Below are 288358 nucleotides of genomic sequence, written 5' to 3' on the forward strand. Positions count from 1 at the left end.
CTAGTGCGACTTGATAAAAAAGACCCTTAAAGAGGTCAACAATTTTAACATTTTGGCTCTATTAAATGGAAATATGCTGAATCTTATCTAGGGGGACCTTTTACAAAGTCACAGTAGCGTTTTTAGCTCGCAGTAAAAATCAGCTGGTGGTACACGCTGAGACGTCCAATTTGCATCTCAGCATTACCAGCAGCTGATTTTTATCACAAGCTAGAGTGATGTAGTAGCCATGTTACATCAAAACATTGCACTGACAGTATCAATGGCTGGCTGTAAGGTCTCAGACCCAAAATGGATGTGCAACAATTTTAATTTTGCCGCACGTCCATTTTCGGCAAAAATTTTAAAAAGGCATTTTTTGTAGGAGCGCTGAAAAATGGATCTGCCCGCGCCCAAAACCCATGCCTACACTACCACAGGCCATTTTTCAGCACACCTTGGTAAAAAGACCCCATAGACACATTGCCAATAAAACAGGACAAAGTAAATTATCTTTCAAATATAATACTGTCTAATGACCATATGCATCTATTTATGGAGTTGTATTGACCACCTTGATGAAAAGATTCACTCAAGGTAGTATACAGTAGGTACAGCTTGACATAAAAATTACAATTTTCTTAACAGCAATAACTATAACTATATATAACTATATATAACTATCCAGCTTATAATAGAAAGACAAAAATGCCTATATTGCGACCTAAATCGGGAGATAGGCGTTTATCTCCCAAAAACGAATAACACGGTATAATCGAAAGCCGAACTTGGACGTTTTCAACTGCACTCCATCGCGGAAGCGTACAAAGTTGATGGGGGCGTGTTGGAGGCGTGGTGAAGGCGGGACTGGGGCGTGGTTATCACCCGAACAGAGATGGGCGCCTTTCGCCGATAATGGAAAAAAAATATGCGTTTGTAGCTAGAATTTAGGGCACTTTTCCTGGACCCTGTTTTTTCACGAATAAGGCCCCAAAAAGTGCCCTAAATGACCAGATTACCACCAGAGGGAATCGGGGATGACCTCCCCTGACTCCCTCAGTGGTCACTAACCCCCTCCCACCACAAAAATGATGTTTCACAACTTTTTATTTTCACCCTCAAATGTCATACCCACCTCCCTGGCAGCAGTATGCAGGTCCCTGGAGCAGTTGTTAGGGGGTGCAGTGAACTTCAGGCAGGTGGACACAGGCTCACCCCCCCTACCTGTTACAATTGTGCTGCTTAATGCTTAGTCGTCCAACCCCCCCAAACCCACTGTACCCACATGTAGGTGCCCCCCTTCACCCCTTAGGGCTATAGTAATGGTGTAGACTTGTGGGCAGTGGGTTTTGAGGGGGATTTGGGGGGCTCAACACACAAGGGAAGGGTGCTATGCACCTGGGAGCTCTTTTATCTTTTTTTTGTTTTTGTAAAAGTGCCTCCTAGGGTGCCCGGTTGGCGTCCTGGCATGTGAGGGGGACCAGTGCACTACAAATCCTGGCCCCTCCCACAAACAAATGCCTTGGATTTATTCGTTTTTGAGCTGGGCGCTTTCATTTTCCATTATCACTGAAAAACAAAAACGCCCAGCTCACAAATTGTCGAATAAAACATAGACGTCTATTTTTTTCGAAAATACGGTTCGGTCCGCCCCTTCACGGACCCGTTCTCGGAGACAAACGCCCAAGGAGATAGACGTTTTCGTTCAATTATGCCCCTCCATAATTGTAGTAGTAGTAGTAGTTATATATATATATATATAACTATTACTACTACTACTTAACATTTCTAGAGCGCTACTATAACTATATATATAACTATATATATATAGTTATATATATATATATATATAGTTATATATATATACAGTGCAATCCGCTTAAATGCAAGGGTCTGGGACCAAAGAAATGCATGCAGTTAACCGGAGCATGCACTTAACCGTTGTGACCCAAAGAAGCTTGACATCTAATAAACATATGTACAGTATTGTTTATTATTATACATACAGTATACAGTCTCCGTTAACTGACGTTAGGCTTACTTGAAGTAATCAGTTATAGTCCTCTCTACACTATTGGGTCTGTGAGTTCCATAGACTATATCTGCCAGACGGTAAAAACTGTCATAGCACTGACATCTAGTGGCCTCCAGATAGGCCCACATGGTGTTGAGATTCTCCAGCGCTCTTGCAAAAGTGACAGGAGGAGGTTGTTGAATTTTGTCAGCATGTGCCTCACTGCTCATCATCTGTTTCATCAGCAGCCATTGTTGCCTGCGTGTAGGCCCATATCTCGACATCAGTGCTGTCGTCAGCTGTTTGTAGATCATAATCAACAGCTACGTAGCGATGAAACTCCTCTTCAGTAACACAGACTGGGATGTCAATAACCTCTTCATCTGACGTGTTTGCAACAGCTGCATCTCTTTTGTCCCTCTCCACATCCTTAACAAAGCTTGCCCACTTGTAGCAGTTCACAATGGTTGCCTGTGTAACACGATTCCAGGCTTCTTTCTGCATATGTAGGGAATCCAACAGTGATAGATTAAGAGCCAGTTCAATAGCACGTTTATCCTTGCCAGTCTGGTCATCCATAACGCTCATCAGACGACGTAGCACAAGAGCCCAATAATGTTGTTTGAAATAGGCTATTATGCCCTGATCCATAGGTTGGATCAGAGAGGTAGTGTTTGGTGGCAGAAAGACCACCTTGACTTTAGACAGCCTGACATCATCCCTGTGTGCAGCACAATTATCACAAAACAACAAAATCTGATGCTTTTGTGCCTGCATTCTAGTGTCTAACTTCTTTAGCCACTGCTTCCAAATTTCCCCAGTCATCCATGAATTTGCGTTAGCCTCGTATGACACAGGAAATCGCTTAACTTTCTTGAAGCAACGGGGCTGTTTGCTCTTTCCAATGACGAGGGGTTCCAACTTCTCACTCCCATCCATATTGCAGCAAAAGAGGATCGTCAGTCGGTCCTTCTACGTTTTACCTCCAGTAGTTTCGGCATGTTTGAATGCAAGTGTTCCATCAGGAATTGCTCGCCAGTAGAAACCATTTTCGTCAGCATTGAAAATGTCACGAGGTGCAAACTCGTTCAAGATGGTAGGAAGTACTGAAACAACCCAATTTTCAGCACCAAAGTCATCAGTGTCTTGTTTATCACCATGCTGTTTCTTGAATTTTATGTTGTTCCTCCCTTCCATCTTTCCAACCATCCAACAGTGGCTTTGAATTCAGTTAGTCCAAGACTTTCAGCTAGCTGGTTAGCTTTCTCCAAAAGCAGTGGACCACTGACAGGAAACTGTCTGCTCTTGACTTGAGAAAACCACTGAAGAAGAGCATCTTCTACCTCCTCAGCTCTTCCCACCCATTTTCGTTTCTGTTGTGGATTTCTATTGTTTTGCCAGTTTTCCAGAAGCTGGTCTTTCTGCTTCAAGACACATGAAATTTGACTCGGATTGACACCATATTCTTTAGCAATAGATGCTTGACTTTGTTTGTTTTCTAATTTTTTAAGAACTTCTATTTGTTCAGCCAGTGTTAAAGTCTTACAGTTGCGTGACGATAACGACCCCAGTGTACACTCTAACAACACTCTTTCGCTTATTCTGCCTGGCAGTTAAAGGGGCGGTAAATTTGAAATCTCGTTAGTTGTCATGTGCCAATCGGCTTCCATATTCCGTGTGCGCGCTTATGCGGAGTCTTTCCTGCAGAGGAGCGATCTTAAACCATGCATCCAAGCTAATCTTGCACTTATCAGTGGTGCGCTAAACCGAAGTTTGTCCCCATAGAAATTGATGGCGCCAAAAACGGGACCAAAGTACGGCATGCAGTTAAATGGAGTGCACTGTATATATACATATATATATATAAATATTATTTTTAAAACAAATATAAGCATAAATACAATTGGTAAGAGAAACTTGGAGACAGGCAAATTACATCCTAAGAATAGGTCTAACATTATATAGTATTAGAAATATAAATATTTAACAGCACTGTAAGACTGTCATTTAATAGAATATGAAAAATGTCAGCAGAATCTATGGATGATATATTACAATAGGCAGCGTGGAACTATATTCATATAACATAGGTAAGAAACTTACAATGTCAGCACAATACAATTGAAATCCCTAATAGGCATCGTATGAGAACGGATAGATATGATAAACACAATGACAGTACAATACCTACATACCTTAATAAGCATACCCTATGCTTGTTTCCACAGTGAGTCATTACCTATTGCTCCATGTTATATAACTGTAGAACACTCGTGCCAAATCAGTTTGAGTGAGATGAAAAAATGATGCAAATCATCACAATAATGACAAAACAAAAAGCACTAAATGCATACAGCAAGTAATTCAATTATGTCAGTGTGGTGTCTTTGAATCAATTCTCAGATTAATAGTGGATCTTCCCCCCCCCCCCATGAAATCTGCACTTGTCACATTAGGTTGCATCAATCATTCTTTGTTATATTTCACAACATAAACTGCAGATTCAGGGAAATACAAAGAAAACACATTTAGGCCTGTTTTAATGGACCCCTACAGCTTGACAGTTTTCATTACGCAGGCTATTTGACAAATAAAACAGGATATACAGTTTAAGGGACCGGATCAAGGACTGTGATACCCTGAGCCAGCTTTTGCTTTCACCGCCATCTTGGGGCCAGTCTTATGGGATGAACCACATAGATTACTACTACTACTACTACTATTTAGCATTTCTATAGTGCTACAAGGCGTACGCAGCGCTGCACAAACATAGAAGAAAGACAGCCCCTGCTCAAAGAGCTTACAATCTAATAGATATCAGGCTTTTTGCAATGAGAATAGCTCCACCCCAAAAGGAAGCTGGTGTAGATTAAATATAATTCCAGTTTTTGGGACTTAAATTGTCTTAGTTTCTGGTGATGCTGTTGTAAAGTTCTGCCTTCCTATCTATCTGTGCATGTGCAGATTCTGCACCCTACTCCCTCAAGCTCTTTTTGGCTTCCAAGGCAGCAAGCTACATTGTGTACCCAGGATGGCTACTGTAAGAGAAAGAATGCTGTGCTTGATGGATCTTGCTCTGACTTAGTATGTCTTATCTTAGGAGTCCTTTTAATTAAGGTGCGCTGAAAATGGCATTCAGTAGTGTAGGCACAGGTTTTGGCTACGCAGCATCATTTTTCAACACACCTGTAAAAAATGCCTTTTGGGGGGGGGGGGGGGGCTGAAAATCTGAAAATGGACACGCAGCAAAATGAAATTTGGTGCGTGTCCATTTTGGATCTGAGACCTTACCGCCAGCCATTGACTTAGTGGTAAATTCTCATACGTTAACTGGGTAGTAACGGTCAATGCGTGTCAAAATGCCAATTACCGCCATTGCACCAGAAAATAAAAATATTTTCTGATGCGCATATCGGACACGCATCAAAAATGAAGTTACCGCCTGGGCCACGCGGTACATAAGTACATGAATACTGCCATACTGGGATAGACCGAAGGTCCATCAGTAACTCAGAATTGACGCACATTGGGTGCGAGTAAGGGCTTATGTGGCTTAGTAAAAGGACCCCTTAGTTTTATGTTTTGATGTACATAGGGAAAAGAAGAAAACTGAAAGAAATCCCACCTTGAACGTAGCACAACGAACGGCAGTAGGAAAGTGGAGATGGCTTGAGGAAAACCAGGTACGCAGATTGATCATAAATCACTAAAACATTTTATTCGTGCAATAACATGCAACACCTGACACGGCACCATGATTCGGCACTGAGTGCCTGCCCCAGGGGTCAAGAGATGTTAATGCGTCCGAAACAGAGTTTGAAAATAACGATAGGAAATTGCTTCAATTAAGCTTAGTAACATAGAGGGGCATAATCGAAAGGGGCGCTCAAGTTTTCCTGCAGACGTCCTTGCAGGACATCCCTGCAAAGGGGCAGGGAAACCCATATTATCGAAACAAGATGGGCGTCCATTTTTCGCTTCGATAATACGGTCAGGGATGCCCAAATCTCAACATTTAGGTCGACCTTAGAGATGGCCGTCCCTGATTTTCGCGAGAATAGAAACCGAGGGTGCCCATCTCAGAAATGACCAAATCCAAGCCATTTGGTCATGGGAGGAGCCAGCATTTGTAGTGCACTGGTCCCCCTGACATGCTAGGACACCAACTGGGCACCCTAGGGGGCACTGCAGTGGACTTCAGAAAAAGATCCCAGGGGCATAGCTCCCTTACCTAGTATGCTGAGCCCCCCCCCCCCCCCCAAAGCCCTCCAAACCCCACTCCCTACAACTGTACACCACTACCATAGCCCTTAGGGATGAAGGGGGGCACCTAGATGTGGGTCCAATGGGTTTGTGGTGGGTTTTGGAGGGCTCACATTTACCACCACAAGTGTAACAGGTAGGTAGGGATGGGCCTGGGTCCGCCTGGCTGAAGTGTACTGCAGTACTCACTAAAACTGTTCCAGGGCCTGCATACTGCTGTCATGGAGCTGGGTATGATATTTGAGGCTGGCATAGAGGCTGGAAACAATATTAAAAAAAATGTTTAGGGTGGGAGGGGGTTAGTGACCACTGGGGGAGTAAGGGGAGGTCATCCCCGATTCCCTCCGGTGGTCATCTGGTCATTTAGGGCACATTTTTGTGGCTTGGTTGTAAAAAAAAAGGACCAAGTAAAGTCATCCAAGTGTTCGTCAGGGACGCACTTCTTTTTTCCATTATCGGCCGAGGACGCCCATGTGTTAAGCATGCCCCAGTCCCGCCTTCACTACACCTCCGACATGCCCCCATGAACTTTGGTCGTCCCTGTGACAGAAAGCAGTTGAGGACACCCAAAATTGGCTTTCAATTATGCTGATTTGGGCGACCCTGTGAGAAGGACGCCCATCTTCCGATTTGTGTCGAAAGATGGGCACCCTTCTCTTTCAAAAATAAGCCTGATAGTAACATGGTAGTTGATGGCACAAAAAGACCTGCACGGTTCATCCAGTCTGCCCAACAAGATAAACTACTTTTTGTGTATACCTTACCTTGATTTGTATGCGCCTGTGGCAAAACTTCAGTTTAGACACTATACTAACATCTCTTGACCCCCGAGGCAGGCACTTAGTGCCAAAAATGGTGCCATGTCGGGTGTTGCATGTTATTGCATGTTGATGTACATAGGGCAATAGTCAGACTCTAAAATGGAAATGCAAACCCAGATCTAATTGATTCATAGGATTATTTACGGTGAAGTTCCTGGATACATGTTAAATTTAATAGATCTACCATCCAGAAATAGTTCCAGTTCTTCTCGATCCTACTTAATCTTATATTACCCAGATTGTAATGGCCTCAAATACAAATCCACCTACGCGTCCAGTTTCTCCTTCTTGGGAACACAGCTATGGAATGCACTGCCTAAATCCTTAAGATCAACTCAGAATCATCTAGGCTTCAGGAAATTACTGAAGACCACCCTGTTCAAGAAGGCCTACCTTCCAGACATTACTTAATTTAGTTTGCTTAATATCTGTTACAGCAAATATATGGACCTTAATAATTTTCTTTTATATTTTATTATCTTGTTGTTTTAGACGATACGTTTACGATCTCAATTTTTACTACGGCATTGTTTATTGATATTGTAGCATATCCTTGTTATTGTGTAAGCCACATTGAGCCTGCAACTAGTGGGAAAATGTGGGATATAAATGTGTTAAATAAATAAATAAAATAATAAATAATTTGTGAGTGGTCACTATCAGTGATGAAAATGTGGCACGAATGCCCTCAGATTTCAATGGCATCAAAGTTTCAAATGAATGAGCCTTTTTGGCTATCATTTAAATGCCCAAACACACACATTCTCGAGTTGACCACTTTCTGCATATATAAAGTGATATACCTGAAGTATGAATACATCAAATGTTATTATCAATCCATCTTGAGAGTGCCAACACTGTTACACTTCTCTCTCTTTTAGGTCTCAGTGCATTTAAGGTTCCTGAAGAAGGATATTGCATCAAAACAAAGCTTTGTAGAGCCCAAATAGATCAAATATAAATAGCTGGATTGAAAATAACCATTGATTTATACATACTTTAGTTATATCATTTTATATATACACAAAGGGCCACATTATTAAATGGAGTCTAAAATACAGACACGTCCAAAAAAGTGCTTATTGCTATTCTGTAAACTACGCTGAAAGTGGCCCTTTGTCCAAGCTGTGGGAAAAGGGGGCCAGGGCTGGCGTCAGCACGTGTTTTACAAGTGCGCTGAGGCCCCCTTTTACTGCAGCTGATAAAAAGGAAGTCTTAACTTCCTGCAGGAAAGGGCCACGCAGCCCTTTCAGGGGGGGGGGGGGAGAGACCTTACCACCACCCATTGAGGTGGCGGTAAGGGTTCCCGCGTTAATATGGTGGTAACTGGGCAGTGTGTAGCACTGCCCGATTACTGCCGGGTACACTCAGGCGCTACAAAAATAGCCCGCATTGGGCTTACTGCTGCTTAGAAAAAGGAGCCCAAAGTTAGGCACAATTTGTAGAATAGTGTATAGGGCTCTGGACTGGGCATATATTTTGGTGCTGCCATTTACACTGCTGAAAACCTGGTGTAAATACCGGCATCTAAATGTAGGCACGTTCTCCCTATTTGAGGAATGCCCCTGACATTCCCACACTCCTCCCATGGCTGTGCCACCTGTTCAGCTACGCATGTTAGAATTTATGTGCGTCTCTTTTTTAGATTACACCTAAAAAGAAGCACACGTAAAGTCCAATTATTGCTAATTAGTGCTGATAATTGGTTGTTATTGACCAGTTATCATCCGTGATTGCATATTAGTCAATTAAGATGTATGCGTAAATTGGACACATGCCCAATTTAACGCACGCAATGCACTGTGCCTTATATAGAATCTGGGGAAAAGTGGGCAACTCGAAAATGTGTGTGTAGGCATTTAAATGGTAGCCGTTTGAAAAGATTCATTCATTTCAAACTTTGACACCATTGAATGCTGAGGCTATTTGTGCCATGGTATCATCACTGAGAGTAACCAGTCACAACAATTTATTTATTGTTTGCTTGTTCTCAGTTCTAGTATCTTTCTCCTCTGTGTACTAAGCTGCACTGGTGGCTGCCGTGTGCTAATGCCGACACAGCCCATTCACTATGAATGGGCTGTGTCGTTATTGCCGCACAGCTTAGTAAACAGGGAGGGAGGGGGGTTATGTTACCAGCGGTTTGACATGCAGCATGTACTAATTCAGGAGTGGAAGAGTAGCCCAATGGTTAGTGCAGTGAGCTGAGAACCTAGGGAACTGTTTTTCAGTTCCACCTGCAGCTCCTTGGGACCCTGAGCAAATCACTTAACTCTCCATTGCCTCGGGTACAATACTTAGATTGTGAGCCCACTAGGAATAGCAAAAGTACCTGCATATAAGAATACATGTAAACCACTTTGGTTGTACCCCTTACCCTAATGTGTAAAATGCCTCATGGTTAGAGGGAGCCAAGAGAACCTGGTATAAATCCCTTAGCAGAACTTTGTGATTTTTTTGAGCCCTCCAGGGGCAGAAAAATTACCTACTGGGCTTGAATGTACATGTCTCTAAAATAGTTATTTTTCTGTGGATAGATAGATAGATAGATAGATAGATAGATAGATAGATAGATAGATAGATAGATAGATAGATAGATAGATAGATAGATAGATAGATAGATATTTTTTTAAAACTTGAACCAGGCTGGAATTTTCCTGGTTCAATTTTGTTTTAAACTATTTCATACATCATTAATCAGAATTAGTCTTAATTGCTTTAACCTTATGCATACCATGTCAGATGCTGCCACAGTATTTTAATTACTGATTCACAAAATTAATCAACTTTGCAAACGTAAAACATCAATGGAAAATTAAGAGCCTCTGACTTTAAATCTTAAATGAATGTCTGCTTTTTTTTTTTTAATTACAGTTCCTAGAAATCAATTTACTAAAGGATAGTAATAGGTTTTGTGATGTGTTAGCCTAATAGATTATAGTAATATAAGGCTAGATTTACTAACATCTAATTCTGTGTTAGCATGTGCTAATGAAGTTAATGCCCAGTGTAAGAAAATAGATGTCATTGCATAAAATAGGACCTGTGGTAAAAAAAACCAAAAACTTTATGCCTTTGTTTGAAGAGGATAAAATCATTCACATTAGCCCTTTGATTCTTTATGGGGCTCTTTTACTAAGCCGTGTGAGCGTCTATGCGTGCCCAATGCAAGCCAAAATTGAGTTACTACCCGGCTACCAAGTGGCTCTTGTGGTTAATTCATTTTTGGACTGCGTCTGATACGTGCGTCTGAAAATATTTTGGGACACACATATCAGATGCGCACCAAGTGGCATTTGACACACAGGTCATTACTGCCCATTTACTGTGTAAGACTTTACTGCTAGGTCAATGGTTGATGGTAAGGTCTCAGACCCATGTGAGAAAATCCGCTGGCAAGCGGAGAACTCAAACGCCCCACGGTAAAGACAACAGAGAACAGAAAGTGGGAGAGCGACAAAGGATATCAGAAACTGGAGGATGTTCTTAAAATGAAAGTTTATTACGGGTTTCGAAGACTCAGACCCATCCATTTCCGCAAAAATTTTAAAAAGGCATTTTTTGCAGGTGCGCTGAAAAATGATTCTGTGCGCACCCAAAGCACACGCCTACGCTACCGAAGGCCATTTTTCAGCGCATCTTAGTAAAAATGACCCTTAAGCTTGCACGCACAGTTTGATGCATTAGTGTGCAAAATTGTGTGTTCACTTTTTGGAACAGACCCAGTTACGCTTCCCTAATTTTAGAATTTGTCTGATGTTTATTTTTGGCAAATTCTGATTATATATAGAAGTGGACAACAGGAGCACCATGGGTCCCTGAAGCAGAGTTCGAAACGGGGCGCTCCGTCGGACCGTGGCTATTTGTTCTACCTTGAGATAAGTGTGTGTTTTTTTTTAATATTTACACACTTTATGAAATGCTGGGCAATTTTTGGAATAAGAATATATATGAATTGTAAGGTCTTTTACATTTTGAATTTAATATTGATTTACTTACATGATTTTGGCACATTTTGCATTATTATTGAACACAATGTGGAAACTGTTTACATTTTATGGTGGGGAAGGCAAATGAGTTCGATTCCCGGCACAGGCAGCTCCTTGTGACTCTGGGCAAGTCACTTAACCCTCCATTGCCCCATGTAAGCCGCAATGAGCCTGCCATGAGTGGGAAAGCGCAGGGTACAAATGTAACAAAAATAAAAGATACTATTGGAGATTCTACATGGAATGTTGCTACTATTGGAGATTCTACATGGAATGTTGCTATTCCACTAGCAACATTCCATGTAGAAGCCTGCGCGGCCACATTGGTGATCTGCAAGGGCCGACTTCTACATGGAATGTTGCTAGTGGAATAGCAACATTCCATGTAGAATCTCAAATAGTAGCAACAGTGGAGGAGTGGCCTAGTGGTTAGGGTGGTGAACTTTGGTCCTGGGGAACTGAGGAACTGAGTTCGATTCCCACTTCAGGCACAGGCAGCTCCTTGTGACTCTGGGCAAGTCACTTAACCCTCCATTGCCCCATGTAAGCTGCATTGAGCCTTCCATGAGTGGGAAAGTGCGGGGTACAAATGTAACAAAAATAAAATAGATACTATTGGAGATTCTACATGGAATGCTTATATCCACTAGCAACATTCCATGTAGAAGGCTGCGCAGGCTTCTGTTTCTGTGAGTCTGATGTCCTGCACGTACGTGCAGGATGTGTGAGTCTGATGTCCTGTGCACGTACGTGCAGGACATCAGAGTCACAGAAGCGGAAGCCTGCGCGGCCACATTGGTGATCTGCAAGGGCCGACTTCTACATGGAATGTTGCTAGTGGGACCCTGGGCAAGTCACTTAACCCTCCATTGCCCCATGTAAGCTGCATTGAGCCTGCCATGAGTGGGAAAGCGCGGGGTACAAATGTAACAAAAATAAAAATAAAATAAATGTGCTCATTTTACCAGACAAGTTAGCCGGTTTTTCCAGCCATTGTAAATACTCGTGTGCTGTCAGTGGAGATTGCAAGAAAAATGAAGTGAGAGCTTGAAGCACTGAATCATCCCCATTATTAATCAATTTCTATATGTGTGAGTAATCAATTAATCAATTAAACAGAGTAATGTACAGTATCTGACACGGATGCCTTGGTGTTCGAGTGAATCACAATAGAGGGTTTTTTTTTTTTTAAGTTTTAGCAGTGAAGTGTAAGCATTTATACCAGCCATTGAGTTTCCATAACTGCTCGCACCTGAAGTTATGTGCATAACTGTGCGTTTACACTAGTATTCTATAAAGGTGATTGTGCACTTAATTACACTTACCCTTGGATTCTATATGTAATATCCCATGGAATGGGTATTACTAGAGTTACGTGGAGGGGCATTTTCGATATGACGTCTAAGTGCGACGGACATTTTGAACAAAACGTCCATAATCTGAATAGGAAAGGCTATTTTCAAAAAAGAAAAATGTCTCAGGGCCTCTTTTATCAAGCCACACAGCAGTGCCAATGGAGTCCATTCAAAGTGGATGGGCTTTGTTGGCATTGCCGCATCGGGAGCCGCTAGCATGGCTTGATAAAAGCCCTCAGTAACTAAAAATATACTGAATTGTGATAAGTGAGCTAAATGTATCTATTTGTAAGCAATAATAATAATAATTTCAGATGAGTATTGCAGGCTATTGTTCTTTTACATATTATAATTGGTTACATCCCGTTTTTTACAGAGCCGCACTAGCGGCTGATGTGCAGTAATGCCGACACAGCCCATTTAAAGTGAATGGGCTATGTCAGCATTATCGGGCAGATTTATAATAGAGAGGGGTTAGTGACATGTTCCCACAGTTATGTAACATAGGAAATAATAGTGAAAGGATCTACCATCTAAATCAACTATACAACCTTCCAGCACTGGCTAGGGTGCAGGTTGAAATGTTTTCCTCTTTTCAAATATATGGTATGGCTCTCATACATTTAAATGATCTAGCTGAGGTTTATTATCCCACCTGCAATCTGTACTGGTGGAGTGAAGGCAAATTTAAATTGATGTCATTGCCAGAATTATCGACTAGTTAGTACCAGAGAGAGGACTTTGAAGGGTCAAGCTCCATTAGGTACAAAGTTTATTAACCGACCTTCAATCTGCATTACTGGCCTGAAAGCAAATTTAAAAATTGATTCTTTGTGAGATTGTCAACTAGTTAGTACCAGAGAGAGGACGTTAAAGAGTCAAGCTCTATTAAGTAAGAAGAAATTGACAACATTTCTGCTGATGGAACAATGTTATTTATAATTTCATACAGTTTTAAACATGTCTCTTTGGAAGTAATCTTTCCTCCATTTGTTGCCCTTGAAGGGGTAATTCTATAAACCAGACACATTACAAAAGGGTATGGAGTCCCTATGAATCCTGGGAACCAGCATATTAGGGGACATGAGGGTTGATTTAATTACATGGGAGTGGAATAGGTGAATGGGCACTGAGCCAGAGTGATGGGGGGTAAGGGGCTGGTGGGAAGGGTAGGATGGGGTCTGTTAGGGACCCAGATAAAGGATGGGATGTTTCCTTTCTTATTTGGAGTTGTCTCCAGCTGGGGAAAATGGAAAAAAAAAAAACAACAACACTGCTCAATGGATAATTTGTAGCAGTGGGTCTGGATACGGGATGGTGGGAGGGGGCAAGGAGGCAGGAAGTTTGGAGATGAAGGGGGAGGGAGTTGTGAATGGTATTGGCTCCACTGTTTTTGGAATTCTTATGGTACTGTATTGCTGGGTTACAGTGAGTATATGGGTAGTGGGGAAGGTGATTATCTGACAATGGATTTGTTTTGATGCTCTGTGTCATATTTTTCTATAGTAAAGTTGAATAAAAATTTAAATTGCAAAAAGAGAGAGAGAAAGAGAGACTAATAGCATATGTGAGCATATGTACACACTTATGGCAATATGCCAACGTGATGAATAACCACTACCTGCTTAAATTACATAGCATGGAAATGCAAGGAGGTATACACAGGGAAGGAACATGAACTGGATATGGTGGTAGGGGTCCCACTTATACATATTGTGATATCCCCCTTCTCACTCAGGGTGACCTGGTTTCCACTCAGCACATTAAGCAGGTCTCACCAACTGCATATTTCTCAGGCAACTCTTTATTCCAGCCCCTGGGCACACTTCTTCTAGCTTAACACTTTATGCTTTCCTAGATCTTCACACTGAGCCTCCCCACACAGATACATGGGCTCAGTACTATAACAATACTTTGGGGACTCTCAACCCCAGGCTTTGCAGCCTGCTTCTCTCAGTACTTTAGACACACAGTCTCTCCTTTGAACACACAGTTCTAGACACACAGACTTTTCTTCTTCGGACACACAGTCCCTCCACGGAACACACAGTTCCTAAAAGTACTGAGGACACACAGTCAAACACTAATGCTTTAGGGACTTCTTACCCCAGGATTTTCAGCCTGCTGATCTCCGTTGGACACCCAGTCCCCCCCAAGTCCATAAGGTTAGCCAGTATCTTTCAGGGGCTCTCTCTTCTCCTGCTGCTAGCTCACTTCTCTTCACTTTCACAACTCAGGTGGGGTATAAAGTGGTTAATTAGCCACCCAGGACCCAGTCCATAATCTCCTACACCTGTGGACCTCCCAGGGCTCTCCCCGGTCCTAGTGGCCTACACCGTATAGTACACCCTCTTACTTATCACAATATAAAGGGTAAAGGGTCATGGATTTGATATACTACCTTCCTGTGGGTACAACCAAAGCAGTTTACATATACTATATTCATGTGACTTATAGAATACTTTAATTAAGGGGATTATTTATTTATTTATTGTTCATTTATATCCCACATTTTCCCACTTATGCACGCACAATGTGGCTTACAAAAATTAGGCAAATATACAACCAAGCAGAAATACAGTGCAGAGGAGACAGAGGATACACAGTTAGTTGCACTTACACATAGACATGTGAAATGCTGGCATAAGTGGTCTTGCCTAACATTTACACGAGTATATACCCACATGCCAGCATCCTCTAATGGAAACTAGATACCTACTTTTCCTTTATAGAAGGGGCTTCTTCCGTGTGCCCTCTGGATGCCTAATTCTAGGTGTCCTGTTATAAAATTGCTCCCTATATGTCTGATTTATTCGGTTTATAAATCATCACCTACATAAGAACATAAGAATAGCCATACTGGGTCAGACCAATGGTTCATCTAGTCCAGTATCCTCCTTCCAACAGTGGCCAATCCAGATCACAAGTACCTGACAGAAACCCAAAAAGCAGTAACATTCCCTGCTACCAACCCAGGGCAAACAGTGGCATCCTCCATGTCCATCTCAATAACAGACTATGGACTTTTCCTCCAGAAACTAGTCCAAACCATTTAAAAAACAAGACATGCTAAATGCTATTACCAAATCCTTCAGCAATGAGTTCCAGAGCTTAACTATTCATTGAGTAAACAAATATTTCCTCCTATGTGTTTTAAATATATTTCCATTTAATTTCATTGAGTGTCCCCTGGTCTTTGTACTTTTTCAAAGAGTCAAATATTGATTCACTTCTACCTTTCTACACCATCTGCCAGATTCTGTATATCGTGCCTAGAATTCCGTGCCAAAATCCAAGCGTATTCTATAACAATAAACATAACTTAATTGGCTTGACAAGCCAAGCACTTAACAAGCAATAATGAGCACTAATTGTCAATAATTCTGCAACACACAGCGCCTAAATTCTAATGTGTGGAGTCAAAAAGGGGAGTGGCTATGGACGCAGAAATGGGTGTTTCATGGGCTTTCCAAAATGTATGCACACTGTTATAGTATTATTATTAACATTTGTATAGCGCTACCAGATGCACACAGTGCTGAACACCTGACATAGAGAGACAGTCCCTGCTCAATAGAGCTTACAATCTAAAAATATAATACAGACAGACAAGACAAATTAAGGGCGAGGTAAGTACTGGGTGAGAAGGAACAAGGGGAGACAATTGAGTAGTGGCTAGAATGTCCCCCTCCGTGCCTAAATCTAAGCGCTAGTATTTACGCCACAATTCCCTTGGTTTAAAATGGATGCGTGTAGTTTTAAGTGCTGGGATATCAACTAAGGGTATTCTATATACCGTGCCTAAATCTAGGCACGGTTTATAGAATACGCTTAGACAGAAATTGATTCCATGCTGATTTTAAGGTGCCATATATTGAATTTATTTATTTATTTTTTTAATTAATACATTTATACCCCACATTTTCCCACCAGTTGCAGGCTCAATGTGGCTTACACAAAACCGCAGGGTAGGCTACGGTTCAGAAGGTATAATTAAACATTGTGGTAGTAGGTTATTAGCATATTGGTATCATTTAAAACAACAACTGGTAACAAAAGATAGTAAAAAAGTCCATGGATTACGCTGAAAAACAGGTGGAAGTACATTAGGTTGAGTCTGTAAGGTATGCCTTCTTGAACATGGTGGTCTTCAATAGTTTTCTGAAATTTAGATCTGGGTTGATTTTAGGGTTCTAGGTAGTGCATTCCACAGTTGTGTGCCTATGAAGGAGAAGTTGGATGCGTAGGTAGATTTACATAGTAACATAGTAGATGACGGCAGAAAAAGACCTGCACGGTACATCCAGTCTGCCCAACAAGATAAATTCATATGTGCTACTTTTTATTTGTACCTGTCCTCTTCAGGGCACAGACCGTATAAGTCTGGCCAGCACTATCCCCACCTCCCAACCACCAGCCCCGCCTCCCACCACCAGCTCTGGCACAGACCGTATAAGTCTGTCCAGCACTATCCCCACCTCCCAACTTCCAGTCCCGCCTCCCACCACCAACTGTGGCATATATGGGTAATGTGAGCTTTAATTGCCAACTTAAATGAAATGAAATTAGGCAATAATGAAAGCCAGGCCTCTTAGGTAGTATTTATTTCCTTATTGCTGCAAACTTATTGCTTAAATGTACCTATACGGTTTTGCATAATAGCTTACAGGCTATTTCCCCTGTATTTAGCTACATAACAACCCAATATTCAACCACAATTTAAAGATAATACCCTGTTCTTGACAACTCTATTTTACATTAATGGACTCAATATATCTAAGGGAAGAGATATCACTGGAATTCATTGACAGAATGCTAGAATAATGGTGCAATGATAAGTACCAAAATAGAAAACAGAGTAGTATATGCACAACAGACACACACATATTCATTGTGGATATCCTGAAAACCTGACTGGCAAGAGGGTACTCCAGGACTGACTTGGGAAACACTGTAATAGGGTACTTCCCTCTGGCACCTTTAAGTAGCATCTCAGTTAGCTCTTCCTTAAATCCTAAGCAGGTGCAGGTCTACATGTGGCAGTGCTGTAGCTGGATTGTACTAAGGATAGGGTGTCTAATCCTTCCAGCAATGTTAGTGTACCTGTGACCTCACCCTGGGCACGATACTTCACCCTACAATACCCTTAGAATACCTCAGGCAAAATATCGTGTATCGGACAGGGTTAAGATACAGACATTAACACTAGCCACGTCTCCCTGTTTCTAAAACGGGGAAAGGAATGAAACTAAATTGGGTATATATTTTAATGTAATAATTCAGGAACACAAAGAACATTCACCTTAATAATTCAAGAACTTATTATTTTTATTTATATTATGGATATGAGTAAAGTTCATACCCATTTAACAAATTCAATATTTTTTATTTAGTACATCAACAATCTGACAGACCCACTTCTCCTACGTCTTATCAGATAAGTATAAATTAAATCTTAGCAAAACTTATTAACTAAATATGTATTTCATCTCAAAATTTGACTAAACATTCCTTTTTTCTATAAGAATTGATTCTTTGTTATTATATTTTTTTTCCAGCTCTCTCATCCGCCAAGCAGGTAAGTATAGTTTGTGTTTTCTCTCTCTCTCTTCCTTTTGTTAGCCTTTTATAAATCAGTTTTTGTGCTGTTCTGTATGCTAACGTCAATGCACTTAGCTTTTGTTTTCCTGCTTTCTTGTATATCTTCTGCTCTTCTTCTTTCTTTAACGTTGGGTACCGTACTTTTACTGGAGACTGAAGCTGGAAGCTGGCGAAGGAATACCTACTACTCTAATCTTTACAAACTCAAAGGAAAAAAACCTATTCCCTATGCAAATGCTCCAATAGTTTAAAATTGTTATTATTTTTCTAGCTACCCAATTAAATAAAAATATAATCATGAATCCCTATACTAGATCCCACCCTCAATTAATTCTCCCAGAATAAATTATGGAAACCTCACAGTTGGTATTATAATAATTAAATATGTACCAGAAACCAACTCTTTAATCCAGTATTGGTTATCTTTATGTGTATATATATTTATTTTATGCCAGTACCAAACTTAAAAATAACCTGGCACTAAACATACACATTATCCATACATGCGCTGCATTGGAATTACTTTTAAATTAAGTAACCAGAGAGCAGTTCAGCAGACTGTCACGTTAATAAACAGGGCCAGCTGCCCATTCAGAACATCTCTGTACTCTAGTCATTCTCAGAATGGGTGCTATAACCTTTAAAGTCACACCAAATTTGAATAAATATTTTCCTTATTTGAGCTTCTCAATACTGTGTTTAATACTACAGGGTCAGCAGTTTACTCGAAGCTCAGACTTTCACTCACACATCTCAGAGCCAAACGACCGCGGGGCTCTTTTAAATTAACTAAACCAGTCTTTACACAAATGTATCAAGTCAATTCACTGTTTACAATCTTTTGTAACTTTTAAGTAAATTTTACACAGTTCTGGACGGACCCTCTCACACACATCCGTCCAGTCATCTAATACCCACCCAACTGACAACTGAAGGCAGTTTAGAACCCTTCTTACCTTCCCCACGGAGCTCGAGCTAGCCACGAGCTCCCACATTCCAAACTCCCCAGCATGCAAATACAAGTTTTTTTAATTAATTTTACCAACTCTACACATGTACCTATGAGTACTTTTACAAATAAATAAAAATATTGGTACCTGATTGTCCCTGAAAGCCCCAAATCTCCTTTTTCTCTTCTAGCACGAGCCTCCTTCCTCACTCCGTCGCGAGCCAGCATCGTCCGCGTGCCTCCCTCTGCACCCGACTCTTCTCCACCTCCTCCCAGTGCGCGCAGCCACCACGCGACCGGCCACTTCATTAAAATAGAAATAAATGCTGGGAGAGTGCACCGGAGCACTCCCTCACTCTTCCTCCGGTCCCACGCCGACCTTATCTTCTCTTCGGAACCGGCTCTGCACTTTTAAAAGAGCCGGTTCCCTTTAAGCTTAAAGAATCCCGGGCCCTGCGTCAAAACGTGCGTCTGACGTCATTACGTCGACGTCAGACGCCGACGCAGGGCCAATCAGAGCCCAGAACACTTCCCAAGCTTTCCCCGGGCTTCCCCTTCTTCGCCTTCGCTCCGCCCATCGCCGAACAGCTGACTCACGCTGCCGGAGCGCCTCACTCTCTCTCTGGCGCGACTTCGCCACAATTGTTATAGCGCCGACGCGCCAAAAAACAACCCGAGCTCCACAACCCTCCAACGCGATGGCGAACACCCTTGGAGAGCCTCAGGTACTAAAATAATTTAACCCCTCATGGGTTACATTCGTGCGGACCAAAAATAAAAATTGTTAACTATAACAAATTTTTTCTGTAAAATTTACTATTAAATTTTCCATTTACTATTTTAACATCACATCCTTCCCCCTTTTTTTTCCCACACGTTAACATTTCCCCTTTTTCCACACGTTAACATTTTACTTTCATCTGTACTGAAATCATGTCATTAAATACAGTAATGTTCCGTAAGGAACGGAGGTCTCTTTCCCTTAGTTACTCTAGTGGAAGTTCTGACTCCCTCTGAGCAACTAAGGGGAACAGTTACATCATCACCTGAATCATTTACCAAATCATTTAATAAATCAATATCTGATTGTACATTCGTAACAGTTTGGATAATGTACCACTCATTGTTTTTGACTGGTACATCATTTAGTGGACTTTCCAAATGATCATTTGTTTCCTGAATTATCTCCGGTTCTTGAAACTCATCAATATTTTTAACTTGCGACTCTGAAATTTTCCTAAGTTGATCTCTATGTAGGACTCTCTCGATACCCCCCCTATTTTGTATTTTATACACATTAGGCCCCAAGACAGTGACTACTTGAAATGGTGTGGAGTTCCAAATGTTCTCCAATTTATGCCTTCTTTGAATCCCTGATTTCTTACCACCACCCAGTCTCCTGTTTCCAGTGTTTCTCCTCTACATTTATGATCGTATTGTTCCTTATTTTTAAGGCCAGATTTCTCTGAGACAAAATTTGCTATTCTTCTAGCCTCTTCCAGTTTTTCTTGCCTTTCAAGGATCCATTCATCCACACTCAATTGGTTTCCTTCATTTACTTCTGTCGAAGAGCTATGTAAAGGCATTAAAGAATCTCTCCCTAAAAATAAATATGCTGGACTGTAGCCGGTAGAACTGTGTATTCTACTATTGTAGATTTGATTTACCTCACACAAATAATCAGACCAAGTCCTCCTCTTCTCTTCTGCCAAAGTTTTGATTAGATGACACAACGTCCTATTGAAACGTTCGCACCTAGCATTTCCTCTAGGGTGATACGGCGTAGTCCTAGATTTCTTTATGTTGTACCAGGAACAAAGTTCTTTTATGACCAATGCCTCGAAATTTCTTCCCTGGTCTGAATGAATTCGTTTGGGTATTCCGTAAACTGTGATCCAGTATTTGATCAGCATCTTCGCTGTGGTTTTAGCGGATTGATTCCTGGTTGGGACTGCTATAGTGAAACGTGAAAACATATCACACATAACCAGGACGTTTTCAAACCCTTTTGAATCACGATCTAGGAGAGTGTAATCCACAGCTACCACTTCCAAAGGTTGTGTGATGGTGAAACAAGTCATGGGCGCATTCTCTCTTGGACACACTTCTCTGGCAAGGATGCACTTGGTACAATTCTTGACCCAGTTTTCCACATCTGATGCCATTTTTACCCAAAAATACTTTTTCCTTAAAGCTCTCAGCATACTGTCCGTACTGAAATGTCCGGAGCGATCATGATGGAATTGCAATAATTCTTGTTGGTGTTCAACCGGGACCACTAATTGAAAAATCTGCTCCCTAGTCCTAGGGTCTTCTATCTGTCTATACAAAATTTTCTCTCTCAAAATTAAGCGTTTCCTTTGAGCCCACAACTTCTTAAACTCTGGCGATCTTTTAGACAAATTAGGTGTAGTTCTCTGTTCTAGAACATCAATTATATCTTTCAGGACTTTTTCTCTCCGTTGTGTTTCAATAATCTCCAATTCAGTGTACATAATGCGCACTGCTGCCGATTTCGTGACCCGTTTATTTTTTTGTTGTTTTGCTATAGTCAGCAAACTCTTTACTGGGAAAACCCAAAAATCCTTTCCATGGTCTTCTTCCAAATTTCCTTTTCCTCACCTTGAGGTAAGCGTGACAAGGCATCCACGTTTTGATTAATTTTACCCGGTTTATACTCCACCTCGAAATCTAGCTCGGCCAGTTGAGCTAGCCACCTTTGTTCCACTGCTTGCACTTTTGCTGTACTTAGGTATTTTAACGGGTTATGATCTGATCTGACAATGAACTTCTTATACAGCAGGTATTCCCTAAACTTATCTGTGGCAGCCCACTTCAATGCCAACAACTCAAGTTTGAAAGCGGAGTAGTTTTTGTCATTTCTCTCCGACTTTCTAAGTCCCCTACTGGCGTATGCGATTACTCTCTCCACTCCATTCTGTACTTGGCTCAGGACAGCGCCTAGTCCCTTAAAACTGGCATCGGTGGTCAATATAAAAGGAAGATCGAACACTGGGAATGTCAATATTGGAGCGGAGACAAGCTTCTCTTTCAGGTTTTCGAACGCTACCTGACACCCCTCATCCCAGACAAACGGTACTTCTTTCTGGTGTTTCTTTGTTTTTCCGTTAATCGATGTAATGGAGCCGCCACTTGTGCAAAATTCTCAACAAATCTTCTATAGAAGCTGGCGAACCCCAAGAAGCTTCTTAATTCGGTTTTAGTTCTTGGTGGAACCCAGTTCTTCAATGCACTGGTCTTCTCGGAGTCTGTAGCTACTCCTCTCTCTGAAACAATATATCCTAAGAACTTTACTTCACGGCACAATAGCTTGCATTTTGCTGGCTTTAGTTTTAGACCACATTGATGTAATCGGGTGAACACCAAATCTAGCCTTTGCAGGTGCTCCTGGAAACTGGATGCATACACCAGGATGTCATCCAAATACAGTAACAGTATCTGAAAAACATAATCTTGCAACACCAGCTCCATTAGTCGTTGAAAGCTCGCCGGAGCATTGCACAACCCAAAAGGCATTCTAGTCCATTCAAATAGACCAAATGGGGTAGTTACTGCTGTTTTCTGTATAGATTTAGGTTCCATTCCCATTTGAAAATACCCCGATGTAAGATCCAAGGACGAAAACCAAACCGCATTACCCAGTGCATCCAGTGACTCGTCTATTCTGGGTAATGGATACGCGTCCTTAATGGTCACTGTGTTTAATCTCCGGTAGTCGCAGCAAAATCTTAACGAGCCATCTTTTTTTCTGATAACTACGGCCGGAGATGACCAAGGGCTATTGCTCCTTTTCAAAATCCCTTGGTTGACAAGCTCGAACACATGCTGCTTGAAATCATTGTATAAGTGGGGGGACACTCGTCTATAAGGCTGCTTTATAGGACTTGTATCTCCGGTTTCCACTGCATGAGTTACCAGGGAAGTAAAACCGATATCCTGGTTATCCACTGAAAATACTTTCTTGTGTTTAAGCAGAAGCTGTTTCAATTTCAGGGCCTGCTCTTCCGTAAGTGATTCCCAATCAACTTTTATTTTCGGAATCTCCTCCATACTATTATCCAGATCTCCCTCAACAGTTTGATTAAAATTTGCAACCTCTTCCGGACACAAGATGGCATCTGGTTTCACCACTTCCGCAACTCGGGCTCTTGGAGGAATCATCAGTTCTTTATCGCCCACGTTCATAACCCTCACAAAAATATTACCTTGCTCAGGTGTTACTAAGGTATTTGCTACTAAAAGATTACCCGGAGAGTGTCCATTCTTGGTGGCAGTCACCATCATTGAACATGCCCTCATCCCTTGAACTTTTTGACACTTTCCCTGCAGAATCTTCTCCGATCTGGGTGGAATCACTAACGGTTCTCTCCCTACCGTTTTCACAAAACCCAGGTGTTCCACATTCGTCCTGTCAAACGTTTTCTTCCTTTCTATGGCTGCCGAAATCATTCTCAATTCTTTGTTATTCAGATCTTTAGTCAAAATAGTCAGATCCTTAAATAAGCCATCCAGGTATTTTAGGACGTTCATTCCCACTATGCCTGGAATTTTCTCTTCATCCTCTGACATCGCTTTGGTGTCCCGAACCACAAAAATGCACCGTTCTGGGATCTTTTGACCCAAGCATTGCACCTCCGCCGCAATACAGCCAATAACCGGGAGAGCCGTCCCATTAGCCACGGACACATTTATCCAGCTTGCATCCTGGAGATCCTCACAATGATTAAAATGTTTGTAAAAATAACTAGCGAGGATGGTGGATACATTGGATCCTGTGTCCACTGTGCACTTGGTCTCCACATCTCCAATCCGCAAAACAAGGACCGGGCTCGTTCCCATAGCCTTTCTTGAAGAACACCCCAATCTTGCTGAAGTATTTCAGACTCTAGACTTTGTAATTTTGCTCTGGGTACAGTAACATCACCTTGACCTTTTTCTGCTACTTTTCCTTGCATGCTAGTACTCGGTTGTTCTTCCTCACATCTCTGCGGTCTCTTGACTATTTTCTCACTGTGACAATACCTAGCCAGATGTCCTGGTTCTCCACAGTTGTAGCAAGTAATGTTGGAGAAATCTCTTGGGCGGGATGCCGACTCCCCTCGCGCGGCTAGAGATAATTCTTTCCTTCTTTGTTGGTACATGAACTCTTCTTGCCTCTTCTCCATTCTCTCAAGCCTCCTGATGACATCCGACATAGGATCCCTTTCCAGGCCAGACCCTAACACTGCTGCTCCTGATCCACCCCTAGGCAATTCCACTGGTTCTCGCTGCAGTATTTTAACCGGTATGTCAGGATACCGAATGGGTCTACGTTCTTCTTCTGCCCAATTTATGGCTGCCTGCATCAAATTCTCAAAAGTCAGCTCCGGATTCAATTCCAGTCTTCGGCTCATCTCTCTCCTGAGCACATCATCACGCAATCCCAGAATCAGCTGTTCCTTAAGGACGACTTCCGGGTTACCCACTCGATAGGCATCTCTTATTCGGATTGCCTCCAACTTCTCCTGCAGTTTATAAGAGAACTCCCTTATGGTCTCTCCCACCTTCTGTCTTTGGTCGTAGAATTCTTTTACACGGATACCTAATGGAACTTTATCTCCGTAGACATGCAGAAGTAGTTCAAAAATCATATCTACTGTGCAGTGTCTTCTTGGAGCGGAATATTTAACCGTCTCCCTTGCTTGACCCTTGATGTGATCCTTAATGGTCTCCAATTGATCCTCTGGAGGAATTCTCAAAATCTTCACCGCCGACTTAGTACTTTCTACCCATTCCTCCACAGACAGGTCCCCAGCATTCCTAGGAAATCCAAAAAAATCCGGGATCTCTTTGTCCTTTCTCAGAACAATGGTGTTCGTCACTACAGGCGCCTGGCGTGCATCTCTCAGAGCTTTTACCGTCTGTTTCAGTTCCTCCAACTCACTTCTCAAATCCTCCATATTCACCGGAGACTGGGTCGTGGCTAAAAAACAAGGCTTCAAATTTTTGCAAATAAAATTTCAAAACAGTAGTCACCTCAAAAATTGTATTCAAATTCTTATCCCTCACTTAAACAATTCTATTCCCCACAGCAAAGTTCTTTAATAAACAATAAATCCTGTCCGTGACGCCATAAATGTACCTGTGACCTCACCCTGGGCACGATACTTCACCCTACAATACCCTTAGAATACCTCAGGCAAAATATCGTGTATCGGACAGGGTTAAGATACAGACATTAACACTAGCCACGTCTCCCTGTTTCTAAAACGGGGAAAGGAATGAAACTAAATTGGGTATATATTTTAATGTAATAATTCAGGAACACAAAGAACATTCACCTTAATAATTCAAGAACTTATTATTTTTATTTATATTATGGATATGAGTAAAGTTCATACCCATTTAACAAATTCAATATTTTTTATTTAGTACATCAACAATCTGACAGACCCACTTCTCCTACGTCTTATCAGATAAGTATAAATTAAATCTTAGCAAAACTTATTAACTAAATATGTATTTCATCTCAAAATTTTGACTAAACATTCCTTTTTTCTATAAGAATTGATTCTTTGTTATTATATTTTTTTTCCAGCTCTCTCATCCGCCAAGCAGGTAAGTATAGTTTGTGTTTTCTCTCTCTCTCTTCCTTTTGTTAGCCTTTTATAAATCAGTTTTTGTGCTGTTCTGTATGCTAACGTCAATGCACTTAGCTTTTGTTTTCCTGCTTTCTTGTATATCTTCTGCTCTTCTTCTTTCTTTAACGTTGGGTACCGTACTTTTACTGGAGACTGAAGCTGGAAGCTGGCGAAGGAATACCTACTACTCTAATCTTTACAAACTCAAAGGAAAAAAACCTATTCCCTATGCAAATGCTCCAATAGTTTAAATTGTTATTATTTTTCTAGCTACCCAATTAAATAAAAATATAATCATGAATCCCTATACTAGATCCCACCCTCAATTAATTCTCCCAGAATAAATTATGGAAACCTCACAGTTGGTATTATAATAATTAAATATGTACCAGAAACCAACTCTTTAATCCAGTATGGTTATCTTTATGTGTATATATATTTATTTTATGCCAGTACCAAACTTAAAAATAACCTGGCACTAAACATACACATTATCCATACATGCGCTGCATTGGAATTACTTTTAAATTAAGTAACCAGAGAGCAGTTCAGCAGACTGTCACGTTAATAAACAGGGCCAGCTGCCCATTCAGAACATCTCTGTACTCTAGTCATTCTCAGAATGGGTGCTATAACCTTTAAAGTCACACCAAATTTGAATAAATATTTTCCTTATTTGAGCTTCTCAATACTGTGTTTAATACTACAGGGTCAGCAGTTTACTCGAAGCTCAGACTTTCACTCACACATCTCAGAGCCAAACGACCGCGGGGCTCTTTTAAATTAACTAAACCAGTCTTTACACAAATGTATCAAGTCAATTCACTGTTTACAATCTTTTGTAACTTTTAAGTAAATTTTACACAGTTCTGGACGGACCCTCTCACACACATCCGTCCAGTCATCTAATACCCACCCAACTGACAACTGAAGGCAGTTTAGAACCCTTCTTACCTTCCCCACGGAGCTCGAGCTAGCCACGAGCTCCCACATTCCAAACTCCCCAGCATGCAAATACAAGTTTTTTTTAATTAATTTTACCAACTCTACACATGTACCTATGAGTACTTTTACAAATAAATAAAAATATTGGTACCTGATTGTCCCTGAAAGCCCCAAATCTCCTTTTTCTCTTCTAGCACGAGCCTCCTTCCTCACTCCGTCGCGAGCCAGCATCGTCCGCGTGCCTCCCTCTGCACCCGACTCTTCTCCACCTCCTCCCAGTGCGCGCAGCCACCACGCGACCGGCCACTTCATTAAAATAGAAATAAATGCTGGGAGAGTGCACCGGAGCACTCCCTCACTCTTCCTCCGGTCCCACGCCGACCTTATCTTCTCTTCGGAACCGGCTCTGCACTTTTAAAAGAGCCGGTTCCCTTTAAGCTTAAAGAATCCCGGGCCCTGCGTCAAAAACGTGCGTCTGACGTCATTACGTCGACGTCAGACGCCGACGCAGGGCCAATCAGAGCCCAGAACACTTCCCAAGCTTTCCCCGGGCTTCCCCTTCTTCGCCTTCGCTCCGCCCATCGCCGAACAGCTGACTCACGCTGCCGGAGCGCCTCACTCTCTCTCTGGCGCGACTTCGCCACAATTGTTATAGCGCCGACGCGCCAAAAAACAACCCGAGCTCCACAACCCTCCAACGCGATGGCGAACACCCTTGGAGAGCCTCAGGTACTAAAATAATTTAACCCCTCATGGGTTACATTAGCAAGGCACAGTGGCGTAGCCAAGGGTGGGCCCGGGTGGGCCCAGGCCCATCCACTTTGGGTTCAGGCCCACCTAATAGCAGCACATCTCTAATGTGGCTGGCAGGGATTCCCAAGCCCCACCAGCCAAAAACTCCCAACTGTCCCTCCTGCATACCTTTTAAATGGCAGATCTTTGCATGCTACGAGCAGCTACTGCTACATACTGTTCGCACCGGCCCTGCAGCCTTCCCTCTGATGTATTCCTGCTTATGCAGAAACAGGAAGTTGCATCAGAGGGAAGGCTGTGGGGCCATCATGAGCACTATGTATTAGTTGCTGCTCGTTGCCAGTGAAAATATGCTATTTAAAAGGTATGTGGGGGGAGGGGGATGTTTGAGAGACCATATGGCATGCAGGCAAGAGAGAGAGAGAGACCAAATTACTTGTGGGACAAGGTGGATTTCTTCTGCCCACCCATCTTGGGCCCAGGCCCACCCAAAATTGGGTGTCTGGCTACGTCCCTGGCAAGGCATAAGTAAGTATGTTCTCAACAGTTATTTTATCCTGAAATTCTGCTGCAGCTCCATATCAGTAAGCACAATCTTATTCCTAATTCCGTCAGGCTTCAGCCTGACTTCCTGGCAGGCAAATGTAATTGAAATAGATATATTTGCTATCAGCAACAAAACATTAATACTTAAAAATAAGTTAGTGTTAAATTCCCTGGTTTACTTAAGGGTCTGTAGAACTTTTTTTGTCCCAGTCTTGAAGGCCCAGTGTTGCTTTTTTGTCTGTCTGCTGGTTTGCATAAGAACATAAGAATTGCCATACTGGGACACATCAAAGGTCCATTAAGCCCAGTATCCTGTTTCCAACGATGGCCAACCCATGTCACAAGTATCTTGCAAGATTCCAAAAGAGTAAAGCAGATTTTAAGGAACCCACTCAGTTTGAGTTGGGGAGAGGGGTGATTACATTGGCTGAGTCTGGCCCCTGTTAGAGTGAAGGATGGAAAGGGGCTAATTATAGAAGGAGGAAGGTGATGGTCAGTCTTGGGGAGAGGCGGGGGAAGGACAGGAGAGGGGAGCTATTAGGACAGGTAGGATGGTTTAGAGCATTAGTGGAAAAGTTTGTTAGTGCTTGCAAGGAAGATTAGGATTGGACAACCAAAAAGAAGGGGTGGAGTTGTAGGAAGGGAATGCTGTCTGGAGCTTTGGCAGAGTTTGTAGTATCTGGATTTTGTGAAGGAAACATAGAAACAGAGAAAAATGTAGGCAGATAAAAAAACATATGTCCTATCCAGTATGCACATCCATGCCATCTACTCTCTGTATCACTCCCGTGGAAGCATATTTTGAAAGCACTTAGACTTACAAAGTTCTATAGGTTATTATGGAACTTTGTAAGTCTAAGTGTTTTGAAAATGAGCCCCTTTAAATTAGTCATCCCATATAATTGTCCCAAGCTCTCTTGAATTCAGATATTGTTTTCATCTCTACTACTTCCATCAGGAGGTCATTCCATGAATTCACCACCCTTTCCCTAAAGCCCAGAATGTGTTAAAATCTGAATAGAATGTAATAAAAATAAATTAATAATAAAAATAAAAATAAATCCCATGCCCACACCTCCCTCACCTGTCACCATACAAAAAAAAACCTTTGAAAACCATGGATAGTTCTCATAAGCCAATGAAATAACCAAGCCTTTTTTTTTTTTAAATAAAAGAAAATACCCATGTAATGCAGCAGCAATTACCACATAAATCCTATATGACATTAAAGCTCATCATCTGAAACCTGAACTCTAAAGCTTTGCAATTAACCTTCCACCTTTTGTGTTCTTTTCTGCCCTCCCTTCCTATCTGTACTGCTATTCCAGCGTTCTTTCATTCTTTCCTGTGCATCCTTTCCTGCAGTCATAGTAGCAGAAAGTAGGTCAATATTCAGCTGGTAGCGGTTAGTGGAGATCTGCAGGCTGTTAGATCTGGATATTCAAGGCTGGACCATGTCTAAACACTGACATTGAATATCCAAGTCACTCACAATCCCAGTAAGCTATATGGGTATGGCCGATACTCACGATAGCTAACCTTGCAAAGTTAAGACTACTATTTTAGCAGTCCTAATTACCTGATTAGCTATGTGGCCATTACAGTCCTAATTTCCTGATTAGCTATGTGGCCACTGCTAGTGCCCACATAATTTCTGAGTCATCCCAGCTCTGCTTAATATCCCCTCCTGAGGCACTCAGCAGGATTTAACCATGCAGGATTCTCTCCTCATTTAAATCCTTTTCAGAATCGAGTCAATGGCTTGATTGTCACGCAGAAGGGAACCTATCAGCTATGGCCTTTCAAAACTGAAAGGAATCTACCATGTCCAGCTGCACCTAGCAGGGTTCTGTAGTACATAAGACCAGTGCGTTTTTTCTAGCAAAAAAGGTGCCGGTACTCAAATGCTAGGCCACCCTTCAGGAGTAGGGTGATCACTGAGGGACCTACCCCATAATAGCCAGGCCCCCTGCAACCAGTCACAGAATGTATGACAAGGCAGAATTGGTGTGTAGAGCCTGAGCTCTTTCATTAAAACTTGGGGTCTAAGGGTCAATTTTAGCAGACAATGGAAAAGGTGCCGGTACTCAGTACCCCCAAGTACCCTCTCAAAAAAAGCCCAGCAATAAGACCGATAATTACTTTAAGAGGTGCCTAGTGTATGAGGACAATTAGGCACCTACTTAGGCTTAGTGTAAGTGTCTGTTCCTGCAATGTAGGCAGTATTTCTGCTACTTAGGCTAGAATTTTATAGACATTTATGTACCAGTTTGTCTTTACTATAGCACACTGCTGGGTGCAGCTGGACATGGTAGATTCTCTTCAGTTATGGAAGGCCACAGCTGATAGGCTCCCTTCTGTGGGACAATCAAGCCAATGGCTCAATTCTGAAAAGGATGCCCATGCCTAGATTAATTACATACATTAAACAGCCTGTTTTATAATCTACGTGTGTACTTCCAAACTCCATCTGTGATCCACTCACACTCAGTTTCTCAGGGCTCCATTGATGGATATTGTGGCTCCTAAGCAGTAACAGTTACTGTAAGTAATAAATACATTTTAGGTTTAATAGGACAATAGTTGTCTATGCTAGTGAAGTGTGAGGCTCCTTTTAATGTGAGGCTTAAGCCGTAGCTTATCCAGCCTATACATAAATCTGGCCCTGCTGTAGGTTGAAACGAAGGTGCAAGGTATGCAAATTCATGTCAACCCATATACTTTTACACCATTGGAATTTTACAAGAGGTCATTATCCACGTGTGAGGTCACATAAGCATGAAAATTACTTTATAAAACTACTTTGAAGTGCCTTCATCATAGCACTATTAAGTACATCAACCCCCCTTTTTTTTTTTTTACAGCAAATACCTAACTTTAGCAGTCCAGGTGTTAAGTGAGCCCTCCCTTTGAATAAGGTTACATTTACCCTCTTTCTCCTAGATGTGCCAAAATATATTAGGAGCTTAATGGCGGTACACCCTTCATTGCCACTTAATATTTCGTAAATAGAGAATTCCAATTTCTTCCAGTTCTATCAGTTTGACACCATTACTGGCTCTAAATCTCTGGCAAGAAATTAAAACAAAAAACCCCATAAGTTTAAAAAAAGAGTGAAATACTCTGATAGAATTCAAGTAGATCATTAAAGGCCAATATCGCATACTGAGCAAAAGAGGTTGCACACTGTGCTTTGCATAGCATGAAGAGCAGAAATCGGGCTCTGACTGTTTCCAGACATTATGCATGCTATTGCACTGCCATAAACGTGGCAAATTACACATTAGGAGGATCTAAAAATGTCTTTAACGGGCTAGCCAAGTGAAAGAAAATTTGTATAAGAAAAACAGATCAATATCACAAATAAATAGCCCCAGTACTTCTTGGAATTCTGTTGGAATGAAACAATAAAGCCGAAAATGTACGTATGTATGTATGTATGATTCCCCTACTTCCATCAAATGCAGTTTGTGATGAGGGGAAAAAATAATTCGGTATCACATTATGCTGTAATCATAGCAGTCTTGTTTCTACCAGCAGGTTCTCACAGAAGAGGATTTGTATTCTTGGCAGGATTTCTTTTGATATACACAGCCAATTCTCTAAGCATTTCCTATGCAATTTTGCTAAATACCTCGTTCCTTCTCTATTGTCCTCTTTTCATTTTCTAAATATTTCTCTTTTTGTTGTTGTTGTTGTTGTTTAAGATTCCTTTAACAGCAAGCCCCTCTTCTTGTCCTTTTGTATGGTTCTTATACAAGTTAGCACATTCTGTAAAGGACAAGACCCACTGACCTGATCCTGTCTGCCTCTGCCAAGAATATTTTATTTTTCCAAATGATTGGCTGTCACGACTATCATGCTGTTAATGCCCTTTGTACTTCATGCTATAACCATACAATGCATCCTTATGCAATATATGGAGGGGTACAATCGAACGCGAACGCCTATCTCCATGGGCGTCTATGTCCGAAAACGAGCACGTGAAGAGGCGGGACAGACCGTATTATCGAAAAAAATGGACGTTTTTGAGCTGGGCATTTGTTCTTTTTAGCGACAATGGAAACTAAAAACGCCCAGCTCAAAAACGTCCTAATCCGAGCCATTTGGTCATGGGAGGGGCCAGGATTCGTAGTACACTGGCCCCCCCTGATATGCCAGGACACCAACTGGGCACCCTAGAGGTCAGTGCGGTGGACTTCAGAAAAAGTTCCCACATGCATAGCTCCCTTACCACGGGTGCTGAGCACCCAACCCCCCTCCCCCAAAACCCACTACCCACAAATGTACAACAATACCATAGCTCTTAGGGGTGAAGGGGGCACCTACATTTGGGTACAGTGGGTTTTGGAGGCCTCCCATTTACCAGCACAAGTGTTACAGATAGGGGGGATGGGCCTGGGTCCACCTGGCTGAAGTGCACTGCGGTACCTTCTAAAAGTGCTCCAGGGACCTGCATACACGCAGGCCTCTAGGACTTGTTGCTGCTATATAACATTGGCACACCAGTTGACACCTGAAGACTAATCTCTCTGAAAACGTCCTTTATTGGAATAAGCACGCTTACTCACAGTTAACTGCAGATCAGAGGTTGTGCCCCACTGGCAATGAGTCTCCCTGGTACTGAGATGAGCAGTAGGTCAGAGCTGGCAGAATGCTGTACAATGCCCTCTTTCAGCCACATTCAAGGTAAGAACTAAGTTCTGTAATGTGGCTAACACGTGAAAGGGATCTAAAACTGGCTTACAAAAATGGCCACTACCTCATGGACTACTGGAAACAAAACAGGGCACACTCTGACCCAGTAAGCAGAGGGAAAAGCACCATGGGAGTAGACCCTACCAACTACCAACATCGTGAGCATGTAACACAAGCTAGTGGAATCACGGAGCCCAATACCCTACACCCACCACAATGCATTGCTGATGTGACTCTGCAGTGCCCTTAACAGAAAAGGTGTCACACTCATCCGAGAGCCACATCAGAACTAGGGAAAGGCTGTCAGAGGATAGAACACATTCTGCTGTCATGGAGGTGGGTACAGCATTTGAGGCTGGCATAAAGGCTGGAAAAAAAGTTTTTAAAGTGGATTTTTTTGGGTGGGAGGGGGTTAGTGACCACTGGGGGAGTCCGAGGAGGTCATCCCCGATTCCCTCCAGTGGTCATCTGGGCAGTTGGGTCACTTTTTTGAGACTTGTTCATGAAAAAAAAGGGTCCAAAAAAAAAGTGACCCAAAATCGCGGTCAAAACGCCTTTTTTTTCGATTATCAGCTAAAGACGCCCATCTCTCCTTGGCCGATAACCACGCCCCAGTTCCGCCTTCACCACGCCTCCGACACGCCCCCATCAACTTTACCCGTTTCCGTGACAGATTGCAGTTGGAAACGCCCAAAATCGGCTTTCGAGTATACCAATTTGGGCGCCCATGGGAGAAAGACGCCCATCTCCCGATTTGGGTCGCAATATAGGCGTTTTTTTCTTTCGATTATAAGCAGGATAGACAGTCTCTTTAGAGAGAGAGAGAGAATTAATGTGACAGCCTACAGCACCTGATTGGACTGGACTTGGCACATCTGAATGTTTTCCCCTACCTTCATGTCTGTGGTTTGCTCATCTCTTGTTGCTACGTGTGTTCTTCTTTCCTGTTTGCTGATGTAATTCTGTTTCTGAGTTGTTGCTTTTAGTCTGTAAACCGCATTGTTTTATATGATCAGGTAAAGCGGTATAGTAAGTTACCAAAAAGTAAATATGATATTGCAAAGAGTTATCTAGTGGGGAGTCCTGGACAATGGATCAGGCAGAACTCCACAGTACCCATATTCAGATGGTTTCTGTTACTGAAGGTGATAAAAGTAGTATCTAGAGATGGGAGTAAATAGTGAGGTAATTAAATTTGCTGATGACACAACGTTATTCAAAGTTGTTAAATCACAGGAGGAATGTGAAAAATTGCAAGAGGACATTACGAGACTGGACATCTAAATAGCAGATGATGTTTAATGTGAGCAAGTGCAAAGCGATGCATGTGGGAATGAGGAACCCAAATTATAGGTAGGTGATGCAAGGTTCTACATTAGGAGTCACTGACCAGGAAAAGGACCTAGGTGTCATCATTGATGGTATGTTGAAACCCTCTGCTCAATGTGCAGAAGGAGCTAAAAAAGCAAATAGAAAGTTATGAATTATTAGGAAAGGAATGGAAAACAAACTTGAGAATGTTATAATGCCTTTTATCGTTCCATGGTGTGACCACACCTTGAATACTGTGCAATTCAAAAAAGATATAGAGGAATTTGAAAAGGTACAGAGAAGGCAATGAAAAAGATAATGGGGATGGGACAACTTCCATATGAGGAAAGGCTAAAGCGGCTACAGCTCTTCAGTTTGGAGAAGAGATGGCTGAGGGGAGCTAAGTTGCCATTATAATTTAAGAGTGGTAGAAGAATAAAGAAACAAAAGACTTTGAAAGTAATTTCACAGAAGTAGAGAAAAGGAGAAAGGGAGATAAATAAATAAAAAGTTCATATACTTACGTTTGCAGCTGAAGTGGCTGGAACTATTTATTTTAAAAAAAAAAAAATATATATATATATATACACACACACACACACACAAAGTATCATTCTTATGATCTAATTTTAATTCAAACAACATTAATTGAAAAGGTTTTATTTAGTACATTGCCATGCTTATCTGATAAAAGTTTCTTTGTGGAAAATTTCATAACTATCTTGTTTCACTGCAAATTGATATGTGTAAATAACAATAAATGTTAAATCTTATTGTTTAACTCATTTATATCTCTGAGTTTAAATTTTTTTAGAACATTTCCTACTCTATTTATGAGGAGTAGAGGTACGGGGTTAGTTTAATATTTGTGCATCTTATTTCTCGTTTTAGTTTAAACTCATCTGAGGTAATTCTATTGTGTACTGTAGGGTGAGTTTGAACTCATGAGAGTGAGGTCACAATAGCATAAGCCGTCACGTCACCTTCTATGTGTGAACTGCAACTGCTAACATATAAATATGGAAACACAGTCATAGGTAAGCATCAAAAGATTATTCTTAAAGGAGGAAAACGCCTCAAGAAGCACCTCTATCTTCTAACAACAAGCAGAGGGCTAGGGCTTCTTCATCATAGGCTAAAACCCTCCACTTCATTTCTCTTATCTTCTTAGCAAATAGAGAAGCATAACCTTAATGCACTAGAAAATTACTTAACTTAGGCAGGTAAGCTAGCCTTCTTCAGCTCAGACCGTGGTCAACAGGCCCCGTTTCGCTTCTGCTGCTTCAGAAGCGCAGGTCTTCAAAACTGTCACATAAAGAGAAATGGAATATTAAAACACTGTTCATATCAAACTTCGTTATGAGCAGAAAACTTTCTGCCGACGGTTGCATGAAGGCAGCGATATCTTCAACATGGCGGCCATACGTAGTACCCCTGACGTGCAACTGCTACAATCAGGAAGGCCAAGCTCCACTTGGAACCTTGCAGATTTTGTACTTTTGACCCTAGTAATTGCTAGAGACGACACTGGTGACTTTGAGGAAACAGGCCAGGGAAAATAAAAGTGTGCCACTGGGCTGCGAGGCATTAAGGTACACAGTAGCCCCGTATAAGCAGACCATAGGAGGACACTGGTAAATTTATGCACTAGCTATATGTTGCCTTTTTCTTCTATCTGTGAATGAAATAGGCCCCTTGACCTAACAGCATTAATACATGTTACTTTCTGATATCTGCAACTACTCTCTTACATGGGCTCCAGGCCTGTGCTTGATCACAGTACAACAGTCCCACTTCAGGCTGGTTGTCACTTTGAATATCTTGAATTTTGCTCATACCTTTTTAGAAGTAGCTCAAGGTGAGCTACACTCAAGTATACTTGCAAGCTTATTTTCGAAAGTGATCGCCGGCCATCTTCCGACATAAATCGGGAGATGGCCGACGATCTCTGAAAAGCGGCGAAATCAGTATAATCGAAAGGTGCTTTTTTGACACCTTCACCACTTTCCTGTCGCCGAGCCGGTGAAAGTTCAAGGGGGCATGTCGGCGGCATAGCAAAGGCGGGACATGGGCGGGCATGGGCGTGGCTACCAGATGGCCGGTTTTTGCGGATAATGGGAAAAAAAAGCAGCATTAATCAGTATTTCGCCGGGTTTACTTGGTCCTTTTATTTTCACGACCAAGCCTCAGAAAGGTGCTCCAACTCACCAGATGACCACTGGAGGGAATGGGAGATGACCTCCCCGTAGTCCTCCAGTGGTCACCACTATAAAAATAAAAACCTTTTTTGCCAGCCTGTATGCCAGCCTCAAATGTCATACCTAGCTCCCTGACAGCAGTATGCAAGTCCCTGAAGCAGTTTTTAATGGGTGCAGTGCACTTCAGGCAGGCAGACCCAGGTCCATCCCACCCCCTCCCTGTTACACTTGTGGTGCTAAGTGTTGAGCCCTCCAAACCCCCCCAAAACCCACTGTACCCACATGTAGGTGCCCCCCTTCACCCGTAAGGGCTATGGTAATGGTGTTGAGTTGTGGGGCGTGGTTTGGGGGGATTTGGGGGGTTTAGCACCCAAGGTAAGGGAGCTATGCACCTGGGAGCTATTTGTATATATTTTTTTTAATTTTTAGAAGTGCCGGCTAGGGTGCCCAGTTGGTGTCCTGGCATGTCAGGGGGATCAGTGCACTACAAATGCTGGCTCCTCCCATAACCAAATGCCTTGGATTTCACCGGGTTTGAGATCGCCGGCATTTTTTTCCATTATCGCTGAAAAACAAAACAGGCCATCTCAAACCCGGCGAACTCTGGCATTTGGCCGGGCTAAACCGTATTATCGAAAAAAAAGATGGCCGACCATCTTTTTCGATAATACGGTTCCGACCAGCTGTTGTGGCGCCGCAAAAATAGATCACCAGCAATCTATTTCACCGGTACCGTTTGATTATGCCCCTCTTGGTATTTCCCTGTCCCTGGAAGACTCACAATATAAGTTTGTATCTGAAGCAATAAGTGGCTTGCTCAAGATCACAAGGAGCAGCAGTGGGATTTGAATTGGCCACCTTTGGATGTCAAGACTGGTGCTTTAACCACTAGGCCACTTCTCCACTCATGTTGAGCTCAGTATGTTTTTATTAAAGCAACAGAGCTCAAACAAGGATCATCATGCCCATCATCCATACGTCACAATCAGTTAGGTTTTCAAAATTGATCAATTAAGTCTGCATGACTGATTAATTGATTGATTAGGATTTAGTTACCACCTTTTTGAAGAAATTCACTCAAGGCGCTGTACAGTAAAAGTAAACTGGACATATGTATTAGACAATCACAGGATTACATATACTGTATCAAATAACAGTATACATTACGGCATACTAAACTACTGAAAAAGTTTCCCGTATCATAAAACAAACCACATAGCATTACCAAAGGACAATTCATAAAAGACAAAGTATTGATTACTAAACAATTTAAATTCTCAAATGTCATTTATTTTTGTTACATTTGTACCCCATGCTTTCCCACTCATGGCAGGCTCAATGTGGCTTACATATTATAGACAGGTACTTATTTGTACCCGGCACAATGGAGAGTTAAGTGACTTGCCCAGAGTCACAAGGAGCTGCCTGTGCCTGAAGTGGGAATTGAACTCAGTTCCTCAGGACCAAAGTCCACCACCCTAACCACTAGGCCACTCCAACATATAACAACCTATAATTTTGGACACAATCATTAAGGGTTGGTATGACTTTGCGGTGTCTGCAGATTAGAATGTCTGAACATAAAGTCTATTCTGAAAAGAAAAATACTTCAGGGGCTTTTATTTTACACATTGTAGTCAATAGTCTCACAAAGTTTAGAAGTGTTTAGCAATTGTTACTGTGTCTGTTGACAAAAGAGGAGGTGATGAGATGAATTGCCTGCAATAGAGGGAAGCACATTGTATTTATAAATTAAATTTGTTTAGAACCTTATGGACTCAACAATTCAATTTAGTGGAATATTTTTAGTGATTTGCATGAAATTGTGATTTTTTTATGTTTCCAGCAGATGGCACTATGTTATACATTTTGAGCATTATGAACATCATTGCGCATGCGTTAGAACTTTCTTTAAATACAAGCACCATATTTGTTATTAGTGTGCTTGTGGTAAATGTGCCTCCGTGACTGATAAGTAAGTAAAATAACTTTTAGAGTGCATAATGTTTACAGTTGGGGAAACAAAGCTCTCACGTTGAGATTCTTTTTCCAGAATTTGGTCACTCTATAAGAAGCTGATAATTATGGCATGAAAAATCAAGAGGACTTTTTGTATTATGGTGTGAGGTACACTGAGCAGATTGAGTAGCGTTCATTTAAGTAGCACTGTAACCCCTGAGGAAGCACAATTGTTGGGTGAAATGGACCCCGTTGGGATTTTTGGCAAGATAAGTTCCTGAGACTTCTTATAAGATAAGTGCTTTTAAATTTTGTTTGGGTTTACCCTACTGATAAACTACACAATATGTTTACTTTTTTGTACACGTAGAAAAAAATACAGAGGTTTTTTTTTCAGATCGATGATAAGAAGTGGAAATATGATATAAGAAGACAGTATGTATTGTATCTGCAGGTTTGGTTGTTGAGATCTTTTTCCTCCATTTTTTAATGGGATGATCTTTGATTTCTCCATTATTAAGTAGATCTTGTGTTGTTTTAATTGAGCGCCAAGGAACACACTATTAATTTGGCAGAGTTCTGCTACTCAAAAGCCTGCCAAGAGAGCCATCCAATGTCCAACATGATGACCATCTCGGGCCCAGCACTAGCTATGGAGAACATAGGAGGTATAGACCAGACCACAGGCCTGATACAGCAGGGAATATCACTTGAGCCTTTTGTGGAATTCTGTGAATGGTTGCAAGAAATCAAAGCTGCCATCACGGCAGAATGTGTAGAGCTCACTTCTTTAGGAACTGACTTTTGGGATGAAATCAGTAAGTTGGGCTGCTGGGTAGAAGAGACAGAGAGACACGCCTTGAGCAGCATGATGATGTGCTAACAACGTTAGAGGGAGAGCTCTGGGAATCAAGACAGGCTATGACTCAAATGGCTGATAAATTGGAGGACTTAGATAATCGGAGTCTGCTGTGGAATCTGTGCATCCATGGTATACTGAAAAGCCTGGAATATAACAACTGCAAATCAGTAGTGCAAAGGATCATCAGCTCCATTCTTTCAGAGGGGGGAGACATCAATGGATGCTTAGGCTATTAAATTTGAAAGGACCCAACGTGTGCTGGGATAGCTGAGGTCAAACTTACCTATGGACATTGTGACATTCTTTTATGATTTCAAATGAAAGGAAAGTGTACTGTAAAAGACCACAGCTACCACAAAACTCACCTGAGACACCTATCAAATTGAAATCTATCAGGATATAGCCTCTGCCATGCTGAGAATGTGGAGTAAATTGATTTTCCTGACTGCTATTCTTCAAGAACAAGGAGTTCAATACAAGTGACAGAATCCTTTTGCCCTGGTGTTTTGCAAAAATGGGAAATTATTCCCAATCATAACAAGAGAGGAGACCCAAGAATTTTTGCTCATGCAAGAGCAACTTGATGAACAGCCACCTACTAAGAAGGTGGAACCTCTATGAAGAATGCATCTCAAGTGGCAATGCGACGCTAATGGGAAGGGGCACCTGAAGAGACAAATTTCTGACATGCGTCTCCCACATAAAGGGGCCACTTGAAGGAGAGTCATGATGCTATAGGCTTCCTATTACCTTCCAGTTCCCATGCTAGGGATGAAATCATCTATAGCAGATGTACTGATTGCCTAACTAAGTCATTCAACTGAATGTTGATGTTTGATAGTGTTATATAATAGTTCTGTCTGATAATCTGATCTGTTGATTGTCAAAATGTTATATAGTGTGGGGGTGGGGTGAGTTGAAGCTAAGAAATTATACCTGAGAAGAGTGGGGAGGGGACAAAGCATACTTTTCCTTTCTGCGAGGTACCAACAGAAGTTATGCTGTCATGGCATGATTTTAAGTGCGCAGGAGAGGGGAGAAAGGGAAGGGGATGAAGGGGGAAGGGGGAAGGGGGAAGAGGGAAGAGGAGGCATCAGGGGCTACTTATCAGTTAAGCACAATAAGGAATAACCCATGACTTTCAACTTATCTTAGTTTTGGTGTAAGGCTAAAACCTAGGTATTTAACTGATGGATGAAGTTGCTCTGGTAACTTTGAATGTACAAGGCCTTAACTCCCCAATGAAATGACAACTTTTGTTTAAAGAATTAATAAGATTAAAAACTTTGGTGGGATTTATACAAGAAACACACCTCCTGACTAGTCAGGAATCTTCATAGGCTACCAGAACAATACAGGGCTAAAATGTAAAACTCTATGTCTGATCTTCAAGGCCCTGAAAGGAAATGGTCCAGAGTATCTGAAGAGTAGGATGATCCTCCACACACCGCCAAGGACACTAAGGTCCTCCCAAGAACTTTCACTAACTACACCCTCTCCAAAAGACATTACACAATGTGATACCCGCAAGCAAGCCTTCTCCGGAGTAGCCCCCACACTCTGGAATGCATTGCCTGAAAGGCTCCGCTTAACACAAGACTACTCTACTTCAGGAAGCAGGTGAAAGCTTGGCTTTTCAACCAAGCCTTTAACGGAAGAAGTAACTAACTTGTTAGTCTCACTCACACACACAAGGATTGACTCGGGCTGCACATACTGCAGCGGGACATGTTTATCCACTCCTACCCAATATTTAACCATCTCTGAACTCACGTGCAACTTTCTTCAAATCAATCACCTTACTTTCTTATTCTTCTTACTTTCTTACTCATCTATTTTCCTACTTTTTTACTCATCTATATGCTACAACTTTGCTTTACCCTAACACTACCAATTATAATGTTCTAGTACATCACGTGTTGTCATTGCAAGTAGTATACCATGCCATACTTTGTATTGTTGTTCAAATATTTTTACTGCTCTAATTGCCTCCTGTTCATGTTTGATCTATTCTTACTGTACACCCCCTTGAGTGAATTCCTTCAAAAAGGTGGTAAATAAATCCTAATAAATAAATAATTGAACATTAAAAATTCCCTGTAGTCCTCTTATGAAGAACTAGACACCCTGCTCCTACAGCACGTTGAGGGTAGGCTTTTGGTGGGGAGAGACTTCAACCTGACACTTAATCCCCAGGATGACACAGATTTGATCTCCAAAACTGAACCCAATACTCCATGTAAGGCCTCACTAATGACTTGTAAAGGGGCATCAACAACTCCTTTCTTCTTCTGGTTATACCCCTCTTTATTCAGCCTAGTATTCTTCTGGCCATGTTCACTGCCTTGTTGCATTGTTTCATCACTTTGAGGTCCTCAGACACCATCACCCCAAGGTCTCCTGAGCCATGCTTATCAATCTCTCTCCTTCTATCTTGCACATCTCCTTTGGATTTATGCATTCCAAGTTCATCACTCTGTACTTTTTGGTATTAAATTTTAACTGCCAGACCTTTGACCATCCTTCCAATTTTTGGAGATCTCTTCTCATGGATTCTACTCCCTCTGTGGTATCCACTCTATTGGCTATCTTTGTGTCATCCACTAGAAGACAAACTTTTCCTTCTAACCCTTCAGCAATGTATCTCACAAATATATTAAATAGAATTGTCCCCACTACCAAAACCTAAGGTACCTCACTACTCACCTTCCTTTCCTCTGAGAGGATTCCATTTACCACCACCCTCTGTCACCTGTTGGTCAACCAGTTTCCAATTCATTTCACCACTTTGGGTCCTATGTTCAGCCCTCTCAGCCTATTCATGAGTCTTCTGTGAGGAATAATATCAAAGGTGTTGCTGAAATCCATGTAGATTATGTCTAGCATATGTCCTTTATCCAGTTCATGGGTGACCCAGTCAAAGAAATCAATCAGATTCATTTGGTATGATTTTCCTTTGGTAAAGCTATGTTGCCTCAGATCCTGCAACCTACTAGATTCAAGAAAGTTAACTATCTTTTCATTCAGCAGCTACTCTATTATTCTTCCTACCACTGATGTGAGGCTTAGCGGTGTGTAGTTTCCCACTTCTTCTGTCTCTGCTTTTGTGAAGAAGGACCACATATGCTCGCCTACAACCCCAAGCAACCTCTCCCATCTCTAAATATCTATTAAATAAATCCTTAAAAGGTCCCATCAGGATTTATGTGAGCTCCCTCAGTTTCCTGGGATGGATCCCATCTGGTGCCATTGATTTGGAATGCTCTACCCAGACCAATCCGATTAATAAACGACTTCTTGCCCTTTAGAAAAATGCTGAAAGCAAGCCTACCCTAATGCCCCAACCTAATCTCGCCAACCTCCACTCCCAATTCTGTTCTGACTTAAATACCAACCTCCCACCTTTCTCTTTCCATCTCTCCTTAATTTTATCCCTCCTTACCCCTTTTCTCCCAAATTGCACTATCCTATCCTATCTACCATCTTTTATCCTAGTCATATATTATCTAGTTCAACTTATCATACACTACTAAGCCCGACTTTACGTTGTTTTACTACTGTTTTATTGAAAATTCTATTCTTAACTTTGTATTTCAAATTACTATGTAAGCCGCATTGAGCCTGCATTGTGTGGGAAAGCGCGGGGTTCGATTGTAATAAATAAATAAAATAATTTGTCCACCTTCAGTTTTTCAAGTTGCTCATAAACACTCGATATCCACTTTGTTCTCATATGTAACTTTGTCATCCGATCATGGTCCTTCTTCAAGATTTTCTTCTCTGAACACAGAACAAAAATATTTGTTTACCACATTCGCTTTTGCCTCATCACTTTCCACATAGCGATTCACAGCATCTTTCAGTCTCACAATTCCACTTTTCACCATACTCCTTTCTCTAATATACCTGAAAAAAATGTTTGTCACCCCTACTTACATTTCTAGATATTTGTTTTTCTGCTTGTGCTTTTTTTTTTTTTTTTACCAGCAATTCCTTAGTTAATTATGAAACAACAACAAAAAAAGGAGTGTTTTATGGCCTGAATGAGACCTTTTTTTTCTTTTTCTTTTTTTTTTTAATAGGGCAGTTTCTTTTTCTTTCCCCCCCCTTTTCCTAAACACATTGATTGAATTTTTGAAAGATAAAATAAAAGTAAGAAAAGCTGTTTAAAACTGAAATGCCAGTAACCTCAAGGCATTTAAAATAAATAAATAAATAAATAAGCCTGAAAGAGAATTGTAGGCTGGAGTTAATGGAGCTGCTTTGATGACAGCCAGCATGGTTGTCAGTTTGGACTCCATACCGAGTAACAACAGGATCATTTAAAGTGACAGTAACCCCACCGATAACTTGATAACCCATGAGCTCGACTTGATATAATTATAATTAAAGATTTCTGCTGAGACGCTGGGATGTGCTGATCTATTATCAGAGGAGTGTAAGTCACTGCACCAGCATTTTAAACTTCCTGAACTAGGCCCAGCAGCTATCTGGGAGGACGCAATCACCATATTGCACAAAATAAGTTATCTAATGATTTGCAGTATATTAAATAAAGTTGACTCTTGAACCTTGATTGGAATTAATGGCACCCAGATAGCATAACAAGTTACTATACAGTATTAATTGCAACTCCACCCTATTTTATTTGCATCATTAAATAACCTAGGTGATGTAGTATGGTAATAACATTCTTCTAGGCAAGTGGATGTTATGCTCATGAAAGAACAAATCTATATAAATAATTCTCACCTCCAACGTTCTGAAGCTCACTCTGTGGCAGGGAAACACTGAAGCCCTGTACTGTTGGTAGGCTAGGATGTGAGCACCACTCACTCTCACTCATGGACCCACCCTCAGCCACGCCCCATCCAGACATAATTCACAACCACAATGTTCTAATGAAGCCTCAGAAATTTCCAACGTTCTAAAATTGTAGTTTTGTAGATCCCAGTTGGTCTGCCCCGCCCTCACGTCACAACGTGATGACGTCGAGGGCGGAACACTGACACTGAACGAATTGGATCGTCGTCAGAAGCATCGTGCAATGGAGCAATCACGAGCAACTGCATGGAAACAAGGGAGGAGACTCAGCAGTCAGCAGCACAATGAGTCATTTTCTGTGCAGCACAGAAACGAGGAACGTTACTGGAAGGAGAAAACTATTTTGATGCCCATGCTCCTGCTCCCGGTATGTGCAGCCACCCTAACAAACGACCACCCAGACAAAACTAACCACTGACTCCACATCTACACCCCCTCACCCCCCCCCCCCCCCCACCAACCCAAAATCTAAACGCAGACTTCCACACAAGCAGAAAACCACACAAATACAAATGGAGTTATAATTAGCAAACACAGCTCTCCCGAACAAAGAATATTAACGACTTCACAGGCAGGTACCCAAGTGCTTAAAGGACCTTCCCCCCCTCCCAAAAACAAAACGCAGCCTTCCACAGAAGCAGGAATCCTAACAAATACACATGGAGGTAAAATTAGCAAACACAGCTCTCCAAAACCCAACTGTCTAAAGGAGCTTCACCCCCCCCCCCCCCCACAAAAAAAACAAAACGCAGCCTTCCACACAAGCAGAAAACCAGACAAATACAAATGGAGTTAAAATTAACAAACACAGCTAAATATGTAAAAACAATACAGAAAATAATACAATTCAAAACATTAATGGCAGAAACTAATCACCTTGCTAGTGCCCGTTTCATTTGTTACAGAAACGGGCCTTTTTTTTACTAGTGTTCTATAAAAATATATGCAATGTTGATAACAATACGTGAAATCAAGAACAGAGAGTTGAGAGTGAGCCCGAAATAGTAGACTGAGATAAAAAGGGAGGGAAAAACAGATTTTTTTGCTAAATTCATATGATTCTTTTTTTTAAGAATTAAGGGGCCATGTTTACCAAGCATTGTTATCTTCCATCTCATCTTCCGCCAGGGTCGCTTTACTCATACTACCCCTCTCCTCAAGACCCTTCACTGGCTCCCTATCCGTTTTCGCATCCTGTTCAAACTTCTTCTACTAACCTATAAATGTATTCACTCTGCTGCTCCCCAGTATCTCTCCACACTCATCCTTCCCTACACCCCTTCCCGTGCACTCCGCTCCATGGATAAATCCTTCTTATCTGTTCCCTTCTCCACTACTGCCAACTCCAGACTTCGCGCCTTCTGTCTCGCTGCACCCTACGCCTGGAATAAACTTCCTGAGCCCCTACATCTTGCCCCATCCTTGGCCACCTTTAAATCTAGACTGAAAGCCCACCTCTTTAACATTGCTTTTGACTCGTAACCACTCGCCTCCACCTACCCTCCTCTCTTCCTTCCCGTTCACATTAATTGATTTGATTTGCTTACTTTATTTATTTTTTGTCTATTAGATTGTAAGCTCTTTGAGCAGGGACTGTCTTTTTTCTATGTTTGTGCAGCGCTGCGTATGCCTTGTAGCGCTATAGAAATGCTAAATAGTAGTAGTAGTAGTAGTAGGTGTGTTAACGCTTTCAACACACATTAACCATGTATGCGCATTAATCATGTACATGCCTATAATATCCCTATAGGCATGTACATGGTTAGCGCACGTGTTAAGAGTATGTGCGCTAAAAACACTAATACACCTTAGTAGACAGGGTCCAAAGTTCTTCAAGTCTCAGACTTTTATCTGTGGAGAAGCTACACAGAGCTATGTACACTGATTTTACTTTCTGGACAACAGACTACTAATGGAAATCTACAGCACTGCAACAAAAAGAGACAAAAGAAAAGCTTTCATAAAATAGCTGCTGAAGAAGTGGACGATACAAAATTCACCATGACTGGAAAGGAAAAGATAAAGAGGCACCGCAATAGATACCTTGCTCAGGCAAGAAAATTTCTCTCCAGTGACATTCCATCATGATTAATGTGCACACGCATGCTCTTTATGGAATAGATAATGAATTGATTGTGTTTCTAAATGATTCCATTTTAGACCTGTTTGGATTCCTCTCCTCCCCAGAGACCCGATGACCACACTCTGCTAGTTTAAACAAATGAACATTTAATGGCCGCTTTTATACCAGTCAAGTGGAAAAAGGGGAAACATTCATCAAAGGAAGGAAAACTGGTGCAGTAGCTGATTCTACGGGGATGGAAACGCAAAGCGGTAACAAATAAAGCAGTTGCAATAATGAACTCTTTTCCTGTGCTCATTAAAGGAAAGAGATGACAGAGCCGGTGAATAAAACATGTTGCTATCTTTTATGTATCTAATAATACTGTATGAGTGGGGGAAATGTGCTTTATAGTAATGCCATAGGTATCCTGTATGGATCCATGCATCTCCTCCTGTAAACCACATAGATCTATAAATTATTTGTGGTCGATCAAATAAATAAGCCATAAATCATGAACCACACTTCTTTATTTATTCACAGCATATCAAAAGGAACCTCGCTCTTGTGCTTTGGAGTTTATTTTTATAATAGAAGCACCAGATAATTAGAATTTTAAAGAAAAGCATGTACCACTTTGGTAATGCCGCTGAATAGTAGAGTATTACCATCTTATGTGTTGTCATGGTCTGTCCCGAAATAATGATGCAACAAACTTTTGATTAGCTTTAGTTCCTTCTGTGTTCATTAAAAGTTAAGTACTACAAGTAGCCATTTTGTGATATGATTTTATAAGAATATAAGTATTCACCATATTAGGACAGACCAACGATCCATCTAGTTTCCAACAGTGGCCAATACAGGCCACAAGTACCTGGCAAGAGTCCAAAAGAGTAAAATAAATTTTATGCTGCTTTTCCCAGAAATAAGCGGTGGATATTTCCAAGTTCATCTTAATAATTGATTTTTTTTTTTTTTTAGGAACTTAGTCAAACCTTTTTTTAAACCATGCTAAGCTAACTACTTTTACTACATTCTATGACAACAAATTCCAGAGTTTGCTTACATATTGAGTGAAGAAATGTTTTCTTCAATTTATTTTACATTACTACTTGGTAGCTTCATTGCACGCCCATTGGTCTTTGAATTTTTGAAAAGAGTAGACAAGTGATTCATGGCTACCTGTTCCACTCCACTCAGTATTTTATAGACATATCATATCTCCCCTCAGCCATCTCTTCTCCAAACTGAAGAGCATTAACCTCTTTAGCCTTTCCTCATAAGGAAGCCATCCCATTCCATTTATCATTTTGTCACCCTTCTCTGTACCTTGTCAAATTCTGTTATATTTTTTTACAGATGTGGTGACCAAAACTTCACACAATATTCAAGGTGTGGTTGCACCATGGAACAATACAAAGGCATTATAATGTTCTCAGTTTTGTTCTCCATTCCTTTCCTAATAATTCCTAACATCCTATTTGCTTTCATAGCACCTCCACTCAGTGCCTTGATACTTTTCCATATGCATGTCAAAAGACTATTCAAGTTTTTGTAAGCCGCATTGAGCCTGCCATGAGTGGGAAAGCGCGGGGTACAAATGTAACAAAAAAAAAAAAGATTTGATATATCGCCCACTTGACAATCTAGGAACCCTGTTTACTAAGCAGAGTTATAGGCTTGTTAACATTTTTAATGCACGTTAACCATGTACGCACGCTAACCATGATATCCCTATAGGCGCGCTAAAAACACTAACGCACTTTAGTAAACAGGGCCCTAGGTGATTTACAAAATTAAAATTAATATTCAGAAATGAAAAGAACACCTATCATAATGAGATAGGAAAGCAAGAGAGAGAGGGAAGAAAAGGGAGGGAAGCATCATAGCAATAGTGAGCAGTTATCTGTATAACGAAAACAAGAACAAAACAAACAAACACAAGATAAATAAAAAAAGATGTCAGCAGATGCAGAGAAGTGACATAAGTGCTCATCTGGGCTCAGCAGAATGAAGAATATGGAAAGAGAAAAAAGAATTAGGTGCCAAAGACAGCTGTGAAGAGAAATGTTTTCAATTGTTTCTTATAAAGTAGTAAAGATGTCTCTAGCCAAACAGTGAATGCAGTATATTCCAAAAAGAAGGACTAGAGAGAGTGAGCAATTTAGCTCTTAGTGAATTGGGAACTACCCAGGGCCGCCAAGAGACTGGGACGGGCCCGGGGCAAGGCCGCCACCCTCCCCCCCCCAGGCAGCCACCCCCTTAGGTCGTCACCGCCGCTGTTGCCCCCCCCCCCGAGACTGCTGCGCCAAGTCCCCAGTCTCCACCCGCCCACCCCTGTCAACAGCACACCTCTGTCCGCCACCAGGCCCCCTGCATTCAAATCACAACGCCTCACCTCCATGTGAAAGCGCAGTGGTAGATCGCCTCCGTTCGGGCCTTCTTCCCTCCCTGTGTCCCGCCCTTGTGCAAACAGGAAGTTACATCAGACAAAGGCGGGACACAGGGAGGAGAGGCCCAAAAGGAGGCGATCTGCCACTGTGCTTTTACATGGAGGTGAGGCGCTGTGATTTGAATGCAGGGGGCACGGTGGCAGACGGAGGGGGGGCTGTCGACGGAGCCGAGGGCGGGAGGGTGAGACTAGGGGCTGCGGCACCGGGCCCCACTTGGAGGCCCGGGCACGGGGAAGTTTGTCCCCCCTGCCCCCCTCTCAGCGGCCCTGTAACTACCAACTGATTCTGTGAGGATGTTCTTGTGTGGGAGGGGTATGGAACTAGGAGATTCAATAGATAACGAGGGGTACCTGAATTTAGAATGTTATAAACTAAATACAGAATCTTAACGGTTATCCTGTAGCTAACAGGAAGCCGATGTTCATCACATAGCCAATATTCATTACTGGTATGAAAAGGTTAAAGATGGTAGAGGAGAATCAATGCATTGATAGAAGAGAATTTAACTCAAGAGAGTTATCCTATATAAGTAATTATGGGAAATAGGCTTGATAGGAAGAAATTTGAACATAGAGATGTTACTTTGAGTCATGTTCAAATTGATAATGAAGCTGCTAGAGACAACGCAAAACCAGTTCCATGCTGTTACTTTAATACAAGATCTGTTAGGCGCAAAACAATCTAATTGAGAGAATTTATTGAAGAACTAGATGCAAGTTTAATTTTTATTTTTGAAACCTGGATTACAAATCAGAACAGCCCGGTTAGAAGCTTAGCTGAAATTGGGTGGCGGAGCAGGTGGGGAGAAGAGGGGTTTGTGGTTGGGAGGCTAGGATAGGGGAGGGCGGACTTGTGCGGTCTGTGCCGGAGCCGGTGGTGGGGGGGCGGGACTGGTGGTTGGGAGGCGGGAAATACTGCTGGGCAGACTTGTACGGTCTGTGCCCTGAGGGGGACAGGTACAAATTCAAGGTAAGGTATACACATATGAGTTTATCTTGTTGGGCAGACTGGATGGACCATGCAGGTCTTTTTCTGCTGTCATCTACTATATTACTATGTTATATGTTAGTTTATGTCCACCAGGTTATAAAAATGATACACTGTTCAAGGCCTAAGAAAATTGGTGGAGGACTTGGAATAATTTATACATCTTTTATGAAATTAAATTTAATAATGTCTTTTGCCACATCAGGGATGGAAGCTATGGTATGTCAGCTTAAGGATGAGTTGTTAGATGGATCGCTGTGGATTATTTGAATTTATAGAGTTTCTGGAAGTTGGCAAAGGGTTCATGATCAGATTATGGAATTGATAACTCATATTCAACTCAATTTTCTCAGGTATTATTGCTAGGAGACATAAATTTGCACCTAGAAGATAAAACAGATCTAAAAAAAAAATCTGCACTACCCAAGCTGCAAAGGACTCAAATACCAATCAATTTACGCGTCCAGTTTTTCCGACATAAGCACACAACTGTGGAACACATTACCAAAAGCCTTGAAAACTACGAACGATCACCTAAACTTCCGGAAAACACTAAAAACTAACCTGTTTAAAAAGGCATACCCTACCGATCTAACATAAATGCTTGATCTTTGCAACAAAACTAAAGAACGTAATGGACATAACACAACTCTTCCGTTGGACGATTCCCTAGTGTGGCTGTGCCACATGAACGTTATCTTACCACAACATCACTTTGTATTTGTTTACACTGGAGTCTGTAATGCCTCTCCGGTTCTGTGTATGCCACATTGAACCTATAAATAGGTGGGAAAATGTGGGATATAAATGTAACAAATAAATAATGATCACAAATTTTGAAAACTTTATAGAATCTATGCAGTATCACTTCAAGATTAAGTCCTACATATGAGAAAGGGTATACATTAGATTTAGTAACAACACTAACCCAGTGAGGGACGCATCAAATAATGTCAGAAGTGGATTAGTCATCTTTATTATGGTTGGATTATTTACTTTGTATTTTAGTAATTTAAAAAATGAATAGGCAGACATGTGAACATTTAGGTTATAGAAGAAAGAAAGAACCAGGTAAAGTTTGGTCATCTGTTAATAGCTTGGAAGAAGTCTCAAGATCCATTGAGTACTAGATCATGGTGAGTAATGATTAAAAATATCAAATCGAGACAACCAAAGCTAAAAAACAATATTATAGAACATTGATAGGTGAAGGTCCTCAGAATACAAAAATGCTTTTTAAAAATTTCAATAATGTGATTAGAATTTCATTAGTGACTGAAACTTCAGAAATACAACATCCTTCAGCAGATGCATTAGCTAGTTACTTTATTGATATGGTAGAGAAAATAAGATCGTATATTACTAGTGTACTTTGTGTATCTAAGAAAGTTATAGTAAATCAAAGTGATGATATACCAACAGATAGGATCTGGTCAGCTTTTCAAGTGATTCAAGAAACACAGATAGCAATTAAGTTGTAGGAATTTAAAAAATCATGTCTAACAGATTCATGTCCATCATTTTTATTGAATAGCATGCCAAAAGAGATAGTATCATGGATGACTAATTTTGCGAATAAACTGTTTAAGGAGGGAGTTTTTCCAGCTGACTTGGGTGAAATAACTTTGACATCTATTCTGAAGTCAGAGGAGGCTGATTTGACTCTGACTTCAAATTTTCATCCAGTGGCTAGTATACCCTGGATGGCAAAATTGATTGAATCTCTAGCAGCTTCTCAAACAATGGAGTTTTTAGACACTTTTAAAGGCTTGCATACATTTTATTTTATTTTTTGTTACATTTGTACCCCACACTTTTTCCCACTCATGGCAGGCTCAATGCAGCAGGCAATGGAGGGTTAAGTGACTTGTCCAGAGTCACAAGGAGCTGCCTGTGCTGGGAATCGAACTGAGTTCCTCAGTTCCCAAGGACCAAAGTCCACCACCCTAACCACTAGGCCACTCCATCACAGCATGGCTATAGACCTTTTAACAGTACAGAATCTTTGATACCAACTTTAGTATCTAATAAAAAAAAAACATGTTTAGGCCATCTGTCCAATTGCAGTTTGATGTTTCAAGAGCCTTTGATATGGTGGATCATGCTTTGTTGTTAGAACAATTGCGCGATATTGGTTTGGAAGGGGCGGCCTTGGACTGGTTTAGAGGTATTTTACAGAATAGGACATACATAGTAAAAAAAGATAGGCAACTTGTTGAAAAGTTGGTCTCCTGTTTGTTTAGTTCCTCAGGGGTTGCCTTTGTCTCCTATTTTGTTTAATGTTTTTATGAGTACTTTGCACCCAGCATTGGAATCCTTGGGGTTTTTCATCTCTTCTTACACTGATGATATTTTCATTCTAATCCCTTTGGACTCAGGCAATGAAGATAGCCAAAAATTAATAGTGAATTGTATTGGAAGGACCCATAGTTGGGCAACAGATGTCACGTCTGTGGTCGTGACCCCTCACAGCCTCTACCTGATTTCTGGGGGTCAGCTTCTGAGCTGGCTTCTGCCTATCCTTTCTGGAGTAGTTCTGTCTTTGGCAAGATCTGTTTCGGTTTCCTATCTCTGGCCGCCGTCATCTGGGTTGGATCAATGGCGGCAGCCATCTTGGATGGCTCAAGAGTCGTAGCCATCTTGGATAGCTCAAGGGGTACAGCCATCTTGGATAGATCATATCATAGGAAGCCATCTTGGAGTAATGAGGGCAGGAAGGAAGCCCTTATTTGGTCCTTAGAGATCTCCGGTGGGAACAGCCTCCATAGTTACTCAGAGTTGCTGCAGCTGCACCTCAGGTGTGGATGGCCTTTATTAATCACCTAGAGACTGCAGTCGGTTGCTTTTGCATTCCATCTTAGGCCCTGGTATGTGGGTGCTGGTGTACTTCTGCCTGAGAGACTTTGTCTGGACCTGATTCTGCTTTTGCTGGTTTCCTGCTTTGCTTGCCACCTGTCTTTTGAACCTTTGCCTGGACCTGGACTTTGCTTTGTTTGCCGCCTGCCTATTGAATCTTTGTCTGGACCTGGACTTTGCTTTGTTTGCCGCCTGCCTATTGAATCTTTGCCTGGACCTGGACTTTGCTTTGCTTGCCGCCTGCCTGTTGAACCGTTGCCTGGACCTGTCTTCTGCTTGCTGGCTGACTGCCTAGAGACCTTGCCTGGATTTGCCGGTACGTCTGTTCTGCCTTGCTTCTGGTGTGGGGTGGTTTTGCCTGCCACTGCTGCTCCTCGGCAGTGGTCCAAGGGCTCCCAACCCAGTTTCCAGCTTTGAGTATGTGACAACAGAGAACTTATTAAAACTAAACACTTCCAACACAAAATTATTATATTTTAGTCACACCTTATTCAACAATTAAATGTAACAACACATTGAAGAACACTGTGGATTAGTCAATATCAACAGTAGATCATCTGTATTTGCTAGAACTTTAACATGATGATCTTGTATCTGCACCCCTGAAACCTAAGCTCTCATCTTCAGGACACATAACAGGGGCTCTAGGGAGAGAATAAAATACTAACGGAGATAAAGGGCACCCCTGACATGTGCCCTGAAGAACCAGAAAAGTTGCAGCCTGTACTCCATTTACCAGAACAGCTGCTGTGGGGTGAGAATATAGGACATGAATTGTCTCATAAAACCAACCAGTAAAGCCCATGTGCCACAAAATCTGAAATAGATATTTCCACGCAAGCCAAACCACCACAAGGGTGGAGGTACACAAATTCCTACGAAAAGTAGAATCTGAGGAAAGGGGGAGTAGGAGGAGTAGGCTCTTGAGCAACACCAGTAGACGACGTAGATAGGAACAATCTCTTTATTTAAATATACACTCGACTCAACACAGCCGTGTTTCGGCGCTACAGACGCCTTCTTCAGGAGTACAATTGAATACGCTGAGCTTTTTTCCTGCATCGGCAGTGGATTACAATTGTAGCAGAAGCCTTGCTTTCATTCTCTTTGAGCTTAATATTCGTATATCTATATATCACAAGACTCCTGAAGAAGGCGTCTGTAGCGCCGAAACACGGCTGTGTTGAGTCGAGTGTATATTTAAATAAAGAGATTGTTCCTATCTACGTCGCCTACTGGTGTTGCTCAAGAGCCTACTCCTCCTACTCCCCCTTTCCTCATAGATATTTCCACCCCACCCAATCAAAAGCCTTCTTAGAATCTAAGCTGACCACCAAAGAAGACGTGTGGGTATTGTGACATTGTGCGAGGGCTAACAAAAGATGCCGCATATAACAGACTGACTGCCAGTGTCTCGCAAAACCCACCTGCTCAGTACAATTCAACTGGGGGAGAATTCCGGCAAGGAACTCTGACTTAATTTTTGACAGAATTTTTAAATCTACATTAAGTATGGAGATGGGGCGATATGAGTCTGCCAAATCTACTGGTTGTCCAAGCTTTGGAATCAAAGAAATCAACGCTGAGTTGGCATGTGATGGAAAAGTACCCTAGTCTATTACATCTTCATAGTATGCCAAGGGAGGCCCTAAGCCCTATGGGGGTAAGAGGTTGTAAAACTCCTGGAGAAGCCATCAGGTCCTGGGGTCAAATGCAGTTTTAAGGATTTAATAACCTCCTGTATCTCTTTGGCTAGAATAGGAGAAGCTGTACTTCTTGTGGAGTTAAACGCGATATCTCTGCTGCTTCTAAATACATAGTTAAAGTAGCCGAATCCGGGCAGCTGGCAGCCGAATAGAGTTGAAAGAAATATTGGGTCAATATTTGAGCAATATCTTCCACTTTTGTTACAAAATTTCCCCGCGGCAATCACCCTAAGCCTTCCCCAGGATTTCACAATTTGAGTAAGTGATCTTCCTGACCTGTTACCAAAACTGTGAAAGTGGAGTTTTCTAAATACCAGAAAGTGCGACGCTCGTTCATGTAAAAGGGAATTCAATGCTATTTGTGTTGTATGGAGTTGCTCTCTTGTAGCTCAACAGGGCCTATGTATGTAAGCCCTCCTGGCCTTTTTCAACTGAGATTCTAAATGAAGGACCTCAAAAGCCAGGCATTTATTTTGGGCATGGACTTATGAGATAATATCACCTCTAAGCACTGGCTTGGAAGCCAACCATAGAAGAGATGGTTGCTCTATATGGGCCTGGTTATAATGAAAATGTGTCCTATTTCTCCTGGCTATAGTTACGACAATGTGTATCCTGATATAGATACGAGGGAAAATATCACCCTGAAAAGGACCAATAGTATGCCAGGGCCTCTATATCAATCCAGACCATGGCATGGTCAGCGATCTCCTCCAGACCAATAGCCAGAGATAGTACTGAGGGAAAAATAGAACATTCAACCATGATGTAATCTAGACAGGAAAGCATTTTATGGGCCCACGAAAGATGAGTAAAGTCTCTTTCCCCCAGGTGGAGGGAACTCATTGCATCAACAAGGTTCAAGGCTCTCATAAAGGAAGGAAGAACCCATGCCCCCCCCCCCCCCATGATGAAATGACTGGGGAGAAGAACAATCAATATTGGGTTCAGATACTAAATTAAAATTTCCCATCTCCAGTACTTTGAGGGAATGATAAGGGAGGCAAAGTTATACCAGTGAATTAAAAAACTCTACACACTGAAGTCAGAGATGCAACAAGACATAGTTCTCCTCAGAGCCTCTAGATAGTAATTCCACGTTACAAGCTGGACCTTTCCTAATGAGAATTGCCCCCCCCCCCCCCGCTACCCCACCGAGGAAGCTGAATACACCTCGTCAACCCAAGGTCTTTGTAATTTCAAATGTTCGCTCTCTGAAAGATGTGTTTTCTGGAGACACGCGATATCTGCTTTATGACGTTTTAGGGCGGATAACATTTTCATACGTTTCACCAGAGACGTGATCCCCCCCCACATTCCAGATAACAAACTGAGTTGACATTAGATCACATCCCCAGCAAGAAAAACAAAATAGATATATTGAACCTTATACCACAACCCGAGAACCCAGCCTCGCCCAGGTCATCCCAGTCTACCCACATCTTCCCATTGTCCATGTGTGTGCAAAAGTCTCAGACGTGATCCCCCCACATTCCAGGTAACAAACTGAGTTGACATTTGATCACATCCCCAGCAAGAAAAACAAAATAGATATATTGAACCTTATACCACAACCCGAGAACCCAGCCTCGCCCAGGTCATCCCAGTCTACCCATTGTCCATGTGTGTGCAAAAGTCTCAGTCTGAATAACAAGAAAAAGATCAAAAGGAATCCCCCTCCTCCAAACATGTACAAAACATAGCATGAGAGAAATGAGTTTTGTTCCAGCAACAAAGTATGTAATAATGAACATGACACCATATTGCCTTAATTGTCCCATCTGACTATCCCACCCTTCCTTCTCCCCTCAAAAAAAAAAAAAATCATATAGGACTCTGCCCCAAGAAACCCACACATTCCCCAACTCTGCAATTAAGTAAGGGAAATTGGAATCACTATGGATGAAAAGGAAACCCACCCCAACCACAGGAACACTATTCCAAAAAGTGTAGCTCCATCAGAACATAACTCAACAATAGAATTCTCGATGAATAAACATGACATGGCATTTTAATACATATTACTTGTCATAACCTTTCACCATATTAGCCAAATAACATCCTACAATGCTCCCCCAATGATATATCCACACACACCAGTAAAAACACCTTGTTGGAGAAACATGTCTCCGCTAGAACAGAACTTAATAACAGAATTCTCAGTAGGTGAACTTAACATATTAGATTACTACTACTACTACTACTACTATTTAGCATTTCTATAGCGCTACAAGGGATCCGCAGCGCTGCACAAACATAGAAGAAAGACATGCTATAACTATACATTTAAGCACCAAAGAAACATCATGGAATACATTCCCAATGATATATTTCAAGGGTCTGAAGCATCTGATTTTTTTCAAAGTGTGTAAATAATCTTGTGCCCCTTGAGGGGAATCATATGTGCACCAGTGACCTAGATGAAATATTTTGAGCATGCAGGATAAACCAGCATAAAGCAAATTTGCGCTTCATGAAGTACTGTGCAGATAGGTTCAAAACGGTGCCGTCTTTCTTGCAGTACCACCGAGTAATTTTGAAAAATTTTAATTGAATCCCTTTCATATTTCAAGGTGACTCATTTCTGTCGAAAGCCTTGCAAAATTTCCATTTTGTAGATGCAGTTCTGAACTTTAACAACAATGATCCTGGGGTGATTTTATCATTCGCACCTGTGGGCCACCCTGTGAGCCCTTTCCAAACAAAGGGGCCTATACTGTCCATGAGTGCAAACTCAGCTTTTAACCAGCGTTCTAACAGAGTAGGCAACATACGATCTGGGACTCTCTCCGGTATACCCACAATACAGAGATTGTCTCTCTTAGACTGGTTTTCCAAATTTTCAACCTTTCCATTTGAGCTTGCACTAATTTCTTCTGAGCAGTCATTTCAGCAGCCACTCCAGACCCAGCATGCTCCACCACTGATACCCGCTGTTTCAGCTCTCCCATGTGGCAGGTCATGTCAGCCAAGAGCTCCTCTACATGTGACAATTGTGCTGAAAGCTGTTTAAGTTATGGTTCCATTGCTCGCTCAACGACTTCTCTTAGCTGCATTAATTGCCCAGAGGTAAATGACACTGGAGCAGCATGTGCCAGCGACGCCTTCTTCACTTCTCCACGTGTCTTGTCTGTTTCCTTTTTGGAGGATTTACCAGGCATGGCAGTGTCCAAACAGGTCACAAAGTAGCCCAAATACTGGTAAGGTGTAAAACTGGTGACTGTTGTATATATATGTGCTATTTCCCCCGTGGGAAGCTGTGGGCCAGGAACGGGCCCTCCCTAGAGGAACAGAAACATGTCCACTCTCCTCAGCTTATCGCGTGACTCCAGAAATGTTCTTTAAAAATGAGCCAGACCAGCTGCAAGGTGAGAGAGTCCTAAGTCTTGGACGAAGGTCACCAAATCAGAGGTGCAAAGTGCAAGAGGGTCATCCCAGTGAGTTTTAAAATCTACTAGGATCAGTGGAACTGGCACATAAGAACATGAGAACTAACTAAAGACTGTAGATTTTGGAAGGAAAGTGAGGAAATTGGAGGGACAGATACCAAAAACAAGACTATCGGTGGTTGAGAGTACATGGGTAGAGTGAGTGACTCTCAAGTACCAGTTTGAGCAGATGAAAGCAGGTTGACACTAAGCGTGGAGCAATATAGAACACCCAGACCTCCTCCTCTCCTATCCTGTCTGGAGCTATGCAGAAAAGTATACCCTGGAGTGGTCACTTGTGACATATATAGGCCTGCCCCAGTTCCTGTATCCAGATCTCAGTCAAACAGATATATCTAAGTTGCATTGCTCGATAAGGTCCCTGACCAAAAACTGCTGACGTTTAAGGAATCAAGCATTCAACAGGCCCAATTGAAGTGAGGTGTACAACATTGATGTGGTCACCAGATCCAAGTCCTGCCAAAGTAGAGAATAGAGATATATAGTCCAATTGGCGATAATTCAATTAAAGGAGAGGGGTCTAGAAGTCCAGTGAACTGGCTAGGATCAGGCGACCCTCAGGGAGAGGAATGCTGGCTTCGGCCTAACCCCTGGTAAGCCTTTCCTCAGCTGAGAGGTGCCCAGCTCTACCACCGGCTGCCTTTCAGGTGCTGTGGAGGACTTGCAGCTCATTTGCATATCCTTACAGCCTTCTCCGGGGTGACACCCAGGTCCACTCCGATCCACTCAGGGCCTTCGCTCTAGGTGCCGCGCGCCTAACGGCGCACGGGGCATTTTTCTCTTTACATCTAATCTTCTTCCCAGTTGCTAAAGTACCTCAGTCATTTATGGCCCCTATTCACATTCTCTTCATAGCCCTGTCCCTTCCTAATCTTTTCCCTCACCCCCTACCTCTCTAAGCTACAGGAACTCACTGCCCATCCATCGACTTCATCACCTCACTTTCTCTCCTACCCTCTTCCTCCCTCTTGGCTTTTAATCTCTGCCTCTTTCTTCCATCCATTTTGCCTTCCCCATTCCACCTAAATACCTCTCGCCTTCGACGCCTTCGTGGCCACACCTCTCCTACTCTCCTCCGCTCTCTTTTACTCCTTCTCTTACTCTCAGCCGGTGACATCAATCCCAATCCTGGCCCCCCTCACCAACTATTATCCCAACTCTACAGATCTCACCGCGACCTCTCTAACCTCATCTCTATTTCTCTACTCCCCTCCTCTTCTCTGCCCTTCTCTTGCGCCCTATGGAATACCCGCTCTATCTGTAACAAACTCGCCTATATCCAGGACCTCTTTATCTCACGTCATCTCCATCTGCTCGCCATAACAGAAACCTGGCTCTGCCCTGATGACTCTGCTTCAGTCGCAGCCCTGTGCCATGGCGGTTATTTATTTTCACATACTCCTCGCCCTGCTGGCCGTGGGGGCGGTGTTGGACTACTTCTCTCTACCTCCTCCAGATTTCAACCCTTTCTTCCACCTCAGTCTCACTGTTTTTCCTCCTTTGAAGTCCACTCTATCCGCCTTTTCTCTCCTCTGCCTCTTCGAATAGCGGTCATTTATCGTCCCCCGATAAGTCCCTCTCATCCTTGGTGACTTTAATATTCCTGCTAATGATCCTTCCAACTCTTATATTTCCAAGTTACTCACTTTAACGTCCTCCTTTAATCTCCAACTATGCTCCACCTCCCCCACTCATCAAAATGGTCACTGTCTTGATCTCATCTTCTCCTCCAACTGTTCACCCTCTAGTTTCCTTGCCTCTGATCTTCCCTCCTCTGATCACCATCTTATAACTTTCACACTTAAATCTCCTCCCTCCCAGTCCCGTCCTATCTTATCTAATTTATCTAGGAATCTTCACGATATTGACCTTTCATCTCTATCCTCCCATGTTTCAAACCTCCTCTCTACTGTGGCACCATCCACGTCTGTCAACGAGGCTGTTTCTTCTTACAACATTACTCTATCCTCTGCCTTAGACACTCTTGCACCTTTAATGACCTGCCCTGTAAGGCGTACAAAACCCCAACCTTGGCTGACTTCTAATATCCGCTACCTACGTTCCTGTACCCACTCCGCCGAACGCCTCTGGTGGAAATCTCGGGCCCTTGCTGATTTTTTACACTTTAAGTTCATGCTGACCTCCTTCCAATCTGCTCTTTTACGTGCCAAACAGGATTATTATATCCAACTGACCAACTCTCTTGGCTCTAATCCTCGACTTCTCTTCACCACATTGAACTCTCTCCTCAAGGTGCCCCCCTCCCCCAACTCCCCCTTCATTATCTCCTCAGACCCTTGCTGAATTCTTTCACAACAAGGTTCAAAAGATAAACCTTGCTTTCTCTACCTCACCACCTCTCCCTCCACTAGTCCATTCCCCTCTCTCCTTCCCCTCATTCCCTTTCCTCCTTTCCTGAAGTTACTATTGAGGAAACTACACTTCTCCTTTCTTCCTCAAAATGTACCACCTGTTCCTCTGATCCCATTCCCACTCACCTTCTTAATGCCATCTCTCCTGCTCTTATTCCTTTTATCTGTCACATTCTCAACCTCTCACTTTCCACACTGACTGTCCCTGCTGCCTTTAAACATGCTGTGGTCACACCTCTCCTTAAGAAGCCTTCACTCGACCCTAACTTGTCCCTGTAATTACCGACCCATCTCCCTCCTTCCTTTTCCCTCCAAATTACTTGAGTGTGCTGTTCACCGCCGCTGCCTTGATTTTCTCTCCTCACATGCTATTCTTGACCCACTACAATCTGGTTTTCGCCCTCTCCACTCAACCGAAACTGCGCTTACTAAAGTCTCCAATGACCTATTACTGGCTAAATCCAGAGGTCAATATTCCATCCTCATTCTTCTTGATCTTTCCGCTGCTTTTGACACTGTCGATCACAACATACTTCTCGATACCCTGTCCTCACTTGGATTCCAGGGCTCTGTCCTTTCCTGGTTCTCTTCCTACCTCTCCCTCCGCACCTTTAGTGTTCACTCTGGTGGATCCTCTTCTACTTCTATCCCTCTGCCTGTCGGCGTACCTCAGGGTTCTGTTCTTGGTCCCCTCCTCTTTTCTATCTACACTTCTTCCCTTGGTTCATTAATCTCATCCCATGGCTTTCCTACCATCTCTAGGCTGATGACTCCCAAATCTACCTTTCTACCCCTGATATCTCACCTTGCATCCAAACCAAAGTTTCAGCGTGCTTGTCTGACATTGCTGTCTGGATGTCTCAACGCCATCTGAAATTAAATATGTCCAAAACCGAGCTTCTCATTTTCCCCCCCAAACCCACCTCCCTGCTCCCCCCGTTTTCTATTTCTGTTGATGGCTCTCTCATTCTCCCTGTCTCCTCAGCTCGAAACCTTGGGGTCATCTTTGACTCTTCTCTCTCCTTCTCTGCTCATATCCAGCAAATTGCCAAGACCTGTTGTTTCTTTCTTTACAACATCTGTAAAATCCGCCCCTTTCTTTCCGAGCACTCTACCAAAACCCTCATCCACACCCTTGTCACCTCTCGTTTAGACTACTGCAATCTGCTTCTTGCTGGCCTCCCACTTAGTCACCTCTCCCCTCTCCAGTTGGTTCAAAACTCTGCTGCCCGTCTTGTCTTCCACCAGGGTCGCTTTACTCATACTACCCCTCTCCTCAAGACCCTTCACTGGCTCCCTATCCATTTTCGCATCCTGTTCAAACTTTTTCTACTAACCTATAAATGTACTCACTCTGCTGCTCCCCAGTATCTCTTCACACTCGTTCTTCCCTATACCCCTTCCCGTGCACTCCGCTCCATGGATAAATCCTTCTTATCTGTTCCCTTCTCCACTACGGCAGTAGAAAGAAAGAAAGACAGTCCCTGCTCAAAGAGCTTACAATATAATAGACAAAAAATAAATAAAGTAAGCAAATCAAATCTATTCATGTGAACGGGAAGAGAGGAGGGTAGGTGGAGGCGAGTGGTTACAAGTGGTTACGAGTCAAAAGCAATGTTAAAGAGGTGGGCTTTCAGTCTAGATTTAAAGGTGGCCAAGGATGGGGCAAGACGTAGGGGCTCAGGAAGTTTATTCCAGGCATAGGGTGCAGCGAGACAGAAGGCGCGAAGTCTGGAGTTGGCATTCGCGCCTTCTGTCTCGCTGCACCCTATGCCTGGAATAAACTTCCTGAGCCCCTACGTCTTGCCCCATCCTTGGCCACCTTTAAATCTAGACTGAAAGCCCACCTCTTTAACATTGCTTTTGACTCGTAACCACTTGTAACCACTCGCCTCCACCTACCCTCCTCTCTTCCCGTTCACATGAATAGATTTGATTTGCTTACTTTATTTATTTTTTGTCTATTATATTGTAAGCTCTTTGAGCAGGGACTGTCTTTCTTCTATGTTTGTGCAGCACTGCGTACGCCTTGTAGCGCTATAGAAATGCTAAATAGTAGTAGTAGTAGTAGTAACTGGGATGGGCAATCTGCCTGTCATGGCATATACCAAGGCGTCAAAGTCATGGGGAGTGTAGGCAGACTGCCACAGAAGAATAGGTAACAGTTTGAGTAGACTACCCAACAAACTATGACGTGCACAAATTTGCACATGAAGGAGCACATTAAGGAATATAATCTGCTCCTTATATGTTCACCATGTGGCATGCACCACAGGTGGCTTGTACTAAAATCTGGCAGCTATGCATAAATCAATTCTGAGAGGCTGGGCTTGTGATTCCATGTTCATGGGCCTTGGGTGCTGGGCAACTAGTGAGTGACCACAATCTGCAAGACAGCAACAAAACAAAGCTTAAAATAACATAAAAGTATTGAATTATACTCCTCTCCAAACAACTGTGAAGAGAGTCACCGATTTATCACCATACCGGCCCATCATTTCTGTTTGCTTCATTTACCATCCTTTTGCCTCTGTAAATCACAGGCATGCTAAGTATTTTCAAATAACTTATACAGCTGGCAAACCATGACGCTTGCTGGTTCATGAGATAGAAGAAAGCTGCATCAACTCATTCTCATTGTTTTTGCATTCATCTGTTTGATAGATTTTGATCTATTGTTCCACATATGGACAAATTATAGCTGTCCAGTCACATAAGGGATTCTGCTACAGCACTGCTATGATTCAATATTCTGTTGTATCAAGCAAGGAGGTTGAATGACATGACATACAGAAATTTTAAAAAATAATTGTGAATCCTCTAATTTTTATCTTCTTAGCTGTTTAAATAGATCATTTACCTCTGGAATCTATATATGGTGCCCAAAATTCTATATGCATATTTGGGAGCGTGCCTAATTTGTGTGCACAATTTAATGAGTAACAAGCTTATAACTATCAATAATTGCTAACAACCAATTATTGTAGTCAATTCACTCCAATTAGAATTTGTGTGTGCATCTTGCTAAGCGTTATTTAATAAATTTGTGATTGTAAATCTTTTAGCGTGTAGTGAAAAGAGAGCATTGCCATGGGGGGGGGGGGGGGGCATGGGTGGGTCAGGGACATTTACTAAAAATGCACACAGTAATATAGAACTCAGGAGATCTGAGCCTAACTTACATGCAAGGATTTGCCTCCAAGGTGGAAGAACAAAGGACACTACGACCTTAGCGAGAAAGGTCAAAGGAGTAGTGTGAAGAGATGACACTTCCAAAAAGAATGTGGGAGTCAAAGAAGTCATACACAGAATTTATTCCTAGAGAAGAGCCTGCGGACACAACATGGTGCCGTGTTTCGGCGCTAGCCACACCTGCCGCAGGAATCCAAAAGATATATACACATTATACAGGTGTTTGTATATATAGATACAAATCGATCAAATAAAAGAATATTAAGAAAATGCAAAGATCACAAAAATACATTATAAAAGTATAAAAAAAAACCATAGTGAAAGCTACACAGTTACATAACATAATATTTCTAAACTCTGCGAAGATATGTAAAAAGGTACAGAATAAAAAATGATCAGCAGAAATAAAAATACTGTGAAAAAAATATTATGGAATTAAAAAATGAATAATTAGATGTTAAATGATACATTACAGTTAAAAAAATGTGCTACAATAAAAGAAAACATATATTTAAAAACCAAAAACTCAAAGCTAAGAAAAATCAAAAGTGCTCATTTATAAAAATGATTCTTTGGTCTATTTAAAATGGTTTTCAATTTCAAAGGCCCAAAGAATCAAACTTCTTATATACAAAATTTTTATCTCTATATATAAACACTTGTATAAACATGCATATATCTTTTAGATTCCTGAGACAGGCACAGCGAAAACTGAATCACGGTGGTGTGTGAAGTCTACAGGCTGTTCTCCAGGAATACATTCTGTGTATGTCTTCTTTGACTCCCTCGTGCTTTTTGGAAGTCATCTCTTCACCGAACAAGGATTTACACCTGGTTTCAGTTGGTGTAAATCCTCACACCCAAAGTTGGGTGTGGATCTCAGTGCTACACATTGCTCTATAAATGAGGGGAGACATGATAGAGGTATATAAAATAATGAGTGGAGTGGAACAGGTGGATGTGAAGCGTCTGTTCACGCTTTCCAAAAATACTAGGACTAGGGGGCATGTGATGAAACTACAGTGTAGTAAATTTAAAACAAATCGGAGAAAATGTTTCTTCACCCAACGCATAATTAAACTCTGGATTTGTTGCCGGAGAACGTGGTGAAGGCGGTTAGCTTGGCAGAGTTTAAAAAGGGCTTGGACGGTTTCCTAAAGGATAAGTCCATAGACCGCTACTAAATGGACTTGGGAAAAATCCACAATTCCAGGAATAACATGTATAGAATGTTTGTACGTTTGGGAAGCTTGCCAGGTGCCCTTGGCCTGGATTGGCCGCTGTCGTGCACAGGATGCTGGGCTCGATGGACCCTTGGTCTTTTCCCAGTGTGGCATTACTTATGTACTAATGGTACCCAACGGCGCTAACATTTGGGCATCATTTACTGAATCTAGTCCTTACTGTGGGGCCCTTTTACTAAGCCACGAGGGGGCCTATGCATGCCCAATGCACGCTAATTTGGAACTACCGCTTGGCCACCGTGTGGCCCGGCTGGTAATTTAATTTCTTATGTGCGCCCACTACGCTCACCCATTAGCTGTATGTGTGTGTGTTGGGGGGGGGGGGGTGAGCACCATGGGGGGTTGTATGCAAGGGGGTGTTACAATAGGGGATGCAGCAGTGGTGTTAAGATGGGGGATGCCACAAGGGGCTTTAATAGGGGGAAGAGCTGGAATCAAGGAATATTGATCAGAGGCACAACCAATGTGGGGGGGGGGGGGGGGGGGCACTGATGCTGGTATTGAGGCCCTTTACAGAGAACATTGATTTTAAAAAGCTGCTCCCACATCTATGTATGTGTGGGGACAGGGCAGAATTGTACATTGGTTTTCCTACATACTATTTTCTAACATCTCCATGTCCTATATACAGGGAGGGACTTTTTTGTGAAATCCTGCATCTATTACAAGAAGCTCTACTGTGTGTTTGACAGAGCCTCTTGTACAATGTTGTGGACCTGTGAATTCTCTCCACCACATTCTGTATGTTTAACTCATTTTTATTAATGAAGAACAGAACAAATACCATACAAACAGCAGTTATACAACAGTTCCATCTGCATCTTATGCTTTACTATTAACCCCCCCCCCCCCCCCCCAGGATCCCCCCTCCCAACCCTTCTTCTAACAGTCTACTTCATCTGGAGTTATACAGGTTCATGTAAAATAAGTCTGACGTATGAAGTGTACTAATAATGAATGATGAAAAGCTGACATTGCAAAGTAGCATCTTCTCTCAATTGAAAACCTAGTAACACCAAAGTTCCCAGACAGCATTTAACTCCAAGTAAGCAGAACCCATATGAAGCAAAGTCATTGCCCCCCCCCCATTTCGCTCCCTAGAACCATCCCTTCCTCTACCCAGTCTAAAAGTTTAATATTCTGCTGCATGCCACCACCGTCAGGGAGTCCCAAAAGGGGGACCACATACGACAAAAGCCATCCCCTCTGCGTGAAGCTAGATCACCCACCTCTCTACGTTCCATTGAACAGAGGAAGATCATCCTAGATCGCCACATTCTGTATAAAATCTACTTCATACTGCCATCTACGTGCTAAGATTCCTTTATAACATTACCCCCAACTTTAAAAGAATTGAGAGGAATGCAGATCAAGAGCAACACTTTTTCTCCTTCCTTTTGCAGATTTTCAGTGCTGATAACATTTCTGAAACTGATCCCTTTCTTCTCTGTCCAGTCCTGTGCACTTCCTCATTATTAATAAAATGGCTCTCAGGCTTGTCCAACCCTCTCTTTTTTTTTAATGACCTTTAAAAGTCTTCCAACAAAGATTCCTCCTCCATCCCATCATAGTGGCCAAAAAGAATGGATCCTTCCTCCCTTCCTCCTGTATATAACAAGATGTAGCACACAAATGCACTGGAGCTTGCAATCCCAACCCCACTGTTTACTAAGCCGTGCTAGCGGCTGCTGTATGCTAATGCCGACACAGCCCATTTACTTTGAATGGGCTGTGTCGGCACTGTCGTGCAGCAGCTGCTAACAAGGCTTAGGAAACAGAGGGGCACATGTCAAGAATGCTCCCAAACACTAATATAGACATTTTACATTTTATTTATTTATTTATTTTATTGCATTTGTATCCCACATTTTCCCACCTATTTGTGGGCTCAGTGTGGCTTACAATACATTGTAAATAATGGAAATACAATTTGTTACAATCAGTTATGGATTACATTGTGAGAAGTTAAGTGTGACAAAGTCAAGGTATCGTTAGGGAATAGGACAAGAAAAAGAACAATGGAACAATGGAAAGAGACAACGGGAAATTGGTAGGGTGATAGAACCTTAGCAAAAGAACATTCGGTATAACATTTTCTGTGAGTGAAGGTTTAAGTGTGATGAGACATTTGACATATCTTAACTTTTACCATTAAGTTGTGCTAAATGTAAAACCTTAAAGTGGTTAGGAAATAAGCCATTTACTCAAATAATACAGGGGTCCTTAAGGTGCACCAAAAGGTGGCCTGTGCTGGTGTAGATGCATGTATTGGACGCACGCAGGTTCATTTTTCAGCGCACCTGCAAAAAAGGCCTCTTTTGTTTGACGAAAATGGACGTGCAGCAAAATGAAAATTGGTGCACGTTCATTTTGGGTCTGAGACCTTACTGCCACCCATTGACTTCATGGGTGTGGTATGGGCAGGTGATGGGCATTTCAAAAAACTATATGCACTATTAGTGTGCGCCCAACTTAGGCACAGGTATTTAGGCCTGGTTTTAGGTGGCCTAAATGGATGCATCTAAATTTTAGTCGCAAGAATGGCGTGTAAACATATTCTATAAACTATGTCTAACTACGTGTGGTTTTTCAGCGCCAATTTTTAAGGTGCCATTTATAGAATTTGGTCCTTTCTATGTTTGTCCCATACTTTTTTGAATTATGTTGCTGTTTTTGTCCCAACCATCTCCAAAGGGACGGCATTCAGGCATCCACCACCATTTTTCTGAAAAATATTTTCTGACGTTGCTTTTACGCTTCCTTTGTTTTTTTTTTAATTTGATTTATTAATATGATATTCCAATTATACCTTCAAACATCAAAACTAATTACAATATATACAACATATATATTTATCTGGGACAGATATATGGTGCCATGCCAAGATATGACAATATATCTCCACCATTACTCCATGCTATATTTCTTAGTCAACAGAAAAGAAAGAAGAAATATATGGCACAATATTAAATTGCTTAGGAAAATTTAATCATTGTAAGGAAGGCAGCAGAGGAAGGGGTCACTACCCCCTGGAAGTTAGTGTGCAATTAAGAGGGTAATTTTCTAAGCAACCCTATGTGTATAGAATAGCTTTTTATTATTATTATTTCAACACTTTTTTATTGACAAGTCAAAGTAAACATTTGCACAAAGATGAAAATTGTACAAAATAACATCTGTCCTCAAATGTTTAACCTTTTAACCCCCCCTTTTCCCCTCCCACCCCTTACTGTTTATGTTTCAACATTTTTTTATTAATGATCCACCAGAGTAAACATTCAACAAGTTCTATCTACATTCTATTATGACCAAACCATCTTAGTACAAATTGTCACCTCATAAAAATATCTAACATCTTCTCTCCCCCTTACACAACCCCGGCTCATACCCACCCTCCCTTCAGATTATTATTGTCTACATTTTGTTTATTTCCACACTTAACTCTCCCTCCCCTCTCTTCTTCCCTTCCTTCCCTCCTCCCATCCGCTTTATTGATGTCAAGACCGATCACATGCTCCAAACCTTACATTAACATCATATCCCGCCTCTACCTAGTAATAACTAGTACCAAGACTTCCTTAAGCCTTCCATTCATGATTTATTGATCTCTCCAATCTCCCTCCCCCCTCCTTCCCTGAGCTACCCCTCCCCCCGAATCCCAAGCTCCTACCCCAGTGTCCCTCTTGACCCCCCTTCCCCCATCTCCTATTCCCCCCCCCCCCATCATCTGAAAAATTTGCCCTGGCTAGCCCCAAAGGCCTCCAGGATAGACCCCTTTTTATGCTTCCTTTATAGCAGTTCTATTTTATGTCTTCTACTTTTATAGATGCCCCACCTTTTAAAAAGATTTGTTTACTCATTAATACCTGGAAGAAACCTCCATACATATATACCGACACCAGAAGAGAAGGTGGCCAAGAGGAATGGAGAACAACCAGGAGGTATCACCAAGATTATTGTGGAAATGACCCAACATGGCCAGGTCTTACCAACAATGCCTGCATCAGGGATCCCACAACTTTGAAAGGAATGGGTACAGCACAGCCTACGCAGCACTGTACCTGCTTTCAACTTCCAAAATAGTAACAAAAACTCCTTTAACTACTAGAGTCATAGTCAAAGTAAAATAATTCAAGATTTGCAAGCCCTGATGTTTGAGGCAGATTTGGATATCAAACATATAAACGGCGAGTGACCGTACTCACTTGCAAATGCGCAGTAGAGACTTCCCTGTCTGTCCCGCCCCCGCGTCAATACGTGATGATGGGGGGCGGGACAGAGAGGGAAACTGTGTGAAGGGGAGGTACTCCCCCCCCCCCCGGAGTCGCTGCTGCCGCCACCCCTCCACTCGGCCGTCTCTTCGCTATTCAACTTACATCTCCGCAGAAGGCAGAGATCAGCTGAGCTGCCGTTGGCCTTTCTTCCCTGCCTGTATCCCGCCCTCACTGATGTTATGTCACACGAGGGCGGGACACAGGCAGAGAAGGAAGGCTGACGGGAGCTCAGCTGATCTCTGCCTGCTGCGGAGATGTAAGTTGAATAGCGAAGAGACGGGCCAGGGGGAGGGGGGTGGCGACCCACCAGCCCATTTTAACGGACTCAACAGCTAGTTGTTTCTATAACAGAGACACGGTTCAATGATTCCCATGAATGGGACGCTACCATACTGGGCTATAATCTTTTTAGGAAGGATTGGGTGGGCCAAAGAGGTGGAGGAGTATCATTGTATGGGAAAAACAATATCATAGTAGCTGAAATGCAGGAAACCTAGGGAAAAGAAGAAGTATTATGGATTGTCACGGGAAGAAAAGATGGAACCTTACCATACAGTCGTTCTGCAATATCACTCTCAAACGTGTTAAAAATAATTGAACCAAGAATCAATCCTTGTGGTTCACCACTGCTAATGTCCGTTTCCTCAAAATGAATTCCATATACTGCTACCGTCTGTCACTTTCCGCTCAACCAGTTCCAAACCCAGTCGCATTGATTGTCAGTAGGTAAAGCAGCATTGGAATCCTTCTTTCCTTAATTCACCATCCAAAATTCTAACCACTAGACCACTCAGAAACTTCAAACATGGGGAAAAAAAACCCAGAAACAAAAATCTGTAAAACCTTATCTAACATGAAGGCTAACTGAACTTTGACCATGTACTTCCTTACTGAATAGTACCTCAGACTGAAAAAAATGTCATAAATCTCCTTCTATATCCAGCGATATTAGCGGCACCTTTATGGGAGCTATCATTTGTTTCAAATATCTTTTTTTTTTTTACCCAATATATCTTGAATACCCTCCTTTTCAGCTGTTGCTATATTTTACCCACCATTCGCACTGCATTACCAGAAAACTAATTTGAGTGAAGCAAGTCATTGTTTCAAACTCTGATGTTTCCTCCTCCTGAGACCAATGCACTAGAGGAAAAGTTTGATAAAGACGTTATAATGACATCTCCATTTGAAGGATATTAAGCAACACACATTTCGACTAGCAGGAAACCTTCCATTATCATGTCAGATGATTAATTATTTTCTAGTTTTCCCTTCCTTTATGCGATGTTAGTTTAAAACTTTGACCTTGCAGTAGAAGATAATAAGAAAACATATCAGCGGTATCCATGTGATTAATATTGCTACCTTGAAGCAGTGCAGAACCTGCTCAAATATAACTAAAAATGCATGAACATGCCAGCAAACCCTTTGCCTCACTCAACGTCATTCTGAGTAATTCATCAGTTTAATCATAATAATGTTCAAATATCATAATTGCATCTGCCTCATTTCAGAACCTCCATTAGAATGCTGAAAATTAAGGCACCCTTTTGTCTCTTTCCTGCTACCGAGTGTTAATGTCAGGAATTAATCTTTATTCATTCCTCTAACACGGTATAAAACTAATGCAGATTTCCCATAAAATGTTCCCTTCTCTCTATTAGCTTCACTGATAGTGGGCAGGGGAATATTTATTTTTATTACATTTGTACCCCACGCTTTCCCACTCATGGCAGGCTCAATGCAGCTTACATGGGGCAATGGAGGGTTAAGTGACTTGCCCAGAGTCACAAGGAGCTGCCTGTGCCTGAAGTTGGAATTGAACTCAGTTCCTCAGGACCAAAGTCCACCACCCTAACCACTAGGCCACTCCTCCACTGTTGCTACTATTTGAGATTCTACATGGAATGTTGCTATTCCACTAGCAACATTCCATGTAGACGTCGGCCCTTGCAGATCATCAATGTGGCCGCGCAGGCTTCTGCTTCTGTGAGTCTGACATCCTGCACGTACGTAGAAGTCTAGAAGTCGGCCCTTGCAGATCACTAATGTGGCCGTGCAGGCCGTGCAGGCCGTGCAGGACGTCAGACTCACAGAAACAGAAGCCTGCGCAGCCTTCTACATGGAATGTTGCTAGTGGAATAGCGACATTCCATGTAGAATCTCCAATAGTAGCAACAGAATCTCAATAGTAGCAACATTCCATGCAGAATCTCCAATAGTATCTATTTTATTTTTGTTACATTTGTACCCTGCGCTTTCCCACTCATGGCAGGCTCGATGCGGCTTACATGGGGCAATGGAGGGTTAAGTGACTTGCCCAGAGTCACAAGGAGCTGCCTGTGCCTGAAGTGGGAATCGAACTCAGTTCCCCAGGACCAAAGTCCACCACCCTAATGTAGATCCCCTATGGATGAGGTTCTAAAAATCGGATGGTGAAAGGATTCAATCACGGTGCAAGGTTCCTCGCTAAACAAACACTCACCACATAGGGAATTTCCAGGAAAATTGGGGAAATTCAATGCTGGATATGCTATATAGGGTGCAATTTAAGGTGTTAAATGAATTTCCCCTGACGATGGTTCTAGTGTTACCAAGTGATAACAATATTGCACACTACTGTTTAGATTATAATGATTTATTGCAAAAGATGTTTTTTATTCAATAAATACCAGCGATAAATAGATTAAAAAAAAACAGCTGTATTAAGATGTAGTTATTCTATTGAATTAAAATGCTAATTTTAAAGTGCAAATGTTTTTCTCACATTTCACGACAATGAAATTATATGCATGCATTCCTGATCTGAAACCATTTCCCTTTTTCCCCTTCAGAAAATAGGAACGCTAACAATCAATCAATACATTTTCATCTAACCAATATCCTTGACCAAACTAATCAGATAAGTATTACAGTTGCTTGTTTTCTCTATTGCTCAAAATTTACTATACTGTGAAATATCACTAAAGAAATTGATTCTTTGTGTGCAATCTTCTTTTAAAGGAGTCAAACTTTCCTAACTTGGATATGAACACACACCTCCACCTCAAGGTATGTATTTGTCTATGGATGTAGAGTCTCTGAATCGCTGAGGACAATGATGCTTGTACTTAGCTGAGCTTTTAGTTGACCTTTCTTGTATAGGAAGAATCTTTGGTCTTTCTTGAAATGTTGGTGCACGTGCTGCTTCGGCGTTGCTCCTTCTGCGTTGCTCAACAGCCCCGGTACCTGTACTTTAATTAACTGAGAGGATTTAAAACCCTATCTCCCTATTTGTTAGGAATTCTGTAGGGATTCTATTGTTTTTAAAACTGTGGCCCACTCATCTCATTCGAAATCAAAAGATAATTAACTTCCCTAAAATGACCTGTCTAATTATTTTTTTTCCTACCTAATGAGGAACACTTTGGGATTTAAGTTGGTCACACCATATCATCACACTTGCATTTCACATCCCCAAACAAGAACTGGAACACAGGTTATATAATGCCTGTCATCAAATTCACTCTATTCATTTCTCAGATCAATGCTCTCACAAGCACACGGTTCCACCTCAAAGTCAACAGTTTTGCTTTATTTTTTTAATCAGCGCTAATTCACACTGCGGACAGGTGCAAGGTGGTTGCACAACCCCGCTCAGTGGCAAGTCAGTGAGAACCCACCAAGTTTGCTGCACACCCTCTACCACTGGTCACATTCACTGGCTACCAGCAGCTATTATACAGTTTACAGCTTATTCCCAAACTCAGGCAAGCCTCAGTACCACCACTCAACAAATGAACGCATGCACATCCCTCAAAATGCCAATCAGGTGTTCTGTGATTATCAGCTTGCCTATTTTAATCAACTTCTCTCTCACTCAGGCTCTCTCCCGTAACCTCAATCTCACTCTCTTACACAAACAGGCAGAGCACTTTCCATGCAGGTCCTGTCTCTCCTGCGCCTTCAGTCCCTCTACCCCTGTCACCAGCACCGTTTCCCTAGCAACGGGACCGCGGCTTGGGCATCTGACCTGCCAGCACCAATCAAACACTAGCTCTCGGAATGTTAGCCAGCTTTTACAGTTTGGAATTTTATGTCAATCTCCATCTTAAAATCAATTTTTACCATTAAAGTATATGGAGAAAATGAATTTTTATACAAAATACAGAATAAATCACATTGCACTTCAATAAAAATTACACTACCTTCCAAGTCATATTTTCCTGACTCCAGTCCATGTTTTATATTTTTTTAAACCCATTAACAAGCACCAATTCTCACTATTTCCACCAAAATAACCCATAAAAAATTAATAGAATTTCACCAAAATTTCCACGTATGTGCGGCAACATGCACTCTCACAAATGCCGTTGACGGAATTTGAAAAAACGTAACCAGAGCAGCGCACGACGCTCTGCAACAAACAAACCTCTGAAATCCCTTTTAAAATTAACTTTAAAAATTTTAAAGTATTCAATCCATTTAAACAATTCCCCAAGACCCCCTGACCATAAAAATAATAATTTTAAAAAATTCAGGGAAGGTCCGACAAAGAACATTGGAAAAAATTCAAAAATTAAACTAATTTAAATTAAACCAAGGCCATAGGACCTCTTACCTGGCCTCCCTCACGTGCATCCTGGGGTTGTCCAACTTCCCGATGGTCCCGAATACCCTCCGATGCTCCTCTTCATCGCGGGCCCGAAAAATCCAAAAATCGAGGCCCAGGCTCCATTTTTCGGCCTACTGGCGTTTCAGGCGAATCGCGCATGCGCGCGCACCGGAGACAGCCGGCTTTTCTCTCTCCCCAGCTCTCCTCCGGCTCCGCGGCGGTGCGCCAATCGCACCTGCCAGGATTTCAGCTTCTCCTCCTCTCCCCTGCCCTAGGACTTGCTCCGGTCCCGAATCGGGACTCAGGAATGCCGGAGCAAGCCCTGGGAAGCCCGGAGAGTGCTGGCCAGCATCAAGGGAGCCTCTGAATGGGCCCAAAACCGGCCCAAAGACATCAGACCCACAGAGGGTCACAAAACTGAATGGGGCACACTCAAAACGGCCCCGAAGACCGTCAGACCCAGCGGAGGGTTTGAAAAATGAGGAGCACACTCAAACCAGCCCCTAAAGCACCCACCGGACCCCGGAGCACCCCAGGAGTCCCAAAAACCCCCGTGGACCATCCCAAGGCCCAGGTAAGCCCCTCTTAAAGGGGACACCGACCTTTTTTATTATTTTCTTTACCCCATCTACATATCACCCGGCCTTCTTTAAATGTCGTCCCGACATTTCACCTTAACATCATACCAATCACCACCCAACACCCATTCAAATAGCTATGTTGCCAAGTATTCAATACTGTATTACCGTAGTAGTACAGTTGTAAGCGCCACATTCCGAAAGCTAGTGCCTGTTCAAATTTTAATGATAACACTACACACTTCTTTTTCTCATATTCCCAAATGTTACTCTCATATTAACAACATATTGCAATATTCCTATCACTAAGTTATTAATCCTGATTCCTCCTTATGAGAAATTATTAACACATTTTCAACCTTTCTGACTTTCAGGACATTTTCCATTTAAGACAAATAGTAATTTTCTCTTAGGAATTTAGGAGGGATTCCTCTGTTTTCCCTGCTAGATTTTCGTGGGGCAAATAGAAAATGGTCATAGCTCAATCCATTGGCAGAAACCTCCTGGTCTTCTTCTTCTTCACTCCAATCCACAGTTAGATTTTCCAACTGTGTTACTGGTGGGCAAATTTCATCAGTTAATAAATACCAGGTTTCATCAAATGTCTCTGTACCACTTTCTTTTCCTTTGGATGCACATTCTTCCTCTAAATCCTGAAGTTCAGGATTTGTCAAAACCTTCAAATGATTCTTATGCACTACTTTACAATGTCCATCTTTTTCAGAACGAATTTTTATCACATTTCCCAAGGATTCAACTTTATCCACTATGTAGATCTGCCTTTCCCATTGATTCTCCATCTTGTGTCTATCTTTGAAGCTTTGTATTTTTAATAATACTCTGTCCCCTTCTTTCAATAGCAATTCCCGCACTTTCTTGTCATAGTATTTCTTCCTAATTAACCCCTGCTTGTCAGATATTTTTGAAGCTGTGTCTCTTGCCAACTCCAATCTATAATAGTGTTCCTTCACCCATTCCTTTAAAGTTGACGCAGAGGAAACATTTTCCGGAAAATATAGATCTGTAGGCAATCTACCATCTCTTCCATACATTAGATAAAACGGGGTATAACCTGTGGATTGATGTACACGATTATTAAATACCATGCACAGCTCTGATAAATGCTCTTCCCAATGTTTTTTCCCTGCTTGAGGCAAAGTGCGTAACATTTCATGTAAGGTCGGTTAAATCTCTCACATTGCCCGTTTCCTTCTGGATGATACGGGGTCGTTCTACTTTTTCTCATTCCATATACCATGCAAAGTTCTTTTATTAATTGAGATTCAAACACCCGACCTTGATCCGAATGGATTCTTTCAGGTGCTCCGTAATGAAATATCCAATGCTTCAATAGTGCTTTGACTGTAGTTAAAGCTGTTTGATCTCTGGTTGGTACAGCAATGGTGTATCGTGTAAACAAATCTGTCATTATTAACACATTCTCTTTGCCGCTAACACTTGGCTCTAATACAGTGTAATCCACCGCTAGGACTTCCAATGGGTAAGCAGCTTTAAAGTGACAAAGTGCAGATTTACTGTACGGAAAGACGTTTCTTGCTAATATACATTTTTTACAATTAGCTATCCAATTATGTATATCCTTACTCATTCCAATCCAGAAGTATTTCTTCCTTATTATCTTCAATGCGCCATCTTCCGCCACATGCCCTGAAAGTTCATGAGCCCCTTCCAGTATTTCAGTCCTCATGCTGTCAGGAACTACTAATTGAAGAACTAAAGTTCCATCTCTGGGACTTTCGATTCTTCTGAAGAGCATACCAAGCTTTATGCAAAGCCGAGATCTTTGTTTCCAGTAACTTTTCCTGATCTCCGTCCACAACGAAAAATCTGGTTTTCCATTTGTCAACAATGTCTCTATGATTGGTAGCAATATTGGATCTTGTCTTTGTAAATACTTTATATTTTTGCATGACATTCCAAACTGTTCTCGTATTTCTTTATTTCTATCAACTGTAATTAAACAAACGCCAGCATTACTCTTTCCAGACCCGAATCTCTCATGCATTTCTAAACTTTTAGTTGTTAGTGTAGTTGCTGTCTTGTCATTTTCTTCCGTGCTCTTGAGTTCTGGCATGCGTGATAGAATATCCGCATTTACATTGGCTCTTCCAGGCTTATAAATGACCTCAAAATCGAATTCCGCTAATTTCGCCAACCACCTCTGCACCACAGCTTCTACAGTGGCGGTATTTAAATATTTGAGCGGGTTGTGATCTGTTTTTACAATAAATTTCTTATATCTCAGGTACTCTGGAAACTTCTCAGTGATGGCCCATTTTAATGCTAATAACTCCAGTTTAAAAGGACTGTAATTCTTATCGTTTCTTTCTGTTCTCTTAAGTCCTCGGCTAGCAAAAGCAATTACCCGCTCATGGTCCCCTTGCTCCTGGCTCAGGATAGGTCCTAAACCCTCCTGGCTAGCATCGGTTGTCAAAATGAAAGGTAAGGAGAAGTCTGGATAAGCTAGAACCGGCAGACTAGTCAAACACTTTTTCAAGGTGTTGAATGCTTGTTGACATTCCAGATCCCAGTGGAAATGTTGAGTAGACTGTCATTTACTGGGTTTGCCCATAAGAAGATGTAAAGGCTTTGCGATTTTTGCAAATCCAGATATAAATCTTCTGTAGTAACTTGTGAACCCTATGAACTTTCGCACATCTTTTGGACATGTGGGCACTGGCCAAGTTGTAAGAACACTAGTTTTGTCTTCATCCACCGTGACACCTTGTTCTGACACTACGTGCCCTAAAAATTTTATTTTTTCCCGCATTAAGGTACATTTTGATGGCTTTAACTTCAGCCCAAATTCATGTAGCCGCACGAACACTTTCTCTAATCGCTCCAGATGTTGCTGAAATGTCGGGGCATAAATCAAAATGTCATCTAGGTAGATTAACAAAATATCAAATATATACTCATTCATGACAAATTCCATCAAGCGGGAGAAGGTAGCTGGCGCATTACTCAGACCAAATGGCATTCTATTCCACTCATATAGTCCGAATGGTGTAGTAACAGCTGTTTTCGCCCGGTCCTTTTCTGACATGGCCACCTGAAAATACCCTGATGTTAAATCCAACGTGGAAAAGTATCTAGCTTTCCCCAAAGCATCCAAAGATTCCTCAATCCTAGGAAGTGGAAATGCATCCTTTATCGTCACTTGATTTAATTTCCTATAGTCCACGCAAAATCTGATGCCTCCATCTTTTTTCCTCACAATCACAGCAGGAGAAGCCCAAGGACTATAACTTCTTCGGATAATTTTCTGATCCACCAGATCTTGAATATGTTTTTTAAATTCACTATAAATATGTGGGGAGACCCTACGAAATCTCTGCTTTATAGGAGCGACACTTCCAGTGTCAGTCTCATGTTGCAAAACTTCCGTATAACCAATATCTTGATCATGTTTGGAAAAAACCTTTTGGTACTTTAGCAGCAAAGTTTCCAACGCTTCCTTTTCCGCGGGAAGTAACTGCTCCCAATCCACATTGACTTTGGGTATCTCATTGACTTTCGTCTCCTTCTCACTCTCAGGGGCCACTATAACCCAACTAGAGCCCATTTCTTGAAATTGCAACCTTGTTTGATTTAAGCACTGCACCTGCTCAGGTCTGGAGACTTCCGCCACTCTTGCTCTGGGTCTTAACTTAAGAGTTCTTGAACTTGAGTTTAAAATTCTTACCGGCAGCGCTCCTTTCCTTGCCTTAGCAACTATTTTTGCCACCAACATGCCTTCGGGGACAGACATTTCTGAGGTTGATTCTATTAAAACCGGGCAGGACTCTATGTTTCTCAGCTTGTAACAAATTCCCGGCACCAGAGTTTCTGAGAATGGTGGAATTGATAGCCTTTTTGCCCCCAGTAATTTAACAAACCCCAATCGACCAGGTTGTTGGAGAACGTTGTGAAACTCCCGGATTTCTGCATGAATTCTTGACACAGCTTTTGAATTTGCCTTGGAACTGATCAAGACAAAATCTTTGAATAAACCTGGCAGTTCTTTCAATATATTAGTTCCAATCAACCCCGGTATCCCTTCTTCTCCTTCATGTCCAGTCCATACTTCATCCCTAACTACGAAGATGCATCTCCTTGGGATCTTTTGACCGGAAAACTCAATGTCTGCTTCTAAGCAACCTATCACAGGTATTTCCAGACCATTTGCTGCGGTCAATTTAATCCAGTTGGCATCTGTCAAGCGCCTACCCTCCGCCAGATTTTGGTAAAAGTATCTGGCCGAGATAGTGCTGACTTCTGACCCGGTATCTATTAGGCAACGAACTGGCACTCCACCTATCAGAATTCTGGAAACTGGTCTGGGTCCTATTGCATTTGATTTTTCAGCGTCAGTCTGACTTTGGCTGATTACTTTCACTGACCTAATTTCATTTCTGGATGTAGAAGGAGTTGCTGGATTTAGCGGTATATCCGTTTTACTTTTACATTTAGTAGGAGACTCGTCCTCCGAATTACTTTCCCTGTGTTCCTTCTTCCCTTTTGCACGTGTTTGTTCTTCGCTACCTCTGCCATTCCGATAACGTTCACTTTTGTCAAACTCTTCCGGAACCTTTTCACTTCTACAAAATTTACTAATATGCCCTGGTTCATTGCATCTGTAGCAAATGAGCAGACCACGTTCATTTCTTACTGGTGATCTTCTTCTGTCCATATTCCGTGATCTCTGTCCCGCATTATGTTGATATCTGCCAGATTCTTCCCAAAATCCTGGATTTTCAGTTCTGTGAGTCGTAAATGTTCGAGGAAACCTTTCTTCTTTTTGCCCTTGAATCACTTGAAATAATTCTTGTTGTCTTTGATCCATACCTATCCCAAGTTTCTCAACAGCCTGGGTTAGTTGTAGAATCACCTGCAGGGTAGTGTCACAGTCTCCTACTGTTGCTCTCACAATGCCTTCTGTCCCTCCTAGGAAGAACTCGTATTCCTTTTTCTCTTTCTCTATCATAAGTCACTTTTTCGTCTTCCTACTACTACTACTACTATTTAGCATTTCTATAGCACTACAAGGCATATGCAGCGCTGCACAAACATAGAAGAAAGACAGTCCCTGCTCAAAGAGCTTACAATCTAATAGTAAATGATGTCAGGTAAAGTCACCAACCATAATTAGAGACTGGATTGAAACCGAGTAATTAGGTATTCATAACAGAAATGTGGCTGCAAATGCTAGATGTCTCAGTACTGCTTGACTTGTGCCCACTGGGATATAAAATAACACACATCAATAGAACTAAAAAGAAATGAAGCAGGGTTACCTTAATATACAAATCCTTCTTTACAGTAGAAACCATAGCTGAACATATATCCCCTGCAATTGAAATCATGGCATGCAAAATCACAGACTCAACATTAACTAATCAATTATGTGGTATACTTTTCAACGACCACCTGGAAGATGGTTCAATGCCCAAGATGACTTCAAACATATGAGCAAACTTCTCAAATGTCCTTCTACTAGATGATATCAATCTACACCTAGACAAGCAACATGACACCAACACCAGGCTTCTAACAAACTTCCTGAACCAATGGAACTTTAAAACATCACTAGTCACCTCATCTCATGTAAAAGGTCTCATCTTCCGCCAGGGTCGCTTTACTCATACTACCCCTCTCCTTAAGACCCTTCACTGGCTCCCTATCCATTTTCGCATCCTGTTCAAACTTCTTCTACTAACCTATAAATGTACTCACTCTGCTGCTCCCCAGTATCTCTCCACACTCGTCCTTCCCTACACCCCTTCCCGTGCACTCCGCTCCATGGATAAATCCTTCTTATCTGTTCCCTTCTCCACTACTGCCAACTCCAGACTTCGCGCCTTCTGTCTCGTTGCACCCTACGCCTGGAATAAACTTCCTGAGCCCCTACGTCTTGCCCCATCCTTGGCCACCTTTAAATCTAGACTGAAAGCCCACCTCTTTAACATTGCATTTGACTCGTAACCACTTGTAACCACTCGCCTCCACCTACCCTCCTCTCTTCCTTCCCGTTCACATTAATTGATTTGATTTGCTTACTTTATTTATTTTTTGTCTATTAGATTGTAAGCTCTTTGAGCAGGGACTGTCTTTCTTCTATGTTTGTGCAGCGCTGCGTACGCCTTGTAGTGCTATAGAAATGCTAAATAGTAGTAGTAGTAGTAGACTAGCTTACAGACTCTTAGTCTAGAAAGAGAACAGCAAAAACAGAGAAACAAGGACACCACACACTGCCCAAACCAGTGGAAAAGTGGACAACCATAGCTTCCTGTCAGCAGTGATGAATGGCCAAACAAACACAATACCCACTAACATTCACTTGATGAGAAACTGGGACAAACTAAGTGGAAACACACTAAACAAAATAACACCACTCAAAAATGAAAACTAAGAGGAAATGACAACCTCACCCCTGGTTCAACAAGGAACTACTAGAGATGACAAAAACTGTGCAGGAAACTGGAAAGAAAATGGTTCAAAAACAAATCAGACATGAACAAAACCACATGGAGGAAAGCCCTAAGCAAGAACAAACACACCATAAAAAAGAACGAAAGCGGAATACTATCCTGCTTATAATCGAAATAGAAAAACGCCTATATTGTGACCCAAATCGGGAGATAGACGTTTATCTCACAAAAACGAATAAAGCGGTATAATCGAAAGCCAAATTTGGACATTTTCAACTGCACTCCGTCGCGGATGCGGACAAAGTTGATGGGGGCGTGTCGAAGGTGTGGTGAAGGCGGAACTGGGGCGTGGTTATCGGGCGATCAGAGATGGGCGCCTTTCGCCGATAATGGAAAAAAAATATGCGTTTTTAGCGAGAATTTAGGGCACTTTTCCTGGACCCTGTTTTTCCACGAATAGGGCCCCAAAAAGTGCCCTAAATGACCAGATGACCACTGGAGGGAATCGGGGATGACCTCCCCTGACTCCCCCAGTGGTCACAAACCCCCTCCCACCACAAAATATGCCGTTTCACAACTTTTTATTTTCACCCTCAAATGTCATACCCACCTCCCTGGCAGCAGTATGCAGGTCACTGGAGCAGTTATTATGGGGTGCAGTGGACTTCAGGCAGGTGGACCCAGGCCCATCCCCCCTCCCACCTGTTACACTTGTGCTGGTAAATGGGAGCCCTCCAAACCGCCCCCAAACCCACTGTACCCACATGTAGGTGCCCCCCTTCACCCCTTAGGGCTATAGTAATGGTGTAGACTTGTGGGCAGTGGGTTTTGAGGGTGATTTGGGGGGCTCAACACACAAGGGAAGGGTGCTATGCACCTGGGAGCTCTTTTACCTTTTTTTTTGTTTTTGTAAAAGTGCCCCCTAGGGTGCCCGGTTGGTGTCCTGGCATGTGGGGGGGACCAGTGCACTACGAATCCTGGCCCCTCCCACGAACAAATGCCTTGGATTTATTCGTTTTTGAGCCGGGTGCTTTCATTTTCCATTATCGCTGAAAAACAAAAATGCCCAGCTCACAAATTGTCGAATAAAACATGGATGTCTATTTTTTTTTTCAAAAATACGGTTCGGTCGGCCCCTTCACGGACCCGTTCTCGGAGATAAACGCCCATGGAGATAGACGTTTTCGTTCGATTATGCCCCTCTATAGCACATATGTACACCCAAAAGAGATAAACACAAAAAAATAATAGACGAACTAATGAAAAATGTACTGAACACACAAGCTCTGCTAATGTCAAATTAAAAACCACCAACAGCAGAGGAGCTTGCGCAATATTTTGAAGAAAAAATAATAAAAATAAGATCAAACCTAGCTGCAAAGCAAACAACACCCATAGATTTCCTACACCAATGTGAAATCAACGAGAACTACATCAAGGCAGACAGAATCTGGTCCTCCTTTAAAATATCAGCAACCAGCTCAGTTAAAGCACTACTGACAAAATATGCACACGTCAATTGCCTACTAGACAGCAGCCCAAACTACATGATGGAAAATTCACCAGATTGGTTCATCAAACTCTTAACTGAACACATAGAATGCATGTTCTTGAAAGGCCATTTCCCTTTTGACGAGGACATCATCATACTCACTCCAAGCCCAGTGAGCTCACTACTTACAGACTAGTGGCATTAATACCACTACTGACAAAAACAATGGAGGGACTAGTAGCACAACAATTAATTAAATACCTAAGACACTACTCAGTCTTTCACAGCTGTCAATTAGGCTTCAGACCATGCTATACCACTGACACAGTCATAACCACTCTGATCACAAAGTTCAGAAGAATAATAAGGCAAGGCCAGTCAATACTTCTACTACAATTCAATATGGCAAGCGCCTTCGACCTAGTAGATTACACAATACGAATCACCCTGCTCGACAACATAGGAGTAACTGGAGCAGTAGCAGCCCAGTTCAGTGGTTTTCTAAGAACTAGATCCTACCTTGTCAAGATGTCCAATGAATTATCAGCCTCCTGAATCCCTGAATGTGGGGTCCCTCAGGGTTCCCCGATATCACCAATATTATTCAATGTCCTGAAACTGGAAAAAAAAATGGGTTTAAACCCATTCATATACACAGACGATGTCACCATCTACATAGCTTTCAACAACAGAATCACAGAGATACTGGATAAGGTGAAAAAAGGACTAAACCTCATGGAAAATTGGGCCACAACTGTCAAACTTAAACTGAACTGAGATAAAACCAAACTCCTGGTTTTATCCAGCCAGCACAATCTCACTACTTACCAAAACCTCATAATATATCAACAATCTTACACAATCAAACACACAAAAAAAATACTAGGAATCATTCTTGACAAATATCTGACCCTTGAAGACCAAGTTGCTGCAATCACGTCAAAAAGCTTCAAAACACTATGGAAACTGAGAAGAATCAGAGACTATTTCCCCAGTCATTCCATCCTATAATACAGATGCTGATATTGTCCCAACTAGACTACAGTAATGTAGCATATGTAGGCTGCAAAGAAAACCTACTATGATCATTACAGACTGTCCAAAACACAGCAGCAAGATTGATATTCAAAAAGTCGAAATATGATAGAGCAACTCCACTACATTGGCTCCCAATGAAGGCCAGATTATTTTTCAAAACCAGCACAATCGTCTTCAAAATACTGTTTGGCATGTCACTAGACTACATGGTAGACATAATCAAACAATCAACATGAAATGCAAACCCAGGATCCAAGGTTACCTACTACTTCACCTGCTTGACTAAACATTCTAAACAAGTCCACCTACACTGGTCTAGGAACTGTTCTCTCTGTTGTGTCCTGTGTACGCAGACATAGGAAGTTGTGTCAGACAAGGCGGGACACAAAAAACGGAATGCTTCTGGGGCCGGTCAAAGCAGCTTGTTTTCCTTGCTGATGCTGCTGGCTGCCCACAGGAACACTGTCAGATGGCTGAAAGGCAGTGGTGTGCTGGAGCGGGCTCTCATGGGCTCGTGAGAGCCGTTTGTTAAGTTTTTAAGAATTTTGGGAGCCGGTTGTTAAAGTAGGCCTCCCATGGCTACTTTAACAACTGACTCCCAAAATGTGGGCTTGGGCCCCCTCCTGAATTCTCTTTTACTTTGCTGGCAGTGATGCTGGCCCCACCAGCCAAGTAAATAGACTGCTGCTGCTCCCTGCTCCTTGTTTCTGACTCTGAGCATCAGGCTGGGACTTTTCATGCAAGCACAAGAAGGTTCCATCATGCTGCTCAGAGCCAGAAACAAGCAGCAGAGAATGGTGGCAGTCCATTTATTGGCTGGTAGGGCTCGGCAAAGGTATGCCTAGCGTGCCTGCACAAGGGAGGGGAGAGAGAGGCATGTATCCCCCCCCCCCCCCAAATTTCAGGGCCGGCTATGCCCGGAGAGAGAGCCTGTTGTTAAATATTTACCAGCACACCCCTGCAAAGGTGTGTGTGTGTGGGGGGGGGGGGGGATACAGGGCAGGCAGGAGGAAAAGGGAGACATTCCAGACAGTGAGCATTGAAAATGGGGTGGCATAGGGGAGACATACCTCAGCTCAAAGCAAACAGCGGGACTCATTAATAAATATAGTTACAGCAGCAGGAGCAGGAGCGGAACAGGTAAAATACTCGGGGCAGAGCTCTTTTGTTGGGAGGCTTATTTGTCTGATTTTTTTTTGATCGGGGCTATTTTGTCAGGGCTATTTTGACCAGGCACCATGCAATATACCAAGCTGCAAATTGTGCCATCACATATGATAAGACCCCACAGTTACCACATGGGAAAAGCATTCAACATAAAAATATATGTTATTCAATACAGAAAATATGAAGGCAGCTGCTATGTTGGAAACACAGTCCAGATATTAAAGGCAAGAATAAATTCACACAGGCATAAGATCAGATACTACAAAGCAAACTAAGGTGGCGTGTATGTGGGAGAGCATTCTTCCAGACCAGAGAACTATATCAATAACTTTGTGATCAGAATGCTAAGTGGAAAGCTGAAAGCAATCCAGGAAAACAAGATATTTGAAGTTAACATGATAAGATACTGCGCAATTAATGAGAAAGAACTTGACAGATTTGTGTTTCCAATCACTTTATAAACCATAAAATTCTACTGCTTTGTAACCTTCTAATTACCCATCCTTAGGGCTTTTTTTGAGGGGGTACTGGGGGGGGGGGGGTACTGAGTACCGGCACCTTTTCCACTGTCTGCTAAACTTGACCCATGGTTCTCGTATTTTAATGAAAGAGCTCAGGTTCTACATACCAATTCTGCCTTGTCATAGATTCTGTGACTGGTTGCAGGGGTCCTGGCTATTGTGGGGTGAGTCCCTCAATGATCACTCCACCCCTGAGGGGTGGCCTGGCATTTGAGTACCGGCACCTTTTGTGCTAGACAAAATGCACTGCCCATCCATCTCTCTCTCTTTCTTCCTTCCCTCTTCCCACTCCTATCTTTCCTTAGGAGACTGTTATTAGTGTGACCCCACCTTCAAGAATGAAAAGTATATCCTACTATACTCAGATTAATACCTCAGATATACTTCGCCAAAACAGAGGTCAAGGCCCAAATATTGTCACTAACCTCGCCGTCCTATTTCAAAAATAGGAGGGGAAGAAATAGGCAGATGTTATACCTTTAAAGTAAAATAAATTGATTAAAATTGTTAATTTAACGTTAAATCTTTACTATACTTAACAATGTTTTTCTTGTTCTATAGATTATCATAACATTACTCTTCAAAATACCCACAGAAGATCCATCAGATTAGGGTTACCATATGGCTCCAGAAAAAGGAGGACACGTTGATCCAGTCCGGGTTTTGACTCCATTGAAAGAAACTTGGATGTTTTCTTTCGAAAATGCCCCTCCACGACACATTTCTATATGCAAATTAAGTAGAGGAGTGTGGTAGCCGTGTTAGTCCACTCTTAAGGATATCAATAGAAATCAAACAAAATAAAACATGGAAAAGAAAATAAGATGATACCTTTTTTATTGGACATAACTTAATACATTTCTTGATTAGCTTTCGAAGGTTGCCCTTCTTCGTCAGATCGGAAATAAGCAAATGTGCTAGCTGACAGTGTATATAAGTGAAAACATTCAAGCATTACTATAACAGTCTGACAGGGTGGGAGGATGGGGGTGGGTCGGAGGTATGCATAAGAACATCAAAGCATATCATTGATATTCTAACAGGATGGGTTTGGATAGGTGACACTGTACCAGTGACTTCACAGTGAGAATCCTGAAAGGTAACTTTAAACCCATACAAGAACGTAAGACCTTTGAAGCCAGAATGATTGAATATTTTAACACCCAACAGAAAGGACTTAACAAGGATCTGGGGTTCCTAGCCCATTATAAACCATAAAGCTGTATTTCTCTGTTGATCACCCCACCCCTCAATTATCCACACCCATCCTGTTAGAATATCAATGATATGCTTTGATGTCCCCATGCATACCTCCTACCCACCCCCATCCTCCTACCCTGTCAGACTGTCATAGTAATGCTTGAATGTTTTCACTTATATACACTGTCAGCTAGCACATTTGCTTATTTCCGATCTGACGAAGAAGGGCAACCTTCGAAAGCTAATCAAGAAATGTATTAAGTTATGTCCAATAAAAAAGGTATCATCTTATTTTCTTTTCCATGTTTTATTTTGTTTGATTTCTATTGATAGCTCTATGCAAATTAAAATCACATATCAATAAACATTTTTAAAGACAACGTAAACCCCTTAAATCAGTTCCAACAATTCAGGTAAAATTACATCATTTTCCTTCAGAATTCTATAAAGAATGCAATGTCCATTTTACACTATAAAGTTCCTGTACACCATATCTTTGGGGTCTGGAATATCACAGGTATCTTTTCTACAAGCTACATTACAACAAATCTGCCTCCCTTAGCTTTCAGATGGGGGGCAAGACAAAACAATATAACCAGGTGGACATAATTCATTTAAGGTAATTAAATCATTGGCATTTCACCAAGAATCTGTGATAACAAAGAGGAATCTTGTTGAACAATAAAATCTGTAATTAAAGCTGGTTCAAAGTGAACTGATCTTGCATTAATCAAATGAACATTCAAGCTTGTGGATGCAGATACATAATTAAAACCATTGTGTAAATGGATTGGAACCAGCATACATTTTTTTTTCTCTGGCTTTACTCTCTCTCTCTCTCTCCTATTGATATCTTGAGCACATCTGCCAATTCCTATTTAAAAGTATATAGTACAATACTTTAGGTGCTAAACACATTCTGCAATCAAACAGTTCAAAAAATATGTCAGATAAAAGTTTACTATTTCTAAGCAATCATACAGTGGCAAAGGAAATGAATAGAACGAACGCTAGACAGTCACATCCAAAAATATGAGTAGCATCTTAAAAGTTCATTGCCTTTATCAAGAAACAAACTAAGAGTAACCTGAGATTAACTAAGACAATGTCTGCCCCTGTCACGGTCCATGATGAGGCATGCAAAAGGTTTATTCCCTCTAGAGGTATACCTACTACTGCAAGTTGGTATTTCTTTTCAGCCATGTTAACCCGAAAGTGACATCAACCGTGAACAAACAGGAACCACAGACACACAGAACACAGGTTTCAAGCTCTGGCTCAAGTTGTGTCTTATTGCTGTAAACTAGTGCTTCATTTCAGTCACAATAACCTGGATGCAGCCTCAACAGCAGGTGACACTACAAAGACCTAGCTGAATGGATGTAGTAGGCAAACAGGAACTTCAGGCATACAGTACGCTGATCTGAGGCACAAGGGAGATACCGACCTCATTCTCAGTAGTGACAGCCAAACATTCCTACTTCAGCTCTTGGGATGCGTAATCTTAACATACATTGTTCTTATAGATTACTTAATGGACACTGAGGAGTTCTCTTGCTCTGATCTTTTTGAGGCCAATTCATAATTTTAAAGCTGTATGAGACCCTGTTAAACCCCTCTGAGATGGTGTGCCATCAATATTCAGGGGCACTTAACTGAGTACGGCCACTGAATATCGCCACAAACCAGTCACTCCCTAACTAACTAGGTTAGGGTCGGTCCGTAATGGAGTTTGAGAAAAACTACAACTTGGCTGGTTAGCGATGATATTCAGTCCACTAACCAGCTAAGTAGGGGGTCCTTTTACTAAGGTGTGGTAGGCCTAATGCGGGCCTACCATACAGTAAAAAGGCATTATTATGGGACATGCTGAGGCAGGGGCGGACTGACCATTAGGCCACCTGAGGTAGGGACCTCAGGTGGCACTCTTCAGGAGTAGCATCTTGGGGGGCAGCTTCACAGCGTTTTACCTCGTTACAGTGACGTGCCAGACCCATCGGTGGCAGCGATTCCCATACACTGCCCTTCCACTGCAAGCACCCGCCTCTTCTCCTTACTGCGGCCGCCTCTCTGAAGTAACTTCCTGTTTTGTCAGAGGCTCAGGCAGCCGCAGAAAATGGAAGAGGCGGGTGCCGGCGGCGACAGGACTGAGTATGGGAATTGCTGCCGCTGTCGGGTTTGGAACATCACCACAATGAGGTAAAACGTCCTGGGGTGGCATATTAGCTCCACCTCAGGTGGCATCTTTCCTCGGTCTGCCCATGCTCAGCAGGCTCTAATCTCGCACTTGAAAATATTTGTTAATATTCCAGCATTGGAGGCGTGCCCGTTAGCAGAGAGTAGACATACTTGCGCTATTCAGGTAGCACAGGCACATTACCGTGTGCTACCTAATTAGTACAGGAACCCTTACCACCTCCTAAATAGGTGATGGTAAGGGCTTCCATAGTAATGGGTCATATTCTAATGGGGAAATTAGCGCATGGCCATTATAAAAAAAATAAAGGTGTGGTCATTTTACTGTGTGCTAATGATGGCCACAGCATGTGGTAAATGTAGCATGGGTCACCTTTTAGCACACCTGAATAAAAGGACCCTTAATCTCCAGATTTTATATAGCCCAACTAAAATTATATGCACAAATCTGTTCATATTCTGGATTTGCATGTGCAATTTAATTACTTAACAAGTCAATCAGCGACGATACCTGCCACTTAACTAGCGTTAATTAGAATCTATACACACAACTTGCTAGGCGTATTCTGTAAAGTGGTGTGCATACATTCTAATGTGTACTGCCAAAAAGGGGGTACAGAATCTATGCACAGGGGTACAGAATACACCAGCTCCATACCTCACTTAGACGACGGTATTTACACGAAGCTTTACTTGCTATAAATGGACACTCCTGGAGTTAGACATAGGCATTGCTACTAGGTATATTCTATAAATCACACCTAAATCTAGGAACGGTTTACAGAATACGCCTAGGTGGAAATATTTTCAGTGCTGATTTTTCAGGTGCCATATTTATTTATTTTTGGTATATTTATACCCTACATCATCCCACAAGAGCGGGCTCAATGTGGCTTACAACACTACAAAAGGTTACAGTTCAGGGTGGATACAGCTTCAGGAAATCAAAGGGAGGGGTAAGAACAGGAGGATAAGACAAGGGTGCATGACTAGGTTGGTACTGGGTACACGACGAGGTTGGTGCAATAGGTGGGCAGGTGGGCAGGCGGGTTCAGTCAATAAGAGGAAGGTTAGGACTTAGTATTGGCAGTGGGGTAACCTTTCTGGAATAAAATGTATTTAAGTATTTCTTGAAGAGCGGGTGGTCATCAGTTTCTTTCAGCTCCCGTGGTAGAACATTCCAGGATTTCGAGCTGACGTAGGAGAAGGTTGATGCAAAGACCAATTTATATTTAACATCCTTGCAACATGGATAGTGTAAATTGAGGAAGGATCGAGCAGTCACTGAAGCATTTTGGGATGGTAGATGAATCAAATCTAGCATATATAGAATCTAGTCCTAAATGTATAAAGTTAGGACAGCAAAAGGGTTGTCCTAACTTTATGCTTCGAGTCTTAATATTGGCCAGTACGCGGTTACCTTCTGATCATAAAACATACCTAGAAATTCAGTGCAAGAAGGCATGCATGCCCCAGCATTTAATATCCACCATTAGTTCATCCTGCAGCTGCAAGCAAGTTACAAGCCACTTACCGCTATGGGCTGAATTTTACCCCCTTAAAGTTTTAGTTTAAGGTCTTCTAACCTCATATTTATTGCTTGTTGTACAATATTAGTTCCAGTTTTATTGAGTTTTGACAGCACACAAATCTCTACTCTGCATTAAGATAGAGCATATATGGGTGTTTTTTTGCCACATAGTTCTTTGGCTGTGACTCATGAGAACGTACTCTGTTGAAAAAATCCATTCAGGGTTTTTTTTTTTTTTTTTCTATTATTTGTTAAAGTAGGAACTTTGAGCTAAAAGTTTTTGAACCACATTTTACATGCACCTTTGAATTAACAATGTTAATTGATACATAAATTATGGCAGGATCAAGTTTTTAAATATGTTTTACTATAGCTTAATGCATTCCTGAGATTTATGGCAGCTTTAGACAAAGCTTAGTTCTTATTAGTATTAGTTTTATTTTGCTGTCTTGTGTATAGGTTATTTTCGAGAAGTACATTTGAGTTTCTGTATTTAGAGACACAGTCTGCCTCATATATTGTTGGAATAAGTAATGTTTTAGATAGCAAAGAAGCTAAGAAAATGAGCTTTCCACAAATAGAGCATATCTATATTCAGTGTAAGCTATCTTTTAAAAAATGTAGTTCTAAGCACAGTTTTATTTCTCTATCCATTGTATAAATAACTTTGGGGATCATATGGTATGGTTTTTATTAAAGAAGGTTATTGGATCTTTATGGATAATAGCATTTTAGTTATTTTTAGAAATATTAATAAGCTGTCTGTGATATATGCAATGCATTGTATAATGTCTCTTAGCACTGTCACCTTATGGGCTGACCATGTTGGTGATCCCCCATGTTCTGCCCCCATTGCATGGGAGCACATTGTGCTGTTTGTCTATAACAGATGACTTTGTCTACATGTATCAATAAGTATTAAACTATGTATAATGAACTACCTGGAGTTTGTAGTCCTTATATTATGGGCCCTCTCTGAGTACCTGTATTCTGTTTCTAGTGTCTTATGGCAGGGCCGCCGAGAGACTAGGCCGGGCCCAGGGCAAGGCCGCCCCGCCTCTGCCCCCCCCCCCCCGCCGCTGCCACCCCCTGTCGCTCCCCCTGCCGCCCTGTCGCTCCCCAGCCGCTGCAGTCCGCGGTCTCACCTGCCTGTCTCCACGGCTCCGGGCCCCCTGCATTCAAGGCGGCAGTCACAGATCGCCTCTCTTCTGGCCTTCCCTCCCTGTGTCCCGCCCTCGTCTGATGTAACTTCCGGTTTCCGTGAGGGCGGGACACAGGGAGGGAAGGCCTGAAGGGAGGCGATCTATGACTGCCACTTCGAATGCAGGGGGCCCGGAGCCGAGGAGGCAGGCAGGTGAGACCAGGAACTGCAGCGCCGGCGGCCTGACCCCGGCGCTGGGCCCCCCTTGGAGGTCCGGGGAATTTTGTCCCCCTGCCCCCCCACCCTCTCGGCGTCCCTGTCTTATGGAACCTTTCTGGTTTGCTTGGCTATCCTATGCATGCTGGGAGGAACAGATTTCCCCCCTTCCCCTATTGAATTCCTGTCTGTCTGGCTGGCTGTGTAGCTCTCATGAAGAGAAGGAAGGCAGCTGTTAGTGTGCTCTTATGTTGAGAGACCTGAACCTCTTCACGCTGAGGCAGTAATCCTACTGCTTGATTTCCAAAACCTTAGAAATTACTGGTGATTTTTTTAACATTTAAGTACTTATACTTTACCAGCAGTATGTAACTGTCCTCCATACAGCCCCATCCCTGTGTGGGTCAGAAGGGCTAGTATCTATCAGAAGGGCTGGTGGTACCGGAAGGGCTGCTTTTGACACTGTTGTTCACAGCCTGCTCCTTGATACACTGTCCTCACTTGGATTTCAGGGTTCTGTTCTTTCCTGGTTTTCTTCTTCTCTCTCCCAGCGCACCTTTAGTGTATACTCTAGTGGATCCTCCTCTACTTCTATCTCACTGTCAGTTGGTGTACCTCAGGAATCTGTCCTGGGACCTCTTCTTTTCTCCATCTATACTTCTTCCCTTCATCCTCTGATCTCATCCCATGGTTTTCAGTATCATCTTTACACTGATGACTCCCAGATCTACCTCTCCACACCAGAAATCTCAGGTGAAATCCAGGCCAAAGTATCAGCCTGCCTATCTGGATGTCTCAGCGCCATCTGAAACTAAACATGACCAAGACTGAGCTTCTTATCTTTCCCCCTAAACCATCCTCTCCTCCTCCCTAATTCTCTATTTCTATGGATAACACTTTCATCCTTCCTATCTCATCAGCTCGTAACCTTGGGGTCATCTTCGACTCCTCCCTCTCCTTCTCTGCACATATTCAGCAGACTGCTAAAACCTGTCATTTCTTTCTCTATAATGTCAGCAACATTTGCCCTTTCCTTTCTGAGCACACTACCAGAACCCTCATCCACACTCTTATCACCTCTCGCTTAGACTATTGCAACTTGCTTTTCATAGGTCTCCCACTAAGCCATCTCTCTCCTCTTCAATCTGTTCAAAATTCTGCTGCACAACTAATATTCCGCCAGGGTCGTTATGCTCATATTACCCTCTCCTCAAGTCACTTCACTGGCTTCCTATCCGTTTCCACATACAGTTCAAACTCCTCTTATTGACCTATAAGTGCATTCACTCTGCAGCTCCTCAGTACCTCTCCACTCTCATCTCTCCCTACATTGCTCCCCAGAAACTCCGTTCACTGGGTAAATCTCTGTTATCTGTACTCGTCTCCTCCACTGCTAACTCCAGACTCCATTCCTTTTATCTTGCTGCACCATATGCTTGGAATAAACTTCCTGAGCCGGTACGTCAAGCTCCATCTCAGGCCGTCTTCAAATCTAAGCTAAAAGCCCACCTTTTTGATGCTGCTTTTAACTCCTAACCCTTATTCACTTGTTCAGAACCCTTATTTTATCATCCTCACTTTAATATTCCCTTATCTCTTGTTTGTCCTGTTTGTCTGTCCTAATTAGATTGTAAGCTCTGTCGAGCAGGGACTGTCTCTTCATGTTCAAGTGTAAAGTGCTGCGTACATCTAGTAGCGCTTTAGAAATGATAAGTAGTAGTAGTAGTATGTAATGATAGAACTCTTATTCCAGGGAATCTGAATCTAAGTGTGTTTTCTTATTTTTGTGATCAACTGTATTAGAGAACAATTTGGATTACTAGTTGGGTCTTCTCTATGGTAATGAAATACTAGGTTTAAGCTGAATGAATACGTAGTGAAAGGAGGCTGACTATAAAGTTTATTACAGTAAAAAAAATACCATTCTCATTGGTGTGGCTTGAAAACGATTTACCTCAGAGGGCATTAGTTGAGAAAGATCAGTCTATTTTTTGAGGCAGTGAAGAGTGAGCACAGTGAAGGCTGATACCTGCTTGGAAAGCACTGCATTGCTTAATGGAACCCCTTATTCAGTGAAGTATTGTTCACAGTGAACTAGAGAGCTTGTGTCAAGACTGCCATACTTAAAACGTTTTCAGTATAAATTTAATCTGAAATACAACATTTGAGAAAGTGATCAGACACTGACAGAAAAGCCAGAAGCTGAACTGTGTTAACAGCCAAGTGTATATAAAGAATTCATTGAGCAGCCCCCCGTCATTGCCCTGGTAACAAACAAAGGGGTCCTTTTACTAACGTGCGGTAAAAAGTGGCTTGCGGTAGTGTAGGTTTTGGGTGCGTGCAGAAACATTTTTCAGCGCACGTAAAAAAATGCCTTTTAAAATTTTTAAACTATACTCCTGGTACTTGCTGTTATTATATAACATGTAAAGACCACCTAAGGCAAGTAAGACTCTGTACGTAATCCTAACTTAGGTATAGAGGAAAAGACTTCAGAGACTCGGTCACAGCTGATGTCTAGTTCATTAGAACAGCTGACCGGTTCACTCAGAGTGTGTTTAATCTTATTGCACACGCTGGTGAGTATCGTCATTAGTCTGAAAAACCTCTATTAACATTTTTTAATTACAGTTTTATTCTGGAATCGTACAATGCTAGTACTTAGCTGTGGTCTGTATTGAGACTATTGAGAACGCTCTTTCTGTATTAAACTTCTATCTCTGTCACCTCCACGAATTGACTGAGGGATGTGGTCAATAACCACACATTTGAAATCCTCAAATTTATGCGCATTTTCCAAACTGTGTTTCTACATGAGAATATTTGAGGTTGTGTTTATGATCACTGAGTCTGTTCTTGAGCAAGCGAGTAGTCTTACCTACATATAATTTCAAACAAGGACACACCATTATGTATACAACATGAGTGGATTCACAGTCAGTATCAAAATGTAATTTGTACTCTCGACCATCTGAGGGATTATTAAGGATACTTGTCTCCAACATCATTGGACAAAATATACAGCTCAGAATAGCATATGCTCATAGTCAGAACCTAAAAGAAATCTTACAGGATAGAATTGAAAAACCTCCAGCTAGAGCAATTTCGGTTCATCGACCTTGCACCAAATGTATATTTTGTCTACATTAAAGATTGTTTATCATACATCACAGCTTCCTGGAGTCATTGACCTTACCGCCAGCCATAGACCTAGTGGTAAGGAATCTGCGCAGTAACGATCTACACGTGTCAGATTCCACTTGGCACGCATCCACTATGCGCGTCCAAAAATTTAAAAAATATTTTACCGACGCATGTAGTGGACGCGCGCCAAAAATGAAATTACCGCAGAGGTACGCGGTAAGTTCATTTTGGCGCATGTTGGGTGTGTGTAGAGCCTTACACAGCTTAGTAAAAGGGGCCCAAAGTAACAATATCAGCACAGAGGATAAAAAAAGGGGGGGGGGGTGTATTCTGCCAGTGTAATTGTAGATGATGGCACAGCTCGGCTAAGAAAAGACAAGTGATCAGATTGACATCAGTGAACTGACTGATCAGCACATTCAGTTTGAGATAGATAATGCCTCAAATAAAGTAAAAGGTACCCCTGAGGCCAGACCTCAGACTCTGTATAGATTTACTGAAAAAACCTTGCAGAGGTATACTGCAGATAGACAGGAACATCTGTCTGACTTAAATAGAAAATGGCACAAAATTGAGCAAGTTATCTCACACAGACATCAGTTACCATATAGCACAGTTACAATCCAACTTTACAGATTATCAGCTAACAGCAGAAAGGTATCTTAATTTCTTAGTAAAGACCAATCCTAAGGACAGCCTGTTTGAGAACGGCCTTCAAGAGAGAAACATAGAAACATGACGGCAGCTAAAGGCCATATGGCCCATCCAGTCTGCTCATCCTCTGTAACCCCTAATTCTTCCTGTTCCTAAGTGATCCCACATGCTTATCATATGCCTTTTAAATTCTGGAACAGTCCTCGACTCCACCACCTCCACCGGGAGGCCATTCTGCGCCTCCACCACCCTTTCTGTGAAATAATACTTCCTTAGGTTACTCCTAAGCCTGTTCCCATTATGACATCACAATATGAGCTCTGGTTACCAGAGATTGAAACACACTAAGGGGGGAATAGCCAAGAATAGGACAATTGAGCCATTGTGACATCACTGATGAAGTTGGCTCTTAGGCATTGGTGGAATAGAAACATAGAAACATGACGGCAGATAAAGGCCATATGACCCATCCAGTCTGCCCATCCTCTGTAACCCCTAATTCTTCCTGTTCCTAAGCGATCCCACATGCTTATCCCACAGTCCTCGACTCCACCACCTCCACCGGGAGGCCATTCCACGCCTCCACCACCCTTTCTGTGAAATAATACTTCCTTAGGTTACTCCTAAACCTATTCCCATTATGACATCACAATATGAGCTCTGGTTACCAGAGACTGAAACTCTTCACACTAAGGGGGGAAAGTAAGCCAAGAATAGGACAATTGAGCCATTGTGACATCACTGATGAGGTTGGCTCTTAGGCATTGGTGGAATGAGGCATTATGACATCACAATCTCAGCTCTGGTTACCAGAGATTGAAACTCTTTGCACTAAGGGGGGAAAGTAAGCCAAGAATGGGACAACTGAGCCATTGTGACATCACTGATGAGGTTGGCTCTTAGGCATTGGTGGAATAGAAACATAGAAACATGACGGCAGATAAAGGCCATATGACCCATCCAGTCCGCCCATCCTCTGTAACCCCTAATTCTTCCTGTTCCTAAGCGATCCCACATGCTTATGCCTTTTTAAATTCTGGAACAGTCCTCGACTCCACCACCTCCACCGGGAGGCCATTCCACGCCTCCATCACCCTTTCTGTGAAATAATACTTAGGAGTAACCTAAGGAAGTATTATTTCACAGAAAGGGCGGTGGAGGCGTGGAATGGCCTCCCGGTGGAGGTGGTGGGGTCGAGGACTGTTCCAGAATTTAAAAAGACTTGCATCAGATGCATGAAAGAATGGTAACAGATGCAATTAAAAAGGCAGAATCAGATAGAGAGGTAGTCAAGGACGACACATCACAGCACTCTGGAACTTCAAGGCATACCTCCAGTTGCCAGGGCCAGTGCTAGTGTCTCTGGTGTCCCCCTGCAAACTATAAGTTGGCACCCCCCCCCTCGTCCAGCATCTCCTTTCTCTCTTCTCCCTCCCCCTTCTTCCACCCCGCCCCCTTTTTCAGCCCAGTGTCTCAAAAGGTGAAGGAAAAAAAGTTTTTTTTATTTTTTTACTCGACAGATTTTTAATTCACTTAAAAGCTTCCATTATGTAGATATAAATATCATGAAATAAAATTGAATATCACTAAAACTGCTTAAAATAGATAGATATTGAGGCCAAAGCTATAAGGTGGGATGGCGAGGAGAGCTAGCTTAGTCACATTACCTCCGAAGATGCTGCTCGGCAAACCAAAGCCTATGCCTCAGCTCGCAATAGTGCACAATCAGAAGCCAATTCAGAAGAGTCCTCACATTCTGAGGAAACATGTCCACTATTTTTCAGGAACTATCTTGCCTGAAAGAAGCAAGCCTAAGGTGCAACATGCCATGGAAGCTAACAGCCACCACTGTGATCTACATGCTCATATACATATGGTTGCACTACAACTGGCTAACAATACAGGTAAATGTACTAAAGAAGACTTAAAAACATAAGAATAATCATATTGGATCAGACCAATGGTCCATCTAGCCCAGTATCTAGTTTCTGCCAATCCAGGTCACAAGTACCTGGCAGAAACCCAAATAGTAGCAACATTACATGCTACCAATCCCAGTGCAAGCAGTGACTTCCCCAGGTCTATCTAAATAGCAGACTATGGACTTTTCCTCCAGGAACTTGTTCAAACCTTTTTTACCCAGATACGCTAACCACTGTTACCACATCCTCCAGCAATGAGTTGCAGAACTTAATTATTTGTTGAGTGAAAAAAAATATTTCTTCCTATTTGTTTTAAGTTTTTCCATGTAACTTCAATGAGTGGCTCCTAGTCTTTGTACTTTTTGAAAGAACAAAAAATTGATTCATTTTTACTCATTCTTAACCACTCAGGATTTTGTAGATCTATTCTATTCTATTAGGTTACTTATATTCTGCCTTTAACCAAAGATTCCAAAGTGGATTACAATAAAAAGAAATTTCCAAGCAGAAAGAATTTACAAAAATCTGACGGGGCTTCCCTAAACCAGGAAGGTGAGCCCTGACGCTTTGGACCGAAGTGGGGTACTCAGCGATCAAGGAGGGAGCCTACAGGAGAGAAGAACTGGAGCTGACAGCCAAAGAGCCTCGGAAGTATCATCAACTCATGCAGTTTTGTTCAACACTGTGAGTATTCTGGAGCAGGCTGTGGAAGCCCCTCAACCGGAGGTTTTGTTGGGAGAGATAGAAAAACCAGCCGTAGTGACTCTAGAGTCACTTTGGGACTTGACATTTAACACTCGAAATGCTTTACAAACTTTAATTTCTCAAAATACAGAGACAATTAAAGCACTATCTGAGACTGCATTGAACCAACTACAAATTAATGTTTCTCAAGCCTCTGAGGTCAAAAGATTGACTGAAAGAACTGAAAAATTGGAACTTTTTGAACAGGCTTCAGTTAAGGAGAGAAACTTAACTCTTAGACGTTTGGAATATCTGGAAAATCAATCTAAAAGATTGTCTCTTCGCTTTTTTAAATTTTCCTAGATCACCTTTGATTTCCCCAGTACAAATGCTTAAAAAATATTTAGGTGAGATACTAGGAATGCAGCAGATATCAATGCCCCCCCCCCCCCCCCCCATTACTAGAGCTTTTTACCTTCAATTAGATGTTAAATCATCTGAAAATGTACATTTACAGGGGGCAATGAATTTAACTGCATTCCTGGAAACATCTCTTGAAGTAATTACACAGAGAACTACTTTGCTTGCAACGTTTGCGTTAGAAATGGACAGAGATGCAGTACTCAAACTATCTCTAAGGCATTTAGATTCTGAGTTTTTGGGTTCAAAGATAAGAGTTTTTCCGGATCTTTCCAGGGAAGCGCACAGGAGACGTAAGAGGTTCCTACTGCTGCGGTCTAGAACAGTAGCAGTGGGGGCGGAATTTCTTCTGCGGTTTCCCTGTATTTGTAGAGTTAAATTTCAATCAAAACTATACCAATTCTTTGACCCAAAGCAGCTAGAAGAATTTCTAAGTAGCAAAGAAGAGGTTAGTGTACAAGTTTAATCCCATATGTACTACTATATAGCAGGCTAGAGTTAACCACTTGGGAAAGACGCTTCCTTAGTTATAGTTATATTGATTAATGACTGTTTAAAATAAGCAGAATTATTTTATTTTCCTTATCTTGGATCATTTACTTTGTGTAATATAGTGGACGATAGTAAAAGGGAACTTAGATATTAGTTGTTATTTTATGTGAAGAAAATTTTTCTTTTTGTGTATTAACACTCATAAAAATTTATTATGCTTGTTAAAAACTATAAATAAAGAATAAAAAAAAAAGAATTTACAAAAATCTGCCCTTCATAACAATAATAAACTATAAAAATATCTCAACACTATGAAAACAGATTTATTGACTTGAAAACAGATATGTCTTAAGCAGTGGCGTTCCTAGGGGGGCGGACACCCGGGGCGGCGCCCCGCCCCCCGGGTGCAGCACCGCCCCCCGATGCAGCACGGACCCCCCCCCAGCGAAAGACCCCCCCGGGTGCATGCCACTGGGGGGGTGCCGCAGCGCGCGCCTGCTGCGAGTTTACTAACTTTGCTCGTTCGCTGCAGCTCCCTCTGCCCCGGAACAGGAAGTAACCTGTTCCGGGGCAGAGGGAGCTGCAGCGAACGAGAGAAGTTAGCGAACTCTCGCAGCAGGAGCGTGTCGCGGCACCCCCCAGCGGCGTGCACCCGGGGCGGACCACCCCCACTGCCCCCCCCCCCTTGGTATGCCACTGGTCTTAAGCGACTTTCAAAAGAAAGGTAGAGTGTAATGATTTATATATCAGCTGGTATTTTATTCCAGATCCTAGCCCCTTGGAATCTGAAAGAATGTTCCCAATATACCTTAGATTTCATAGCCTTCACAGAGGGAAAATCCAGTTCACTCGCTAATTCTGAATTCAAACTATAAAAACTTTTGTATATTAAAGAAGCAATTTCAAAATGAATTCTAGATTCAGTTTTAAGCCAATGTAACTTATTTAAAAGATGAGTTGATTCATGAAATCTTCCTAAATTAAAAAGAAATCTGGCATATTTATTTAGTAATAGTTGGAGCCCATGTCTTAACTGTAAATTAATTAAAGTTAAAGTAATCCAAACTCAGTAATACGATTGCTTGAACAATTGTTCTAAAGCTTAAATCAGTATGGAACCAACTGTTCTTAATTGCACAAATTGAAAAGGAATTTCTTTACCAATTCATTTACTTGACTTTCAAATGTCCATCTTGAGTCGAAAATGATTCCTAGTACCTTTGATTAAGTTTTGAATTTCAAAGAAATTCCTGGTGCCAAATCTATGGTCTTTGCTGAAACCTTTTGTTGATCTCTGAACCAAGTTCTCTATCAAAAAAATGTTCTTTAGGAGGAGCAAACTGTGAGACAATTTGATACAACAATCAAATTCTGTTAGAATATAATTTTTCTCCTTTAAATCCAAATATTCCCAATAATAATTGTAGTTTCTTCAATGTGATCTCCACTTGCGAATTAAACCAGCTGTAAGCTTAAAGCTACTTTCCTACTTAGGACTGGCAATGGAAAATAAATCTTGCAGAGATTTAACCAAAGTTAGGAAACCTCAGCAAGAGTAAGCATTGTGAAAGACAAGAGGCAATTTGAAAAGCCTATCCTCTCCACTATCAGAGCTAGGCAGAAAGGGAGAGAAAACGTATTTTCTTTTTGTTGGGGGGGGGGGGGGAGTATCTAGGTTAGAAGATAGAACAGTACACCACAATATAGATACACAGTGAGCATAATTTAGATAAGCAATTAAAATGTACAGACCGATATGCTCATATCACCCTTCTCCTCAAGTCACTTCACTGGCTTCCGATCAGGTACCTCATACAGTTCAAGCTTCTCTTACTAACTTACAAATGCACTCAATCTGCAGCCCCTCATTACCTCTCTACCCTTATCTCCCCTTACGCTCCTACCCGAAACCTCCACTCACAGGACAAATCCCTCCTCTCTGCACCCTTCTCCACCACCTCCAATTCCAGACTCCGCCCTTTTCTGCCTCGCCTCTCCCTATGCTTGTAATAAACTTCCTGAGCCCATACGCCAAGCCCCCTCCCTGCCCATCTTCAAATCCTTGCTCAAAGCCCACCTCTTCAATGTCGCCTTCGGCACCTAACCATTATACCTCTATTCAGGAAATCTAGACTGCCCCAATTTGATTGACTGCACATTTTGTCCTTTAGATTGTAAGCTCCTTTGAGCAGGGACTGTCCTTCTTTGTTAAACGGTACAGCGCTGTGTAACCCTAGTAGTGCTTTAGAAGCGTTAAGTAGTAGTAGTAGTAGTAGATATCAGGCAGCTAAACCTACAGACAGTTGAGATATTAAGAATAAAAATCAGAAAGCACTTAGCGGTATTGTGGTTCAAGTTCTTGAAGGAGAGCATATAAGTGGCTTATCTTTACAATGATTGTTTTGTAACATCTGTTTGATAATTAAATATGTTTCTCTCCAAACATGTAGAAAGACACATCACTAAATAAGTTCAAGGAGGGCGAGAGATGGATTCTATAAATAAATTATTTAGTTCTGGATAAAGTGTGACTAGTGTAAGGCAGACTGCTTATAACTGGTTGAACGTTATTAGACATGTAATTTCCAAATGCACTATTACTGTAGTTTCCTTGTTTATCTTCTCTTAAATAGTCTTTTTAGACTGTAGATTCATGCAGAGAATACTTGATTGGAATATTCTGTAAGATCATTAGAAGCTTCTTTCTCTGCATGCAGCCACTGTTAACCTTAAAATATATTGCTAAACAGAGATATCTGAGCTCCTGCAAATTAGACCAGTTATGATTGGTTTTTATTATTTGCCTTAAAAAGTTTTCCCTATTTACAAGAAAACAGTGAAATAGAAAAATGATAGCAACAGAGTGTACGTAACTACAACTTGGAAACAGTGCTTGTGTTGATTTGGCTCTATAATGAAACTAGCAACGGTGTCACTTTTCTTTTAAACACCTATGTGCAGATTATCAGAAGCCCTGCACTGTTACATCTCTAAAATTAGCACCGGGACAGCATGGGGCATCAATGCCTGGGTAAATCTCTCTTATCTGCACCCTTCTCCTCCACCGCTAACTCCAGACTCCGTTCCTTTTATCTTGCTGCACCATATGCCTGGAATAGACTTCCTGAGCTGGTACGTCAAGCCTCATCTCTGGCCATCTTCAAATCTAAGCTAAAAACCCACTTTATTGATACTGCTTTTAACTCCTAACCCCCACTCACCCGTTCAGAACCCTCATCTTATCCTCACTTCAACTGTCTCTTATCCCTTATATGTTTTGTCTGTCCTCACCCTTATCCCTTACCTGTCCTGTCTGTCTGTCCTAATTAGATTGTAAGCTCTGTCGAACAGGGACTATATCTCTATGTTCAAGTGTAAAGCGCTGCATACGTCCAGTAGCGCTATAGAAATGATAAGTAGTAGTATGATCAGAGCTAATGCATGCAAATTTAGGCATGCTATTAGCTCTGATCATAGAGGTACTTCTGCAGCAGGATTGTGCCTGGGCATGCGCCCAAGGAACAATCTTCCTGTAGAAGTTATTTGACGGATCCGGGCTGTCAAAAAAAAGCTTGGACCTGTCAAACAGCAGAATAGGGTTGACAGTTTTGGGATTTTCTCCCAGACCTGTCAAATCTAAGCCCACGTCCCACAAACACTAAAAATACCCTGGTGGTCCAGTGGGACTGCTAGCCCTCCACACTCACTCCGGCACCTCCACCCACACCCCCATGGCCTATCTCAAAGTTGGAGGAGTGAGAGACTAGCATTCCCTCCTCCTCTGCAGGCGTTTCCTCAAAATGGGGGCACCCTGCCCTGCCAGGTGCATCCTGGGATGCACTGGGCAGGGCTTAATCCTTACATGGAAGATAAACTTCACCCAGCACATTCCAAGATGCACCAGGCAGTGCACCTCTATTTTGAGGAAGCACTTGCAGAGGAGAGAGGGAGTGCTAGTCCTTCCCTCCCTCCTCCAACTTCAAGGTAGGCTGTGGGGAGGGTTGTGGAGGCCTAGCAGTCCCACTGGACCACCAGGTTTTTTTTAGTGTTTGGGGTATGGGGGGGGGGGGGCAGGCTTAGGTTTAACAGGTCCATGATAAAATCCCAGATCTGTCAAACCTCCTCTGTTGGTCTACCCCATTCCTCCCTTGCTGCCAAACCCTAACGCCAGCTCCAAGCTGACATAAGGTTTACAGTGGAAGTAGCACCCTTGTTTGGTACGCTGCCCCCTGATCATAAGGGATGAATGTGGGAGACCCTTATTTGCATGCATTTGTATGCAATTAGCAGTCATAGCTGGTGAGCGCATTGTTTCACGTGCTCACTGGCTATGATCCTGGGGTGCAGAAAAAAGACGGGCATTAGTCCAGCGCTAATGGCCTCTAGTGCCCACATTTGCTTCTGATTATTGAGGCCCTATAGCCGCAATTCACCTACAGAGGCTTGGGTCTCCACTTGGTAAACAGTGATTGAATAGGCAGCAAAAAGCAGATATATAACAAAGAAAATGTTCCACTCAATGTGGAAACTCAAAAGAGTAAAACCTTTCTTCCCAAGAGAAATATTCCGCAGCCTGGCACAATCAATGGTACTAAGCTACCTAGATTACTGTAACGCCATCTATGCAGGATGTAAAGAGCAAATCATTAAGAAACTTCAGACTGCGCAAAACACAGCAGCCAGACTCATATTTGGAAAAACGAAATATGAAAGCGCCAAACCCCTAAGAGAAAAACTACACTGGAATCCCACTAAAAGAACGAATTGCATTCAAAATCTGTACCCTGGTCCATAAAATCATCCATGGAGAGGCCCCGACCTATATGTCGGACCTTATAGACTTACCAACCAGGAACACACAAAGGTCAGCTCGCACATTCTTGAATCTCCACTACCCCAGCTGCAAAGGTCTTAAATACAAATCAACGTATGCAGCTAGCTTCTCATACATAAGCACACAAACATGGAACGCACTACCAAATGTCATAAAAACAATGCACGACCTAACAATCTTCTGAAAACTACTGAAAACCAACTTGTTCAAAAAGGCATACCACAAAGACCCATCCTAAACACTTGGAAACGAAACTCTTCCAAAACTTGACAAAAACGAACTTTTATACACGTCACTGCTTCAACCACTCTATCACTAATGAAAGTTTACGAACTATCATGGTACTTCTCATGCTGAAATGAACTCTCTATATTTGATTGTTTAACTTACTCCATAAATTACTGTCTAACTTACTCTATACTTTACTCTATCATGTATGAACTTTGTATTTCTCATTCCGGAAATGGCGAGCGCCACTACGGCATAATGTAAGCCACATTGAGCCTGCAAATAGGTAGGAAAATGTGGGATACAAATGCAACAAATAAATAAATATATACTGCTTTTCCTGTAGCCAAGCAGGATTAAGAGGCCCTTTTACTTTAGCTCAGCATGCACTAAATGGACTTAGCATGTCCATTTAATACCTATGGGCTTCTTAGCATTTAGCACATGCTAATTCCATTAGTGCACACTAAGCTTTAGAAAAAATGCCCTTGAGTGAGGCAAACGCATGTGGATGACATCATCTGATGAAACCGAGACTTAACTGTTTTCTCCTCATCTCTTCAGATTTGTTTCTTCCACTCTTCCCAAAGATCTTGTGAAAAAGCTTTCCCAATGAATGAATTAATCTTACTAGTTTCATTTCTATCAAATACTGTTAAAGGTCTTTTAGCATTTCATCAATTGTTTTGATAGCCACAGCATTTTCTGAGGTGGTGGAGATGAAAATGGTTATGGCTTTGGTTAAGCTTTAGTTGATAAACCACCATTCATATTTTATAACACAGTGGTTTACGTTGAAGTCAAATTAAGGAAGCAGAAAAGAAATGCCAATAATCATTAGGGCAGGAGAGATCAGGAGAACAGTAGCAATCGTACATAGACTTAATAAATAAAAAGAGCACTATTAACCAATGGTTACAATAACGGAATTAAAAAATGTGTAGGATAAACACAAATCCTGTATAGAAGGCATGGAACCAGACAAACTTAATGGTGATTAGATGGATATGTTTGCATTACAGACTCACAGATGAACACAATTTCAAGCTACAGAACGTCAACGTCAGAAAGCTCCTTTTGAGAACACATTTCCATACTGACATTCTATTGTACATTTTTGGTTAAAAACAGTATATAAAAACCTTTGTTTTTGGATTTTAATTACATAGCACAGGTCAGAGCCATGCCCTAACATCTACTATAATAAAACTCACCCTCAACGTTCTGAGGATACTGACGTGAGTGAAGCCAAGCCCTGACTTCCTTCAAAAAGGTTCGAAGGTTCATGGTGGTGAAGCCACCAAAATCGCTCCGGGCCCCGCCCTCGAGGGCGGAGCAATGGCAGAACAACGAAGGGGTTGGCAGGGAGGGAGGCAGGGAGGCGGAGGTGGGAAATCGCTCCGGGCCCCGCCCTCGCGTCAAACGTCATGACGTTGGGGGCGGAGCAATGGCAGAACAACGAAGGGGTTGACTAGGGAGGGAGGGGGGGTGTTGGCGACGAAAACCTTGCTAGCGCCCGTTTCATTTGCTCAGAAACGGGCCTCTTTTACTAGTTTATTCTATAAAAAAAATTCCATTAAAATTGACCCCCCCCAAGCTTATACTGCAATAAAATTATGGTGGTTATTTAAAACCATTGCAAACCTATACTCAGAACAACCGGGGTGTGAATTAGATGTGATCTCGAAAATAAAAGAACTCAAGTCCTCAGAAAGTTAGGGAAAATGCCTAATCCTGATTAGAAAGGACTATGAATACCTAGATTTCAAGGTTTTGGATAGACATATTGAACACACATCATTCTGATAGGAACTGCACAGAGGGGCTTTTTTACTAAGCCGCACAGGCGCCTATGCGCACCCAACGTGCGCCAATTTGGAGTTACAGCCCAGCTACCGCATGGCCCTTGCGGTAATTTCATTTTTGACGCGTGTCTGCTGTGCATGCTGGAAAATAATTTTTATATTCTGGAGCATGGCAGAAACCAGGCAGTAATCGTCATTTTACGCACATAGATGATTACCGTATGGTTAACGCGTGAGACCTTACCGCTAGGTCAATGGCTGGCGGTAAGGTCTCAGATCCAAAATGGAAGTGCACCAATTTTTATTTTGCCTCACGTCCATTTTAGGCAAAAAAAACTTTAAAAGGCCTTGTAACAGACGTGCTGAAAAATGATTCTGCGCATGCCCAAAACACGCGCCTACACTAGCGCAGCCCATTTTTCGGCACACCTTAGTAAAAGACTTAATTCCTGGCTATTTATAAGTCTGAAGGCATCTCAAGATCACTGCAATCTGAAATATTCCAAAAAGCAGCTTGTCTTTTAACAGCAGTAAATACAATTTTGCAAAAGTAATGAGATGCAATTGCTCGTAAGTAAATGGCAGCTTAAACAGAGACAGTTGAGCAGTGTTTATTAGTTTGCCAGTTTATTAATGACACACTTTGTCATCTCTGTTGGAAGCTGAGCTCAGGAAACAGTTGTAGAAGAATTAAGCAAAATGCACCACTTTTAGTTATTCAGTTGACTGACCACTACAATGATTCAGTATAAGAATGTCAAGTGTTAGAAGCAGCGTTAGTCCACGTTGAGGCTGTTGCGAACAATTATATTTCAGATATTTAGCTGAAAATCAGATATTAAACAAATAACTTTTTAAAGCCGAGACTTGATAACAATCACAAAAAAAGAAAGAAATTAAAATCTAGATTGCTTAAAAATAGTGGACCTGTAGGGGATTATATATATGTTTTTGTAAGAGGCCAATTTCCTACCTATGTACTCGCTTATGTCTAGGGGGCGTGGCCTCTGCCCAACATTAGCTGCATGGAAAATAACGGACAGACCAATGGAATATATTAGTTTATTTATACAGCGTTATATACAAAAATATAGAAAACTCTTATCAGCTTATAGCATCAGCAATTCCTGATTGCATGCACAATGATACCAAAAATAGAGAATAACTATGATTATCCTATTGGCTAAATCTGTAATGACAGATAACACAATACCAAGATCCTAATGATTACCACACAAATCTTATACTAGGCTAACAGCAACTAGAGATCATAAATCCTGACGTCACACATCTGATGGGTCCGAGCCCAGACTAATTACCTAACCCAGCCTGAAGGAAGTAAACTATGATCTCACCGTCCCGGTTTCCAGATCAGATTCCTTCCAATGCCTCAGCCGAAGGTCTCAGCGAGGTCACACAAGCTCAGGTGATGCACTTGTCTTGATCAGCCACAGATGATACAGACGCAGTATAGATCCTTTAGACAGCTGTAACCTGGGGAAAAGCTTTGCCAGGTATTATCAGTAAGTCTCTTAGGAAAATCAGGTGCTTGCAGATATGCAAGTGTTCTCCTCTTCTGTTCTTCTTCTTAGTTCTTCTCTCTTCTCTCTCCTCTCTGGAACTAGTCCTTCTGTTCCCGCTTCTCAGATCAATCCCTTTTCTGGGAGCCAATCAGAAATAATTCCCCCATGTACTCCCAGCATCTGTATGAAGCTTCCTTTGTCCGTCTTATCTCGTAAGCTCTCTCCCTGGGACAGGCATTCTCCCCCGATGCAGAGTGACCTTGGAGGTGGTGCAGGCTTCAGTAAATCTCTTACAAGCTGAAATGCTGCCTTCTGCACAGTGGGTAGCCAGACATATAGGTGAAAGGTTGCAGCGTCCATTTTGTCTGTAAAGGTGCTCTCATATGCACACAGGGTGGGTGAGATCACAGCAAATACTCCTACAGATTCCCCCCCTTGGAGATGGAAATTACTACAAAGGAGTAAAGGCCTTCTCCAACCTAACTACAAAAATAAGCCAGACAGTTCAGTCAGGATTCAGGTACAAACTTCATGGTCAAAACTACAAAAGTTTCAAAGTAAATCTTAACTAATGCAAACTAACACTCTTCAAAACAGTTCAATTAAGCAAAATAATGTTCACAAGGAAATCACAAATGCTAATACAGCAAAATACTGAATAATAGAACCCGCATGTGCAGTTAGGCAAAAAGTCTTAACACATGAAATTAATCAAACAAATCATGAACCATAATCACATAGATCATGAAAATCACATCATGCAAAGCAAAGCATATTAGTACATAAAAGTGAAAACGGAATAAATTGTTGGCAAAACTCTGGTTAGAGGTAATTACATAAAGTCTTGCAATCTCATTGCCGTAGGTGACAAAGTGTTTACGCGATAGCGTAAATGACGAAGGTCTCTCCAAAACACTACAGCACACAGGAGCATGATGACCCACGAGATGGTCAAAAGTGGGATGACAACGTGAGTGGACATGTGGAACTGGATGACATCAGATGAACGACGTTTGTAATCTGCAACCTCGAGAGTCTCATGGTCAATAGATAATTCAACAGTGTGAGAGTCTTTGGACTGTAAAAATGGTATAAGGTCCATAGCAAAGTCAATAGGATGTCCACGAAATACATCAAGCACTTCCAATTCAGAAACAACCGGGTCTGTGTCAAGATAAAACAGGGAAACTCCTCCGACATGGGCAACAGCATACTTGGGTACAGCGATCACACACACATTGCAAGGAAGAGTGTAACGGTTGATTACATCATGCTTCTGAAAGGTGACAGTAAGTTCAGTACTAGGTGTGCTAACTAACCATACCGTATCCAGTACAGCTACAGTGGTATCAGAAAAATCGTCATATTTTGATACGGTAACCTTACACTTCTCTTGGACATTCTCTGTGGACAATCCACAAAGAGCTTCTGTTGTGTCTTTCAGGAAAGGTTTACCAGGGCATAGCCAATTAACATCTTTAGTTTTGTGGCAAAGGTCTAAGTTAGGGACCAAATAATGTTGCGGAGCATCCTGTTGGTAAGCAACATACTTAGGTGTATCAACATTAAGGTACAAATTCTCATGCCAGGTACCTACATTTACAACTTGTTTAAGCTGGTATACATTCTCAGGCATAATAAATGGCAAATTAAGGATGAAGGCAATTTCCATACGCTCCATATCCAAATAAAGGGGAAGGGCAGTACCTAAATGAAATGCAATTTGAATTTGAACCGGTTCAATAGACAAACGGGTAACTTTGGCAAAGGCATCTTTAACAACCTCAGATGGTATTAGGTACGTAGGTATCTGTCCCTGCATTAGCTTACTAACACTAGTATCTACTTCCCTAAATAAATCCTGAATAAGGTCCTTAACAGGTTGTATAAACACACGGTCTTCATTCATGGTACCTTTAATTGTCAACAAATCAGCTGTGTTAGCACTAATTTTATGTGTATGTAAATTCACAAGAGTGACCGTATCAGCAATAGTTTTACCCTGGGCAACAAGTTGGCTCTGTTGGACTACCAACTTGGTCTCAATGGCTTTCAAGTCTGCTTGGATGGCATGTATATTGGCCTGCAGCTTTTGGACAGAAACTACGTTGGCAACAGACATGGAAATACCAAAAAGTGAACCAATGGCAGAAAAAATCAAACCACCGGCCATACCAAGAAAACGCTTAGATCTGGACCTGGAATTATAAGGTTGCATAGGTTGTACCATGACTTTGTCCAGTTGATGCAAAATGTTCTTCACTTGTGCACGGGCATTTTGCATATAATTGTGAAACCAGGAAGAGGTAACGGCAGACAGAGATAAGTTACTCATATTGAAATGTTTCAGTAGTACATGCATTGGGTCAAGGGACACAACTACTTTCTGTGGAACAATCTGGGACTGGGTAATCAGGAAGCCAGGGGTATCTTGCAGAACAACTCCAGACATGGGACCAGGTTCGATCATCTTGGACCACGATCCCAGCAGCACGGAGATCAGGAACACGATCATCAGGGTTCTTTTCTGCATCTGCAAGGTACAAAGAAAACAGACTATGCTGTTGGGGTGTTAGTACAGTTCGTTTCATCAACACATACGTCTGGAACCAAATGACTTGGATGACGTGGTCTCAACTGATTGATGTGGACCCATTTAAGGGTGTCTTCACCCTTAGTATTTTTCTTGAGGCAAATTTGGTAAGCCACAGGTGAAGCTTTATCCACTATTGGGAATGGACCACGCCAACTAGGCAGAAACTTCCTTTCTTTAACCTTGTTTCTGGCAAAATTGAAGTAGAATACCTTGTCGCCAATTTGGTATTCTTTAGAGGTAGTCCCTTGATCATAATAGGCTTTTCTACCTCTAGCGCTACTTTCCAAGTTTTTCTGAGCAAAGGCAAAGGCACTTTGCAAATGATTACGCAAATGGGTGACATATTCATGAGTGGAGGTAGCACTGGACAAGTTCACATCATTAGTCCTGTACAACAAATGAATTGGTAATGTCATTTCCCTACCTGTCATCATCTCTGTGTGAGTAGTACAAGCATCAGCCTGTTCCACTTGCTCTTTCACCATAGCATCAAACTCGGAGAAAGGTTGGTTGGATGCAATTTCCACCTGTTCTTCAATGTCCTCCTGCAAGGTTGAGGTTTCCACAGAATTCACCCGTCGAGGCTTCTGAGGTACAGACATTTCCCTGGACAGAAACAAGAAGTCATCTTCCACCTGTACCTGAGCACACGTCGCATCATAGGGCCAAACAAACTCGAGAGATATGAGGCCCCTGGGAGAGGTAAACCAACTGTCAGTCGTCTCCCCCCCCTGGCAGGTGTCCCAAGAAGAAGGCAGCCTGCCAAGGATAGGCAAACTTACCTCGACATCATGGAAAGACTGGCCAACCAGAAAGCCAAAAGGATCTCCAGCAGATAGCTCAACTTCAGCAGACTGTGGATTGGTGACCAACAGGTATAAGGTGGTACCGGTGACCTCCAAACAGGGCAGAACTCCAATTGCCAATCCAAGGTCTCGAAAGTGGGCATGTGGGTTAAAGAACACTACATCATCCAGCAGACGTTGTCCTTGAGCGAGGCGAAGCTTGAGGGAAAAATCCCGTACTCTACCTGGAATGGTTACATCCTTGTCACAGACTACCTCACAGACCTGGGGAATGGTCTGTCCAGACTTCAAACAAACAGCCGTAGGTTCAAGTTCCACTGGGTTGTTCTGCATTCTACTCCACAGGACAAGATTCACCAGGTCCACATAAACTCCCAGTCGTGCAAGGCAATCTGACCCCAAACATAAGGGTTCTCTCAAGCCCCGGACAATAGAGAAGTGGTGAGTGAATGTCTTCTTTCCCACAGTCAAGGGAAGGCCACATATTCCGTCAAGCGGCTTGGAGCCTTGGCCCGGTACCTGTACCGAAGTAGAGGAACATCTGCTGAAGGGAAGTTGTACAGACTTACGAATTTGGTTGTACAAAGAGTCACTGATGTAGGAGAGATCACTAGTGAACAGTAAAGTAGCTTGAAGCAATTGGGTGTTAGCCACTTGAACTGGTATGGTGAATTCATCACCTTTCTGGGTGATGACAGTCACCTTGCAAGGATGAGCAAAATCAGGAGCAGAGATAGGAGATGAGATTTCAAGTGATACGGGAGACACAGTATCTGTTAAGTCATCCGTCTTGGCTGAGTCCTGTGAAACAATCTCTAGTTGGTCCGCTTGTTGCACCAGCTCTTCATGCTTCTGACCCCCTTTTGGTGCATCTGTCAAAGGAGGCTCCCGCATGGGCGGATCCGCGGAACACCGGAGATCAGTCCGCAGGGGAGTGTCCTGTAGCTCCACAGAGTTGGCATCACTGACTGTACGCCAGTATCTCCCTCGCACATATTTAAGGGGTCGAGTGACTTTAGACCAGATCGTTTCCTCGTCATAATCCAAAACAGGCCGAAATCTCTTCAAAAGGTCATTTCCAATCAGAAATTCTTCACCCTCACTGGTAGTGATGATGGCTGGGTGCCTGACGGTCATCTGTCCAAGCTGTAAAGATAGCCAAACCTGTCCCACAGTTCCAATACTTTGATTGCCATAGGCCACCAGTGACAAGTCGCACGGTGTGACATGCAGCACATCCTGACCCCCCCCTAGAGATGCCTCTAGTTTCTGAAACAGGCCCTGGGTGACCAAAGTCACCTCTGAGGCTGTATCCAGGAGACCTTCACAGGAAAGTACTTGTTGAATTAACAACTCCACGGTATATCTGTAACCTTTAGATATAAGCTTACCTAGAAAATACCTGACTTCCTGGGATGGGTCTTTTGAAAGAGGCCCTTCCGGGTTCGAGGGCTGAGACGCAGCATGGTTCACGGGGGACTCCTCACTGATGGGCGACAACGCATCCACGTGGACAGTGGGGACGCTTGCGGTAACAGGTTTGGTGGACACGTCTAGTCATGCTTGTTCTTCTTCCGAAGAGGATGGCTGTTCCACCTCAACAGATTTAACACTAAGCCCCGGAGGGGTCGGCGGTCTAGAAGACTGGTCCTTCTGCTTCTGGAATTTGACCTTCTTATGAGATGGAGGTGTCTTAGGTACATTGCTAGACTCCGCGATTGAACATCTTGCCATCAATTGGTCCAGCTGAGCTTGCATAGCGCGGATCTTCTCTGCATTCCACTTCTTTTGATTAAACCGCTTCTTTTTAGGGTGTTGCTGTCCCTCCTGTGCAATAGGGGGCGCTGCATCCCGCGGCAGGGCCTGAGAGCCCGGCGGCGTAGTTGGTCTCGGCGCTTTGTTTTCCAGAGAAAGCGTGGAAGTGACCGCACAAACAGCGGGTGGTATCACCCTGTTGCGACTCTTGGATGCCGGTTTAGGAGTCTCTGCGATTGGCTTGGCGCGGCAGATTTCAAAAATTCCTTCAGCCTGCTTTAGAAGGCTGGAATAGGGTTCTGCGTTTTTTCCTGCCAATGGAATCTTTATCGGATCAGGCAGACCCTGTATAAAAAGTTCCCTGAAATCACCAAATTCAAGATCTTTAGAGTCAGGCGGGACCCCCCCCTGATAATATGCATGCTTCAAGCGATGGGCCCACTCCCGCGGACTCTCCTCCGGCTTACAACTAATAGTATACGCTGCACGCTTAGCTTCCAGAGAGTTGGCAAAGAGACCGTAGCGCTTTGCTAAGGCTTGCTCCACTGACCGTAAATCAGGGTTATCAGACATGATCAAATCTAGAACTTCATGGCACTCGGTACTAAAGGTCCATTTGAGGAGGGCTCTGATATCATTCTCAGAAGAGACGTGCATGGTTTGCAGGAGTTCATGCACTGCCTTAAGATGGGTTTCTATGGATACCAAGGCAGACTCTTTAAAAGGCGCTATTACGGTGCGTAGCATCTTTATAACATATGCCTGCCTCTCCATAGACATTCCTTTCTGGGGTTCCGGCTTGACATGCCGCTGATCACTACCAGGTGTAGAGAACCTCGGGGCAGGTGCGTTGCTAAAACTGGGTGGATCTGCCGAAGGCTGAGGCCCTGAGCTAGGCACCTGTCCAAGTGAGCTGATGATTTCAGCCGGCAGTCCCTGGGCCCGTGCCCCCAATGGGTGTGGCACTGTCTCGGGTCTGCTGCTTCGTTCACCAGCCACTATGGGGCTGAATTGTACAGAGGGGCGGGAAAGAGCCGGAGCCATGCCCCCAGTGGGTGTGTTTAACTCGGGTCCCTCCCGGCTCACGTAACGGTTCATTTCGGGAGCTGGGCTTGGGTGACCCACAGCAAAACTGTCGGGGAACTCTAAGGTATACGGTACTTCTTCCTGAGCCATTTGCGTAAGCTCTTGCTGCATTGTGGAAATCTTAACAGTGCACTCCTCTAATGCTTTAGACAATGAATCTCTGTCCTTCACTGTACATTCTAATTGTAGTGAGACTGTCTCCTGCTTTTCTTTTAACACCGCCAACTCTAGCTTGGCTGCGTGCCAATTTTGAAACACAGACATAGATTGTTCTTGAGTGGCCACTAGCTCCCTGCGCAACTCACTCTGAACACCTTCTGAGACCTGTTTTAGCTCCCGATTTAATGTCCGCAACTTATCTGTTTCCCCAATCTGGTTGTGTAATGCACCCGTCACCCGAGAAAATTTCTCTTGCACCGCATCAAAAGACACGAGGTACTGGGCAATTTCCTGCTTTAATGTGTAATTAAGTGCTTCACAATCAGTTAGGTCACACTGCAAAGTTTTACACTTATCATACAGTGTCTGGCACTCCGTACAAATCTCTTCAGAGGAGTCAGGTGGGGCGGGGCTTACATTGGTCCCTGCTAAAGCAGATCTGGCAGTGTCTAAATCAACTCGTAATGCAGCTAACTCACTGTCTCGCTCCTGGACAGTTTCCCTAGTCTGGGACAAATCTAACTGCAACTCCGCTATGCGATCTGTTAGAGGTACAGATATCTGTCTTATCTCATTCATCAAAGAGTCCTTGACTGCCAAAAGAGACACGCCCAATTCACAAAGCATCCATTGTGACAAATGCTGTTTCTCTTTTATAATTGTATTTAAAACCGTAGCATATGCTTCTGAGCTATTCGGTGACCTGCTACCAAATAAAGCACGTACAGACTCTACAGTAGGAGGAGTTGGTTTAGACTTGCTCTGAGAGAGTGGCAGTAGTATTTTAAGCACGCCCCTCTCCTGTTCACTCAGAAGAATTTCAGGCAATGTGCCAACAGTGCCGGTCGCCATTTTAAAGACTAAACACACCCTGCTTTCCTTCCTTAGAGAGTTAGATAAACAGTTTTTCTTTCTTTGGAGCTCAGAGTAATAAATCTGTCAACCAATTGCAGCAATAAAACACAGCTGTATAAACAAAAGTCTGCCGTCAGCTAGAGTGGAACTGCAGTTCGTGCAGAGAGAAACAGAAAGTCAAACCAGCTTTCTGAAAACACTCAGAAAAAGTTTTAACTTCTGCTGTCTTCCTGCCCTAACCATCCCGGACGAGAGCCCCAATTTGTAGGGGATTATATATATGTTTTTGTAAGAGGCCAATTTCCTACCTATGTACTCGCTTATGTCTAGGGGGCGTGGCCTCTGCCCAACATTAGCTGCATGGAAAATAACGGACAGACCAATGGAATATATTAGTTTATTTATACAGCGTTATATACAAAAATATAGAAAACTCTTATCAGCTTATAGCATCAGCAATTCCTGATTGCATGCACAATGATACCAAAAATAGAGAATAACTATGATTATCCTATTGGCTAAATCTGTAATGACAGATAACACAATACCAAGATCCTAATGATTACCACACAAATCTTATACTAGGCTAACAGCAACTAGAGATCATAAATCCTGACGTCACACATCTGATGGGTCCGAGCCCAGACTAATTACCTAACCCAGCCTGAAGGAAGTAAACTATGATCTCACCGTCCCGGTTTCCAGATCAGATTCCTTCCAATGCCTCAGCCGAAGGTCTCAGCGAGGTCACACAAGCTCAGGTGATGCACTTGTCTTGATCAGCCACAGATGATACAGACGCAGTATAGATCCTTTAGACAGCTGTAACCTGGGGAAAAGCTTTGCCAGGTATTATCAGTAAGTCTCTTAGGAAAATCAGGTGCTTGCAGATATGCAAGTGTTCTCCTCTTCTGTTCTTCTTCTTAGTTCTTCTCTCTTCTCTCTCCTCTCTGGAACTAGTCCTTCTGTTCCCGCTTCTCAGATCAATCCCTTTTCTGGGAGCCAATCAGAAATAATTCCCCCATGTACTCCCAGCATCTGTATGAAGCTTCCTTTGTCCGTCTTATCTCGTAAGCTCTCTCCCTGGGACAGGCATTCTCCCCCGATGCAGAGTGACCTTGGAGGTGGTGCAGGCTTCAGTAAATCTCTTACAAGCTGAAATGCTGCCTTCTGCACAGTGGGTAGCCAGACATATAGGTGAAAGGTTGCAGCGTCCATTTTGTCTGTAAAGGTGCTCTCATATGCACACAGGGTGGGTGAGATCACAGCAAATACTCCTACAGACCTGATATTCAAAGAGAGACTTATAGATGTTAAGGACAAGCCTATTAGGGATGGGCAACCCAAATATTGTCATTTCATGTTTTCTGTATTTTTTTTTTAGCATTGTTCATTTTGTTTGGCTTTGGTTAGTCTGCCTTTTCATTTCTGGGGCAATGCCATTAAGAGAATGCACTTCTACAAACGAATGCACCCATTTTGCAAAGATTATTACTATTTGCAAAGAGTATACTCTCAGAGAGAATACACACTTTGCTGAATAGTTAAAACATGAATGATGGTGTACTCATGAATGGTAGTTTGTGCAGCAGCCATTTTGATGGGGGAGATGGAATGGCAGGAGCAACTGGAGATTGATCCTGCCCCAAGTAGGCTGCTATACCAACAGGATTTAAGATAGGCCTGGGATGGGGTGGCTCCTCCTGTTAGGAGGGGAGGGAGAAAGAAAGGGGCACAATGCTTCTCCTGTTTGGGGAGCGGGAGATAGAGGAGAAGGAAGGACAGGGACATAAAGCTCCTGTTTGAGAAGGAAGGAAGGGATACAGCCTAAAATTTTGGTTTCAGCCAAAACTGCAACAGAATTTTTGGCCAAAACTAAAATGAGGCTACAGATTTTGGGCACTTTGAGTGCTGAAACCAAAATTCAGTCATCCTCTATTTCATTTTAAATTAAATGATACATTCGAAATAAATAGGTCCGGATCTTCAAAATGGCACCTGCTATAGGTCAGAAAAGATGAAGAAAACCAAAATGAATCCCATGTAAAACATAGAAGAGTGAATGACAGTGGGAAGGTGGAGATGGCTTCAAAAGCACCAGGAACCCAAATTGTTCATAAAATGACAAAACACTTTATTCCTTGTAATGACATGTAATACTCAACACAACACCTTGTTTCAGCACTCAGTTCCTGCCTCAGGAGTCTGTTTAACATGAAATGTAAAATATAGATCAAATAATTAATAAAATAATTACAAAGTTTATAAACAAATATAAACACATATAAAAAATACAGCATAATGCAAAATAATAAAATATTGAATACACATGATCTATCAGAAATCTTCAACGATATCAAAAATGGATTGAACATCATGCACTCTTGGGCCAACTCATTTCAATTGAAGCTGAACACCCATAAAACGCATTGCCTTATCCTCTCATCCCAGTACAACAATTATAAACCCACAACCTTATTCACTCCAGAGCGTTCCCTTCCCATCTCTGATGGTCTCAAAATACTAGATGTCATTATTGATAGAAATCTTACACTTGAGTCACAAGTCAACTCCACCGTAAAGAAAATGTTTCATTCAATGTGGAAACTCAAGCGTTTAAAACCTTTCTTCCCAAGAGATGTTTTCCGCAATCTAATTCAATCAATGGTATTAAGCCACGTTGATTACTGTAATGGAATCTATGCAGGATGTAAGGAACAACTCACAAGGAAACTCCAAACGGCACAAAACACAGCAGCCAGATTGATTTTTGGTAAGACACGATTCCAAAGTGCCACACCACTCTGTGAACAATTGGCTTCCTATCAAAGAACACATCTCTTTCAAAATCTGCACCTTAGTCCATAAGATTATCTATGGAGTAGTCCCAGATTACATGATTGACCTAGTCAATCTCCCAATCAGAAATAGTACCAGTTCATCACGGTCTTACCTGAATCTCCATTACCCAAATTACAAAGGATTAAAATACAAGATATGCGTCCAATTTCTCTTACATAGGCGCACGCCTGTGGAACGCATTGCCACAAGTGGTGAAAACAATTTATGATTACCTAAAATTCAGAAAGTCCTTAAATTCACCTATTCGGAAGGGCATATCCGAATGACCCAACTTAAATGACTCAACCCTGCAACACCTCACTATTAAAGATCATATTGGACATTAATGAACTCTTTTACCTCAACCCATCTTGGTTGAATCTTATCTTACCTATCCCAATACAACATATCTTCCCTATCCCAATACAACATTTTGTACCTATCCCGTACCGTATTTGGCGAATGCTTTCACGGTATTATGTAAGCCACATTGAGCCTGCAAATATGTGGGAAAATGTGGGATACAAATGTAACAAATAATAATAATAATGTAAAAAGTGATGAATATTAAAATAACATCAATTGGTGACTGAAAAATGACTTTTCATTTGGTGTTACATTATTTTTCATATTTCTCAATATTTTTTTTCTAGTTTTGTGTTTGCCCATTTTATATTTTAAGTTATAAATTTAGGGGTATGTTTACTAAAGTGCGTTAGCGTTTTTAACGAGCCTTTAAAGTTAAGGCGCATTAAACGCTAACACACCTATACATTTCTATGGGTGCATTTTTACCAATTCTGCACCACTCAGGATTTTGTAGACCTCAATCATATCTCCCCTCAACCGTCTCTTTTCCAAGCTGAAGGGCCCTAACCTGTTTAGTCTTTCCTCATATTAGAGGAGTTCCATCCCCTTTATCATTTTGGTCGCTTTTCTTTTACCACTAACCTGTGCTATTTTAGCACAGGTGCCATTTTATGTAATGAGACTTAGTAGACATTCAGCTGGCAGTGGTCAGCATTTTGCTGACTGTCAACGGCTTTATGCCTGGATTTTCGATGCTAGGCCATGTGTAGGATCTGGCATTGAACATACGGGCGTACGCAGCAGGCTACAACTCAGCATTATGTAAGTGCAAAAAATTATTATTCTTCTCTATGGTTCTCGCTTATCTGACATTTGATGTCTGCAGATAATACAAAACACGACAGTTAAACTTATTGCCAACTCCCAGAAATAACATCATGTAACCCTGTTCTTACACCTGGAGCACTGGCTATCAGTTGCTCATCGGTCAACATACAAGATTCTAACCCTTACTCATAAGTAGAGGAGTGTGGTAGCCGTGTTAGTCCACTCTTAAGGTTATCAATAGAAATCAAACAAAATAAAACATGGAAAAGAAAATAAGATGATACCTTTTTTATTGGACATAACCTAATACATTTCTTGATTAGCTTTCGAAGGTCGCCCTTCTTCCTCAGATCGGAAATAAGTAAATGTGCTACCTGACAGTGTATATAAGTGAAAACATTCAAGCATTACTATGACAGTCTGACAGGGTGGGAGGGTGGGGGGTGGGTAGGAGGTATGCATGGGGACATCAAAGCATATCATTGATATTCTAACAGGATGGGTGTGGATAGGTGAGGGGTGGGATGATCAACAGAGACATACAGCTTTATGGTTTATAATGGGCTAGGAACCCCAGATCCTTGTTAAGTCCTTTCTGTTGGGTGTTAAAATATTCAATCATTCTGACTTCAAAGGTTTTACATTCTTGTATGGTTTTAAAGTTACCTTTCAGGATTCTCACTGTGAAGTCACTGGTACAGTGTCCCTTACTCATAAAATCCACTACTCTGAGCAGCCAATGTATCTTTCCCACCTTTTGGCTTGAACTCTCCAGTCATCATGGAAACATCATTTTGTGGTCCCTTCACTTAGGCTCATTAGACTGGATACTATTTAGGCCCAATTTTTAGTTTGATGGCCCCATACTCCAACTTTAAATCAGAATTTTAAGCATTCTTATTCTGAAAGACCTTTCCCCACAGATTAATTTGATTTCTTCAAAGTATCTCCTAGTTTTAGGTTCCCTGTTCTTGTCCTCTCTTACACACATACAGACAGAGCAGATCCACCTCTAACCTTCTCACCTGTCAATCTCCTATAACCAGCCCCTCACTGGTACCATAGCACTAAGCTTTCTGTTGCCACCACACACTGTTCCATATCTAATGTGGTCAAATTACAATTTTTGAAAGCTCTGTGGCCACCTTTAATAGTGTTCCTGCTTTTGAAGTGTCCAATTGCAGTTCCATGATTTTGCAGCATGATGTAACTGAAGGCTACAGACTGAAGGGGGGGGGGAGGGGGCATGTTATTTTACTATTAACCCCAGATATTAGTAACTAACTCTCATTGCATAAAATGGAACCTGTGCTAAAAATGCATGAGTTTGTTTACAAAAGAATACTTAACAGTAGCCCACGTTGATAATTATACTTCTGTCTCTGTTTGTGTGTCCTGTAGCCTAACTGCATTTTCATGCATGTTGTGATAAGGAGAACCTCTAGTTCAGATATCTGGGACAGAAATTAAACAATATATGCCTGTATTATGAATAAGCAGGACACTGTTGCATTATTTGCATGATGTATTTACATGTTTAAATTACAACATTTTCTCCACAGACTTCTTATCAATAATACCACAGTTAACGTACAGCCACTCATATACCCACCTGCACAACTTTATTCAATGTACATTCCTCAAACCAAAACATTTACTATATCACTTATGGCGCAAACTGTGGTCTCAAACAGCAAATTCTTACCTCTTGTGGCTTTAATTCATCAAACATATAGCTTGAGGCTCCAAATATCAAACTTAAAGCTTGTAGCTGTAAGTATCTCACTCCCAGTTAATTAACTGTTACCTGTTCTAAGTACATTTTTTTCCAGACATTTCCATTATAAGATTTGTTCTTTGGGCTTATCATGGCTTACATGCATTGTTACTTGCACAGCTCTAAGCCAATCTAGCTTAATGCAAAATGCATTCATAAGAATTAAACCTTTTTCTTCTTACAAAGTCCCAAACATTTTTTTTTAAATTGGGAGAGTATGTCACGTGGGACACCCTGGTCAGCAACACGCAGCCCTCTTTCAGCTCTCTGGAAATATTTTAAACCAGGATCCACGTAGAATATAATTCCAAATAGGCGCCATGAATGCACCTGTATGAAGCCTCTTCTATAAAGAAAAGTAGACACCAATCTCTATCTATCTATCTCTCTCTATCTATCTATCTCTCTCGATAGATCGATAGATAGAGATTGGTGTCTACTTTTCTTTATAGAAGAGGCTTCATACAGGTGCATTCATGGTGCCTATTTGGACTTATATTCTACGTGAATCCTGGTTTAAAATATTTCCAGAGAGCTGAAAGAGGGCTGAGTGTTGCTGACCAGGGAGGTCCGGTATCAGAGGATTCTCTTTTAAGAGAAAAGGGCACCCAGAAAGCTCTGAACTCTTTCAGAACGGGGAGAAGGGGCCCAGAAGGGGTATGGTGGACTAGTAGCAGCCCTATATAAAATAGTACCTCCTGAGAAACTGAAGGGAGGAGAGATGGGAACCTGGTGAGTCTGCTGGAGAAGAAGTACCTGGAAGAGGGAAGAGGGAGCGAGAAGCAGACCCTAAAAGTGAAGGTACTTACCAGGCCAGGTTTTTGATGGACTTGTGACTTATTGAAAATGAAGTAACAGCCGTGGGGTGAAGGATAGGACTGTAAGGTCAATGAGAGTGAAGAAAAAGTCCTATCCAGGGGTGGTGGCTGTTTTACACTGAGACCCCTGTCTCTCAAAGTAAAGGGGCTCAGGCAGTATATTTGCAAGTGAAGGATACTTGGAAAGAAGTTGTTCCCCACAAGACTGAATCCAAGGCCTAATACATTGAATTTGTATATGTTCACTGCCGAATTTGCATATTTGTGAAGTCTGGAGAATCTGTGTGAGAGTCCCAGGGAAAGTACCGTGGGTCACTGGCCGTGAACCAGAGGAGTGACTGAGGCACATGGGACATAATGGAGAGGGATTTCCAGCAGGTGGAAAGTACGGCAGAGCAGTCACCCTGAGCAAGGGAGGAGCCCAGGATATTGAGGTGGGTGCTTAGAAGCCTACGGCTAGTGAGGCTGGGTGGAGAGCTGGAAAGGTACGTGTCTTTATAAACTGTCCTGAAACCAAATGCTAGAGAGCTTTAAGAGGGCTTAGTGCAAGAATATTCTAAGAGAGGGTTATAAAGAAAACCACTTTGTTTTGACCTGTTTGCTTGTGTGCCCAAGGTCACAAGGAGCTGCAGTGGGAATTGAACCGGGTTCCTCAGTCCACTGCACTAACCATTAGGCTACTTCTCTGCTCCTATGTGTCCATATGCATGCTAATAACTAGAAACTGGTACTTGTACAACTAGATCTAGAAAGCTTTTTATAGAATTACCCCTTGCTCCTTTATTCTATAATGTGAATGCCTAAACGTAAGCACTATTTGCGCACACAGATTATAGAATATTAGCACTTGGGGGAAAATTCTATATATGGTGCCTGATTTTAGGAGCTTCTTCTGTGCCAAGTTTTCAGTGCAAAAATGCATTCTAATGGATGGACGGTGCCAAAACGGAAAAGAAATGGCAGATCCTCATGAAAACACCCACACTCCTTTATAGAATAGCATGTAGGTGTTTGTTTTGTGGATCTACAAAGGGGCGTGGCCATGAAAGAGGCATGTGTAGGCCGGGGAGTTCCCTTAAAATGCACGTAGTATTATAGAATTCAGGGGATCTGCACCCAACTAGGATAACTACCCGCTAAATTACTGCATACAGAAACAATGTGTTTACTTTGATGGAAAATAAATAATTAATAAAAACATTTCAGGAAAGAAGATAAAAATAAAGAGGATTTTTTTTTAGGACTAGTAAAGAAGCTTGCTCAGCGATTAGTTCAAATATACAAATGGGATATAATCTGAGCCTCTGAAGTCCTTTTGTCCCTCCTATGTAAGTCTCCTCTAGTTACCTTGTAAATTAGAACTTAGAAAATGATTACTTACACTATATGAGAAGTGATTACATCAGCACTGTAAGCAACCAGCCAAATTAGACAGTTGATTCATCAACCTTCAAAGCAATTTAAACAGGCAGCAGAGCCAAATTGTATAGATTTATTATTTAAATGCCTACTTTTTATTAGTGTAAAATAGTTGTCAGTTTTTATGTGAAGATTAATGTATTAGGTTTTCTTTATATGATTTATTCATTTGCTTTATTTTATTTGGTGATATATTAACAGTTTTACCACTGATCCAACCCTTTCGTAAGTAAAGCATGGCCATGTTGGGTTTCTATTTTTAATGTTTATGCTTTATAGAATAAAATCTTTTATTTGTTTGTACAGATGCATTGCCTGCTTTATCGGATTAACATTAAATATTTAGGTCTAATTTAGCCAGCAATGATCAGCGCTTAATAAACTCTGATAACTGCTGGCTGAATATGGATCAGATTGCTTATTGATCCCTACCCCAAAATCAAGAAATTCTGTATTCCTTTTCATCAGTGGCGTTCCTAGGGGGGCTGTCACCTGGGGTGGATCGCCGATGCGCCCCGCCCCCGGGTGCAGCGCCCCCCCCGGATGAAACGCGACCCCCCCGGGTGCACGCCGCTGGGGGGTGCGGCGCGCACCTGTCCTTCGTTCGTTCCATGCTGCCTCTGCCCCGGAACAGGAAGCATGGAACGAATGAAGGACAGGAGCGCACCGCACCCCCCCAGCGGCATGCACCCGGGGCGGACCGTAACCCCCCCCCCCCCCTAGGAACAGCACTGCTTTTCATAGCAAGAGCACTGTTCCTGGTTACCTGCACCAAACACTGGCAGTCTTATTTTTTTTTTTTTTTTAAACAGGGACTAAGAACATCATTTAAGTTCCTACCTCTGTAACAAGTGTTAACAGCTCAGCCTCATGCATTCCCAGCTAATGGTTTCTCTCCTAAAGCCATCCCTTTTGACTGGGCAGCTGGATGTCTTTCATCTGCTCCTCTCCTATTGACCATTTCCTTCCCTCCATCCCATGACTCTCTACATAGAGTATAGGGTTTTTTTTCTTTTTTTCCACAAACAGCCTAATTGGACCCAGTTGCTAAATTGCTTCTACCTATGCTCTGAGCTCCCTGCTGCTTTGCTACCACAGTTGCAAGACTGCTTCACTCTGAGTTTGCTCTTTTCCAGAGCTACTACTACTACTACTATTTAGCATTTCTATAGCGCTACAAGGCATACGCAGCGCTGCACAAACATAGAAGAAAGACAGTCCCTGCTCAAAGAGCTTACAATCTAATAGACAAAAAATAAATAAAGTAAGCAAATCAAATCAATTAATGTGAACGGGAAGGAAGAGAGGAGGGTAGGTGGAGGCGAGTGGTTACAAGTGGTTACGAGTCAAAAGCAATGTTAAAGAGGTGGGCTTTCAGTCTAGATTTAAAGGTGGCCAAGGATGGGGCAAGACGTAGGGGCTCAGGAAGTTTATTCCAGGCGTAGGGTGCAGCGAGACAGAAGGCGCGAAGTCTGGAGTTGGCAGTAGTGGAGAAGGGAACAGATAAGAAGGATTTATCCATGGAGCGGAGTGCACGGGAAGGGGTGTAGGGAAGGACGAGTGTGGAGAGATACTGGGGAGCAGCAGAGTGAATACATTTATAGGTTAGTAGAAGAAGTTTGAACAGGATGCGAAAACGGATAGGGAGCCAGTGAAGGGTCTTGAGGAGAGGGGTAGTATGAGTAAAGCGACCCTGGCGGAAGACAAGACGGGCAGCAGAGTTTTGAACCGACTGGAGAGGGGAGAGGTGACTAAGTGGGAGGCCAGCAAGAAGCAGATTGCAGTAGTCTAAACGAGAGGTGACAAGGGTGTGGATGAGGGTTTTGGTAGAGTGCTCGGAAAGAAAGGGGCGGATTTTACGGATGTTGTAAAGAAAGAAACGACAGGTCTTGGCGGTCTGCTGGATATGAGCAGAGAAGGAGAGAGAAGAGTCAAAGATGACCCCAAGGTTTCGAGCTGAGGAGACAGGGAGAATGAGAGAGCCATCAACAGAAATAGAAAACGGGGGGAGCGGGGAGGTGGGTTTGGGGGGGAAAATGAGAAGCTCAGTTTTGGTCATATTTAATTTCAGGTGGCGTTGAGACATCCAGACAGCAATGTCAGACAAGCACGCTGAAACTTTGGTTTGGATGCAAGGTGAGATATCAGGGGTAGAAAGGTAGATTTGGGAGTCGTCAGCATAGAGATGGTAGGAAAAGCCATGGGATGAGATTAATGAACCAAGGGAAAAAGTGTAGATAGAAAAGAGGAGGGGACCAAGAACAGAACCCTGAGGTACGCCGACAGGCAGAGGGATAGAAGTAGAAGATGATCCACCAGAGTGAACACTAAAGGTGCGGAGGGAGAGGTAGGAAGAGAACCAGGAAAGGACAGAGCCCTGGAATCCAAGTGAGGACAGGGTATCGAGAAGTATGCTGTGATCGACAGTGTCAAAAGCAGCGGAAAGATCAAGAAGAATGAGGATGGAATATTGACCTCTGGATTTAGCCAGTAATAGGTCATTGGAGACTTTAGTAAGCGCAGTTTAAGTGACCGACCTACAGCTCGGTGCATTGCAAAGTTCAAGGCATAAAAATATGGTTGTTATTATTATTAGGCACATGGTCAAGTCTGGCTTCCCCCCCCCCACCTCCACTCCCTCTGTTTTATTTTGTTCATGGTTTGCAGGGCTGGGTAGGAGGGGGTGGAAGCAGTGAGCAGTGCAGCAACAGACTGAGGAAATAGGGAGAGTTATCTAATTGGTGGCTCAATCAAGGGCAGCCAATTAGATTGAGAAAAGGGGGTCTCAGAGATAAAGCAGGAAACATGCTCACTGAATCTTGTGAGCAAGTGTGGGCTGTGAAACAACATAGCTGGCTTACTGAAGGTTTTTTTAATGGTGCTTTGCTTGTAGTTTTTTTTTTCTTTTCTTTTTTGTGGCTTCCTGCCTAGGCTTCAATTTGTTGCATTGGAAATACCCAGTGTACCTGAATGTAACTCACCTTGAGCTACTACTGAAAAGTTGTGAGCAAAATCCAAATAAATATTAATAATAATTGTGTGTGTTGTGTTGGGTGCTGGTGAGCTGCTCAGTGCTGCTTCAGTTTTCCCAGCAGCTGTGTCTGGGTACCTGTGGGCAGGCGGGTTAATTGAGCTTACAGCGGTCCTAGATCCTGTTGTTGTGTTGTTGTTTGTTTGTTTTTTTTGTTTGGGTTTGGAACAACATTTTTGGATGGGTCTGTTTATTCTTGGGTTTGGGTGTTCTAAAAAAAAAGGGGGGGGGAGGGGGTGTTCCTAGGTTTGTCAACTGTTATAAATAGCCCCCCAGATAACCTGAGAACCTATACAAAAATAGGACTCACAAAATCAGATTGATGAAACCAGGCTTAATTAAGTAATTTATTGTTCAAAAATCAAAACTCATCCTTGAAAGAATGGATGTGCATTCCTGCAGCTCTAAACTGCGAGCCACACACACCTTTCTATAAGATTCCACAGATTTTATAGTTACATTTAAGTGTCTGCCCCTAGAAGTTTTTCTCATTGGCCGATGGTCACCTGCCTGTCTGCTAGTGTTCTGCTTAACAGCAGCTGGGACTTCTCACTCTCTTCCCCCTCCCTTTTGCTGTCTTTGTTCATAGTTCCCTGCTATCTCACAGATGTCCATTTCCCGCCTTCTGGCCTTAGGCTCTCACAAGCCCCCCTCCTCCCCCTTCTCCTGTTCCTGCTTCTTACAAGTAATAATTCAAACAACTATAATGTACTTCTTTCTGTTACAAAAGAGCTAGTTAGAGCCTGAACTATACATTTACACCTATATTATATGGAAACACAATATATTTATTTCCAACTTCCCCCTTATTTTATTTTATCCTCTATTGTGTTTCCATCTATAATCTCCCACAAGTCTATATGTATGTATGTGTGTGTGTATATATATATATATATATAAATTATAATATATAATTTTATTTGTTGCATTTGTATCCCACATTTTCCCACCTATTTGCAGGCTCAATGTGGCTTACATAGTACCGTGATGGCAATCACCAATTCCGGTATGACAAATACAGAGTGATATTGTGGTAAAGTTCATGTGTGACAGGCAGATTAGGGAATCAAGGAGGAAGAGTTAAGACCTGTCGCTTCTTCCTCTACAACATTAGCAAAATTCGCCCTTTCCTCTCTGAGCACACCACCCGAACTCTCATCCACTCACTCATTATCTCTCGCCTTGACTACTGCAACCTACTTCTCACTGGCCTCCCACTTTGCCACCTATCCCCCCTTCAGCCCGTTCAGAATTCTGCTGCACATCTTATCTTCCGCCTGGACCGATATACTCACATCACCCCTCTCCTCAAATCACTTCACTGGCTTCCGATCAGGTACCGTATACAGTTCAAGCTTCTCTTACTAACCTACAAATGCACTCGATCTGCAGCCCTACTTACCTCTCTAGCCTCATCTCTCCTTACGTTCCTACCCGTAACCTCCGCTCTCGACAAATCCCTTTTTTTAGTACCCTTCTCCACCACTGACAACTCCTGGCTCCACCCTTTCTGCCTCGCCTCAACCCATGCTTGGAACAAACTCCCTGAGCCCATACGCCAGGCCCCCTCCCTGCCCATCTTCAAATCTTTGCTCAAAGCCCACCTCTTCAATGTCGCCTTTGGCACCTAACCACTCTACCTCTATTCAAGAAATCTAGACTGCACCAACTTGTCATTTCGTCCTTTAGATTGTAAGCTCCTTTGAGCAGGAACTGTCCTTTTTGTTAAACTGTACAGCTCTGCGTAACCCTAGTAGCGCTCTAGAAATGTCAAGTAGTGTCAAGTAGTAGTAGTCCAGTTCAAGTATTAGTTCTGTTGTGTTGCAAGGTTCAGGCGTTTACGTTGGATCACTTCTCTCATCACAAGAGGTACTTATGGTACTTCTTCCTAGTCTATTATGTAATGTGGGCCCTTTTTCAAATGCCAGGGTGAATGGTATAACCAATTATACCAAAGCACATGTGCCTTTCCAGTCTGCCAAGTAGGCCTGAGAATTCTTCCCCCACAATACCACCACACATCTGCTTTGGCTATTTTCAGGTTTGAATAGTTTCCACTAGCCTGCTTCCCAGTCACATTAACCACATGTGTGCATGTGCATAAGACTCCTACCTGCCTGGTTGCCCCTTCCCCCCCCCCCCCCCCCCCCCCCATCTTGAGAGACAGGCTAAATGGTTCCCATGGCCTGGTAAGAAGACTGGTGGTACGCGCACATCTTTAAGGCTTAGTGCCGGAAATAGCAGTGCTAGGGATTTACAGGAGTCATTTCCCCATGCTCTTTTCTCCTGAAACAGAGCCAACATACACTTCATAGTAACATAACATAGTAGATGACGGCAGAAAAAGACCTGCACGGTCCATCCAGTCTGCCCAAGATAAACTCATGTGTATACCTTACCTTGATTTGTACCTGTCTTTCTCAGGGCACAGACCGTATAAGTCTGCCCAGCAGTTTTTCCTGCCTCCCAACCACCTGTCCCGCCTTCCATCACCGGCTCTGGCACAGACCGTATAAAAGTCTGCCCTCCCCTATCCTCGCCTCCCAACCACCAACCCCTCTTCCCCCCACCTGCTCTGCCACCCAATTGTAGCTAAGCTTCTGAGGATCCATTCCTTCTGCACAGGATTCATGGTATTGGGATTTGAATTCCACCCCAAAGGAAAAGGGGTGATTCCAGCCATATGTCTGCCTGAGGCACATGCATAGCTATCACTTTTATTCAGACTGGCCACTGTAAATTTAACCCATTCAACCCAGGCATTTATTCCCTCTCTATACCCTATTTCTGTCTCAAATGTTTGTCCCAAATCCATTTACCCCTATTACTTGCACCACCTTGGGATCATTTAGAGGTTGGGCTGTATCATAGGCATATTTGTTGCAAGTGGGATATCTTGAACCTTCTTGTCCACAGCAATCTTTAAACAGCATGCTACTGGGTCTCTTTCTGATACATCTGTTCTTACCATTAACCTTTTCTATCCACTCTGTACCCATGATTGTCATAAAAACAGGATTACACTCCTTATCCTTACAGTCAAACTGCAAGGGTCCTTTAAGAATGCAGATTCTGGGCTTAGTTATTGTCACACTTAGCCCACTAGGCGTAGCAGTCCTCCCCTGTGTCTGTGTAGTCCACAATACATAATACCAAGTCCACAATACATAATACCAAGTCATACATGGTACATTCAGACACATATACTTGTCTTCCCTGCTATATTTTCTCTGTGCTTTTTAAATCCCCACAATTAACTAAGCTGCACACATCGAACCTCGCTATCTGGGGTTTAGTGGTTTCTGTTATCCTTATTGTGAGCTTCACAGCAGTGGCGTAGGAGGGGGGGTGCGGTGGGGCGGTCCGCCCCAGGTGCACACTGCTGGGGGGGGGGGGGGGGGTTGTCGGCTCCGCTGGTTCCCTGCTTTCTCTGCCCCGGAACAGGTTACTTCCTGTTCCGGGGCAGAGAGAGCAGGGAACCAGCGGAGCCGACGCAGCTCCCAGCGACGTGCATTCGGGGCGGAGCAGCCCTCCCACTCGTCCCCTTTCCTATGCCAGTGGTAAGAATGCGCTCCGGGGGGGGGGGGGGGGTGCGCCATGCTGCACCCGGAGGGGGGTGCGCAGTTGCAACCTGCCCCGGGTGTCAGCCGCCCTCGCTACGGCACTGCTTCACAGGCAGATTCTGAAAGGAATGAACTGACTTTGGAGAGTGTGATCCTGTAAGCGTTAACATGGCCCATTAATATCAGTATTAGGCTTACCCGTAAGGAAAAGCTGAGACCACTCATGTTGGACACATTTGACTTTGGACTGGTTAAAGATAACCACTTCCAAGTCATCTCCTTCATCCCCTTTAGGTCTCAAAATCTTTCCTTATGTAAGCAACAGAACAAAACTAGGCCTACAAGTTGCAACAATACTGTTACTTCTAGTTCTATCTTTTCTATCCGTCCCCTTCTCCTCTACTGCTAATCAGGGGCGTAGCCAGACAACAGATTTTGGGTGGGCCTAGGCAAGAAATGGGTGGGCCCCAAGTGTTCTTCCCAACCCCCACCAGAAAAAAATATCTGAGCTGGCAAGAAAACGCTTCTTTCCACCTTGGCAGTCTGCAGTAGGCATGCGCTGAAAACTGAGCATGCGCAGGTGCCAGTATCGTGGAGGGCAGCATTTTAATTACTATCAGGGGGATGTCTTCAGCTGGCGGAGCTTGGGATCCCCACCAGCTACCGCTAAATGTCTGCTACTGTTGGGTGGGCCTGAGCCCTAAGTGGGTGGGCCCTGGCCCACCCAGGTCCACCTGTGGCTACGCCACTGCTGCTAATTCCAGACTCCGTTCCTTTTATCTCGCTGCACCTCACGCCTGGAATAGACTACCCGAGCCTGTACGTCTAGCCCCGTCTTTGGCCGTTTTCAAGTCCAAATTTAAAGCCCACCTCTTTACCACTGCTTTTGACTCCTAACCACTACCCACTTGCCCTGTCCTTTTATCCTCACCTCTTTATTCCCTTACCCTTAATTGTTCTGTCTGTCTGCCTGTCTTATCTAGATTGTAAGCTCTTTGAGCAGGGACTGTCTTTTTTGTGTATGGTGTACAACGCTGCGTATGCCTTGTAGCGCTATAGAAGTGATAAGTAGTAGTAGTAATTTAGGAAAAGATATATGCACTTTATTCAAAGGAAAGAGGTGGTTATAAACCCTATGCTAAAGGGAGACAGTCTCCTAATCTTAACAAGCCTAAACAGGTATTCTCCTTTTTCTAATAAAGTACCACAGTTGCCAACCCCCTCCCACTATTTCATATGGATGAACAAAATGTTACCAGTTAATATGTTTCTTTGTTCAACCCTTACCTTAGCATACCCAAATAATATGTCCCCTTCCCTTTTAAAGAATGCCCCTGGCCCCACAGTCGTGGAGGGGCATAATCGAACGGCGCCGGCCAAATAGATGGCCGGCCATCGCTATGGCCGGCGCCGCGAACGGAGGAGCAAACCGTATTTTCGAAACGAGATGGCCGGCCATCTTTCGTTTCGATACTACGGCGGGACCCGGCCAAATCCGGGATGGCCAAAAGTATAGGAAAAAGGCTGGCCTCAGATATTCCATTATCGTACTTGAACACGGCTAAATCAAATGTGCCGAAAGTATAGGAAAAATATGGTACTTTATACTTCTCAATCTTCCTTATAGTTTCCTCCTACTTGGATGTCCACAAGTACATGCACTGTACTTGCGGAACATGCAGTTATGGGAAATATAACCAACATACTCATTTTATTGTGTATATATGATGTTCGCATACTTGCTAATGATCCATATAAGGAAAGCTCAGCACAGAGGCCCCACACGCATGATGGCCATGCGTCACAGCTGGCCATGTGTGGAGCCATTATACATGGCAAGACATGCACATACCTACCTTGCGTGAAGGGTGTGGAGCCCTTTATCATCCCCCTCAAGGGAAGGCATGTCTGCCCAAACCTTCTCCTGTACCTCCTCTTCTTCCACCTCTTCCTCCTGGTGCTGCTAGCACCCTATGTATGTAACAAGATTGTTTTTGAAATCAGCACATCCAACAAAGCTTACATAGTGTTGGAGCTGGCTGGCTTGAAGCATACCATCTCATTCATCTCACAGGAGGTTAGCTGGATGTTATAGCTATACCTCAGGCCTTGCTCTGGGACAGAAATGTTATACTTTCTAAACCCCCAAGGGTGATCATATGGACTAAGACCCTTTGGTGGCTCCTGTTCCAGCTCACATACTCTCTACTGAGTCTCCCTGGCTCTTGGCTTTACAGCAAAATGCTAACAAATCTTTTCTTAGCCACTTGCAAGCACCATCCTCAATAGCCTGGGCTCCTTTCTCACTCAGGGTGACTGCTTGGCCATGCCTTCCTCCTACTAGAAATCCTTTGCAGTTATGTCCACCGTGCCCTGTTCACTCCTCTGGTTCATGGACAGTGACCCACCGCATTTCCCCTGGGACTATCAGATTCTCCAGCCTTCACCAATATGCAAATAAGGCAGTCAACAAATGCAAATTCACTTTATAAGTGCTTGGCTTTAGTCTTGTGGGAACAACTTCTTTACAAGTATTACTCCTGTACAAGTCTCTTCTCTACTGAGCCCACTCCCTTGGGTAGACCTGGGTCTCAGTTTAAACAGCCTCCTTCCCTGGACAGGACTTTCTTCATTCACCACAACTTTACAGTCCTGTCTTCCACCCCACGGCTGTTAGTCCACTTCAAATAATTTATAAGTCCATCAATAACATAGCTTGGTAAATATCTTTACTTTTCCCTTGATGTCTTCAGACTTCAATCAGTCCAGGTCCCTTCAGCTCCTCCTCCAGGTCTTTTCAGCAGGCTTTCTGAGTTTTTTCGTCCTAGTTTTGGGTGCTTTTTTTCTCTTAAAGGAGAATCATCTGCTACAGATACTCTGTGCTCCCCATGTTCAGTCCTTGGTTGAAATTCTTTCTACTAGCCCCTTTAGGTCATTACTCTGATGTCCAATTGGAGCTCCCTCTAGGGACCATATCAGGGCATTTTCCCTGTTTGCAGGCAGAGAGCGCCCTCTGACAGCCTTCTCAGGGTAGGGCACTCACTGTGTTTATCAGAGACTTAACTAATTGCTTATTAGTCACATGGAAACTGATATTGTACAGGACATTTACATTATGTAATACATTTACAAATGAGTACAGGTGCCCTGTTTATAATTTTATCTTATTTTTATTTTAGTTACATTTGTGCCCCACGCTTTCCCACTCGTGGCAGGCTCATTGCGGCTTACATATTATATACAGGTACTTATTTGTACCTGGGGCAATGGAGGCTTAAGTGACTTGCCCAGAGTCACAAGGAGCTGCCTGTGCCTGCAGTGGGAATCGAACCCAGTTCCCCAGGACCAAAGTCCACCACTCTAACCACTAGGCCACTTCTCCACTAATACCTACGTCAGGGCCGGTCTTAAGGCGAGGCGGCCGCATAGGGCCCCGCGCTCAGAGGGGCCCCGCGTGGCCTCAGGTTGCCCCGCCGCCCGAGCTCCAGTCCGTCCTTCCGTCCTCCCTCCTCCCTCCCAACGAATCCAATGCACGACGGCGGCGTGGTGGAGGCGGTCCGGCCCCCCCCGATGTCAGCGGGTGGGGGGGTGCTCCGAGTCGCTGCTATCCTGTCTCCTGCCTTTAAAAATGCAATTTGGAAGCGCCGAAAGTGACAGGCAGCGCCTCGCGTCTGCCCGCCCTGCTACTAAAATCTCTTCGACGTCATTGGGCCTTCCCACATTGAGTCCCGCCCTCCTCTGAGGTAACTTCCAATTACCGCGAGGGCGGGCGGGACTCAATGTGGGGAAGGCCCGAACGACATCGAAGAGATTTTTAGTAGCAGGGCAGACGCGAGGCGCTGCCTGTCACTGTCTCTCCGACGCTTCCAAATTGTTTTTTTAAAGGCAGTGAGGGTGGTGGGCGGCAGAATGGAGCTCAGCTGGTAGGTGGGTCAGGGAGGGGGGAGGGACTCAGATGGGAGAAGGGTGGGGGTGGGGGTTCTCAGGTGGGGGAAGGGTAGGGTGGGGGTTCTCAAATGGGGAGGTGGAGAGGAGGTTCACGGATGGGAGAAGGGGTGGAGAGGGGGTTCTTGGATGGTTGAAGGGGACTGGGGTTGGGGAGGGGATTCTCGGATGGGAGAAGGGGACGGGTGGGGAGGGGACTGGGGTTCTTGAATGGGATAAGGGGACTGAGGTGGGAGGGGTATTCACGGATGGGAGAAGGGGTGGGGAGGGGTATGGTTGAAGGGGACTGGGGTTGGGGAGGGGATTCTCGAATGGGAGAAGAGGACAGGTGGGGAGGGGACTGGGGTTCTTGAATGGGATAAGGGGACTGAGGTGGGAGGGGTATTCACGGATGGGAGAAGGGGGTGGGGAGGGGGTTATTGGATGGTTGAAGGGGACTGGGGTTGGGGAGGGGATCACGGATGGGAGAAGGAAGCGGGAAGGGGGTTCTTGGATGGTTGAAGGGGACGGGTGGGGAGGGGACTGGGGTTCTTGGATGGGAGAAGGGGACTGTCACTGGGGTCTGAGAAGGGGCCATATGGGGCCTGGGGCTGGTGGGAAAATGGGGCATGCGTGGGTCAGGTGGGAGAATGGTTCTGAAAAGGGGGCCCTAATACAAGGCATGTGGATGAAGGGGGCTGGAACTGGGGGCTGAAAAGGAAGGTAGGTGGGATAAGGGGGCTAGTACTGGGACTGGAGGCTGAAACTGGGGACTGGGGGCTGAAAAGGGGACAGGGAGAAGTGGCTGGGGGGCTGAAGCTCGGGACTGGTGGGATAGTGGGGCTGGAACTAGGGGCTGAAAAAAAGGGGCAGAGAGAGGGGCAGATCCTGGATGGGGGAGCGAGAGGGAGGGCAAACCCTGGATGGATGACAGAGGGAGGGCAAATGGTGGATTGAAGGGGCAGAGAGAGAGAGGGCTGACAGTGGATGGAAGGGATAGAAAGGGCAGACAGTGAATGGATGGGGGGGGAGAGAGAGGGCAGACAGGGGCAGATGGTGGATGGATCATGGAAGGGGCAGAGATAGAGGGCAGATGTGGATGGAAGGAGAAGGGAGAGAGGGCAGACATTGGATGGAGGGTACAGCAGAGAGGGCAGACACTGGATGGCAGAGAGAGACCGAAGACAGATGCTGGATGGAAGGAAGACAGTGAAAAGAAGATGAGGAAAGAAGAAACCTGAGACAACAAACTGTAAATAAAATATATATTTTTATTTTTTTGCTTTAGGATAAAGTAGTATTGTAGATGTGTTAATAAATGTTTATAATATAGAACATGTAAACAAGGTAATCTTTTGATTGGACTAATTTTAATACATTTTTAATACATTTTGTCTAACTTTCGGAGAACAAAACCCCCTTCCTCAGGTCAGGATAGGATACTGTAACAGTACTATACTATATTGACCTATTGACCTGAGGAAGGATGTTTTGGGCTCTGAAAGCTAAATCTATTAGTCCAATAAAATGGTATTATTTTATTTTCTATATTTGTTTTATTTCTATTTGTTAATTTGAAAAAGTGGTGATTGGTATTTGTTAGGTTTTTTTTTTTCAAATTTACATCTGCTGTCTTTATATTTTGCACAGTACTAGGGGACATTTTCTGTTTCTGTGGTGTTGCATTGTATGCAGAGTCTGGCATCTTGGGGGTTCAGTTTAATTTTTGTCTAAATAGAAAGTTTTAATATTACTACTTATTATATAGTGGATTAGGGTGTATCTGTGTTTATGAAAAAGACATGGCTTTCACTTGGCATTGACTGTGCAGGATCGACGACGATCTGTACTATTCTGTCTGGTTTCATTTTACAATAGGTGAATTGATGCTCTAGTGCTCACTGTAGTGTTTTAAGATGTTTTCCTTTTCTTTGTGTGATTTAGTAGAAATGGCTGCTTATGGTATGGTAGAATTGCTCTGTAGGTCCTGAGTGTTTTGTATTCTCGGCATACCTAGTACTGGATTTTGGAGGGGGATGTTAAAAAATGACTGGGAGGGAGGGTGGGGGGAGGCCCTGGAGCTGGGGGCCTTAGAGCTCGGAGGGAGCGATCTGGGAGCTTGGAGGGAGGGGTGGCCGGCCCTGGAGCTAGGGTGGGGCCCCATCAAATTGGTCTGCATAGGGCCCCGCACTTGCTAAGACCGGCCCTGACCTACGTTGATCCCTGAGGCGCTGTCTCACTGCCCTGATCATGTGAGGGCTCTGTACACGGATGCGGCGGTACCTCCGCCGGAGGGACTCTAGGTCCCTCCTGATGCTAAATTTTCTGCAAGATATGTTTGTACACCAGGAGGCAGGGGATGGCCCTTCTTGCCTTCAGCACACAAATTCATTTGTAAATGAACTAGAAGAGATTCAGAACACTGATTGGGAGGGGGGGGGGGGGGGGCGTGAGGACAGAGAGAACCGTTTGTGTGCAGTATTGTAGGGATGTGGGAATGTTTTTCTTTTCTAGTACCTAGATTATATTAATGAATGTGCATGAACACATATCACTGATTACCCTTGAATGCAGACTCCAGTTTGTGCTTACACTGCTGAGGGATCTCTTATATGTATAGCTACAGGAGGGGGGGCCCTGATAGCCCGAGGGGGGGGGGTGAAACACTTACCTCTGTAACCTGTCCCTGATCTCACCACAGGTTCGGACGCAGCGAGTCCTGGGGGGGGCAGGTGGTGGTGGTAGGGGAACAGTCTACGCCTGTGCGTCAAGCGCAAGTGTATTAACAGCAGATTCTCTGCCACAGAGAAGTTGGGCTCCCTTCTCATAGACATGTTTCTAATTGAATAACAGAAAACGTGCCTCGCCTTATATGGCCAGCCATGCGTAATGGCTGCCCTTACATGCAAGGCTCCATTTATGGTTCACCATTCCATATATGGATAGGTAGGTATGTGCATGTCTTGCCATGTATAATGGCTCCACACATGGCCACAGCTCTACCCCCATGCCCTAGCACTGTTTCTCCTGCAGCAACTGGTTGAAGGGCAAAACCAGTTGCTGCAGAAGGTGTCAGCAATGAGGCAGGAGATGGGGGCAATGTGGCAGGCTAATGAGCAGCACCATAGGGCAGTGAGGCTGCTCCTGGTGCTGCTCATTAGCCTGCTGCACACGGCCATTACATAAGTACATAAGTAATGCCATACTGGGAAAAGACCAAGGGTCCATCGAGCCCAGCATCCTGTCCACGACAGCGGCCAATCCAGGCCAAGGGCACCTGGCAAGCTTCCCAAACGTACAAACATTCTATACATGTTATTCCTGGAATTTTGGATTTTTCCAAGTCCGTTTAGTAGCGGTTTATGGACTTGTCCTTTAGGAAACCGTCCAACCCCTTTTTAAACTCTGCTAAGCTAACCGCCTTCACCACTTTCTCCGGCAATGAATTCCAGAGTTTAATTACACGTTGGGTGAAGAAAAATTTTCTCCGATTTGTTTTAAATTTACTACACTGTAGTTTCATCGCATGCCCCCTAGTCCTAGTATTTTTGGAAAGCGTGAACAGACGCTTCACATCCACCTGTTCCACTCCACTCATTATTTTATATACCTCTATCATGTCTCCCCTCAGCCGTCTCTTCTCCAAGCTGTATAGCCCTAGCCTCCTTAGTCTTTCTTCATAGGGAAGTCGTCCCATCCCCGCTATCATTTTAGTCGCCCTTCGCTGCACCTTTTCCAATTCTACTATATCTTTCTTGAGATGCGGCGACCAGAATTGAACACAATACTCAAGGTGCGGTCGCACCATGGAGCGATACAATGGCATTATAACATCCTCACACATTCAGAAAGGACATGCCCATCATTGAGGGACATTTGGGGGGGGGGGGGGAATTGGACAATATAAAATGTTTTGTACATATTTGGGATCTTGCCAGGTATTGTGACCTGGATTGGCCACTGTTGGAAACAGGATGCTGGGCTCGATGGACCTTTGGTCTTTCCCAGTATGGCAATATTTATGTACTTCCGTTGTATTTTGTGAGTTCTGAAATAAGGTTAATATTTTTCATATAACAGCAATATGGATTGCACGACAGGTGAACTGTAACAGAGAAACTTTGGTACATAGGTGTGATGTATGGCCATACAGAAGGCCACCTGTTCCATCCAAACTGCATGGCTGTATGGCAAGGGGGGAGGCTGGGTGGGTGTTTCTGTTGAGGAATACAAATGCCCATCCAGGCTCTCCCCCCCCCCTTATCATACAGCCCCACAGCACAGAGTTGTGTAAATAATAGGTATGTTGTCTAGCACTAGTGAGCTGCCAAGTAGAAACTTGCAGATAATCGTCTGCAACCTCTGCTTTGTAAGACTGTACAAAGTGGTACTGCAGCCACCAAGTTGTAGCCACCTGCAGGTAATTTGGATTAGGAACTGTAACCAGAAACCCTCTCCCTCACCATGACTTAAGAGCTCAGTACCTGTGGCCACCTTGAAATAGTTTGCAGGCTAGAATTTAGAAATGTTGTTGTTCCATAACTATGGAGAATTGTAGGACTGTGTTGAATAATGTGGAAAACATAGTCAGTGCATATATGCTCCCCCTCCCCACCCCCAACAACCTTGAGAATGGGTGGGCACTTCATAAAAGGGGATTGGGGTTCACCACATAAAGAAGGATGGAACCTAGCGGAGAAACACATGAGGTAGAAAGCGGGAGAAAAACTATCTGCTGTGGATACCCATGAACCTGGTGAAAATAGAGGTAAGATTTGAATGCAAAGAACAGAGACAGAATGGGGAACCCTTGACCATAAGAGATGCACACACACACACAAGAGGGGCCTCTTCCCCTCCCGCACCCCACAGGCAGCCACAACTGAATGTGTCGAATAGAGAACAAGACATCTGTACCAGGGGCGTAGCCAGACAACAGATTTTGGGTGGGCCTAGGCAAGAATTGGGTGGGCACCAAGTGTTCTCCCCCCCACCACCACCAAAACAGCTGGCGGGAAAACGCTTCTTTCCACCTTGGCAGTCTGCAGCACGCATACGCTGAAAACTGAGCATGCACAGGTGCCAATACTGTGGACAGTAACGTTTTTGTTACCATCACGGGGAAGTCTTCAGCTGGCAGAGCTTGGGATCCTCACCAGCTACTGCTAAATGTCTGCTACTGTTGGGTGGGCCTGAGCCCTAAGTGGGTGGGCCCAGGCCCACTCAGGCCCACCTGTGGATACGCCACTGATCTGTACAATGAATTGGGTAGAACCAATCATGGCTCTCAGAGTCCAGTGTATTACAGTCCACTTCTGTCTCTTGCATTCCTCTTGACCAGCTGTCCTGCAAAATGCAAGAAGTGTTTGTTTAGCACCTACATAGCAGAAAGGGAAGAGGTGGGTGAGAGGTATGAACTTACCTTGAACTTGTGCTGCAAGAATCTGTTTGCTCCAAGGGACGAGAAGCTGCCTGCTTCAACAAAGGAGAAAGAGAATTGGGGGCAGTGAGGGAGCACATCACACACACAGCAATGAACCCCTGGAGGGTAGAGAATGGAGAGTTTATCGCATGTAGAACATGCAGAGTATATGCTAAGCTACCAGCTAACATCCAGTCTGAAACCAAACCCACACACCAGTTATCTTTCAAGAATTGGCAAAACAGTCCCCCCCCCTCCCAAAAAAAAAAACAAAAACAAAACAAAACCACAAACAAACAAGTGTACACAAGCATACAGTGGGAAAAACAAGGTTTACTATAACTGGAGCTCAAATGCTTTCAAATACCACCCCATAATGTAAAGAAATACTTCTGAAGTGCAACACAGAGTAAGCTGTTTTTAAGAGGTGCCAATAAAGCAAGTGCAAGCTTCCAAATGGGAACAGCAGCTGCGGACATTTATCATTATCACCCTTAATCGAAGTGAGGACACCCAAAACAGAGCAGCTAGGACCACCCATATTTCCTGATATCTCCGAGGAGGAAACCGCCCGCCTTCTTTCCTCCTCAAAATGCACCACTTGTTCCTCTGATCCCATCCCCACCAACTTACTTAACACCATCTCTCCTACTATCACCCCCTCCATCTGTCATATCCTCAACCTCTCTCTCTCCACTGCAACTGTCCCCGACACCTTCAAGCATGCTGTAGTCATGCCACTCCTCAAAAAACCATCACTAGACCCTACCTGTCCCTCCAACTACCGCCCCATCTCCCTCCTACCCTTCCTCTCCAAGACACTTGAGCACGCAGTCCACAGCCGCTGCCTTGATTTTCTCTCCTCTCATGCCATCCTTGATCCGCTTCAATCCGGTTTTCGCCCTCTTCACTCGACAGAAACAGCACTTTCTAAAGTCTGTAATGACCTGTTCCTTGCCAAATCCAGAGGCCACTACTCCATCCTCATCCTCCTGGATCTATCCGCCGCTTTTGACACTGTCAATCATGACTTACTTCTTGCCACACTGTCCTCATTTGGGTTCCAGGGCTCTGTCCTCTCCTGGTTCTCCTCCTATCTCTCCCACCGCACCTTCAAAGTTCACTCTCATGGATCTTCCTCCACCCCCATCCCCTTATCTGTTGGTGTTCCCCAGGGATCGGTCCTTGGACCCCTTCTCTTCTCAATCTACACCTCTTCCCTGGGCTCCCTGATCTCATCTCATGGTTTCCAGTATCATCTCTATGCTGATGACACCCAACTGTATCTCTCCACACCAGACATCACCGCGGAGACCCAGGCAAAAGTATCGGCCTGCTTGTCCGACATTGCTGCCTGGATGTCCAACCGCCACCTGAAGCTGAACATGTCCAAGACCGAGCTTATCGTCTTTCCACCAAAACCCACTTCTCCTCTTCCTCCACTTTCTATCTCAGTTGATAACACCCTCATCCTCCCCGTCTCATCTGCCCGCAGCCTCGGAGTCATCTTTGACTCCTCTCTCTCCTTCTCTGCGCATATCCAGCAGATAGCCAAGACCTGTCGCTTCTTCCTCTTTAACATCAGCAAAATTCGCCCTTTCCTCTCTGAACACACCACCCGAACTCTCGTCCACGCTCTCATTACCTCTCGCCTGGACTACTGCAACTTACTCCTCACCGGCCTCCCACTTAGCCATCTATCCCCCCTTCAGTCTGTTCAGAACTCTGCTGCACGTCTCATATTCCGCCAGAACCGATATACTCATATCACCCCTCTCCTCAGGTCACTTCACTGGCTTCCGATCAGATACCGCATTCAATTCAAGCTTCTCCTTCTTACCTACAAATGCACTCAGTCTGCTGCCCCTCACTACCTCTCTACCCTCATCTCCCCTTACGTTCCCGCCCGTAACCTCCGTTCACAGGATAAATCCCTCCTCTCAGTACCCTTCTCCACCACCGCCAACTCCAGGCTCCGCTCATTCTGCCTCGCCTCACCCTATGCTTGGAACAACCTTCCTGAACCCTTACGCCAAGCCCCCTCCCTGCCCGTCTTCAAGTCTTTGCTTAAAGCCCACCTCTTCAATGCTGCGTTCGGCACCTAACCCTTACCGTTCAGTGAATCCAGACTGCCCCAATTTGACTGCCCCTATCGGACCGACCGTTCACTTGTCTATTAGATTGTAAGCTCTTTGAGCAGGGACTGTCTCTCTTTGTTAAATTGTACAGCGCTGCGTAACCCTAGTAGCGCTCTAGAAATGTTAAGTAGTAGTAGTAGTAGTAGTATTTCCCAAACCTATAATCAAAATTAAGCCAGCCATCTTTGTTTCGATAATACAGTCAGGCTGGCCAAATCTCAGCATTTTGGCCGGTTTTAGATATGGCCGGCATTGTTTTCCGCCGATAATGGAAACTAATGCCGGCGCTCTCAAACCCGGCCAAATGCAAGGTATTTGGTCGTGGGAGGAGCCAGCATTTGTTGTGCACTCGTTCCCCTGACATGCCAGGACACCAACTGGGCACCCTAGGGGGCACTTCTAAAAAGTAAGAAAAAAATTACAATAGCTCCCAGGTGCATGGCTCCCTTCCCTTGGGTGCTGAGCCCCCAAATCCCCCCAAAACCCACTCCCCACAACTCTATACCATTACCATAGCCCTTATGGGTGAAGGGGGCACCTATATGTGGGTACAGTGGGTTTTTTTTTGGGGGGGAGGGGTTTGAAGGGCTCAACACTTAGCACCACATGTAACAGGTAGGGGGGGGGGGGGGGTGGACCTGGGTCTGCCTGCCTGAAGTGCACTGCACCCATACAAAACTGCTCCAGGGACTTGCATACTGCTGTCAGGGAGCTGGGTATGACATTTGAGGCTGGCAAAGTTTTTATTTTTATTTTTTTAGTGTGGGTTGGGGTTGGTGACCACTGGGGGAGTACGGGGAGCAGGGCCGGTCTTAGGCTGAGGCGACCGAGGCGGCCGCATAGGGCCCCGCGCTTAGGGGGGCCCCGCGCGGCGCGCCTCAGTCAGCCTTGACCTAGTTCCGGCCGGGGATCGCCGCCGCTCGTCCGAACTGCCCGCCCTCTTCTCTCCCCACGATTGATCACCGATCCCTTTCTTTTTTCGCTTTTAAATTTACCTCCAGTCCGGCAGCGTTAGTGAAAGCGCTCCCAGCCAGTAAAAGCGCTTCTCTTCGCTGTGTCCCGCCTTCTTCTGACATCATGACGTCAGAAGAAGGCGGGACACAGCGAAGAGAAGCGCTTTTACTGGCTGGGAGCGCTTTCACTGACGCTGCCGGACTGGAGGTAAATTTAAAAGCGAAAAAGGAAAGGGATCGATGATCGATCGTGCATCGTGGGGGAGAGAAGAGGGCGGGCAGGGGAAAGAGAGACATGGATGGGATGGCAGGGCTCAGAGAGAGAGGGGAATTTCTGGATACATGGGTGAATGGAGGGGGGCAGGGGAGAGAGGAACAGATGGGAGGGCAGGGCCCAGGGAGAGGAGAAATTGCTGGAAATGGAGGGGAAGGGAGAGGGGACAATTACTGGATGTGGATGGAGGAGGGAAGGGCAGAGAGGGCCAAGGATGGACTTGGATGGGATGGCAGGGCCCAGGGAGAGAGGGGAATTGCTGGATACATGGGTGAATGGAGGGGGGCAGGGGAGAGAGGAACAGATGGGAGGGCAGGGCCCAGGGAGAGGAGAAATTGCTGGAAATGGAGGGGAAGGGAGAGGGGACAATTACTGGATGTGGATGGAGGAAAGAAGGGCAGAGAGAGCCAAGGATGGACTTGGATGGGATGGCAGGGCCCAGAGAGAGGAGAAATTGCTGGAAATGGAGGGGAGGGGAGAGAGGAGAATTGCTGGATGTGGATGGAGGAGGGAAGGGTAGAGAAGGCCAAGGATGGACTTGGATGGGATGGCAGGGCCCAGGGAGAGGAGAAATTGCTGGAAATGGAGTGGAGGGGAGAGAGGAGAAATGCTGGATGTGTATGGAGGGCAAATTGTTGAATTTAAGGGCTGGATCAGAACACTTTGAAGGCAGATGCTGAAACTGGAGAAAGGATAGGGACAGGGGGCTACAGATGGTAGACAGAACACATAAGGACACAGGAGGATGGTGGACACGGTGAGAGAAAAAATATCAAACGGAAAGAAGACACTGCATAAAACAGAAGACACTGGGACCAAAGCGAATAGAAAAACTAAATGATCAGAAAACAAAGGTAGAAAAAATGTATTTTATTCAGAATTTATTAATTGGAATATGTCAGCTTTTAGAAATGTGCATCTGTGATATTTTGCATGTAAGTTTCAATTTTTCTAGTATTGCTGCATGCTGAGTCTGACTTCTTGAGGTAACTTTCCATTCAGTATTTTGCCTTCATATTTGTTGTCATGTGTTTTTCATGTGTGATCAAGGTACAGTATCCTGCTAGCGTGTAGTATTTGCAGCCCTTTTTTTTTCACAAGGTAGTGTATTGGTGTTATAGAGCCTGGTGTAATTACAGTTCTGCCTTTCCATGCATAAGGTTGTAGCTCGTCCTGTCCTTGGAATTAGTGCTGTTATGGTTTGGTAAGGTTCTGACTGTGTTTTTGCACAAGTTTGTGTATAGTGTTTTGCAGTGGAGAGATTGTGTGTCCGCACCTCTGACCCCCCGGGGTTATGAGAATTTGAACTACTAATTGTGGACTTGAATAATTTCTTGGGAGGGGGGGTTTCATGATAGCATTGTGCTTATTATTTCAATCAGTTTTTCTGTACAAGTTTAGCTTCATTTGTCTTTATTTGAAATTTCATAAATAAAAAAATTTTCTAAAAACTGAGTAATCTTATCAATGGGCGGGGGCGGGGCTAGGATGGGGCCCCACCAAATTGGTCTGCATAGGGTCCCACACTTGCTAAGACCGGCCCTGACGGGGAGGTCATCCACCATTCCCTACGGTGGTCATCTGGTCAATTGGGGCACCTTTTTGAGGCTTGGTCATGAAAATAAAAGGACCAAGTAAATCTGGCGAAATACTGATTAAGGCCGCTTTTTTTTTCCATTATCCGTGAAAGCCGGCCATCTGGTAGCCACGCCCATGTCCCGCCTTCACTACGCCACCAACACGCCCCCTTGAACTTTCACCGGTGAGGCGACGGGAAAGCGGTGATGCTGTCAAAAAAAGCCGCTTTCGATTATACCGATTTGGCCGCTTTTGCGAGATCGCCGGCCATTGCCCGGAAGATGGCCGGCGATCACTTTCGAAAATAAGCCTGCAAGTGTCTATTAGTGGTTCATACAGTCTACAAAATCTTGTCATAGGATCCCAGGCAGGATTATCATCAGGCCTGGATACCAGCTCAAAACATGTCTCTCATAGGAATTGTTCATGCAGCATTTTCAGTCTTTCTTTTAATCTTTATCTTGAAAGGATCCACCTGGAGGAATTTGCAGGTGCCTCCACTGGTCCCTTGATCCTAGTGTAGTGTGTCCAACACTTCTCTATGGTCCTGACTGCAGTTTCAGTGGTCAGCAAGGCTTGATAAGGACCTTCCCAGGAGGGCTGTAGCTTGGACTCTTTCCAGGACTTGAACAGTACCCACAGCTGGATCTTATGGACAACAAACTCGAGTGGTGGAGTCTGGACCAGTAACACTTTTCCTTAAATGAGATTCAATTTCAGCAGAAGACTGTGCCAGTAAACAATTCTTTAAATACAAATCTTTGGTTTCAAATGTTGGTAACCCCCCATATAAGGTATCCCAAACCAGGGCTGCCAAGAGATTGGGCCAGGCCCGGGACAAGGCCGCCCCCAGGCCCCCAGCCCCGCCCTCACTGCCTCCAGGGGGGACCAGCGCCGCAGTCCGACCCTCCTCCACCACTGGGCCCCTTCCACCCAAACCCCCGCCAGCAGAAGTGCTGTCTTCTGAGACTCCGGCGTGCGCGGCCCACACAGACACGCTCCTCTCAGCTGATCTTCGCTGTACTCTGCAGGACGTCGGTGTGTCTGACGTCCTGCACGTGCAGGACATCAAACGCACCAAAGCCCTGCAGAGTACAGCGGAGATCAGCTGAGAGGAGTGTATCTGCGTGGGCCGTGCACGCTGGAGTCTCAGAAGACAGCACTTCTGCTGGCGGGGGTTTGGGTGGAAGGGGCCCAGTGGTGGAGGAGGGTCGGACTGCGGCGCTGGTCCCCCCTGGAGGCAGTGAGGGCGGGGCTGGGGGCCTGGGGGCGGCCTTGTCCCGGGCCTGGCCCAATCTCTTGGCAGCCCTGGTTTGGGATACCTTATATGGGGGGTTACCAACATTTGAAACCAAAGATTTGTATTTAAAGAATTGTTTGCTGGCAGGGGGTCAGGTGGAAGGGGCCCGGTGGCGGGTGGGACTGCGGCGCTGCCCCCCCCCCCCTGGAGGCCCAGGCCACGGGAATTTTGCCCCCCCCCCCTCAGCGGCCCTGACCCAAACAACATTTCAGAGGGGGAAATTCCCAAGTCCCTTCGGGGTGCAGTCCTAATTCTTTAGGTAACAGAATTCAAACACGCGCGGGATAAACGTAAAGGAATCCTGTTCAGAAGGAATGGATCCTAAGGAGCTTAGCTGAGATTGGGTGGCGGAGCCGGAGGCGGGGATAGTGCTGGGCAGACTTACACGGTCTGTGCCCTGAAAAGGACAGGTACAAATCAAGGTAAGGTATACACAAAAAATTAGCACATATGTGTTTATCTTGTAGGGCAGACTGGATGGACCATGCAGATCTTTTTCTGCCGTCATTTACTATGTTACTATGTTTTAGTAGTGCAATTGATAAGTACGTATTTTGTCCAGGTCAATTTGGTTTCTAACATTATTTTGGAAATCTTGCTTTTTCAATGTTTGATTCATTCTTTCCACCTTCTCAGAAGAGGGTGGGTGCCACGGGGTGTGGAAGTGCCAGGTAATTCCCAGACCCTCCACCACTCCCTGCAAAACCTTGGAAGTAAAATGACCCCCTTGGTCTAACTCTATATTTTCCACCCACCCATATATAAGTATCTTGACACCCCTTGTGCAGTGGCTGAGGCCCTTGGAACTGCCTCTACCCAGCTTGTCAGATGATCCACAATTACCAGTAAATATTTTAATCTCTGCACCAGGGGCAGTTCTGTAAAATCCGCCTACATACTTTTGAAAAGGTCTAAGCCCTGGTTCCCTTCCCTCACTGATAGCTTTCCTGTGCACCTTTTATTTATTTTCTGACATATCACACATCTTTCACAAATTTGTTTCGCCACAGTAGATATCCCCCAAGCCTCCATATCTTCTTAGTAATGACTCCCATAATGCAAAATAGCCATAACCTCTCTTAATACAGCTTTGTTTCACATTTGCCTGCCCTCAGGCAAAAGCTATTTTCCTTCTCTGTCTGTACAGCCCCTAGCTGGATAAGCTTATCTTTCTCTTCCCTAGTGAGACAGGGTAACTATTCTGCTTCTGGGATCCTAGAGATCAAAACACATAGTTTTGTGACCTGTTCCTAGAAAGCAGCCTCCTTAGCCATTTCCTTGGCTAACCTGTTTCCCCTAGCTTCTGGGGTAGATATTTTCTGATGCCCCAGACATCAGAATGCAATTTCCTTTGGCAGCAGGTTATCAATAGAAATCAAACAAAATAAAACATGGAAAAGAAAATAAGATGATACCTTTTTTATTGGACATAACTTAATACATTTCTTGATTAGCTTTCGAAGGTTGCCCTTCTTCGTCAGATCGGAAATAAGCAAATGTGTTAGTTGATAGTATATATAAGTGAAGCTTCAAAGCATTTCAATGACAGTCTAACAAGGTGGGGTGGGTAGGAGGTATGCATGGGTACATCAAAGCATTTCATTTCATTGATAGTCTAACAGGATGGGTGTGGGTAGTTGAGAGGAGAGTGATAAACAGAGCAATACAACTTTATGGTTTATAATGGGCTAGAAAACCCAGATCCTTGTTAAGTCCTGTCTGTTGGGTGTCAAAATATTCAATCATTCTGAATTGGCATTAGCAAATTCTTTAACACCCATGTCACTAATTTCTCATGCACCAATTCTTTCCCTCTAATTGTGATTAATCCCCTGTCTTTCCATATTTTCCCAAAAGTATGTATCACCCCAAAGGCATATTGAGCTACTATCATAGGTCTCCAGGCTTACCTAATGACATCATCATATCCCAATGCACAAAGGTGTTGAAATAGAAATAAAACTTCCAGAATCCAGGCTCCATCATTAGACTTGGAGCAACATTCCTTTCAGTAGAAGAAATGGTTGAAAATCCCTTGGTACCGAAAGGGAAGGAAGAAACAGAATTTTCAAAGGAAGAGAAAAAAGCTCTTTAAGGTATTGGATCAGCAAGGGAGAAACAAGTGGCAAATGCAAAATACGGCCGGAAATACAAAATATTACTCCAGGAATCAATCGTGGATCAAAATATATAACGCAAAAAACGTCTCCTCCATAACCACACCATTCTGTTCTCTACCTGTCACACAAAACTTGAAAATTCTTGGAGTCACCATTGATCGAAACCTCACTCTTGATGCTCACGTGAAAAACACGACAAAAATATGTTCTACTCCATGTGGAAACTCAAAAGAGTAAAACCTTTCTTCCCGAGATACATCTTCCGTACCTTGGTACAGTCAATGGTAATAAGTCATCTGGACTACTGCAACGCACTGTACGCCGGCTGCAAAGAACAGACTATCAAAAAACTCCAGACTGCCCAGAATACGGCCGCCAGACTCATATTTGGAAAAACTAAATATGAAATTGCAAAACCCTTAAGAAAGAAACTGCACTGGCTCCCACTTAGGGAACGCATTGCATTCAAGATCTGCACAATCTGCACAAAATCATTCACGCAGACGCCCCAACCTACATGCTAAACCTTGTGGACCTACCTCCCAGAAATGCCAAAGATCATCTCGCAAATTTCTCAACCTGCACTTCCCCAGCTGTAAAGGACTAAAATACAGGCTGATGCACGCCACCACCTTCTCCTACATGAGCACGCAGATATGGAACGCACTGCCCAGAGACCTGAAAACAATCAACGAAACAAATATATTTTGCAAATCTCTGAAAGACTTATTTCTTCAACAAGGCCTACAATGAGAACCTACAACCCCACTAATCCACTTTACCAACCCATTCAGTTATGAAAGACCACCTCCTATAATTACCCTAATACTACTACTACTACTACTTAACATTTCTATAGCGCTGCTAGGGTTACGCAGCGCTGTACAATTTAACATAAAAGGACAGGCCCTGCTCAAAGAGCTTACAATCTAAAGGACAAGTGAGTAGACGATACGATGGGGGCAGTCAATTTGGGGCAGTCCAGATATCCTGAAGGTAAGAGTTAGGTGCCGAAGGCAGCATTGAAGAGGTGGGTTTTAAGCAGAGACTTGAAGATGGGCAGGGAGGGGGCTTGACGTAGGGGCTCAGGAAGGTTGTTCCAGGCATAGGGTGAGGCGAGGCAGAATGGGCGGAGCCTGGAGTTGGCAGTGGTGGAGAAGGGTACCGAGAGGAGGGATTTGTCCTGTGAACAGAGGTTTCGGGTGGGAACATAAGGGGAGATGAGGGTAGAGAGGTAGTGAGGGGCAGCAGATTGAGTACATTTGTAGGTAAGAAGGAGGAGCTTGAACTGAATGTGGTAATGGATTGGAAGCCAGTGAAGTGACCCTTCCTCCTCCTTTCTTCATTTAATTAATCTCTTCACAATACTAACTGTACCTGACATACTGGAATAACTATGTTAACAATACTATGTAAGCCACATTGAGCCTGCAAATAGGTGGGAAAATGTGGGATACAAATGCAATAAATAATAATAATAATAATAATAATAATAATAATAATAATAATAATAATAATAAATAATAAATAATAAAATCGGACACATGAATAGTTAAGGAGAGGTAAATTGAAACCTAATGATAAGCAATTGATAGTTGTAGCCCAAGACAGTGGATTACGTACAGGATGGCTTACAGCAAGCACAGAAAAAAAACTGGCACAACAGACAACTGTAGATTCTGGAAGAAAGAGCTAGAAACAGTTACTCATGTCTGGCTGCAAAGTGCTGATGGCAGAAATTGTTTATACAGAAAGGCATAACAAGGTGGTGCATCTCATTCACTGGAAACTTTGTAAGCGTTACAACATTTGTGAACCGGAAAAGGATTGGGATTATGACCCTAAGAGCATTGTGGAAAGTGAAGATGTTAAGATCACCTGGGACATCCCTATCCTGACTAATAAAAAGCTGGATGTCTGAAAACTATATATATTGGTAAAAGAGAAAAACCACTAGAACAGCATTGATTAAAGAGGTGTGGGTCCCAAATGATTACTCTGTGAGACACGTGGAGAAAGGGAAGATCCTCAAGTACCAAGAAATGAAGTCTGAGACCAAGAAAATGTGGCAGAAAGGTACAGAAACATTTCCCATCATTTTGGGTGCCACAGGCTTGATTTAAAAGAACTTTCAAGTGTACCTGGATAAGTTGCCTAAACATGTCACATCTTATGAACTCCAAAAAAGAAGGTCTCTTTAGCACAGTGCAAGTACCACGGTGAGTATTAGCAGTAAATCTGAGAGACTGCAATTTCCCCACCCCTAGCTGTCTGTTCGTCCGTCCAATTTAGATTGTAAGCTCTGTTGAGCAGGGACTGTCTTTTCATGTTAATTTGTACAGCGCTGTGTAAGTCTAGTTAGCGCTATAGAAATGTTTAATAGTAGTAGTAGTAGTAGTAGTAGTAGAGACTAAGATCATACTCTGCATAGCCTGGTTTAGGCATGAGGTTCATTCCTGTCATGATATGTGCAAAACTAAAACATGATATGTGGAGGAGTGGCCAGGTGGTTAGGGTGGTGGACTTTGGTTCTGGGGAACTGAGTTCAATTCTCACTTCAGGCACAGGCAGCTCTTTGTGACTCTGGACAAGTCACTTAACCCTCCATTGCCACATTGAGCCTGCCATGAGTGGGAAAGCACAGGGTACAAATGTAACAAAAAAAAAAACCCATTTGGAGAAACTGCCCAGACAAAAAGCATTTTTATTCATAGGGGAAAAACAAAAGAGTATCCCAACATCCAAGGACCAAAGAGAATAGATATTATCTTAAAGTGCCAGCAGGTCCATGAAATAACAAAAGTCTCCATCCTTCTGGCCTTTAAAAAAAAAATCATTACTAAAGTCTTACAAGCGTAGAAGGTACCCACCTTAAGATTGGGGGGGGGGGGGGGGGTAATCACTGCTGTATTTGTTTTCTGCCGGGCAATGTGCCTATGTGGGATTATGTAGCTTTCATACAAAAAAGGCCTAAAATCAGCTGTACCAGACTTTGTGCCTCTATGCAAAAGAAATTGAGAAGAACACTAGAAAGGATTTCTGATATAATGAGGCTCCAAATTCCATAAATCAAATCCAGATACAAAATGGAACCTTTGTTGGAGTAAAAATTGCACTAAGTGAATTTCTCTACAATAAGGATTTGCTTTAATGCTAAAGGCTTTACATTCTTTAGTAAATCATGCATTAATATGATAGCTAATGCATGTATTAAGATCAGATATTAATGCACCCCTAAGTTTATCATTGTTAAGATAGTGCATGTGGTCTCACACTCATTATGATGCAAAAATTCACTCCTTAGATGACCTTTATTACTTGAAAGGCTCTTATCAATTCATGTCCATATAATCCATTAAAGCTATTGTTTGCTGGAAAACATATTCTTTCACGCTTAAAGTTCCAGCCTCTGTTACTAATGCTTAGCCCACTAGGGGGTCATCTGATAAATAAAATGTAAAGGAGAAATGTGTGCTATGCATTCCAGCACTGAATACTAACATACAGGCCACCCATGTAGGTGGTAAGTCAGGCCTTTGATTGCTCTTGTAATTGGATATATAATGTTACAGAAACCTCAATAAAAGTGACGTCCATTCATGGCAGAGACAAGCTGCCACTGAGTACACATACTTGTTAATAATTTGTTATGTCAGAAAATTAAAAAAATCTCACCGGCAGTACCAAAGTGTGGACAGCACAGGACATTATGTGAAATTATAAATTTTACTCATTTCAAGTTTCCAGTTTGACTTATTTTGTAGAATTTTACAATCCACATAGAAATGTGGAATTTTTATATACTAAAATCATAGCAAAAAATTATCCTGTTACACTTTTTTTTTTTTTTTTTGCTCCTATAGTGGATGCTGACAAAATTGGTGGTGGTGGGGTGGAGCTTTTTAGGCGTACAGGCTAAGAATAATTTTTTTTCCAAGCAGAAATTAACTTTATTTAGTCATGATTTATCCCTCCCCCCCCCCAAAATAAAGGCACCAAGAGAGCAATTCTATAACTGAGTATTGATAAATAAGGGACCAGAGACTACATGAATGAATCTAGCACCTACCTTCCTTTATAGAATCCAAGTGTAACATTTAAATTACATATCTATAATTCATGCCACCATGGAGCAGGCATAAGTGTGTGCACCTAAGAGCCTGAAAAACACTCTTAACTTACAATTTTCTGTAAGTAATGAGGGAGATTCTATAAATGGCAGTCAAAATTTGGTACCAAAATAATCGGCACTGAATGATATTCTATAATGGACTTTTGGGATCAACATTTTTTATAGAATAGCATGTAGAGCTAGGATTCACACTCAACCTTTTTTATTGGACATAACTTAATACATTTCTTGATTAGCTTTCGAAGGTTGCCCTTCTTCGTCAGATCGGAAATAAGCAAATGTGGTAGCAGATAGTATATATAAGTGAAACATCCAAGCATTACTTTGACAGTCTGACAGGGTGGGAGGGTGGGGGTGGGTAGGAGGTATGCATGGGGACATCAAAGCATTTCATTGATATTCTAACAGGATGGGTGTGGGTAGGTAAGAGGAGAGTGATAAACAGAGAAATACAATTTTATGGTTTATAATGGGCTAGAAAACCCAGATCCTTGTTAAGTCCTGTCTGTTGGGTGTCAAAATATTCAATCATTCTGACTTCAAAGGTCTTACGTTCCTATATTGTTTTAAAGTTACCTTTCAGGATTCTAACTATGAAATTACTGGTGCAGTGTCCTGGTCTTGTAAAATGCTGACCCACCGGGGTGGGAACCTGACTGGCACCGGCTATCTTCATATGATGTCTGTGCAGATTGAATCTTGTCTTAAGCATCTGGCCTGTTTCTCCAATATAGCATCCTTCATTACATTTTTTACACTGAATGACATATACCACATTGGAAGATGAGCATGTGAAAGATTCCTTTATGTTGAATATTTTTCCTTTGTGAATGATCTGCCGGTGCCAGTCAGGTTCCCACACCGGTGGGACAGCATTTTACAAGACCAGGGCACTGCACCAATGATTTCATAGTAAGAATCCTGAAAAGTAACTTTAAAATAGTACAGGAACGTAAGACCTTTGAAGTCAGAATGATTGAATATTTTGACACCCAACAGACAGGACTTAACAAGGATCTGGGTTTTCTAGCCCATTATAAACCATAAATTTGTATTTCTCTGTTTATCACCCTCCTCTCACCTACCCACATCCATCCTGTTTGAATATCAATGAAATGCTTTGATGTCCCCATGCATACCTTCTACCCATCCCCACCCTCCTACCCTGTCAGACTGTCAAAGTAATGCTTGGATGTTTCACTTGTATATACTATCTGCTACCACATTTGCTTATTTCCGATCTGACGAAGAAGGGCAACCTTCGAAAGCTAATCAAGAAATGTATTAAGTTATGTCCAATAATAAAGGTATCATCTTATTTTCTTTTCCATATTTTATTTTGTTTGATTTCTATTGATAACCTACACCGATGTGAAATCAATGAGGACCATATCAAGGCAGACAGAATCTGGTCCTCCTTTAAGATACCAACAACCAGCTCAGTTAAAACACTACTAACAAAATATGCACACACCAATTGCCTACTAGAAAGCTGCCCAAACTACATGATAGAAAACCCACCAGACTGGTTCATCAAATGCTTAACTGGACACATAGAATACATGTCCTCAAAAGGCCATTTCCTTTCTGGCAAAGGCAATATCATACTCACTCCAATCCCTAAAGGCGCCACCAGAAAGATCAGTGAACTCACTAATTATAGACCAGTGGCATCAATACCACTGCTGACATAAACAATGGAGGGACAAGTAGCACAACAATTAATGAAATAGCTAAAGCTTTACTCAGTATTTCACAATTCTCAATCAGGCTTCAGACCATGCTATATCAGTGAAACAATCATAACCACCATGATCACAAAATGCAGAAGAATAATAAACCAAGACCAGTCAATACTACTACTACAATTTAATATTTCAAGCACCTTCAACCTAGTAGATCACACAGTACTAATGACCCTGCTCGACAACATAGGAATAACTGGAGCAGTAGCAGCCTGGTTCAATGGTTTTAGATCAGGATCCTACCTTGTCAAGATGTCCAATGAATTTTCAGCCTCCTGGATCCCTGAATGCAGAGTCCCTCAAGGTTCTCCAGTATCACCAATTTTATTCAATGTCCTGATGGCTCCACTTGGCAATAAACTGGAAAAAAATGGGTTTAAACCCATTCATGTACATAGATGATGTCACCATCTACATATCTTTCAACAACAGCATCATAGAGATACTGGATAAGGTCAAAAAAGGACTCGATCTCAGGGAAAATTGGGCCACAACCATCAAACTTAAACTGAACTTTAAAAAAACCTAATTCCTGGTTTTATCCAGCCAGAGGTTACCTACTACTTCACCTGCCCAGCTGCAAAAACTTACTGTACAAGTCTACCTACATGGCGGGATTTAGCTACCTGGGCTCAAAATGGTGGAACTCAATTCCCATAGTCATAAGAGGCATCACAAACTACCTGTAGTTCAGAAAAGACCTAGGGTCCTTTTACTAAGCCGCGGAAAAAGGTGGCCTGCGGTAATGTAGGCGCGTGTATTGGGCACGCACCGGGCCAGTTTTTACCGCATCTACAAAAAATGGCTTTTTTTAATGGGATGGGAAAAGGGCCTGCAGTAAAAATGAAACCAGCATGCACCCAAAAACAGCCTGAGACCTTAATGCCACCCAATGATCTAGCGGTAAAGGTTTATGCGCTACACGCGTGGTGACTGGTCGGTGCACACCAAGTGCCAACTACTGCTGGAACCGCTGTGCACAGGAGGAAATAAATAAATAATTTATCCATGCATTATGGGTGTGCGCCAAATCTGAAATTACCACCATGAGGGCCTGGCGGTAGTCTCATTTGGGCGCGTGCTGCACATGCATAGAGCCTACTGCGGCTTAGTAAAAGGGCCCCCTAAAGACCTACCTCTTCAGGAAATTCTATGAGTAAAATGTACTAATCATTCTGGAACAACAATATATAGCATAACTTCTAACTGTATCAAATCTTTTCATTTAAGAAATGAACTAGACATATTTTCTCAAGAAACCCAATGACTATTCCGTACGCATTAATAGTTATCTTACAGCCACTGTAAAACATGCATCATTCAATCTTGTACACATAATGAAATCAATGTAATCTCTAGCCACATTGAACCAGAACTCGTTGGAAGCAAAAATACATAGTAAAAATTTTTTTAGATACATTAAAAGCAGGAAACCGGCCAAAGAGTCGGTTGGGCCGCTGGACGAAAATGGTGTTAAAGGGGCGATCAAGGAGGACAAAGCCGTAGCGGAGAAATTAAATGAATTCTTTGCTTCGGTCTTCACCGAGGAGGATTTGGGGGGGACACCGGTGCCGGAAAGAATATTTGAAGCGGGGGAGTCGGAGAAACTAAACAAATTCTCTGTAACCTTGGAGGATGTAATGGGTCAGTTCAGCAAGCTGAAGAGTAGTAAATCACCGGGACCTGATGGTATTCATCCCAGAGTATTAATAGAACTAAAAATGAACTTGCGGAGCTACTGTTAGAAATATGCAATCTGTCCCTAAAATCGAGTGTAGTACCGGAAGACTGGAGGGTAGCCAATGTTACTCCGATTTTTAAGAAGGGTTCCAGAGGAGATTCGGGAAATTATAGACCGGTGAGTCTGACGTCGGTGCCGGGCAAGATGGTGGAGGCTATTATTAAGAATAAAATTGCAGAGCATATACAAAAACATGGACTGATGAGACAAAGTCAGCACGGATTTAGTGAAGGGAAGTCTTGCCTCACCAATCTAATGCATTTTTTGAGGGGGTAAGCAAACATGTGGACAATGGGGAGCCGGTTGATATTGTATATCTGGATTTTCAGAAGGCGTTTGACAAAGTGCCGCACGAAAGACTCCTGAAGAAATTGCAGAGTCATGGAATCGGAGGTAGGGTATTATTATGGATTAAGAACTGGTTGAAAGATAGGAAGCAGAGAGTAGGATTGCGTGGCCAGTATTCTCAGTGGAGGAGGGTAGTTAGTGGGGTCCCGCAGGGGTCTGTGCTGGGTCCGTTGCTTTTTAATGTATTTATAAATGACCTAGAGATGGGAATAACTAGTGAGGTAACTAAATTCGCCGATGACACAAAATTATTCAGGGTCGTCAAGTCGCAGGAGGAATGTGAACGATTACAGGAGGACCTTGCGAGACTGGGAGAATGGGCGTGCAAGTGGCAGATGAAGTTCAATGTTGACAAGTGCAAAGTGATGCATGTGGGTAAGAGGAACCCGAATTATAGCTACGTCTTGCAAGGTTCCGCGTTAGGAGTTACGGATCAAGAAAGGGATCTGGGTGTCGTCGTCGATGATACGCTGAAACCTTCTGCTCAGTGTGCTGCTGCGGCTAGGAAAGCGAATAGAATGTTGGGTGTTATTAGGAAGGGTATGGAGTCCAGGTGTGCGGATGTTATAATGCCGTTGTATCGCTCCATGGTGCGACCGCACCTGGAGTATTGTGTTCAGTACTGGTCTCCGTATCTCAAAAAAGATATAGTAGAATTGGAAAAGGTACAGCGAAGGGCGACGAAAATGATAGTGGGGATGGGACGACTATCCTACGAAGAGAGGCTGAGAAGGCTAGGGCTTTTCAGCTTGGAGAAGAGACGGCTGAGGGGAGATATGATAGAAGTGTATAAAATAATGAGTGGAATGGATCGGGTGGATGTGAAGCGACTGTTCACACTATCCAAAAATACTAGGACTAGAGGGCATGAGTTGAAGCTACAGTGTGGTAAATTTAAAACGAATCGGAGAAAATTTTTCTTCACCCAACGTGTAATTAGACTCTGGAATTCGTTGCCGGAGAACGTGGTACGGGCGGTTAGCTTGACGGAGTTTAAAAAGGGGTTAGATAGATTCCTAAAGGACAAGTCCATAGACCGCTATTAAATGGACTTGGAAAAATTCCGCATTTTTAGGTATAACTTGTCTGGAATGTTTTTACGTTTGGGGAGCGTGCCAGGTGCCCTTGACCTGGATTGGCCACTGTCGGTGACAGGATGCTGGGCTAGATGGACCTTTGGTCTTTCCCAGTATGGCACTACTTATGTACTTATGTACTTATTGAGTATTGAGATTGAAGTAACATACAGGCTTATTTTTGAAAGAGAAGGGTGCCCATCTTTCAACACAAATCGGAAGATGGGCATCCTTATCACAGGGTCGCCCAAATCGGCATAATTGAAAGCCGATTTTGGGCGTCCTCAACTGCTTTCCGTCGTGGGGATGACCAAAGTTCACAGGGGTGTGTTGGATGCATAGTGAGGGCGGGACTGGGGCATGCTTAACACATGGGCATCCTCGGCCGATAATGGAAAAAAAGAAGGGCGTCCCTGACGAACTCTTGGATGACTTTAATTGGGCCTTTTTTTTACGACCAAGCCACAAAAATGTGCCCTAAATGACTAGATGACCACCGGAGGGAATCGGGGATGACCTCCCCTTAACTTCCCCAGTGGTCACTAACCCCCCTCCCACCCTAAAAAAAACAAATTAAAAAATATTTTTCCAGACTCTATGCTAGCCTCAAATATCATACCCAGCTCCATGACAGCAGTATGCAGGTCCCTGGAGCAGTTTTAGTGGGTACTACACTGCACTTTAGGTAGGCGGACCTAGACCAATTCCCCCTCTACCTGTTACACTTGTGGTGGTAAATGTGAGCCCTCCAAAACCCACCACAAACACACTGGACCCACATCTAGGTGCCCCCCTTCATCCCTAAGGGCTATGGTAGTAGTGTACAGTTGTAGAGAGTGGGTTTTGGGGGGGGGGAGTTGGGGGGACTCAGCACACAAGGTACAGGAGCTATGCACCTGGGAGATTTTTCTGAAGTCCACTGCAGTGCCCTCTAGGGTGCTGGCATGTCAGGAGGACCAGTGCACTACGAATGCTGGCTCATCTCATGACCAAATGGCTTGGATTTGGTCATTTCTGAGATGGGCGTCCTCGGTTTCTATTATCGCCGAAAATTGGGGACAACCATCTCTAAGGTCGACTTAAATGTTGAGATTTGGGTGTCCCTGACAGTATTATCGAAATGAAAGATGGACGCCCATCTTGTTCGATAATATGGGTTTCCCCGCCCCTTCGCAGGGACGTCCTCAGGAAAACTTGGGCGCCCCTTTCGATTATGCCCCTCATAGTAATGTAGTAACATAGTAAATGACGGCAGATAAAGACCTGTATGTGGTACAGGATGTGCTTGATATTGAGAAACTAATAATTATGGGGTATTCAATGACTGAGAAATGTATCCTCCCTCTAGGGTATTAATCTATGAAAGTGGGCATCCCTGCTTGGGGGAGTTATAACTCTGAGAATCCCCCTTAATAATTAAAAATTAAATTTTCAATAATTTTGACTATATTTCTATTTTATATATTAAGTATCCTTTTTAAAAGGTGTAGGGCCACTTTTATCAAGTCACGCTATCAGTTCCCATGTGGCAATGCTGACAGAGCCCATTCAAAGTGAATGGGCTTTCTCAGCATTACCACACTGAGAGCCACTAGCGTGGCTTGATAAAAGAGGGTCTTATGTTTTATACATGCAGTCTTGAGTGTTCTGTCAAGATTTTGCATGCTAAAGAATTTTATTGTGCATGCCCTCATAATATATAATATTTTTTGGAGTAGTATCCCGGGTTTGTTTTAGATTACTGACTTGTGTACCAGTACAAATTTCTGCTGCACGACTCATATTCCGCCAGTGTCGTTATGCTCATATTAACCCTCTCCTCAAGCCACTTCACTGGCTTCCTATCCGTTTCCGCATACAGTTCAAACTCCTCTTATTGACCTATAAGTGCATTCACTCTGCAGCTCCTCAGTACCTCTCCACTCTCATCTTTCCCTACATTCCTCCCCGGGAACTCAGTTCACTGGGTAAATCTCTCTTACCTGCACCCATCTCCACCACTGCTAACTCCAGATTCCGTTCCTTTTATCTTGCTGCACCATATGCCTGGAATAGACTTCCTGAGCCAGTCCGTCAAGCTCCATCTCTGGCTGTATTCAAATCTAAGCTAAAAGCCCACCTTTTTGATGCTGCTTTTAACTCCTAACCCTTATTCACTTGTTCAGAACCCTTATTTTATCATCCTCACTTTAATATTCCCTTATCTCTTGTTTGTCCTGTTTGTCTGCCCTAATTAGATTGTAAGCTCTGTCGAGCAGAGACTGTCTCTTCATGTTCAAGTGTACAGCGCTGCATACGTCTAGTAGCGCTATAGAAATGATAAGTAGTAGTAGTAATTCTGACATATAAACACCTACATGCCACAATTCTGATAGTTTGGTCATGTAATTGGTGTATAACTGTGAATGCATACTTTATATAATTGCCCTACACATGGAAAAAAATGCCTTTTTGGATTAGGGCAGTGTAATCCAACATACTCTTCTGAAAACAGAACCTCCTGATCACAGACATATGGTTATGTTATACTTAATTCACACTGTAAGGAAACCTCATATCAGATACTATAATGCAGCTTTGGAAGAACCTTGAGAATGTCCTTCCATTTGTTGCATTACTTATATGATGGCAGCCCCATGCTGCCCTGCACAGAAATCAAAGAAACATCTTTATCAATCAGCTGGAAACCTTTATTCCTATCAATCTGTCTGACTCTGTGGCAGCCAAGAGGTGAATGCAAAGCAACTGAAAAGCAACTCAGTGAATGCACTTGTCAAACATCATTATTTAAGAGGTTACTTCCTTTTGAAATTTTGTTCTGTTGTCACCAAGTAAAGCTTTGTTGGTGACAAGCTGAGCCCCACCATCTGGAGGACATTATAATGTGTTTGTATTGGTCCATGGTGCAACCGCACCTCAAATATTGTGTTCAATTCTAGTCACTGCATCTCAAAAGAGATATAGTGGAATTAGAAAAGGTACAGAGAAGGGTGACAAAAATGATAAAGGGGATGGGATGACTTTCCTATGAGGTAAGGTTGAAGCAACTAGGGCTCTTTAGCTTGGAGAAAAGATGGCTGAGGGGAGATATGATAGAGGTCTTTAAAATAATGAGTGGAATGGAATAGGTAGACGTGAATCATTTGTTTACTCTTTCCAAAAATACTAGGACTAGGGGGCATGCGATGAAGCTACAAAGTAGTCAATTTAAAATGAATTGGAGAAAATGTTTCTTCACTCAACATGTAATTAAACTGTGGAATTCGATGAGAGAGAATGTGGTAAAGATGTTTAGCTTAGTGGGGTTTAAAAAATGTTTGCAGCCTTCCTAAATGAAAAGTCCATAGACCATTATTAAAATGACTTGGGGAAAATCCACTGCTTATTTCTGGTATAAGCAGAATAAAATGTATTCAACTTTTTTGAGATCTTTCCAGGTATTTGTGACCTGGATTGGCCACTTTTGGAAACAGGATGCTGGGCTTGATGGACCTTTGGTCTGTACCAGTGTGGCAATACTTAGGTATTCACGTACTTATGTTTGGTTTAGTGTTTATCATTATCTGGTTGGTTGGGAGGCAGGGCTAGTACTGGGCAGATTTCTACGGTCTTTGCCCTGAAAATGGTGGATACAAATCAAGGTCAGGTATACATATAAAGTAGCGCATATGAATTTATCTTGGGCAGACTGGATGGACCGTACAATTCTTTTTCTGGCATCACCTACTATGTTACCATGTTACACCCCTTCTATCAAAGGTGTTTTATCTCTCACCCTTGCCCACTTTATGCCCAGGCCTAATACAATACAATACATTCCATGTATTCTGGTATTTCCAGATTATTGGTTCATTGTGGATAAAAATAAGAGAAATCCGTTGAAGACTGAGAAATTATAATCTCAAGTACTAAAAGTTACCATTTTATTTAATTATTAGGATTTATTTACCACTTTTTTGAAGGAATTCACTCAAGGCAGTGTACTGTAAGAATAGATCAAGCATGAGCAATAGAAAATTACAGCAGTAAAAATATTAAATAATACAAAGTATGGCATGGTATACTCTGTGTCACTCTCTGTGTCACTCACTAACAGAAAGGAGTGCGATCTTTTCTCTGTTTTTCCAGAATGTCTGATGATCCTGAAGCAGAATTCGAAACGTTGGCTATCGTTGATCACGGACCAAGAGACTGTTGAGAACACAGAGATTTGTTCTACACCAAGCTAAGTGTATTTAAAGTTTAAATAGCTTGTTTAGATTCGGATTAAAGAGGGTTTTCTGGCCTATGATGAGAGAGCCCAACCCCGAGTGACTGTTGTAGGAGTCACAGGGTATCTCGAGGCCTTATCCTCACCAAGTGGGATACATGTTGCTATTACGACTGCTATATTCAATAAGAGCACCTTTATTATTATTATTTACCTTAAACCAAATGTTTGAGGTTCTCACCCCATACAACTTGTGATACTATTTACAATGTCAACACAATACGTAATAGAACAGTATAGGTTCTATTACGTAGTAATACGTAGTACCATAGTAGCATGGTACATTTTACAATGTTCTTGGTTAAAAGAAAATCTAGGGTTGAGTGGGAATTTGCCTTACAGATATTAGGGATTCAGTGGTGAAAAGGAGCAGAATAAGAAGATTGATAACTTCATTTATCCCGAGGTCCTAAAACTTCATTCATCCTTCTCCATATAAAAAAATCTCTTCTTTCTTCTCATTCCCTTCATTCTCCTCACTCACCTCAACATCTTCTTCTCTCATCCATACTCTATTCCTGATTTTCCTGTTCTTATCTCCCTCCTTCTCTACAGTTCCTCCTCTCCTCGTCTTCCTTTTCTTCTTCAAATCTGAGATCACTCCTCTCCCTTTTCTTTTCTCCTGTGTCTTTGAGATCTCACTTTCTTTTCCTCAATCTATCCTTGCAATCATTTATTTTCCCCAAACTAATACCTGAGACACTCTGAAATATATAACTTCAAAGAAGAAAATGGCAACCGTTAGCAGTGAATTTGGGAGGCTGAAATCAAACGCCACATGCCCTGGCTTAGAACGGAGGTTCATTCCTGTCAAGGTATGCGCAAAACTAACTCATTTGGAGAAATTGCCCCCAAAAGAAAATACATTTTGTCATCAGTATTCAAAGGAACATTTATTGGCAGCCACTGAGGGGGCAATTCTATGACTGGATACCCCCATTTCGATGACCCAAATCTGTGTGGTAGAAATCCATTCTGTGAGGACAATAAAAGAATGAAAGGAGCCAAACCAATGAGCCAGGGTGAAAAAAATGGCTCAGTTTTTTCACAATAAAAGCAAATACAAAAACAATCTTTCGGAGGAATATATTCAAACCAAGTATTTTGCTAGAGTGGTGTACAGAAAGTACTTGAAAATGAAGAAAACCCAACACTGCAGTATTTCAGCATTCATCAGGGGTCCTCGGAAGAAGTAATAAAGACTAACTTGCTGTTCCACCAAATACTTTAAGACTATCTCTCTGAAACAGTACCACAATTGCCAATTAAGCACTGACAAGAGTCTTTTGCATACTATTGGGTCCTTTTACTAAGGTGCACCAAAAAATGGCCAGCGCTGTTGTAGGTGTGTGTATTGGACGCGCGCAGGTCCATTTTTCAGTGTGCCTGCAAAAAAGGCCTTTTTTGGGCCAAAAATGGATGTGCGGCAAAATAAAAATTGGCGCGTCCTTTTTGGGCCTGAGACCTTACCACCACCCATTGGCTTAGTGGTAATGTCTCACGCGTTAACTAGGCACTAATCATCAGCTCATGTACACTGCCAATTACCGCCGGTTAGTGCCACGAGGTAGAAAATTAAAAAAATTGGGGGTGCGCATATCAGACGCGTGTAAAAAAATGGAATTACCGCCCGGGGCTCGCGGTAGCCGGGCAGTAGTTCCAAATTGACACGCATTGGATGCGCATAGGCGCATATACATCTTAGTAAAAGGGCCCCTAATGCAAGAAAACCCATTCTATAACAGAACCTAGCTGCCTGGGTTCTGTTATGGAAAATAAGGGTAACTCGGTATTGATTTGCCTTTCACTTAGGTACCTGCACTTGAGTCAGCCATAGAGCTTGTGTAAGTACAGCAGGGTCACATTTAACTTACAGCATTCTGTAAGTTAATTATGTAAGTGGGAACCCTGTCTATGTCCTATCCCTGTGTAGACTCCCTTGCAAATAGGTGCTATGTAAGTTAATTGGGAATTTGCAGAATAGCACCCAGGCAACTTCCTAGAATTTGCACACAGAAGCACATAAGTGCTAGTAATCTACACATTTATATATGCAATACACGTGTAAATGCAGGTGCCTAGATTATACAATTGCCCTTTAAATGAATAAGGCCCATATCAGTGCATTTTAAGTGGCAAGATACAATAGTCCAGGTCAACACTGTGCACAATACTTCATATACTCTTGTGGTGCAAACACAATGAATATACGCAGACTTAGCGCCTGAAATTTCTGTTTCTGCTAAAATAATGGCAGATTGGGTATGAGCACAAGACACAAGCAGTCAGGTCCCTTGAAAAAGCCAGTGGCGAAAACAGGTCCCCATTGGCATTGCTGCAAGAAGTTAAGTGCTGGTTGTTTGTGCTTAAAGAACTGATTTCTATTTGACGTTTTAATTGCAAAGAAAAAAGTTTAAAAAATGGAGGTTTTTTGACCAGTGATTGAGCAGAGTACATATTTAGTGCTTAAAATTGTCTGTGCTGCGGCACTGAGCACGATGGGCTTCTGAGGTTTTTTTTCCTCCTAATAATAATAATAATAAAAATATACAAAAAATGAAAAAAAAAAAACCTTTAAATAGAAATTTCAGGCGCTAAATCTGCATATATTCATTGTGTTTGTACCACAAGAGTATATGAAGTATTGTGCAGTGTGGAGCTGGAGTTTGCTCTTTATACCTGTGCCACAGTTTGTGTATGAAGATACTAATAGTACCACAGAAAGTTCCCTCTAAACCAGGGGTTCTCAGCCAAGTCCTCAGGACACACCCAGCCATTTAGGTTTTCAGGATATCTCCATATTAGCATATTCATTTGCATATATGTGTATGTAAAGGAATATGCTAATATGCCCCACCCCATCTTTTGCCCCCCCCCCCCAAATGAAACAGTCAAACTACACCCATGGTTTTAAGTATATGTATAGTAGCGATCTTCAACTGCTATCTACAAAATTAAACAGTTTAACTTAGACCAGAAAAACATTCTCTTTTTACTTAAACCATTTAGCTTATGAATAGGGACTGAATATCACCATCAAGGATATCTAACCTCGACCCTCACCAGGTAGGGTTTTCATTACTTTCCTAATGAATATGCATGAGATCTACTTGCATACAGTGGAGGCAGTGCATGCAAATAGATCTCATGCATATTGATTGATTTATCACCTAACCCGAGCTCCCCTTATTTAAATCTAGTCACTAGTAATTATTGCATAAACTTGAATCTGGTGACCACGTTCCAATTTTACTGCATTTTATTTTTCTTACAAATATAAGATTTAAATATTAATAATTTCTCATGGTATTCTTGTATCTTCATTCACACACTATCACACATTTTCACACATCTCTTATTGCCTCACACTTTACAAATCACATGAATATGCTTAAACACCAAGGTAATCACATGATACTGGGATTTCACTAATCCCCTACGTATACAGATTAGCTGCCACCTATCTCTTGTGTAATACTCCTTTTTAAGTCTATTGAGGTGTTTTAAGTAGTTCTTGCTCCTCGTTGGTTCGAGTAAATCTTACTTCTCAGTGTTTCTTATTCATAACTGAACATCTGTAGCAAAGAGTATTCTCCCGACTTTGCAAATGCTGAAATGTTCTTGCCGTTGGCATTTCCACCAAAGTTCGTTATCTCTAGTATCTCGTTGCTTCCTTGGATTATTTCCAATAGCCTTGGCTTATCTTATTGGCCACCTCCTAATTCACGAAAGAACGAACTTCCGCTCATTACTGAAGACCCATCTCTTTAATAAAGCCTACCACAAAGATCAACCAATGTGAATATGCACAACTCGCCCATTTATATTCAGAATTGTCTCTTAATATCTGCTTGTATACTATTACTTTGTTTTATTCTCATCATGCTGACCAAAACCCTGCAATACTAAATGTTTATTTACTAACATTCTTCCACTACTCATGATGTATTGTAAGCCACTTTGAGCCTGCAAAGAGGTGGGATAAGGTGGGATACAAATGCAACAAACAAACAAATAAATAAATAAATAAATCAGTGGTGGAACAAAATTAGTAACCAGCACCTATTGTTTTCATATCCGTCAAACCCTACGCTTGCAATTCGTTTCACCAGATGGCATCTTCAGGGGTTTAACTTTTATCCTCTAACTGGCTGCTTGCACAGGATCGACCACCCATAGGGGTCCCTGAGATATGGTGCCGCAGTTGATTGGGGATATCCTGAAAACCCGACTGGATTGCGACCGTCGAGGACTGAGGTCGGACAGCCCTGGGTTGGATGCTATCTATGGCGACTATAGGCTAGGCGCGTCCAATTATGCGCCTAGCGGTATTCTATAAGCCACGACTACATTCAGACACAGTTTACAGAACAGCGCATAGGCCGGGTGGATGCGCCTAGATTTAGGCGCAGCCATTTACACCAGTGAAAAGCTAGTGTAAATGCCTGCATCTAAACGCTGCTACTTTGGGGGTTTCTACCAGGTAGTTGTGACTTGGATTGGCCACTGTTGGAAACAGGATACTGGGATAGATGGACCATTGGTCTGACCCCAGTATGACCTTAAATACAAATCTACCTACGCATCCAACTTCTCCTTCATAGGCACAAAACTATGGAATGCACTACCCAGAACCTTAAAATCAACACAGAATTATTTAAATTTCAGAAAATTATTGAAGACCACCATGTTCAAAAAGGCATACCTTCCAGACTCAACCTAATCTTAATTTTTCCTGTTTTCAGCAAAATCCATGAACCTTATTATCTTGTATTACCCTGTACTATCTTTTGTTATCACTGTTGGCTTATATGATACCTATACGCTTATTTATTTATTTTTGTTACATTTGTACCCCACGCTTTCCCACTCATAGCAGGTTCAATGCGGCTTACATATTATATTCAGGTACTTATTTGTACCTGGGGCAATGGAGGGTTAAGTGACTTGCCCTGAGTCACAAGGAGCTGCCTGGGCCTGCAGTGGGAATTGAACCCAGTTCCCCAGGACCAAAGTCCACCACACTAACCACTAGGACACTCCTATTACATTGTTCATTTATACTTTCTGAACTGTAGCCTACCCTACGGTTATGTGTAAGCCACATTGAGCCTACAACTAGTGGGAAAATGTGGGGTATAGATGTATTAAATAAATAAATAAATATCCACATACATACATTTGATTGATTGCCCCAACGCACCCACACTCCTCCCATTGCTGTGCCTCTTAAGAATACACCTAAAAAGAGGTGTGCATAAACTCCACCAATTATTCATTCAGGGGCCCGTCTGCTAAGCTGCAGTAAAAGGGGGCCTGTGCTTGTGTTCATGCATGTTTTTGATGTGCACTGAGATACCCTTTTACCGCAGCAGGTAAAAGGCTGTCTTTTTTTTTTTTTTTGAGGAAAAGAAATGGCCGTGTGGTAAGTGGAACACTTACCACGTGGCCATTTTTTTGTTGTGGGGGGGGGGGGACGAGAGTCTTTACCACCACTGATTGAGATGGCAGTAAGGGCTCCCGCGCTGACCCAGAGGTAACCGGGCAGCATGTGGCACTGCCTGATTACCGCTGGTTAAGATCTGGTGCTACAAAAATAGATATTTGTATAAGGTCAAAAATGGTGCAAGCTAGGGGTGGGAACTACCGCTGGGATTCTGCGGTAGCTCGGCTGTAGTTCCAGACCAGCATGTGGTAAGCCCGCATTGGGTTTACCGCTGCTTAGTAAAAGTGCCCTTCACTGCAGTGGCTGAATATTGACCCCTATATAGAAAGAAAAGCAAGGATGTAAACCATTTTGAAGTAAATATAGCGATGTTTTTTCACTGCAACCAGCTTTATGCCCGAACATGCTGGGTCATGTCCGGGCACCTGCATTGAATATTTAGGCTTGTTTGGCCAGCTGGCAGTTACCTGGTAAAGTGCCAATATTCAGCTTAATCTGGTTAAGTTATACCAGCCAAAGTTAGAACCGCTATTTATATGGTCCAATTGGACCAGCTAACTTAACCGGTTAAGGGATGAATATTGGAATTTAACTGGTTAATTGCCAACCATGCCTCAACACCTCCCAGGTCCACCTACTGAATACTCGGCTTTGGCTTACGCAGATAGTGCTGATATTCAGCTGCACTCTCCAGTTAAGTGCATCCAAATATCAGTGACTAACCCCTCGGGCAATTTAACCGGGCAGGAGCCTCTCCTGCTTGGTTGAAACACTTTGAATATTGGTCTGTATGTTTAGTATGGAAAAAAAACATGAGTTCATATTCAAAATAATGCAAAATGTACCTCAGAACTGCTTTGAAATTTCAGAAACTTTGCCACAGGAATTTTTTTAAACTCTTGCGATAGAGTCTACTCATGATCTGTCACAGGAACCTGGAAACTGTGGTTCTGTCCAGTGCCGTAGCGAGGGTGCCTGAAACCCGGGGCGGGTTGCCGCTGTGCACCCCCCCCCCCCGGGTGCAGGGCATGGCGCCCCCCCTCCGGAGCGCACCCCCCCCGAAATGCACCCTACCTTTCAGCGGGGGGGGGGGGGAGGGCCGATCCGCCCCCAGTGCACGTCACTGGGAGCTGCGTCGGCTCTGCTGCTTCCCTGCTTTCTCTGCCCTGGAACAGGAAGTAACCTGTTCCGGGACAGAAAGAGCAGGGAACCAGCGACACACTCCCCCCAGCGCGTGCACCCGGGGCGGACCGCTCCACCGCCCCCCCCCCTTCCTACGCCACTGGTTCTGTCTTCCCTTTCCTTCTAGAGAGGCTAGTCTACTAAAAGACTCACTCATCACTCTATTTTCCTACTTCTGTGCATTCTATGGAGCCTTTCAACTTGGATTTGACTGTTTCTAGTCTACTGAAAGGGTTCTCTTTCAATGCTATAATGTATTAGACACTGACCGAGGCACTATACAGAAAGCAAAATGACTATAAGCAGTGACTGATGGCAAAGTACAGCTACAGAACAAGATATCAGGCTGGAAGCAAAAATATTGAATCATTGTGTCTCATCTAAAAAAGCAAATACGTTCATTACTTTTAGTATTTTTAATATTCCTTAAGTAATGTTGTTTTTGTTCCTGAATTTCATAAAATATATTCTGCAGCTGCATTATGATATGACTGCCGCTTATGAATTTGACACAGAGTCCTGGGGAAGAATTATGTCTTCTATGATTTTCAAAGGCATTATAGTTAATGCTCTTCTTAAATCATTAAATTAATCTGCTTCTGTTCTTTGTTTATTCTAGAGGGCAATCGTAACATTTGCAAGAGTTTGCATTGCCTTATAAAATCTAGGGTACAGAGAACCATAAGTAAAGTGCTGAAAAAGTGAAGTTCATACTGTGTAAAACAGCGTAGGTTAGAATTCATGCATTTAAAACAACTTCTGAACGTCCTAAGGGCCCTGTTTACTAAGCTGTGCTATAGGCATGCTAGCATTTTTAGGGCATGCTAAAAATTAGTGCGCGCTAACGCTAGAGATACCCATAGCAATATATGGGTGTCACTAGCATTTAGCACATGTTAATTTTTAGCGCACGCTAAAAATGCTAGTGCACCTTGGTAAACAGGGTCCTAAGGGCTTGTTTTACTAAGCCACACTAGTGATTCCCATGTGGCAAATGAGAGGGAAGCCTAAAGGAATTGAATGGGCTTTCTCTCATTTGCCGCACTGAGAATTGGTAGTGTGGCTTTGGAAAAGAAGCCCTAAGTATCTAATTGCAGAGTAGAGGAGTCAGGGGCGTAGCCAGACTTCGGCGGGAGGGGGGTCCAGAGCCCAAGCTGAGGAGGCACATTTTAACCCCCCCCCCCCCCGGTGCCGCTGACCCCCCTGCCATTGCTGAACCCCCACCACCAACTTTGACCCCCCCCCCCCCCGCCATTGCCAACCCCCCCCCCGCCATTGCCAACCCCCCCGCCATTGCTGAACCCCCCACCACCAACTTTAACCCCCCCTGCCATTTGCCGAACCCCCGCCACCAACTTCGACCCCCCGCCATTTGCTGAACCCCCTGCCATCAACTTTGACCCCCCCCGCCATTGCCAACCCCCCCCACCATCTTTTACCATCAAAGTTTGACCCCTCCGCCACCGACCCTCTCGACCCCCCTCCCGCTGCCAAGCCGCCATCGCCTACCTTTGCTGGTGGGGGACCCCAACCCCTGTCAGCCGAGCCGAGGTCCTCTTCTTCCCAATCCCATGCAAGGCTTCGTTCTAGTCTGCAAAATTAACAAAACAAACAAAAAAAGCCTTCAGCTGCTTTCTAAACAATACATAAGAAGAAATCTGCCGCAAAGTATATATACTTATGTATGTGTATATCTATATATATGTATATGTGTAATTCTATTGTTTATGTTTGTGGTTACTGTTACTACTTTAAGTTTTAACCCTTTCTTTTATTCCTTTCCTTGCCTTTCCTATTGAATTAGTTCTTGTAATTCTCTTTTGATTATTATTGTAAACTGCTCAGATGGATCCTGATGGCACGGTATATCAAATCATAAACTTAGAAACTTGGTCCTTGTGCTGCTGGAGTACAGAAGTTAATGTCATGCATCCAACCACTAGTTCCAGGACTCTCTAAGCATGCACAGTTCGTATACGAATTGAGTATATGGGAAGAGTTTGTACCAGTGTTGACGGCTGGAGGCATGTTGCTGACTTTTTCTGTTCTATAGCAGTGTGAGGAGGAGGGGAGCAGCTTAGCAATGAATCAGCTCAGCAATGAATGTCTTTGGCTATTTGGGCTTCAGCATACCTGCCAGCTATTTAACAGGAGCTCTACATTTAGAGGAGGCCTGAGCCCAATGTGGAGGGGCCCAGGCCCCCTAAGGCCCCTCCCCTTGTGGCTACACCACTGATGCTCATAAACACTGGCCTGTTTGAAAATCTACTAGGGCTGAGTCAGCCAAGTGCTGTATCAAAAAAAAATGTTCTCTAGGTGTGACCAGAAATGATACAGTCTGATCAAACAATTTCTGTTGATTCAACACTCAATTTCCAGTAGTGATATAACTTTCCTTTAGTAAATCTAAGTACATAAGTATTGCCATACTGGGAAAACCAAAGGTCCATCAAGCCCAGCATCCTGTTTCCAACAGTGGCCAATCCAGTTCACAAATACCTGGCAAGATCCCCAAAAAGTACAAAACATTCTATACTGCTTATCCCAGAAATAGTGGGTTTTCCCCAAGTCCATTTAATACTGGTCTATTGACTTTTTCTTTAGGAAGCCGTCCAAACCTTTTTTAAACTCCGATAAGCTAACCGCCTTTACCACATTCTCTGGCAATGAATTCCAGAGTTTAATTACACGTTGAGTAAAGAAGCATTTTCTCCAATTTGTTCTACATTTACTACATTGTAGCTTCATCGCATGCCCCCTAGTCTTAGTATTTTTGGAAAGCGTAAACAGATGCTTCACATCTACCAGTTCTACTCCACTCATTATTTTATAGACCTCTGTCATATCTCCCTTCAGCCGCCTTTTCTCCAAGCTGAAGAGCCCTAGCCGCTTTAGCCTTTCCTTATAGGGAAGTCGTCCCATCCCCTTTATCATTTTCGTTGCCCTTCTCTGCACCTTTTCTAATTCCACTATATCTTTTTTGAGATACGGCAACCAGAATTGAACACAATATTCAAGATGCAGTCGCACCATGGTGTGATATAAAGGCATTATATCATCCTCATTTTTGTTTTCCATTCCTTTCCTAATAATGCCTAACATTCTATTTGCTTTCTTAGCCGCAGCAGCACACTGAGCAGAAGGTTTCAACGTATCATCAACAACAACACCTAGATCCCTTTCTTGGTCTGTGATTCCTAATGTGGAACCTTGCATGACGTAGCTGTAATTCGGGTTCTCTTTCCCACATGCATCACTTTGCACTTGCTCACATTAAACGTCATCTGCCATTTAGACACCCAGTCTCCCAGTCTCGTAAGGTCCTCTTGTAATTTTTCACAATCCTCCTGCGATTTAACCACTTTGAATAACTTTGTGTCATCAGCAAATTTAATTACCTCACTACTTACTCCCGTCTCTAGGTCATTTATAAATATGTTAAAAAGCAGCAGTCCCAGCACAGACTCTTGAAGAACCCCACTATCTACCCTTCTCCGTTGAGAATACTGACCATTTAACCCTACTCTCTGTTTTCTATCTTTTAACCAGTTTTTAATACACAATAGAACACTATTTCCTATCCCATGACTCCCCAATTTCCTCTGGAATCTTTTATGAGGTACTTTGTCATATGCCTTCTGAAAATCCAGATACACAATATTAACCGGCTCACCTTTATTCACATGTTTGTTCACCCCTTCAAAGAAATGTAGTAGATTGGTGAGGCAAGATTTCCCATCACTAAATCTATGTTGACTTTGTCTCATTAATCCATGCTTTTGAATATGCTCTGTAATTTTGTTTTTAATAATAGTCTCTACCATTTTGCCCGGCACCGACGTCAGACTCACCGATCTATAATTTCCCAGATCTCCTCTGGAACCTTTTTTAAAAACCGGCATTACATTGGCCACCCTCCAATCTTCCGGTACCATGATCGAAATTAAGGATAAATTACATATTTCTAACAATAACTCCGCAAATTCATTTTCAGTTCTATCAGTACTCTGGGATGAATACCATCCAGTCCAGGAGATTTGCTACTCTTCAGTTTGTAGAACTTCCCCATTACATCCTCCAGGTTTACAGAGAATTCATTAAGTTTCTCCGACTCGTCAGCTTCGAATACCATTTCCGGCACAGGTATCCTACCCAAATCTTCCTCGGTGAAGACCGAAGCAAAGAATTATTTAATCTCTCTGCTATGGCTTTGTCTTCCCTGATTGACCCTTTTACTCCTTGGTCATCTAGCAGTCCAACCAATTCTTTTGCCAGCTTCCTGCTTTTAATATACAAAAAAAAAAAATTGTACTATGTGTTTTGCCCTCCCAATAATTATAGCAGTTTCATCAATGTAAAATGCAAATTTATAGCCATTGGGGAAACTGTTTTTTTTTTTTTTTGCCTAAGACTGGCAGAACCTGTCCACAAAGTTAGAATGCTACAGGACAAGAAGCGGTTAGATAAGCCTATCCTCTCTTCTATCAGAGCTAGGCAGGAAAAGAGAGGTTTTTTTGTTGTTTTTGTCTTTTTGGGAGGGGGGCAGGGTTAGAAGTGCACCACAATACAGATTCACAGGACAAATTAATTAAGCAATAAACAATAAATTCAAGAGAATAGATATATCAGGTAGCTAAACCTATAGTCAAAAAGTTGAAAAATTAGAATAAAATAATCAGAAATCACTTAGCAGTATTTTGGTTCAGGTCCAACACATGGAATGCTACAAACATTGGTATTCAGATCTTATAAACTATCTTGCTGACTATAATGTTCTTAATGCTGCGTTTGTCAATCCACTTTTCTCCTGGTTCAATTCAGTTCTTCACCAGAATTACAGAAACATCTGCTCCTTAAAACTGCTGTCAAACCCTACACAAATCTGTGTTTCGCTAGATGCATCATCGGAGGTTTTGACTTATACTTGCATCACATTTATCTTGGCTGCTCTTCCAAGTGAACTTCCAACTGGTATCAGTGTAAATGGTGTCCCCAAATCGGATGTGTTTTGGCGCTATTGTTAACAACCGAACAAAACGGTGATTTATGTACTCGATAGATGAATTATTTTAAGAAATAGATATTGGAGGAAATATAGGCTTTATAAGCAGAGATGCTGGTACCCATATGTTTGATTAGAGTATGAATGGGATGGTGTGAATAGGTTAATATTAGTCAGATAATACCAGTGAATTAAAATAATTTGATTATTTTAAAGTTGATAGTTTTCAATAAAGAATTATACAAATTTTCTATATACTTGATATTTAATAAAATGCATATTCATTAGGGGTATCATGAAAACCTGGCTTGTTTGTGGCACTTGAGGCCTGAACTCCTGCATCCTTTTTCTAAGCTAACCTGCTTAGTCACCTGAAACTTTAGATAGATTTGAACCTGTGATATACATATTGATTGTAACAAGTCTAGCTTTTGCCTCATGTGTGTTGCTTCTCTTGGTTCCTGGTCCCGTATGCAGTTCCTGCCTTGTCTTTTTTTTCCTGCATTTCCTTGTTCCTGTGTCCTTGCCTTGCCTTGTTCTTGAGTCCCTGTCTGTCTGTTCCTGCCTTACCTTGTTACTGTGTCCCTGCCTTGTCCTGTTCCTGAGTCCCTGTCTGTGCTTACCTTGCCTGCCTAGTTCCAGCATTCCTGCCTTGTCCAGTTCCTAAGTCCCTGTACGTCAGTGCCTGCCTTGCCTTGTCCCTGAGTTCCTGCCTATCTGTCTCTGCTTTGTTCCAATGGGTCTTTCTGCTGGTTTCCTCTACCCAAGAGCTCTTATAAGAGCCACCTGTCAACCTCTGGCCTGTTCCTGACTTTGTCTTCCTGCTACCCACCTTGATCTCTGGCCTGTTCCTGACTTCATATGCCCTAACTCCTGCTTGCCTGACCGTGCCTTGCTAGCCACCTGCCCTGACCTCTGGGATTGTTTGGACTTTCTGGAGCCTCTTCAATACCATTGTTGGCATCTGGACCAGCTCGCCTGCTGTAGCCTCTATTACAGTACTCTTTACTCTCCTGGTGAACCTCTAGACTTGGCCAGTCCTTGCCAGGGTGTGACTCGCCTGCCATCAGTCTGAGCCTATCTAGCCTCTGGGTTAGTTAGGCAGTGTCAACTCAACTGTGGCCCAAGGGCTCACCCTCCCTGTCTCATGGCACAATTCAATAACCCAGGTGTTTACATTTATGTGCACATTACACACATAAATGTTTAGAATACTAATATTTATACATATAAATGCTAGTATAGTGTGTGTTATTCTGAAAATACCTGTTTCATTTACATAGTGCATATTTGGAAGGGGGGGGGTGGACCTGGGGGTGGACCATGGGTGATACATAGGCAGGGCTTTCATATGACCAAAACCGAGCTTCTCATTTTCCCCCCCAAACCCACCTCCCCGCTCCCCCCGTTTTCTATTTCTGTTGATCGCTCTCTCATTCTCATTGTCTCCTCAGCTCGAAACCTTGGGGTCATCTTTGACTCTTCTCTCTCCTTCTCTGCTCATATCCAGCAGATTGCCAAGACCTGTCGTTTCTTTCTTTACAACATCCGTAAAATCCGCCCCTTTCTTTCTGAGCACTCTACCAAAACCCTCATCCACACCCTTGTCACCTCTTGTTTAGACTACTGCAATCTGCTTCTTGCTGGCCTCCCACTTAGTCACCTCTCCCCTCTCCAGTCGGTTCAAAACTCTGCTGCCCGTCTCATCTTCCGCCAGGGTCGCTTTACTCATACTACCACTCTCCTCAAGACCCTTCACTGGCTCCCTATCCGTTTTCGCATCCTGTTCAAACTTCTTCTACTAACCTATAAATGTACTCACTCTGCTGCTCCCCAGTATCTCTCCACACTCGTCCATCCCTACACCCCTTCCCATGCACTCCGCTCCATGGATAAATCCTTCTTATCTGTTCCCTTCTCCACTACTGCCAACTCCAGACTTCGTGCCTTTTGTCTCGCTGCACCCTACGCCTGGAATAAACTTCCTGAGCCCCTACGTCTTGCCCCATCCTTGGCCACCTTTAAATCTAGACTGAAAGCCCACCTCTTTAACATTGCTTTTGACTCGTAACCACTTGTAACCACTTACCTCCACCTACCTTCCTCTCTTCCTTCCCGTTCACATTAATTGATTTGATTTGCTTACTTTATTTATTTTTTGTCTATTAGATTGTAAGCTCTTTGAGCAGGGACTGTCTTTCTTCTATGTTTGTGCAGCGCTGCGTATGCTTTGTAGCGCTATAGAAATGCTAAATAGTAGTAGTAGTAGTAATATATGTAACATACAGAAGTTACATGTGTTCTTGACACATTTACAGTAGGTGTGCACACAGACTAGCTCTGTAGCTAGTATAAGTGCATGTATCTAAATTTTAGGCATATTGATAGCCAGTTATGCTAATATTCTATAGTAGAAAAAAGGCACCTAGGTTCTGTTATCAAATAGGCTCCTACCACATGCCCTCTGGGTGCCTAATTGGAGATATCCAATGATAGAATCCCCTCCCCCTTAGTACACAAGCTCCATTATCATACTAATTACAGTCCTTAAGCCTTTCAAAAATGATAATTTAATAAAATCTCATAAAAGAGTTTCAAATATTCAGTCATCTCTTCCATAGAGATATTCACCATAGTTTCTTTTCCAGTCTAGAAATAAGTGAGGAGCCCTATGTCTCGATTTGCATTTCTATCCATGTAATCGCGCTTTTAGCATCTCAATAGATCAGCAACTAGTAATGAGGTAACTAATAGCTGAAGTTTGAAACACTGCACATTATATCCGACGTTCCTTCTAGCAAATGTTCAGTGACAGTGTGCCACGGTATCTGTTATGTTCGGGTGTGTGTATTAATAGAATCTATTAAGTTCATAGGTTTCTGCAGATAGTAATTTATGATCTTTTATAAGATCCATCATGAAATGTGATAGGAGATACAGGGATTGTCTCAGCACATTACCTAACAAATTGTACTAGCTCCTGTTCCAAGATTACTTGACTTTGCAGACTAAATATGAATGTAAATGTACTGAATGCTTTCTCTAGGTTTTGCAGACTTTTGCTATTGACACTAGAGGGAATATGAAAAAAAATCTGCTTAATGCCAGCAAACCATGGAGCAAGAGTGTGTGGGAGTTCTTTCCATTTCCTTTTTTTTAACGTGAATAAGCTTGTGAGAAATACTATTCTTATGAATTCTAATGACTTTGTAACACGTTACCTAGTATTTTCTTCATGAAAAAAGTTCCCTTTTAGAATCCCTTAAAGATAGGTTTAAAAGTGTCATCTCAGACTGAACCAGACAGAAAATACAATACAATAAAATATTTGTATTGCACTGCAGGTTCTGTGCGGATAACAATAAGAGGAAAAGTGCTTATGCTAGCAAATTACAATAAAAAAAAGTTCTCATTAACATTTAGTAAAAAAAAAAAAAAAGACGATTTCAGAAGTCTTCCAAACTTTAAATAGCGGGTCTGTGATCTAATTAAAGAGGGGAAGGCATTCCAACACTTCACTGCTCGGAATGCAAATGTGGCATTATGATACATTTTATATTTTAAAGATCTCGCCGAAGGATATAAAAGAGTTAAAGTGTCCTGAGAACACAAAGAATAAACATAAGTGTTGCCGTGCTGGGACAGACCGAAGGTCCATGAAGCCCAGTATCCTGTTTCCAGTAGTGGTCAATCTAGGTCGCAAGTACTTGATAAGATCCCAGAATAGTAAACAGATTTTATGCTGCTTATCTTAGAAATAAGCAGTGGATTATCCCAAGTCCATCTTAATAATGGCTTATGGAATTTTCTTTTAGGAAATTATCCAAACCTTTCTTAAAACCCTGCTAAGCTAACTGCTTTTACCAGATTCTCTGGCAATAAATTCCAGAGTTTAATTACGCATTGAGTGAAGAGATATTTTCTCTGGTTTGTTTTAAATTTACTACTTAGTAGCTTCATTGTGCGCTCCTTAGTGCTAGTATTTTTGGAAAGAGTTAACAAGCGATTCACTTCTACCCGTATTGTTTGATGGGGCTCGGTTTGCCATATGGAATACCTTGTTGCTTGACCCTGTAGAATCCTAAATACAAAAGTACAAATTATAAAATAGCACTGTGTTTCCATGGGGAGCCAGTGCTATCTTGTCAGCAAACGGGTAACGTTATCAAATATACCTTGGAGTTTTTGGCTTCCGTGGAGGTTACATTGAAAGCCATCTGGAAGGCGCTTCAGGACCTAACGGCAGTAGTAAATAACTTTGTTTCAGATATAATCTTATTGCAGAGTTACATGGACAATTTGACTGAACCCTTTGAGAGTGAAAAATTGATCTAACAAATGAAGTTCTACACATGCAAGAAGTGGTTATGATCCTGAAAATGATAATGGACCAGAAACTTTGAATAATAAGGTGGATGTTATTGTGGATGATTAATGTCGAGATTATTGTTTTTCCCAGAGTTCCAGGTATGACTCCTAAAGTTTTCCTCAGAAATATATCCTTAATTATTACTTCGAAAGGAGTGAAGCCTGTGAAAACTGGGATTGTTTTAATCAGTGGGATTTGAATTAGAGACTTAAGTATATGTATTGTTAAATAACTTCTGGTTTTTAAAAGAGAGAGAATGTAATCAGATGTATTATTTCTAACTAAAATTTGGACAATAAGTATGTTCTTAATGAACTGAATTGACTATACACCGTATTTGGATTTGAAGAAGCCAACCAGATGATCAATGTGGAATAATGAATTAGACGAGTAATATTTGGGGATAATCAGGTTAATACCATGTTCTTTTTTTCTGTTTATTGTTTAATTGATCTCCTTGTCTTATTTCACTCTCCCTATTTTTCTTCACTTTGTGGTCTAAGAAAGAGAAAGATTGTATATAATCCATATATCTAGTTGGGATTGTTTTCTTCTTATATTGTATTAATGTACAGTCATTTCTGTATTACTGTTTGCAAGTGAACCTTGTAAAATGAAAAATTATAAATAAATGATTTAAAACAAATCAAATATACATGCTCCAAAAATCATCTTTGCTGCTACATTCTGGACCAGTCGCAATTGTTTGATTGAAGTACCTGTACAGCCTAAAGTAAATCGTAGCAGTGAGCTGTGATAATATAACTGCCTGAGGGGCCCTTTTACTAAGCTGCGTAAGCATCTACGCGTGCCCAACGTGCGTCAAAATGGAGTTACCACCCGGCTACCATGTGCTCTTGTGGTAATTTCATTTTTGGCATGTGTCCGATATGCACAGCTGAAAATAATTTTCAGATACGTGTATTGGATGCCCACCAAGTGGCATTTGATGCGCATAGGTCATTACTGCCCGGTTATCGTGTGAGACTTTATGCTAGGTCAATGGCTGGTAGGAAGGTCACAGACCCAAAATGGACGCGTGGCAATTTTGATCTTGCCGCACGTTCATTTTTGGCAAAAAAATTTTTAAAAGACCTTTTTTTTTACAGACACGCTGAAAAATGGATCGACATGCACCCAAAACCCACGCCTACACTACCGCAATCCATTTTTCAGCGCACCTTAGTAAAAGGACCCCTGAATAACCAGACAAAAATGTTCCTGAGAATCTTCTAATGCACTGTAGCTGGTGCAATTTAGCAAACACTTGTCTGAGAACACTCTTAATCTGTGATGACATTGTCAAGTGATGATCCAGTTCAACTCCCAGAACCCTCAAAGAGGATTCCAGAGTGAATTCTTTACCTTGTATCAAAATCTTATCACAGTGTGAAGCATTAATCGATGATCTTATCCATAACAATAAAAAACTGCAAATGAAGTCTTAAGAACTGTCATGCTGAGTCAGACCAAAGATCCATCAAGCTCAGGATTTTTCACTGTTTATCCCCAAGACGAAGCTGTGTGTCTACCTTAATACATGGTTTAGGTTCTTTTCCTCTAGGAATTTGTCTAAATCTTGCTACTTTGCCATCCTCTGCCACTGAATTCCAGAGACACTATGTTAAGTCTGCGTTATTCAGGTAACATGCAATTATCGGAACTAATTGGCATCGATTAGAATTTACATGCAGTACTTGCTAAGCATATTTGATAACATAGTCTGTGTAAATTCTACCTTGTGGATCTCAAAAGAGTATAGTCATGAGAGGAGGTGGACAGGTTGTGAATGTTCCTAAAATTTATGCTCAGTGTTATAGAATAACCCATTCCACACTAGCATTTACAGCAGGTTTTCACTGGTGTAAATGACTGCGCAAACCATTGGCATAGCTACGTGGGGCCACGGGGGCCTGGGCCCCCATAGAGTTGGCCATGGACCCCCCTGCCGATGACCCTCTCGACCCCTTCTCCCGCCGCCAACCCTCCCCCACCATCGCCGTGAGCTACCTTTGCTGGCGGAGGACCCCAACCCCCGCCAGCCGAGGTCCTCTTCTTCCAGCGCACGGCTTCGTTCTATTTCTGAGTCTCCAGGACGTCAGAATCAGAAACAGAACGAAGCCTTGCACCAGAAGAAGAGGACCTCGGCTGGTGGGGATTGGGGTCCCCCGCCAACAAAGGTAGGCGACGGTGGCAGCGGGGGAGGGTTAGCGGCGGGAGGGGGGTCGAGAGGGTCATCTGCAGGGGGGGTCAAAGTTGGCTGCGGCGGGGTGGGGCTAAAATGTGCCCCCTCACCTCGGGCTCTGGACCCCCTCCTGCCAAAGTCTGGCTATGCCCCCGGCACAAACATTTTAGTCATGTGGATGGTGCCACGTGTTTTCTGTAAACCACGCCTAACTTTAGGCACAGTTTATAGAACATGCGTAGCTGTGTTTTCCATCTGCACTGGGTTTTTTTGGTGCCAAATATAGAATCTAGCTCTTAATATGCACTAGAGAGAATGAGCTAGCTGGATAACACTTCCACGCCTATGCCACGCCACCTCCCCCCAAAATACCATGTGCCAACTGGGATATTACCACGGGACACTTTAGTCCAACTTAGTACCCCATAGTATTTGTGCTTTTTGAAACAATCTATTTGTGTTTCTTCTCCAAGCCGAAGGGTCTTAGTCTCTTTAGTCTTATTCACAGGGGAGTCATTCTCCATGTATATTTTTTAGTTCCACTATTTCTCATCGTTTCTCTATGCCTTTTCCAGTTCTGTAATTAAAACTACATATAACACTCAAGGTGTAGTTGCACCATGGAGAGACAGACAAGTGTTATGACATTCTCTACATTATTCTCAGTTCCTTTCCAAATAATTCCAAACATTCTGACATTTTCGTCCCCCTCAATCAACCTGTTTGGAGCTTCATATCATGGACTTTAATCCTACAACTTGTTTTCTAATGAAAAAGGAATACTTATTATGCATTACACATACCTTTCACATTTTAATGTGCAGGTGGTATGTGGTACAAGAACTATATTTTTCATTGACAAGGCAAATATTAAAATGTGAAGCAACAAAAAAAACAAGGCAAGTCTTATTTTCCTTTTACTAACTGATTCTAGCAGAAAAAAATAACATAATTCATAGAGTGGCAAATTTTCAGCACTCTTTCAGCCTGTCTGCTGTAATATAAGGCTTCTCTTTGAATAACTGACATCTTCCAATTATAGCAACTTTATCCAAATATGCTATTATTATCTCCATAAGGACAAAGGCCCTTTCAGTTTTTAATGGATTCTGTTGTGATGAATGTTTTCTTACATTAATTAAGCAGTTTTACTTAAGATAACATGTTTTTGTTTTTGCCATAAGGTTGACGTTCTCTAAAAAAAGAATGTTCTCTATTTTGTAAACAGATGAACCCTAAACAGTTCAAGTAGTTTTATAAGTTAAGAGTTTTTCAGCATAGATAAACACCAGGTTGAAAAGTGACACGGGAATTATGGAAGTATTTTTTATAATGTTGATATTTGTCTACTGGCAAAGGGATTGAGATCATGGGTGAAGGCTGACTCTATGTAGAACATTGAGATTGGAATTAAGACATCTAGATCAGGACATGCTCAGTTCCACTGGTATTTCAGTATACACAGGAAGAGAGGAGGGATAGAAGAGATATAATAGAGACGTTTAAATATCTCAAGGGCATTAATGTACAGGAAGCAGTGGCGTACTGAGGGTGGGATGGTGGGGGCGATCCACCCCGGATGCAGGGCGTTAGGGGGTGCTGCCATGGACATCTTTCTCCCCTCCAGACTGGTGCGGTGCTGCCATGTACATCTTTGCCCCCCCCCCCCCCCCCAAACTGGTGCAGAGTGGGCTAGTGTGCAGAAATCTACACTCAGAGATTTACACCAGCTTTTTATTGGAGTACATGGATACACATAGATTCAGTCTCATGAACTATGCCTAAGCATATTCGAAATACCGCGCATAGATTTACACATGGTATTTAGAATATGCTTAGGCGTAATTGCCTACCGCACATTAATTTTAAGCACCATATGTAGAATCTGGCTCATTACTGCTATAAAATGGACACTTACACCAGCTCTAAACTTTTTGACCTTTTAATAGCTGGTTATTCTAATATTCTACAAATAAATCCAGGTGCTTAGGTTTCTTTATAGAATAAGTTCCATTACAATGTGCCTTATGGGTGCCTAACTGAAGGGACTAGTTATAAAATTGCCCCCATAGGACCTAATTCTATTTATAGTGCCTAAAAACTTGGCGTCAATGAAAAAGATGTTTAGGTGTATTCTATAAGCTGTGCCTAAATTACGGTGCAGTTTAAAGAATACGCCTAAGACCGTCTGTGCAACGAGATGTTTGGTGCAGCAAATTATACCGGTGAAAACCTGGTGTAAATGCCCATGCCTAACTTTAGGCTTGGAACAGATTATTCTATAACACCGTGTAAATTGTAGGAACACCCAGAACCCGCCTGTGCTCCTCTTATAACCACACCCCCCTTTTGGGATCCACGTGGTAGAATTTACGCAGACTGTGTTACAAAATATGCTTAGTGGGTAGTGCGCATAAATTGCAATTAGTGCCAATTAGTACCGATAATTGCTTGATAACATCCAGTTATTGGCACCGATTGTCTTGATGACCAATTGAGTTGCACGCACAAATCAGAATATGCCCAGACTTACACGCACAACTGTAGTCACACTATATAGAATTTGGGGGATAACAGGGGAAGAAATCTGTAAGCAGTTCTTTTACAAAGCTGCAGCAAATGGGGGCCTGCTGTTTTTGACGTGCGCCAAGGCTCTCTTTTACCGCAATGGAAAAACGGCAGGTTTCCCTTTTCTTAATGATTAAATATTTTGACACCCACCAGACAGGACTTAACAAAGATCTGGGTTTTCTAGCCCATTATAAACCATAAAAGTGTACTGCTTTGTCACCCTCCTATCTCCATGCATATCTCCCTGCCCCTCATCCACTCCACTCTTCCTGTCTCTCACCTATCCACCCCCATCCTGTTAGACTGTCTCTGAAATGCTTTGATGTTTTACTTACATATATACTGTCATCTACCAACATTTGCTTATTTCCGATCTGACGAAGAAGGGCAACCTTCGAAAGCTAATCAAGAAATGTATTAAGTTATGTCCAAGTTTCTTTTCCTTGTTTTATTTCTACTGATTACCTTTTCTTAAAGAAATGGCCATGCGGCAAATGAACCACTTGCAGCGCAGCCATTACGGGGGTAAGCACTTACCACCACCCATTGAGGTGGCGGTAAGGGCTCCTGCGCTAACCCAGCAGTAATCGGGCTGCACGCGGCACTGTCTGATTACCGCCGGGTACATACCGGCGCTACAAAAATTGAAATATTTTTTGCACTGCCAGAAATGATGCGTGCTGGGGGAAGAAACTACCGCCGGGCTTTCAGCGAGTGGGAAGCCCACGTTAGGCTTACCACTGCTTCATTAAAGGGCCCCTAAATCAGGTTGTGAAGTTGAATATTTCATAAAGTACATTCAAAGAACAGTGATTTAAAAAGTCAATTCTTCAGTAAAGTTTTGGCACCAAGGTACTTTGAAACTTAGTTCAAATACAAGAAAGAATCTTAAGGTGTCTACACATACTTGAAGCCCTTATTCCTCTGAGACAGGTCCATATTTCTGAGCAAACAGCTGCAGGACCATTTTACAGTCAAGCTGCTGTCAAATGAATAACACTGAGACATAGCACCGTGAGGAAAAAGCCTGCAAATGAAACTGTGCGGTGCCCAAGTATGGGATTTAGAGCTGACTTGAGGAAGAGTCCTAGGAGACTGAAGCTTCAGGCTGACATTAAGAAATTCAGAGTCTCGAGAAAAGTCTGCCTGAGATGTGTTAGAAGTTTAGATTGACTTTCAAAACTGCCTGAAAGAAGGCTTTAGAAAGTTAAACTGCCAAACTAAGACTGAGAGTTGCTCAAGGAAAACGGAAATTACATTTTCAGAAACTCCCTGACGCATGTATTATAAAATAGGGTTGCCAGCTCTGTGAGAACGAATGTAACGTGGTAACAAAGAGGTTTTACTGGTTGTTGAGAAAGTAATTTTAATACAGGAAATCTGGTTTGTAGCAATACATGTTCAAAACATAAAGATTTGCTTAACAACCAAGGGTGTACTTTTACAAAGGCGCGCTGAAAAATGGCTGGCGGTAGTGTAGGCACGGGTTTTGGGTACGCGCTGATCCATTTTTTTAGCGCGCCTGTAAAAAATGCCCTTTTTTTGCCGAATATGGACGGGCGGCAAAATCAAAATTGCTGCCCGTCCATTTTGGGTCTGAGACCTTACTGCCAGCCATTGACCTAGCGGTAAAGAATCCAGGCGGTAATGGCCTACGCGCATGCGTGCGACTGTTACATGTGCCAGAAAATAAAAAAATATTTTTCAGTAAAAGCCAAAATTGAAATTACCACAAGGGCCATGCGGTAACTAGGCGGTAACTACAATCTGCACACATTCGGCGCGCGTAGGCGCCTCCACGGCTTAGTAAAAGGGGCCCAAGCTTAGCCGAACATTTTTTTAAAATCCACATCTAAGCCGTTATCTAATTGGATAGCATTTAGTGGAAATCATTCAAAACATAGCAGCTGTTCGGTACGCAAGATCTTTCACAATCTGTCTATTGTTAGCCAGATTAAAAATAAGCATTTCCTGAATAGGTTTAGGTTGTGGGAACAGACAGAACTCATAGATAAAATATGTAGTTTCAAATGTACATAATGAGGTCCTGGATAAGTGTTGCTTACTGGAACCAGCCACTGATTTTCAGTGGCATTATTTGCTGAAAAGCTGCACTGACCATCCTGGTACTCTCTGGATAGTGCTGGGCAATCAGTGGGCAGATCTAAGGTAGAGCCAGAACTTTTAAAGGTATTGCAGACATTCAGGGGCCCTTTAACTAAGACACAAGGAGGGGCATTTTCGAAAGAAACGTCCAAGTTGCGATTTGGACGTCTTTGCAAAATGTCAAAATCCAGGGCCGGGGGAACCCATATTTTCAAAAAAATGTGGACGTCCTTGGATCTGGACGTTTCTGACTTTCAGTGATTTTCAAAACTAAAGACGTCCATGTCAAAAACGTCCAAATGCAAGCCATTTGGACGTGGGAGGAGCCAGCATTTGTAGTGCACTGGTCCCTCTGACATGCCAGGACACAAACCGGACACCCCAGGGGGCACTGCAGTGGACTTCATAAATTGCTCCCAGGAACTTAGCTCTCTTACCTTGTGTGCTGAGCCCCCCCCCAAACCCCCCTCAAAACCCACTGCCCACAACTGTACACCACTACCATAGTCCTTACGGGTGAAGGGGGCACCTATATATGGGTACAGTGGGTTTGTGGTGGGTTTTGGAGAGCTCGCTGTTTCTTCCACAAATGTAATAGGTAGGGGGGGGGGTATGGGACTGGGTCCACCTGCACTGCAGTACCCACTAAAACAGCTCCTGGGACCTTTATGCGCTGTCATGGACCTGAGTATGACATCTGAGGCTGACATAGAGGCTGGTATGAAATATTTTTAAACAAATTTTTGAGGGTGGGAGGGGGTTAGTGGCCACTGGGGAAGTAATGGGAGGTGATTGCCAATTCCCTCCGGTGGTCATCTGGTCATTTCAGGCACCTTTTTGTGCCTTATTCGTTAAAAAAAAACACGTCTGGGTGAAAACGTCCAAGTGTTCATCAGGGACATTCTTGCTTTTTTTGATTATGGGTCAAAGACGTCCAAGTGTTAGGCATGCCGAAATCCCGCCTTTGCTAAGCCTCCGACATGCCCCCTTGAAATTTGGACGTCCTTGCGACGGACTGCAGTTGGAGACGTCCAAAATCGAGTTTTGATTATACCAATTTGGAAGTCTCTGGGAGAAGGACGTCCCATCTTCCATTTTATGTCGAAAGATGGACGTACTTCTCTTTTGAAAATAAGCCTGATAGGCACCTACGTGCATACAACTCACGTCAAATTAGAACTACTGCCCGGCTACCGCATGCCCCAAGCAGTAATTCTAATTTTGACACGTGTCCAAAATGCGCGGCAGAAAATAATTTCTATTTTCTACCACGTGGTACTAACCGGGCAGTAATTAGCAGTGTACGCAGGCTGTCGATTACTGCCTGGTTAATGCGTGAGACGTTACCACTTAGTATATGGGTGGTGGTAAGGCCTCAGGCCCAAAATAGATGCACTGATTTTTATTTTGCCGCATGTTGAATACTCACGCCCACACTAGCGCAGGCCATTGTTTTGGCATGCCTTAGTAAAAGGGCCCTCAGTACTGGAACCCAGATAGTTTTGGATAACCAACTTATGTCATTTTAATGGCTGGCGTGAGTTGGTGCATTTAAGTGAGCCATTCAATGTGCACAACTGATGGTATTCTATAAGGTTTCCATATCACCACATTTGAGCAAAAATGGTTTTACCAGAATTTCCCCCTTACATGTGTAAAAATTTGTGATATGCTGAAGCATTGGCAGTTCTGTTTTTTGTTTTTGTACGTAGCTAGTGTTCCTCTTTGATTGGAGGTACCCTCGGGGCAGGGAATCACCGTCTTACTCTGAATGTAACACGCCTGGTGCTACCAATGAGAAGACGAGGTATAACCACCGGAGGTGGAGGGACCCTCAAAACCTACGTAACAGTAGTGCAGCAAAAAGGGGAGTCCTGAAGCAGGCGCCCAAGCACCGAACCACGGCTGCTGTATCGCGTCATTGGATGCTCATTAATGAAGACTTTGTAACTACATAACGTCTCCCTGGGTTATTGGAAGAGCCACACCATCCTACTCCCCTTTTTACTGCACTACCAATGAGAAGGCATGAGGTAAAAGCAATACATTACTACACCATCATGTCAATATATATCCTATATAATAATTCTCACCTCCAACGTCTATGCTTGGGACCGTGGCTCCCTGGCTGCAAGTGGTCTGCGAGGCAGACACGCACGGACGTCACTGACGTCAACACAACTGATTTCAAGGCAAGGGGAGGAGCTACTGCCTCGGAATCAGCTGTCACCCCCCACCCGCGCTATGGCCCCCTCGAAACCCACCCCCTCCTGCGAACCTGTCGATCCCCCCCCGGAACGCCGAAAACCGCACCCCCCCTCCCGCCGCTGTTGTGCACTACTTTCGGGTGGGTTCCTCAATCATCTTCTCAGAAAGTTTAACTCCGTGCGTCTGATGTCAGACGCATGCGTGCGTCTGACATCAGATGCACGCAGAGGAACTTCCAGACAAGATGATTGAAGAACCTACGGGAAGGGAAGAACAACACGGCGGCGGTGGCGGCAGTTTTTGCTCGCACGGGGGGGGAACGACAGGTTCGCGGAAGGGGGGGTTCGAGGGGGCCGTAGCACGGGGGGGGGGGGATTGCCTGCCTAAGGCTCGTTTCCTTGCCTACAGAAACGGGCCTTTTTTACTAGTATATATATATTTTTTAATATCTTCTTAAGTTTGTTGTTATTTCACTCAAGATGTTACCCTGAGTAGTATTCTTATTAATGTTCATTTCATTTCTGTAGGAGTCATAAAAATAACTAATGAGTGTGGAAGCATAAACCATATGTTTAGTCAGGCAGAGGTGATAATTAGAACATGCTGTACTAATCAGTAAACAAAGCTATTATTGAGCGATAGAGTTCTTCATAGAGTATGTAATACATTTATGGAAATAATATACGTTCCTTGACCGACAAAAAAAGCTCAGTCTGTACAGCAGCAAATCAAAAAGAAGCTTTGAATTTATAACTCAGGTGTAGATTTTTGATCTCTGGTGATCATATACCAATATAATTGTTGCAGCGATCATTACACACAGAGCTAATCTCATTGTAACCCAGTACAACGTCTTTCTGCAGCATCTATTTTTTTATGGTAGACAGAACGATGAAAATCAACAACAATTAAAGCAAAACTGTGCAATGTATTTTTTCAGTGATGGACTGACCTGAAAACCAATGTATTTTTAACTACCAATCTAGTGATTTTCAAAACACCTTAGGGACCACTATTCAAAGGTATTTATCTGGTAAGCAGGTGCTACTAAATGGATAAGTGTCAGCTAGAGGGTTATTCGGCAGCAAATCCATCTAACCAGAGAGTGCCAGTGAATATGTCTTCTGACAGACTCAGCACTAACATACAGTGCTGGGAGGGTCCATGGGTACAGCTGAAGGCTATTTGGTTTGCGGCCACATTCTGAACTGCTAACCAGGCAAAGCAAATAAAGGGGATTCTTTACCAAGGTGACTACGCCTTAATATGGGCTTAAAATGAAAAAAAAAACAAAAAACATCTTACTGCTAAAGCATCCTGCAGTAATTTTCACTTTGGACATGCTAACTGTGGGGTATTTATTTTGTCTCCCTTGGGGATTTCATCCCACAGGAGGGTAGGGGAGATAAGCTCCCTACCCCTGAGTATTTATATGGGACAGGTTCCTGCTGCAGAGAAGCATCTTCTTTTGCTTCTCAGCAGCAGGAACCTGTCCCATATAAATGCTCAGGGGTGGGGAGCTTACTTCCCCTACTCCCCTAAGGTCCATTTTGGAGGGTTCAGAGGGGGGGGTCCTGGAGTTTTTTTTAGCTCCAGAGGTTGGCACAGTTTGTCCAACAGTATTTGGCGACCGGGGCCCCCAGTTTGAGTTCTAAGTAGCGTAGGACCAAGGGAAGGGTGCAGATTCCCTTGAAGGAGGTGGGGGAGGACTCTGAGGTTTTGCTATCAGTCTACAGAGAACGCTGAATCTGAGGCTCCCCCATCTTGGGAAGCTGAGGAGAAGTGGTCGACCTCTTTTGGCAACAGATTTATTTATTTATTTATTGCATTTGTATCCCACATTTTCCCACCTCTTTGCAGGCTCAATGTGGCTTACAATACATCATGAATAGTAGAAACATGTAAGAAAATATACATTTAGCATTACAGAAGGATCTTGGTTAAACATGATAATGATAAAAAATACAAGTAATTTAACAAGCATATATTGTAAGGCATTTCTGGATATTTGTATAAGAGTTCATATTTGTTGATCTTTGTGGTATGCCTTGTTAAAGAGATGGGACTTCAGTAGTTTGCGGAAATCAGTTAATTCATAGAGCGTTTTTAAGTTGTGCGACAGCGCATTCCAGAATTGTGTGCTCAGGTAGGAAAAGGTTGACGCATGCGTTAGTTTATATTTTAGGCCTTTACAATTGGGGAAGTGAAGATTAAGGAATGTCCGGGATGATTTTTTAGCATTCCTGGATGGTAGGTCTATCAGGTCTGACATGGATTTGTCACTAAAATTTCACTAATGATTTTATTAACAAGATCCCGACTTTGGCAAATACTTTCTCATTACCCCCCCCCCCCCCCCCACACACACACACACACATAATTCAGAGTTATAATTCATGTGACATGTAGAATATATTACCTACCAGTTTACTAACCTCATTTAATGTACCTTCTCTGACTCAGCTGGCTAACACTATCAGAAGTATGGAACTTACAACAGCCCCCATGATACATTCCGCTCCACTTATATCAAATGTTTTCTCCCAGATTTAATTCCATTCATTTCATCCATGATTACTGCTTCACTCTCCTTCAGTACTGTTCCAAGCTCATGGAAACATGCTATCATAAGGCCAAGGTTGAAAGACCCTACTAAACCCCAATCTGACAGTGGTAATTCTCATCCAAGTGCTAATTTATCATTCATAGGGCAGATTGCTGAATCAATTGTTCATTTGCAGCTTCAGGACTTTCTTTCAAAAACCAACACACTACAAAACAGACAGGATTTAGGACACACCAGAGCATAGGAGCTGACTCTGTGGGTGCTGTGGGTGCTTGAGCACCCCCAATATTGAGAAAATTGCCTGAATATGTCCAGGGCAGGGTTGTTTCCATTAGGCTTAGCACCCCTAATAATTCTAATAAGTTGGCTCCTATGCACCAGAGCACTGAAACTGCCTCGTTAGGTATTACTACCTACATACATTTCCATTTCTACCAAAACAAATACGTTCTTTTAATATCATTAGACCTCTCCGCTGCTTTTGATTTAGTAAATCATACTATCTTACTAGACAAGCTCTTCGAAATTGGCATAAGAGATACAGCATTTGATTGGTTCCAGTCATATTTCTCTAATCAATCTTTTGCAGTTCACTTTCACAAAACTAGGTCGAACCAATTTCCGCTAAAATTAGGAGTACCTCAAGGATCCATTTTGTCACCAACACTCTTTAATGTCTTCCTAGCTCCCTTGCTAACTCTTGCCCAATCTTTAGGTTTTACAGCTTTTGTTTATGTGGATAATATTCAGATTCCTCATGCCCTAGATCCAACCAACAGTCATTTGATTCATAGCATTAATAATAATTTGACACATTTAACCAACTGGTTAGGAGAGAACAGGTAAACCCAGGTAAATCGCAATATGTTCTTTTCTTGACTTGTGCTATTTTCACTTTGCCTTTACCAATTCTTCTTTGCTCTACTCCTATCAATTCACAACTGCATGCCAAGATACTTGGTGTATCCTAGACAATACATTATCATTCCAGCTTCAAAGTAGTTAAGAATTTTTTTTCAAACTTTGCCACATTCGATTAGTTAGGTCTCTGATCTATCCTCCGGCCTTAAATGGAAGCAAAACCCGGACTGTATCAATGTGTCCTCCTTTTTCTGGAGCCGTATGGTAACCCTACCTGTTGGCAGGCACTAGAACATACTATTTTAGACATGAGGTGGAGGGTAGTGGATTTCGTAATTGAAGAGAGGGAGGAAGGTTCAGTTGATAAGTTACTAAACTATAGGGAACAGCAGAGGATATTTAGATTGAAGACAGTGAGATGGAGTGGATGTCCTTGATATGATTCAGTCTGGGGGGGGGGGGGGGGGTAGTGATGTAGATAGTAAGAGACTATATATTCAGAGACTTTAAAAAATGCCGGTGCCATCTTGGGAGAGAAGTCCTAAATGAAATGAGCTAATCTGACACTAGTGATGATTTAGGTAAGCTGTTTAAAAAGGATATCTGTATGAATGTGAATGTTTATGACAGCAGATTCATATAGTTTTATTGTTTTTACAGAGATCGTCCTTGAGACAGCCCTATGGAGGAAACATGATCATGTCAGACATTAGGGTCCCCCATTTGACAGAAGCCATATATCTTTTAAGATATGTATTGGCTGAAAACATTATACTACAGTGAAGAATTTGTATTGTCAGTATAAATTCTTGTGTATCAAACAGTGAACATAATATAAAATTGAAAATAGCGAGTTTAAGTTTGGGTCTGTATTACTGACGAGGTGGTAGGTGCTGTAAATTCTCACAGCCTTTGAGACTGGCCAGTGAGTTGCACCGCTGAGCTGTTCAGATTAATTAGTATTATATATTTTGCTGAGGATATAATTTGGGGAGTTCATTTTAACCATAGCATCCATCATTTTACTTAACTGTTGACTACCACTGTTAAATATTTTTCCCTTTGAGCGTTAGGTTCCACTCTGATATATTTTATTTACCTGAAATCCCAGGGCAGAACTGGAATAGGCTAAAGAGTAATATAAATGAAATACATGAGTTAACCTGTTTTTGGGTCAGATGTACTCATAGACACAATGCAATGCAATAAGGGTGCCCTCAACATTTATGCTGAAGGACAAATAACATTGGCTGAGCCCAGAGTTTTGGAAGTGGGAGGAATTCTTGCTAGCAGGGAAGGGGGGTGGCCAGGATGTGATTATTAGAGTAGAGAAGGGGGTGAAGTTTGGAAGTATGAGTTTTCACCAGTTAGCAGTGAGTGAAGTAGAGGGAGTGAACGTTGGTGGAATAAAGGGATTGGCTAGAGGTTGCAGTGCAGGGATTGTCTACAGCAAGGAAATAATTTTTTTTGTCAGGAATTTTGCGGGATTGGGGCATTGTTTGGTCTTGGAGGTGGTGGAGAGAGAGTGAGTAGTTGGAGAGGAATTTAGTGAAATTTAATTCCCTCCCAAACTCCTGCATGTTTTGCTGCGGGTGGTGGGAAAGTTTGGTTGTGGTGGACTTGGAGATGTGCTTGGGGACTTTTTTTTCCCTTGAGGGTTGTTGCGGTTGCAGCTTTGTAGTTGCAGGAGAAAGGGTGTTGGGCCATGTGGCTAGAAATCAATATGAATATTAAAGAATAAGTTAAAATAAAATAGTTCACTCGTGGGCGACACTGCTATGAGTGGAGGCATGACTGAGCATCATTGTGGGTCTCACTATGATTGATACATTGAATACTGTCCAGCTTATTTTTGAAAGAGAAAGACACCCATATTTTGACCCAAATCGGGAGATGGACATCCGTTTCCCGTGGGCGCCTAAATCGATTATAATCGAAACCTGATTTTTGGCATCCTCAACTGCAGTCCGTCACAGAGACGAACAAAGATCACTGGGGCGTGTCGGAGGCATGGCAAAGGCGGGACTGGGGCATGGTTATCGGCTGAGGAGAGATGGGCGTCTTTAGCTGATAATCGAAACAAGGGCGTTTTTGACGAGAATTTGGTCCACTTTATTTGGACCCTTTTTTTCAGGTCCAAGCCCCCCAAAAGTGCCCCAACTGACCAGATGAACACCGGAGGGAATTGGGGACCACCTCCCCTGACTCCCCCAGTGGTCACTAACCCCCTCCCACCAACAAACACCCACTTTACAAACTTTTTTTCCCAGCCTGTATGCCAGCCTCAAATGCCGTACCCACCTCCATTACAACAGAATGTGTTCTATCCTCTGACAGCCTTTCACTGGTTCTGATGTGGGTCTCGGGTGAGTGTGACACCTTTTCTGTTAAGGGCACTGCAGAGTCACATCAGCAATGCATTGTGGTGGGTGTAGGGTATTGGGCTCCGTGATTCCACTAGCTTGTGTTAAATGCTCACGATGTTGGTAGTTGGTAGGCTCTACTCCCATGGTGGTTTTCCCTCTGCTTACTGGGTCAGAGTGTGCCCTGTTTTGTTTCCGGTAGTCCATGAGGTAGTGGCCATTTGTGTAAGACACTTTTAGATCCCTTTCATGTGTTAGCCACGTTACAGCACTTAGTTCTTACCTTGAATGTTGCTGAAAGAGGGCATTGTACACCATTCTGCCAGCTCGGACCTACTGCTAATCTCAGTACCAGCGAGACTCGTTGCCAGTGGGGCACAACCTCTGATCTGCAGTTAACTGTGAGTAAAGGTGCTTATTCAAATAAAGGACTTTTTCAGCGAGATTAGTCTTCAGGTGTCAACTGCTGTGCCAAGGTTATACAGCAGCAACAAGTCCTGTCCCTGGAGCACTTTTAGTGGGTACTGCAGTGCACTTGAGTCAGGCAGACCCAGGCCCACCCCACCAACCCGTAACACTTGTGGTGGTAAATGGGAGGCCTTTAAAACCCACTGTACCCACATGTAGTTGCCCCCTTCACCCCTAAGAACTATGGTAGTGTTGTACTTTTGTCCCTCCCATGACCAAATGGCTTGGATTGGGACATTTCTGAGCTGGGTGTTTTTAGTTTTCGTTATCGCAAAAAAAAAAAAAAAAAAAACGCCCATCTCAGAAGGGACCAAATCCATGGCATTTGGTCTGTCCAAACCGTATTTTCAAAATGAAAGATGGACACCCATCTTTTTCGATAATACGGTCTGTCCCGCCTCTTCACATACCCGTTTTCGGACATAGACGCCCATGGAGATGGGCATTCTCGTTCGATTATGCCCCTCTGTATGTATATTCTGATGTGGCTAATTCATTATTGACTAGCTTCTGTAGGTTGTATAAGGCCACACTGGGAAAAATGTTTAGCTACTCATTGAACTTTACTTGAAATGTTGTATATTAATGAAGTTCTGGTTATGTTGTAATTAAGCCGCAACCAAAGTTGTGCCACATTAAATTGGATATTGGGCTTCTATGTTTTATTCTATAAGGATGGAAATGAAATTTTGACAGATACCACTACCATCCCACATGGTTCAGTGTGCATTGCAATCTTAAGGAGCTGCTCATTTCCAGGTTAGACATCTGTGATGCATCTTCTGTTCTAGATCCCTTTCAGTGTTAGCAACTGCTGGTTATCTGAAGTCTATCAAGCAGCTATCTATGCCTGGAATCTTGCACTCACACAAAATAAAAGGATTATGAACAGTCACTTACACTATATCTAGGTCCACTTCTGGATTCAACTTCCTTCATGCCTTTCCTCAGGGCGAGCCCCTTTGAGGAGGTGAAAATGTCCCAGTCCTCCTTGAGTCAATAGAGTTTTACTCAGTTCACAATAATGTCTAAAAAAAATCCTGTGGAAACAATCCTTATCAATAGATTGGTTCAAAAAGGTTATCAGTTCAAAACAGTTTCCAAATAATCACATCAAATGAAAAAGAACGACCAGGCTTGCTAGCCTGTCTGCCACCACCCTCATATCTCCCAGAGTCTGTTCCTCATTCCAGGGGATACATCTCCCCACTGGCAGGTAATATCAACAAAACAAAAAACAGTTCCAGTGCAGATCAAATAATTCCCAAACAGTCTCAATGCCACAAAATTCCACAACATACGAATATCAAGATGGTTGTGTACTTTCTGGTGCTTGCAGATTTTCCGGCCAAGAGCTCTACACTCTCCAGTCTCTTAGCAGAGAATGAAGTCTTCTTATTTTCTCTTCCTGCTTTCACCCCCTCTGATTGGCCAGGACTTTGTTCCCTCTTTGTTTCTTCCCAGGTCTCCCAAGAGACTTTAACTCTTCTGCTACTGTGATTGGCTTGGAACCTGCCCCACCCAACTCCTTCTGCTGAGGTTTTAATTCTGTGGTTCCGTCCTTCCTCCTAACATTTCCTTTGTCTTCTAGGGATTAAATTCTGCGGTTAGTATTTCCTCTTAAAATCTAACCCCCCCCCCCCCCCCCCCCCCCCCCACACACACACACACACACACAAATTTCAGAATTAATTGCTTAATTTACAAAAAAAAAGAACATTTTTAAGCTTTTTTGGTTTTTTTTTAATCAATATAGGTTATTTCTTGTTTAGCATTATTGGGAAGAGAATTCCAGCAAAGTGTCACTTGATATAAAAAAAAGAACTAGAATTAAAAAAAATCTAATTCCTTTAGCAAAAAGGTAATGCAAACCAGAAGCACTCAAAACATGATAAAATCTACCCAATGGAGGAGAAATTATCAGAAAAGTCATGTAGTCAGGGGCTGAGCCTGAAAACATTCTAAACATGAAAGTAAAATGTTTGAATTGGGATTCAGCATAGACTAGAAGCCAATGCAATGACTTCAAAAGAGGAGTGATCCTATCAAACCTTGTTGCATTGCAGGTCAAAGGGGGAAGTCATCAATGTGGGCTATTGTCTAGATGTATTATTTTACTGCTAACTCTAGCTATTAGTAACTGGATCTCATTTCATAAAATGGGACCAGTGCTAAAATAGCACAAGATAGTGGTAAAATAATATATCTTAATGGTAGCCCACTTGGAAAAATGTGCCCTAAAATTAAAAAAAAAAGAAAGAGAGGGAAGGAGAGAGTTAAGAAAGTATAAAAGGTGTGACTTTATTACCAGTGATTTCGGCCATCAGTAGACAAATGGTTGCCAAAAGTTATAATATCACACCAACCTCATTCATACCAATCACATCTTTCATTCAGCTCCCCAATCACAATATCCAATTAAACAGTCTTATCAAACAAGCCCCGCATTATCTTATCCAGAAGCTGATGGTCCAACAAAGGATCAGTGATAGAGAAACATCAGTTTCATTGATATCTGAAATTGTATGTAGTCAATGCAAATCTTCTAAATGCAAAGCTTCATGGTAGACAATGGGTGTTTCGCTGAAATCCCATATAAAACAGCTGGACTTGATGATCTCTTTATAGTAAAACCAAGTAAATATCAGATCTGAAAATCTTTCTACTGTGATTGTCCGGTCCCTTGGTACTCAGGTTCCATCAGCTAGACAAACCAGCTCACCACATTTGTTCCCCAGAGCGAAACCGCATTTCGATCTCTTCTTCAGGAGGAGCAAGTAAACTCCTGGAGGGATAACCTCCAAACCTTGCCCGCTACAAACGCCAACCTAAAGCAGGAATCAAAGGTGTGATTGATATGAATGTGGTTTATAAGTACATAAGTACATAAGTAGTGCCATACTGGGAAAGACCAAAGGTCCATCTAGCCCAGCATCCTGTCACCGACAGTGGCCAATCCAGGTCAAGGGCACCTGGCACGCTCCCCAAACGTAAAAACATTCCAGACAAGTTATACCTAAAAATGAGGAATTTTTCCAGTCCATTTAATAGCGGTCTATGGACTTGTCCTTTAGGAATCTATCTAACCCCTTTTTAAACTCCGTCAAGCTAACCGCCCGTACCACGTTCTCCGGCAATGAATTCCAGAGTCTAATTACACGTTGGGTGAAGAAAAATTTTCTCCGATTCGTTTTAAATTTACCACACTGTAGCTTCAACTCATGCCCTCTAGTCCTAGTATTTTTGGATAGCGTGAACAGTCGCTTCACATCCACCCGATCCATTCCACTCATTATTTTATACACTTCTATCATATCTCCCCTCAGCCGTCTCTTCTCCAAGCTGAAAAGCCCTAGCCTTCTCAGCCTCTCTTCATAGGAAAGTCGTCCCATCCCCACTATCATTTTCGTCGCCCTTCGCTGTACCTTTTCCAATTCTACTATATCTTTTTTGAGATACGGAGACCAGTACTGAACACAATACTCCAGGTGCGGTCGCACCATGGAGCGATACAATGGCATTATAACATCCGCACACCTGGACTCCATACCCTTCTTAATAACACCCAACATTCTATTCGCTTTCCTAGCCGCAGCAGCACACTGAGCAGAAGGTTTCAGCGTATCATCGACGACGACACCCAGATCCCTTTCTTGATCCGTAACTCCTAACGCGGAACCTTGCAAGACGTAGCTATAATTCGGGTTCCTCTTACCCACATGCATCACTTTGCACTTGTCAACATTGAACTTCATCTGCCACTTGCACGCCCATTCTCCCAGTCTCGCAAGGTCCTCCTGTAATCGTTCACATTCCTCCTGCGACTTGACGACCCTGAATAATTTTGTGTCATCGGCGAATTTAATTACCTCACTAGTTATTCCCATCTCTAGGTCATTTATAAATACATTAAAAAGCAACGGACCCAGCACAGACCCCTGCGGGACCCCACTAACTACCCTCCTCCACTGAGAATACTGGCCACGCAATCCTACTCTCTGCTTCCTATCTTTCAACCAGTTCTTAATCCATAATAATACCCTACCTCCGATTCCATGACTCTGCAATTTCTTCAGGAGTCTTTCGTGCGGCACTTTGTCAAACGCCTTCTGAAAATCCAGATATACAATATCAACCGGCTCCCCATTGTCCACATGTTTGCTTACCCCCTCAAAAAATGCATTAGATTGGTGAGGCAAGACTTCCCTTCACTAAATCCGTGCTGACTTTGTCTCATCAGTCCATGTTTTTGTATATGCTCTGCAATTTTATTCTTAATAATAGCCTCCACCATCTTGCCCGGCACCGACGTCAGACTCACCGGTCTATAATTTCCCGGATCTCCTCTGGAACCTTTCTTAAAAATCGGAGTAACATTGGCTACCCTCCAGTCTTCCGGTATTACACTCGATTTTAGGGACAGATTGCATATTTCTAACAGTAGCTCCGCAAGTTCATTTTTTAGTTCTATTAATACTCTGGGATGAATACCATCAGGTCCCGGTGATTTACTACTCTTCAGCTTGCTGAACTGACCCATTACATCCTCCAAGGTTACAGAGAATTTGTTTAGTTTCTCCGACTCCCCCGCTTCAAATATTCTTTCCGGCACCGGTGTCCCCCCCAAATCCTCCTCGGTGAAGACCGAAGCAAAGAATTCATTTAATTTCTCCGCTACGGCTTTGTCCTCCTTGATCGCCCCTTTAACACCATTTTCGTCCAGCGGCCCAACCGACTCTTTGGCCGGTTTCCTGCTTTTAATGTATCTAAATGTTTGAGTGATATTATATATATGCTTTATATTTAAGTAGTGATTGAAATAATTAAATAATTTAATATAGTAAATATTGTGTTCTGGAGCATATTTCGATAAAGCCAGTCCTGTTAGAGCAACAAACAGGTCCCTGGAGTAACCTAGTAGTTGGTGAAGTGAAATGTAGAGAAGGGGACCAAGGTCCATATCCCATTCTATTACACTTGTGGTGAAGTATGAGCCCTCCAAACCCTACCAAAAAACTACTGTACTCAACTGTAAACCACTACAATAGCCCTTATGGCAGCAGGTGTCACATATATATGGGTATAGTAGATTTTTGACAGGTTTTAGAGGGCTCCCTATACAATATACAGTGGGGGAAATAAGTATTTGATCCCTTGCTGATTTTGTAAGTTTGCCCACTGACAAAGACATGAGCAGCCCATAATTGAAGGGTAGGTTATTGGTAACAGTGAGAGATAGCACATCACAAATTAAATCCGGAAAATCACATTGTGGAAAGTATATGAATTTATTTGCATTCTGCAGAGGGAAATAAGTATTTGATCCCCCACCAACCAGTAAGAGATCTGGCCCCTACAGACCAGGTAGATGCTCCAAATCAACTCGTTACCTGCATGACAGACAGCTGTCGGCAATGGTCACCTGTATGAAAGACACCTGTCCACAGACTCAGTGAATCAGTCAGACTCTAACCTCTACAAAATGGCCAAGAGCAAGGAGCTGTCTAAGGATGTCAGGGACAAGATCATACACCTGCACAAGGCTGGAATGGGCTACAAAACCATCAGTAAGACGCTGGGCGAGAAGGAGACAACTGTTGGTGCCATAGTAAGAAAATGGAAGAAGTACAAAATGACTGTCAATCGACAAAGATCTGGGGCTCCACGCAAAATCTCACCTTGTGGGGTATCCTTGATCATGAGGAAGGTTAGAAATCAGCCTACAACTACAAGGGGGGAACTTGTCAATGATCTCAAGGCAGCTGGGACCACTGTCACCACGAAAACCATTGGTAACACATTACGACATAACGGATTGCAATCCTGCAGTGCCCGCAAGGTCCCCCTGCTCCGGAAGGCACATGTGACGGCCCGTCTGAAGTTTGCCAGTGAACACCTGGATGATGCCGAGAGTGATTGGGAGAAGGTGCTGTGGTCAGATGAGACAAAAATTGAGCTCTTTGGCATGAACTCAACTCGCCGTGTTTGGAGGAAGAGAAATGCTGCCTATGACCCAAAGAACACCGTCCCCACTGTCAAGCATGGAGGTGGAAATGTTATGTTTTGGGGGTGTTTCTCTGCTAAGGGCACAGGACTACTTCACCGCATCAATGGGAGAATGGATGGGTCCATGTACCGTACAATTCTGAGTGACAACCTCCTTCCCTCCGCCAGGGCCTTAAAAATGGGTCGTGGCTGGGTCTTCCAAAACGACAATGACCCAAAACATACAGCCAAGGCAACAAAGGAGTGGCTCAGGAAGAAGCACATTAGGGTCATGGAGTGGCCTAGCCAGTCACCAGACCTTAATCCCATTGAAAACTTATGGAGGGAGCTGAAGCTGCGAGTTGCCAAGCGACAGCCCAGAACTCTTAATGATTTAGAGATGATCTGCAAAGAGGAGTGGACCAAAATTCCTCCTGACATGTGTGCAAACCTCATCATCAACTACAGAAGACGTCTGACCGCTGTGCTTGCCAACAAGGGTTTTGCCACCAAGTATTAGGTCTTGTTTGCCAGAGGGATTAAATACTTATTTCCCTCTGCAGAATGCAAATAAATTCATATACTTTCCACAATGTGATTTTCCGGATTTAATTTGTGATGTGCTATCTCTCACTGTTACCAATAACCTACCCTTCAATTATGGGCTGCTCATGTCTTTGTCAGTGGGCAAACTTACAAAATCAGCAAGGGATCAAATACTTATTTCCCCCACTGTATATGGGGTAATAGTGAGATGTGTACCTGGGACATTTTATACGAATTCCACTACAGCACCCCCAAGGGTGCCCCATTGCGCTGCTGGAATATCTGTGTGGCTAGTCTACTAAGAATGTTGGCCCCCATACATCCCAATGGCTTGTTTTTGTGCGTTTGTCCTTGGATTTTTTTTTTATTGTCACAAAAGAAAAATGCACTGAGCACAAAACATCTAGGAAATGGCCATTTTCAAAACAAAAAAGATAGATGTCTTTCTAGTTCGAAAAGCGTTGTGTTCACCACTTAATTTTTGGCTGTTTTCAGCAAAACATCCAAAGTTGGAATTAGATGTCATATTGAAAATGTCCCTCTTAATATACAAATATGAGCCTAATTTTGCCAAAAGGACTAATTGATGCACTTATATCAGAAGACCGTGAGAACTAATTGCTTTCTTAGAAAACATGCTAGGATTTTATAAATAGAATTATTCTTATTGCACATGATTAACATAAACTAGGCATGACATTCTATCTCTAAGAACATAAGTATAGTCATACTGGGTCAGACCAATGGTCCATCTAGCCCAATATCCTGCTTCCAACAGTGGCCAATTCAGGTCACAAGTACCTGGCAAAATCCCAAGGAGTAGCAGGATTAAATGCAACTGATGCCAGGGATAACAGATTATGGACTTCTCTGGGAACCTAAGCAAACCTTTTTTTTAAACCCAGACACACTAACAGCTGTTATCACATCCTCTGGCAACGAGTTATAAGCTGGACTTGTGAGCCCTGCTAAGAATGGAGTTTTCTGTGACAAGTGTTTGAATCAGACATTTCGTTGTGGAAGGTCTCCCTGAGGTAGTCTTTCAAAACACGGTCCATGCTAGGGACCTGATACTTCATGCTTTGTACATGTAAGATTTTGCATTCACATCATCAGTGTAGACAACCGTTGCTCCGTTAAAAATCATTTTTTTTCTATTTGAAATGTTTTCAATAAAAATTTAGCGTTCTTGGGATTCTTTCACGATGACTCTGTTTTTGCTTTTTTTTTAGTTTTGCAATTTAAAAAAACTGTTTTGGACAATTTGACATAGTTTATTGGTTTAGTGCAATGATTAAAGCCTACGAGATGTTTTTTTTTTTCTGATAGCATTGGTGCTGTTTTTCCTCTCTCTCTCTCTCTCTAATTATGAACAGTTAAAAATCCTCTTTCAAATTAGGGGCCCTGTTTACTAAGGTGTGCTAGCATTTTTAGAGCATGCACAAAATTAGCATAAGCTAACTGTGTAGGCACCCATAGGAATATTGTGGGCACCTACACAATTAGTGCGCACTAATGGATAGCGCATGCTAAAAGCACTAACGCACCTCTAGTGTGGCTTAGTAAACTTGGTCCTAAATTTGATTACTTCACTTTTGTGTTGAGGATGTTCTTTGATGTATATTTTAAGGAGCATTAAGGGGTCCATTTACGAAGGCACGCTGAAAAATGGCTTGCGGTAGCATAGGCGTGGGTTTTGGGTGCGCCTGTAAAAAAGGCCTTTTTAAAATTTTTGCCGGAAATGAACGTGCGGCAAAATGAAAATTGCTGTGCGTCCATTTTGGGTCTGAGACCTTACTGCCAGCCATTTACCTAGTGGTAAAGACTCACACGGTAAGTGGGTGGTAATGACTTACGCGCAGCAAATGACACAGTGCACGTCCAGTATGCGCGCCCGAAAATTAAAAAAAATATTTTTCAGATGCATGTATCGGACACGTGGCAAAAATGAAATTACCGAAAGAGCCACGTGGTAGTTGAGGAGTAACTCCTTTTTGGCAAGTTGAGCACGCATAGACGCTTACGCAGCTTAGTAAAAGGGCCCCTAAATCTATTTTGTGTGCACTAGCATTTTTGAGGCTGTTTTCATGACTCCTCCTCTGAAATCCAACTCTCTTTTCCTACACCCTTCTGTGCTCTTCCTTTCTATCATATTCTTCATTTCTGTTTATCTATTCCCTGACTTCTGCTCCCTTCCTCCTACTTAGTCTTGCTTCTGACCATCTTCCTATGCCCTTTTATATATTTTCCCCATTCTTTTTTTCCTCATTCTATGTGTCCAATTCTTCTCCTCACCCTTTCTACTCCATTCTACTCTTTTCTCAGCATTTATATCCCACCTACATCATCCAGGAATCAATTTGGGTTACAAAAACAATAATTAAAATACCTAGTCATCCCAATTCTTCAAAGATGGCTGAAAATATTAGTGATCCAATCCAAAATATTTGTGAAAAAAGATATGTCTTCAAAGCTCTGCAAAATTCTTTGTAACTAGTTATTCTCCAAATTTGTAATGGCATTAAATTCCAAATTTTACTCGATTGATAATTAAAAGAACTATCTTGAACATTTCTATAATGAACATGCCTAATAGCAGGAAACCCAGTCTAAGTAACGAACCAAATCAAGATGTCCAAGCAACAGGAATATGGACGGTGGCCATATATAATTTTGAACACTAAGCCAATTTCAAACAACATTATCGGGCACTTGTGCTACGTCATCTGATGAGCGTTATGGATGACCAGACTGTGAAGGATAAACGTGCTGTTGAACTGGCTCGTAATCTATCACTGTTGGATTCCCTACATATGCAGAAAGAAGCCTGGAATCATGTTACACAGGCAACCATTGTGAACTGCTACAAGCGGGCAAGCTTTGTTAAGGATGTGGAGAGGAATGAAACAGGTGCAACTGTTGCAAACGCGTCAGAAGAAGAGGTTATTGATATCCCCGCCAGTTTTACTGAAGAGGAGTTCCATCGCTACGTAGCTGTTGATTATGATCTACAAACAGCTGAAGACAGCACTGATGTTGAGATATGCTCCTACATGCAGGCAACAACGGTTGATGATGGAACAGATGAAGAAATGAGCAGGGAGGCACATGCTGATGAAATTCAACAACCTCCTCCTGTCACTTTTGCAAGAGCGCTGGAGAGTCTCAACACCATGCAGGCCAATCTGGAGGCCACTGGATGTCAGTGCTATGACTGTCTGGCAGACGTAGTCTATGGAACTCACAGACTCAAGAGTGTACAGAGGACTATAACTTAATACTTCAAGCCAGCCTAATGTCAGTTAACTGAGATTGTATACTGTACATATAATAATAAACAGTACTGTACATATGCTTATCAGATGTGAAGCTTCCTTGGGTCACAACGGTTAAGTGCACGCTCTGGTTAACTGCATGCATTTCTTTGGTCCCAGACCCTTGCACTTAAGCGGATTGCATTGTATATATTAGTATCCTGCATCTGGGGATTCTGAAGGGTATATAGCATCCCAATGAAAGCCTTCATCAATTGTAATTTTGTTGGTTTATTGTATTGCATTCATTCTTTTAGTTGTGGTATATCAACAAAGACTTTTATAGTTCTTTTATAGTTTGCAAAACCATGGGGCATATCAACCCACTCAAGACTTCCTGTTATGGGATCCATTCAATGATAAAGACTGCTCATTATTCTTTACAACAATTGCTAATCCTAACACTGAATTTCTCCAACAAAAGTGTGTACAAATATCTTTATAATTGCAGCAGTAAATCCATAAAATGTCTTTAGAATGACCTTTTAGCCAAAAAAGATCATCCTCACCAGATCATACAAGAGAAAGTGATAAGTAAACAAGAAAGCAAAGTGATCAATGTGTTTTCTTATCTTTTCTCTGAAGGTTTCAGCTGGAAGGAAATCTAAAGCTATTTTCCCTCATCAGCCCACATTGAATTATCACTCAAGCTCCTTCCTTGAAGTCAAGATGAAACACAGTATTTGATCTCCAGTTTTCATATGTAAAAAGAGATTTTAGTTTTATTTCTTGCTCCGAGTGACTGTGTGTGTGTGTGCACATGCATGTACACTTCTGTTTATTCACTTTTCTCTCATCTTGACTGGCTGTCAGCTGCTGCTATCAGTGCTGATTAAACATCAGTACGAGTTGTGATTCATTAAATGTAGATAGAATCATCATTGATTTAAGGCACTCCATGTTGCAAGGTCAGATCTAGACTGGCACTGAAAGCCAGCCTTATACTTCGGTACTTTTTTAAAGGCGTGTTAAATCATTATTATTCTTTCTTGCACTATAAGAGGAAATATGTCTCTCTCTTTATGGTTATTCTGTACAAAGAAACACAGTGATTATTATATAGAGCAATGGTTATTGTCAGTCATCCTGTTCAACTTTCAAGCCCACTGGTAAATACCTTCAGCCCTGTGATCAGATTTTGTAATGGAGACTTCCTGTACTGTTTCCCTTTCAAAATTCACTGGATGGGCGTAGGGGTCCTTTTACAAAGGTGCGATGAAAAATGGCTTGCGGTAGTGTAGGAGCCGGGTTTGGGAGCGCCAATCCATTTTTTAGCGCACCTGTAAAAAAGGCCTTTTTTTGCCGAAAATAAATGTGCGGCAAAATCAAAATTGCCGCGCTTCCATTTTGGGTCTGAGACCTTACCGCCATCCATTGACGTAGCAGTAAAGAATCTGGGCGGTAGTGACCTATGTGCGTCAAATGCCACTTGGCGCATGTCCGTTACATGAGCCCGAAAATAAAAAATATTTTTCAGACTCGCATATCGGACATGCGCCAAAAATGAAATTACCGCAAGACCAACTTGGTAGTCGGGTGGTAACTCCATTTTTACGTGCGTTGGGCATGCATAGACGCTTACGCGGCTTAGTACATTGCAGAGGACAGAATGTACATGATGTTCAATGTTTCCCCTAGTGCTGCCTCTGTTCCCAGTCAAGGCTTGGTGTAATTTTCAAAGGAGGGAGGGGTGGTTCTATGACGTCTACCTAGAGAAAACTGCCCTTTAAATATTCCCCATTATATACTTGCATTATTATGTGTTGAAATAGGCATTAATACAATTGTTCAGGAATACATGTGCATAAAAATAGGTGATCAGAATGCCCAGTACTTACTTCCTACTTTTACCCAATATGTGTAGGAAACCCTGGAGGCAGAGATTACGTGGAGCGGAGGTTGGATCCACACTTATCTCTACTATAATAAAAGGCACCTTCAACGTTCTGAAGTGGACTCCGTGGCTTCACTGAAGTGAAGGGTTCGTAAGGATCGTAAGGTTCGTCGCTCTGTAACCATCTCTCTCTGCCCTGCCCTCGCGCCTCTGATAGGTTTGCCGCCCTCGACATCATCACGTTTTGACGTCCGCGACATCATCACGTTTTGACGTTGAGGGCGGCGGACCTATCAGAGGCGTGAGGTCGGGACCGAGAGAGATGGTGACAGACTGACGAATCTGACGAACCTTCACTTCGATGAAGCCACGGAGTCAGCTTCACAACGTTGCAGTTGGCACCTGCCAAGTGCGTTTTACTACACTACACAGCTCCCTAATTTTTCACTTAAACATCGCAGGGTGGCTGGGGGGGGGGGGAGAGGGGGGGGCAACTACCCTAGAACTGGGGGGGGGGGGGGGGGGGGGGGCAGACCCTGGAATTTGGAGGGGGACCAGGCAGACCCTGAAACTGGGAGGGAGGGGGAGGGGGGCAACTACCCTGGAACTGGGTGGGTGGGTGGGAGAGAGGGCAGACCCTGGAATTTGGAGGGGGGCCAGGCAGACCCTGAAACTGGGAGGGAGGGGAGGCAATGACCCTGGAACTGGGTGGGTGGGAGGGAGGGAGGGCGGACCCTGGAACTTGAAGGGGGGGTGGGCGGACCCTGAAACTGGGAGGGAGGGAGGGAGGGAGGGAGGAAGGGGGGCCCCTGGCACACACTCTCATTCTCATTCTCACACACACACACACACACACACACACACACACACACTCTCTCGCACACATTCACTCTCTCTCTCTGTCACACACACTCACACATTCATTCACTCTCTCTCTATCACACACTCACTCTCACACACACTCTGGAGGAGTGGCCTAGTGGTTAGGGTGGTGGACTTTGGTACTGAGGAACTGAGTTCAATTCCCAGCACAGGCAGCTCCTTGTGACTCTGGGCAAGTCACTTAACCCTCCATTGCGTGCCACATTGAGCCTGCCATGAGTGGGAAAGCGTGGGGTACAAATGTAACAAAAATAAAACACACACACTCCAAGGAAAACCTTGCTAGCGCCTGTTTCATTTGTGTCAGAAACGGGCCTTTTTTCCTAGTGTTTTATAAAATATACACATGTACCAGATCTTACTAGCACATGCTACTTATACACAAATGGTACTCTCTTGCCTCACAGCTTGTATTACTTTGTTCAGGTGTGTTCGAGAACACTATTTTTTAGCAGATATAGGTGCAACAGATTGCTATTTTATTGCAGCAAGTTGGTCATGCAGAATATGTAATCCTATTTATTAAAGCTGCTAAATGACAGAGAGAGGGGATAAGATTTGATATACCACCTTTCTATGGTTATAATCAGGGCTTTTTTTGAGGGGGTACTTGGGGGTACTGAGTACTGGCACCTTTTCCATTGTCTGTTAAAATTGACCCATGGTCCCCAAGTTTTAATGAAAGAGCTCAGGTTCTACACTACAATTCTGCCTTGTCATAGATTCTGTGACTGGTTCCAGGGGGCCTGGCCATTGTGGGGTGGGTCACTCAGTGATCACTGAAGGGTGGCCTAGCATTTGAGTACCGGCACCTTTTTTACTAGCTAAAACATACTGGTTATAATGAAAGCATTACATATTATATACATGTACTTATTTTGTAACTGGGACAATGGAAGGTTAAGTGACTTGCCTATGGCCACAAGGAGCTCTAGTGGGAATCAAACCTGGTTTTCAGGCCACCATACTAACCATTAAGGTATTTCTCCGCTCTGCTATGGCTGTAATGTGTATGTTATGTTATCTTGTGTTTTTGTTGTTCTTTTGTTATTATTAATGTTTTATTGTAAAACATCTAGAAGTTCAGATAGTGTGGGTTATAATATTATTTTCAATAAATAAAACAGTAGTATGTCCTTATGGCAAGGGAGCATGGTCTGGGTATGTTTTGGCTGGGGCTAGGGAGGTACCAAAATTGAACTCGATTTTCAGAAGGGGAAGGGACATTTTTGTCCAAAAAGATGGACATTGGTGTTTAGACCTGTTACCCAGCACGCCTAGGTTACAAAAAAGGTGTTCTTATTGAGCATCGCTTTACTGGAGGGACTGAGAAAGTTGCCCCCCTCAATCCAAAAGCGGATGCTGTCCCCCACAAATGCAAAACCGGCAAGGGATACCAGGCTCTGTGACAGCTTTGTGAATTATGAATGTTCATGGCACTAAAACTTTATTTAATTTTTATATATCACCTGTAAGCTATAATTTTCTTGTCCCTGGATAACTTACAAAAGAAATTGGTGGTTAAGGGACCCTTTTTCAAAGGTGCATTAGGCTCTACGTGCATGCAGCATGTGCCCAAATGAGACTACCGCCAGGCTACTGCTTAATCTTCTGCCCTCCCCAACCCAATAGAATGTGCCACACACTCATACAGTTAGGGAGAGAAGAAGTGAAGGCCATGCAGAGATGAGAAAATATTCCCTTTATTACTTACCAAGCAAGAAAACAAACTATGATTCTTTTCTCATGAGAGAGTTACAACAAAGCTGCAGAGGAGTGCTATCTCTGAGTACTTCTCTAATTTTGTCTTGCCTTCTATTATATTTTTATACTCTTCTACCATTAGGCAGCTCAAACATTTCTGTAGCACTAGCTTTGACCACAATGTAGATAGTTATTAGTTTCGACCACATTGATCAAGATTATTGGACAGGGCTAAAGCAACATCATACCGATTTAGCATGGCCCATTTCCCATTTATCTACGTTCCAAACCTGATAACGAGAAAAAGCCCCTAAACCACATTCTTTAGTAAACACCTTGTAGGGGAAAATTGCTTCATGTTCTTTCTTTCAGCAAGCCTGTCACCAGAGCTCATGAGCCTCTGGGTCACACAGAGGCCATTTGACAACTTCAGGCCTCTGGACCTGTCTTTGGAAAGGCCTAGAAAGGTTCATTATTTACACTACCACTCCTCCCTGGTGGTAATTTCAGATTTGGCATACACCCATAATGGCTGGATGATATATTTATTTATTTATTTCCTCCCTTGCGTGTCAATTCTGGTGGTAATCAGCAGTTGGCGCACACTGAACGGTCACCATGCATGTAAAGCGTGAGCCCTTACCGTTGGATCAATGGGTGGCATTAAGAGGACTCAGGCTGGTTTTAGGCGCACGCTGAATTCAGTTTTACCGCATGCCCTTTTCCCATCCTATTAAAAAAAAAGCAGACTTGATAAAAACTGGCCTGACACATGCCCAAAACACGCGTTTACACTGCCATAGACTTTTTACTGCGGCTTAGTAAAAGGACCCCTCAGTTTGTAAAATGAATGCTCATGCTGGATGTAACCAGTGCATAGACATCCATTTCTGATATATTTTAGAACAGGCTGTACAAAGGCAGATCCTGTTCCAAAATAATAGCATCACCAGTGACTAACTGACCTGGACTTCGTTATTCTGAATTGGATATACTTTCTTTAAAATGTCCTTTTAAATTTGCCTTTCCATTTAATGTGCCTTAAGGAGTGGAGGAGTAACCTAGTGGTTAAAGCGTTTTACCAATGGCGTTCTTTTGGATTTACCAAGTATCAAGATTGTGTCGATGCTCTCTTCGATTATAGAAAGACCAGTTCTATTGTTTGGTTTTTTCCAATTACTCTGAAAGAAACTTTAAGAAACTTGAGACATTTCTGACCCCTGACGCTGGCGTATTCATGCCGAAACACGGCCCTTGTCGGGTCATATTCCGAATAGATTTCCTTTATTGTCCCAGTCTTGAAGGCCCTTGTGTACTTTTTTTTTTTTTTTTTGCTTTGGTTTGGTTTGTGTACCCTTCATCCCTCTTTAGAGCACCAGTCTTGACATCCAGAGGTGGCCGGTTCAAATCCCAATGCTGCTCTTTGTGATCTTGGGCACGAAAGCCACACTATAATCACACTAACATTTTTAGCACACCCTAATGCTAGAGACACCAATATAGTCCTATGGGTGTCTCTAGCATAAGCACGTGCAAATTTTTAGTGCATGCTAAAAAAAATGGTAGCACACCTTAGTAAACAAGGCCCTTAACCTTCCATTGCTTCAGGTACAAAATTAGATTGTGAACCATCCAGGGACAAAGAAGTGAGCAGTGTACCTGAATGTAGCTCACCTTCAGCTACTACTGAAAAAGGTGTGAGCAAAATCCAAATAAATAAAATAAAATTAATAAATATGCATTGAGTTAAAATGTTTTCTTTCCAAAACTCTTCTTTCTCCTGGTTGTGACACCATAGAGAATGTGAAATAATAATAATAATATCTGTATTTATACATTTTTCAGTATTAAAACCATATATTCATTCCAAATCAGCATAGCGTATAATCAGACTTCTTTAAAGATAGTAAATCAAGCAAAGAGACCTCATCATTTTGAGTGCAAAGAGCCCAATAGATATATATTAGGCATTTTGCAGTGTCCCTTGAGATTTCACACAGCACTTCAATACGTTAAGCATGAAATATGCTGTTTTTGTTAAAGATAATGACTTCAAGTTCATTCTTTTCACAGGTTTTATGTTAAATGTGACTGAAAAAGCAAGAATGATATTAAAACTGGTTGTTGCAAACTGCAAGGTTAAAAATTAAAATAAGCAAACAGCAAGACCATTATTTTTAATTGTAGTTAATTTTTCTGCATTAGGTGATATACCTGCTTATTTTCGAAGGAGATTGATGGCCATCTTCTGACACAAATCAGGAGATGGCCGGCATCTCCTGAACACGGCCAAATCGGTCTAATCGAAAGCCCATTTTGGCTGGGTTCAACTGCTTTCTGTTGCGGAGCCGGCCAAACTTGAAGGGGGCGTTTCGGCAGGGTACAGAAGGCGGGACAGGGGCGTGGCTACGAGATGGCCGGTTTCACACGATAATGGAAAAAACAATGTCGGCCCTGTCGAGCATTTCGACGGCTTCACTTGGTCCCTTTTTTTTCAGGACCAAGCTTCAAAAAAAGGTGCCCAAACTGACCAGATAACCACTGGAGGGAATCGGGGATCACCTCCCCTTACTCCCCCAGTGGTCACTAACCCTCTCCCACCCTCAAAAAAAGTCTTTGAAAATACTTTTTTGCCAGCCTCTATGCCAGCCTCAAATGCCATTCTCAGGTCCATCGCAGCAGTATGCAGGTACCTGGAGCAGTTGTAGTGGGTGCAATGTACTTCAGGCAGGTGGACCCAGGCACACCCCCCCCCCACCTGTTACACTTGTGGTAGTAAATGTGAGCCCTCCAAAACCCACCATAAACCCACTGTACCCACATGCAGGTACCCCCCCTTCATCCCTAAGGGCTATGGTAGTGGTGTACAGTTGTGGGGAGTGGGTTTGGGGGGGTTGGGAGGCTCAGCACCCAAGGTAAGGGAGCTATGCACCTGGGACCTTTTTCTGAAGTCCACTGCCTAGGGTGCCTGGTTGGTGTCCTGGCATGTCAGGTGGACCAGTGCACTACGAGTGCTGGCTTCTGTTATGATTGGGGTCTGAACCCCTCTCAAACTTACCTCTTTCCTGGGGGTCAGCTTCTTAGCTGGCTTCTGTTTCTTTTCTCTGTCCTTTCTGAGCTGGCTCTGTCTCTCTGTGCTGGCAGCTTCCAGCAGCATGGCTCTAATTGTTTCACTATACTGCACCTGTGTGTGTGTTGCCTGAGTTGCTCTACCTCTCTTTGGGTGTACTGGCTTCAAGTGCTTCACAGTGTTGCATTGGTGTGGGTTGGGCCTCTCTGGGTCAGTGTGCTTTTGCCTAGGTCTAGGGAGTGAGGCATCATCAGGGAGGGCCTTGATAAGGAAGTGGTGGTGTTTCCTTTAGGGCCTTTGCAACAGTGGTGTTTGCTTTAGGTAGGGTGGTGCAGTGTGCACTTCTGACTTTGTGTCTAGTTTCCCTGCTTGCTTTTGCTAAGGGCCAGGTTAGTGTTAGTGCAGTGTGCACTGGTGTCTGTGTGTTTAGCTTTCCTGCTTTTCCCTCTTGGTTTTGGAAGCATTGCTATGTGTAGGGCTTTGGAAGCTCTGTTGCTGATAGAAGTACTTCAGGGTTTGGTGTTGTTAGGAACACTGCAGAGTTTGCTGTTAGAAGTACTTCTGGTGTTTGTGCTGTTAGGAGCATTGCAGTCTTTGCTGTTGGTGTTTGGTGATTTAGAATCACTTTTGGCTTATGTGTTAGCTTCCCTGCTTTTCCTTGTGCCTCCCCTGTCTTCCCTTTTAGTGCTAGGAGCTCTTCTGGTTGCTTGCCAGAGTAGTGCTTAGGAAGCACCTTGTTAGTTGTATCTAGCTTGCTAGAGCAGTGCTTAGGTAGCTGGTTAGTTCTGTGTTTAGCTTATTAGTGTAAAGCTCTGCTTGTAGCTTGGTGCTTAGTAGCACCTGTGTTAGCTTTGTGTTTAGTTCCCTGCTCTGTTAGTTTAGGGCTTAGGAAGTCCCTTTCTTGAGCAGGGATTAGGAGCTCCTGTTTAGTATAGGGCTTAGGAAGTCCTTTTTGTCAGTTTACTGTTAGGAACACTCCTGCTGGTTTAGGGCTTTGGAGCACGTAGATCAGTTTAGGGTTAGGAGCACTTCTGTTTCCAGTCCTGGTCCCTATGTCATCCGGTATCCAGTAAGTCCTGTCGGCTACTCGAACCCAGGAGCTCAACTCCTGGGGGGCTTAGTAGCTAAACGCAGGTGAAGCTGTGCAGACCAGTCCAGTGTGCTCCAGTCCAGTGTGTTCCGGTCCGGTGTGTGTTCTAGTCTGGTGTGCTCCAGTCCAGTGTGTTCCGGTCCGGTGTGTGTTCCAGTCCTGTGTCCTCCAGTCCGGGGGATTCCAGTCCATGTGTTCCGGTTCGCTGGGCAGTGCCTGCAGTCCCTGCCGGTGTGCTTACCCAGTGTTGGTTGGTGGGTTTTGCCTGCTGCTGTCGCTCCTCGGCAGCAGCCCAAGGGCTCACGTTTGCTCCAGAGCCCGGCCCCGCGGGCTCTGAACCTGAGAACCTGACAGATTGCAAAGGCCATGAGCCCGGCAAGAACCCCCGCCCAGCTGACCCAGCTGGGGTCCAGCTCCATCATTGTTCTTGATCCTTCTATGACTCTTTGTCAGTATCATGGGAAACATTTGTCTCATCCTGTTTTGAAGAAGACCCCTGAAGGGGCAGCTGAGAGAAAACGTGTCCGGTGGCTTGGAATCGCTGAAAACCCAGTTTAAGATATGGACCCTTTTATCACGCTCGCTGAATATCGCCGCAGCCTGGTCTTGAATCCAGCTTTGTGGGATACTCCTGAAGCTGTCGCTGAGAGGAGACGTCTTGGGAATTCCACGCTCTGGGCCCAGCAGGTGTCCAGTCCAGTCCGAGCAGCACGTCCAGCCAAGCTTCAGAGTCCAGTCCGAGGAGGGCTTCTCACTGAGCCTCCGATGCCAGTTCAAGGGACTCTTCCACTCAAGCCTCGGAGCCTGGTCCAAGGGACGCTCCTAACCGAGTCGCCGACTCCAGTTCAGGTGGCGCTTCCACTCAAGCCTCTGAGTCCAGTCCGAGGGGTGCTTCTGACCGAGTCTCCGATTCCAGTCCAAGCAGCGCTTCAAGCCAAGTCTCTGCGTCCAGTTCAAGTGGCGCTGTCTACTGAGTCTCCTAGTACAAGTTTGGATCCCAGTTCCAACCCCATTTTTGATCTGGATCCGTTTCTGACACTCCAGGATTACCGGGCTGCACTTTTGTCTGATTCAGCCTTGAAGGATACCCCTGAAGCTGCCGCAGAGAGAAAGCGTGTCTCCTGGCTTGGGTTTGAAGAAAACCCAGTTTCTGCTATTGATCCCTCTACCAAGCTGTTCTTTTACCGCTTCCAACTCCTCTCGGATCCAGCCCTGCGGGATACTCCTGAAGCCCAAGCTGAAAGAAGGTGGCTTCCTGATTTTTTCCGCCAAACTTCTGAGTCCAGCTTGAAGGGCTTTGCCTGCCAAGATGCTGAGTCTGGATCGAGTGGCAGCAGTGGCAGCCGAGATGCTGAGTCTGGATCGAGTGGCAGCAGTGGCAGCCGAGATGCTGAGTCCGGGTCAAGTTGGAGTTCCAGTTCCAGGCAAGATGCTGAGTCCGAGTCGAGTTGCAGTTCCAGTCAAGATGCTGAGTCTGGATCAAGTTGCAGTTCCAGTCAAGATGCTGAGTCTGGATTGAGTTGTAGTTCCAGTCAAGATGCTGAGTCTGGATCGAGTTGCAGTTCCAGTCAAGATGCTGAGTCTGGATTGAGTGGCAGTTCCAGTCAAGATGCTGAGTCTGGATTGAGTTGCAGTTCCAGTCAAGATGCTGAGTCTGGATTGAGTTGTAGTTCCAGTCTGAAGTCCTGTTCGAGTTCCTGTCCGGCTTCAGATTCCAGGATGAGTGTGGGCTCTAGCCCAGTTCTGGCTGCTACAGTGGAGTGCCAGGAAGTCAAGGAAGTTGTGGACTCCTTCAGGAGATGGTTCCTGTTGAATAGAACTCCGCTTGTTGCATCCAAGACTCTGATCCTGCCTAGCAGCCGTTCTAAAGAGCCTCGTGGCGGCCAAAGCCATTCTGGTTTCCTAGTTCCAGATGTACTTGTCACGTCCTGCCCAGCCGCCCAGATTTATGTTGTGAAACCCATTGGGAGATTTCATCACAGCTACCCATGGAGACCTAAATTGTCTTTTGAGACCTGGAGCTCCCGTGGGGACACGGGAGCCTTGAGGGGGAGGTGCTGTTTTGATTGGGGTCTGAACCCCTCTCAAACTTACCTCTTTCCTGGGGGTCAGCTTCTTAGCTGGCTTCTGTTTCTTTTCTCTGTCCTTTCTGAGCTGGCTCTGTCTCTCTGTGCTGGCAGCTTCCAGCAGCATGGCTCTAATTGTTTCACTATACTGCACCTGTGTGTGTGTTGCCTGAGTTGCTCTACCTCTCTTTGGGTGTACTGGCTTCAAGTGCTTCACAGTGTTGCATTGGTGTGGGTTGGGCCTCTCTGGGTCAGTGTGCTTTTGCCTAGGTCTAGGGAGTGAGGCATCATCAGGGAGGGCCTTGATAAGGAAGTGGTGGTGTTTCCTTTAGGGCCTTTGCAACAGTGGTGTTTGCTTTAGGTAGGGTGGTGCAGTGTGCACTTCTGACTTTGTGTCTAGTTTCCCTGCTTGCTTTTGCTAAGGGCCAGGTTAGTGTTAGTGCAGTGTGCACTGGTGTCTGTGTGTTTAGCTTTCCTGCTTTTCCCTCTTGGTTTTGGAAGCATTGCTATGTGTAGGGCTTTGGAAGCTCTGTTGCTGATAGAAGTACTTCAGGGTTTGGTGTTGTTAGGAACACTGCAGAGTTTGCTGTTAGAAGTACTTCTGGTGTTTGTGCTGTTAGGAGCGTTGCAGTCTTTGCTGTTGGTGTTTGGTGATTTAGAATCACTTTTGGCTTATGTGTTAGCTTCCCTGCTTTTCCTTGTGCCTCCCCTGTCTTCCCTTTTAGTGCTAGGAGCTCTTCTGGTTGCTTGCCAGAGTAGTGCTTAGGAAGCACCTTGTTAGTTGTATCTAGCTTGCTAGAGCAGTGCTTAGGTAGCTGGTTAGTTCTGTGTTTAGCTTATTAGTGTAAAGCTCTGCTTGTAGCTTGGTGCTTAGTAGCACCTGTGTTAGCTTTGTGTTTAGTTCCCTGCTCTGTTAGTTTAGGGCTTAGGAAGTCCCTTTCTTGAGCAGGGATTAGGAGCTCCTGTTTAGTATAGGGCTTAGGAAGTCCTTTTTGTCAGTTTACTGTTAGGAACACTCCTGCTGGTTTAGGGCTTGGGAGCACGTAGATCAGTTTAGGGTTAGGAGCACTTCTGTTTCCAGTCCTGGTCCCTATGTCATCCGGTATCCAGTAAGTCCTGTCGGCTACTCGAACCCAGGAGCTCAACTCCTGGGGGGCTTAGTAGCTAAGCGCAGGTGAAGCTGTGCGGACCAGTCCAGTGTGCTCCAGTCCAGTGTGTTCCGGTCCGGTGTGTGTTCCAGTCCTGTGTCCTCCAGTCCGGGGGATTCCAGTCCATGTGTTCCGGTTCGCTGGGCAGTGCCTGCAGTCCCTGCCGGTGTGCTTACCCAGTGTTGGTTGGTGGGTTTTGCCTGCTGCTGTCGCTCCTCGGCAGCAGCCCAAGGGCTCACGTTTGCTCCAGAGCCCGGCCCCGCGGGCTCTGAACCTGAGAACCTGACAGCTTCTCCCATGACCAAATGGCTTGGATTTGGTCGTTTTTGAGATGGGCATCCTCGATTTCCATTATCGCCGAAAACCGGGGACGACCATCTCAAAAACGACCTAAGTCTGACCATCTCTAAGTTCGACCTAAATTTCATGATTTGGGCATCCCCGACCGTATTATCAAAACGAAAGATGGACGCCCATCTTGTTTCGATAATACGGGTTTCCCTGCCCCTTTACGGGGCCGTCCTGTGAGGACGCCCTCATGAAAACTTGGCTACCCCGTTCGATTTTGCCCCTCCACATTTTGGTTTAAGGATGAACTTTGAGCACACATAAGAGTTGCCCAGTGGCGTTCCTAGCCTGCATGACACCCGGGGCGGATCGCCGATGCGCCCCCCTCCCGGGTGCAGCGCGGCCCCCCTATGAAATGACACCTCCCCCTGGCGAAATGACACCCCCCCCAGTGCACGCCACAGGGGGGGTGCCGCGGCACGCGCCTGTCGGCTAAGTCCGAATTCGCTAACTTCGTTCGTTCGCTGCAGCTCCCTCTGGCCCGGAACAGGGACCTGTCCCGGGGCAGAGGGAGCTGCAGCGAACGAATGAACGAACGAAGTTAGCGAAGTTAGCGAACTTGGACTCAGCCGACAGGCGTGCGCCGCGGCACCCCCCAGCGGCATGCACCCAGAGCGGACCGCCCCCACCGCCCCTCCCCCCTTGGTACGCCACTGGAGTTGCCTGTGATGGTGCATATAGGTGTGATTGACCAAGTCAAATAATTAGAACCGCAGGAGCGGAAGACTGTAGCCCACTATGTATAAAAGTACTCACAGAATAAGTAGGCCAGCAGGACCCTTCCAAAAACAACAGGAGGACAAAAAGGATGTCTTGGTATAGGATGTCAATATCGCGACTTTTGTTTGCAGCATTCATACTTTTCCTGCATCAATATACCTGACCTTTTACTCTGCGCCTTTTTCAAGATAGCGTGTGTTTCAGCTATATAAGCTTTATGATATTGACATCCTGTACCAAGACCCCTGAGAAGGGCACTTAGCCGAAACACAGTGCCATGTCAGGTACTTTTAATGAATAAAGCTTTTTTCATCATCCTTTTCGTCCTCCTGTTGTTTTTGGAAGAGCCCCACTGGCCACACTACTCATTCTGTGAGCAAGTCAAATAGGTGGTTTTTAAGGTTAATTCAGCAGGTAGCACTGGGTGGGGCAGTAAGGTATTTAAGTGGACAAAGCCCTTCTGGTGTGTGCTATTTTTTGCTTCAAATCCAAACAAGCAGTGTGGTGTTGTCTATATCAAAACAAGGACATCAAAGCAGTGCAACTTAGTCCAGAAAAAAGGAAAAGAGGGGGAAAAGTCTCAACAAGTGCTGCAATATTGAATATTGTTCATTAATTGCATGCACAACAAGTCATCATAGACTGAACCCCCCCCCAAAAAAAAATAAGTCTATTTTTATTTTCTTATATTTATACTGTAAATGCTTATATTCACACATAGTTCCAGCTCTAAAAAGTCAAACAAAACCACAAAATAACTTATCTTTTAACAAATCTGTCCTGCGTATAGACTCCGACGGTCCCGTTTCGTATTTCTTCCTCAGAGAACCCAGACGCGGACTTGTGCAAAAATTGAGTGACTAAAAAAACGCTGGACTGGACGCTGAATCAGCTATTTTTTGCTTCCACACACAGTTAGTAGTCTGGAAAGTAGTCTGCAAGTATTTGGAATTTTGGTTTGGGTTGTGTGGGTTCTTGTTCACTCAGTTTGTTTAACTAATTGTGCTTTATGTTGTAGGCAAGATTGTCCAGTTGTCAAAGTATGGTCATGCTGAGGGTCCCCCCGTTTGCCCCTGAAGAAGCCCTGTGGTGGTGAAACGGGTCAGTTGGGCAGGGAAGCCCGATGGCGACCGCTTTGCAGCTAAGTGATGTTTAACATTATGGGCAATGTAGCTTTTGATATTTAATATTTGATTTGTTTGTTACAAAATTTGAGCACATAGGAGGATGGTGAGAAAGTGACCAGTGATTGATTTGTAGTGACGCTCATGTAGAGCACAACTTGTTCAGCATTATTGCTGTATGTCACTTATCTGAGGTCCTTTCCTCTTTTCCTTATCACTGTTTTTGAACAGGGTTCCCATTCATATAAACCCGCTCTTTTCTTGTTTGATATTTTGGATTTTTTGAGCGGTAGTTCCCCTACTGAGTATTGTTACTATGTCAAATAATTGACATAAAAGTCATATGTGCCCTTTTGATGTGATTAATTGACACCGATGGCTGCTCTTCACTGCACAATTATATTTATGGCAATATATGTTTTCATTTATTTAAATACTCATTGCATTGATAATTTCTTCATTAGTTTATTTTCCAGTTGTGATCATTGTTTTGGTAAGCGTTTTCTTTTTGCTCTACTGTATTGACGACATTCATATTTTTGTTGAATTTTGCATTGAATGTGATGTTTTTCTAAGGCAGTCGAGTGACTGCTTTAGAACATGATAAAGATATGGAAAAACCAAAATAAATTAGCAGCCCCTGTACTGAGATGCACTAAGAAATGGACTCAGTAAATTTTAATTTGGAGCTTTCCCGTGCGCTAAGCTCATTTCTAGCAAGTCCATAAAATAGTTTTTTTTTCCCCCATTTTTACTTTTGCAGGTCCTGTGCTAATTTTTTCCCATTAGCATGCTGTACTTTCCAAAAAATTAACATGGGAGCACTTATCGCCTCCTACTTAGCACAAAAGGGCCTCAAGAACTGGAACAATGGTACAATCTTTAATAAAAGAGAACCCGACACAGGCCGTGTTTTGGCGCTCGATCGCGCCTGCCTCAGCAGTCAAACTGCGATAAGCCTTCGCAAGCTGCATAAAAGAATACGGTCTCCATCTTCCGTTGGTGATGGGAGCGGAAACAGCAGGTAATATAGCTTACTGTGGTGCTGGTCTAGCAGTACAGTAAGCTATACTACCTGCTGCTTCCGCTCCCATGAGCAACGGAAGGTGGAGAACGTATTATTTTATGCAGCAATCAAATTTGGGAATTTTCGTACTAGAGGAATTCGTGAAGCTTGTGAAGACTTATTGCAGTTTGACCCCTGAGGCAGGCGCGCTTGAGCGCCGAAACATGTAAAACAGGCCCGTTTCTGACACAAATGAAACGGGCGCTAGCAAGGTTTTCCTCGGAGTGTGTATGTTTGAGAAAGAGACAGAGAGTGTGTGTGTGTGTGTGAGTGATGGAGTGTGTGTGAGTGAGAGAGAGAATGAGTGAGAGAGAGTGTGTGTGTGTTTGTGTCAGAGAGAGAGAGAGAGAGTGTGAGACAGAGTGAATGTGTGTGTGAGAGTGAGTGTGTGTGTGGGGCTCCGTGTTCCATGGCCCCCTCCCTCCCTCTCCTCCCCTCCGAGTTCCAGGCCCCCTCCCTCCCTCCCCTCCCCTCTCCTCTCCCTCTCTCTCTCTCCTCTCCTCTGAGTTTTTGCCCCCCCCCCCTTTCCTCGGAGTGTGTATGTTTGAGAGAGAGTGTGTGGGTGAGAGATGGAGTGTGTATGTGAGAAAGAATGAGTGAAAGAGAGAGAGAGACAGAGTGTGTGTGTGAGAGAGAGAGTGTATGTGAGAGACAGAGAGTGAGTGTGTGTGTGAGAAAGTGAAGCCTTCAAGCCTTGAAGCATTCGCGCGCTCTGTAAGGCTCCATCTCCTCAACTGATGACACGTAGTTCCGGAACGTTGCAGGAACGCTTCAAGGCTTGAAGGCTTCACTTTCTCGGCTTCAGAACGTTAGAGGTGCGTTTTATTATATAGGATTGTACTATTGCTCCAGTTCTTGAGGCCCTTTTGTGGTTTTTTTTTGTGCTGCTTGACTGTGTACTTTTGGACCCTCTCTTTGCTCTTTAACTCAACATTAGCCAGTTAGCACGCACTAATGTGAACTCATTAGCTAGTTAATGACATGCCTCCCCTATAAAAGATTATTATTAAAACATAGTTAACGCACGTTTAGTGCAAACAGGCAAAATGCCACAAAATGCTTTAACGTGTTTTGCAGTTGCCTGCTTTTTCATGCACTGAGTGCACACAAGGGCTTAACAATCTTTAATAAAAGGGCCCCTTAATGTTGAATTCCAATAAAACTGAAACCTTTACCCCACCCCCACTAAACCGTGTGGCAATACCAACACAAGCTAATCAAAGTGAATGGGCTGCGTCGGCATTAGCGCACAGCAGCCACTAGCAGGGCTTAGACTCGGATGCACTATTATGAATCCATGAAATCCAGTGTTACATGCTGAGATGACACTGCGATCTCTCATTGATAATATGGTTAGGTCAGCATTTTTTTTTTCACCTGAGATTTGTAAGCTACTTGAAGCCCTCTTTATCTTGGAATAATCTTTCCATAGTTATCTGTGCTGTTAAAATGATAACAGTAAAGTATGGAAGGATTTTATTGAGCCGATGAGGTCAACTCCAGCTCTATAGGGTCTATAACAGCTGGAGCAGTATTGAGGCTTTTTCCTTCCATTTTTTACTTTTTCATGAGGTGCCTGTTTAATGGGATATACTTTAGGCATGTTATAAAGGAAAAGGGGTATAATTTGTTGTTATATTGGTTTCATCCTTTCCTATCACTCTATGAACTGCTGTAATGGTCATCACTTAATACATATAGAGGGGCATAATGGAACAGAAACGCCTATCTCCATGGGCGTTTATCTCCGAGAACGGGTCCGTGAAGGGGCGGGGCGGATCGTATTTTTTAAAAGAAAAAGACGCCCATGTTTTATTCGTCAAGGTGTGAGCTGGGCGTTTTTGCTTTTCAGCGATAATGGAAAATGAAATCGCCCAGCTCAAAAACGAATAAATCCAAGGCATTTGTTCGTGGGAGGGGCCAGGATTCATAGTGCACTGGTCCCCCTCACATGGCAGGACACCAACCGGGCACCCTAGGGGGCACTTTTACAAAAACCAAATAAAAGGTAAAAGAGCTCCCAGGTGCATAGCACCCTTCCCTTGGGTGTTCAGCCCCCCCAAATCCCCCTCAAAACCCACTGCCCACAAGTCTACATCATTACTATAGCCCTAAGAGGTGAAGGGGGGCACCTACATGTGGGTACAGTGGGTTTGGGGGGGTTGGACGACTAATAGCATTAAGCAGCACAATTGTAACAGGTAGGGGGGGGGATGGGCCTGGGTCCACCTGCCTGACGTCCACTGCACCCCCTAACAACTGCTCCAGGGACCTGCATACTGCTGCTTGGGAGGAGGGTATGACATTTGAGGGTGAAAGTAAAAAGTTGTGAAACATCATTTGTTGTGGTGGGAGGGGGTTAGTGACCACTGTGGGAGTCAGGGGAGGTCATCCCCGACTCCCTCTGGGGGTCATCTGGTAATTTAGGGCACTTTTGGGGGCCTTATTCGTAAAAAAACAGGGTCCAGGAAAAGTGTCCTAAATTCTAGCTCAAAACTGTTCCATTATCGGCGAAGGGCGCCCATCTCTGTTCGCCCGATAACCACGCCCCAGTTCCGCCTTCGACACGCCTTCGACACGCCCCCGTCCACTTTGTCCGCATCCGCGACGGAGTGCAGTTGAAAGCGACCCAAATTCGGCTTTTGATTATACCGCGTTATTCGTTTTTGTGAGATAAACGCCCATCTCCCGATTTAGGTCGGAACTTGAGCGTTATTCTCGTTCGATTATAAGCTGGATATTCAACTCTGCTGTATACTGTACACCAATAGCAATGCTGAATAAATGTAACAAGCTAAAACCCGTGTCATTGCTTAAATTAATACAGTGATCATGCTGACTGGAATTTGACCCTTTTGACTTTATCAGAGGTCAAAAGGGAATATTTTCTAGCCCTGACCCAGTGTTTTCATTGGAACTGTGTTTTAACCTGTGACTTAATCTGGTGACATCAGGGCCGTGCTGAAGCGGTAAGCGGGGTAAGCGCCGCAGGGGGGCACCCACCTCTGGAGGGCGCCGCCGCGGTGCTTACCCTTGCCCCGCGCCGCCGAGGACTTTAAATCTTTTACCTCGGTCGCAGCAGCGTCAGTGAAAGTGCTGCCGATGTCTCCCTTCCCTTGCACTCATTGGTTCCCTCAGTGTCCCGCCTTCTTCTGAAGTCAGAAGAAGGCGGACACTGAGGGAACCAAGAGCGCGAAGGGAAGGGAGACGTCGGCAGCGCTCCACTTTCACTGATGCTGCTGCGACCGGAAGTAAAAGATTTAAAGGCCCCAGGGCGCGGAGGAAAGAGCAGAGAGGCATGGATGGGAGGGCAGAGAGGCATGGATGGGAGGGCAGCAGCAGGGCCCAGGGAGAGGACAAATTGCTGGAAGGGGAGGGGAGAGAGGAGGATTGCTAGCTATGGATGCAGCAGGGAAGGGCAGAGAGGGACAAGGATGGACATGGGGGCCCAGGGAGAGGACAATTTGCTGGAAATGGAGGGGAGGGGAGAGAGGAGGATTGCTGGCTATGGATGGAGGAGGGAAGGGCAGAGAGGGACAAGGGTGGACATGGGGGCCCAGGGAGAGGACAAATTGCTGGAAATGGAGGGGAGGGGAGGAGGATTGCTGGCTATGGATGGAGGAGGGAAGGGCAGAGAGGGACAAGGATGGACGTGGATGGGAGGACAGGACCCAGGGAGAGAGAAGAAATTGCTGGAAATGGATATAGAGCAAGAAATGAAGAAGAAAGGAGGAAAGTAAAGAAATAAATGGAAAGGAAGCCCTGGAAATGGAGTTAAGAGGACAGATAGCAGCAGACTCAGATACTGGGCCAGCATGATCGGAAAAAGAAAGTCACCAGACAACAAAGGTAGAAAAAAATCATTTTATTTTCATTTTAGCATTTGGAATATGTCCACTTTGAGAATTTACATCTGCTATCTTATTTTGCAATGTATAGCAATTTGTTTCTAAGAATATTGCTGACCATTCCTGTCAGTGTGGCAAGTGGTGAGCGATCATTTTCACCGGGGGGGGGGGGGGGGGGGCGTGATCATTTTCACGGGGGGGGGGGGGGCGCCAACTGATAGTCTGCAGGGGGGCGCCAGAGACCCTAGGCACGGCCCTGGGTGACAGTGAATCCGGTGTCTGTTTTCATTAGAATTGTGTGTTGAATCTACACTGCCAGAGACTTAATTCAATCAATTTTGGTTACGTAGCATCCGGTGACTCATAGCTCCGGAGGAGGGGCAATTTTGTTTTGAGCTGGGTAGTAGAACCTAAGTTTACCTTGTGAGCTGGGAGCTGCGCTGGGCATTTTCAGACTTGGTTTGATTGGTAACTGAGGTTTCCCCAATCCAGGAGGGAGACTTTAGGCCAGTACTGAATTTTTAACATTTCCACCCTGATAGGTCATAATTTATTAAAACTTTCTGTATCACTTTAACGGAACAAACAGGACAAACAAAATAGTATACAGACTAAAGCTAGAAAAACCCACACATGCATTATGAGATCTGCAGTGCTAATTTCAAAGGATGGAATCATGGATTATAAATGCTACTACTTATCATTTCTATAGCACTGTTAGACATACACAGCGCTGTACACTTGAACATATAAGAGACAGCCCCGCTCGACAGAGCTTACAATGTAATCAAGACAAAGAAATGGGACAAATGAGGGATAAAGGGAAATGATATACCACCTTTCTGAGGTTTTTGCAACTACATTCAAAGTGGTTTACATATATGTAGGTACTTATTTTATACCTGTGGCAATGGAGGGTTAAGTGACTTACCCAGAGTCACAGGGAGCTGCAGTGGGAATTGAACTCAGTTCCCCAGGAGCAAGGTCCACTGCACTAACCACTAGGCTACTTAAGATAGGAAAGAAAAAAAAAAACAGACATGGGTAATGAACAAGTGAATAGGGGTTAGGAGTTAAAAGCAGGCTCAAAAAGGTGGGCTTTTAGGCAAGATTTGAAGACAGCCAAAGATGGAGCTTGACATACTGACTCAGGAAGTCTATTCCAGGCATATGTAACATATAGTAAATGACTGTTTCTGTTTGTGTAAATAGAGGAGATAAGATTGAAGCTGTGAACCCTAAATGTCCTGTAACATTGATTACGTTTTGTGCTGTATTGACCATCTGAAGGAGAAATAAATACTCTCTATTGTTCAGACCAAGTTGATGTTTATTAACAGTTTTCCAAGGTTGTTAGTAAAGCAAGTTAAAGTTTTTGCAATTGAGTCTGCAAGCTAATTCTTGGGGAGAGTGTGCCCAGAGAGAGAGTACCCTCGGCCTACCAAATTTTTTCTAGCCTGAGCCCACACCCAGCTCATGTGAATCTGCTGGTGGAGCTTTAAGTGTGAGGCAGAGGAGAAGACATTTGTTTATGAACCTCCCAGCCTCCGGGGAGTATGTGGGGATGAGAAACAGAGACCTCCTAAGCAGGGCCACTGAGAGACTGGGCCGGGCCCGAGGTAAGGCCGCCCACAGGGCCACCCCCCCCCCCCCCCCCCGAGGCCACAGCGCCGCAGTCCCCAGTCTCCACCCACCCACCCCGGCCCCTTTGACAGCCCCCCTACATCCGCCACCAGGCCGGGACCCCATGTGAAAGCGCAGCAGCAGCAGATCGCCTCCTTTCGGGCCTTCCCTCCCTGTGTTCCGCCCTCACAGAAGTTACATCAGATGAGGGCGGAACTCAGGGAGGGAAGGCCCAAAGGGAGGCAATCTGCCACTGCTGCACTTTCACACGGAGGTGAGACACTGTGATTTGAATGCAGGGCGGGTGGGTGAGACTGGGGACTGCGGCGCCGGGCCCCCCTTGGGGGCCTGGGCTGGGGAATTTTGTCCCCCCTGCCCCCCCCTCTCAGCAGCCCTGCTCCTAAGAGATGAAGTGGTGAGCCAGAGGAGTGTGTCTGTATGGGTTGCATTAGGTTGTATTAATATTTTTTGTGTTGCTTTGTAATACAGCTTAGAACTGTGAGAGACTGGTTGGAATGGGACAACATCCCTGTGAGGAAAGGTTAAAGCGGCTAGGGCTCTTCAGTTTGGAGAAAAGATGGCTGAGGGGAGATATGATAGAGGTCTATAAAATAATGAGTGGAGTGGAACGGGTAGACATGAATCATTTGTTTACTCTTTCCAAAAATAGTAGAACTGGAGGGCATGCAATGAAGCTACAAAGTAGTAGAGAAAACTTTTCTTCACTCAATGTATAATAAAACTTTGGAATTCATTGCCAGATAATGTGGTAAAGGTGGTTAGCTTAACCGGGTTTAAAAAATGTTTGGACAGCTTTCTAAAGGAAAAGTTCATAGACTTGGGGGGAAATCTACTGCTTATTTCTGGAACAAGCAGCATAAAATGCATTGAACTTTTTGGGGATGTTGCCAGGTATTTGTGACCTGGATTGACCACTGTTGGAAACAGGATGCTGGGCTTGATGGACCTGTAGTCTGTCCCAGTATGGCAATACTTACGTACTTATGTACTCTTCTAATTAATCTGGCTGGTGTGGCACCTCTGCTCTTACACTCCTTTATAATCTTCCTTTCTTTCACTCTCTCTCTCTAATTTTCTCTCTGCATTATTTCTTAGCTGTTCTAAAAATGTTCTTATTCAGATACTTTAATTTGTCCAATTAAGAGATTTCACATTTACATCAGTGGCCTTTTGCAGCTTTTGATCTTTCTTCCATTTTTTGGTGAGGTCATTTTGAGTAAACTGTGTAATAAAATAGCGTTTATAACATAATGGTAGCAATACATTCGTTTATTTTCTTGTCTTCAAAAGTCCTCAGGAAAACTTGGGTGCCCGTCAATTATGCCCCTCCACGTGACCAAAGGTGCCCTAATTGACCCCTGGAGGGATTAAGGCATGACCCCCTTACTTCCCCAGTGGATACTGAACCCTTTCCACCCCCTAAGGTGTGACAGTACATACCAGGCTCTATGACAGCTTTAGATATTTATTGAGAACATTTATATCCCACATAATCCCACCCACCTCCAGCCCACACCATAAACTCTATAGTTGCTGGGCGCCAACACTGTCCTCAATAGCACACCGCTGAGTCCAAAAAGCTGGTTCCTAACTCTACAGGTGCCGGCACCCAGAAACGATACCATTGAAACTGAAAAAGGGCATCAGTGATCTCATTAACCACACCTGGAACATGCCTTGACGATACCTTTATATTAAGGTGCAAACAGTGCAGCACAATCAGGCAAGGTAAGGCCACCAGAGCAGGACAGCAAGCCGATTGATGATTAAGTGCCTGCACAACCAAAGTATTACATAAGTACATAAGTAATGCCACACTGGGAAAAGACCAAGGGTCCATCGAGCCCAGCATCCTGTCCACGACAGCGGCCAATCCAGGCCAAGGGCACCTGGCAAGCTTCCCAAACGTACAAACATTCTATACATGTTATTCCTGGAATTGTGGATTTTTCCCAAGTCCATTTAGTAGCGGTTTATGGACTTGTCCTTTAGGAAACCGTCTAATCCCTTTTTAAACTCTGCCAAGCTAACAGTCTTCACCACGTTCTCCAGCAACGAATTCCAGAGTTTAATTAAGCGTTGGGTGAAGAAAAATTTTCTTAGATTTGTTTTAAATTTACTACACTGTAGTTTCACCGCATGTCCCCTAGTCCTAGTATTTTTGGAAAGAGTGAACAGACGCCTCACATCCACCTGTTCCACTCCACTCATTATTTTATATACCTCTATCATGTCTCCCCTCAGCTGTCTCTTCTCCAAGCTCTCTCCCCTCCCCTGTCCCACATATTCTTTATCAGAAAAGAAGACAACTCGCCTGTTCACCAGCCTGCCCCCCCCCAAATTACCAGTGTCATCCACACAGGGAAAAGTGTGCAATACTCCAACAAAACCCCCACTCCCACCACCACATAGACCAAGACTCCACTCACCAAGAGCCTCTAAAATAAACCCCAAAGCCAACCCCCCCAGAAGCATCAGTAAATATCTGCAGATCCACATTAGACACCAGAGGTTGTTGCCACACCCGCACACCAATGAAATAAACTGAAAAAACAATGCCACAACAGCTTCATGTACTGGGCATGGAAAATGCACCTAAAAATGCTTGCAGCACAACCCAGAAAACAAGAGCGCCAAACACTGGGAAAAGAGGCAACCCATGGGAATCACTCATGCCGCAAATTTCAAGTAGCCCACCAAAGACCGAATCTCTTTATGCAACACCTTCCTCCACTGCCTAGCCACCAAGACAGCAGCGGACAAGGCCTCCTCCTTGCCTAGGTGCAGACGAGACTCCGTCAACCTGATCACATGTATCCACATATTTATTTATGCCTTCAAAGAAACGAGGCAAATTGGTGAGGCAAGACTTCTCTTGGCTGAACCTATGCTGACTCTGTCCCATTAAACCATGTTTGCCTATATGTTCTGTAATTTTATTCTTTATAATAGTTTTATTATTATTGTTATTATTATTAACATTTTCTAGATTGCTCTAGCTGCCAAGGCAGAGCAGAGCTGTGTATAATCTGCGTATAATCTAAAATTTGTTAGAAAAAGAAAGGAACTCCAATAATGACAGGAAAGATAAACATTCACACCAGAATAGAAGAGAAATATAACACAGTAGGGATAGTAAAATAATATAAAAGAAACCACCTTAAGCTGGAGAGTTCTATCAGGCTGTTTCACCAAAAGCTTGATTTCCACTATTTTCCCTGATGTCAGACTTGCTGGTCTGTAATTTCCCGAATCACCCAGAAAACCTTTTTAAAAAATCAGTGTTACATTGGTCACCCTACAGATTACTAATAACAGACCATCAATTTCATGTTTGAATTCTTTCAGTACCCTGGGGTATATGCCATCCAGACTAGGTGATTTATCACTTTTTTAATTTGTCAACAATTTGACTCAGTATGTCTTCCAGTTTCACCAAGATTTCTTTCAGTTCCTCCACATTGTCACCCTTGAAAAATATTTCTTGTAGATCTCTTGCATCTTCTTCCATAAAGATCAAAGAATTCATTTAATCTCTCTGCTATGGCCTTGTCCTCTCCGAGTGCCCCTTTTGCTCTTTCACGATCTAACTAACTGTCCCACATATTCAATCACAGGCTTTCTGCTTTTGATGTACCCGAAAAAGGTATTTCTATGAGTTTTTTTTCTCCAGGATCGCCACCCCCTCTGCTCAGATGCTTGTCTGTGTCCAACTGGCCTACCACATGGCACAATCAGTGCAAAACCTTGTGACTACACACTATTGTTAACTAAGAAATGCCGCCCAGATGCAGCCATCGCAGGAACAGATGTAGCCTCCAGCCGATGATCCAGTGACCAATCCTGCTGCGGGATTGCCCTTTGGGAGCCAGACCACCCAGCAGCAGCTCACTGAAGGCACCATGCAGACTGGACTTGGGGATGCCCCCTGCCAGCTACCAAGCCACCAATCCCAACATGCCATGAAGATGCTAGCACAGTGGTGCCCACACCACCCTGACACTCTTGCCCAACTGTGACTAGGCTGAACCCCTGCCCCCCTCATCCCCTTGCATCCCCCCCACCCCGCTGAGCCAAACATGCTGCCGTATGTACACTGGACTAGTGTTTTTTTTTTAAATGTAAAAGATTAGCAATGACCTTGTAAAATCCCACCAGCAAATAACAAAAACAATCCCCCTTTCCCCTCAATAAACTCCAAAAGAGAACAGAAAAAACCCAAACTCTTATAAAAACTGAAAGCAGGCACAGCACCACTCACGCTGCAATGCTCACCACAGTGCCAGTCCCGACAGCAGCTGCCAAAGATGCGGAAAACCTGCTGATTACCCATACCATGAAGTCCAGGCCAGGAAGTCTACACGCACACCACTGCCCCAATACTGGAAGTGGTACCAGAACTGTAAAGCAGGCACCCCAACAGCCCAGCACACAAAGCTCAGGCCATGAAAAAACACCCGCCAATGGGACTCAACAGCGACTTCCTCAATACCAGTTGACCGAACTTCCATCTGATAGTGAATGGCACCTGAAACTGAAAGGAAAAACCCACAGACAATGAGGTACAGAAAAAAAAATGTGATTAACAAAACATCTATCGCTCCTCATTTCATCTAGTTTTTTCCCCATCACCACAAAATAGTCTCAACAACCTATTACCCACCAAGTGGTCTCTTCCTTTGATTTGCCAACCACACTAACTCCTCCCCCCATCACTTTATCCTATCCTAATACCGTGCCTCACCCTCCATCAATGTAATAATCCTGCAGCCTTAATGCAGCAGACTCCCTTATTTATCTTCTTATATTTTGTGGGCTACTGCAGCCTACTACTACTACTACTATTATTTAGCATTTCTATAGCGCTACAAGGCGTACGCAGCACTGCACAAACATAGAAGAAAGACAGTCCCTGCTCAAAGAGCTTACAATCTAATAGACAAAAAATAAAGTAAGCAAATCAAATCAATTAATGTGAACGGGAAGGAAGAGAGGAGGGTAGGTGGAGGCGAGTGGTTACAAGTGGTTACGAGTCAAAAGCAATGTCAAAGAGGTAGGCTTTCAGTCTAGGTTTAAAGGTGGCCAAGGATGGGACAAGACGTAGGGGCTCAGGAAGTTTATTCCAAGCGTAGGGTGCAGTGAGACAGAAGGCGCAAAGTCTGGAGTTGGCAGTATACCAAGTGTGATTTATTTTTTCCCTTTTGATTATTGTGGGCAATGTTTCTATGCAAATCGTATATTTTAAGTTGTGCTATTGAAACATTTCTATAAATAAAAAAAATAAAAATAAATGTCCACATCTTTACTGTACAACACTACAATGCATTTTGGGAAATTCACACAAGATATTCCATGTTTATTTATCTATGTTTAAATGCTTAAATATCACTGCCTTGGTAAACATTCAGGGTGATTTCCAACAATATACATACATTTATTTATTTATTTGTGACATTTATATCCCACATTATCCCAAACAAATTTAAGTTCAATGTGGCTTACAATAAACAGTATAGGATACGTAATAGACCTCCCAATCAGAAACACATCAAGATCAAAACGAACATACCTAAATCTCCTCTACCCAAGCTGCAAAGGACTCAAATACAAATCAACCTACGCATCCAGGTTCTCCTATATAAGCACACAACTATGGAATGCACTACCAAACGCCGTGAAAACAACATATGACCACCTAAACTTCCGGAAGCTACTAAAAACCTGTTCAAAAAGGCATACCCAAATGATCCAACTTAAATGTCTCAACTCTGCAACACAACAAAACCAAAGCTCGTACTGGACATAAATTAATTATTCCTCCTCACGATTCCTAAATCTGTCTGTCACGCATGAACTTTACTCTACCACAACCTCACTCTGTATTTGTTCATACCGATATTGGTGATCGCCTCTACGGTACTATGTAAGCCACATTGAGCCTGCAAATAGGTGGGAAAATGTGGGATACAAGTGTAACAAATAAATAGAAAGCATACAAAAAGAGAAGTCCAAATCTCCCGTGAAGACAAAACAAAACACAAAAAAAAGGCGAATACATTTAAATAACACCCCCCCTTTACAAATCCACTCTAGGGGTTGTCGTGTGTTAATGCATTATCGCACTCAGTGGCGTACCAAGGGGGGGGGGGGCGGTAGGGGTGGTCTGCCCCGGGTGCATGCCGCTGGGGGGGTGCCGCGCGCTGGTCAGCGTCGTTGGATTCCATGCTCCCTCTGCCCCGGAACAGGAACCTGTTCCAGGGCAGAGGGAGCATGGAAACCAACGACGCTGACTGGCGCGCAGCACCCCCCCAGTGGCGTGCACCGGGGGGTTCTTTCGCTGGGGTGGGGGGGTGTCCCTTTGCCGGGGGGGGTCACACTGCACGGGGGGGTCACTGTACCCGGGGGACGAGGCGCATCGGCAATCCGTCCCGGGTGTCAGCGCCCCTCGGAATGCCACTGATCGCACCGGCTGCCGTTAGCACGGCTTTGTAAAAGGGGGAAAATATTTGTAATATACAATTCACATCGGTTAAGCAAAGCACATGAAACACACAACAATTGAGGCTGTAGAGTCAAAATGATTTTGTAACAATAATATTTATAACTGATCATGTGTACTTTTGATCATGGGTACTTTTACTGATCATGTGTACTTCTGAACTACCACCCAGTACAAAGACGATAATGTTTAATTTTCCAGGGCACTTTGAGGGGATCTGCTGAACAGTGTTCTGAGTCACTTCATGCTAAATTGAGTTCAACGGAAGCCATTGATCTCCTTGGACACTTTTCCTTCTGGTCGTACAGAACCGTGTTATACTGAAGCCCCATTGCCACAGCATATTTGTAAGCGGTGCACCAGTAACCAGCATTGCTATGGTTTGTATAGCCACTTACTCTTTTAAGGTTACAGCGCTCATCCCATTAATATAACCTGACATGAATTAACAACAAAGGAAGTTCAGCAAAGGGAGAACCTGTGAAAGAGTTCCAAGGGCATTAGCATTCATTTTGCAAACCTTTTTGTGAAGTTGATAGCATGAGGTTACACTTTCATTAAAAAAAATTGACAACATTTAGAATACTAATCAAAACGGCTTGTCCTTTCTAGTTCTATTTATCTTAGAGGGGGGGGAAAAACAAGGAGGGAAAAAAAATAAAAGAATCAGGGCTTTGAACAACAAAAAAAAAGTATCCCTTCTTCTTCCCTTCTGTGTATTGCAGATAAGACTAATGCAGACTGAGTGTCAAGACCTCAGTGAGAAGCGTTAAGGCTCTGTTGGAGGAAATGAAGCAATAACTCTATAAATGCTAAAGGCTGAATGGAAGGAACTGTTGCAGGGCTGATGATATTATAATTCATTTTTCTATATTGGTTTCCACATGCTCAAAAACAATGATGCCATCAACATGGGACAGTCTGCTCCATTCTGAGAGATTGGAGGACGCAACGCTTTCATTATATTCAATTTTTTTAAAATGATTTAAGGAAGCATAATCCAATTTATAATCCAGGCAAACTGAAAAGTAAAATTCCAGTTGACAAATACTCATTAAAAAAAAGACAAAAAAGAATGAAGAAAATCTATAAAACTGCTAGCGTGCTGTTTACAGCCCAAATAAGAGATACAGAATACTACTACTACTACTTAACATTTCTAGAGCGCTACTAGGGTTAACGAATAAGGACGGTCCCTGCTCAGAAGAGCTTACAATCTAAAGGACGAAATGTCAAGTTGGGGTAGATGAGATTTCCTGAGAAGAGATGTAGTGATTAGGTGCCGAAGGAGACATTGAAGAGGTGGGCTTTGAGCAAGGATTTGAAGATGGGTAGGGAGGGGGCTCGGCGTATGGGCTCAGGGAGTTTGTTCCAAGCATGGGGTGAGGCGAGGCAGAAAGGGTGGAGCCTGGAGTTGGCGGTGGTGGAGAAGGGTACTGAAAGGAGGGATTTGTCTTGAGAGCGGAGGTTATGGGTAGGGACGTAAGGGGAGATGAGGGTAGAGAGGTAAGGAGGGGCTGCAGATCGAGTGCATTTTTAGGTTAGTAGGAGAAGCTTGAACTGTATGCGGTACCTGATCGGAAGCCAGTGAAGTAACTTGAGGAGAGGGGTGATATGAGTATATCGGTCCAGGCGGAAGATAAGACGTGCGGCAGAGTTCTGAATGGACTGAAGTGGGGATAGATGGCTAAGTGGGAGGCCGGTGAGGAGTAGGTTGCAGTAGTCAAGGCGAGAGGTAATGAGAGAGTGGATGGGAGTTCGGGTGGTGTGCTCGGAGAGGAAGGGGCGAATTTTGCTAATGTTATAGAGGAAGAAGCGACAGGTCTTGGCTATCTGCTGGATATGCGCAGAGAAGGAGAGGGAGGAGTCGAAGATGACACCGAGGTTGCAGGCAGATGAGACGGGAACGATGAGGGTGTTGTCAACTGAGATAGAGAGTGAAGAGAGAGGAGAAGTGGATTTGGGTGGGAAAACAATAAGTTCAGTCTTGGCCATGTTCAGTTTCAGGTGGCGGTTGGACATCCAGGCAGCAACAGAAAGCAAAATAAACGAATAATTACTCAGTGAGGGAAAATACAGTTGAATACCCCGGTATTATTATTCTGAAAAATGCAATAATATTTTAGGACCTTTTGTGGGTCAAATACTGAAAAAAACAGAATGAAAAGTTTTTAAAACATGGCTAAAGGTTACATTGTTTCCAGTGGTAGTGCTAGAGAATTTAACACCCTGAATTGACATAACAGAAGATCCCCTTTCCACACCTTTCACTTAATAGTCAGCAAAAGCAGATCCGTCCCTATGTACCATCACTAGGAGTTCAGTCTTTGCCCCTCTCCTTCTGTCTCCCTCTATTACGGTTCTGTTTATACCTCATGTTCAACATTAAGGTTTAAGGTTTACTAAAAAGTGATTAACCATCCTTTGATAGAACCAGCAACAATATAAAGTACAGGGTCAAAAAGTAAAATAACAGCAAAACCAAATAGCATACAATTATTAATAATATAAAGAACAATACAAAGACAAACACAATTCAACCAGAGTGGGAAAAAAACATACGGACATTTAATCCATCAGGTGAACCTATAATGTACCAAGAAGAGAGAATGGGAAGGAAAACTGGACAAACATAAATGAAAAGCAGAGTTTAAAATTATGAAAAGGTGTGGCTGAACAACCAGGTCTTCAAAGCACTTTTAAACTTTAAGGGGTCAATATTTGAATGGTTTGATCCATCAGGAAAGGCCCCTGCCCAGTAAAACTCACTGAGCTAGCCAGTTCCAGATAATCAGTCGTTCTCTAACCAGCTAGGTTGGAAGTAGGTTGGGGGCATAGCATCAACTTAGCAGGGATATATATGTATATATATTTTTTGTTACATTTGTACCCTGCACTTTCCCACTCATGGTAGGCTCAATGTGGCTTACATGGGGCAATGAGGGTTAAGTGACTTGCCCAGAGTCACAAGGAGCTGCCTGTGCCTGAAGTGGGAATTGAACTCAGTTCCTCAGGACCAAAGTCCACCACCCTAACCACTAGGCCACTCCTCCTCCAACCAGCAAAGTGACTGCATAAAGAGGTCTTATTATTAACCTGCAGTAAACAGGGGCCCTAGTTCATCCTTACATGTTTTTTTTCCCATGCACTAAGGCCATTTTCACCATAGCAGTAAAATGGATGATTTTCTGTTTTTCCTATTAATGGCCATGCGCTAATGTTAGATTAGACTAGGTTAGATTTATTATTTATAATCTGCCCTTATCCAGAGTGGAAAACAGGCAAAACATACACAATCATGAATACAAACAACAATGAAAAACAATCTTCACAAAATCTAGAACTGCAGGTACAGTAAGTCAAAATGGTAGCTGTCAGTTCAGGCAAGATAAGCCATATGCCAGACATAATATGCTGTTCTAGTAAATGCTTAAAAGCTGTCAGATTTCTGTCGTGCCGAATGTCCAATGGACCAGCAACAGTGAAAATTCTCTTTCTTTCAAGATTAAAACCACTAAAATCTCGAACCTCTAGGCTGCAAGTAGTAGCAGAGCACAGGGGTACTTTTACTAAGGTGCACTGAAAAATGGTTTGCGGTAGTGTAGGCATGGGTTTTGAGCACGTGCCGATCCATTTTTCAGTGCACCTGTAAAAAAGCACTTTTTTCATTTTTGCCGAAAATGGACATGCGGCAAAATCAAAATTGTTGTGTGTCCGTTTTGGGTCTGTGACCTTACCACCAGCCATTGACCTAACAGTAAAGTCTCCTGTAGTAACTGGGCAGTCATGACCTACGTGCGTCAAATGCCACTTGGCACGCGTCTGATACGCTTGTCCGAAGATAAAATTCCAGCCACGCATATCAGACATGCACCAAAAATAAAATTACCGCACGAGCCGCGCGGTAGCCGGGTGGTAACTCCATTTTGGGGCGCGTTGGATGTGCATAGAGCCTTACGTGGTTTAGTAAAAGGGCACCACAGTGTGCGAGATGAAACATAGCTGCAATCCAGAACTCAAATACAAAGAAAAGTCCAAGCACAACTGAACAAGCAACAATCATTTGTATTTAATGTGATAGGCTACTGGTGCAGAGAAGGGCGACAAAGATGATTAAGGGGATGGGTCGACTTTCCTATGAGCAAAGGCTAAAGCCGCTGGGGCTCTTCAGCTTGGAGAAAAGGCAGCTGAGGGGTTATATGATAGAGGTCTATAAAATAATGAGTGGAGTAGAAAAAATAGATATGGAGCGTCTGTTTACGCTTTCCAAAAATACTAGGACAAGGGGGCATGCGATGAAGCTGGAGTGCAGTAAGTTTAAAACAAATAAGAGAAAATGTTTCGTTACTCAGCGCGTAATTCGACTCTGGAATTTGTTGCCGGAGAATATGGTTAAGGCATTTAGCTTAGCAGAGTTTAAGAAAGGTTTGCTCCGTGGATCTTGTTGGGTGATTGTGACCTGGATTGGCCACTGTTGGAGACAGGGTGCTGGGCTAGATGGACCTTTGGTCTGTCACAGTGTGGCGATGCTTATGTCTTATGTCGTTCTGGTAGCCAATGCAATTAACTCAAATATGAGGTAACATTCAAACTTTGACAAAACGCAAAGCAGTCATACATAACGTTGCCATTATCATGTGACCATTAAAAAAATAGTGTGTAAGCACTTACCAACATCTATTTTAGGCAGTAAGAACTCACATACTAATCCTGAACTAATCAGTTAACGCAGAAATGCTCACTCACTGCCCCCAAACACACTCCTTCCACGTGCAGATCAGGCAGTTACCAAAGGACACCTGAGCACATCCCACAGGTAGCCATTTCAAGCATGCTAGCACTTACCACAACAAAACTGCTATCCTAGCTTTCTGGGGCAAATTAACTGGGCACGATCTGAATATCAGCCGGAACCTAGTTAACACTTTTCTTAGTGGATATACCCAGATGTTCAGTGCTAGAAACCGCACATGCCCTGACATTGACTATCCAGGGTTAGCTCAGCCCACAGCTGAAAACCAAATATATAAATGGTGATGGCTATGTGGAGTGGAGGAGTGGCTTAGTGGTTAGAGCACTGGTCTTGCAATCCAGAGGTGGCTGGTTCAAATCCCTCTGCTGCTTCTTGTGATCTCAGGCAAGTCATCTAATCTTTCATTGTCTCAGGTACAAACTTAGATTGTGAGCTTTCCTGGGACAGAGAAATATCCAGTATATCTGAATGCAACTCACCTTGAGCTACTACTGGAAAAAGGTATGAGCAAAATCTGTGAAGGGGCATTTTCAATATGACATCCAACTTTGGATGTTTTGCACAAAAAAATCAGAAAGAAGATCATTTTTGCAAAAGAAAAACATCTATTTTTTTTTCTTCAAAAATACTGCTTTGGACGTGTTGTTTTTTTTTTTGGTCCATTAAACAAACAACCAAAAACCCAAATAAGTGCAAAACATAGAGATTCATGCCATTGGGATGTAGATGGAGCCGACATTTTTACTAGACTGGTTCCCTAGACATCCCAGGAGAGCAATGAGGCACCCTAGAGGGCACTTTTGTGCACTTCATAAAAATGCTCCCAGGTACATATCTCACCTTTGCTCCCCTGAGCCCTCCAAAACACACCCAAAATGCACTGTCCCCCAATTCACACCACTGTAATAGCCCTTATAGGTGAAGGGAACACCAATTTGTGGGAACACTGGGGTTTTGGTGACTTTGGGAGGGGTCACAGTTTCCACCACAAGTATAACAGGTAGAGGGAGTTATGGACCTGAGTACCCCATGCCAAAGTGCACTGCACCTACCACTACACTACTCCAGGACCCTGTATGCTGCTCTAGTAGACCTGACTTTTAACATCTGAGGCTGTCATAGAGACTGGTAAGTCATATTTTTATTCACATTTTTTTTGAGGTAGGAAGGGGTTAGTGACCACTGGGAGGATATTGGGGGAGGGGTCACTCTGATTCCCTCCAGTGGTCATTGAGGGATTTGGGCATCTTTTGTGCCTTATTCATTCTAAACATGTATCACTAGTCAATGGCAAATTGTGCTTAATATGGGAACCTCAAAATGTCATATATATATATATATATATATATATATATATATATATATATATATATATAAATTCCCACTCTATCAGTCTTAATACATCCAATATTGTTCAGTTCATATAAAGATTCAACAAGAATAATCCCATGATTATGAAATCTCTGGTGATCTCAGCGGTGCTACTTGCTAATCTGTTTTACTAGCAAGATGAATGGCACACACCTCCTCATTCGTATACCTGATTAACAATTTTATAAGAATTTCTGACTTAATCAATAGACATTTAAATCCTTATTAAATACTCATCTCAAGAGTTGTAAATCATATGGGGGGGGGGGGGGGGGGAGATTATGTCCAACATGCATGTTTCGCCTACACAGGCTGTTTCAAGGACTATCCCCTGAAAAATATAAAGTACTGCATGAGAATGTTAGGAATTATTAGGAAAGAAATGGAAAACAAAAATGTGAATGTTATAATGCTTTTGTATCGCTCCATGGTACACTCACACCTCAAATACTGTGTGCAATTCTGGTCACCACATCTCAAAAAAGATATACCCAACTCCAGTAACTATTTAAATGTATATTAGTACTTTATTTATTTATTTATTTATTTATTTATTTATTTATTTATTGCATTTGTATCCCACATTTTCCCACCTATTTGCAGGCTCAATGTGGCTTACATAGTACCATAGTGGTGATTGCCAATTCCGGTATGACAGATACAAGAGTGATATTGTAGTAAGGTTCGTGTGTGACAGACATCTTAGGGAATAAGGAGGAAGGGTTAACTTATGTCCAGTTCGAGTATTAGTTTCGTTGTGTTGCAGGGTCAAGGCATTTAAGTTGGGTCATTAGGGAATGCCTTTTTGAGCAAGTTAGTTTTTAGTGATTTTCTGGAAGTTTGATAGCTCATGTGTTACATTCATAGCGTTTGGTAGTGCATTCCATAATTGCGTGCTTATAAAGGAGAAGCTGGATGCATAGGTTGATTTATATTTAAGTCCTTTGCAGCTTGGGTGGTGGAGGAATAAATATATGCGTGTTGATCTTGTAGTGTTTCTGGTTGGTAGGTCAATAAGGTCCGTCTTGTATCCCGGGATCTCGCCGTAGATGTTTCTATGAACTAGGGTGCATATTTTAAAGGCAATATGTTCTTTGATCGGGAGCCAGTGTAGTTTTTCACGTAGGGGGTTGGCACTTTTGAATCTTGTTTACCAAATATAAGTCTTCATTTAATAATCAACAATTGTAAACATTAAAATGTTTATACTATATCATTCACTCACCATATCACCATTCATACTACCCTATCTAAAACCTGCTTGTCATACACACCACATACACAAGTTGTGATCATATACCATTCAATGTTTGTTGAATCCTAAATTAATAACCCTTAGCTACAGCCCTAAATCATATATAATGCAGCAATATCCATTAGCGATCTTATTAGTCTTTTCAAGATTACCATTGTCCCATGATTAAATATATTGCAGTTTGTTATTGCAGATTAAATCAATAACCATCTCCTTAGTTCTCCACTCCTATGATATGCAGTGTGAAGATTCTATTTGAAATTGTGTAAACTCCATTTGTTGCATTTATCTACTAGATTATTCCATTATTCCAAAAAGGTTTTTCAGAAGACCGGCTGCTCCTTCTTCTCCCTGATTTTCTTCATACATTATTCAAAGTACTGTGTTTCGCTGCGTGAGCATCATCAGGGGTTTAACTTAATCTAACATAGTAACATAGTAGATGACAGCAGAAAAAGACCTGCACGGTCCATCCAGTCTGCCCATGAAATGTGCCACTTTTTTGCATATACCTTACCTTGATTTGTACCTGTCTTTTTCAGGGCACAGACCGTACAAGTCTGCCCAGCACTATCCCCTCCTCCCACCATCGGCTCTGGCACAGACCGTATAAGTCTGCCCAGCACTATCCCGGCCTCCCAACCACCAGCCCCACCTCCTACTACCAGCTCTGTTATCCAATCTCAGCTAAGCTCCTGAGGATCCATTTCTTCTGAACAGGATTCCTTTATGTTTATCCCACGCATGTTTGAATTCCGTTACCATTTTCATCTCCACCACCTCCCGCAGGAGGGCATTCCAAGCATCCACCACTCTCTCTGTGAAAAAATACTTCCTGACATTTTTCTTGAGTCTGCCCCCCTTCAATCTCATTTCATGTCCTCTCCTTCTACGACCTTCCCATCTCCGGAAAAGGTTCGTTTGCGGATTAATACCTTTCAAATATTTGAATGTCTGTATCATATCACCCCTGTTTCTCCTTTCCTCCAGGGTATACATGTTCAGGTCAGCAAGTCTCTCCTTGTACGTCTTGTAGCGGAAATCCCATACCATTCTCGTAGCTTTTCTTTGCACTGCTTCGATTCTTTTTACATCCTTAGGAAAAATATGGCCTCCAAAACAGAACACAATACTCCAGATGGGACCTCACCAACGACTTATACAGGGGCATCAACACTCCCTTTCTTCTGCTGGTCACACCTCTCTCTATACAGCCCAACAACCTTCTAGATACAGCCACCGCCTTGTCATACTGTTTTGTCGCCTTCAAATCCTCAGATACTATCACCCCAAGATCTATCTCCCCATCCGTACCTATCAGACTCTCGCCGCCTAACACATACGTCTCCCGTGGATTACTATTCCCTAAGTGCATCACTTTGCATTTCTTGGCATTGAATTTTAATTGCCAAACCTTAGACCATTCTTCTAGCTTCTTCAGATCCTTTTTCATGTTTTCCACTCCCTCCGGGGTATCCACTCTGTTACAGATCTTAGTATTATATTGTGTATTATATGAATAATAAGTATGTTTTCTTTGAACCTGATCAACTCAAATTCTTTTTGGTTGAGCTAATATAGTATTAAAATGCTAGAGACCAGGCCATTTTTCTTCTAGAAGGTAAAAGGGAAACCACACAGAGTCAGCTCAGGGCTGTGCCACACAGCCTAAACAAAGAACAGCCCATAACAGGAATCAAACAACAGTTTCAGCAAGTAAAGGGTTAAAGGAAAACCACACAGAGAGGCAGCTCAGGGCTCTGCCACACAGCCTAAACGGATGAGCAAGCAAAACAGGAACCTCAATACACAGAAGGAACTCTCTTATCCAAAAAAAAGTGGCCTGTATCAGTGGTTCCTAAACTGTGGTTTGGGACCACAATTGTGGTTACATCATCCTTTATCTCAATTTATGGACATGGATCTCGGAAGCACACCAAAACCTGCCTGGGGAGCAATGGTGCCGGTCAGATATAGTAGAATTGGAAAAGGTACAGAGAAGGGCAACAAAAATAATAAAGGGGATGGGATGATTTCTTTATGAAGAAAAGCTAGCCTTTTCAGTGTGGAGAAGAGAAGGCTGAGGGTAGATATTATAGAGGTCTATAAAATACTGAGAGTGGAAAGGATAGACGTGAATCACTTGTTTACTATTTCTAAAAATACAACAACTAGGAGGCACGGAATGAAGCTACTAAGTAGTAAATTTAAAACAAATCAACATGTAAGTAAACTCTGGAATTCGTAGCCAGAGAATTTGGTAAAAGTAGTTAGCTTAACAGGATTTTAAAAAAATGTGGATAATTTCCAAAAAGAAAAGTCCATAAGCCGTTATTAAGATGGGCTTGGGAAAATCCACTACTTATTTCTAGGATAAGCAGCATAAAATCTGTTTTACTCTTTTGTGATCTTGCCAGGTACTTGTAACCTGAATTGGCCACTGTTGAAAACAGGATACAGTCTTCAGTCTGTCCCAGTATGGAAATGCTTATGTTCTTATGTTTTAACTAATGAAGAGACTGAAGTAGAGGGAAAACATGATCATACCTACCACCTCAGGACAGAAATTGACCAACAAATAGCTGAACAATATGTAATCTTTTTAGGGAAAAGTCTCTACTCTGGCAAATAGTGAAGTACACTAATCCAGTTGGCGGTATTCTGCCATACTGCACAATGCAGAATTTCTGCAGAACTACCCCTGCTCCACAGACTGTGCAACTTTCCTGTGCATAATTCTGTGCAGTCTGCTGAATATGTTGTATTCCTAGCTGTCTGCCTCCCTCCCTCTCCCACTCTGTCTACATGTACACGCACCACTATAGCCTGGCAAGAGAGAGGAGCTGCACAGCCGCACATTAGACTGCTTCCGCTTTCTCTGCCAAGTCAGTCCCCAGTGGTTCTTTTAAGCCTTGTGGTTATATAGAGGCCCATCAGCTCAAAGGAACAGTCAAGCCTATGGCGACAGAAGAGGAGGAAGCGTTCCGATGTGCGACTGTGTACCAGCTTTCTGTTGCTGTGCTGTATTGGTGCTTGTGTAGGTAGGCATAGAATCAGGAAGGGGGTGCCAGAAAGAAAGGTGGATGGAGTGTGTGTATGTGGAGGGAGGAGCTGTAATAAATGTGGATGGAGTGGGGGAGGAGGCTGGAATAAAGGTAAGCGAGGTGTGTGTGTGTGAGAGAGAGAGAGAGAAATGGGAAGGGCTGAAGGAAGATGTTTAAGGATGCATACGATTGTGTATGCCACTGGTGGGGGTAGGGGGACTGAAGCAAGTTACATGTATACCATGTTGGGGGGTCTAAAGCAAGGTGGTTGGGCTGCTATATGCCATGGGGTGGTGTGTATGTGCAAAGGTGAATGGAGTGGTGTGCATCATGGGGGGGGGGGGGCTGTAGAAAGGTGGATAATATGTGTGCTTGTGTGTGAGGTGGGGGGAGGGAGATGCCAGCTCTTATAATGGGGGAACTCTGCAAAAGAAGATTACAAATACAATGTGTAGAATTTTGCAGATTTTTTTCTGCAGAATTCCTCCAGGCTTATCCTATTAATTAAACAACAGTAGAATGAATTAGACACTGAGGATCTTTGTTACAAAAAAAAAAAAAAATCCTTGCTGACATAAGGTTCCTCAGAGCAGAATCAAACCAGAAATAAGCTTACAAAAAAAGGTGGAGAGGAATTTAGTTCAAGAACTACCGTACGGTTGTTGATTTAAACTTGATAGTTTCATTGAAAATGAATGGCATTACAGACTAAGAGGATAACTTGCAAGAGAACTGATTTCCTGAATTTAGTATTATGCGTTGCAACTGCAGATAAACAGGAATTAAGGTGACTGAAGATTAGGATGAGAAGGGTCAACAGGAGGAACAATTGGGATATCATAAGCATAGGAAAAACTAGTGATATCAAATCCCTGAATATGAATTCAAAATGGAGATAAGTAAATATTTATAGGAGTCATGGCCAAAATAGGTTTCTGCGGGACCGCACATTCTAATGACTTGCAAAGATGAAAATGATCTTGCCATGTAAATGTAAAAGAGCTATTGGTTAAAACAGATCTGAGGGCTCCTTTTACTTACTGCTCGCTATACAGGAAGTACCGTCGGCTTACCGTAGCAGCCTGGCAGTACTTCCCACCCCTAGCGAGTCGTCATTTCCTGGCTGTAATTGGACAGTAATTGGATTTCCTGGGCGGCGTCTGTGGCCCAGCCCTAAGGGAGTTCCAATCCGGCATGCAGCCACTGGAGGTGTAGAACAAATTTGATGGTGGTTCCTCCTGAGGAAGATTTGTGAAATGCGGTCCTGCATTGAGGAGCCGGCATAACATGAAACAGATATGGTGGACTGTTGAGTTAGTCACCGAGCACACAGCACCTGTATTGTGATGCATACAAATGATTGGAGGTGGCATATTTGAACAGCCAACGGAGGTTTAACGGACATACAGAGTTTGTCCATGAAGAACAGTCATCCAGCGTTTATGTGGAAACATTTTCACTGCGTCCATGCGGAAGGTGTGGCGTTTGTAGGAAAAGGACTATTTTGCTGGCAGGACTGAGTTTTGATTATTTGAGTATGATATAATGTATAAGCATGGCAAAACATATGCACAATACGAAACAGTATAAGTATGCAGTTTAAAATGTAAAATCAACTGTTTTGTATTTAAATTAAATACAGGTGTGCAAGGTGAGCGGAGGAGTGAATGTGTGAGGTTTTAATAGTAGGCACCAGTGCTAGTGAGGTTAGCGGGCATTGCAATACAATACAATGTTTTTGTGATAAAGAAAAAATACTGGAGTCTTTGTGTAGTCGGTAATTGGACAGTGCCGCATGCTGTCCAGTTACTGCCGGGTTAGCGTGGGAGCCCTTACCATCACCTCAGTGGGTGGTGGTAAGGGCTCCCCCGAAATAGCCGCATGGCAAATGCTTTACTTGCCACATGGCCATTCCCTGTAGGAAAGTAAGACTTCTCTTTTACCAACTGCGGTAAAAGGGGGCCTTGGCACGTGTGAAAAGCATGTGCCGAAGCCAACACAGGACCCCTTTTCCCAAAGCTTGGGAAAAGGGGCCCTGAAACACTGAAAAACTATTCCACCCAGCCCAATTGCTCGAAGCTGGGCCAATAAAAACTGGTGATCAACTAATAGAGGAAGTTATTAATGTAGGCAAGACATGCTATCTTACTGTTATTAGGAACTAGGTCTCATTGCATAAAATGGGATCTGCACCAAAATAGCATGAGTTAGTGGTAAAATGGCATGTCTTGGCATTGATAACTATGCCCTTAAATCAAATGTAGAATTAAAGTCAGTGTGAATCATGAAAAGTTAAGACGTGTCTGTATTGTATCTCTGATAGTAACCCAATTAACCAGAATGTAAAATATTAGTCAATATTCAAAAGGGTTACCTGGCACTATTCTGGCACGACTACCACTAGGGATCATATTTCCTTATATGGAAATACGGTCCTTAGCAGTAGTCATATGAGAGTACCGCAAGGGAATGCCATTTTGAAGCCAGCACAGGACAGGGCAGGAGCAACCGAGCATCTCTCCTGTTTGAAGACCCCTGGGATCCCAGGAAGATCCCCCTGGTCCACCAGAAGACACACCGCTGGACAATCCCAGTCTATCAATGATACCAAGAGGTGGGAGAGGGGAGTGGGGCCTTGTTTAGGGGTTTAAATTGGGAGGGCAGAAGCCTAGAGGGACCCTGATGTGGTGGCCCTGGAGTATCAGGCCGTGGCTTTGTGGCCTGATGCTCCTGGGCCATGGGAATAACACTGATTATAAGATAGCTTGCAAGCAGCATTATTCTCCTGCTCCAGGATTCAGCAACCTGTGCTACCAGATCCCATAGATTGCAGAATCCTGCAGGGAATCAAAGTGCAGTAAAAGGAAAAATTTTACTGTACCTTGATGAATTCCCACCTAGGTGTGGAGGAGTAGCTTAATGGTTAGTGCTGCAGGCTTTGATCCTGGCAACCTGGGTTTGATTCCCAGTGTAGCTCCTTGTGACCTTGGGCAAGTGACTTAACTCTCCATTGCTCCAGGTACAATAAACTAAGGGCCCCTTATACTAAGCTGCCTAGGCACCTACGTGTGCCCAACAGCAACCAAAATGAACTTACCACCTGACTACTGCGTGGCTCTTATGGTAATTTCATTTTTGGCTCACGTCCAATACACACATCTGAAAAATAATGTTTATTTTTGGATGCGCTTGGCATACACGCGCCAAGTGGCATCTGACGCGCATAGGTCCATACCACCCAAATTCTTTACCGTTAGGTCTATGGTTGGCAGTAAGGTCAGAGACCCAAAATGGACGTGCGGCAATTTTGATTTTTCTGCACGTCCATTTTCAGGAAAAAAAAGAGGGCTTTTTTTACAGGTGTGCTGAAAAATTATTTTTTGCGCACCCAAAACCCACACCTACACTACCGCAAGCCACTTTTCAGCGTGCCTTTGTAAAAGGACCCCTTAGATTGTGAGCCCCCTAGGGACAGAGAAAGTACATGTATTTAATGTGTACAGCATCGCATACGTCTAGTAGCGCTATAGAAATGATTAGTAGCAGTAGCAGTACTAAAAGCAGGGCTGCAAGTTAATCACAGTTAACTCGGTGATTAATGCAATAATTATTAATTGTGATTAAAAAAATATTAATAAGTTATGTCTCCTGTGTCCTTCAAAAAATCTCATCTGCTCTCTTCCACTTCCAAACCCTGCCTTCAGTGTGATCCAGCATCTTTCCCCCACCTTATTTTGTTCCTGGGACAATGGAAGATTAAGCGCTCCTTTTATAAAGCGGTGCTAGCGATTATGACCTGGCATATGTGACAAAGGCCATAGGAATTGAATGGGTTTCATTGCATTTGCTGCACCGGAATCACTAGCCCGGCTTTGTAAAAGGAGCCCTACGTGACATGTCAGAGTTACAAGGAGCGGCAGTGGGACATAAATAAATAAAATATAATGGATCCGATATTCAGACTGTGGTTGACGCTGAGCCAGATATTCAATGCCGGGCCAATTCCGGTGATCAGCATTGAATATCTCGTTTATTTTTGGCGGTTTTAACTTAACCAGCCAAGATGATATTCAGCTCTGGCCAGTTAAGATAAAACTGGCTGAAGATAGGCCTGATATTTTGGCAGTCTAATTTGGCCACCAATCTAACTCTTCCTTTTCCAAAGCCTCACTAGTGGATGCCAGTGCGGTAATGCTGATACAGTCCATGTGTCGTCATTACTGCAGAGCAGCTGCTACTGCAGCTTTTGTAAAAGGGAAGGGGGTTAGCTGATGATGCGCTCAATATTAGTAGATAGTCGGTTATATTGCGCGATATAACCAGCTATCTGCTAATTGCTAACCGGCTGTATTCAGTAGGAGACAGCCAGCTATCTCCTGCTGAATATTGCTGGATAGCTGGTTAAGTGCCATTGAATTGGCCAGGAGCCCTTCCTGGCTGGTTAAATGGTTTTAAATATCAGACAGAATACCTTTAATTGTGCAATTTATCCCGATTACATTTTTTTAATTGTACAATAAATTGCGATTAAAAATTGTAATCAAAATGCAGCCTTAATTAAAAGCATCATGATTAGGATTAAAAATAATTGACAGCAATCAAAATAAATTATAATCATTAAATAGACATTAACGATGCATCGTAGCTGCAATTAGTTGAAAACGGTACGTATCTAAAAGGAGATCTAGTAAACAAAATGTTACTTTAAACAATTCTCAAATACACACAACATCTATAAAAATGGAAATCAGGAGTGTGCTTAAGGAATTCTCAATCAAAAAAAACCGAAAGAGAAGTAAGGAGGTAGCAAATTTCAACAGAGACTTACCAAGTCATGGTTCCAGCATTCCACAGTGGTACAATGTAGCCATTAGCTGTGGTTATTAACAAAAATGAGTGCATGAGCATTTACCGACACCTATTTTGTGGGTGGCAGGGGTCATATGCTAATCCCATGCTAACCAGTTAGCATACAGTAATGTAGCTGCACTAACTGATTAGTCCAGAAATGTCGTCTCTCTCCACCCCCAGACATGCTCCCTCTGTGAAAAAAGTATTTTTTAGTACTTGGTTTGCGGGGTACATTACAAAATTACCATAGGATGTTTGGGGCGTAGCCAGACAACAGATTTTGGGTGGGCCTAGGCAAGAATTGGGTGGGCACCAAGTGTTCTCTCCCCCCCCCCCCCATCCCCGAAAACGCTTCTTTCCACCTTGGCAGCAGGAATGCACTGAAAACTGAGCATGCGCAGGTGCCATGGAGAGTAGCGTTTTCGTTACCATCAGGGGGAAATCTTCAGCTGGCAGAGCATGGGATTCCCACCAGTTACCACTAAACATGTGCTACTGTTGGGTGGGCCTGAGCCATAAATGGGTGGGCCCTGGCCCACCAAAGTTCACCTTTGGCTACACCACTGGTGGTAAGCCCTTTTAAACTGAGCTAAGCACGTGCCAGTACTTACCACAGCTTAGTAAAAGGAACCCTAATTCTCCACAATCTCATGAAATTGGCGGTTTAATAATTGGCATGGTGGACAGTAAAATCATAGCAAAATGCATTAAAAACATGTGCTTAAGTCGAATAGAGGAGTAGAGGAGTAGCCTAGTGGTTAGTGAAGTGGACTTTGATCCTGGGAGCTGGGTTCGGTTGTAGGTGGTTATATATATATTTTGTAAGAGGCCAATTCCTACCTATGTACTCGCTTATGTCTAGGGGGCGTGGCCTCTGCCCAACCTTAGCTGCATGGAAAATAACGGACAGACCAATGGAATATATTAGTTTATTTATACAGCGTTATATACAAAAATATAGAAAACTCTTATCAGCCTATAGCATCAGCAATTCCTGATTGCATGCACAATGATACCAAAATATAGAGAATAACTATGATTATCCTATGGGCTAAAATCTGTAATAACAGATAAACACAATACCAAGATCCTAATGATTACCACACAAATCTTATACTAGGCTAACAGCAACTAGATCATAAATCCTGACGTCACACATCTGATGGGTCCGAGCACAGACTAATTATCTAACCCAGCCTGAAGGAAGTAAACTATGATCTCACCGTCCCGGTCACCAGATCAGATTCCTTCCGATTCCTCAGCCGAATGTCTCAGCGAGGTCCCACAAGCTCAGGTGATGCACTTGTCTTGATCAGCCACAGATGATACAGACGCAGTATAGATCCTGTAGACAGCTGTAACCTGGGGAAAAGCTTTGCCAGGTATTATCAGTAAGTCTCTCAGGTAAATCAGGTGCTTGCAGAAATGCAAGTGTTCTCCTCTTCTGTTCTTCTGTTCGGTTCTTCAGCAACTAACTCGTTTCTGTTCCCGCTTCTCAGACCAATCAGTTTTCTGGGAGCCAATCAGAAATAATCCCACCATGTACTCCCAGCATCTGTATGAAGCTTCCTTTGTCCGTCTTATCTCGTACGCTCTCTCTCTCTCTCTCCCTCAGGGACATGCATTCTCCCCCGATACAGAGTGACCTTGGAGGTGGTGCAGGCTTCAGTAAATCTATTACAAGCTGAAATGCTGACTTCTGCACAGTTGGTAGTCAGACATATAGGTGAAAGGTTGCAGCGTCCATGTTGGCTGACAAGGTGCTCTCATTTGCACACAGGGTGGGTGAGATCACAGCAAATACTCCTACAGATTCCCCCCCCCTTGGAGATGGAAATTACTGCAAAGGAGTAAAGGCCTTCTCCAACCTAACTACAAAAATAAGCCAGACAGTTCAGTCAGGATTCAGGTACAAACTTCATGGTCAAAACTACAAAAAGTTTCAAAGTAAATCTCAACTAATGCAAACTAACGCTCTTCAAACAGTTCAATTAAGCAAAATAATGTTCACAAGGAAATCACAAATGCTAATACAGCAAAATACTGAATAATAGAACCCGCATGTGCGGTTAGTTAAAAGTCTTAACACATGAAAATTAATCAAACAAATCATGAACCATAATCACATAGATCATGAAAATCACATCATGCAAAGCAAAGCATATTAGTACAGAAAAGTGAACGGAATAAATCGTTGGCAAAACTCTGGTCAGATGTAACTACATAAAGTCTTGCAATCTCATCGCCGTAGGAGACAAAGTGTTTACGCGATAGCGTAAATGACGAAGGTCTCTCCAAAACACTACAGCACACAGGAGCATGATGACCCACGAGATGGTCAAAAGTGGGATGACCACGTGAGTGGACATGTGGAACTGGGTGACATCAGATGAACGACGTTTGTAATCTGCAACCTCGAGAGTCTCATGGTCAACAGATAATTCAACAGTGTGAGAGTCTTTGGACTGTAAAAATGGTATAAGGTCCATAGCAAAATCTATAGGATGTCCACGAAATACATCAAGCACTTCCAACTCAGAAACAACCGGGTCTGTGTCAAGATAAAACAGGGAAACTCCTCCTACATGGGCAACAGCATACTTGGGTACAGCGATCACACAAACATTGCAAGGAAGAGTGTAACGGTTGATTACATCATGCTTCTGAAAGGTGACAGTAAGTTCCGTACTAGGTGTGCTAACTAACCATACCGTATCCAGTACAGCTACAGTGGTATCAGAAAAATCATCATATTTTGACACGGTAACCTTACACTTCTCTTGGACATTCTCTGTGGACAAGCCACAAAGAGCTTCTGTTGTGTCTTTCAGGAAAGGTTTACCAGGGCATAGCCAATTAACATCTTTAGTTTTGTGGCAAAGGTCTAAGTTAGGGACCAAATAATGTTGCGGAGCATCCTGTTGGTAAGCAACATACTTAGGTGTATCAACATTAAGGTACAAATTCTCATGCCAAGTACCTACATTTACAACTTGTTTAAGCTGGTATACATTCTCAGGCATAATAAATGGCAAATTAAGGATGAAGGCAATTTCCATACGCTCCATATCCAAATAAAGGGGAAAGGCAGTACCTAAATGAAATACGATTTGAATTTGAAAAGGTTCAATAGACAAACGGGTAACTTTGGCAAAGGCATCTTTAACAACATCAGATGGTATCAGGTACGTTGGTATCTGTCCCTGCATTAGCTTACTAACACTAGTATCTACTTCCCTAAATAAATCCTGGATAAGGTCCTTAACAGGTTGTATAAACACACGGTCTTCATTCATGGTACCTTTAATTGTCAACAAATCAGCTGTGTTAGCACTAATTTTATGTGTATGTAAATTCACAAGAGTGACCGTATCAGCAATAGTTTTACCCTGGGCCACAAGTTGGCTCTGTTGGACTACCAATTTGGTCTTGATGGCTTTCAAGTCTGCTTGGATGGCTTGTATATTGGCCTGCAGCTTTTGGACAGAAACTACATTGGCAACAGACATGGAAATACCAAAAAGTGAACCAATGGCAGAAAAAATCAAACCACCGGCCAGACCAAGAAAACGCTTAGATCTGGACCTGGAATTATAAGGTTGCATAGGTTGTACCATGACTTTGTCCAGTTGATGCAAAATGTTCTTCACTTGTGCACGGGCATTTTGCATATAATTGAAAAACCAGGAATGGGTAACAGCAGACAGAGATAAGTTACTCATATTGAAATGTTTCAGTAGCACATGCATTGGGTCAAGGGACACAACTACTTTCTGTGGAACAATCTGGGACTGGGTAATCAGGAAGCCAGGGGTATCTTGCAGAACAACTCCCGACATGGGACCAGGTTCGATCATCTTGGACCACGATCCCAGCAGCACGGAGATCAAGAACACGATCATCAGGGTTCTTTTCTGCATCTGCAAGGTACAAAGAAAACAGACTATGCTGTTGGGGTGTTAGTACAGTTCGTGTCATCAACACATACGTCTGGAATCAAATGACTGGGATGACGTGGTCTCAACTGATTGATGTGGACCCATTTAAGGGTGTCTTCACCGTTAGTATTTTTCTTGAGGCAAATTTGGTAAGCCACAGGTGAAGCTTTTTCCACTATTGGGAATGGACCACGCCAACTAGGCAGAAACTTCCTTTCTTTAACCTTGTTTCTGGCAAAATTGAAGTAGAATACCTTGTCGCCAATTTGGTATTCTTTAGAGGTAGTCCCTTGATCATAATAGGCTTTTCTACCTCTAGCGCTACTTTCCAAATTTTTCTGAGCAAAGGCAAAGGCACTTTGCAAATGCTTACGCAAATGGGTGACATATTCATGAGTGGAGGTAGCACTGGACAAGTTCACATCATTAGTCCTGTACAACAAATGAATTGGTAATGTCATTTCCCTACCTGTCATCATCTCAAAAGGAGACACTCCGGTGGAACGGTGGGGTGTGGAACGAATCGCCATAAGGACCAATGGTAAAACAATGTCCCAATTCTTACCTGAGGATGACACATACTTCTTCAGAATGGTCACGATGGTGCGATTAGCTCTTTCCACCTGTCCCGAAGATTGAGGTCGGTAAGCTATGTGCAACTTACTCTTTACTCCAAGCATCTTCCACATCTGTTGAATCACCTCTGCCGTGAACTGAGAACCTTGGTCTGAATCCACTCGCATAGGCAAACCCCACCGGCTGAACACATGATTCAGTAGTAAGGTAGCCGTGGTTTCTGCCGTGCAGTTGGGTGCAGGCAGACACTCCAACCACTTGGTGAACAAGCAGGTGACTGTGAGCAAGTACTTGTTACCACGAGTGGATCGAACTACAGGACCAACCCAATCAATCTGGATATCCGACCAGGGCATGGCGATACCCTTCTTCCTAAGTGGTGCTCGGTGAGATGGTGAAGATGGCTGGAAACGACAACAGGTCAAACACCCTCGCGTGTACAACTGTACATCCTGTCGCATGTGAGGCCAATAAGCTACTTGCTTTAGGGTCTCATAGGTGATATTCTCCCCTCGATGTCCAGCACATGGTTCGTCATGGGCATGCTGCAACATAATGCCTCGATATTCTTTAGGCACCACCCATTGCTCAATGCCATGCTTACTCGTCCGAATAAGCAGGTCCTTGTGAAGTTTGAACTTCTCTCGGGAGGCGTAGAGTATCCTCATTTCCTCATCTTGCTTGTGTTCTTCCGTCAGGGAACAGTCTTGCGGATTCCATATGTACTCATAAAATCTACCGATCACCGGGTCGGATTTCTGTGCCATGACAAGATCAAAGGATGGGACTTCCCTGCACCACTGGACCACCGGCGTGTCGTTGGATTTCTTCGCCTGTCGTCGGGTGACCGCATGGACAGCCGCAGTCTCCACATCTGGGGGTCGCCATAATTCTCCTGTAAGCGCACCCTCCTTGGCCAGGTGATCGGCCAAGTCGTTTCCCAGCTTGTCGGGACTGTCAACTTTTGCATGACCCTTGATCTTCTTCCAATAGATGGTCATGTCATGGTCCTTTACCAGTTGATCTAAAATCCGGATCAAGTTTCCATGATGTACTGGTTTTCCTTTGGAATTTAACATATTTTTCTGCTTCCAGATGGGCAAATGGGACACAAAATTCTGTCTCACATAGTCCGAATCCGTACATATGACCAACTGTCGGACTCCTTTCTGAATTGCAGACTGTACCGCCACCAGAGCTGCCACAATCTCAGCGTACTGATTAGTTCGCGAGCCCAAGCTGTGCTTCAGGGTCTCTTCAAGATTGGTTGGATCCCATACCACTCCTACTCCTGCAACCAATTCCTTGACTGTATCACGACGGTAAGCACAACCATCTACATAGACCTTAGGCATGGTAGCACAAGTCTGTTCATCATACAGATGGTGTCGATGAGGTTCTTTCTCTAGCGGGGGAACATCTGCTTCGGGAATACCTGCAATGGAATCCTGTTCTTCAATGTCCTCCTGCAAGGTTGAGGTTTCCACAGCATTCACCCTTCGAGGCTTCTGAGGTACAGACATTTCCCTGGACAGAAACAAGAAGTCATCTTCCACCTGTACCTGAGCACACGTCGCATCATAGGGCCAAACAAACTCGAGAGATACGAGGCCCCTGGGAGAGGTAAACCAACTGTCAGTCGTCTCCCCCCCTGGCAGGTGTCCCAAGAAGAAGGCAGCCTGCCAAGGATAGGCAAACTTACCTCGACATCATGGAAGGACTGGCCAACCAGAAAGCCAACAGAATCTCCAGCAGATAGCTCCACTTCAGCAGACTGTGGATTGGTGACCAACAGGTATAAGGTGGTACCGGTGACCTCCAAACATGGCAGAACACCAATTGCCAATCCAAGGTCTCGAAAGTGGGCATGTGGGTTAAAGAACACTACATCATCCAGCAGACGTTGTCCTTGAGCGAGGCGAAGCTTGAGGGAAAAATCCCGAACTCTTCCTGGAATGGTTACATCCTTGTCACAGACTACCTCACAGACCTGGGGAATGGTCTGTCCAGACTTCAAACAAACAGCCGTAGGTTCAAGTTCCACTGGGTTGTTCTGCATTCTACTCCACAGGACAAGATTCACCAGGTCCACATAAACTCCCAGTCGTGCAAGGCAATCTGACCCCAAACATAAGGGTTCCCTCAAGCCCCGGACAATAGAGAAGTGGTGAGTGAATGTCTTCTTTCCCACAGTCAAGGGAAGGCCACATATTCCGTCAAGCGGCTTGGAGCCTTGTCCCGGTACCTGTACCAAAGTAGAGGAACATCTGCTGAAGGGAAGTTGTACAGACTTACGAATTTGGCTGTACAAAGAGTCACTGATGTAGGAGAGATCACTAGTGAACAGTAAAGTAGCTTGAAGCAATTGGGTGTTAGCCACTTGAACTGATATGGTGAATTCATCACCTTTCTGGGTGATGACAGTCACCTTGCAAGGATGAGCAAAATCAGGACCAGAGATAGGAGATGAGATTTCAAGTGATGCTGAGTCCTGTGAAACAATCTCTAGATGGTCCGCTTGTTGCACCAGCTCTTCATGCTTCTGATCCCCCTTTTGTGCCTCTGTCAACGGAGGCTCCTGCATGGGCGGATCCGCGGAACACCGGAGATCAGTCCGCAGGGGAGTGTCCTGTAGCTCCACAGAGTTGGCATCACCGACTGTACGCCAGTATCTCCCTCGCACATATTTAAGGGGTCGAGTGACTTTAGACCAGATCGTTTCCTCGTCATAATCCAAAACAGGCCGAAATCTCTTCAAAAGGTCATTTCCAATCAGAAATTCTTCACCCTCACTGGTAGTGATGATGGCAGGGTGCCTGACGGTCATCTGTCCAAGCTGTAAAGATAGCCAAACCTGTCCCACAGTTCCAATACTTTGATTGCCATAGGCCACCAGTGACAAGTCGCTCGGTGTGACATGCAGCACATCCTGACCCCCCCCTAGAGATGCCTCTAGTTTCTGAAACAGGCCCTGGGTGACCAAAGTCACCTCTGAGGCTGTATCCAGGAGACCTTCACAGGAAAGTACTTGTTGAATTAACAACTCCACGGTATATCTGTAACCTTTAGATATAAGCTTACCTAGAAAATACCTGACTTCCTGGGATGAGTCTTTTGAAAGAGGCCCTTCCTGGTTCGAGGGCTGCGACGCGGCATGGTTCCCTGGGGACTCCTCACTGAAGGACGACAACGCATCCACGTGGACCGTGGGGACGCTTGCGGTAACAGGTGTTGTGGCCACGTCTAGTCATGCTTGTTCTTCCTCCGAAGAGGATGGCTGTTCCACCTCAACAGTTTTAACACTCAGCCCTGGAGGGGTCGGCGGTCTAGAAGACTGGTCCTTCTGCTTCTGGAATTTGACCTTTTTATGAGATGGAGGTGTCTTAGGTACATTGCTAGACTCCGCGATTGAACATCTGGCCATCAATTGGTCCAGCTGAGCTTGCATAGCACGGATCTTCTCTGCATTCCACTTCTTCTGATTAAACCGCTTCTTTTTAGGGTGTTGCTGTCCCTCCTGTGCAATAGGAGGCGCTGCATCCCGCGGCAGGGCCTGAGAGCCCGGCGGCTTAGTTGGTCTCGGCGCTTTGTTTTCCAGAGAAAGCGTGGAAGTGACCGCACAAACAGCGGGTGGTATCACCCTGTTGCGACTCTTGGATGCCGGTTTCGGAGTCTCTGCGATTGGCTTGGCGCGGCAGATTTCAAAAATTCCTTCAGCCTGCTTTAGAAGGCTGGAATAGGGTTCTGCGTTTTTTCCTGCCAAGGGAATCTTTATCGGATCAGGCAGACCCTGTATAAAAAGTTCCCTGAAATCACCAAATTCAAGATCTTTAGAATCAGGCGGCACCCCCCCTTGGTAAAATGCACGCTTCAAGCGATGGGCCCACTCCCGCGGACTCTCCTCCGGATTACAACTAATAGTATACGCTGCACGCTTAGCTTCAAGAGAGTTGGCAAAGAGACCGTAGCGCTTCGCTAAGGCTTGCTCCACTGACCGTAGATCGGGGTTATCGGACATGATCAAATCTAGAACTTCATGGCACTCGGTACTAAAGGTCCATTTGAGGAGGGCTCTGATGTCATCCTCAGCAGAGACGTGCATGGTCTGCAGGAGTTCATGCACTGCCTTAAGATGGGTTTCTATGGATACCGAGGTAGACGCTTTAAAAGGCGCTATTACGGTGCGTAGCATCTTTATAATATATGCTTGCCTCTCCATAGACATTCCTTTCTTGGGTTCCGGCTTCACATGCCGCTGATCACTACCAGGTGTAGAGAACCTCGGGGCAGGTGTATTGCTAAAACTGGGTGGATCTGCCGAAGGCTGAAACCCTGAGCTAGGCACCTGACCAAGTGAGCTGATGATTTCAGCAGGCAGTCCCTGGACCTGTGCCCCCAATGGGTGTGTCACTGTCTCGGGTCTGCTGCTTCGGTCACCAGCCACTATGGGGCTGGATTGTACAGAGGGGCGGGAAAGAGCCGAAGCCATGCCCCCAATGGGTGTGTTTAACTCGGGTCCCTCCCGGCTCACGTAACGGTTCATTTCGGGAGCTGGGCTTGGGTGACCCGCAGCAAAACTGTCGGGGAACTCTAAGGTATACGGTACTTCTTCCTGCGCCATGTGCGTAAGCTCTTGCTGCATTGTGGAAATCTTTACAGTGCACTCATCTAATGCTTTAGACAATGAATCTCTGTCCTTCACTGTACATTGTAATTGCAGTGAGACTGTCTCCTGCTTCTCTTTAACTCCGCCAACTCTAGCTTGGCGGCGTGCCAATCTTGAAACACAGACACAGATTCTTCTTGAGTGGTCACTAGCTCCCTGCGCAACTCACTCTGAACACCTTCTGAGACCTGTTTTAGCTCCCGATATAATGTCTGCAACTTATCTGTTTCCCTAGTCTGGTTGTGTAATGCATCAGTCAAACGGGAAAATTTCTCTTGCAACGAATCAAAAGACACGAGGTACTGGGCAATTTCTTGCTTTAATGTGTAATTAAGTGCTTCACAATCAGTTAGGTCACACTGCAAAGTTTTACACTTATCATACAGTGTCTGGCACTCCGTACAAATCTCTTCAGAGGAGTCAGGTGGGGCGGGGCTTACATTGGTCCCTGCTAAAGCAGATTTGGCAGTGTGTAAATCAACTCGTAATGCAGCTAACTCACTGTCTCGCTCCTGGACAGTTTCCCTAGTCTGGGACAAATCTAACTGCAACTCCGCTATGCGATCTGTTAGAGGTGCAGATACCTCTCTTATCTCATTCATCAAAGAGTCTTTAACTGCCAAAAGAGACACGCCCAGTTCACAAAGCATCCATTGTGACAAATGCTGTTTCTCTTTTATAATTGTATTTAAAACCGTAGCATATGCTTCTGAGCAATTCGGTGAACTGCTACTAAATAAAGCACGTACAGACTCTACTGTAGGAGGTGTTGGTTTCGTCTTACTATGAGAGAGTGGCAGTAATATTTTCAGCACGCCCTTCTCCTGTTCACTTAGAAGCATTTCAGGCAATGTGCCAACCATGCCGGTCGCCATGTTAAAGACTAAACACACCCTGTTTTCCTTCCTTACAGAATTAGAGAAACCGTTTTTTTCTCTTTTGGAGCTCAGAGTAATAAATCTGTCAACCAATTACAGCAATAAAACACAGCTGTATAAACAAAGGTCTGCCGTCAGCTAGGTGGAACTGCAGTTCGTGCAAAGAAAAACAGAGGGTTAAAACAGCTTTCTGAAAAGACCCAGAAAAAGTTTTAACTTCTGCTATTCCTGCACCAACCGTCCCGGACGAGAGCCCCAATTTGTAGGTGGTTATATATATATTTTGTAAGAGGCCAATTCCTACCTATGTACTCGCTTATGTCTAGGGGGCGTGACCTCTGCCCAACCTTAGCTGCATGGAAAATAACGGACAGACCAATGGAATATATTAGTTTATTTATACAGCGTTATATACAAAAATATAGAAAACTCTTATCAGCCTATAGCATCAGCAATTCCTGATTGCATGCACAATGATACCAAAATATAGAGAATAACTATGATTATCCTATGGGCTAAAATCTGTAATAACAGATAAACACAATACCAAGATCCTAATGATTACCACACAAATCTTATACTAGGCTAACAGCAACTAGATCATAAATCCTGACGTCACACATCTGATGGGTCCGAGCACAGACTAATTATCTAACCCAGCCTGAAGGAAGTAAACTATGATCTCACCGTCCCGGTCACCAGATCAGATTCCTTCCGATTCCTCAGCCGAATGTCTCAGCGAGGTCCCACAAGCTCAGGTGATGCACTTGTCTTGATCAGCCACAGATGATACAGACGCAGTATAGATCCTGTAGACAGCTGTAACCTGGGGAAAAGCTTTGCCAGGTATTATCAGTAAGTCTCTCAGGTAAATCAGGTGCTTGCAGAAATGCAAGTGTTCTCCTCTTCTGTTCTTCTGTTCGGTTCTTCAGCAACTAACTCGTTTCTGTTCCCGCTTCTCAGACCAATCAGTTTTCTGGGAGCCAATCAGAAATAATCCCACCATGTACTCCCAGCATCTGTATGAAGCTTCCTTTGTCCGTCTTATCTCGTACGCTCTCTCTCTCTCTCTCCCTCAGGGACATGCATTCTCCCCCGATACAGAGTGACCTTGGAGGTGGTGCAGGCTTCAGTAAATCTATTACAAGCTGAAATGCTGACTTCTGCACAGTTGGTAGTCAGACATATAGGTGAAAGGTTGCAGCGTCCATGTTGGCTGACAAGGTGCTCTCATTTGCACACAGGGTGGGTGAGATCACAGCAAATACTCCTACACGGTTCACACTGCAGCTCCTTGTGACTCTGGGCAAGTCACTTAACCCTCCATTGCCCCTGGTACAAAATAAGTACCAGAATATATGTAAACCGCTTTGAATGTAGTTGCAAAAACCTCAGAAAGGCAGTATATCAAGTCCCCTTTCCCTTTCCCTATTTGGGATTCTAAATGGAATGTTGCTACTATTGAGATTCTGTTGCTACTATTTTCCCCCCCAAACCCACCTCCCCCCTCCCCCCATTTTCTATTTCTGTTGATGGCTCTCTCATTCTCCCTGTCTCCTCAGCTCGAAACCTTGGGGTCATCTTTGACTCTTCTCTCTCCTTCTCTGCTCATATCCAGCAGACCGCCAAGACCTGTCGTTTCTTTCTTTACAACATCCGTAAAATCCGCCCCTTTCTTTCCGAGCACTCTACCAAAACCCTCATCCACACCCTTGTCACCTCTCGTTTAGACTACTGCAATCTGCTTCTTGCTGGCCTCCCACTTAGTCACCTCTCCCCTCTCCAGTCGGTTCAAAACTCTGCTGCCCATCTCATCTTCCGCCAGGGTCGCTTTACTCATACTACCTCTCTCCTCAAGACCCTTCACTGGCTCCCTATCCGTTTTCGCATCCTGTTCAAACTTCTTCTACTAACCTATAAATGTATTCACTCTGCTGCTCCCCAGTATCTCTCCACACTCGTCCTTCCCTACACCCCTTCCCGTGCACTCCGCTCCATGGATAAATCCTTCTTATCTGTTCCCTTCTCCACTACTGCCAACTCCAGACTTCGCGCCTTCTGTCTCGCTGCACCCTACGCCTGGAATAAACTTCCTGAGCCCCTACGTCTTGCCCCATCCTTGGCCACCTTTAAATCTAGACTGAAAGCCCACCTCTTTAACATTGCTTTTGACTCGTAACCACTTGTAACCACTCACCTCCACCTACCCTCCTCTCTTCCTTCCCGTTCACATTAATTAATTTGATTTGCTTACTTTATTTATTTTTTGTCTATTAGATTGTAAGCTCTTTGAGCAGGGACTGTTTTTCTTCTGTTTTTGTGCAGCGCTGCGTATGCCTTGTAGCGCTATAGAAATGCTAAATAGTAGTAGTAGTAGTAGTACTATTTGAGATTCTACATGGAATGTTAATGTTGCTATTCCACTAGCAACATTCCATGTAGAAGCCTGCCCTTGCAGATCAGCAACGCGGCCACGCAGGCTTCTGTTTCTGTGAGTCTGACGTCCTGCACATACGGCTTCTGTTTCTGTGATCTGACGTCCTGCACGTACGTGCAGGATGTCAGACTCACAGAAACAGAAGCCTGTGCAGCCGCATTGCTGATCTGCAAGGGCAGGCTTCTACATGGAATGTTGCTAGTGGAGGAGTAGCCTAGTGGTTAATGCAGAGGACTTTGATCCTGGTGAACTGAGTTAAATTCCCACTGCAGCTCCTTGTGACTCTGGTTAAGTCAATTAGGGGCCTTTTTACTAAGCCACATAGGCATCTATGTGCACCCAACGCGAGCCAATTTGGAGTTACCACCAGGCTACTACGTGGCCCTTGGGGTAATTTCATTTTTGGCACACGTCTGCTACATGCGTCCGAAAAATACTTTTTATTTTCTGACGCGTGTCAGCCAGGCGTGTCAAGTGGCATTTGATGTGAGTAGGTTATTACCGCCCAGTTAGTGTGTGAGATTGTACCACTAAGTCAATGGCTAGTGGTAAGGTATTAATCCACAAATGAACCTTTTTCGGAGATGGGAAGGCGGTAGAACTAGAGGACATGAATTGAGGTTGAAAGGGAGCAGACTCAGGACTAATGTTAGGAAGTATTTTTTCACGGAGAGGGTGGTGGATATGTGGAATGCCCTCCCGCAAGAGGTGGTGGAGATGAAAACGGTAATGAGATTCAAACATGCGGGGGATTAAACACAAATGAATCCTGTTTAGAAGGAATGGTTACGCGGAATCTTATCGCAGATTGGGTGGTGACGCCGGTAATTGGGAAACAAAATGGGAGCTGGGCAGACTTCTATGGTCTATGCCCTGATTGTGATTAAATAGATAGGGATGGGCTAGAGTGTATATTTTAAGGGGCTTCGACGTTAGCTCCAGAACTTAGTATAAGAACGGTGCTGGGTAGACTTCTACGGTCTGTGCCCTGAGAAAGGCAAGGACAAATCAAACTCGGGTATACATGTAAAGTATCACATACCATGTAAATGGGTTTAACTTGTTGGACAGACTGGATGGACCGTACAGGTCTTTATCTGCCATCATTTACTAAGTTACTATCCTGCTTATTTTCAAATGAGAAGGCCGGCCATCTTCCGACACAAATTGGGAGATGGCTGGCCTTCTCCTAAAGCCGGCCAAATCGGTAAAACTGCTCCATGGACCTGCATATTGCTGTCAGGGAGCTGGGTATGACATTTGAGGCTAGCATACAGGCTGGAAAAAAAAACATTTTTTAAGTTTCTTTTTTAGGGTGGGAAGGGGTTGATGACCAATGGGGGAGTAATGGAAGCTCATCCCCGATTCCCTCCGGTGGTCATCTGGTCACTTCAGGCACCTTTTTGAGGCTTGGTGTGAAAAACAATGGACCAAGTAAAGTCGGCCAAGTGCTCATCAGGGACACCCTTCTTTTTTCCATTATCATCCGAGGATGGCAATCTGTTAAGCATGCCCCAGTCCCGCCTTCGTTACGCCTCTGACATGCCCCCAGGAACTTTGGTCGTCCACACGATGGAAAGAAGTTGAGGGTGCCAAAAATCAGCTTTCGATTATGCCGATTTGGACAACCCTGAGAGAAGGACGCCCATCTCCCGATTTGTGTCAGAAGATGGGGGCGCCCTTCTCTTTCTAAAATAAGCCCGTTTGTCTCATTAATCCATGCTTTTGAATATGCTCTGTAATTTTTTTCTTTTAAATAGTCTCTACCAGTTTGCCTGGCACTGACGTCAGGCTCACCGGTCAATAATTTCCCAGATCACTTCTAGAACCTTTTTTAAAATCAGTGTTACATTGACCACCCTCCAATCTTCTGGTACCATGCTTGATTTTAAAGATAAATTACATAGTACTAACAATAGTTCTGCAAATTCATTTTTCAATTGTATCAGTATTCTGTGATAAATACCATCCAGTCCAGGTGATGTGCTACTTTTCAATTTGTCAAATTGCGCCATTTCAGGTTTACAGAGATTTCATTCCGTTTCTCCAACTTCTCAGCTATGAATACCACTTCTGGTACCAGTATCTCTCCCAAATCTTCCTCATTGACGACCAAAGGAAGAAATTCATTTAAACTCTCTGCTATGGCTTTGTCTTCCCTGAATGCTCCTTTTTCCCTTCAGTCATCTAGTAGTCCAAATGATTATTTCCTGGCTTGTTGCTTCTATTATACCCCACAAATGTAGGTATACGACCCCCCCCCTTACTCCTCCAGTGGTCACTGACCCCTCCAACCCACCCCCAAAGATGTAAAAGAAACAGTACATGCCACCTTCTATGACAACCTCAGATGTTATAGCCAGTCCTATTAGAGCAGCAAGCAGGTCCCTGGAGTAGCCTAATGGTCAGTGCAGTACAAAATGGAGAAGGGGACCCAGGCCCATAATCCACTCCAACTGTCATACTTGTGGTGGAAAGTGTGAGCCCTCCAAAACTCACCAATCACCTACTGCAACCACATATAGTTGACATCTACAGCCATAAGGGCTATTGTAATGTTGTGGGTACAGTAGGTTTTTGGTGGGTTTTGAATAGCCCACTATTCAATATATCAGAGGAACTGTGAGATGTGTACATGGGAGCTTTTACGTGAAGTCTACTGAAGTGCCCCCAAGATGCTCCACTGCTCTTCTGGGATGTCTGTTAGGCTAGTCTACTAAGAATTCTGGCTTCTTCTACACCCCAATGGCTTGATTTTGTGTGTTTTCACTTGAACATTTTTTTTTTCAAAAATGGAAAAAAAGATAAATTCACAGAGCACAAAAACATCTAGCAAGTGGCCATTAAAAAAAAATACATGTTTTGCTGTTTTGAAATTGGCTATATTTGCTGTTCATATTCTGGACGTTTTGAGCACAATGTTCAAAGTCAGACTTAAATGTCATATTGAAAATGCCACATGGCATACCTGCATTGAATTTAAAAAATATACTTTTAAGTCAATCCCAACAAAAGTTTATTTTGTAGCCACTTAAATACAGAAACCTAAGTGGCTACAAAATAAACTTTTGTTGGGATTGACTTAACAAAAGTATATATTTTTTAAATTCAACACAGGTATGCCATGTGGCATTTTAAATATGACATTTAAGTCTGACTTAAATACAGAAACCTAAGAATTTTTGATGGTCTTTGCTGTTTTATTGTTGTTGTTTTTTTAATTATGTTTAAGGTTTTCAACTGATCGTGTTGAAGCATTTTGTTCCCAATTTTTAAAGTTCTGCTTTTGATTGGTAACATTCACTTAGTGGTTATGCATTTGTTTTTCACTTTAGACACACACTCTTTGGGTCTCACTTTGAATGAAACTTTTTAGTGTTACATACTTGTCTTTCACGTTGGGTTATCTGCAGATACATGCACCTTGTGTCACTTTTGATACAGTTTTCATTCATATTCATATTTTTCCACACACATATTTCACATTTTCATATATCAGTTATTCCCCTCTATCATATGCATTATATATATTCTTTACATTTTCACAGCTTGGTTCTCTCCATTTTGGAATCTGGGACAATATGTTTGGTCTTTCAACATTTTTACTGTGTACCTATATGAAATATTAATTAATAATTATATTATTTGTTTGTAATTGTATATGCACCATTATTTTGTTTTGTACAGACCCCTGATATAGGTGTTTTGATGCCAAAACATGGCCCATGTTGGGTCTCAGACTTTGTGCTGTTTTTCTATGTTTGGGCTGTCTACTATGACCCTCTTTCTGCTGTGGTCTCAAAATCATATCTTCACAGAGCTATAAAAACTGCAGGTTATCTATTTCCTGATGCAACCCAAAAGGTAATTTGTTACATAAAATTTGAGCCATGACTGAAAAGGCTCTTTGTAGCACAAATTGTAATAAGAACTCTTTAACTGTAGGTAATCTCAACAGCTTACTTTGAGCTGAGTGTGCATTAAAACTCATTGCAATATGAAACAACATTATCAAGCAGATACTGAAATCCCATTGCATTTTTTTTCAATTAAGCAAAAGTTAAAACCTAGAAATAACATCTCCGCTCAACTGATAACCAGTGTAGTTTTTCCAATGTCCGTGTAACATACCATATATACTCAAATATAAGCTTATATGAATAAAAGACGAGATAACATTTTTCCTCAAAAAAAGTCATTTTCAGACAAAAAAAGGATATTTTTTTCTGTTTTGAAAATGGCTATATTTCACACTTAAATTAAAGTTGGATCTTTTGAGCAAAACATCCAAAGCTGGACTTAGAATTCATATCGAAAATGCTCCTCCATATCATAGGCACACTATTCACCATGAAGCATTGTTCTTCTAAATACCCTTCTATATTTATCATCAAACTCACTTTCAGGCTTATTTTCGAAAGTGATCTCCGGGCATCTTCCGACATAAATCGGGAGATGGCCAGCGATCTCTCAAAAGTGGCAAAATCCCTATAATCGAAAGCTGCTTTTTTGACATCATCGCTGCTTTCCCATCGCCGAGCCGGCGAAAGTTCAAGGGGGTGTGTTGGCAGCATAGCGAAGGCGGGACATGGGCGGGCATGGGCGTGGCTACCAGATGGCCGGCTTTCATGGTTAATGGGAAAAAAAAGCTGTGTTAAGCAGTATTTTGCCGGGTTTACTTGGTCCTTTTATTTTCACGACCAAGCCTCAAAAAGGTGCCCCAATTCACCAGATGACCACCGGAGGAAATGGGCAATGACCTCCCCATACTCCCCCAGTGGTCACCAACCCCCTCCCACAGTAAAAAATAAAACTAAAAACCTTTTTTGCCAGCCTGTATGCCAGCCACAAATGTCATACTCAGCTCCCTGACAGCAGTATGCTAGAACATTGGGCAGTTTTTAATGGGTGCAGTGCACTTCAGGCAGGCAGACCCAGGTCCATCCCCCCCCCCCCCTACCTGCTACACTTGTGGTGGTAAGTGCTGAGCCCTCCAAACCCCCCAAAACCCACTGTACCCACATGTAGGTGCCCCCCTTCACCCATAAGGTCTATGGTAGTGGTGTAGAGTTGTGGGAAGTGGGTTTGTGGGGGGGGGGGGGGGTTGGGGGCTCAGCACCCAAGGTAAGGGAGCTATGCACCTGGGAGGTATTTGTATATTTTTTTAAACATTTTTAGAAGTGCCCCCTAGGGTGCCCGGTTGCTGTCCTGGCATGTCAGGGGGACCAGTGCATTACAAATGCTGGCTCCTCCCATGACCAAATGCCTTGGATTTCGTCGGTTTGAGATCGCCGGCATTTTTTTCCATTATCGCTGAAAAACAAAACCGGCCATCTCAAACCCGGCGAACTCTGGCAATTGGCTGGGCCAAACCGTATTATCGAAAGAAAAGATAGCGGCCATCTTTTTCGAAAATACGGTTCCGGCCAGCTGTTGCGCCGCCGCCAAAATAGATCGCCGGCGATCTATTTCGCCGGTGACGTTCGATTATGCCCCTCTTTGGGTCCTTGAGTTAATGAGTTATCTTCAAATCAGTTCTGACATACAGAATAAAACCACTCTACAATCACAGTCAGACTGAAGACAGTTCAGGACTACTATCTATAGCGTCACCATAAGTCAATACCAACTCAACAGAGCTTAACAACAACAACCAGTGTGTAAAATGTATAAAATTGAGCCTTACACTTATAATAAAGAGTTTCATTTACAAGAAAAGAAAGAAAAACAACTAGTCAACATTAGAAAAGTTGATGCTTTTACTGAATAAAATAACTGCAGTCACATACCACAGTTACCATGCTAAAGATCCCCTACTCCTACAAAGAACGTCTTTGATTTATGCAAATTATGTAGCTGAGCACTGCAAAAAATATATTTATGGCACAATGAAAGGAATGTAAGTACTAATAAATGCAAAATGTGCAGGATAGTAGAATAGATTGATGTAGACAGGTACGATAATGGATAGTAGGGTATGATGATTGGTTTCAGGTTGCTTTTGTAGAAACTGTGCCAGAAAGCAGCAAGAACAATGATGTGAGAGAATAAGGACATGTAAAGCATTTTCCAATATTATATACCTTTAAAGCATTTTAATAATACATAAAACCACTAAGGTCTGACATTAAAAATGACTTTCCCTGCTTACTTGCTGAGTGAGTCAGAGCAAAGAATAATAGAGGATCAAAAAATATGGTATAACTCCAGTGCATGTAAGTGGATAGGCATCGCTCCTCTCACAAACATGTAATGTGTAAGAAGAGCCCAAACGTATTTTTTCATGGAGAGGGTGGTGGATGCTTGGAATGCCCTCCCACGGGAGGTGGTGAGATGAAAACGGTAACGGAATTCAAACACGCGTGGGATAAACATAAAGGAATCCTGTGCAGAAGAAATGGATCCTCAGGAGCTTAGCCTAGAATTTGTGGCAGAGCTGGTGGTTGGGAGGCGGGGATAGGGCTGGCCAGACTTATACGGTCTGTGCACTGAAGAGGACAGTACAAATAAAAAAGTAGCACATATGAATTTATCTTCTTAGGCAGACTGGATGGACCGTGCAGGTCTTTTTCTGCCGTCATCTACTATGTTTATGTTTAAGAGCCCAAACGATTCTAAATGTAGATGATAGAATCTTGATCACAATGGTTCTAAAGAACAGTTTAGATAAATATCTATTTGGAATGTTTATTTTATATTTATTTCCTTCAATATATGTGCTACCTATGTCAAAACAGTGCCTTGGAGAATCTTATCTGGGATCTATATGGCCTTGTGAGAGGTATCTTTAGTCCTGGGTTGAACAATATGCAAAACGACCAAGCAGTCAACCACTCTCCGTTAGTTAAAAACTGAAATATCTAAATTGGTTCCTCAGCTCTTATACTCAAGCCTGTAATATGCAAAATTCTGCTCTTGATGAAAAGTAGTGCCAGTATTCTTCACTATATTAATGATGGGTTCCATGTACTTTAAAATCTGCAACAGTCTGACCTTTATTCAGGAGCCATAACCTTGTTCTAATGAACTACAGTAATAGCTTATTTCTAATATTCCTCTTCTTAGCAAATAATGAATACTACTACTACTACTTAACATTTCTAGAGCGCTACTAGGGTTATGCAGCGCTGTACAATTTAACAAAGAGAGACAGTCCCTGCTCAAAGAGCTTACAATCTAATAGACAAGTGAACGGTCGGTCCGATAGGGGCAGTCAAATTGGGGCAGTCTGGATTCACTGAACGGTAAGGGTTAGGTGCTGAACGCAGCATTAAAGAGGTGGGCTTTAAGCAAAGACTTGAAGACGGGCAGAGAGGGGGCTTGGCGTAAGGGTTCAGGAAGGTTGTTCCAAGCATAGGGTGAGGCGAGGCAGAATGAGCGGAGCCTGGAGTTGGCGGTGGTGGAGAAGGGTACTGAGAGGAGGAATTTATCCTGTGAACGGAGGTTATGGGCGGGAACGTAAGGGGAGATGAGGGTAGAAAGATAGTGAGGGGCAGCAGACTGAGTGCATTTGTAGATAAGAAGGAGAAGCTTGAATTGAATGTGGTATCTGATCGGAAGCCAGTGAAGTGACCTGAGGAGAGGGGTGATATGAGTATATCGGTTCTGGCGGAATATGAGACATGCAGCAGAGTTCTGAACAGACTGAAGGGGGGATAGATGGCTAAGTGGGAGGCCGGTGAGGAGTAAGTTGCAGTAGTCCAGGCGAGAGGTAATGAGAGCATGGACGAGAGTTCGGGTGGTGTGTTCAGAGAGGAAAGGGCAAATTTTGCTGATGTTAAAGAGGAAGAAGCGACAGGTCTTGGCTATCTGCTGGATATGCGCAGAGAAGGAGATAGAGGAGTCAAAGATGACTCCGAGGTTGCGGGCAGATGAGACGGGGAGGATGAGGGTGTTATCAATAAGTGGCATCCATACAACTACATATGCATCTAGAAAGGGTTTATTTTTTTAGATCCATATCAAAGTGGTTCTCACTCAGGGTGTGGAACAGAAATAGCTCTTGTTGGACTTTCAGCTGATCTTTATCAGAAACTTAACAGATGAAAGCTAACATTGGGCCATGGTCAGTTCCTTAGTATATTGACTCATTTGTTATATAAATAAGAGAGAATTTTTACAAATAGTAAGTCATTGGAACGTTTAGAAATGTGGACGGAGAAGGTGAGACAATACAGCGGTATTGAGAAATCCAAACCAGAATATCAGGGTGCTCGCAATTAGCTCAAGCAACCATTGACATAATGAATGATTTGCCATCAGGAGTTAGGTGGAAAGCAAAAACTGAATCTGCCTGCTATCATGCATTGCGTGTGCATCCTCTTTCAAACGAATGTGCATTCAATGGTTTTGCTCCGTGAAGAAAAAATGAATAAAATTAACATTCTCAGAATTGAAACAGAAAATGACACAAATTATCTAGATGTCAATTCCTAGCAGTCAATAGAAATGAGTAGGGCGATGGAAATATTATGTTGAGCAAAGATAATATTGGTTAGGCCTCCTTTTTGAGTGTTATTGAAGAATAAATGCCACAAAGAGGGGCATAATCGAAAGGGTTGCCCAAGTTTTCCTGGGGCCGTCCTCGCAGGATGGCTGCAGCAAGGGGTGGGGAAACCCGTATTATTGAAACAAGATGGGCGGCCATCTTTCATTTCGATAATACGGTCGGGGACGCCCAAATCAGCACATTTAGGTCGACCTTAGAGATGTTCGTCCCCAGGACTTGGTCGTTTCTGATTTTCAGCGATAATGGAAAGTGAGGATGCCCATCTCAGAAACAACCAAATCCAAGCCATTTGGTCGTGGGAGGAGCCAGCATTCGTAGTGCACTGGTCCCACTAACTGAATGGAAAAAGCCCTTCCCTTACCGATCCCTTAGCCATTCGGAAAGGAGCGGGCATGCATGAAGGAAATCACATGCAAATGAGCTGCTCACTGTTAGCTCATTTGCACATGATTTCCTTCCTAAGGAGGGGAAGCCAGTGCAGAGCAGCCAAGCTTTATGTGTGGCTACTCTGTGCATGCCAAAGACGGCTTCATACATGCAGACAAGCTGCATGTATAATAGCTGTCTACAACCTTAGAAAAACACAAGTCCAGGTGAAAACATCCAAGTGCTTGTCAGGGATGTCTTTTTTTTTTTTTTTTCAAGAATGTGGGTGAAGGTGTCCAAAGTGTGGATGTTTCTGTGAGAAGGATGTCCATGCCTTTGCTATGTCTCTGACACTCCCTTTATTTATTTGGATTACAAGTAGTAGCAATGTGATTTGAACCAGCCATCTCTGGGTTGCAAGACCAGTGCTCTAACCACTAGGCCACTCCTCCACTCTTATATTGCATTCCATTCCCTTGAAATTTGGTCATCCCTGTAGGGGGGGGGGGGGGACAGTTCAGGACGTCCAAAATGTTTGAAAGAAGGATGTCCACGTCTTCGTTTTGCCTCCCTCCCCCCTCAGGGACCTGCATACTTCCCCCCTCCCACAGGGTCAGCCAAATTTCAAAGGAGTGGAGTGGAATGAAGTGGAGGAGTGGTTGGAGCACTGGTCTTATAATCCCAAAGTGGCTGGGTCAAATCTCACCACTGCTGCTTGTTATCCAAATTCCAATTAAATAAAGGGGGTATCAGAGACATAGCAAAGGCATGGATGTCCTTCTCACAGAAACATCCACATTTTGGACATCCTCAACTGCTGTCGCAGGGATGGAGGCATAGCAAAGGACATCCTTCACCCATAATCTAAAAAGACAAAAGCTTTTAAAGTTGTTTTTTTTTTCGGGGTGGGAGGTAGTTAGTATGGGCATATTGTATGAGGAGCCCTCCAAAACTCATCAAAAACCTACATTCAACTGTATACCACTACAATAGCCCTTATGCCTGCAGGTGTCACCTATGTGTAGGTACAGTAGGGTTTTGGTGGGGTTTGGAGGGCTCACACATTCCACCACAAGCATACCAGTTAGAGTGAAATATGGGCCTGAGTCCTCTTCTCTACAGTAGTCACTAACCCCCTCCCACCCGCTAAAGATGTGATAGAAACAGTGCATACCAGCCTCTATGACCGCATCAGAAGTAATGGCCAGTCCTATTAGAGAATCAATCGGTTCCCTGGAGTAGCCTAATGATCAGCACATCTAGAAAGGTTTTGTTGTTGTTTTTAGATCCATATCAAAGTGATTCTCACTCAGAATGTGGAACAGAAATGGCTCTTGTTGGACTTCAGATGATCCAGTTTCTGATAAAGATTATCTGAAAGCCCAAAGAGCCATTTCTGTTCCATACCTTGAGTGAGAACCATTTTGATATGGATCTTAAAAAACCCTTTCTATATATGCTGATCACTAGGCTACTCTAGGGACCTGCTTGCTGCTCTAATAGGACTGACCATAACATCTGAATCTGTCAGAGAGGCTGGTATGCACAGTTTCTTTCACATCTTTAGGGGTGGGAGGGGGTCAGTGACTACTGGGAAAGGAAGGGGGTCATGCCTTAATCCCTCCAGTGGTCATCTGGTCACTTATGGCACCTTTTTTGCGATTTAGTTGTGATTGAAACAGGTCTAGATCAAAATGTCTAACTTGTAGCCCTTAACATTTTTGCTTTGTTCCATTACGGCAGAAAAACAACCAAATTATGGGAACGCCCAAATCCTGCTCCCAACATGCGTCATATAATTTGCATGCATTGCAGAGAAAAACATCTCAAATCTGAGTTTTGAGAATTGTGATTTGGACATTTTGGGGAGAAAAACATCCAAATGCCACTTTAATCCATTTTTTGAGATGTTTTCCTGTTTTGAAAATTAGCTTCTAAATCTTCTACAAATCCAGATATGCTTTGTAACTATAGACTGAACTCTAGTATTCCGTTTTTACGTGAGGTCATCAAAAAAGTGGTGACTGAAAAGTTAGATGAAATTATGTCCTTGTTAGCAAATTTTTGAGGAACTGTAGTATGGCAATATTGTTGGTGGCTCTGCTGGATGAGGCTTATCTGAAATCAAAAATAGTAATAATGCAGTGACGGCTGCTTTTGCAGGATCATCTGTTGATTTCATTGCCATCAGCGTCATTAAGAATTCTGCACTATGGGCTTTGACAGTTGGAACATTATTCCTTGAGACAAATTGATTTACGGGTTCTACGAATGTAGGGCACTCTGCCTCCCTCCATGGTTTGAATAGTATTGCAAAAAACAATCTGAATAATTTTTGGTACCTCCAAAACAGTCAAATCTTATTTATGACAGAAAATATTAGGGAAATGTGCTTGGAGAATACACTGCAAAAATCGGTTTATACATTTTTTGCCAGATTGATGATTGACTAAGATGGATAAAACAAGATGATGAGGAGGCAAGATGCATTGGCAGCCAAACAACAGCCCTTACTAGACAGGATGACATTTGGTAGTCAATTTAATACATAATTGTCAATCATCAAAAATGCTGTCAAGAAACACTGGCATGTGTTGAGTACAGTTAATCATTTGAAACACTTGAGTACAAACTTTTCATTTTCTTCTTCTACAAATCTAAGAATGTCAGAGATTTGCTGGTCTCTGCTGTTTCAGTGGAATAGAAATGCAATGAAATCTTGTCTCTTATGACTCAAAACAGGAAACTATAGACCTGGAGCTTGTGCGAATTGCAATGGCATGAATTGAAATGAGATATTTTACCAGTTGAGGACAGAAAGGAATTATTACATGAAACAACATTAATTTCAAATATATATGTTCAAATGTTTGTGTAATGTGTATACAACCAGAGTGTAGGCCCATTTAAGGAAGCACTCAGTCATCAAAACTGCTGTGACATTCCACCCCCCCCCCCCCCCCCAAGATGTTTCCAAGCCTCCTTACTTCATCTCTTTTCATAATTCTTGGTCAAGAGCTTAGAGACCAAGATAACCTGTTCAAATACTAAGCACTTCCTTATTTGCACAGAAAAATACACTAAAGGATTTCCCTAAGAGTAGCCTAGTGGTTAGTGCAGTGGACTTTGATCCTGGGGAACTGAGTTCAATTCTCACTGCAGCTCCTTGTGACTCTGGGCAAGTCACTTAACCATCCATTGCCCCTGGTACAAAATAAGTACCTGAATATATGTAAACCGCTTTGAATGTAGTTGCAAAAACCTCAGAAAGGCGGTATATCAAGTCCCATTTCCCTTTCCCTATTTGAGATTCTAAATGGAATGTTGAGATTCTGTTGCTAGTATTGGAGATTCTACATGGAATGTTGCTACTATTTGAGATTCTAGATGGAATGTTGCTACTATTTGAGATTCTACATGGAATGTTGCTATTCCACTAGCAACATTCCATGTAGAAGCCTTCCCTTGCAGATCAGCAACGCACCAGCGCAGGCTTCTGTTTCTGTGCAGGACGTCAGGAACAGAAGCCTGCGCTGCCACGTTCCTGATCTGCAAGGGAAGGCTTCTACATGGAATGTTGCTAGTGGAGGAGTAGCCTAGTGGTTAATGCAGTGGACTTTGATCCTGAGGAAGTGAGTTCAATTCCCACTGCAGCTCCTTGTGACTCTGGGCAAGTCACTTAACCCTCCATTGCCCCTGGTACAAAATAAGTACCTGAATATATGTAAACCGCTTTGAATGTAGTTGCAAAAACCTCGGAAAGGCGGTATATCAAGTTCCATTTCCCTTTCCCTTTATAACTTGGGGTTTCTTTCAATAAGTTTTAAACATAAATACCCCAACAAAATGTTTCCCTTCACAACTTTGGAGCTTCTGCTATTTTGCTCCCTCAGTCAACTGAGAAGTGTGGCCTCTTGGAGAATACCTTCCCATCTCTTACCTTCCCCTCAGCTTCCTTGACCATCTCATGCACTTCATGCACTTAAACTTTCCTTAGTCCTCTTGTCCTGATAGGTTTTATTACCCCAGACAAGGCTAAGGTTCTGGTCTGCTTTAAACAGCATCAGACCAGGATCTTCAACTAACAGTTTTTCTTAGAGCTCTGGCTTAACCTGCAGTAAACTGAATATGGTAAGGACTAAGTTCCAAAGTGCCCTAAGTCCTGTGTCCAATCTTTCAGGCTTCCTCACTCTTAGCACTGCTCAGTCTGCTATATTGATATTTCTTCCTTGAGGTATTTTTTATTTATTTAAAACATTTAGGACCCTGTTTACTAAGCTGTGCTGTAGGCATGTTAGCATTTTTAGTGTGCTAACGTTAGAGACACCCATAGGAATATATGGGTATCTCTAGCGTTAACACATGCTGAAAATGCTAGTGTGCCTTAATAAACAGGGCCCTTATATTCTACTCAATCTCAACAATTCTTAGCAGAAAACAATTATGTACATAATCATTAAAACAAATACATCAACAGACAAACACTTAAAATTTGTTATTTACTTATGTATGTATGTATGTATTTATTTAACACATTTATACCCCACATTTTCCCACTAGTAGTAGGCTCAATGTGGCTTACACAAGACTGTAGGGAAAACTACAGTGCATTAAAATACAATTAAACATGTAATACTAAAATAGTAAATGTTTACGTATCGTATAGACAACAACGATAATAAGAGTGAGTAAGAAAGATAGGGTCCATGGATTTTGCTGTAATAAAAGAAGAGGTAAATTATATTGCATCAGGAAAGTAGGCCTTCTTGAAAAAGGTGGTCTTCAGTAATTTCCTGAAATTTAGATGGTTCTGAGTTGATTTTAAGAATTTAGGTATTGCTTTCCAGAGCTATGTTCCTATGAAGTAGAAGCTGGATGCGTAGGTAGACACTGCTGGTTCTCATATTACCATACTAGGCCCCAATAAACACCTAACAAAATAAAAATAAAAAGTTTTCAATTAATTTTTAAACAATTCCAAACTCTAGTCCTCTCTCAAGCTAAGTGACAAGGAGTTCCATAATTTAGGGCTTACTATATTGAAAATATAACAATGGTACTTATCCAATCTGACAATATGAAAAGTGAGACCTTCCAAGAAAACATTATTTGATGACCTCAAGCTTCTAGAGGGCTGACAAACCAGCAGCAATAATTGTAGAAACATCCGTCATTGACATGGCATAAGAGTTAACTTAGCAAGGTTTAAAAAAGGTTTGGATATCTTCCTAAAAGAAAAGTCCATAAGCCATTAAGATGGACTTGGGGGGAAAACCCACTGCTTATTTTTGGATATAAACCTCTCACGAACACGTAGAACAGATGAGTGTATGTTTTGTGTATAGTACTGCTTTTAGTAGGGAAGTCTCATAAAGTCGCCGGGGTTTAACTGTAATCTCTTACATGCCCCTGTTTCACGACAATTATAATCATCGACTTACCCTACCTCCCTCCTCTTTAGTGGTGATTTTGTAGTTTTTCTAATATTTCTATCTTTTTTAACTTTTTTAGTCTTTTTATCAAACACCAGAGGTATGACTATTATCTTTACTGCATACACATCAGGAGCTTTAGTATTTGAACAATCTGACAAGGCTGTATATTTCACTCATGAAAAAGCATGACTTAGCTTAAATCTTGAAGTGCGGAACTCTCCCCAACAGGCGCCTGTTTCGCACAACGCGGCTTTCTCAAGGGGTTGATAACACACTTATCAGCAAGACAGCATAAAATCTATTTTACTGTTTTGGGATCTTGCCAGGTTCTTGTAACCTGGATTGGCCAGTGTTGGAAACAGGATACTGGGCTTGATGGACTTTTGGTCTGTCCCAGTATGGCAACACTTATGTTCTTATGTTTGGCGACTTTCTTTAGCGTCTCTCTCCATATCTGGGACTTTCTCTGTGTGAGAGTGGCTTTTATCATATGGAGCCATCATTATTATTATTTTCTGTACAAATACCTATACGTTGAGTACCATTTTGTTGTATTGACCCCTAAGGCAGGAGTGAGTTGACGATGAAACACGGCCCATGTCGGGCCATTAATAAAGTCCACTTATCCCTTTCTTGAGAGCTTATGAACTCCTAAACATGAGTGTGATAATGTGGGTCTTCCATTAGTATTCTATAATAGAATCTTGGCACCAAGATGCCATTAGAGGATTGGCACCAAGTGCATGGCATTGGGACACCTAGACTGAGACACTGATGTATAGAATTGCCCCTTAGTATGCTGAAGTGGGCTTTTCCCTTCAAATGAATCTCTGAGTGTATATCTATACAAACTGTATGACGTGCTTTGTGTATGTGTTACCCGTCTTTGGGGTGCTCACGTGTTTTATGACATTTCTTTCTTTATTTACTTATTTATTTTTGACCTTTATATCCCACATTATCCCAAACAAGTTTGAGTTCAATGTGGCTTACAATAAACAGTATAGGATACATAACAAAGAATAATGCACAAGAAAGTAATTTGTTGTAAGAATCCAATTTTACAATACAATATCATAAACATACTGGGATAGCTATGGATACGTTAACATTTAGAAAATCTATTATGAATGAAAAATTGTACATGAAGCAAAGAGAAAGTTAATGGTAAATAGAGTAATAACCAATTCAGGTAATAATTAATTGTTTGAGATTTGTTGTTCTTTGTGAGGATTTGTTTGAATAGGAACGATTTGAGGATTTTGCAGAATCTAGTATATTCATGTATATTTCTTATTTTGGGTGCTGAGTTCCACCATTTGGTTCCTAGGTAAGTGAAGTCTGCAGAGTGGACAGTTTTTTTAGATCACTTTTTTGCAATTTGGGAGGTGTAGTCTGAGAGTGTTTCTGGCCTCATATTTAGTGTTTCTTTGAGGAAAGTTTATTAATGGTACCATATAGTCTGGAATTGTGCCATTTAGTATTTGAAAGATAAAGGTACATAATTTGAAGGTGATTCTCGCTTTGATGGGAAGCCAGTGTAATTTGATTAATAAAGGGGAAGCACTTTCAAAACGAGAGATATTATATATGAACTTGACTGCAGTGTTTTGAGCTGTTTGGATTTTTTTCAACAGGTACTCCTTACAGGCAGCATATATGGCATTACAAGAATCAAATTGGGATAATGTTAATGATTGTACCAATAGTTTGAATGTTTCTGATTAAAAATAGGGTCTGATCCTTTTCAGTTTTCAGAGACCTGAAAAAGTTTGTGATTACTGAAAAAACTTGATAATCAAATGTTAAGTGTTTGTCTATAATTATACCTAGAATTTTCAGATTATTGTTAAAGTAAGGAATGGGGAGAAGGTAATTAACTGTAGGTTAAATTTAAAAGTAAAATGGCTCAATTAAAATAACTGAGGGGCCCTTTTACTAAGGCGTGCTGGAAAATGGCCTTCAGTTGTGTAGACGTGTGTTTTGGGCACGTGCAGAATAATTTTTCAGCGAACCTGTAAAAATTGCCTTTTTTAATTTTTGCCGAAAATGGATGTGCGGCAAAATGAAAATTTCTGCACGTCCGTTTTGGGTCTGAGGCCCTACCACCAGCAATTGACCTACCAGTAAGGTCTCATGCAGTAACCGTGCGGTAATTGTCTATGTGCGTAGAATGACGATTACCTTCAGGTTTTTGCTGTGTGCCAGAAAATAAAAATTATTTTCTGGCGTGAGTAGCAGATGCATATCAAAAATGAAATTACCCCAAGGGTCATGTGGTAGTCAGGCAGTAACTCAAAATTGATGCATGTTGGACTTGCACAGTGCCTACGCAGCTTAGTAAAAGTAGCAGTCAGTAATACTCTTTATAGATAAAATTAAATATTAACAATAATGAGGATATTCATAGAAGCAGGAGTAGCTACAAGGTGCAAAAGATCAACCTTGAGTTCACTACCAAGCCATCTCCTCCTCCTCACCCTTCAACCCTCTCCCTCAACCAATCAACCCAGGCCTCCTTCTCCTCCTTTCCTGACATCACCAAGGAGGAAACCGCTCACCTTCTTTCCTCCTCGAAATGCACCACCTGCTCTTCTGATCCCATCCTCACCAACTTACTTAACATCATCTCTCATACTGTCACCCCCTCCATCTGTCATATCCTCAACCTCTCTCTCCACTGCAACTGTCCCTGACACCTTCAAGCACACCGTAGTCACACCTCTCCTCAAAAAACCATCACTTGACCCTACCAGTCCCTCCAACTACCGCTCCATCTCCCTCCTACCCTTCCTCTCTAAAATACTTGAGCGCGCCGTTCACAGCCGCTGCCTTGATTTTCTCTCCTCTCATGCCATCCTCAATTCACTTCAATCCGGTTTTCGCCCTCTACACTCGATAGAAACAGCATTCTCTAAAGTCTGTAATGACCTGTTCCTTGCCAAATCCAGAGGCCACTACTCCATCCTCATCCTCCTCGATCTATCCGCCGCTTTTGACACTGTCAATCATGATTTACTTCTTGCCACACTGTCCTCATTTGGGTTCCAGGACTCTGTCCTCTCCCACCGCACCTTCAGAGTTCACTCTCATGGATCTTCCTCCACCCCCATCCCGCTATCTGTTGGTGTTCCCCAGGGATCTGTCCTTGGACCCCTTCTCTTCTCAATCTACACCTCTTCCCTGGGCTCCCTGATCTCAGCTCATGGTTTCCAGTATCATCTCTATGCTGATGACACCCAGCTGTATCTCTCCACACCAGACATCACCGCGGAGACCCAGGCAAAGGTATCAGCCTGCTTATCCGACATTGCTGCCTGGATGTCCAACCGCCACCTGAAACTGAACATGTCCAAGACCGAGCTCATCGTCTTCCCACCAAAACCCACTTCTCCTCTTCCTCCACTTTCTATCTCAGTTGATAACACCCTCATCCTCCCCGTCTCATCTGCCCGCAACCTCACAGTCATCTTCGACTCCTCTCTCTCCTTCTCTGTGCATATCCAGCAGATAGCCAAGACCTGTCGCTACTTCCTCTTTAACATCAGCAAAATTCGCCCTTTCCTCTCTGAACACACCACCCAAACTCTCGTCCACGCTCTCATTACCTCTCGCCTTGACTACTGCAACTTACTCCTCATGGCCTCCCACTTAGCCACCTATCCCCTCTTCAATCTGTTCAGAACTCTGCTGCACGTCTTATATTCCGCCAGAACCGATATACTCATATCACCCCTCTCCTCAGGTCACTTCACTGGCTTCCAAACAGATACCACATTCAGTTCAAGCTTCTCCTTCTTACCTACAAATGCACTCAGTCTGCTGCCCTTCACTACCTCTCTACCCTCATCTCCCCTTACGTTCCCGGCCGAAACCTCCGTTCACAGGACAAATCCCTCCTCTCATTACCCTTCTCCACCACCGCCAACTCCAGCCTCCGCTCATTCTGCCTCGCCTCACCCTAAGCTTGGAACAACCTTCCCGAATCCTTACGCCAAGCCCTCTCCCTGCCCATCTTCAAGTCTTTGCTTAAAGCCCACCTCTTCAATGCTGCGTTCGGCACCTAACTCTTACCTTTCAGGAATTCCAGACTTCCCCAACTTGTCTGCCCCTATCGGTCTGACTGTTTACGTGTCCTTTAGATTGTAAGCTCTTTGAGCAGGGATTGTCCTTCTATGTTAAATTGTACAGCGCTGCGTAACCCTAGTAGCACTTTAGAAATGTTAAGTAGTAGTAGTAGTAGTAGCTACCGAAAATCTCAATTGCCATTCCAAACTCCACTATAAGTTATTATTATTAATATTTGTTGCATTTGTATCCCACATTTTCTCACCTATTTGCAGGCTCAATGTGGCTTACAATGTTCTGTTATGGCATTCGCCATTCCAGAGTAGAAGTTACAATTGGTGTTACATAGAGAATATGTTGACACGATAGAATTAGGCATACAGACATAGAAAGAAATCAATCAAAATAGAGGTCGAGTGGTAATGTGTTGTAATTACAGTTATTGAACGTTATGGTATGCCTTGTTGAAGAGATATGTCTTCAGAGATTTACGAAAGTTAGTTAGTTTGTAGATTGTTTTTAGGTTACGTGGTAGTACGTTCCCATGGCAGTTCTATTTATAGGTCCAGGATTAGTACATATCAAGCTGCTAATCCAAAAAGTAGTGACTGACCAGCTAATTTTATTTTCAATTAGAAAATGCTTCAGAATATCTTCAGTTTTACCAGTGGGTACATCAACAGTGTCTCAGTGTCTAACCTGAATTCATGTTTCAAGTGTAATCACTCTGTGTCAGGGAGTTTCATCATTATTCAGTACAGACCTTGAAAACACTGTGTTTATGCCAATTGCTTGCATCCTGTGTTGAAGCTAAAAAATAAATAAATGGTGTCAGTAAAATATAAGCAAACACACTTACAGAAGAGCAAGATTTCAACACTCTAAACTACAAACAATATTTTATTCTGGAAATCAAGAGAAAACACTATTACAGTGGCGTATTGAGGGGAGGGCGGTGGGGGCAGCCCACTTTGGGTGCAGGTCATTAGGGGATGCTGTCATGGATGTCTTTCTCCTCCTCAACTGGTGCGGTGCTGCCATGGACGTCTTCACCCCCCTCCCCCCCCCCCGACTTGTGCAGTGCTGCCATGGGTATCCCGTCACCTTTCCCCCCCCCCCCCACTAATGTGGTATCACTCTCCCCCTCCTCGCTCCATGCCCACCCCACTCTGCAGATCTTTAAACTTAGAGGCCTTCGGCAGCATCAACAGTGTAAGTGCTGCCTTCGGCCAGCCGCAGAAGCCTTCTCTGTACAGCATCCTGCCTACGCGGGAAGCTGTACAGAGGAGGCTTCCGGGGCAGGCCGAAGGCAGCACTTTTATCGCTGATGCTGCTGGTGGGCCTGGAAGCTTGGAGGCCTGCAGGAGCAGAGTGGGACGGGGGTGGAGGAAGGGGGGACAGCGATGCCATCCAGAGAGTGATGCTAGATTTCAGGGGAAGGGGAAAGGGTGGTGGAGACAGGAAGGAAAGCAATGACTGTGGAATGGGAAAAGGGGGGGGGGGGTGGAGAAAGGAAGGAGAGTGATACCAGACCAAAGGGAAAGGAAGAAGCAAGAGGGGGAGGGGAGAGAATGGTGGGACACATGAGGGAGGGGAGACTGAGAAAAAACAATCCAGGGAGGGGGAAAATGAGATGTAGTACTATGAAGCAGGGGAGAGAAGAGGGAGAGATACTGGCCCCTGCAATCCTACACACACATTTTTAAAGTAGATCTCTTTTTTATTTTTTGCATTTATTTTAAATTACTTAATAAAAGGATTAGAGAGTGAAAAAAAAGTCATAGCCTGAAGTCCGACTTGATTTAATAACAGACCATATCAATGATGGTTTCACATTTTCTATCCTGATTATCATAAATTGTTTTCTACTAAACAGTAGCTTAAAAAAAAAAAAAAGCAAATGTGTGTCCTTAACTCTCTTTTCTTCTGAATCATTAATTAGGTCAGTAAGTTAGAGAAGTTTTTAAGAGCAAAACGAAACGTTGACAAGCTAAAATTATTTCTTCTGTGAATAATACATAAACAGTACTTATGGTTAAAGTGGCTTTCATACACTTTCCTGCCATTTAGGGCATGGAATCAGTGCGCTTTACTTGATATACTGACACATTATCCACTTCAATAACTCTGTTTCATTTGGGTCACTTAAATTTCATTTTACCTTTTTCTAAAACCAATGTTACAAACCTCTTAGTTAAACTTCAGCCAAAGTAAGATGAGAGCAATATATATTTAAAACAAACCTCATGGAAACAGCAAAAAAGATTAGCTTGTCATGTAACATAAGTCAGTAATAAAATTCATTCTGAATATCACTGGCAGTGCAGAAAGTGCGATATAACTTGGAATAAATCACACAGCTATAACATTTGCCCAAAAGTGATTCCAATCTAAGTTTATGTGGCATTAAGCTAAGCAGAAGTAACTTACTGATGTAAATATTGGGAAAAAAAGTTTAGAAGAACAAATATTGTTAGTCCAAAGCCTTTCAATTTTTCTAAGCTCGGTAAAGAACAATTTTCAAAGCCATTTCTTTGGGTAAATAGTGATTTGCATACGTAAGGTGGCAACCTGAAAATCAGCCACACATGACATGGTTAAAATTGTCCACAATATTTTCATATTTTCACTTTGAAAATGGTACAACATCCATGAAAAACAGGAACTCAAGGAGTTTTCCCAAAGCATTGCCCATGTGGTTAATATTTCTTAGATTTAGCTTAAACCTTTTTTAAAAAAAAATATTTCAGGATACGTGCAGTACATTCAAATACACTAGCAGGCTTATTTTCAAAAGAGAAGGGCGCCCATCTTTCGACACAAATCGGCAGATGGGCGTCCTTATCTCAGGGTTGCCCAAATAGGCATAATCGAAAGCCACTTTTGGGCATCCCCAACTGCTTCCCATCACGGGGATGACCAAAGGTCCTGGGGGCGTGTTGGAGGCGTTGCGAAGGCGGGACTGGGGCATGCCTAACAGATGGGCGTCCTCGAGCGATAATGGAAAAAAGAAGGGTGTCCCTGAGGAGCACTTGGGCGACCTTACTTGGTCCATTTTTTCAAGGGCGTGGAGGAGTGGAGTGGAGGAGTAGCCTAGTGGAGTGGAGGCATGGCCTAGTGATTAGAGCACTGACCTTGTAATCCAGAGGTGGCCAATTCAAATCCCACTGCTGCTACTTGTGATCCAAAATCCAAATAAATAAAGGGGGTGTTGGAGGCATAGCAGGCATGGACATCCTTCTCACAGAAACATCCACATTTTGGACGTTTTCACCTGGACTTGTGTTTTTCTAAGGTTGTAGACGGCAATTTATTTAAGGTTGTAGACGACTATTATATACGCAGCTTGTCTGCATGTATGAAGCCGTCTATGGCATGCGCAGAGCAGCCACGCATGATGCTTGGCTGCTCTGCACTAGCTTCCCCTCCTTAGGAAGGAAATAATGTGCAAATGAGCTAACAGCGAGCAGCTCATTTGCATGCGATTTCCTTCATGCATGCCCATTCCTCTCTGAATCGTTAAGGGATCGGTAAGGGAAGGGCTTTTTTCCGTTCAGCTAGTGCATCTGGCTGAAGATAAGGGAGCTATGTACCTGGGAGCAATTTGTGAAGTCCACTGCAGTGTCCCCTAGGGTGCCTGGTTGGTGTCCTGGCATGTCAGGGGGACCAGCACACTATGAATGCTGGCTCTTCCCATGACCAAATGGCTTGGATTTGGTTTTTTCTGAGATGTGCATCCTCGCTTTCCATTATCGCTGAAAATCAGAAATGACCAAGTCCCGGGGACGACCATCTCTGCTGTGGATGACCATCTCTAAGGTCAACCTAAATTTGCTGATTTGGGCGTCCCCGACCATATTATCGAAATGAAAGATGGACGCCCATCTTATTTTGATAATACTGGTTTCCCCGCCCCTTGCTGGAGCTGTCCTGCGAGGACGTCCCCAGGAAAACTTGAGCTTCCCTTCCGATTATGCCCCTCTAGGTATTTCCCAGTCCCTGGAGGGCCCACATTCTAAGGGGATTCTTTCACTAAGCTACACTAAAAAGTGGCCTTAACACACCCTTGCGCCGGTGTATCTCGTGCGCTTAGGCCATTTTTAGCACAGCCGGAAAGTGTCTGATTTTCCATTTTCTGAATTAAAGACCATGCGCTAATGTTACCATAGGCATGCAAATCATTTACTGGATTCCTTTATTCTTATAACAATGTGATACTTATAGTCATAAACACATGGAAGAAAAGCCTCAAGTGTCGTGAAGTAAGTCCGATCTTCACAGTTCAACCTTCATTCACTTTAAGGCGTACTCACTTGCGTCACCGGCATAAAAACCTCCACAATTTCTTGATAATTCTTTTATGTATCCTAATCAAAGTCTTTTAACGGTTCTGTAAAATAATCAGTAACCTATAACTTATCTTTGCAGTGGCACAGTCTTGTTTCCATCCACGGCCAACTATGTCCAGAGTTTCGTGTCCTGCTTCAGGGTCCGTGGTCATGCGACTGTTCGGACTTAGCTGACTTGATTCTTTGCTGGTCCGAAACTGGTGCTACCTCACCTTGAGTATTGGGTTCAATTTTGGTCACCGTATCTCGAAAAAGATATAGCGGAATTAGAAAAGGGTCAAAGAAGAGTGACTAAAATGATAAAGGGGATGGAACTGCTCTCATATGAGGAAAGGGTAAAGAAGTTAGGGCTCTTCAGCTTGGAAAATAGAGGGCTGAGGGGATATATGATTGAGGTCTATAAAATCCTGAGTGGTGTAGAACAGCCCCAGCACTGCCCCAACTGTAGAAAAAAAAAGAAGCAGTGGATAAGATGGCTCACCACTTCTGATTTGCCTGAACACAAATATTTTCCCTTTCCAATCTCCCCAGAACACAGATGCTTCTTATGTGAAAGGATACGTCCCAGCGGTTGTATCATGAGATTAGCAGTAGATGTCACTGGTGCCATTTTGACATCTGGAGACAGATTGGACAGCAGAAAAATGGTTCTGCTTCCATCCTCTAGACTACTAAGGATGGATATAGTCTCTCAAGGATGGGATCCTAAAGAGTGGAAGAGGGTGAACTGCCAATGCCATGGCTTCATGGTTTGTTTGTTTGTTTTTTTGGACAGTTGAGGCAGCAGCCAGGCTGCCAAACTTCCAAAAGTAGTGTTAAGTACAGCCACACTATTGACAGTTGTAACAACTAGAATGCTGTATTGGCAAGCATGCTATCTGTCACAGCAGATCATGCCTTGTCATGCCCATGTTGACTAATTTTAATGTGCAGTACCCATTTGTGCAGGTTCATGCTAATGTTTTGAAGGAATCTGGTGAGGTTTTTTTCAGTTTTATGTTTATATGTCTTATGGCTATATATAACTTTTCTGTTAGTATCTACTATATATATTTTTTCTTTTGACCATTGTAATTTTATTTTAAATTGTTTTTATCTATATAGGTTTATAGACCCTTCACAAAGGCAAAGTTGAAACTTGACCAAGTTGGATCACCTCATCAATTAAATCTGTTTTCGTGAACTCTCATCTGTTCCTCATTCCCTGGATCACCTTTGCTGTTTGTGTTGCTCATGCTAATGTCTACCATGCAGTAAATTCCATGCTAACTGTTTAACACAGCTTAGTAAAAGAGCCCTGAAATGTACCCAAGTACTTTATATCTATACATGCTATTTGATAACTGGCACGAAAGATGATTAGTATTTATAGTGAAACCCAAGACAGAATAAAGTAGATAAAAGATATGGTGGAGTCTCCTGCAGCAAATCAAAAGTTATATAGACAGGTGTTTTTTTTTCTTTTTTTCTTGAAATGTAGCATTGGCAGGCATTACATTTCTTGACAGTTTCAACCTTCAGCAAAATTGGCAGCAGCTTGTTTCATCTGGAGTTTGAAATGAGAAATATCATGCAGACATACCTCGGCAATTTCAGCTTTAAATACAACCCGCTGCTGCAGATGGCATTGGAGATTGACACCTGCAAAGATGATAACTCTCTGTCAATTTCTGGTTACATTTTTGGAAAGCGAAGAACTCTGGAGGACGATGGAATGTACAATCCGCATACTGAATAATGGGCTAAACAGCAAGCCAGCTGATGGAAGGGGATATGTAAGACAAGGTTAATATCCAGTTTTCTTCTTCTAAATATGACTATTGGCTGGCAGAAAGGAACATAATGATGGCTAAGTAATAATTACCATTATTTGACTGCATCTGCAAATGTATTTTTGCAATCCTTATTTTATATATATATATAATATATATTGCGAGGAACCCCTGAAGGTCAGGGAAGAAGGGATCCGGGAGAGGAGCAAGATAGGTAGGTTTCATACCCAGGATTCCAACTACAAGTCCCAGGATCCTAGAGGCTGGGAAGCCACGCCCCCACGGGGGCATAAGTTTCCCAACAGCCGGAGAAGGGAGGAGGACTATATTTTCCCAGAACCCCTGAAAAGCCCTGGGGGTGAGCAAAGGGAGCAGCAAGGGAACTACAAGTCCCAGGATCCCAAGGGAGAGGAGGGGGATTGGCTGAGGAGGAATAATCAGGAGGGAGAGGACCAGCTGGGGACCATAAAGGAAGAGGAGCCCATGGAATGGGAGGTGGAGAAAGAGGTCGGAGAGGAGATCCGAGCCCAAGATGACTGGGGAAGTGAGCCCATGGAGATTGCTGCTCTAGCTCAGGTACAAGGGAAGAAGTTGAAAGGCTTCTTCAAGCCTCTTCAAGGCTGAGGAAAGCTTGGAGGAAAAGTTAAGCAGCTGTTCCACTCAAGGGGGAGAGAGGTGCCATGCTGTAAAGCAGTGAATGATTTCAGCTGTGGCCAGAAGTCAGACCCGGCTGGAGAAACAGGTAGTGACTTGAACTGTGTCCAGGAACCTGGCCATGCTGGGGAAGCAGTGAGTGATTTAAACTGTGTCCGGAAGCTATGACATGCTAGGAAGCAGTGAGTAATTTAAACTGTGTCCAGAAGTGGTGCCATACTGGGGAAACAGTGAGTGACTTGAACTGTGTTCAGAACACTGCCATGCTGGTGAAACAGTGAGTGATTTAGAACTGTGTCCAGGAATCAGGCCATGCTGGGGAAGCAGTGAATGATTTAAATTGTATCCAGAAACTGTGACCGGTGGGCGGAAGGAACAAGGGGTGATTTGTGCTGTAACCAAGGACTGTGTCTGGAAGAGGAAATGTCTTGGCCTTGCTGATGGAATAAAGTGGTTTTAAGCATATTTTTGGAGTCTGCTTCTGGGAGTGCTGTGTCCAGAGAAGGGCCCTTCGAGGGTCAGCCGAGTTCATACCTGAAGGTGGTGGCCTGCTGACATATTTTGGTGGCAGTGGTGGGATCTGTTGAACTACCAGGTGCAGGAGACTCGGGGAATTCCGGACAGTCGTTGGCAGGACGGAGGTCAGGAGGCCACAAGGGTTCCAGCAGCCCATCCAAGGGGCCGATGCAGCTAAAGGCGAAATATTCTCCTGTTTCTGGTAAGCGTGTAAGGAAGCAGTTGAGGATTCTCAGGTGTTTACCTGGGCTTGGGGAAAAAAAAGGGAAATATTATTTTTTGGACAGCTGCACTTGGTGTGTTTCGTGTGTTTCCCTTTTCAGAGGCCGCTGGAAGGTGGTCATTATGGATCCTAAGAAGCTGTTCACCTTCATGACTCTTCAGTTCCAGAAGCAACAGGAGCTGGCCCAGAGGTTGATGGAAGCATCCTTGGCAGCCACGCGGGCACAGCAACAGCCCTTATTGGACTTATTCCAAGACTTCTTGAGAGGAGGTGGGGCTACCCAGGCGAAGAGTCTGACCTTAGCCCCAATGAGTAGGACGGCGGTAGGACCTTTAAATGTTAACTGGCTCTCATGGGGCAAGCTTGCGGACAATGATGATATAGAGGACTATTTGGGTGCTTTTGAAAGGGTGGTCACGGCTGCAGGTTGGCCCCTGGAGCAGTGGGCCATTCGCTTAGCCCCTTCCTTATCAGGGGAGGCTCTAGCAGCTTTCCGGAGCCTTCCTTCATTAGAGGTAAGGGATTATGCTAAGTTAAAAGGGGCAATCCTGGTCCGGTATGGGCTGAGCAGGCAAACCTATAGGAGGAAATTTAGGGAGTTACGTTGGGCGGAGGGGGAGACACCCAGGGCCTTGGCCCAGAAATTAGGGGATCTGGCAGGGAAGTGGTTAGAGCCAGAGAGGAAAACGGTTCCCCAGATAATGCAGGAATTAATCCTGGAACAGTACTTAGAGGCCCTACCTACCGGATTAAGGGTGGCTCTGGTGCGGAGGGGCTGTAAAACTTTAGAAGAGGCTATAGGAAGTATGGAATGTTATCTGGAATCTCAGCACCATGGGATGGTGGGGGAGGGACCCCAAGGAGGTGAGCGTAGCCGGAGCTCCTGGGCGGTGCCATTGGGTCCCCAACAGGAGGAAGGGGAGAGGGGAAAGCTTTGTAGCAGGTGTGGGAAGAAGGAGCATTGGCACAAGGACTGTCATGGGAGGGTGGGCCTCACCACTTACACCATTCAGCAGGTGGCTCCCCAATATACCCAAACGGTAGAGGTGGAGGGGATCGCCGTGGAGAGTCTGCTGGATTGAGAGCTGATCAGATGATGTTGTCTCAGGGATTGTGGAAGCAAGTTAGGGACAAGTTAGGAACAGAAACTAAATCCTATAAAGGGGAGATAATTGGGTAGCAGTGGTGGTCCTTCCCCGGCTTCCTCAGGAGCTTATATTGGGCAGCGACTGGCCCCCTTTTCCTCAGTGTCTAAAAGAAAAGGAGGCCCTAGCAACCACCAGGACTCATGAGCACCAAGAGCGGGAATCTGAAACTTCCATATCTCAGCTATTTCCCCTTTCATGTAGATATTCTGGCTTCTCCCGGGAAAACAAGGAAGGAGCGAGCGCTTAAAAGGAATACCCAGAGGGCCCGGAGACAGGCTATGGGGGAAGCATAAGAGGAAGGTGAGCTCCATACTGACCTGGATACTCTTAGGGGGCAGTTCCCATATTTCTTGAGGGAGCAAGAATCAGACCCATCTCTAACATATGCATGGGAGCAAGTCAAGGGGGAAGAGTCGACAAGCTATTCCCGATTCACGGTGGAGAAGGGCTTACTATTCCAGTTGGTCCCGGGAGGATAAGGAGAGGGATATAGGAAACAATTGGTGGTTCCTAGGGACTTCCGGCTGCTGGTTATTAGATTGGCTCATGACCACCATCTAGGGGGACATAAAGGGGGGCAAAATACCCTAATGCAGATACTGAATCATTTTTATTGGCCCGGGGTGTATAAAGAAGTGGAAAAATATTGTAACTCCTGTGCTAATTGCCAAAGGGTATCTGAGCAAGGGCCAGGGCGCATTCCTTTGTGCCCCCTTCCATGTATAGGCCAGCCCATGGGGCGGGTAGCGATGGACATTGGAGCCGACTCTGTGGGTGCTGTGGGTGCTTGAGCACCCCCAATATTGAGAAAATTCCTTGTATGTGTCCAGGGAGGGATCATTTCCATTGGGCTTAGCACCCCCAATAATTTTGAAAAGTTGGCTCCTATGGCGATGGATATTGTCGGGCCCCTTATCAACTCCAGTAGGGGATACACCTATATATTAGTGGTGGTGGATATGGCCTCTAGATTTCCCTGGGCAATGCCACTACGTAATATCTCGGCTAAAACTGCGTCCAGGAATCAGGCCATGCTGGGGAAGCAGTGAATGATTTAAACTGTATCCAGAAACTGTGGCCGGCGGGCGGAAGGAACAAGGGGTGATTTGTGCTGTAACCAAGGACTGTGTCTGGAAGAGGAAATGTCTTGGCCTTGCTGATGGAATAAAGCAGTTTTAAGCATATTTTTGGAGTCTGCTTCTGGGAGTGCTGTGTCCAGGGAAGGGCCCTTCCAGGGTCAGCCGAGTTCATACCTGCAGGAAGGCCTTAAGGTGGTGGCCTGCTGACAATATAAAGTATGTTCCTTTTTATCATAAGGGAGAATTAATAATGTATTGTGGCTAGTATAAATAAAAAGGAGTAGGGTGGATCATAAGTGTTGTGATTATTATAATTTTTTTTAATGTTCCATGTAAAGTGAATTTAAATGAAAGATAATTTTAATTTTCTGCATCATCTCTTTTTTTTTTTTCTTAAATAAAATCATAATTTAATTCATTTAAATTGCCCTCCTATAGAGAATAAGGTTATGGCACTCTGATAAAGCAATGAGGTACAGTTTGTATTGTTTGTACTTTATGCAATGCTATCACTCTAATATAATTCTCTATTAGGTCATACAGAGCTATTACTCTCTATAAAAATGATCATACATAATTAATAAAACAGACTGAATTGCCTTGGAGTTGGAAGTCTATACTTTTCCGGTATTGTGTTCCGTTTTGGTCTCAACCCTATCTTCCCCCTCTATGCTCCTCTGAGCTTTTATGTGTTAACAGCTGTCTTATGGAGAAAGAAAGAAGCGTTATAGATAAAAGCAACACAAATTGTATGAGGTTTGCGTCAAAAGATGTATGAGAAGAGATTTGATGACCTGAATATGCATTCCCTAGATGAAATAAGGAATAGGGGAGATGTGATTTGGTTGTTTAAACACTTGAAAGGCATTAATGTACACACAGATCTTTTCCAGAGATGGGGGAAACGGTAGAACTAGAGGTCATGAATTGAGGTTACAGGGTGGTAGACTTAGGAGGAATGCCAGGAAGTACTGTTTCATGGACAGGGTAGTAGATGCCTGGAATGTCCTCCTGAAGAAGGTGGTGGGGAAATAAATGATGATGGAATTCAAATGTGAGATAAACACAAATGATCCTTCTAGGGAAAGAGGATGGAATAAAAAAAAAAAAAAACTGGTGGTGCTTAGACAGAAATTATAGAAGTTAGGCCACTGCTAGATGGACTTCTACAGTCCGTGTCTCAAATATGACAAAACAGGCAGACCTACATGCTTTGTGTCCCAACTATAAAAAGACAGATTTGGGTGGGCTGGAGTGGGCTCTGATGGCAACTCCAGTGGTTGGGAAGTAAGACCAATGCTAGGCAGTCTTCTATGATCTGTGACCTGAGAATAGCAAGGACATATCAAGAACAAGTATAGTTATATCACATTCATATTGTATACTATGAGTGTATCTCAGAAAGGGAGGGAAAGACACCTTAAGGTTGATAGCAAGTAAAATATTGTCATTTTGCAACTTTGTTGGAATGCTGGTTTTGAGGGTCTTTTACTATGGCGTTCTCATGTTTTTAGCACATGCTAAACATTACAGACTCCCATAGGAATACATTGGCATCTCTAACGTTTAGCGTGCGCTTAATTGTAGTGCATGCTAAAAACGTGAGTGTGCCTTAGTAAAAGACCCCCTTAATCAATTATTGACAGTAAATGTGATTATGCTGCAATCAAAATGATAAAACTACTCTTCCATGCATGTCAAATATAACTGGTTGTCATTGTGGCAAATTGTTGACTTCCTTATTTGTGATGGAGTGTAACCTTCATAGAGTGGCAGGTGTGGCTCTGACTGCCTTGATGGACAGACTAGATGAAACATGCTGGGCTTTTTGTGTTGTCAAATACTATATTACTATGGGACCCTTTTACTAAAATACGCTAAGCCCCAATGCAAGCTTAAACATGGGAATAAGAGGCCCGGGAGCTTGTCTTGACGGGCCCAGTTAAACGAGGGTGGGGCCCGTTCGAGAAGGTCTTAAGGCAGGAAGAGGAAGCGGCGGGGGGGGGGGGGAGATCGGGTCCACGGGGACACGTCAGTGTGAACCCGTCGTGTGTTTGGCAAATTCAAAGTAGGTGGCTGGCAAAGGGGGAATGGCTGGAAGCCTATTGGAAGGAAAGCGATCAGGGGGCGGGGCTAAGAGGGTAAATAAAGCTGGGGGTTTGTGACGAGGTGAGGGCATTACTAAGATGCTCGGAGGTGTTTGCCCGCCCTCCCACCCTCGCAAGGGGGCAGGGAGAGTAGTGGTGTTTAGGGGGACGGAGTTTTGTTATTGTTTCTTTCAGGTGAATGGCAGGAGCTGTTGCAGCGGCAAAAAAAAGAACACAACAAACCCGAGCTACAGGAGAGATGGCTCATGGGGGCTGAGCCAAGGCGGAAAAGGCGGGTCGAGCGACCCGGGATACATGTGTGGAGGTCCACACGGAGTAGGGTTCTTGCTGTTATGGCGGAGCCCGGCAGATGGAGACTGGAAGCGGAAGTTGCCGTTTTGCTGATATGGTGAACGGCGGATGGGGGGGGGCGCCACTGCTGATGTATGCCTGGACTCATGTAGCTCAAAAAGGGGGGGGGGCTATATTGTTCATGTTAATTAAAGTTGAACTGTAATAAAGTAAGCTGTAGCCTATGTTCTCAAGAGAGTTATAGAAAGGAGAGGGGGGGGATAGGGGATAGCCTGGGTCGAACGGATCCCGGCTCCAAGGTTTAAAGGCTTATTACAAAATGGATTAAAATGTTTTATGGCAATTTGCCTGTATACATGTACTATTTATTATTATTATTTTTTGTAATTGTTTTTGCGAGGGGCATGTCATGGGAGGAGAATGGGTGTGGAGACATTTTCTAGCTAGTATGTTTGCAATAGTTTGTGCTAACTGAATGGATAATGCAGGCTTAATGTGAGAGCACTTAGGTGGCAAACACTCCTACATTAATATTTTTGCAGGTCTCAAACACTAAAGGAAAAATTATGATGGGACCTGAAAATAGGAAAAAAAAACACATTTTAGGGATGGTTTAGAATGAGCTAAGCACATGGGAAAGTCCTGAGTTAAAATGTGCTAAGCCCATTTCTTAGCACATCTTAGTAAAAGGACCTCTATGCTAGGTTTGGATAAGTTCCTGGAGGAAAAGTCTTTTGTCTGTTATTGAGGTGGACATGGGGGGAAGCTACTGCTTGCCCAAGGATTGGTAGCATGGTTAATGAGAACTTTAAAATTGTAAATAATTATTCTGATTTATATTCTTCCTGTAGAAAGTAGTGTCCACTAAGTCTTATCTCTTCACAAAGAGGGGCATTTTTGAAAGGAACGTCCAAGTTCCGATTTGGATGTCCTTGCAAAATGGCGAAATCCAGGAGTGGGGAAACCCGTATTTTCGAAACAAGATGGACATCCATCTTTCTTTTTGAAAATGCCGTCCTAGACATGGACGTTTCTGACTTTCGGCGATAATGGAAACCAAAGACATCCATGTCAAAAACGTCCTAATGCAAGCCTTTTGGGTGTGGGAGGAGCCAGCATTTCTAGTGCCCTGGTCCCCCTGACATGCCAGGACACCAACCGGGCACCTAGGGGGCACTGTAGTGGACTTCAGAAAATGCTCCCAGGAACATAGCTCATAAGTACATAAGTACATAAGTAGTGCCATACTGGGAAAGACCAAAGGTCCATCTAGCCCAGCATCCTGTCACCGACAGTGGCCAATCCAGGTCAAGGGCACCTGGCACGCTCCCCAAACGTAAAAACATTCCAGACAAGTTATACCTAAAAATGCGGAATTTGTCCAAGTCCATTTAATAGCGGTCTATGGACTTGTCCTTTAGGAATCTATCTAACCCCTTTTTAAACTCCGTCAAGCTAACCGCCCGTACCACGTTCTCCGGCAACGAATTCCAGAGTCTAATTACACGTTGGGTGAAGAAAAATTTTCTCCGATTCGTTTTAAATTTACCACACTGTAGCTTCAACTCATGCCCTCTAGTCCTAGTATTTTTGGATAGCGTGAACAGTCGCTTCACATCCACCCGATCCATTCCACTCATTATTTTATACACTTCTATCATATCTCCCCTCAGCCGTCTCTTCTCCAAGCTGAAAAGCCCTAGCCTTCTCAGCCTCTCTTCGTAGGAAAGTCGTCCCATCCCCACTATCATTTTCGTCGCCCTTCGCTGTACCTTTTCCAATTCTACTATATCTTTTTTGAGATACGGAGACCAGTACTGAACACAATACTCCAGGTGCGGTCGCACCATGGAGCGATACAACGGCATTATAACATCCGCACACCTGGACTCCATACCCTTCCTAATAACACCCAACATTCTATTCGCTTTCCTAGCCGCAGCAGCACACTGAGCTCCCTTACCTTGTGTGCTGAGCTCCACAACCCCCCCCCCCCCAAAAAAAACAACACTACAACAGGTGGGGGGGGGGGGGTATGGGCCTGGGTCTGCCTGTCTGAAGTGCACTGCAGTACCCACTAAAACTCTGAGGCTGGCATGACTTATTTTTAAAGATGTTTTTTGAGGGTGGGAGAGGGTTAGTGACCACTGGGGGAGTAACGGTAGGTCATCCCAGATTATCTCCGGTGGTCATTTGGTCATTTTGGGCACCTTTTTGTGCCTTATTCATAAGAAAAACAGGTCTGGGTGATAACGTCCAAGTGTTCGTTAGGGACGTTCTTGTTTTTTTCGATTATGGGTCAACGACGTCTAAGTGTTAGGCATGCCCAAGTCCCGCCTTCGCTACGCCTCTGACACGCCCCCTTGAACTTTGGACGTCCTTGTGATGGACTTCCGCTAGAGATGTCCAAAATCGGATTTCGATTATACCGATTTGGACGTCCCTGGGAGAAGCACGTCCATCTTCCATTTTATGTCGAAAGATGGACGTCCTTCTTTTTCGAAAATGAGCTCAAAAATGACTCTGTACAGGATCCTGGGGTATCTTGATTTATCTGATTCTTGGTGTATTCAAAACTGAAATAAAGGATCCAGCACGCTGTTGATTTTCCTAGCTGTCTGTTCATCTGTCCAATTTAGATTGTAAGCTCTGTTGAGCAGGGACTGTCTTTTCATGTTAATTTGTACAGCACTGCGTAAGTCTAGTAGCGCTATAGAAATGTTTAATAGTAGTAGTAGTAGTAGTAGTAAATCCAAGCAAACAGCTTTTGCCTGTCTGAGGGCTTTCCTTCTTTCACTATCTGTGTTGTTCTTTTTCCTTATTATTTTGGCCAGCTGCCCTATTCTACCCAGGTACCTATAATTTTCTTCATGTCTTC

The sequence above is a fragment of the Microcaecilia unicolor genome, chromosome 2 (genome assembly GCF_901765095.1).
Source record: "Microcaecilia unicolor chromosome 2, aMicUni1.1, whole genome shotgun sequence".
Taxonomy (NCBI): domain Eukaryota; kingdom Metazoa; phylum Chordata; class Amphibia; order Gymnophiona; family Siphonopidae; genus Microcaecilia; species Microcaecilia unicolor.